Here is a 288358-nt window from a genome sequence, read left to right as displayed (position 1 = left end):
GTATATCGACTACAGGCAGTTGAACAAGGTGACAATAAAGAATAAATACCCTCTTCCCAGAATCGACGATTTGTTTGATTAATTGCAGGGCGCTAAATGGTTCTCCAAGATAGATCTGAGACCGGGTTATCATCAGGTAAGAATTAGTGAAGCAGATATTCCCAAGACTGCCTTCAGAACAAGATATGGTCACTACGAGTTTCGAGTAATGTCGTTCGGGTTGACGAATGCCCCGGCGGTGTTCATGAATTTAATGAATAATGTGTTCAGGCCATTTTTGGATCTTTTTGTGATAGTGTTTATCAACGATATCCTGGTATATTCTCGCACAGAATCAGAACATGCAGATTATCTAAGAATTGTTCTTGGCGTTCTTCGAGATCAGGAATTGTATGCAAAGTTTTTGAAGTGCGAGTTTTGGCTAAAATCCGTGGCATTTCTAGGTCATGTTATTTCAGATGATGGTATCCGAGTCGACACTTAGAAAATAGATGCTGTGAAGACTTGGCCATGACCTACAACGCCTATAGAAGTTCGTAGTTTTCTGGGTTTGGCAGGTTATTATCGAAGATTCGTAGAGGGTTTCTCATCTATTTCAGCCCCATTGACAAAGTTAACCCAGAAGTCGGCTAAATTCCAGTGGAGTGATGCCTGTGAGCGTAGCTTTCAAGAGTTGAAAAACAGGTTGACCTCAGCGCCAGTGCTAACACTTCCAGAAGGATCAGATGGCTATGTAGTATATTGTGACGCCTCCGGTGTGGGATTAGGCTGTGTATTAATGCAGAATGGGAAAGTTATTGCATATGCTTCGAGACAGTTGCAAAAACATGAACAGAATTATCCCACTCATGATCTTGAGCTAGCTGCGGTCATTCATGCATTGAAAATGTGGAGACACTATTTATATGGTGTGCACGTGGACATCTATAGGGATCACAAACGCCTTCAATATATTTTCAAACAGAAGGAGTTGAACCTGCGGCAAAGGAGATGGTTAGAATTACTGAAGGATTATGATGTGAACATTCTATATCATCCAGGGAAGGCAAATGTAGTAGCAGATGCACTTAGCCGCCGATCGATGGGTAGTTTATGTGGAGTTCCTTCGAAAAAGCGAGAAATGGTTCGTGAAGTCCATCGGTTAGCAAGTCTCGGCGTACGGCCCATTGTTTCAGGAGATGCAAGTATTAGCATCCATGACCCCACAGTTTCATCATTGAATCTAGAAGTGAAGGAACGGCAATATCAAGATCCTCAGTTAAGCCACTATCAAGATCTATCTCAGGAAAAGGAAAAGTATCCATTCGAAGTTTCCATAGAAGGGGTTCTTAGATATCGAGGCCGGCTATGTGTACCGAATGTGGCAAACTTGCGCCAACGAATTTTAGAGGAAGCACATTATTCCCGATATTCTATTCATCCAGGTGCAACCAAGATGTACCATGATCTCAAATTGGTATATTGGTGGGATGGCATGAAGCGAGACATAGCAGAATTTGTAGCACAGTGTCCGAATTGCCAGCAAGTGAAGGCCGAGCATCAAAACCAGGAGGGTTATTGCGAGCAATGGAAATTCCTACGTGGAAATGGGAAGACATTAACATTGATTTTGTGGTAGGATTACCCCGTACGCGAGGGAAGTATGATTCTATATGGGTGATCGTGGATAGACTCACGAAAGCAGCTCATTTTCTCCCCGTTAGAACCACATATTCAGCGGAAGATTATGCTAAATTGTATCTCAAGGAGATTGTACGACTTCACGGTATTCCTTTGGCCATTATCACAGACAGAGGGGCACAGTTCACAGCCAAGTTATGGAAGTCCTTTCAAGAAGGTCTAGGTACTCAAGTGAAGCTTAGCACGGCGTTCTATCCGTAGACCGACGGACAAGCCGAGCATACTATTCAGACCTTGGAAGATATGCTACGAGTGTGTGTACTGGACTTTGGTGGTAGTTGGGATGAGCATTTGCCTCTTATTGAATTTGCCTATAATAACAGCTATCATTCCAGTATTCAAATGGCTCCATACGAGGCCTTATATGGAAGAAAATACAGATCTCCAATTGGATGGTTTGAAACCGGAGAAGTACAATTGATAGGCCCCGACTTGATCCAGCAAGCAGTTGAGAAGGTTAAAGTGATTCGAGACCGACTGTTAACAGCTCAAAGTCACCAAAAGTCTTATGCAGATAATCGCCGACGAGACTTGGAATTTCGAGTGGGCGATTGGGTGTTCCTGAAGGTATCACCGATGAAGGGAGTGATGAGATTTGGCAAGAAGGGAAAGCTAATTCCCAGATATATCAGACCCTACCAAATCATTCGTAAGGTGAGTCGAGTAGCCTATAAATTGGACTTGCCTTCAGAGCTCGAATCCGTGCATCCAGTATTCCATGTTTCGATGCTCCGCAAGTGTATTGGAGACCCAACAAGAATAGTTCCGGTTGATGATGTGCAAGTAACAGAGAAGCTGACATACGAGGAAATGCCCATTGCCATTTTGGAAAGACAAGTACGAAGGCTCCGGAATAAAGAGGTTGCTTCAGTCAAAGTTCTATGGCGGAACAATAATCGGGAAGAAATGACTTGGGAAGCAGAGGAGAAAATGAAATCTATGTACCCCCATTTGTTCCAATCCCCAGAAGAGACTCAAGATGAGACGTCGATGGTGTAAGGTATGTATGTTTTAGTTTTATGTTTTTGGTCGTGTGTGGCCATAAATGTGTTGATATTGTGATATAGCCCTGTGAGGCGAAGATATTGTGGGTTGTTGTAATGGAAAGGTAGTATCCAAATTACAAAGGAAACTCTGACAAATCTTTTCCAGAATCCCCGAGTGTCGAACATTCGTGGACGAATGTTCCAAAAGGGGGGATGAATGTTACACCTCGGAAATTTCTCCGTACTTGTATGATGAGTGGAATGATGAAAAGTTGAGTGAATGATGTTTTATTAAGTCGGGAATGGCTAATTAAGAATTTTTGGAAAATAAGAAAGTCGCGAAAAATTTTCTGTCCAGTGGTCGTATATGGCACTATACGGCCCGTAAAGTGATTTACGGACCATATAGTGCAATCGTCCTTCAGCTGGCCAAAAATCTCAAGTTCTGCCCAGTGATGATATGGTTAAATACGACCCAGTTTACGACCTGTAAACTGGTTTACGGTCCGTAAACCAGGTCGTAAACTACCATGTCCATCAGCCAAAACTTTCTGTCTTTGAAATGGTTAAATACGACCACAGTGGACGGACCGTAAATCAAAATACGGTCCGTATATGGTGGTTTACGACCACTGTTCATCCCGACAAATTTTCATTAAAGACTAGATTTTGCATTATTAAAAGGGAACTTAAGCCCATTTCACATCATTTTTCATCCAACACTTCAAGAAAACTCTAGAGTGTTCTTCAATACTTCAACTCTAAGAATAAGAAGAAAATCCAAGGAAACCTAAGATTATCAACACCAAATTCATGAAAATAAGTGTAAGAACACATCAAAGGATCTTCTAAGTCAAGAAATTCCCAAGAAGGTGGAACTAGGGTTTTGGCTAATTGAAGTATTTCAACTTAAGGACTGCTCAACCATCATCCAAGGTAAGTTCATGATTGTTCCATGTTGTTTGAAGTATTGGAAAGCTTAGACACTTGAAATGTAAAAGAACATAGAAATGGGTCATTATTGAGTGAATAGTGACATAAGTGAATGATAGTGGAATTGAACTATGAATATTGAAGTGTTGTGAGTACTAACACGTTATAAATGATGTTTATATCATGAAACAAGCATTTAAACGCAAGGACGAGCTAGAAGTAGAAATAAGGGAAAATTGGAGGAAAATGGTGGATTTTGCCAAATGTACGTAAATGACGATTGTCGATTATGATATTGCGAGTAATATTATGAATGTTGGGAGTTAATGTAAAACATGAGAAAAGTGGTATGAGCGAAGGAAGCGTTGTCCGACTTCTCCTAGAATTAGCGACGCGTCCTTATAGTCAGTTACTAATGTTGATACGAATTCTCTTATGAAGGTAACGACGTGATATCGACGGAGAACAAGTGAGCAATATCTTAGCTAAACGACCAAGGTATGTGAGGCTAGTCCTTCTTTCTAATGGCATGAATCTTTTAACTTGAATCCCTATTCCTTTCATGAGTTCTTATATTCTAAGAAGTTAAAAGCTTATACTTATGAATGTCTATATGAGATAAGTTATACGATATGATGACACTAGAACGATGATGATGTTATTCCTTGCCTACACTCACCTTATGTACTAGTCCTTTCAAGGTGAGGCAGAATGTCCATGATGGTTCCATAATGTAATCGGGGGGATCACGACCTTACGTCACCCCGATAGAGTAAAGTTGATCATGAGTGTTATATACGCATTATGATAAGATAAGTATTTTATGATAAGCATATTACTATGAGTATTTACGTTAAGCATGTCATGATTGCATTCACACTGGGCCTAGTTGGCCGGGCAGACACCGCTTCGGTGGGCGGCGATACGGATACACCACGTCCAACGGGCGTGGGCAGACACCACTAGTGGGCGGCATGAGATGGTACCCCAGACGCGGGAGGCCTGGACGCGGGCTAATATTATTGATTATCACACCGTTCCGGCTTGGACGGGCAGTTTGCATATGATGCATACATGTCATGATGATGAGTATGAGTAAGATAGCATGCATTACTTCATTTATGTTATCAGCCAGATCTGGATGTCTCATGTTGATGTTATCCTCATATTATTGATGTTTCCTTTCATTATGTACGCCTCTCATACTCGGTACAATAATCGTACTGACATCCTTTCTTCGGACGCTGTGTTCATGCCCACAGGTAGACAGGGAGGAGCGCTTGGCCCGGGTCCTCAGTAGCTGTCAGCCGGTAGATAGCACTCCATTGTTCGGAGGTGCTTATGACTATTCTTTTGATGTACATTCATACATTCATATTTTGGGCATGACGGAGTCTTGTTCCGTCCATGTATTCATTATGTTAGTAGAGGCTCGTGGATACGCAGTGTGGGTTAGATTGTCTCACAAGATGTTTTCATATGTATGTATGTTATTTTGATGGCCAAGGGTCAAATGCATATAAAGTATTTATATTTTGATTAAATATGATTTTCCTACAATTGGTATGTAAATTGATAAAAGAGTATTAAATGAGCGAGACAAGCAGTAGAGTAAGCGGTGCTCGGTACTTGCTCCGGGTACCTGTCGCGGCCCCTAGCTGGGTCGTGACAATGGTACTCTGCCTCACCTTGAAGGAAATATATATATATATATATATATATATATATGGTGAGTGTATACAATAAATGACATCATTAGCGTTATAAGAACATCATATCATGAACTCTAGAATCTTTATACTTAACTCATCATCATCATTATTGAACTCATAATATATCTCTCATCTCATATGGCTATTCATGAACATAGGCTATTAGTTTTCCGAGATATAGAGGATTGATGGAGAAGAAGGAAAAATCATACCATCAGATTCATGCCATAGAAAGAAAGGACTAGCCTCACATATCTTTTACGTTTAACTAATCTATCGCTTGCTTGTTCTCCTTCAATGCCCACGTTTCTACCTTTAAGAGAAGTCGCATGAACATTAGTTAATCGATTACTTAAACGTGCTTACTAAGGCTAAAGAAAATTGGGCATCATTTCCTTTGTTTATACTACGTTCTCCATATCATATATCAACTCCCAAACATGGATAACAACATTCACAATATCACAAGCAACAATCATCATCCATCCATATTATCCGCGATTCATAATCTCACTCCAATTTCTCCATAATCATGGTCATAATTCATTATTGCAGTTTCTCACATATAATACTTGTCCCACGTTCCAAATTTCATTCATAACATATTTACCATCACAACACATCTATAATCATGACTCAATACAAACCTTTACCCAACAATGTCACTATTCCCACATTTATGACCCATTTTCTATATCTTTCTACAATCCATGTGTTTTTAACTTTCAACACCTTAAGCAATATGGAATGATCATAAAACTCACCTTATATGATGGGAGAATAAACCTTGAGTGGAACCTCTCTTCTTGCACCAAAACCCTAGCCCACTTCCCTTGAGCTTTCTTGGTGTAGATGAACTTTGATAGGTTTCATACACTTGATTTTGTGGGTTTGATGTAGTTGATCATGGTTTCCTCTTGGATTCTTGTAGTTGAAGAGTGGAGAGAATTCTAGAGTGTTCTTGAGAGAAGGGGAGTGAAATGGGAAATGAAATGAAATGAACTTGGGTCCCTTATTAATATACAAAAATCTGACCCGTCAAGGATATACGGACCAACATACGGTCCGTATCTTTTATACGGGCAGTACGTATGGCCGTATATTTGGTCCAGTGAACTTTTCTCCTCTTGGATAAATATACGGCCTAACATACGGCCAGCATAATTTATACGACCAGTATGTTAGGCCGTATAATGCCCAACTATTCCGATTTCGTTCTCGTCGACTCGTTTGATCTCCAATCCTTATGGACGCTTCTTAACACTTGTTTAACACTTCAATACCAATATAAGGGAAGTTTTTACTCTTCTCCAAAACATCATTAAATCATCATTGACTCGTTACTCATAATTCTTTTCGATACACAACGTATGCCTTGCCTTCCTTGACAACTTTCTTCCCTCACCTCCAATGTCTTTAAAATTTCAATTAGGATCGTCAAACGCTATTTCTTACTTATCAAAACATCGCATAAGTCGTACTCTTCGTCAGTCTATTCACTGTGCATGAACGAATTTTTTTTCGAGGTGTAACAATTGTTGACGTGGTTATTATTGTTTTGGGAGTTGTTTTGAAGTTTGGTGGAAGTAGATGATATAGGGGAAATTCTGCCTGATTTTCGTTAGCTCACCAAGTAATTTATTTTGACCTTATGAGAGTTTCAATGACTTAACCTTAGTATGAATCATCTTGAATGTAGATTTGCAAGCTAAGAAGGATAGACGTTAAGTGGTTAAGTATACGGCGTGGTATGTTAAGGCTGTCCCTTCCTTTCTTATGGCATGATCACATTGATACAAATTTATATGAATTACATCCATAATAATTTCACTCTTAGAAATATTGGGAGCTTATGTTCTTGTTCTTCCTATAATGTTATTGATCCTATCTCATGATTATTGATTTTGTCCCATGGTTATTGATATTGTTTTATAATTGTTGATCTCATCTTATGGTTGTTGATCCTTCAAGGTGAGATATGTCGACGATGATAGATCCATAATGATAATCGGAGGTACACCGACCTTACATCACTCCGATAGAGTTGTAACACTTATTTTAGATTCCATGCATGCTTTATATATATGTAGCTATTTTCTGACACCGAGCCGCACTATAGTTGGCTGGGTACGACATCTATTATGCACACCACTGCAGTTGGGTATGGTAACATCGAGCCTATGATGGATGGGTACGATGGCCCCAATCCTTATCATAGGCTGACAATGGTTAGAGGCACATATCAGTAAAAGAGTTCACAAACAAGCATAATAAACAAACTAGGTCTACAACATATATTATCTACCGCTCGTCATATCATCAATATATCCTTAGATCAATTAACTCTTATCTAATAGGCACTAGGCAATTCCACACAAGTTTCACAAGTCAAATATCATCACGCTATTCAATCTTAGTATAGGAGTCAACTCGCCATTATGACAACCATTGTTCACCTAATTTTTATTAACCCAACATATACAACTAGAACAAAGAACAGACAACAAGAATAATTCTAGATCACGGCCTATGGTTCAGCAACTAAGCCCGATCTTGTCAAGTCTCAATATATCCAATTTGAAACCCTACAACACAAGTAATTATCAGATCATCACAATATAAGCCATAATGCAATGCAATGAAATAATGTATGAATGCAATGCAATGCAACGCTGTGTACACATGTACTCTGGACGGAAGTATCAATGTTTCGGTAGCATAACCCATGGGGGACCCGCGATGCCCATGTACCTCACTCAATCCACGATTCCGGGACAACCATCTAATATTGGACTCTCACATCATTCCACTCAATCCACGATTTTGGGACAACCATCAGATATCGGACTCTCACATCACTCTTATGCAAACTGAGCCTAGCTCATCACAGTGTTTCCTCAAATATCATCAATGTATCAACAGTATATCATGAAGGATGAGAGTTCGAGCAATGTATGTGTCAACATCAATAATCAAATCAATATCACAAGTACCAAAAATGGGTACGCCAACGATATCATAGAAGACTACACAAGCCATATAGAACACTATCCTCGGATCAAACAATAACAAGTAAGGTATTACAATATCATGATCAAGATATAACAATAGTCCCTAATACCTCCTATTACCACGTGGCATCAAGCTAACAACAATAGAACAATCAAGTCATAACACAATATTACCTCTCTTCTTTTACTGCCTATCAACATTAATATATGAGAATTTCACCTTCTAGTTACAAGACATCACTAATACCCAGTCTAGAATCAATTCACGATCGCTAGTACATTTTATCCGTTTCAATACCAATTAAGATCCACTCTTTTTAGTATAGAACCCACTAGGCGAATCTTACATATTTCTCACCAAGGAACACAGAAAAGTAAGTGCTAACAATTTTTTCCAAGTCACATAAAATCCACCGATATTCAAGGGAAACCAATACAAGAATCCTAGGGAATCTACAGGCCACAAGCCCGAACACATATATTGCATAATAGTACCATCGTTGAATCCATCCCAAATCTCCAACTCCTATACATACATTCTCCATTCTTTCTAATATATGAATATGTAAATCTAACCGGAGTCTACCAAAAAGGGAAGCCGTAACCTACCTCGAGGCCGAGCGGGCGCCACAAACATCCGTAGACCTTCAATTCATTCATCACATCGTAATCTACACGAAGGAACTTGGAACCATCACGAGACCCAAAGATAGGAGTCACCATTAGAGCACCTATAAGAGGTTCAGATTGATAAGAAAAGTTTAGAAATTTAGACTTCTTCTAGATTTTCTAGGCCTTTATCAGTAAATGAACTCTCTTCCCATCATCATAAAGCTAAGCGATTTATTAACCTCCATTCATGAATAAAGTCAACCACTTAAGCTACTAGCTAAGTGAAGTCACCATTTTTAACTCCACTCCTTAGAAAGCCATTTTCAAGATTCATGGAAGGAACCCATTTACGATTTAGGAAGAAGGTGATAATCTACGTTAGTAACCACTCTAGGGTGAAGACCTGAGAGATTGAACCAATTTGATCCATGGTAAGAACATGTCAATCAGTTGACCTTCTAGGTCTAGAATTTGGTGACACCCATTTTCATTGTTTCTAGGAGAAGAATTTAGGAACAATTAGTTATGAGAGAAGAGATTAGGAGAGGTTAGGAAGATTACCTTACCAAGAAGATCTGAATTTAAACTCCCAAAAATTCTTGAGGGGCGACTAAGTTTTAGGTTTTGAGAAAATAGGGTCAAATCCCGAAATGAACACTTAAATAGGGGAATTTATTGCCCATCACCGCTATAGCGGTCAAGCAACCGCTTCAGCGGCAACGCTTCAGAGTCCACCATACTGCTTCACCAACCTAATGCCACTACTTCACCTAGGCTTCAGCAGGGTTGGGGTCATTGGGGCGTGACCACTGAGGCAGTCATCCCAGCGCTAGGGCGGTCTGACTAGGCCCCCAACCCAAATATTTTTGCTTTAATTCCTTCTCGTACAATGAGTCCAATAGACTAGATGTACGTCAGAAGTACTTAGCGAGCTGAAAAGGTCCAGGATTTCAAAGTTGCGAATATTTCAAAATTTTACGGTACCAACTAAACGGGTCGTTACACTTAGGCTGCTTTCTCAATGTTTGTACAGGAGCACTCCACTTGTTCTCGAGTTGCATTTCTGCTTGGTATGATTCTTTTATGTACATTTGGGCTTGGCGGGGTCCTGTCCCATCCTTGTTATGTTATGCACTCCAGTAGAATCTCGTAGATAGATATGCACAGTTAGATGTTCTATGACCTTCTCGGTTTATATTTTTGTTGTATAATTATTTTTGATAGTCTTGCCAGCTTGTATATTTGGGTTCAGCTTGGTGACGTATATATATGTATACCTTTTGGGCTCGTGTCCCTTACAACTTATGATATCTATTAGTTAGTATCATGGCTCACATCTAGGTATGACTATGTAATGGATGTATGTCTTGTAGTGCTTGGTAGGTTACTCCGGGTGCTCGTCATGGCCTTCCGGTTGGGTCGTGACAAAAGTGGTATCAGAGTAGTTCGTCCTAGGGCTATCTATGAGCCGTTTCTAGTAGAATCTTGTTTATGGTGTGTAGTGCACCACCGTCATGCCCCAAAACCCACCCTAGATGTGGCCGGCATCCGATGTCATGAACAATATCGGAAGAACCTCATAGATCAATAACCATCAAGTCCAATTTTAATAATCTTTCATCTATAGTTTAAGAGATGTTATAAATAGGTAACTAAAGATCATGGTCATAATTTATGAAATAAAAATCAGCGGAAGTCTTATTCAACATTTAAATTAAAGCGTGGCAACATGCCTCCATAAAACATAAGAGACATCCAAGAAGCTACCCACAATTTTATAGTTATCTATGGATCTTCTAAGAAAATAAACTAATTCAGGACACAACCAGAAACTGCTAAGAAGTGATAATTGACTCAATGAAAACCCACGAACAAATGTATGGGCTTACCAACAATCTGGAAAGCAGCAAGTACTCCTAATCCGCGAGATCTGTCTATACCTCCTCTTCTTCGTTACCTAACATAGCATAAAAAACAACAATGGTATGCCTGAGTACTGGGTACTCTGTGACTGTCTCTGGCACAATAAGTAATATAACAAAATAATCCAATAATGATTAGTGAAAATAGTGCCAAAAGAATAATTTGAATTCAAAGACAAGATCAATACTACAACTCAAAATCATCAATAGAAAACCATCAAGACAAGTATATATCTTTTCCGATTCAGTATACCATTTATTACCATTTGAGTCTTTTCAATTCGAGACCAAAATAAGCCACTCACAGGAGAACAAGTTCATTATCATCAATAAGCCACTCACAAGAAACAAAGATGATAAAAAAGCCACTCACAAGCAATAAAGATACGAAATAAGCTGTCACGACCCGACTAGGGGGCCGCGACGGACACCCGGTACTAGCCCACCAGGGCACCCCTTGGCTTACACTTACACTTAAATCTAGGTGAGCCACATAATAAAACGTATATCCCTATTCATAAATCATGCTAGTCCTATTGGACAACAATGCCTTTATATCATCATTGACGTCTATGCCCATAACAAACTACATGAGCCGATAAGGCTACAAAATATAGGCCGACAAGGCCAAACATATCTAACCATATACACATGTCTACGAGCCTCTAAGGAGAGTATGTCATAACATATAGGCAGGACAGGACCCCGCTATGCCCATAATTAAGTACACAAAAGAATAAGTACCCAAAAGCTATAGCTTCGAATGAAGTGGAGTTCTGCTATGTAGTCTCTGAGAATGTAGCTATGGATCAAGTCTGTCTCCCTGTGCACCTGCGGGCATGACGCATTGTCCACAAACAAAAGGACGACAGTACGAAGAATGTACTGAGTATGTAAAGCATGATCAACATCAATATAGAAGCATAATAAGCAATATAAGAAATAGCATAGGAGGGGAGATAGTAATATCAGCGTCATAAGCACTTACTTGCCTTTCATAGGAACTTTCCAATTCTAATGCGTATTTGTGTACATACATCCATATCCGTATCCGTACTCATATCCGTACTCATTTACATTGCGTTCATCATCGTATTCATATACATATTCGTATTCATACTCATATCTATATCGTATACATAATCATATCATATACATAGCATTTGCATAGCATACCCGACCATGAAGGATCGGTGTTTCCTACATACTTGGCCAACCAAGGCTCAAGGTTACACATACCTGGCCCTACCAAGGCTTCAGGGTTACATCTACCTAGCCCTACCAAGGCATCAGGGTTATCCGTACCATCTACAGAGGTGTGCGCGCGTTACATAATCATATACATATTCTACTCGGCCTCATAAGCTCGGGGTTCCATAATAGTCATACATAGATACATATACATACTAGCTCATAAGCATCTTTACTATTATCATCACTATCATCATCGTCATGGTTATCGCTATCGTTATCGTCATCGCTATTACCATTATAGTCGTCATCAATATCATTATCACTATTATCGTCATTCATTACATCTATCTTTATAGGCTTACCCGTCATAGGTGGAACTTAGTACAATCGTAGCATATCAAGAATCGTGAGCTCACTAGCTCGGAAGATCGAATCATTTGAAGGACATCGTGGACTTATACAAGATTTAGATGTTTAGCCAAAGAACCATGCCTTATGAAAGAAGGGTTAGCCTTACATACCTTTCCGTTCAACTATTCTACACTTGTACATTCTCCTTCAATGCTCACGTTTCTACCTTCATTAAAGTCATACTATCATTAGAATGGATAGCTAGCATACACGACTAAAACTAGAGAAAATCGGACAGCATCTCCTTTATTTATACGACATTCCTCCATAGTGTATATCAACTCCCAAACGTCAATAATACATTGACAATATCATAACAATAGTCCTTATCCATCCACATTATCCACATTTCTCAATTCACTTTCAATCACCTATATCCATGGTCATAACACACGACTACGTTCATTCACATACATTGCCTATCCCGTGTTTTCAACATCATTTATAACATATTTATATCACAACACATCAAGAATCATGACTCAATTCAAGTTATTACTCAAAATGGCACTATTCCACCTTCATGACCCATTTTCTATACCCTCCTACAATCCAAGTATTTCAACTGTCAAATACCTTAAACAACATAGAAATGCCATACATCTTACCTTAGATGTTGTAGGAACAAGCCTTGGTTGGTAATACTTCACTTGAGCAAAAACCCTAGTTCATCTCCAATGAGATTTCTTGACTTGAATGATCTTTAATGGGTTTTCTTACACTTGATTCACTTGGTTTGTGTTGTTGATCACTAATAATCCTTGAATTCTTGTGGAATAAATGTAGAGAGATGTTTTAGAGAGAAGGGGTGTGATATGAAAATGAAATGAAATAAAACTTGGTCCATTATTTAATGAACCATTTCAGTCCCCGACCTAATATACGGACCAACATACGGTCCGTACATTTTATACGGGCCGTATGTTTGGTCCAGAAAGTCATGCCATTCTGGGCTGATTATACGGTCCCAACATACGGACCGTATAATTTATACGGCCAGTATGTTTGGCCGTATAATCCCCAGTGATTCCGAAGCTCGTTTCGGCGACTCATTTGATCTCCAATCCTTATGGAACCTTCTTAGCACTTGTTCTGTCACGACCCAACCCCGTAGGCCGTGACTAGTGCCCGAACTGGGCACCCGAACACACTCATCAAATCCGAATCACATACAGATAGCGTATACGGGCACAAATATCACACGCTGCCTCAAATTATATCAAACTGTCTCAGACACATTGCAAACACAACCATATATGTACATATATATCAGAAGCCGACAAGGCTATCAAATGGCGCAACGGCCCAAAACATATACAAACGCACGCCGACAAGGCTGCCATGGCAAGTGGGATCATACAAACACACCCATACAGAAGTAGGCACAAAACCCACATATACATCTACAGACCTCTAAACAGACAGACCGAATCATATGGCGGGACAGGGCCCCGCCGTACCCCTGAACAAATACATACATATGCAACGAACGAAGATATATACAAAAATGTAGGCTCCGGTGTCACGACCCAACCCCGTAGGCCGTGACTAGTACCCGATCTGGGCACCCAAACACATCTATCCAATGCTACCTCAACTGTTATCTAACGCATTCAAGTATAAAGCAGAAGCCGTCAAGGCTATATTTCAAATTTAAATAATTTACAGAAATATTTTGGCAGAGTTTCCTTTGTTTTACAGACTACCCAAAATAACCCTGCGCACAGAAAATACCAACAAAGGCCACACCGGCCAACAAAGCAACATATAAACGTATGCGGACCGGCCGCCGCGGCGAATGGGATCGCCCCAAACACGACATATACACACATCCGTACAGAAAGACCCTAACCCACAAACATATCTACAGGCCTCTAACAGACATATAGAGTCATATGACGGGACAAGGCCCCGCCGTACCCGGAGTTGCCATACATACAGAACATACAGAAGACAGAAGATATATACCAGAAGTACACGCTCCGGACCAAAGGAGCTCTTCAAAATAGCAGAATCTGAGCCCTAGATTGGCAGCGTATCTTCAGGTGCGTCTGTACCTGCGGGCATGTAACGCAGCCCCCGAAGAACCGAGGGTCAGTACGAAAAATGTACCGAGTATGTAAAGCAGAAACATAACAAACATAATCATAGTCTGAATCAGAAGCACAGAAGTATAGCAAACGGAATCGTAATCCAATGAACAGACAGAGATATACCGGACAGAGTCGTAGTTCAGACAGACAGACGGAAGGATACCGGACAGAATCATAGTCCAGACGGACGGATAGAATCATAATCCATACGAACAGACAGAATCAGAATAGGGCACAAGAACGTGGTCGCCACTCCTGCCTTTGGCGCCACAACATATCATGTTTCAGAAAATTTCATATCTTCGAACATCTCCGTCACATAACACATCATATCATAACCACGGTAACCCCGGGGACAGATCACACGCCGGAAAACCGGACACATCATACTTCGTAACATATACACGGTAACCGGGAACGACATATACCACAGTGCCCCGGAACCGGACACATCATACTTCAGAATTCATACATGGGACCCGGCCCCCGACAAGGGACTCGGCGGCCCATCCGCACGATATAAACCGGCCCGGGGTCCGATGAAAGAAAGCATTGAGACATTCACGAACAGATTAATGAGGAACCACATACATACAGATCGTTATACCGACTCAATCAAACTGAAGTAGGCCAAATGGGGAGTCAAATCAGAGTATTTGGATAGCATTCATAATATGCGCCTATATCTTGCTTGGGAAGGCACGACAGATTTTTACCAGAATCGGATTTCCAGATATCAAAGCCATTTTGTAAGATTTATGTAAAAAGTAGTCATATCGTGATCAGAATGATAGTCCAGATGTTACTTTTGAAAAACGGACAGGAATAAGGCAATTTAGGTCATACAAGAGGTATCGGGGCTCCGTGGGCCCACCTCGGACCAACCAGAGGCGACATACGTAAATTACTGATGATAGACCTTATGAGGTCATCCATAACCATTTGGAAGTATTCCGACTCCGTTTAGGAAAGTTTCGTACAAAAGTTCACTTTAAAGGCATTTTATAAGGAAATGGTTTCAATCGTACTGAAGGAATTGGAGCGGATTTCCATCTCGAATTCCGAGGAACGGAGTCGTATTCAAGGCTCGCGGCCGAGCCTATTACATTCAGAACATGCCTAAGAATAAAGGGGTAGGCTTTACATACCTTGGTTGCGTCCTACGCTTGCTCAAACTCGATTCCCGTTTCGCCCAAAATCTACAAATGGTCATGTTTACCAATTAGCAATTTCAAGCCTTTAGAACTTGAACTTTAACTCATACTTTTCTACAAAAATTTGGGCACCATCTCCCCTATATATATATGACACCCCCGAGATTTAACTAGGCTCCAAACATCAACAACCAACCCAACAACAATACCAACAACAAATGACAATCACCACAAAATACAACATAATATAAATAGTCTTCTTTTCTACATAAGGCAACAACTTCTACCCAAATTTCATACCTCCAAACTAATCTTATTAATTTCACATTCCTTACAAATCACGACCATTACAACACGATTTGGAGGCATTTCATATCATTTTCATATCATTTTACACAATACACACAAGATATACAAAATATACAAGTTTTCCTCCAAAATCATAATTCACTCAAAACGTCCAACTTTCAACATAAATGTTCACAACACATTTTTATCTTATCATTTCACTTACAACCATCACTATTTGCACCCTACAACTTCAATTCTTATAATTACATAACCTACTACAAGGTTACATATTTTCCTACATCAACCTTACAATATATATTTTCCATAACAACAAGAACCATTAACCTTCCATTTACTCCACAAGGTCATAACAACACAATTAACATACTAAACAAATTCCATCAATTATCCTACACATGAGGTACCACACGGCCAAACATGCACATCCACAACACACAAATTTTTCATACTTTTCATTCATCTCTACATACTATAACATATGTATATTTTTTCCATAGTATAAAAAATGATGAAATTCTTACCTTTTCCCAATTCTTTCACTTGCCACAAAATGTAGTTTCTTGCCAAAATAATTATATCATCTTGAAGAGGACCTTGAACTTAGTAGGAATTCAAGTAGAGACAAGTTTTTGAATCAAAGTTGAAGGCTCCAAGATTTTTTTTTCTCTTCTTTTCTCTTGGCCGTGAGGCCTTCTTTTCTTTTCCTCTCAATTCTTCTTTTAACTTCTTGAAGCTTCTTGCAAAATGAAGACTTATCCTTTCCTTTCTATATTTATCACATGATATTACACTTGGGCTTGGGCCTCTTTAATTGTTCCCATGGCCGGCCACCTCTCCTAATTGGGCCTTTGATTTTTCATTTTTTTAGCCCAATTGTTGGCTAGATTTTGTAATTCATGAAGCAAATTTCCAAAATTCTAATTTTGCCCTTGGCCTCCTTTCGTAATTCCACGTCAATGCATTCATAGCCGACACATTCATACCCAGTAAAGTCCAAGTATGGCCTTATTCATTACAAGTCAAGTTACCTCAATTTTTTTGATTATGCAAAAATGTCGGATGTAACATCCGGAATAAGAAGAGCACTCCAAATAGCAGAAGAGGGTATCCTAAACGGCTGGATCACCAAACTGTGCGTCTGCACCTGTGGGCATGAAACGCAGCCCCCCGAAGAAAGGGGGTCAGTACGAAATATGTACTGAGTATGCAAAGCAGAAGATACAGAAAACAAATCTGAGGCATAAACGAAATAGAAGTACAGAACATAAGTGCAAACCCAAAATATCAAAATGTTTACTCTCAAAATATAAGTCATGCATAGGGCACAGAGAATATGGTCGCCCGCCCGTCGATGGCGCCATAACACAGCATAACACCAGAAGGTTCAAATCTCCGTATCCCCGTCACACATCATAACACAGCATAACGCCATACACAGCATAACGCCAAATATAAGTGGAACCCGGCCCTCTAGCGAGTGGCTCGGTGAACCATCAACACAGCATAACACCGGAATATATCAAAGTGCGCACGACAACAGAACCGGCCCGGGATCCGGCGAAAGATATAACAGAACGCACGAGCAGGGTCGTGAGTAACCATATGCATAAAATCATTATCATGGACTCAAATATAAGTAAAATGACCATACTTGAAAATCGAAATAATAGTCATACCAAATTCTTTCAAAATTCTTCCGAATTACATAAAGGAAAGTCGCGGGACCCACGGACGGGTATCGACCCGAGCCGGGCCCAACTATGGAGAACATACTCATCATACGCCATACAAACTCCTACGAAGATATCGAAGCAATCCGAGCCTTTATGTGAAAGATACGGCGTCCAGAATTACGGAATTCTTTAAAACAAAACTTTTTGTGAAACATTTGGAAATCAGTTCTTTCGAAGACATAAGGATTCATATTTCATCACATCAAACATACGAGTGCCAAGAAATATATAAGAGTCATAACGTACTCGGATTGCGAATTTAGAATTTCCTCGAGGCTCGTGATATAACCTATGTATGACTAAGGCATGCCAAAAGAAGGAAGGCTTGAGCTTTACATACCTCGTACGCACTCCAAGCTAGCCCAACTCAAGCTAATCCCAACCTACGCCTCAGGCTCCCCAAGGTCTACAGATACGCCAACGAATATCAAACATTAGACATAGGCACTTAGGGGATTTACTCCAAACTAATACTCAAGTCTACAGAAATTTGGGCAGCATTTCCCATATAAAAAGGCCAACCCTGAGAATTTAACTCAGCCAAATCAACAATCACAACAACAATAACCAACCTAACAACCCCAATGACCAATCCGAAAGGCAATATAACAATGATAACTCTCTTTTTCATCATTCAACAACATTCAAGGACATTTCAAACAAGTTACACAATATTTCCAACAATCCAACAATTTCTCCAATTTACCCGAAAACAGCCCCCAAACCCGAGAACTCCACTACAACACACTCCTCATTTTCAAATCATGATTTGTATCAACAATCCACACTATAACGATATCATTCTCATAAAAATAAAAGTTGCATTAATTGGACATAATTCTCCAAATCAGTCCGCAACACTTACCATATCAACTTGCGACATTAAACTCTTATTTCCAACATAAAAGTCATCACAACAACCACTAAAACATTAAGCGACATTAATGCATTCTTTGGCATATAGTATGACCCACATTCGGCTATCACCACACATGCATATATTAGTGATTCTTAGCCATCCTACACACTACAACAATCAAACATGCTACATAAGATCAATTCATCACCTCCACAACACAGAATATACACACACCTCACACGGCTAACACACCAAGCACACGACCCACTTCCAACATACCCTATCTCATGATTTTCATCCATTTTAGCATACTACAACATGCATACAACATTTATGACACATAAAACAAGATCAAATCTTACCTTTGTTCTTCAACTCCACACTTTGCCTAGGGTTTGCGATCTACTAAACGGATGGCTTGCTCGCTCCAACAACACTTCCACGCTACTTAGGGACCTCCAATTAGTGGATTTACACCAAGGAAATATTTTTGGAATGGCTCAAATTGGATTTGGTTTTTCTTGTTCTTGGCCGAATGGTGTTGGAGTTGTTCTTCAACTTCTTGATTTTTTTCTAAGTGTTGAAATGATAAGAGATGACTTAGAAGTCATCTTTTAATCCTCCACATAAATTCTCCATGTGTCCATGACCCACACATGAGTTGGACCAATTAAAATTGGCCACAAAGTGTGGGACTACTTGCATGATATTCAACTTCCAAATATATGATTTTTGGTCCCAACTTTTCCTAAGTGTTCCATGCCAACAATTTCATGAACAACTTATATCTCAAAATAAAATCGAAGGTCAAAAGTCTCGACTTCAAGTCCCGGAATGGTCTTGGCCCTAACTTATCATAGTTAATCCGGATTGTCCCAATGTAAAAAAATACGGGACGTAACATGTTCAACACTTCAATACCAATCTAAGGGGCGTTATCACTCTTCTCCAAGACATCATTAAGTCCTCATTAACTCGTTACTCGTAATTCTTTTCCGATACCTATCATATGCCTTGCCTTCTCTTGGTCAACTTTCTTCCCCTATCTCTAACATCTTTGAAATCCTATCTAGAGTCATCGAATGTCGTTTCTTATTTATGGAAATACCGTATGCTCATACTCTTCACTAGTCTATCCACTTTTGCATCAACGGAAATTTTTTTGAGGTGTAACATTCTTCCCCCCTTAAGAACATTCGTCCTCGAATGTTAAAGTTCTCGGGGATTCTATAAAATTTTTGCCAAAGTATCCCCTGTAATATGGCACTACCATCCTGTCACAACAACCCATAATAACAATGCCTCACAGGGCCTCAACATTATAGCAACAGAATTTGGCCACACACGACCAAAAAGCATAAAAGGAAAACATACGTACCTTATGATCTTGACGTCTCATCTTGAATCTCTTCCAAGGGCTGAAATAAATGCGGGTATCTGGATCGCATGCTTTCTTCTGCTTCCCATGTCATTTCTTCTCGTTTACTGCTTCTCCATAAAACCTTAACTGAGGCCATTTGTTTGTTTCTAAGCCTCCGTACATGCCTATCTAGTATGGCAATGGGTACCTCTTCATAAGTCAACTATTCTGTCACTTGTACATCACTTATTGGCACGATCCTAGTAGGATCTCCAACACATTTTCGAAGCATCGAGACATGGAAAACTGGATGGACTGACTCCAAATTCGGAGGTAGATCTAACTCATAGGCCACTTTGCCTACTTTGCGCAAAATCTCATAAGGCCCAATGTATCGGGGACTAAGCTTTCCCTTTTTGCCAAATCTCATAACGCCCTTCATTGGCGACACTTTCAAGAATACCCAATCTTTAACTTGGAACTCTAAGTCCCTTCGATGATTATCCGCATAAGACTTTTGATGACTTTGGGCTGCTAACAACCGATCTTGTATGATCTTAACTTTTTTTATGGCTTGCTGGACCAAGTCTGGCCCTATCAATTTAGCCTCTCCTGTTTCAAACCACCCAATTGGGGATCTACACTTTCGCCCATATAAAGCTTCATACGGTGCCATTTGGATGCTAGAAGGATAACTATTATTGTAAGCAAACTCAATGAGTGGTAAGTGATCATCCCAGTTACCTCCAAAATCTAACATGCATGCCCATAGCATATCCTCAAGAGTCTAAATGGTATGTTCAGCTTGCCCATCGGTTTGCGGATGAAATGCCGTGCTAAGGCTCACTTGGGTCCCTAAACCTTCTTGGAAAGACTTCCAAAAATTAGCTGTAAATTGAGTCCCTCTATCGGAGATAATAGATGCTGGGACACCGTGGAGTGTCACTATCTCTTTAACATAAAGCCTTGCGTAGTCTTTGGCCACATACGTTGTTCTGACTGGTAAGAAATGAGCTGACTTTTTGAGTCTATCCAAAATCACCTATATGGAATCATACTTACGTTGAGAACAGGGTAAGCCTGTAATGAATCCCATGTTAATCACTTCACACTTCCAAGTCGGGATTTCTATAGCTTGCAACAATCCGCCCGACTTTTGGTGCTCGATTTTTACTTGTTGACAGTTGGGACATTGAGTCACTAATTCCGCTATGTCTTTCTTCATCCCATTCCACCAATATACAGACTTAAGATCATGATACATTTTCGTCGCTCCGGGGTGGATAGAATAACGGGAACAATGAGCTTCTCTCAATATTTGGTGGCGTAAACCTGCTACATCAGGAACGCATAATCTGCCTTGGCATCGAAGAACTCCGTCTTCTGAAATATCAAATGATGACTCCCCTTTCTGAGGGAGGGTATCTCTATAATGCATTAGCATGGAATCTTCATATTGTCGCTCTTTCACTTCCGCTACTAGCGACGAGACTGCTGAATTCTGAATAGTAGTTCCCCTGCTACCTGATTCCACTACTCGAACTCCTAGGCTAGCTAACTGCTGGAGCTCAAGAGCCATTTCTCTTTTCTCTGGCTGAACATCACACACACTTTCCATAGATCTACGGCTAAGAGCATCAGCCACAACATTCGTGTCACGACCCGACTCGGGGCCGCGAAGAGCACCTAGTGTTAACCCACCCGAGCACCCTCTTAGCTTACTCTTATACTTACATCTTGGTGAGCCACATAATTATACATGCATTTCCATTCATTCGTCAACTAGTCCCATCTGGACAACAACCCATTTATATAATCGTAGGCATTTATGCCACATCAATGTACATGGGCCCACGCAGCCGACAAAATGATATACAAAACATAGGCCAACATGGCCAAACACATCTACCCACACACACACATATCTACGAGCCTCTAAGAGTATAACATATCACATTAGCGGGACAGGACCCCGCTATGCCCATAATTATATACACAAAAGAATGAGTACCCAAAAGATATACCTCCGAATGAAATGGAGCTCTCTATGTAATCTCCAAATAGGCAGCTATGGATCAAGTCTGTCTCTCTGTGCACCTGCGGGCATGATGCAGCGACCACAAACAAAAGGACGTCAGTACGAAGAATGTACTCTGTATGCAAAGCGTGATTAACATCAATATAGAAGCATCATAGACAATATATGAAGTGGCATAGGAGGGAAGACAATAATATCATCATCATGGCACTTACCTGCCTTTCATAGGAACTTTCCATTTCTCATGCGTATTTCATAATAGTGCTCGTACCCTACTTGGGCTCATATTCGCATACATGTCCTATTTGTATTCGTGTACATAGTCTTTTCACATTCATATTCATATTATATACATAGCCATACACTTATATACATACATAGCGTGCCCGACCATAAGGTTCGGTGTTTCATACGTACTTAGCCAACCAAGGCTCAATGTTATTTCTACCTGGCCCTACCAAGGCTTCAGGGTTATCCGTACCATCTGCAGAGGTGTGCGCGCATTACGTAATCGTATACATACTTTATACATAATCATATACATATATCCTACCCGGCGTTATAAGCTCGGGGTATCATTATAGCCCTTCATAAGCACATATAAGTGTAATAGCCCGTAGGCACCTTTGGCATCATTATTATTATTATCGTCATCACTGTCTTCGTCATTATTGCTACATCCATATCTTAGGCTTACTCGTCATATGAGGGGCGTAGTACAATCGTAGTACATGTTAAGGATTGTGAGCTTATGAGCTCGGAGTGTCAATCACTTGAATACAACATACTCATATAGAGGAATTAGAAATTTGGCCAAGAACCATGCCTTATGAAAGAAGGGTTAGCCTTACATACCTTTTCGTCGGACTGTTCTACACTTGCACGTTTCCTTCCAATGCTAGAGTCTATACCTTCATTAATATCATAACAATGGCCATTAGTTATTCACATTACCTAGATTTCTCAATTTGCTTCTAATTCTCCCATATTTATGGTCATGACCTCCAACTTCGTCCATTCGTCTAAAGTGTCTAGTTCATGATTTTAGTACCATTTATAATACATTCATATCGTAACACAACAACATTCATAATTCAATTCAAACTATTCATCAAAATGTCACTATTCACCATTCATGACCTAGTTGACCACATTTTCTACAATCCATGTATTTTAATTCCCCAATACCTTAAACATCTTGTAAAAATCATGAATCTTACCTTAGAAGTTGTAGGAACAAGCTTTGGTTGATAATACTCCTCTTTGAGCAAAACCCTAGTTTTTCTCCATTTGGATGTCTTGACTTGGATGATCCTTGATGATTCCCTTATCCTTGATTCACTTGTCTTAATGTTATTGATGGCTTATAATCCTTGAAAACTCATATAATAAATGTAGAGAGAAGTTTTAGAGAGAAGTGGTGTAATGTTGTAATGAAATAAGACAAGTCTTGATCCTCACATTTAATGAATTGAAAAATCTGTGTTGGGTGAACAGTGGTCGTCCATGGAGGTTTACGGCCCGTATTCCACTATACGGCTCGTCCTCAATGGGCGTATTTAACCATTTCTAGAACCAGAAGCTGGGCTGCCTTCATGGTGGTTTATGACCATGGTTTACGGGTCGTAAATCACTTTACGGTCCGTCCACCTGGTCGTGTTTTACCATTTCTTGACTGGGCAGAAAGTTGAAACCTTGCATGGCAGTTTACGACTGCCAGTTTACGGACCGTATTGCAATTTACGGTCCGTATTTTGCAATTTACGACCATTGGGCAGTTGCAATTCTGCAACTTCCCATATTTCTTAGACTTCTCATTTTAATCACCCCCGTCCATGCACATGCATTGCTCACCTTGTATCTCATCTTAACTTAGCCAACTTCCTCGTCTCACATCGGATACTTTCGAAATCTCGCCTAAGGTCATCAAACGTCGTTTCTTGCTCATAGACATCGTGCACTCACATTCATCACTAGTTCATCCACTTGCGTACCAACGGAAAATTTTCCGAGGTGTAACAATTCGCTTTTCCGGGGTGATACAAGATATCAACATCATAATCCTTTAGCAGTTCCAACCATCGTCGTTACCGCAAATTCAACTTTTCCTGCTTGAAGATATACTGAAGACTCTTATGATCTGTATAAATATCCACATGGACACCATATAGATAATCTCCATATTTTTAATGCATGAACCACTGCGACCAATTCTAGATCATGGGTTGGGTAATTCTTCTCATATTTCTGCAATTGCCTTGAAACATACACAATCACCTTACCATGTTGCATCAATACACACCCTAGCCCAATACCTGAAGCATCGCAATATACAACATAACCTTCCAATCCCTCTGAAAGTGTCAGGACGGGGGCAGAAATCAATCTATCTTTTAACTCTTGGAAACTACGTTCACAAGCATCAGTCCATTGAAACCTTGCTGATTTCTGGGTCAACTTTGTGAGTGGTGTAGAAATAGAAGAAAAACCCTCAACGAATCTCCTGTAATAACCTGTTAAGCCCAGAAAGCTACGAACCTCAGTAGGAGGTTTGGGTCTTGGCCAAGTCTTCACGGCCTCAATCTTTTGGCTATCTACTCGAATACCCTCGGCTGTAACTATGTTTCCCAGAAATGTCACTAAGTTCAACCAAAACTCACACTTTGAATATTTTGCAAACAATTCTCGAGTTCGAAGAATCCAAGGACAGTACGCAAATGATCCTCATGTTCTGCCTCGGACCTAGAATATACCAAGATGTCGTTGATAAATACAATCACAAACAGATCTTGGAAGGGCCTGAACACATTGTTCATCAAATCCATGAATACCGCTAGTGCATTAGTTAGCCCAAATGACATTACCCGGAACTCAAAATGACCATATCTTGTTCTGAAGGCTGTCTTAGGAATATCTTTCTCCCTAACTCTCACTTGGTGATACCCAGACCTTAAATCTATCTTTGAAAACCATTTGGCGCCTTGTAACTGATCAAACAAGTCATCTATCCTTGGAAGAGGATATCTATTCTTAATTGTCACCTTATTCAATTGCCGATAATCAATGCACATTATCAAGGAGCCATCTTTCTTTCGGACAAACAATACGGGTGCTCCCTACGGGGATGAACTAGGCCTAATAAAGCCTTTCTCAAGCAAGTCTTTCAATTGCTCCTTCAACTCTTTCAATTCTGCGGGAGCCATTCTATAAGGAGGGATAGATATAGGCTTAGTGCCTGGCAGCACATCAATGGCAAAATCAATCTCCCGCTCGGAAGGAAGGCCTGGAAGCTCTTCCGGGAACACATATGGAAATTCATTCACCACGGGAACCGACTAAAGAGTTGGCGACTCAACTTCTACATCTTGAACCCGAACTAGATGATAAATACATCCTTTCTTGATTATTTTCCCATTTTGCCCTTAGTCCTCCGCAATATTTCCCATGAACCCCTTCGCGGATTTTCCTTCTTACCCTTGGCCTTTCTCAACATTTCCATTCTAGTAATGTCCATAATTGATATTAATAACCAACTTGTACATTAAAATAATTTTGGAAGGTAGTCATTCCCTTAACTTTGTCACGACTACCTTGGAATATCCGAACGCATAAAATACGGGATATAACATCCTCTCCCCCGTTAGAACATTCGTCCTCAAATGTCCAACTGATCTTATCGGGTGTCATAATACTTCAGAAGGATTTCCTTTGTAGTCATTCTTCCCTTCATGCTCACTCCTTGCCCTTTACCTCATTCCTTTTATAATCGAACTTCTCGGTTTTTACATGAATCTTCTTCCCGTGTCTTGGGCTTTCTCCTTTGTTGGGCCAACGTATTACCCTTGTCTTTCTCAGATCATCTCTTTTCTTGTTACTGTTTCGTGACCATATCTTAACAAAAGCCACACCTTTAGATTCTTACTACAACTTTTCTTTAATCTTTTTTCGTATCCCTCAATACAGGTACACTTGTCTTTGACTTCATGTGTTGGTGCTTGTTTCGTTTATCGTCATTCCTTATAAGCCTAATATGGCCTCCCCCCCTTTAAGGGGTTCCTTATATGCTCATAGTCCTTTATGAAGTCTTTGCTTACCTTTATCCCTCACCTTATTTTCCAGCTTTGTGCCTAACATATCAAAACTTCTTATCTTAAGCTTTTCTTTTACTTTCTGCCTAGGTCCTCATTTGTCCTCATTTCCATACCTTTCTATCCTTTATTCATCCTTTCACTTGCTTAGCTCTCTTGCTCGTAATTCTTTCTTAACTACATGTTCGTGAGGTAACCGTGCGTCCATATTTCTTCAGCGCCCCGTTACTTTCTTAAACCTCTAAGCATATTACTATAGCTACATACTTGTCCTTTTTCAGATCTTTCACCTTGACACCGTCACCATCCTGAGTATTCCTTCTCTTACTTCACATTCCTCTACCCTGGTCACCATTCTCTTAGACCTACTTGTTGAAATCAGCTCTCAACCTCTCCACATTCCTCCTTGTTTCCTTTTTCCTCACTCTATCTCGTCTCACATGCCTTATTGAATCTTCATCCTAGTGGTCTCGTACTTTTACCATTAATTTCTCGCGGGGGTTTCACCCACTAAGGTTTTCTTAACTTTCACCCTTTTCCAACATTTAAGCTTCCTATCTTCCATTTACTCACACTTTATTTCTTTTCCGAGTATCGTTATGCTGAAATTTTCGACCTCAACCTATAGTAAAATAATAACGGCTCACACGCCGCACTTGTACCATTTACTCTTGCTATCTCTCGAGCTTCGATTCCTTTACTCTATTAACACTTTTTATACTGCAGCTTCGGTTGCTGAAGCTCACATGCCCACTGATACAATCATATATAGGACACACTACGCCTTTATACATATACATATATTTTTACTATCAACTAGCCCACAACTTACTTCCAGGCGCTGTTCAAGCCTATCCTAATTCCAGGGCTATAATGCCTTTTCTGTCTCTTTACCGGGCTAGTCTGCCCTGTTCTACGTGTCTTCTTATAGTCTCCGGCCATCTTATGTGTCGTAGTTTCATCTAGGCTATTCTAGCTTTCCATTTGTCTTTTATGTCAGAATATGTAAAATTCCTTATAAACTTCCCAGGGGGTCACTCATCATGGAATTGCTCCCACCTGAGCATGCTTAACCCAAAAACTTTGCTGGAATCCGTTGTCTTAATGCTGATATTTTCGCGTCAGCTCCCTCACATGACCTCTATTACCTGTTCTGGGGCAAGTCGAAGTCTTACAGGCTCCGAAACATTTTCGTAACACGTCCTTTCTTTTATAATTACCGTTTTACCCTTTTGGCTCCCGATGTTCATCTTCCGCCCGTGTGTATGGCTACCCCCTGTCCTGGACCTCCAGACTCCCAATAGTAACGTTCACACCTCCATTGCCATACCAAATCCATGACCTTTCTGGAACAACGCATCTCACCTGTTGCCGGTTTGCAATATTTCCTTTCCACGCGCCTTCCTGTCAGGTGTATCCATTCTTACGGAATCTCCTTTACCATTCCTACTCTTCACGGGCTGTACATAACAATTATCGATGATACTTTACAGAACATACGGCTGTATGACAAATTCCAGCCATTCAGAACTTCATGTCCCAAGTAACAGAACAAATACCCCAACTTACCTCTGTGTCTTACCATAGCGCCATTCGCCTTTTTCCATCGCTATTGGGCGTCTGCGAAAATTAACGATTAGTACCAGGAATCTCATTCCTATGGCTTGGCTATATCGCACGATCTGAGACAGAAAGAAGGTCAACATTTCCTAGATGCCCCGCAGCCTCCTGTTTATAAATGTGGCCGGCTTCACACCCATAAACAGGACTCTACTGGACACGACTTTGCAGACAACCCTTAGACCGACCTGCTCTGATACCACTTTGTCACACCCCGACTTTACTAGGGTGTGATGGGCACCCAACCCCATATCTGGAGCCGAGCGAACCCGCTGACTCTTATTACATAGATAAACTCTTGTATCAATTAAGAAATAAATACATGGTAAGCCCTCCAATATTTTTTTTCATAAGTAATGTCTATCATCATATGGGACCCGCGACATGAAACGTAATAACATTGTGACGGTTGAAGCCGTCTACCAAGCTGACACTCTATACTCATGACTCTGTCTGCAAAGTCTCTAACATTGAACAAACACCATAGCTCATATACTCTTACTCGGCAGCACTCCAGAACAAGTGGAGCCCGCCAACTCCGCTGGAACATCTTCTATGATAACTGTGGCTCAGCTGGTGTACCTACGCGGCATGAACGCAGCCCCCGAAGAAGAGGGGTCAGTACGAGTAATGTACTGAGTATGTAAGGCATGAATAGTGACATAATAAAGGAATATACAGTATGAATAATAACGGAATAGACATATGGAGCTTATCTTGGGACATAAGTAACCTGTACATATGAATGCCTTTCAGGCAGATGCCATGCACGCTTCGTCTTTTTTTCAGAAAACAGTACTTCTTATTTACATGTACAGAAAACAGAACGTTTCAGAAAACGGTATCCTTTATTCACATTTACAGACGCCGAGTACATCGGCTCTCCCACCCCCTCCCCAACAGTGTCCCAACATATCATATATAAATATATATAACATATACAGACGCCGTATCCGGCTCTCCCATATCCCGCGTCCGGGACGAAATCCAGCTGAATCAGGTGGTGATGTAACAGTGGCCCTTCCCCTTTTCCTCATATACATATACATATACATATTCACATTCATATACATATGTCATACAATTGGCATGCATGAGAGCCCAAAGAAAGTCATATGTCCATCGGAGTGACGTAAGGTCGGTGACCTCCGATTACATTATGGAATAATCATGGTCACTTTGTCTCACCTTGAAGGAACGAGTATTTTAAGGTGAGACTACCAACGGAAAATAGCCTTAAGAGAGAGCATAGAATGAAATCATGGACATTATAACCGCCAACTAATATGCTTTGAAGTCTTTTAGAAACTAGTGTCATAGCTAAGGAATAGAATTGAGGTTCAAGAACTAGTATAACACTTTCATATTCACATAGGATTCTTAGCTCAAGACTCTTAGTCGTGGAATCATTCTTGTCGTACTTATCATAGGCATATTCTCTTTTCTGACATCATCGTTATCATTATCATCATGGAAGTATTCTCGTTAGGATAGGTACAATACTTGTCATTTGGTAATGGAATAAGGATCGAAGGTTTCTTTTGGATTCAGCTTCAAAGTAAGTCAAGCGGAACAATAAGGTAAATCCGGGAACCAGTGGGCCCACCTCGGATCAAATGAGGCGGCGTACCAAATTTACATATGTTACATGTCATGGCGTTACTTGTGAGGGTTTTAGGGTAGCCGGGTCCTATTTATGCGAGTTCTAGAGGTTTAGGAATTTCTTCCAACATTTTGCACACTTTTTAATTCAATTCTATTGATTGAAAAAGGGGAAACTTTAGATGCAGATTCTGGAGGGTAGAAGGGTCCCCGAGGTTCTTAGCCAACATATTACATCTAAGACATGCCATAGAAAGAAGGGAGAAGCCTTACATACCTTTTATGCTTCTTATGCGACTCCAAATTCACGTTCGAAATCCGCCAAAATCTACAAATTGGTCATGTTTACCAAAACTTGATTAGAGCCTTTAGAAGTTGATTCTTTAAAGTAACACTTTGTCTGCCGAAATTTCGGCAGCATTTCCCCTGTAAATGCACCATCCCCGAGAATACGGCTCTGCCCCAAATCAATAACAACAACAATCCGGGAATTTAACCCGGCCAAATCAACAACAATACTAACAGTTATTCTAGCAATATTCCAACATTCAATTTAATTCGATTTAATTCAATCCAATTCAATTTAATTCACACAATGTTCCAACAACGTAATCAACATACTATTTCATCTGAAACCTTCAACGTCAATCCCAACCATACATTTACTTATCATTCGTATACATTAACTTCGACGACACCCTTCATTCAATATCACATAATTCATAACGGCGACGGCTAGAATATCAAATTACATCAATTTACCTTAACCTACCAAACAACACCATTTTCGACCACAATGACTTCTTACACATTTTTCATACAATTTCATCCATCTCTACACATTACAACAACAACCACATGCTACATGAAATTCATTCATCCTTTTCCATATAACACAACTCACACACACGGCCAACATACTACATACACCCATATTGCCATAAATTTCATTCATTTCACACTCCGCAACATATACAACAATCAAATAACACTAAATAAAATTTGTTCATCATGCTCACACCAAAGAGACATACACACGGCCTCAACTTTCAACACACAACCTTTCATGGTTTTCATCCATTTTCGTATACCACAACATGCATAAATCATTCATAATACATGAGAAGAGGATTGAACCTTAGTCTTTTTTTTTCATTTGGCTCTCCAAAACCTCGGCTAGGAGTATGAATCATGCAAACAAACGCCTTACTTGCTTCAACAACTAGCTCATGTCGATAAGGACCCTTCAATTAGTAGAGAAGCTAGGAAAAATAATTTTTCCATGATCATTCTCCATGGACCAAGTTCAGCCATGCCTTGGCCGAACCCCCTTTTTTTCTTTTTTTTCTTTTTCTCTTCTGTCTCTTAATTTCTCTAGAACTTAAAATGATGACTTGTGCCTCTTATTATTCATCACACACACACACATATATAGGCACATGCACATGGCTGGTCATGTGCAATTTTTGTCCTTTCCTCTTTTTTTTTTCTTTTTCCAATTTTCTCCAATTTTCTCAAATTTTCTAGAAATTTCCAAGGTCATAAAAGATGACTTTATAATCTTCTCTTGCAAGCTTTGTCCATACTTATTTATAATTAGTCCATAAAAATGTGGGCACATGCCACACACATGCCACACACCACACGACCAAGGGCCTCTTTTGAACCTGCAAGGCTTTTTGTGAAATTCCCATTTTGCCCTTAGTCCTCCGCAATATTTCCCATGAACCCCTTCGCGGATTTTCCTTCTTACCCTTGGCCTTTCTCAACATTTCCATTCTAGTAATGTCCATAATTGATATTAATAACCAACTTATACATTAAAATAATTTTGGAAGGTGGTCATTCCCTTAACTTCGTCACGACTACCTTGGAATATCCGAACGCATAAAATACGAGATATAACACTACCTCTACCATGAACTGAGGGGAAATCACGCATAATATGGCCTGGTCGACCACAAGAATAACAAACATCTGAACCCAATCGGCATCGACCCCAATGCAACTTCCTACACTAGGAACATCGTGGTACGGGTGGCCTTGCCTGACCCGAATCATCTCTGAACTGAGACCTTGAAAAACTCTGACTTGTCCCGGAATGAGTAGATCTGTCAAATCTCTGGCCTGAAAACCGTGTAGGCGCACTAGTCATAGAATAGCCCGAGTGCGTAGAAATCTGTTGTCTGTGCCCACCTCTGAACTCGCTCATCGGACCCGAAGATCTGGCCCTCTTTCCTTGTCCCCTATCATGCTCACGTTCATTCCTTTGATGTTGCAGACTTTCTTTTAAGTTCTAAGCATGAGCCTGTATGCGTGCAACCATATTGTCCTGAAGGGATGTAGTCAAACACTTGTCCATCAAATGTGGCCCTAGGCCTTTCACAAATCAGTGCACTCGGTCACCCATATCCGCTACCATGGCCGAAGCATACCTAGCCAAAGAATTGAAGCGGAGACTATACTCTAATGCACTCATGCTACCTTGCCTCAAATTCAAGAACTTATCGGCTCTAGCTCGCCGAACTTCTGGAGGCATATAATGTCGGAGGAAAGCATCAACAAACTCTTGCCATACCAGGGGAGGTGTATTGGCTCCCCGTGAAGCCATCCAAACCGTGTACCAATGGATTGAGACATCTCTCAATCTATATGACTCTAACTCCACCGATTCGGTGTCTGAAACATGTATTAATCGAAGCATCCTCAACATACCATCAATAAAGTCCTGAGGGTCCTCATCCGGCTTTGATCCAAAGAATTCCGGAGGGTTTAAGGTAATGAAGTCACAGGCCCTTGCACTAACAACCCTATCACCCTGCCCTATACTTTGCCGCTGAGTCTGGGCAGCAACCAACTGAGTAAGCAAATGTATGACCTCCTTTACATCTTGGCCTGAAGCATCCAGTGGAGGAGCCGGAGGTGCTGGAGCAGGGGCTGAGGCTCCCTCACGCTCCTCTAATATAGGTACTTAACGGGAGGACTGAGATTGAGCCGCACTCTGGGACTCACTTTCCTCTACTACCAGTGGCGGTGCTCTTTCAGCCCGCTTTTCGGTCACCGTCTTGCCCTTTTGGGTTGCTGTAGCCTTTCTCTTTACAGGCCTTTCTGAAATACACAACACACGATTAAGGAACAAGAATTTCTTACATCATAGCTCTATCGGACGATTCTTACGAAGAAAAAAGGTCATTTATTCCTAAAATGTCCGCAGCTTCTTGTTTATAAGTGTGGCGCGCAACGCACTTATAATCAAGACTCTACTAGACACGGCTCATAGACACACCCAAGGACCGAACTGCTCTGATACCACTTTTGTCACGACCCGACTAGGGAGCCGCGACGGACACCCGGTGCTAGCCCACCAGGGCACCCTTTGGCTTACACTTACACTTACATCTAGGTGAGCCACATAATAAAACGTATATCCCTATTCATCAATCATGCTAGTCCCATTGGACAACAATGCCTTTATATCATCATTGACGTCTATGCCCATAACAAAGTACATGAGCCGACAAGGCTACAAAATGATATACAAAATATAGGCCGACAAGGCCAAACATATCTAACCATATACACATGTCTACGAGCCTCTAAAGAGAGTATGTCATAACATATAGGCGGGACAGGATCCCGCTATGCCCATAATTATGTACACAAAAGAATAAGTACCCAAAAGCTACAGCTTCGAATGAAATGGAGCTCTGCTATGTAGTCTCTGAGAATGTAGCTATGGATCAAGTCAGTCTCCCTGTGCACCTGCGGGCATGACGCATCGTCCACAAACAAAAGGATGTCAGTACGAAGAATGTACTAAGTATGTAAAGCAGGATCAATATCAATATAGAAGCATAATAAGCAATATAAGAAATAGCATAGGAGGGGAGATAGTAATATCATCGTCATAAGCACTTACTTGCCTTTCATAGGAACTTTCCAATTCTAATGCGTATTTTTGTACATACATCCATATCCGTACTCATATCCGTACTCATTTACATTGCGTTCATCGCCGTATTCATATACATATTCGTATTCATACTCATATCTATATCGTATACATAATCATATCATATACATAGCATTTGCATAGCATACCCGACCATGAAGGATCGGTGTTTCATACATACTTGGCCAACCAAGGCTCAAGGTTACACATACCTGGCCCTACCAAGGCTTCAGGGTTACATCTACCTAGCCCTACCAAGGCATCAGGGTTATCCGTACCATCTGCAGAGGTGTGCGCACGTTACATAATCATATACATATTCTACTCGGCCTCATAAGCTCGGGGTTCCATAATAGTCATACATAGATACATATACATACTAGCTCATAAGCATCTTTACTATTATCATCACTATCATCATCGTCATCGTTATCGTTATCGTCATCGCTATTACCATTATAGTCATCATCAATATCATTATCACTATTATCGTCATTCATTACATCTATCTTTATAGGCTTACCTGTCATAGGTAGAACTTAGTACAATCGTAGCATATCAAGAATCATGAGCTCACTAGCTCGGAAGATCGAATCATTTTAAGGACATCGTAGACTTATAGAAGATTTAGATGTTTAGCCAAAGAACCATGCCTTATGAAAGAAGGGTTAGCCTTACATACCTTTCCGTTCAACTATTCTACACTTGCACGTTCTCCTTCAATGCTCACGTTTCTACCTTCATTAAAGTCATACTATCATTAGAATCGATAGCTAGCATACACGACTAAAACTAGAGAAAATCGGATAGCATCTCCTTTATTTATACGACATTCCTCCATAGTGTATATCAACTCCCAAACGTCAATAATACATTCACAATATCATAACAATAGTCCTTATCCATCCACATTATCCACATTTCTCAATTCACTTTGAATCACCCATATCCATGGTCATAACACACGACTACATTCATTCACATACATTGCCTATCCCGTGTTTTCAACATCATTTATAACATATTTATATCACAACACATCAAGAATTATGACTCAATTCAAGTTATTACTCAAAATGGCACTATTCCACCTTCATGACCCATTTTATATACCCTCCTACAATCCAAGTATTTCAACTCTCAAATACCTTAAACAACATAGAAATGCCATACATCTTACCTTAGATGTTGTAGGAACAAGCCTTGGTTGGTAATACGTCACTTGAGCAAAAACCCTAGTTCATCTCTAATGAGATTTCTTGACTTGAATGATCCTTAATGGGTTTTCTTACACTTGATTCACTTGGTTTGTGTTGTTGATCACTAATAATCCTTGAATTCTTGTGTAATAAGTGTATAGAGATGTTTTAGAGAGAAGGGGTGTGATATGAAAATGAAATGAAATAAAACTTGGTCCCTTATTTAATGAACCATTTCAGTCCCCGACCTAATATACAGACCAACATATGGTCCATACATTTTATACGGGCCGTATGTTTGGTCCAAAAAAACATTCCATTCTGGGCTGATTATACGGTCCCAACATACGGACCGTATAATTTATATGGCCAGTATGTTTGGCCGTATAATCCCCAGTGATTCCGAAGCTCGTTTCGTCGACTCGTTTGATCTCCAATCCTTATGGAACCTTCTTAGCACTTGTTCAACACTTCAATACCAATCTAAGGGATGTTATCACTCATCTCCAAGACATCATTAAGTCCTCATTAACTCGTTACTCGTAATTCCTTTCCGATACCTATCGTATGCCTTGCCTTCTCTTGGTCAACTTTCTTCCCCTATCTCTAACATCTTTGAAATCTTATCTAGAGTCATCGAATGTTGTTTCGTACTTATGGAAATACCGTATGCTGATATTTGGCACAAATATCATGTTTTGTGTCGTATTACAACTTCTTCTTATGACTTTTATCGCTTAATTCATGAGGTAACCGTCGTATTTGAACTTGTGTCGTTGCATTTCATGTCTATAGGTACAATGACAACAAACGATGGAAAATGTGCTTAAAATGATTGAAAGTCGTAGCAGATGTTGATCGGCTGAGGTGACAAGTCGATTACCGCAAAGGATGAACTAACGGAAGAGTAATCATCTACAGAACCTCTCTTTCCTTCCGCATCGCGGAAGGATCGCGCGAAGCTTCAGAACTTCAGGCCATCAACCCGCATCGCGTGAAGAAAGCGGAATAACCAAACTCAGTCATCAGACTCCGCGATCGACTCGCATCGCGGGGAAAAAGCGAATAGTTGCAGAACCTTGCGCGATCCTTCCGCGATGCGGAAGGAAAGCAGGACTCTGCAGATTTTTTGTTTTTTTTCCCGATTAGACTAGGATTTGGATTCTTTATGTATTATTTTTACCCTAGCCTATATATACACGTTTTGATAGCTAAGAACGGTATTCTTGGATTATTCAAGGATTTTGTAAGCCACCATTCTCCTCTTTATCTCTTTAGTTTATTTTTCATCTTTTTCAACCCTAGTTTATTCATGGCTTCTCTTGGCTATGATCGAACCATGAGTAGCTAATCTCCTAATTCTAGGGTTGTGGCGAAAAACTTGAAAGTTGATGTGATGACAATTATTATCTATTGATTTTCCATATTGTGGGTTGCTTATTTATTCTTGGTTTTAATTGTTTGATTATCTGGCCAATAGTTAGACACTATCTGTGGTGCGGGGATTGAACTTGAGAAAGGGAATTCACGTACGTAATAAGAATAAATAGAGTTTGTTCGTTTTAATCGTTTTGCTACTGAGGATAGAGATATACCCGTTAGCCCTACTTAGTTGAATACGGTGGAATAAAGGCGTTCTTGTTACACCTGATGACCATAGAGGTATAGGCATTAAGGTAACATCTACAGGCTTGTGAGTAGTTCGAGAGAATATCATAAAGCATAATCAACCCGTCAACTAGTAACCCCGGAAATAAAATAGGTGGAATTGTCTGAAGATCAACTGGATTGTCGAAAGCCATAACCCTAGATCTTTCTCTCATCTAAAAATTCTTACAATCTTTGTCAAGATAATCCCAGTCCTAAAAACACCCATCACAAATTGTTTACTTTTCAGTTTTAGTTTAGTACAACAAACATCTTGATTTTCACTTTCTTGAATAGTTTCATTCGAATTTGAATTAGTTTAACAGTAGAATCTAAGTCTCTGTGGGATCGATATCTGGACTTAACAGTCTATATTACTTGTACGACCACGTATACTTGCGTGTGCGTTTGGGAGCAACAAGTTTTTGGCGCCGTTGCCGGGGACTTAGCAATATTACTGTTTTTCTAATTTGGACTTTAGAATTTCTATTCAAGTTTTTTTATTTTTTATTTATTTTTATTATTGTTTTATTTTATTTTTAATTTAATATTTTGGTTAGTTTACTTGATATGGCATCTTGGAGTACAAATTGGTCGAATATTGGTTGTTCCTATTTTGGTGATCCTTGTTTGATTTGTGGGGGACCCCACTTGTGGCAACACTGTCAAAATATTTCCGGGAATGGGTTGTGTGCACCTTCCCAGTCTTTTGAGTGGAATATTTGTAAAATATGTGGTGGTCTAGACGGTCATTGGAATGGTTGTCCTAACTCTCACTTCCCATCCCCGAGCCCCTATTATGATTCTCCTGTTATTTGTGACGTTGACAGGAGTAACGAAGTGGAGGATGCGGAAAGTATTGCTCGGGTTAGCAATATGATGAAGCAAATAGGGGAGCAAATGATGGAGCATGATGCATTAATGAGAGAGCAAAACGCAGAAATGTGGAAAGCCATAGAGAGGATTCGTGCCAACCTCACAGAGATGCAGGCCGAGGCCGAAACTTGTAATGAACTACAAGTTATAGGCTTAGCCAATACTCAAGACGAACCTCAAACAGAAGAAGAGAGCGAGTTCCCACAAGTAGATAGCTTTGGAGAAGCAGAGATAGTGAGCCAATCTTGGCTAACAGAACAAGCTCAACAAATGAAATTTCATGGGTTTCTTCGTGATGGTCTTACAAACATGGCTACACAACTGATAGAAGGTAGAACTGAGCTCGGACAAGAGATAGACCAATTTGGCTCAAATATCCATGGATTGCAGGCACAAATGAATAAAAAGGTTGAGGCATCTGATGCCCAACTACAAATTACCTTGGATAGTGGTCCGCATGTGGAGCAGATAGAGAAATTCCAACCATTCGATTAGATCTTTGTTGATGATGTCATTGTTCAGGAGGCATACAAAAGTGAGGATGTTAGAAATAATGCAGGTTTAGAGTTAGGGCATGTTGGTCCTCGCTCTAAATATTTTTCTACATTATGCGTGGTTGGCGACATGGAAATCGAGCCTTCCACATTGATGAAGAAGTGTATAGATGAGGAACAAGAGCCTTACATCCTGAAAATTTTCACACTGAAAAGACAAAGCGACAGTCCTCCATTAAGGGCCAAGAAGTTCAAGAAACGATATCTATTGATTAGTTCCTTTATTTTCACACCACCGCCTCAGAAGCGTGATAGAAAATTGGATGCAAAATTAGGGGTGAAATTCATAAGTTCGAGGTGGAGGAAAAAGTTGATTCATGTCGTGCCATGATGATTAGGGGAAGTCTGAGTACCCAAAGTTGAAAGCTGAGGAGCATGCCAGAGTTTTAAGTGTGGGGTCATTCGCCCCTTGATGATGAGAGCCAGATGAGGACGACTAGGCCCTAGTGGGCCCCAGGGAGTATTTCTTACCTCGCTTGTGCTTTATTTGTTTTCAAAAATATATGCATTGAGGGCATTGCATACGTTTAAGTGTGGGGTGGGAAAATACGTCCCTGGTTTGTAACAACATGTTTTGAGGTTGCGGATGATGATTAGTATGCCTTAAGGTTTTTTTTAGTAGTTTTGCATCTTAGTATCGAAAAAAAAAATTCAAAAAGATTTTATTTGCTTTATTTTTCGTTGATAACTTCTTAAGTCCCTCATTAGTAGGCATTCATCATCCACCCCCTTTGGTTTTCTTATGGCCTCGGTTCTTTCCCGAGGGGGGGCCTTTGAACCGGGCGTAGGTAGAGTTTTCTTTTATAGTCATAGAAAGGGCTTTTCCTGATGACGGGTGGATGACAACCTGCTTGAGGGAAAATTAGTCCGTAGGCTAGGAACATTCAAATGCTAGGTGCACGGGATAGGTAAAGTTTTGGCATATGAACGACCTAGAAATGTTTTGTGAGAGCATGCCGTGAAACTGTATTACTTTTCCTGGAAGCACTTGAAAATGTTTTTTTTTGTGGTGACTCGTATGACCCACTTGGCATTGTTGAGTTCCATTATGTTTGATTGTTTTGAGGGACAACCGGATCCCTCTTGCGCTGATTTTGTGCCATGTGTGAGTAAGGTTTCGTATTTGAATCCATGTTTGGTATTGACATCTAGAACTTGCCCTGTGCGTTCACAAAGCGAAATGAAGTTGGTTGAGCCTAGAAAGTGATAGAGCCATTTCTTTGGTTAGTCACTAAAAAGCCTAAAACGCTGTCCTACCAACTTGCAAATAGCACCCTAGTTAACCCTTTTGAGCCTTTAGCCTTTTCTTTGATAGCAGTTAATTAACCTTTACCACTTCGTTCTATAAAACTTGATTTTTGATCCAAATACTCTATGAGCACTTTAATCATTTACATGTATAACGGGAGTTGGGAGGTGAAATAAAAAGGGGAAATGGTTGTTAATTGTAATCTAGAAAGACAATGGGAGCACCGAATGAAAAGAACCAATTCACTTGTTAGCTGGGAATTGAAAGAAAGAAAAACAAAATCTGAAAAAAAAGTTTTTTCCTCTAACTTGTGTGACTTTTAAAGAGTGGTGCTAGAACAAATAAAATGGGTGAATTGGGAGAAATTGAAAGGTTGGTTGGTGTGAATAAGGACTAATGAAGAAATTGTGTAAGAATGATAAAAGTATATGTATTGAAGTGCTTAGGGAGGATAGTCACTATTATCCAAATAATTCCTACCCGTCCCTTAGCCTACATTACAACCCTCGAAGTCCTACTTGATTCTAGGTTCGTCTTACTTGTATTAGTGGAGTGGTTACACTACGGGCAAGCATATGGTATGTTGTACTTTACATGTGATATTCTTTGTGAGAGTGAGTGCATTTATTGATTTCAGGTCCATTGAGTTAAACATATGATTCTTGATGAGATATGGACTATTTTGTTGTGGTGAGGGCACATAATTAGCAATAGAGAGGTGAAGTGTTGATTTCTTGATCATAAGGTTACCTATATGTGTCAAAGTGGTGTTGTTGAGTCAACTGTTTTGAAATTCGAAATGTTTTCATTGAAAAAAAGTACTTGGTGCTGAAAATGAGTTTTGTTTTTGAACCTCTGGCATGGCTTTCGCAATCGGGGTTGTGGGTTTGTTTTGAAAATCTCGTTTCAAGAGTTAGCCATACTAGCTGAATCCCGTTGCAGACCAGTTTGAATGAGTGATCTAGAAGTGTAGTCTGATGTTGGTTTGTGTTTGCCCGAGGGCGAGCAAAGTCTAAGTGGGGGTGGTGATATTTGGCACAAATATCATGTTTTGTGTCGTATTACAACTTCTTCTTATGACTTTTATCGCTTAATTCATGAGGTAACCGTCGTATTTGAACTTATGTCGTTGCATTTCATGTCTATAGGTACGATGACAACAAACGATGGAAAATGTGCTTAAAATGATTGAAAGTCGTAGCAGATGTTGATCGGCTGAGGTGACAAGTCGATTACCGCAAAGGATGAACTAACGGAAGAGTAATCATCTACAGAACCTCGCTTTCCTTCCGCATCGCGGAAGGATCGCGCGAAGCTTCAGAACTTCAGGCCATCAACCCCCATCGCGTGAAGAAAGCGGAACAACCAAACTCAGTCATCAGACTCCGCGATCGACTCGCATCGCGGGGAAAAAGCGAATAGCTGCAGAACCTTGCGCGATCCTTCCGCGATGCGGAAGGAAAGCGGGACTCTGCAGATTTTTTGTTTTTTTTCCCGATTAGACTAGGATTTGGATTCTTTATGTATTATTTTTACCCTAGCCTATATATACACGTTTTGATAGCTAAGAACGGTATTCTTGGATTATTCAAGGATTTTGTAAGCCACCATTCTCCTCTTTATCTCTTTAGTTTATTTTTCATTTTTTTCAACCCTAGTTTATTCATGGCTTCTCTTGGCTATGATCGAACCATGAGTAGCTAATCTCCTAATTCTAGGGTTGTGGCGAAAAACTTGAAAGTTTATGTGATGAAAATTATTATCTATTGATTTTCCATATTGTGGGTTGCTTATTTATTCTTGGTTTTAATTGTTTGATTATCTGGCCAATAGTTAGACACTATCTGTGGTGCGGGGATTGAACTTGAGAAAGGGAATTCACGTACGTAATAAGAATAAATAGAGTTTGTTCGATTTAATCGTTTTGCTACTGAGGATAGAGATATACCCGTTAGCCCTACTTAGTTGAATACGGTGGAATAAAGGCGTTCTTGTTACACCTGATGACCATAGAGGTATAGGCATTAAGGTAACATCTACAGGCTTGTGAGTAGTTCGAGAGAATATCATAAAGCATAATCAACCCGTCAACTAGTAACCCCGGAAATAAAATAGGTGGAATTGTCTGAAGATCAACTGGATTGTCGAAAGCCATAACCCTAGATCTTTCTCTCATCTGAAAGTTCTTACAATCTTTGTCAAGATAATCCCAGTCCTAAAAACACCCATCACAAATTGTTTACTTTTCAGTTTTAGTTTAGTACAACAAACATCTTGATTTTCACTTTCTTGAATAGTTTCATTCGAATTTGAATTAGTTTAACAGTAGAATCTAAGTCTCTGTGGGATCGATATCTGGACTTAACAGTCTATATTACTTGTACGACCACGTATACTTGCGTGTGCGTTTGGGAGCAACATATGCTCATACTCTTCACTAGTCTATCCACTTGTGCATCAACGGAAAATTTTCCGAGGTGTAACATAAGCCACTTAAAGGCTTCCATGATACCAAACAAGTCATTTACAGGAAAATCAATCAATCGATACTCCAGGCTAGGAAACCACGGAGGCTAGTCTTCCTCTGGACTAGCACAACAATAAATGCACCGGGCTATACACCTCGGAGGTCAATCATCCTCTGGACTGACACAGCAATACTCGTATCGATACATTAGGATCCATAATGGCTAATCGTCCTCTGGACTAGCACAGCTTGCCCATACAGGCCCAAACACAAACAAGATACAAATCATAGCATATTAGCCAAATCATCAATTATGGCATAGAAGCCGAATCATAGGTCATATCATGATAGACAAATTATTCCTCATAGATTATGTTCATCTTCCCATTATAGGGGTACATCAATTCATTTTAGTCTTAGAAAACTGACTCACTTCTTTAAACAAGTTTCACGTTCAACACAATCCATTTATAGAGCATTCACCTAAGATAATCAAGCTTTCCAAATGTCAAGTTTAAACATCCCTTAAGGATAATTTGAGTTCAAATACCAAAGTTTTATATCTCAATTTTTAGTCATCCCTTAGAGAGGAAAACAATCATGAATACGTATATATAATATATACAAACAGGGTTTAATATAGGTTTGTCCCTCATGCACACAAACTACAACCAAAGTCACACAAATCGTTTCAAAAGAGTATGTTCAAAAAAAGACATACTTCACAGGAAGGTTTTCAAAAGAGACATACCTCGAATCCCGCTAAAATGGTTCCACCAGAATTTCCACGATTCAATAATCACTGTACAATAGGTTATTACTAACAAAGTTTAGAACTTTAACCAAATCTAGGAATTTCTACCCTTGTTCGAAGAACTAGGGCTTTTCTACCCTTATAACTTGTTCTTGAATCCTTATGTGAATCATTAGTTAATTCTAATCTTGAAGCATACCCTAAACTTTTACAATACTCATTAATAATCCTATAAAAATCATAAATCTTACCTTTTAGACAAAACACTCTCTTCTTCTCCTTTCTTGAGTTTTCAAGAATCTAAGGTTTGAGAAGATGAACTGGTGTCAATTTAATGTTAGAATGATGAAGTACTGATGATAATTGATCAAGAAATTACCTTAGATGTTTTGGGGAAGTTTTAGGGTTGTTTCCTCTCAAAAGGTTTGCCAAAACGAAGTGGGAATGAATATAACAAAGTGGGAAACTTATAAAATTCGGAACCACAAAAATAATGGGCCGTGACACCCTTGCATCGCAGACCCATTGCAGAGCAGACCACCTGTGGAAATCCTTCCACATAATGGTATCGTACAAGGAAATATTTTGGTCAGAAGCACGTTTTGATCATGGCACCCTTGCGATGCAACTACCGACCTTTGCTCAGTAAAATAGTCATAACTTTTTGTACGGTAGCTCTGTTGAACAGGGAGACCTAGCATTGGAAAGTTATTTCAAGGACCTAATACCTTTAGGTTTTGAGCTTTCTCAGATTTTCAAAGCAACTATCCAAAAAATGGGAAATAGTAAGAAGTCCTCCAGACTTAGACGAATTTAGAAGCCCTTAAGAACTTCGCTTTTTGGTTTGACTTCAAAACGACTGTTTATCACCTGAATTCACCCCAAATGGATTTATGTCGCTAAAATATCATCTTAATACTAGTTTTACACATTCACACCTAACCCAAATTTATAGAGTGTTACAACCACACTTATAAGTAAGAGGCTGTAGGACATGTAAGAAGATTGCCTTTCTTTCCCATCTTAGATCGTGCAATAGAGCCATGTTATGAGGATTCCCTTTTCTTGACCTTATGTTATGATTTCAGTAATGCCCATGATGAGGAAAGCTTTAGTGGCCTATAAGGTCAATTCAGCGGCTAATAGGAGAAATGATCGGGTACCACCCGTAGATATTGTGGAGGACGAGTCCCGGAATGAGGTTCCATCTCAGACCTCTCATACTCTACCTGCTCCAGAGAAGCATAAAGGAGCTCTAGACCTAACTCCAGCTCGAGCACTCCCAGTTCCTACCAGATGCCTCAGGCCAGGAGATGCGAGAGGCTATTCAGCTGTTGACTCAGTTAGTAGATGCTCAGGCCCATCGTCAGGGTACGGGTTATGGTGACAGGACTATTAGTGCCAGGGTTCGAAATTTTATTAACTTAGACCCTCCATAATTCTTTGGGTCGAAACCAAATGAGGACCCGCAGAATTTTATAGACGGGATGTTGAGGACGTTGCGGATGATGCATGCTTCAGACTTCGAGTCTATAGAATTAGCTTCCTATAGACTCCGGGATATTGCTGTTCATTAGTATGAGACCTGGGTGTCATCTACAGGAGTTAATGAACCCCCACCCATATGGAAGGAGTTCATAAATGCCTTTTTTCAATATTATTTGCCGCCAGAGATTCGACGGGCCCGAGCTGATAGATTGTTGAACCTTAGACAGGGGAGCATGAGTGTTCGTGATTACAGTCTTTGCTTTAATTCATTGTTTAGATATGCTCCAGCTGTTGTTGCTGAGATGGAGGATCGTGTTTACTGGTTTGTGAGTGGATTGGGGCCATACTTAATTGATGACTACATGACGGCTTCTCTTCAGACAGGTATGAATATTTCTTGTATTCAGGCATACGCTCAGAACCTAGAGAAGCGTAAGCAGCAGTGGAGGGCCGGGCATGAGCATGATATGTCACGACCCGTCTAGGGGCCGTGACGAGCACCCGATACTTGTACCGAGCACCCCTTGTCTATCGTTTTACCTTTACCTCTTAGCAAGCCATGTAAACAGAGCCATTTTTTTTTTAACATTAACATTAGCGGCGTCATTCTGAACATAGACTAATAAACTTCGTTATCACTTATACATCAACATTAGCATGCCCAAACACCATATACCTAACTATACTTAACTGACTGTGCATATCTGTCTACGAGCCTCTAGACATAGTACGTTTATACATAGAAAGGGCTGAGTACTACCGTGCCCAAATATATATACACAAAATAGTACCAAGGAAGTGAGGCTCCGGAATAACTGGAGCACTGTCAACACTGCTGGTAGAGCTTCTAAGGATCAAATCCGCCTGTCTGCTGACCTGCGCGGCATGAAACGCAGCGTCCACAAGAAGGGACGTCAGTACGAATAGTGTACCGAGTATGTAAGGCATGAATAGTAACATACGGAAAGTATAAAACGGAAATAACGACATAAGTGAATAATAGCACATGTCCTGAGGTAGAAACATAACTTGTATATATATATACCCTTGGCAGGTACTATGCGTACTTAGCTTTCCTTTAAGAATCTTTCCTTGTTCATATACATATACATATAAAATAGGACATCTCATATTGCCGAGGCGTCGGCAGCCGATCCATTTAACCATAAATATACACATCCCGCGTCCGGGACGATATCATATCATGTAATGCCAACTAATCAGGTGGATATGCGTTCATAACGCTCTGCCCTTACCTCCATTTTTCCCGTATACAGATGCATATATCATGTACATATATCAGCGTCTATAGCGCTCTAGCTCTTTTATCATATACATATACGTGTGTCGTGTAGGTACATCAGCGTCTATAGCGCTCTAGCTCTTTCGTCATGTGCATGTTTTAATAATATATACACATATCTTACATACATTTACATGTCTTATATGCATTTACGTATCCTATATACATATGTCTCATAGGCACGCAGGAAAGCCCAAAGAAGAATCATGTAGTCATCGGAGTGACGTAAGGTCGGTGACCTCCAATTATATTATAGAATACTCGTGATCGCTTTGTCTCACCTTGAAGGAACGAGTATTTTAAGGTGAGACTACCAACGGGGAATAATATTAAAGTAAACGTAGAATGCAATCGGGGCATCATAGATGACAGTTCATAGACTTTGAAATCTTTTAGAAAATAAAGTCATAGCTAGGAAATATAAATAAGATTCAAAAATTAGTTTATCATTTTCATGTTTACATAAGATACTTAGCTTAGTCATCTTAGTCATAGAGTCGTTCCGGTAGTACGTATCATAGGCATATTCTCTTATCTAACATCATTGTTATCATTATCGTCATGGAAGTTCCCTCGTTAGAGGAGTCATAGTATTTATCATTTGGTAACGAAATCGGGATCAAAGGTTCCCTTTGGATTCACTTCAAGTAAGTCAAGCAAGACTGTAAGGAAAAATCCGAGAGTAGCGGGCCCACCTCGGGCCGGATGGGGTGACGTATATGATTTACATATATTACGTGTCATGTCATTACTTGTGAGGGTCCTAGGGTAATCGGGTCCCACTTATGCAAGTTCTAGGGGTTTAAGAGGTCTTTCCATCATTTGCACACTTTCTAGTTCAATTCTATTGAACAAAAAGTGGAAAACTTTGGATGCGGATTCCGGGGAAGAGAGTTGTCCCCGAGGCGCGTACCCAACTTATTCCGTCTAAGACATGCCATAGAAAGAAGGGTGAAACCTTACATACCTCTTTCCGCTTCTTTTGCTATTCCGAATTCGCGTTGCAATCTCGTCAAAATCTGCAAATTGGTCATGTTTACCAAAACTCTTATTAGGGTACTTAGAGTTGAATTCTTAAGGAAACATCTGGCTACCAAAATTTTGGCAGCACTTCCTCTATAAATACTCCATCCCACCAAGTTCAACTTGGCTAATTTCAATCAACAACAATCCCGGGAATTCAATCCCGGCCAAAATATCAACCACAATTCCAACAACAACAATACTAACAACTTCCATATTCAATCAACTTACTACTTCTTCCAAAAACTTTCTACCTTTAATGAAAACAATCACAACCTCATGATCTATATTCCAACAACATCATACTAACGACATTACCTTCCATGCATGCAAGAACATTACATTCAATTCACATAAATTCTAAAACAAACCTCCACCTACTTGAACTTCACAAGATTATTATGCATTCATTAGCAATCTAGCATCCACAATTCAACTACAACCAAAACATTAAATAGAATTGACTCCTTTTCTTCCATATTACTCTACAACTACACGGCCAACATCAAGCATACACACTACAACCTCTCCAAATTTATTCAACTTCCATTTTCCACATATCATTCACAACAATAACAACCCAACACTAGATAAATTAATTAAAACACAATTTCTACACACATATACATGTTCCATACCTCACGGCCACACCCGTATTTTTATCTCTTTCATGAATTTCATCCATTTTAACATACTACAACACATATAAAACATTCATAACACATAAAGAAAGATCAAAACTCACCTTTCTCCTTCAACTTCTCACTTGACTACAACTTGGCAACTTGTATGATTTTGAATCTTTCTTGCTCCAACAACAACTCCACCTTGTTAAGCACCCTTTACTTGGTAAGGATTGATTTTTGAAGAATTTTTATCAATTTTTCTCATGGACTTTCTCTATGGCCGAAATGGCCTTAAGCTTTTCTCTCTTCTTTCTCTTGTTCTTCTTTTCTTGAAACCTCTAGAACTTATTGTGATAAGGATGACTTAGTCATCCTTTTATTGACCAAATTTTATTTAATATTGGCTTGGGCCATAACCATGGCTGGTTGGGCCTCACAAATTTGGGCCTTATTATTTTTTTTGATTTTTTTGGGCCAACTCGGTTTGGTCCCGAGTTGGGCCTAGCCCACTGACCTTTCGACCTTAAAACGTTCATATCGCCTTCTACCGACGTCACCTGGGGATCCACGACCTATGGTTGGAAAACTAATTCAATTATCTACAACTTCTATTTCTTGGTACTTTTCCAAATTCCAAACTTATAATACCGTTTTTGCCCCTTGAAGTCAGATCACCCGAAAACGTTTTCTTAAAAATATTCGCTTGGTGGACTTCCACTTTGATTTGGCCCAAGGGTCCTTCTTGAGTCGTGTTTAACTTCTCATATGTGATTCATATGAATTTTTTTAGATGTCCCAAAAACAACTCTCGATGTGTGGGTCCCACCTCAGCAAATAATCTGACGTTCAAAAATACGGGATATAACTTTCTCTCCCTCTTTAGAACATTCGTCCTCGAATGTTAAACTGGCCTCATAGTGTATCATAATACTTCGGGGAGGTCTCCTTCGTAGACATCTCACATGTCGCTTAGGTCGCTTTTATGTCGTAAGTCCATTGAGTAAGCTCCGAACGTTGGCCCTACGTTAATAAGTCCCCTTTCTGTCACGCTTTCTCCTCTTCCGTTAGTCTTGTCCGTCTCAGCCTACATGACTTTTATAGGGTTTGTAACCACTCCACACACTCTAATTTACATTGGACTACCTAGCTTCACATTCGTCTCTTGTTCCCACATTTGTGAAAATTTTACCATATTTCCCAGGGGGTCACCCATCATGAAATTACTCTCACCCTAGCACGCTTAACCTTGAAACTTTAGTGCATTTCAGCGTCTTAGCGTTAGTATTTTCGCCCCCACTCCCTCGCACTACTTATATCACATATTATGGAACGAGTTGGAGTCTTAGCAGTTTTCGAAACGCCGCGTAACACATCTCTTCTTTTATTTACAGTTCTAACCTCCGCAATCTCTAGTATTCGTCTTTTTACCTGTGCGTATGGCTACCTTTCGTCCTAATTTCTGAATTCTTAATATGATCAGCAATATAAAGGCAACGTAGGATAGGATAGAATCCGAATCAATTAACATACATATCATAGAAGGTGCCAAAAAAGTAACTGTGGCCGCGTCTGCGGAAGGCTCAGGGTCCTGTCGTCCTGTCAATGCATATAGGCGGTGCGGAGGACCAGCTGAACTAGGTGTCCCTTCTCTACCTCGGCCGCGGCCCGCTGGAGCTTGGGAAGTCTGTCCAAGAGGGCGTACGGTCGACGATGAACCAACCGCGGGCCCGGCGGGCTGGGCTTGGTCTCCCTCATACCTCAGTGGGCAATCACGCATCAAATGGCCAACCCGCCTACAAGTATAACATGCACCTGTACCTGCGCGACACTCTCCAGAGTGTGGTCTACCACATCGTGCACACCGTGGCGAGGGTGGCATCATCCTGCTAGAATCAGCTCTATACTGGGATCCTGACGCCTTAGTACCCTGATCTGGTCTCGAGTGAGTAGAACGGTCAAGCCCCCTATCCGCAAATCGAGGAGGTGCACTGGCCGTCGATTGGTCTGAATACCTAAATTGCTCCGGTGCCTGTCCCCCTCTATACTCGCTTCTAGCCCTGGAAAATCTGCCCTTTTTTCTGGAACCCCTATTTGGATACCGCTCCCCTCTCTGTGACTGGTACTGCTCTTCCAAATTTTGGGCGTGGGCCTGAATGCGGGTAATAGTCATCCCATCTTGGAGTGAAGCCGTCAGGCACTCCTTAACTAAATGTGGCCCTAGCCCACTCACGAATCGGTGCACATGATCTCCCCTATCTGCTATCAGGGCTGGGGCATACCTGGCTAGTGAGTTGAAACGAAGGCCGTACTCCCGAACACTCATATTTCCTTGTTTAAGGTTCAAGAACATCTCGGCTCGTGCTCGTCGAACCTCTGGCGGTAAGAAATGTCGCAGAAATGCCTCGGTAAACTCCTGCCAAACCGGGGGAGGTGCATTCGCTCCCCTCGAGGATATCCAACTACTATACCACAAAACTGCCACATCCCGCAGCCTGTATGAAGCCAACTCTACGGACTCCGTATGCGAAGCATGTATGATCCTTAGAGTCCTCAGCATCTCATCTATAAAACTCTGCGGGTCCTCCTCTGGTCTGGATCCATAAAACTCTGGAGGCTTCAGGGTGATAAAGTCGCGGGCCCTTGCACTTACCGCCCTGTCTCCTAGGTCTACATCTTGCCGCTGAGCCTGTGCGGCAATTAACTGGGTCAGTAATTGAATGGCCTCGGCCATTTGTTGGCCCGGAGCTGCTGGCGGTGGAACTGGAGGTGCGGGGGCTGGAGCTGAAACTCTTTCCTACTCTGCTGGTGCAGGGGGAGCAGGAAAGGTCTGAGGGGGAGCTTCATTATGAGATTCTCCTTCTTCTAGCTCCCGTTCAACTCTGCTGCCAGCCACCCTCTTGCCCTTCTGGGCCGTCGTAGCCTTCCTTTTCGGCGGCATTACTGAAACCATAACACAGGATTAGGAAAGGAATATGGAAACCTGGTAGCATAGCTCTATCGCACGATCTTGAGTACAAAGAAGGTCATATTTCCTAAATGCCCTGTAGCCTCCTGTTTATAAGTGTGGCGCGCAACACACCCATAAACAAGACTCTACTGGACACGGCTCGTAGACAAACGCCTAGGACCGAACTGCTCTGATACCACTTCTGTCACGACCCGTCTAGGGGCCGTGACGAGTACCCGATACTTGTACCGAGCACCCCTTGTCTATCGTTTTACCTTTACCTCTTAGCAAGCCATGTAAACAGAGCCATTTTTTTTTAACATTAACATTAGCGGCGTCATTCTGAACATAGACTAATAAACTTCGTTATCACTTATACATCAACATTAGCATGCCAAAACACCATATACCTAACTATACTTAACTGACTGTGCATATCTGCCTACGAGCCTCTAGACATAGTACGTTTATACATAGAAAGGGCTGAGTACTGCCGTGCCCGAATATATATACACAAAATAGTACCAAGGAAGTGAGGCTCCGGAATAACTGGAGCACTGTCAACACTGCTGGTAGAGCTTCTAAGGATCAAATCCGCATGTCTGCTGACCTGCGCGGCATGAAACGCAGCGTCCACAAGAAGGGACGTCAGTACGAATAGTGTATCGAGTATGTAAGGCATGAATAGTAGCATACGGAAAGTATAAAACGGAAATAACGACATAAGGGAATAATAGCACATGTCCTGAGGTAGAAACATAACCTGTATATATACATACCCTTGGCAGGTACTATGCGTACTTAGCTTTCCTTTAAGAATCTTTCCTTGTTCATATACATATACATATAAAATAGGACATCTCATATTGCCGAGGGGTCGGCAGCCGATCCATTTAACCATAAATATACACATCCCGCGTCCGGGACGATATCATATCATGTAATGCCAACTGACCAGGTGGATATGCGTTCATAACGCTCTGCCCTTACCTCCATTTTCCCCGTATACACATGCATATATCATGTACATATATCAGCGTCTATAGCGCTCTAGCTCTTTTATCATATACATATACGTGTGTCGTGTAGGTACATCAGCGTCTATAGCGCTCTAGCTCTTTCGTCATGTGCATGTTTTAAAAATATATACACATATCTTACATACATTTACATGTCTTATATGCATTTACGTATCCTATATACATATGTCTCATAGGCACGCAGGAAAGCCCAAAGAAGAATCATGTAGTCATCGGAGTGACGTAAGGTCGGTGACCTCCAATTATATTATAGAATACTCGTGATCGCTTTGTCTCACCTTGAAGGAACGAGTATTTTAAGGTGAGACTACCAACGGGGAATAATATTAAAGTAAACGTAGAATGAAATCGGGGCATCATAGATGACAGTTCATAGACTTTGAAATCTTTTAGAAAATAAAGTCATAGCTAGGAAATATAAATAAGATTCAAAAATTAGTTTATCATTTTCATGTTTACATAAGATACTTAGCTTAGTCATCTTAGTCATAGAGTCGTTCCGGTAGTACGTATCATAGGCATATTCTCTTATCTAACATCATTGTTATCATTATCGTCATGGAATTGCCCTCGTTAGAGGAGTCATAGTATTTATCATTTGGTAACGAAATCGGGATCAAAGGTTCCCTTTGGATTCACTTCAAGTAAGTCAAGCAAGACTGTAAGGAAAAATCCGAGAGTAGCGGGCCCACCTCCGGCCGGATGGGGTGACGTATATGATTTACATATATTACGTGTCATGTCATTACTTGTGAGGGTCCTAGGGTAATCGGGTCCCACTTATGCAAGTTCTAGGGGTTTAAGAGGTCTTTCCATCATTTGCACACTTTCTAGTTCAATTCTATTGAACAAAAAGTGGAAAACTTTGGATGCGGATTCCGGGGAAGAGAGTTGTCCCCGAGGCGCGTACCCAACTTATTCCGTCTAAGACATGCCATAGAAAGAAGGGTGAAACCTTACATACCTCTTTCCGCTTCTTTTGCTATTCCGAATTCGCGTTGCAATCTCGTCAAAATCTGCAAATTGGTCATGTTTACCAAAACTCTTATTAGGGTACTTAGAGTTGAATTCTTAAGGAAACATTTGGCTACCAAAATTTTGGCAGCACTTCCTCTATAAATACTCCATCCCACCAAGTTCAACTTGGCTAATTTCAATCAACAACAATCCCGGGAATTCAAACCCGGCCAAAATATCAACCACAATTCCAACAACAACAATACTAACAACTTCCATATTCAATCAACTTACTACTTCTTCCAAAAACTTTCTAACTTTAATGAAAACAATCACAACCTCATGATCTATATTCCAACAACATCATACTAACGACATTACCTTCCATGCATGCAAGAACATTACATTCAATTCACATAACTTCTAAAACAAACCTCCACCTACTTCAACTTCACAAGATTATTATGCATTCATTAGCAATCTAGTATCCACAATTCAACTACAACCAAAACATTAAATAGAATTGACTCCTTTTCTTCCATATTACTCTACAACTACATGGCCAACATCAAGCATACACACTACAACCTCTCCAAATTTATTCAACTTCCATTTTCCACATATCATTCACAACAATAACAACCCAACACTAGATAAATTAATTAAAACACAATTTCTACACACATATACATGTTCCATACCTCACGGCCACACCCATATTTTTATCTCTTTCATGAATTTCATCCATTTTAACATAGTACAACACATATAAACCATTCATAACACATAAAGAAAGATCAAAACTCACCTTTCTCCTTCAACTTCTCACTTGACTACAACTTGGCAACTTGTATGATTTTGAATCTTTCTTGCTCCAACAATAACTCCACCTTGTTAAGCACCCTTTACTTGGTAGGGATTAATTTTTGAAGAATTTTTATCAATTTTTCTCATGGACTTTCTCTATGGCCGAAATGGCCTTAAGCTTTTCTCTCTTCTTTCTCTTGTTCTTCTTTTCTTGAAACCTCTAGAACTTATTGTGATAAGGATGACTTAGTCATCCTTTTATTGACCAAATTTTATTTAATATTGGCTTGGGCCATAACCATGGCCGGTTGGGCCTCACAAATTTGGGCCTTATTATTGTTTTTGATTTTTTTGGGCCAACTCGGTTTGGTCCCGAGTTGGGCCTAGCCCACTGACCTTTCGACCTTAAAACATTCATATCGCATTGTACCGACGTCACTTGGGGACCCACGACCTATGGTTGGAAAGCTAATTCAATTATATACAACTTCTAGTTCTTGGTACTTTTCCAAATTCCAAACTTATAATACCGTTTTTGCCCCTTAAAGTCAGATCACCCGAAAACGTTTTCTTAAAAATATTCGCTTGGAGGACTTCCACTTTGATTTGGCCCAAGGGTCCTTCTTGAGTCGTGTTTAACTTCTCATATGTGATTCATATTAATTTTTTTAGATGTCCCAAAAAAAAATCTCGATGTGTGGGTCCCACCTCAGCAAATAATCTGACGTTCAAAAATACGGGATATAACATGATAGGGGTCATAGTGAGAGAGCCAGATATTCAGGTGTTGTTAGTGAGTTTAGAGAGGGTTAGAGGCAACAGTATTTTAGGAATTCAGGCCACTCAGTGGCTAGTGCACCTCCATAGTTTGCAGGCCAGAAATTTGATCGATCTATTTATTCAGGCCCAGGTCAGGGTTCCTGTCACGACCCAACCCCGTAGGCCGTGACTAGTGCCCTATCTGGGCACTCGAACACATTCTAGTATATAGCAGAAGCCGACAAGGCTTTATTTCAAATTTAGTTAATTTCCAGAAAAATTTCGGAAGAGCTTCCTTTGTTTTACGGACTATCCCATATACCCTGCACGCAGAAAATACCAACAAAGGCCACACAGGGCCAACAGAGTAACATTTAAATATATGCGGACCGGCCGCCGCGGCGAATGGAATCGCCCGAACACAACATAAGCACACAACTGTGCAGAATGATCCCAACCCACAAACATGTCCACACACCTCTAAACAGACCGACAGAATCATATGACGGGACAGGGCCCCGCCGTACCCATGAACGAGAATATACATATATAGAAGTGACAGACTATACCAAAAGATGGCTCTGAATAAAAGAGCGCTCCAAAAATAACAGAATGAGATCCTAAGCGGACGGATCAGCAAACCTATCGTCGGTACCTGCGCGGCATGAAAACGCAGCCCCCGAGGAAAGGGGGTCAGTACGAAATATGTACTGAATATGTAAAGCCTGAGTTACAGAAACAAAATCATAACTGGTGCAGAATATACAGAAAGTAAACGAAAAATCCAAAGTATCAGATACATATTTCCAAAACATGCAGAGTGTGTACAAAACATATGTCATATCAAATCCGGCCCCTACCAAGGGACTCGGCAGACAGGACGTGGCCACCCTCCCGACGCTAGTGCCACAACACAGAAGAATCAGAATAGGGGCATAACCCCGTAACATAATATGTCATATCAGATGGCCATAGTAAATCATATCAGAACAAACGTACATGGCACAGCATACTCCACAAACCCATGTACGCGTATACCTGCCCCCTCACATCGAGGCACGGCGAACAATGCAGGGGATTACGCTTGACAACATATCCTGGCCCGGGCTCAGTGTGGGAATCATTGGGGCATCCACGAATGGGGAGAAAATGGGCTGATTTTGACAGCCTATCAACAATAACCCAGATGGAATCATAATTCCGTGGAGTGCGAGGCAACCCTGTAATGAAGTCCATATTAATGATCTCCCACTTCCACGTCGGAATTTCCATTTCCTGCAACAGTCCACCCGGTTTCTGGTGTTCAATCTTGACCTGCTGACAATTGGGACACTGGGCGACGAACTCTGCGATGTCCCGTTTCATGCCATCCCACCAGTATAAGCATCGGAGATCATGGTACATCTTCGTAGACCCAGGATGGACCGAGTAGCGAGCATAATGTGCCTCCCTCATAACCTGCTGCCGAAGACCTGCAATATCAGGTACACACAACCTGCCCCTGAATAATAAAGTCCCGTCCGGAGTGAACTCAAACGGAGTCTTCTCCTTATCATAGGTTGTGTCTCTGTATCGTGCCAAAACAGGATCTTCATATTGATGCCGTTTGATATCTTCCTTAATAGCTGATTCAGAAACCCCTCGGACAGAAATCCGTGTACCTCCAGAATCGGCCAGACGAACCCCAAGATTAGCCAACTGATAAATGTCACGTACTATCTCTCTCCTGTCTGGCTGTAAATCTACCAAGCTGCCCATAGATTTCCGGCTAAGCACATCTGCAACAACATTAGCCTTGCCCGGATGATACAGAATATCCACATCATAGTCTTTCAGGAGCTCCAGCCACCTCCGCTGCCGCAAATTAAGCTCTTTCTGCTTGAAAATATACTGGAGACTCTTATGATCTGTATAGATATCAACATGAACGCCATATAAATAATGTCTCCATATCTTCAGGGCATGGATCACCGCTGCAAGCTCCAGATCGTGAGTAGGATAATTCTTTTCATGCTTTTTCAATTGCCGAGAAGCATAAGCTATAACTCTTCCGTGCTGCATCAATACACAGCCCAATCCCACGCCAGAAGCGTCACAATAAATAACATATCCATCGGGTCCCTCTGGGAGGGTCAGAACTGGGGCTGTAGTCAGCTTCTCTTTCAGCAACTGGAAGCTTCGTTCACAAGCATCAGTCCACTGGAACTTGGCTCCCTTCTGAGTTAGCCTTGTCAAAGGCGCTGAAATCGAAGCAAACTTTTCCACAAATCTTCTGTAATAGCCAGCTAACCCCAGGAAACTACGTACCTCTGTGGTCGTCGTGGGTCTGGGCCAATTTTTCACGGCATCAATCTTCTGTGTATCCACCCGGACACCATCAGCTGCAATAATATGCCCCAGGAATGCCACTGAAGCCAGCCAGAATTCACATTTAGAACATTTTGCATATAATTTCTGATGCCAAAGTACCCCTAATACCGCTCTCAGATGATCTGCGTGCTTTGGCTCGGACCGAGAATAAACCAGGATATCATCGATAAATACAATTACGAACATGTCTAAGAATGGCCTGAATACCCGGTTCATTAAATCCATGAATACCGCAGGAGCATTAGTCAGCCCAAAAGACATAACTCTGAATTCATAATGCCCATATCTGGTCCGGAATGCTGTCTTAGGAATATCGGCCTCCCGTACCCGTACCTGATGATAGCCAGACCGAAGATCTATCTTCGAAAAATACTTGGCGCCCTGCAACTGATCAAACAAATCGTCAATTCTGGGGAGGGGGTATTTATTCTTTATGGTTACCTTATTCAGCTGTCGATAATCAATACACATACGCAACGACCTGTCTTTCTTACGCACAAATAATACCGGGGCTCCCCAAGGCGAAGTACTGGGTCTAATGAAGCCTTTTTCTAACAGATCCTTCAACTGCTCTTTCAGTTCTTTCAATTCTGCCGGTGCCATTCTGTACGGGGGAATAGATATCGGCTGAGTATCTGGAAGCAAATCAATAGTAAAATCTATCTCCCGCTCTGGAGGAGGGCCTGGAAGCTCTTCTGGGAACACATCTGGAAATTCATTAACCACGGGAACTGACTGAAGAGTCGGCGTTTCTGCTGTCAAGTCTTGTACCCGAACTAGATGATAAAAATAACCCTTTTTGATCATTTTCTTCGCCTTAAGGTATGAAATAAACTTACCTTTCGGCGATGCTGTATTACCGGCCTATTCTATAACTGGCTCCCCGGGAAACTGGAAACGAACTGCCTTATTTTGGCAGTCAACATTAGCATAACAGGAGGCTAGCCAGTCCATTCCCATAATAACATCGAACTCGACCATATCTAACTCCACCAGATCTGCCTTAGTGTCACGGCCACATACAATTACAGAATAATTTTTATATACCTGTTTTGCTACAATAAAGTCCCCAATCGGTGTGGCTACCTCAAACGGCTCTATAGGTTCAGGCGTTATACCAATTTTACTAGCAACCAGAGGCGAAATATATGACAAAGTCGAACCTGGATCAATCAATGCATACACAGACCGAGAGAAAACCAATAATGTACCTGTAACGACATTAGGCGATGCCTCCTGATCCTAGCGGCTGGACAGAGCATAAATGCAGTTCGAAGGACCGCTAGTACTAGAAGCTCCACCACGGCCTCTGCTGCGACCCGCTGGTGCTGAAGTACCCGGCCCCGTAGGGCGCATAGCCACTGATGAAGATGAAGACCCGGCGGCTGATCCGGTAGGCTGCGCTGCACCACCCGAACTACCCTTATACGGGCAATCTCTCACAGAATGGCCCTGACGGCCACAAGAAAAACATGCACCGTTGGCTCTGTAGCACTCCCCAGGATGGTATCTGCCATAGTAAGAACACTGAGGCCTAGGTGGCCTCGTCTGACCAGAACCCCTATCTGTCCGCGAACCTGAAGCCCTGGAGCTCTGACCTGCTCCTGAATAACCTGGGCTACCAAATCTGCGACCTGTAGGCTGTGGAGGTGCGCTCTGTGCCGGCTGGGATAGATGTCTGCTAGGCTGCTGCGGCTGCTGAGGCTGCTGAGCCTGTCTGCCCCAAAAATCTCCAGAATACCCAGACGATCTGGCCCTCTTGGGCTGTCTCCGATCCTGGCTCCTATCAGGCTGACGCTCCCTATGCCGGTCCTCCATGCCCTGGGCGTGGGCCTGAATCCGGGCGATATCCATGCCGGGCTGAGCAGCCAATACCAAACAGCTGTCGACAAAATAACGGTCCAGCCCCATAATATACCTGTGCATCCTGTCAGCCATAGTAGCTACCACAGCAGGTGCCTATCGGGCTAATGAGTCGAACTCCATACTGTACTCTCGAACACTGCGACCCCTCTGTCTCAGCAATAAGAATCTGTCAGCCTTGGCCCGCCGTAGCTCCGGAGGCCGAAAGTGGCTAAGAAAAGCCTGAGAAAAATCATCCCAAACTGCTGGGGGAGCGCCGTAGCCTCTGGATAACTCCCATGACTCGTACCAATTTGCCGCTATATCATACAACCGGTAAGAAGCCAATGTGACTGACTCTGTCGCGGAAGCATTAATAAACTGTAAGGTGCGCCGCATCTTCCTGATGAACTCCTCGGGATCCTCCTCGGGCTTTGTCCCGAAGAACTCTGGAGGGCCACAAGTCAAGAACTCACGGGCTCTCGAACTGTCACGCCTGTAAGCCCGGTCACCTCCCAGTCCGTGCCCCTGAACCTGTCCTGCCACAAGTCTAGTCAATAGCTGGACTGCCTCTCTCATAGTCTGATTCTCAGTCCCTGGCCGTGGAGCTGGGGGCTCAGGTACTGGAATCTCAAGAGCTGGCGGTGGAGCCGCCCCTCGACCTGCAGCTGCTGCTGCTCCAATATCCTCTACGTGTGGCGGTGTGGAAGAGCCCTCTACCGGGGGCAAAATATCAGGAGCAATATGAGCATGGGCCCTGGTAACCCTCTGGGCCCGACTAGTCTCTCCCACAGCTGCTGCCTTGGCCTTTTGGGCCGCTGTCGCCTTTTTTGGAGGCATAACTGCAAATGTAACAATTCGTTAGGGAGGAATCATCCTGATAACACAGCTCTATCGCACGATCTAAGACAGAAAGAAGGGTAGTATCCTAAATGCCCTGTAGCCTCCTGTTTATAGGTGTGGCGCACAACACACTGATAAACAAGACTCTACTAGACACGGTCTGTAGACATTCCGAGGACGAACCGCTTTGATACCACTTTTGTCACGACCCAACCCCGTAGGCCGTGACTAGTGCCCTATCTGGGCACTCGAACACATTCTAGTATATAGCAGAAGCCGACAAGGCTTTACAACAAATTTAGTTAATTTCCAGAAAAATTTCGGCAGAGTTTCCTTTGTTTTACGGACTATCCCATATACCCTGCACGCAGAAAATACCAACAAAGGCCACACAGGGCCAACAGAGTAACATTTAAATATATGCGGACCGGCCGCCGCGGCGAATGGAATCGCCCGAACACAACATAAGCACACAACTGTGCAGAATGATCCCAACCCACAAACATGTCCACAGACCTCTAAACAGACCGACAGAATCATATGACGGGACAGGGCCCCGCCGTACCCATGAACGAGAATATACATATATAGAAGTGACAGACTATACCAAAAGATGGCTCTGAATAAAAGAGCGCTCCAAAAATAACAGAATGAGATCCTAAGCGGACGGATCAGCAAACCTATCGTCGGTACCTGCGCGGCATGAAAACGCAGCCCCCGAGGAAAGGGGGTCAGTACGAAATATGTACTGAATATGTAAAGCCTGAGTTACAGAAACAAAATCATAACTGGTGCAGAATATACAGAAAGTAAACGGAAAATCCAAAGTATCAGATACATATTTCCAAAACATGCAGAGTGTGTACAAAACATATGTCATATCAAATCCGGCCCCTGCCAAGGGACTCGGCAGACAGGACGTGGCCACCCTCCCGACGCTGGTGCCACAACACAGAAGAATCAGAATAGGGGCATAACCCCGTAACATAATATGTCATATCAGATGGCCATAGTAAATCATATCAGAACAAACGTACATGGCACAACATACTCCACAAACCCATGTACGCGTATACCTGCCCCCTCACATCGAGGCACGGCGAACAATGCAGGGGATTACGCTTGACAACATATCCTGGCCCGGGCTCAGTGTCGGAATCATTGGGGCATCCACGAATGGAGTAGTGAGAGACTAATGCAATTAAAATATCATAAATGTTTTCAAGGACTCAATGAGGCATATCAAGGGCAATCAAATCCAATGAAGTCGGACGGGATCATAATAAAAGCATTTCGGACATCATAATAAATTACAAAAGTATAACCTTCCTGAAGTCGTTCCGAGTGTCAAAATAATTTATCAGACTTAATAGAATATTTAAAACCATATTCGTTAGGTAATTAAAAGGGCAGTCGAAACGTTTCTTTCAAAAATCGTTCGAAAAGGAGACTTTAGTACATTAAGGGCAAAACCGGGAATAGCGGGCCCACCTCGGAACAACCAAGGCGGTAGGCTCAAATTACGCCCTTTAAGCTTATGGGGTCACCTATAAAGGTTCTACGGACATTCTATAGCTTTTCAAGGAGTTTAGAGAAAGTTTGCATAATTTCAGGAAAAGCATATCAAAATGGTTCAATTCTACTGAAGGAAAAACTGAGATTTTCTCTTGCGGATTTCGATGGCCAAGAAGGTCTTTTGAGGCCTGAATCCGATCCTAAAACACTTAGACATGCCAAAAGAAGGATCGGGGTAGCTTTACATACCTTTCAAGCTCCTTACGCCTTTCCAAACTCACTTCCCGTTTCGTCAAAAATCTGCAAATGGTCAAGTTTACCAATTGTAAGTTATAGATGCTACAAATTCTATTCAACTCTTATTTGCCTACCGAAATTTCGGCAGCACTTCCCCTATACATATAGCACCCCGAGAATTCAACTCGGCTATAAATCATCAACAACAACCCAAACGGCAACATCAATATCAACAATGAATCATTAAAAACACAAATATCCTTCAACTAGTCATTTTTCTCACAAGTTGACATAACCTTCATTCTAACCCAAACTTCCACTAATATCAATAATTTCACATTCAACAAAAACCAAGATCATCACCATATAGTCCTAGAAACATTTCGTATCGTTTGCCTTAAGATATACACTCGATATACATGATATACAATCTTCCGCCAAAATCATAACTTATGCAAAACATTAAATCTTTGGCATACAATTTCATAACAAGTTTCCAACTTCCAACTTCATCAATGATCATCATAATTCACAACCAAATAACTTCATTTCCTCAATGTCGGAAAATCATACTAAAACGACATAAGTTTCTACATTCCAATTCAATACAAACTTATATCATTCTAACTTCATTTACATATCAAGCATCACAATAACACTTTAACACACTAAACAACTTAATTCATTTCTATCCCAATTCCAACATACTATACGGCCATATGCTTATTTTGGCAACTTCAACTAAATCATTCAACTTCCAATCCCAATATGAATTCCACCATACTTACAACTAGAATATAACATAGTTCAACACATTATAGGTATACAACACATAGACTCTCACGGCTACACACCATATTCCAATCCCAATTTGAAATCTTCCAATTTTTCCATACAATCAACTCATTCCCACATACTACAACACAAACAAAACATCATAACACAATAAAAAGAGATAAATTCTTACCTTATTTTCTAGTCTTCTTCACTTGAATGAATGGTCACCTTGAAGAATTGAGTGCTTCTCTCTCCAAATCAACTACACCAAGTTGTAAAGGGACTTTGAATTAGTGAAAATCCGACAAGAGAATAATTTTTTTGGTAAGATTTTTGGTGGTTGAATTTCACTAGGATCAGCCGAAACCCTCCTCCTCTTTGCTCTTGCTTGTTTTGTTTTTCTCTTGTTCAATGCTTCTTGAATTTTCTTGCAACTTAACCGTTTTTATAATTAGTTGGTCACATGCTAAGTCACATGACCAACATCATGGGTTTGGGCCAAGCCATGGCATGGCCGGCCACCCCCCCCCCCCCACTTATGGGCCTTATTTTACTTCTTATTTTACAAGCCCAATTGACTACAAATTTTATTTTTGCAATTCCCGAAACTAATTTCCGAAATTCCACGTTTTGCCCTTAGCCTTAGTCAACACTTCCACATTAATATTCTTTCATACACAACTCCTATGTCAAATAAAATTTAGCTATGACCTTATTTCTTACAAGCCAAGAATATGTCCAAATTTTTTCAACGTGTTAAAACACGGGATATAACAGTTCCAGAGCCTCAAGTTATCGGTATAGAGAAGCGACAACCCAGATAAAGCCACCTTTACCACGATGTACGCAGTGTGGTAAGTTACATGCTAGACAATGCCACTTGGGTTCAGATGTTTGTTATGCTTGCGGTCAGCTAAGCCATATTATGCGTGAGTGTCGATCGAGAGGTGGCAGTGGTATAGTTTAGCCTACTAGATTAGCGGCTAATTTGTCATTATCTGTACGCCTTTCGGGGCAAGGCTCTCAGACATCAGCAAGCTACAGTAGATGCAGAGGGGGAGCGTCTAGCTTGAGCGATTCTCAGAACTGCATTTATGCATTGGCTGGTCAATAAGATCTCTGGTCTTTACCTAGTGTGGTTACAAGTATACTACAAGTATCTTCCAATGATGTATATACATTGATAGATCTAGGTTCTACGTTGTCGTATGTTACTCCTTTTATTGCTGGTCAGTTTGGGGTGAAACCTGAGTCGATTAAACCTTTTAAGGTGTTTACACCTGTTAGTGATCTAGTGATAGCTAGACGGGTATATAGAGATTGTGTGGTTATAGTTTGTGATCGTCATAGTATGGAGGATTTGATTGAGTTAGATATGGTCGTTTTCGATGTGATTATGGGTATGGATTGGTTGGCCTCTTGTTATGCTAATTGTTATACCCCGTATTTTTATACGTCGAGTTATTCGTAAGAGAATCGACTCAAGTTAAAGACGGGATCATTTTCGGATACGAAAGGGGGACTTTTAATTTTCAATTCTAATTAGTACACAATTGTTTATAAATTTTATTTAGTGTAGAAATATTATTAGAGATTAGGGGCTAATTAATTGTGATTAGATTATTAGATAATAATTAGTGATTAATAAAAAAATTAATTAGCTTAATTATGTTTTGTGGGCCCCACCCGATTTTTAAAAAAATATATAATAAATAAATATAATAATAAAACAAAGCTAAAATAGTGAGTCACCATGGGGGGAGGCACATGTAGGGAAATTGGAACCCATATATATATATATAGCTAAGTAAAGAGTAAGATGAACATTTCATTTTATATTTTTGCAAAGTGAGTTTTAGAGAAAGAAAAACATGGCCATGGCTGCTTTCAGCCAGCATGGCTGTTGAAGGAGAAAAATTGTTTTTTTGTGACTTGATTAAAATTCTAAGGTGAAAGAAAGAAGCAATTTAGAGAGGGAAAGAGGCTCTCGGCCATGGATAGCCGAGCATGAAGAATTGAGGGAGAAATTAAGGGTTCAAGTGTGGTAGTTATACAAGGTGATTGCAATAAGAATTGAGTCATTAGAGCAGCAAAAACATTGTTGAATCAAGCCCTCATGTTTCAAGAAAATTGTGTCATTATAGTTTAAGGTAAGGTTGCATCTTTTTACACATTTTGGAGGAAATTTAAACTTGTAAAACTTGATAGATGTGTGTTGAATACAAAGAATTATAGATGATGATGTTATGTTGTTGTTTTGGCCGTGCGTAGGGGCTGTTCTAGCTTAAATGGTGGACTAATTTTGATCTTGCTATCGTTATGATTGTTACGGATCATGTGATGATAGTGAAGGAGTTTGATAATTAAAGTAAAAGTTGTGGTGTTGTGAACATGTTGTCATCTTTGTTAAATGGGAAAAGATTGAAGATATGACTATGTCTATATGTTGTTGTTGGTATTTCTGTGTTAACAGGAGGGTAATTGGAAAGTCGGGTTAGGCGAATATATAGGGGGAATGCTGCCCAATTTTCGTTAAGTCTTTAACTAATGGAAAACCCTAAACGAGAATGTATAAGCTAAGGAATAAGTTCTATAGGAAATGGGCTACAGATTTATGAACTAGGAAGTATAGAACTAACGATAACGTTACTTTTATATTAAATAGGCTAAAGGGACGACGAAGCGAACGGGTTTGCGATTAGTCATTATCAGGTATGTAAAGCTGTCCCTTCTTTCTTTTGGCATGTCTTAGACTTAAGTGATGATTGATATGAACTTTGGGGTAATTCCATTCATAAGCTTGAGTGATATTTATAATTTTGATTCACCTTTTGATATTACAATTCTCAAGTGATTGAGCCTTCCTCTTCAGTTTCTGTACGTTGGATAACTGTCGATACATAACCTCCTATTCTCACAACTAATGTCTAGACTTCTAAAAAATATTTTATATGATCTTGATACATGGTTATGACTTCTAAGTCTCTTGATATATTCTATACTGACATTCGAGGGATACTTGATAGGAATGTCGCTATTAATACTCAAGTGTTAAACTTTTCTTCTTATTCTGTTTGAGTCTTGATAATGATTTTAATTGCATATGGTTTCTCACTACTCTGCTCGTGCATGCCTCAATATATATCTTTCACCGAGTCCTGGGCCGGGTATGTTATCGTGCACAGTTTCACTGCATTGTTCACCGAGTCCCTCACTAGAGGGCCGGGTACAGTATATATATATATATATATATATATATATGATGAGGGCATATGATGACTTTATTCACCGATTCCCTCACTAGAGGGCCGGGTACGGTATATATGTATATGATATATGATATTGACATGCATGATTTATGTTTTAAAGGCAAGTGTTTTGGTGTTCTAAACTTTGTACTTGTTCCCGTACTCCTTATTTCAGTTATGATCCTTTTACTGTATTTCATGCTTTACATGCTCATTACATATTCCGTACTGACCCCCTTTCTTCGGGGGGTTGCGTTTCATGCCCGCAGGTGCAGATACTCGCTTTGGTGGTCCGCCAGCTTAGGATTCCCTTTCTGCTGTCTTGGAGAGCTCCGTCGTTCCGGAGTCTAGATTTGGGTACAGACTTACGGATATGTATATATATATATATATATGTTTTTGTCCAGGGGTACGACGGGGCCCTGTCCCGTCATATTGCACTGTTAAAACTCTTAGAGGTCTGTAGACATGTATGTGGGTTGTATTCAGGTGTGATCAGTTGTGTATATGATCATTACGCGTGTTCTATTGCTGTAGCAGCCTTGCCGGCTTGCATATATTGTCATGTTGTTGTAGCAGCCTTGTCAGCTTGCTTGTGTTATTGTTCCGTAGTGGCAGCCTTGTCGGCTTGCATAATGTTTTGATGTGCAGAGGCAGCCTTGTCGGCTTATGTACTGCGTTATCTATTGATAGTTGTGACTCCTCAGGAGACAGGTTGCTGGATATATATATATATATATATATATATATATATATATATTTATGCGACAACTCCGAGATTATGTTTTGGTCTTTATAAGTTCCATGTTATGTTTAGTTGCGGATTGATCATATAGTTAACAGGTGTGTATACGAGTGTCTAGCTTGGGCACTAGTCACGGCCTACGGGGTTGGGTCGTGACACTAATGTTGATTATAGAACGAAGGTTCGATTTCAGTTTTTGGGAGAGCCAGTTCTAGAGTGAAGAGGTAATATAACATCGCCGAGAGGTAGGTTTATTTCCTATCTCAAGGAAAGAAAGATGATTGCTAAAGGTTGCATATATCTTATAGTCCGGGTTCGAGATATTGAAGCAAAGCCATTGACTCTTCAATATATTCCGGTGGTTAATGAATTTCCAGACGTATTTTTGGATGAGCTTTCAGGCCTTCCACCCGAGCGGGAGATTGACTTTTCCATTGACGTATTACCAGATACTTAGCCAATATCTATTCCTCCTTATAGAATGGCACCTTCTGAGTTGAGGGAATTGAACGAGCAGTTGAAGAACTTGCTTGGAAAGGCTTTATAAGGCCTAGTACATCAGCGTGGGGAGCACCGATATTATTTGTGATGAAGAAATACGGCTCCTTGCGAATGTGTATTGATTATAGGGAATTGAATAAGATGACAATAAAGAACAAGTATCCACTTCCAATTGATGATTTATTCGATCAGTTACAGGGTGCTAAATTGTTCTCGAAGATAGATTTGAGATCAGGGTATCACCAGGTGAGGGTTAGAGAGAGAGATATTTTGAAGACAGCTTTCAGAACCGGATATGATCACTTCGAGTTCCATGTAATGTCATTTGGATTGACTAATGCACCATCGATATTTATGGATTTGATGAACAGCGTATTTAGGCCCTTCCTAGATCCGTTCTTGATTGTGTTTATCGATGATATTCTGGTATACTCTCGATCAACCACAGAGCATGCAGATCATTTACGTGTTGTCCTTAAAGTTCTTCAGGCCCGAAAGTTGTATACAAAATTCTCTAAATGTGAGTTTTGGTTGAACTCTATGACTTTTCTGGGGCATATTATTTCAGATGAGGGTATCAGGGTGGATAAACAGAAGATTGAAGCTGTGAAGAATTGGCCGAGGTTCACAACACCCACGGAGGTTCATAGTTTTTTGGGTTTGGCAGGATATTACTGGAGATTCATAGAGGGTTTTTCTTCTATTTCTGCACCACTGACGAAGCTGACTCAGAAATCAGCTAAGTTTTAGTGGACCGATACTTGTGACAGCAGTTTTTAGGAGTTGAAGAACAGACTGACTTCGGCACCAGTTTTGACACTTTCAGAGGGATCAGAGTGATATGTTATTTATTGCTACGCTTCAGGAATTGGGCTAGGTTGTGTATTGATGCAACACGGTAAGGTTGTAGCTTATGCTTCAAGGCAGTTACGGGAACATAAGACGAATTACCTGATTCATGATCTAAAGTTAGCCGCTGTGATTCATGCATTGAAGATGTGGAGGCACTACTTGTATAGCGTTCATGTTGATATCTATACAGATCATAAGAGCCTCCAGTATATTTTCAAGCAGAAGGAGTTGAATTTTCATCAAAGGCGATGGTTGGAGCTATTGAAGGATTATGTTGTCAATATCTTGTATCATCCTGGGAAGGAGAATGTAGTAGCCAATGCCTTTAGCCCTAGGTATATGGGTAGCTTATCCTATGTTTAACCAAAGAAAAGGGAGTTAGTTCATGAGCTTCAGCAGTTAGCTAGCCTAGGAGTTCAATTATTGGACTTGGGCGATACAAGAGTTGCTATTATAGATTCAGCAGTCTCATCTTTAGTAGCTGAGGTTAAGGAGCCACAGTAAGAGGATCCTATGTTAGTTCTTTATAGAGATACAACTCCTCAAAAGAGGAAGCCACCATTTGGGATTTCTGCAGATGGAGTTCTTAGATATCTGTCACGACCCAAATCGATGAGTCGTGACGAGTGCCTGACCTCAGATGAACAAGCACCCATCTACTTGTAGCTGGGCTAATTGAATAATAGAGTGGCCTATATACAACCCTTCTCTGGACTACGCTAACTTGAAGGAACAACATCATAACCTCGTATCCAGAACTCATGACCATTTGTATATATATATATATATATATATATATATATATATATATAATACAAGTACTAAAATTAATAACGCGAGCAAACTAGGTTGCTATACATGCTGTACAACAAAACAGGATCCGTCATGGCTACATAACATCCCAACCATATACATTTGTCTACAGACCTCTAACGGAGTACAAGCTATAAAGAAAACGTAACAGGGCGCCCGTTATACCCATATATATAAACCGGAATAGCGTACCAAAAATCAAATTGCAGCCCCGAACTAATTGGAGCGTATTGACTACTGAGGGGTGGAAGTCCTACCGAGCTGGACCGCTTCTCTACTTATCTGAACCTGCAGGCATGAGCGCAGCCCCCCTAGCAATAGGGGAGTCAGTACAAATATTGTACTGAGTATGTAAGGCATAAAACAAACATGTACATAAAATCATAGAAGACATCTGAGACACGTCAATGAATGTGCAAAGATAAATAAATCAGTATGGGTATATCAAGAAAACACATATATCTATAGAAATGCCACAACATAGGCCACATCGTCACCCCTAAAAACATCACAACATAGGCCACGGCATCACCCCCTGTCAACTGGGCCTTATATATATATACATCACAGCATAGGCCACAGCGTCACCCCCTGTGAACTGTGCCTTATATAAAAATATCATATCATAGGCCACCGCGTCACCCCCTATCAACTGTGCCTTATGTATATAAACATCACATCATAGGCCACAGCGTCACCCTCTGTCAACTGTGCCTTATATATATAAACATCAAGAATAAGAATGAGTGCAATGCAATAGCAAAATGAAATAATAAAACTTGGTAATGTCGCAAAATAGCCTTACACATATATTATACTCATAGCGTGCATGAGAGTTCAAACATAAACTACCACTTTAGCGGAGTGACGTAAGGTCGGTAATCTCCGATTAATATTATGGAACAACCATCACCGCTATATCTCACCTTGAAGGAACAAGAATATGAGGTGAGATCAATAAACAATGAGTGGCATCAAGAAAATCATGAAGTAACTCAATAATCTTATAATATTATCAAATCATGAACTTTAAATTAGGATAGAATCATCATCGTCGTTATCCTCATAAAAGCATACTCATCTTTGGCATCATGAGAAACTTTCAGAATCATGAATCTCTAGCTTTTGAGAGTACGGACATTTTGGAAAACAAGTATGGGTTCACACGAAACGAATCATGCCTTTGGAAAGGAAGGGACTAGCCTTAACATACTTTTTTCAGTCGCCTTAACATTAAATACTTAGCGTCTTTCCTCCCAAGCTCGTAAATCTACATTCAAGAGAATTCACACTATTGTTAGGCTTATCGTCACATGCTTGTCTCAAGTCTTTAATTAAAATCCTTTTAGAATCTACTGAAATTTGGGCAGCATCTCCCCTGTTTATATGCCTAGCCCGAAATCACAATCCAGCAACCAACAACAACAACAACAATACCAACATCAACAACAATATTATCAATTCCAATATATTCCATAAACATCCCACACGATGTTCTATCCAATTTCTCAACCTATAAATTCATTATATGATCATTTAATAACTTTTCTTCCGTAATTAAGCTTAAATCAATATTTAATACGGGAAGATCCATACCTCACTTCCACTAGAACTGCACTCTCCTTAATATTCACCTAGAATCCAAGCCAAGTTTCGCTGCAATACGATATTATAATCACAACTATACGCTATTCGGACCTAAATCTGGAGATTTCACTTAATTTGCGCTAAAATTCTATAGACGGAAGTTGGGGGATTGTTCTAGAGAGTGTGGGATATTTTGAGAGGTGTTTGGATGAAAAATGAGGGGTAAAACCCCTTTTAAAAGGTTCTAGAGTCAGTTCGGGTACTGTAGCAGCACGACTACTGTAGCAATTCGGTTACTGTAGCGCGCGTTTCTGCTCTGTCAGCCTAACTTATAACATCCATAATTCTCTACTCCGATGTCTTATCAACGAGGGTTTGTTGCGTTGGAAACTAGACTCGACGAACTTCATTTTAGGATTTTGAAACACCTTAAAACTCCTAATATACTAAGAGATATACCCCTCCAAAGATGACCCAAAATTCTGTCCAAAATTCTACCAATTTCCAAATTTTTGACAAACTTATTTTCTTCGATTTGCTTGGTCTTGGGACCTTTAGATACTTGTTTAACACTTGTTAAGAGTATTCATTAACCTTACAAGGGTTCCATGGCCTCTCTGAGCTTACGTTAGTTTACTTACAACGCAAACGACGCCAAATTTTTTCGAGGTGTAATAATATCGAGGCAGACTTGTGTTCCTGATGTTGCAGGATTACGTCTTCAAATTTTTGGAGTGGCTCATTACGCCCATTAGTCTATTCCTTCAGGGACGACGAAGATGTATCACGATATTAAGGAAGTTTATTAGTGGGACGGAATGAAGAAAGACATAGAAAAATTTGTAGCCTAGTGTCCTAACTGTCAGCAGGTGAAGATTGAGCATCAGAAGCCCGACGGGTTAATGCAAGCTCTCGAGTTTCTGATGTGGATATGGGAAGCAATTAATATGGATTTCATTAAAAGTTTGTCTCGTTCTTAGCGTAAGTTTGATTCCATATGGGTGATTATTGATAGACTTACAAAATTAGCCCATTTTCTACCTGTCAGGACTACTTACTCAGCTGAGGATTATGCGAAGATTTATATCAAAGAGATAGTATGACTTTATGGTGTTACAGTATCCATTATATCTGACAGGGGAGCGCAGTTTACAGCTAACTTCTGGAGGTCATTCCAGAGGTTTTGGGAACTCAGTGAGTCTTAGCACAACATTTCATCCCTAGACAGACAGAAAGATTGAGCGCATTATTCAGACCCTCGAGGATATGCTATGGGCATGTGTGATAGACTTTGGAGGTAGTTTGGATGATCATTTGCCACTTATCGAATTTGCATATTATAATAGCTATCATTCCAGTATCCAGATGGCCCCGTATGAATCTGTATGTGGGCGAAAGTGTAGGTCACATATTGGATGGTTCGAAGCAGGGGAATCTAAGTTAGTAGGGCCATATTTGGTTCAACAATCAGTGGAGAAAGTCAGGCTTATCCAGTATCGATTATTGGTAGCTCAAAGTCGTCAGAAGTCTTATGCAGACAATCACTGACGAGATTTAGAATTCTAGGTTGATGATTGGGTATTCTTAAAGGTATCGCCTATGAAAGGTGTTATGAGATTTAGTAAGAAGGGTAAGCTTAGCCCTCGGTACATAGGGCATTTACAAGATTGTACGTAGAGTGGGCTAAGTGGCCTATGAGTTAGATCTACCTTCGGACTTAGAATCGGTCCATCAGGTTTTCCATGTATCGATGCTTCATAAGTTTATTGGAGATCCTTCAACAATTGTATCCATTGATAATGTTCAGGTTTCCAAGCAATTATCATATGAAGAGGTTCCCATTGCTACACTAGATAGACAAGTTCAAAGATTGAGGACTAAAGTTGTAGCTTCAGTGAAGGTCATTTAGAGGAACAGGAATATTGAGAAGATGACTTGGGAAGTTGATGAAGATATGAGATCCAAGTATCCGCACTTTTTTCCAGTCGTAGAGTAGGCCCAGACAGAGACACCAGTGCCTTCAGGTGCGTAGTGTTTTGTTTCTTATGATTACTGGTCGTGTAGAGCCATTATTGTTGTTGTTACTTGTTGTGGCCTTGTGTGGCGTTGTATATTTTGGGTTGCTATGTCACAGGATTGGTAGTGGTACAGTTATAGGGGAGACTCTGTCAAAATTATTATAAGGCCCCTAGGAGCTTAACTGTCACGACCTAAATCGATGAGTCATGATGAGTGTCTGACCTCTAGCGACGAAGTACCCCTATGCTCATATCTGAATATTACTGGACATCTAGGGCCCATACATGACATAAACTGATTTCATAAATAGGCGACATCATGAACACTGAACAATCTGTATACCCATAACATGCTGAAAGAATAGTGCAAGCCAGCTAGGCTGCTACATATACTGTACACAAAAGAATAGAAGCCGACAAGGCTATATCATCTGACTAATACATGAAACTGTCTACAGACATCTACTGGAATGAAAGCTGTAGAAAGGATGGGACAGGGCCCCGTCATACCCATATGCATATACATCTCAAAAGGGTGGCATACCAAAACTGACTGCAGCTCCGGATCAAAATGGAGCGCACTGACCACTGCTAAATCTAGAGGTCCTACTGAGCTGGACCACCTGTCTATCTACCTGTACCTGCGGGCATGAACGCAGCCCCCTGAGCAACGGGGAGTCAGTACGGATAATGTACTGAGTATGTAAGGCATAAGAATAACACACACACACACACACACACACACACACACACACATATATATATATATATATATATATATATATATATATATATATATATATATATATATATATATATACAAGAATCATGAATAAGATCTGAACTCGTAAGCTGAAATGACTATCTGCATATACTTGTATGAACTAGTATCTATCTGTATTTGCATAAATCTGTGTAACTGACAATGCCACTGTGGGTGCATAATATGCATGCGCATGCCTATCAATAAAGATCATAAATCTATATATATATATGCGTGTATAACGCCTGACATAAGTGCATATATAACGCTTAACGCCTGTCTCTTTTCTCATATCATATCGGCCTTTCTGCGGCCATCATTATATACGTTGCTGCGGTACTTGGAGCCTGATTCTCATATCATCATCATAGTGGTAATGCGTGTATAACGCCTATATCTCTTCTCATACTTCACATATATCTAATATTCACGTATGTAACACCTTCTGGTCACGTGTCAATGTGCATAAATATATAAGGAATGTGATGTTCCTAAGGAACGACCGGTTTGACGAGCGGATCGATGACCCGTCGACGTGTCGACGGTCCGTCAACTTGCTCCGTCGACCTGCGCCTGCAGATGCAAGGCTGCGAAACCCTGGTGTCTGCAGCTTTTCTCAGGTTCAGCTCAGATCGCGTCGATTCAATTCGTTCAACTTCTAACTCTATAAATTGCCAGGAATACCTGGTGGTACCCTTGTACATGGGGCAAAACACTTTCTACCTCCAAACTTGGGCTCGGGTCTCTATTCCAAAGGCATACCCGACTAGGAAATCATAGGTTATACTACTACGAAAACGAGAGGTGTAACATTCTTCCCCCTTAGGAACATTCGTTATCGAATGTTCAAATAGTCATGGGTTATAAAAATTTCAATAATGTTTCCCCTGTACATGTACCCATCAGTCCTGCACACATCAACCCAAAATAATGCCACACAGGGCCACATACTATAATATAAAATACTAAGGCCTCACATGACCAATCACGATGACTGAAATGAAATAATACCTGGGGGCGATGATGCCTCAGACTAAACCTCCTGTACTGCTGAGAACAAATGCGGGTACTTAATATTCATTGCCTCTTCCGCTTCCCAGTCACCTCCTCAAAATTCTTATTCCTCCATAAAACTTTAACTGAAGCTACATTCTTGGTCCGTAGCTGACGAACCTGCCTATCCAATATAGCCACTGGAACCTCTTCATATGATAACTGCTAGGTCACCTGGATATCATCCACTGGTACAACTTTTGAAGGATCTCCGATACATTTACAAAGCATAGATACTTGAAATACCGGACGTACCGACTCTAACCCAGAAGGCAATTCTAGGTCATATGCCACCGTGCCCACAGTACGAATGATCTTATATGACCAAATATATTGCGGGCTCAACCTACCCTTCTTGACAAACCTCATCACTCCTTTCATAGGTGAAACTTTCAGGAAAACCCAATCGCCTATCTCAAACTCTAGCTTGCATCGCTGATTATCTGCATAGGATTTCTGTTGACTCAGAGTTCACCTTATCAACTGCTTGCTGAATTAATTCTGGGCCTACTAACTCATTCTCCCCGACATCATACCATCCTATGGGCGATCTATATCTCCGCCCATATAAGGCCTCATAAGGAGCCATCTGAATACTGGAATGGTAACTGTTGTTGTATGCAAACTCGATAATAGGAAAAATGATCCACCCAACTGCCTTGAAAGTCAAATACACAAGCTCTAAGCATATCCTCAAGTGTCTGTATAGTACGCTCTGCCTGTCCATCTGTCTGGGGTTGAAATGCAGTACTAAGACTCACCTGAGTCCCCAATCCCTGCTGAAAAGACTTCCAGAATTTCTGTGAACTGTGCCCCCCTATCTGAAATAATATTTATATGAACACCATGAAGTCGTACAATTTCCTTGAGATAAAGCTTCGTATAATCCTCGACTGCATAAGTAGTTCTGACAGGCAGAAAATGGGCTTACTTTGTAAGCCTATCAACTACAACCCACATGGAATCATGCTTCCGTGGAGTACGGGACAACCCTGTAATGAAATCCATGTTAACTACCTCCCACTTCCATGACGGAATCTCTATAGCCTGTAATAGACCTCCAGGCTTCTGGTTCTTTATCTTGACCTGTTGACAATTGTTATATCCCGTATTTTATACGTTCGGATATTTCAAGGTAGTCGTGGCAAAGCTAAGAGGATAACCATCTTCCAAAATTATTGTAATGTATAAGTTGGTTATGAATATTATTTATGAACATTGGTAGTATGGAAATGATGAGAAAGGTTAAGGGTAAAAAGGAAAATTCACAAAATGGCCCATGGTAATATTGTGGAAGGCTAGGGGCAAAACGGGAATTTCACAAAGTATTCAAGAATGTTCTTGGAGGACCAAAGTGTTCAAGAAAATTCATGAAGGGGCCAATTTGGCCGTGGGGGTGTGTGTGTGTGTATGTGGGTCCCATTATTTTATGGCCATGTGATCATATATATGGACCAAGGCTTAAAAGGCAAGATATTAGTCATCTATTAATACAAGAAAAATTTCAAGAAAAAGGAAGAAAATTCTAGAAAAATGGTGAAGAGGGCATGTGCCCCTCACATGCTTATATATATATATATATATATATATATATATATATATATATATATATATATATATATATATATATGAGGGAAGATGACTAATTGATCACTAATTAAAGAAGCTTGGAAAAAAAAAAGAGGGAGAAAGAAAGGGAGCTAGGTTCGGGCATGGCTCTAAAAATGGGAGCCATGGAAGATGATCAAAATAAATTATCTCTTCTAGCTTTTCAACCAATTGGAACGTCCTCGTTAACATGGGAGAGTTGTTGGAGCAACTAAATCACTCATTTGAGCAATATATGCCCCTAGCCGAATGAAGAGATAAGTGGAAAAGGTATGTGTTTAACCTTCTCTTATATGTTTATGGATAATTTGTGAGTATCGTGGAAAGTTGAAGTGAATGAAATTCATGGAAAATGTGATGTTGAAGTGGTGGCCGTGTGTGTGTAGCATTGGCCGTGTACATGTGGTGTTGTGTAGAAGAAATAGATTAATTTTACTTAGTCTTTTGGTTGTTGTTGTAATGTGTAGAAATGAATGAAAACGCATGAAAACATGTATGATGTTATTGTGGCCGAATGGGGGTTGGTTTGGCAAGTTATGGTGAATTGATTCTATGTGATATTTCAGTTGTTGTTGTTGTGGAATCCATAAGAAAATGAAGGTTTAATGACTTGGAAATGAAGTTGGAGGATTCGGGTAGCATTGGATCATTATGAATATTGTAGTATTGTTAGAATAATTTTTGGTATTGTTGTTCACAATGTGGCCGAGTTCCATTCTCGGGTTTGTTGTTGAATTGGCCGAGTTAGATTCTCGAGGATGGTGTATTTACAGGGGAGGTGCTGCCGAAATTTCGGCATATCATAAGTGAATTTATTTGAGAGATTAAGACAAGTATGTATGCTAATGAATCTAATGATTGCGTCAATCTTCTTGAATGTAGAATAGCGGTAGCGAGCTTGGACAATTAAGCGTAGCCAATAGGACGCGGAACAGGTATGTTAAGGCTCATCCCTTTCTTTCAAGGCATGATCCCGATGTTATGAGTTCATAATTGTTTCCATATCTTACTTGTTTTTCAAAAGTTAGATGTTTATGGTTCCGAGGCATAATTCTCTTTTCCTATGACCCGTCAATGTTTTTTTTAAAATGTTCGAATTTCTCCAAAACAAAGGTTTGTGGTATTGTAAGCTTTTATGACAAAAACAATGGATATGCTTTACGACGATATTGATGATATTAAGGATGAGAATATTTTTGTCACGACCCAACTAGGGGCCGCGACGGGTACCCGATACTTGTACCGAGCACCCCTTATCTCGTATCGTACTTTTACTACTAGGTGGGCCGTATAGACTATACCGTATCCTTTTTTTTTTCTGTTACTTAACGCTAACATTAATAGCATAATTGTAAACATGGACTAATAAACTTTGCTAGCACCTTATACAACGACGAGGACAACAAACGTACAAAACATCTGACTGTACATATCTGTCTACGAGCCTCTAAACAAAGTACATCCATATATACAAGAAGGGCCGGGTTCTACCGTGCCCGAATATATACACAAAAGTAGTACCAAGAAACTGAGGCTCCGGAACAACTGGAGCGCTGCCACAGTACTGTTGATGGAGCTCCTAGGAGTCAAATCTGTCTACCTGCTGACCTGCGCGGCATGAAACGCAGCGTCCACAAGAAGGGACGTCAGTACGAGTAATGTACCGAGTATGTAAGGCATGAATAATAACATACGGCAAATATAAAACAGGGATAATGACATAAAAGAGATATAGCGCATGTCATGAGGTAGAAACATAACCTGTACATATAAGTGCACGTTGGCGGATACCATGCATGTTTAGCGCTGCGGAACGTGCAGCCCGATCCATATGTGCATATACTATAACATATTGCTGCGGCACGTGCAGCCCGATCCATATACATATAATACTTTGCTTTCTTGGAAAACATTTCTTTTCATATATATATAACATAGATCATATCATATTGCCGAGGCGTCGGCTCCGGTCCATTTAACCATATATCCCGCGTCCGGGACGATATCATGTACCATACTCCAACTGATCAGGTGGCTATGCGTCTATAGCGCCTTACCTTTCCCCATCTTCCCCATATACATTTACATATACTTATAACATGTATACAGCATGCATGAGAGTCCAAGAAAACCATGTTCACGTCGGAGTGACGTAAGGTCGGTAGCCCCCGATTACATTATGGAATAATCATGATCATCATGTCTCACCTTGAAGGAACTACTATTATAAGGCGAGACTACTAATGGAGAGTAATATCATGAGAAAACATAAAACAGGATCATACGGTGTCGTTTCGTATACTTTGGAATCTTTAAAAATAGTCATCATTCATGAATAGAATTGAGAATTCAAGAAATAGCTCAACGTTCTCATATCGTCACTGAAATCATGAACTTGGAACCTTTAATCATGGAATCATCATTGTCATATTCTTCATATAAACATTTTCTTCCTTGACATCATCCATGTCATTGTAGAACATATTCATCGTAATCGTCATAGAAATATTCTCATTAGAATAATTACGACACTTGTGAAGGCTTTAGTGTAATCCGATTTCATTTAACAAGTTGTAGATGTTAGATGCAATTGTTTCAATAAGATAGGAAAAACTTAATTCAATTCTATTGAATGAAAAAGGGCCAATTTCAATCTCGGATTTCTAGGAATAGGATCGTCCCCGAGGCTCGTATTCAAACCTAGTATGTCTAAGACATGCCAAAGAAGGAAGGGTGAATCCTTACATACCTTTTTCCGCTCCTTATGCTATTCCAAATTCAAGTTCCAAATCCTCCAAAATCTACAAATTGGTCACATTTACCAAACCTTAATTAGAGCATTTAGAAGTGGAATCTTAAAGTAACACTTGTCTACCGAAATTTCGGCAGCACTTCCCCTGTAAATACACCATCCCCAAAATCTAATTTGGCCAATTTCAATCAACAACAATCTGGGAATTCAACCCGGCCAAACTATCAACATAATGTCAAAAACCATTCTAACAATTTCCATATTCAATCCAAGATACATTCTAACAACTCAATCAATATACTACTTCCTTCAAGACCTTTCAACCCCAATAAAAACAATAACAACTTAATAATTTACGCACTAACAACATCATATTCCATACACGCAAGAACATCATATTCAATTTACATAATCTCCCAAAACAAGCCTCCAACTACTAAACTTCACTAAGCTCATTAAGCTTTTATTTGCAACAAAAAAATCCACAACACAACAACCAAAATACTAAATAAACTTGCTCACCATTCCTTCATGATTCACCAAATATACATGGCTATACATATAATATACAACTCACGGCCAACATCATGCACACATGGCTACAACTTCACTAAAATCATCCAACTTCCATTATTAACATAACACCCACAACAATAACAACCCAATACTAGATAAAATAATTAAAACATGATTTCTACACACACACATACATGCACGGCCACACCCCTATATTCATATTCCTCATGAATTTCATCCATTTTTTGTACACTACAACATGCACCAATATCCATAACATATAAAGAAAGAATTAAACCTTACCTTCTTCCTCGCTTCTTCACTTGGATAGAACTCACAACTTGCAAGAATATGGGTTTTTCTTGCTCCAAAGACCACTTCACTTTGCTAGGAACCCTTTAATTAGTAGAAAATGATTTTTAAAGAATTTATTTTTTCCAAGTTTCTTGTGGAACTTGCTCTTGGCCGAAATGGCCTTGGAAAATTTCTCCTTTTTCTCTTGTTCTTTGTTTTCTTGAAAAGTCTAGAAAGTCCCATGGAAAAGATGACTAAGTCATCTTTTATTTGGTCTCTTAAACTTCTAGTTGGGCCTAAGCCCACTCCAATTGGATCACTCAAATGGCCCATTTTAATTCCCAAGTCCATATATGCATTTGGGTCTTACAACTCATGAAGGATTTTTATTTTTTCAAATTCCAAATTTACCCTTAGTCTCTCTCCATATTTCCATGAGTCATATCGTGAATTTCCCTTTTTGCCCCTACCCTTCCTTAACGTTTCCACTTAAAAATTCTTCATAAGCAACTTGTATGCCAAACAAAATGAAAATAAGGCCTTACTTGTTATCTTCCCGCAGTTATCTTGAATCATCCGATTGCACAAAAATGCGGGATATAACAATTTTTAAGAAGACCATGACAAGAATGATTTTCCAAAAATGGCTTCTGAAATGATCGTAGAAAGTTTTGTACTTTAAACGCTCATAACTTTCTTATAAGAAGTCGGATTGACCTGAAACTTGTTTCTGAGCCTTCAGGTGTCGGTTTACGTATGCTGTTATTCATTGTCCTTCTCATCTTATAATAATTGTTCCTTCAAGATGAGACAAACGACCATGGTTATTCCATAATGTAATCGGAGGTTACCGACCTTACGTCACTCCGATAGAGTTGTAGCTTCACTTGGGCTCTCATGCATGCTATATAATTATATATGTATTTTTTTATAACACCGTGCCTACATGGCCGGGCAGTATCACACCGTGTCATCCAATGGGCGGCCGGGCAGACACACCATTATAGTGGGCAGTTTATACCCCGGACGCGGGAGGCCCGGACGCGAGCTTACACACCGATCCTATATGGACGGGCAGTTTACACACCATTCCTACTTGGACGGGTAGCATTACATCGTACCTATATGGTCGGGCAGTTTACTTACAGATATTTATATGTTTTTTTAAAAGAAAGCTAGCATGCGTGGCATCCTCCCTAAGGGGCACGCAGATGTAAAGATTACTCTTTTATCTCATGAATGCTCAGTCAGCGTCACACCGTACCTATATAGTCGGGCAGTTTACTTGTAAATACCTACATGTTGTTTCAAAAAGGTAAAGTTAGCTGGTACGAAATCCGCCTTAAGAGGCAAACAGAGGTACATATTATTTCCTTACTCTATGTTGTACTTTACCTCTTTTACTATGATCTTATGGTATTATTCATGCCTTACATACTCAGTACATTGCTCGTACTAACCCCTTTTCTTCGGGGGCTGCGTTTCATGTCGCGCAGGTACACCCAGATGAGTTGAAGCTATTATAGAAGATGTTTCAGCGAAGTTGGCGAGCTCCATTTGGCCCTGGAGTGTAGCCGAGTCAGCGTACTATGCTATGATGTCTTGTTCGAAGTAAGAGACTTTGCAGACAAAGTTGTGGGTAGTGGTTGTCAGTTCAGTAAGCGGCTCTATCAGCCGATGCATCATTCATGTTATGATCTAAGTTTCATATGATTACAGATTTTGTGTGATTTGAAAGTAACGAAAAAAAAACATATTTCTGAAAATTTTACTATGCATTTCACCTTTATTTGATTTAAAAAGTCCAAAGGATTGTGTATGTATTAAGAGTCAGTGGGTTCGCTCGGCTCCGAATACGGGGTCGGGTGCCCATCACACCCTAGTAAGGTCGGGTTGTGACAAAGTGGTATCAGAGCAGGTCGTTCTAGGAGTTGTCTACAAAGTCGTGTCCGGTAGAGTCCTGTTTATGAGTGTGAAGCCGGCCACATTTATAAACAGGAGGATGCGGGGCATCTAGGGATTGTTGACCTTCTTTCTGTCTTAGATCGTGCGATAGAGCCATGTCATAGGAAATAAGATTCCTTATGCTAATCGTTGATTTCCGCAGACGCCTAGTATCGACTGAAGAAGGCAAGTGATGATATGACAAGTCACAGAGGTAAGTCCGAATATTTGTTCTGTTACCTGAAACGGGAAACACTGGATGGCTGAATATGTCATATAACCGTATGTTCTGTGAGGCATTGTTGATATATGTTGCGTACAGATTTTGAATAGTAAAGGTTGCAAAGGGAATTCTGCCAAAATAGTTCAGAAGTCAGGCCATTTAGTGAGATACGCCCAAGAAAAGGAAACGGGGAAAGGAAATGACGTAAACAGACAATAAGTGAGATGCGTTGTTCCATAAAGGTTTTGGAGTTGGCATGGCGATGAAGGTGCGATCACTACCATCGAGAGTCTGGAAGCCCAGGACAGGAAGTAGTCATACACACAGGTGGAAAGTGAACATTGGGAATCGAAAAGGGGAAAATAGTAATTGTAAAGGAAAGGACGTGTTACGAAAATGTTTCAGAATCTGTAAGACTTCGACTTGCTCCAGAACATGTAATAAAGGTCATCCGTGGAAGTGGATGCTATTATATCAGCATTAAGGTACCAGATTCTGTCGAAGTTTCTAGGTTAAGTGTGCTCAGGTGGGAGCAATTTTATGATGGGTGACCCCCTGGGAAGTACGCAAGAAATTCGATATATCCAAACATAAGAGACAAGTGAGAAGCTAGAATAGCCTAAGAGAAATTAGAGTGTATGGGATGGTTGGAGACCATAAGAAGACGCGTAGGACGAGGCAGACTAGCCCAGTGAAGAGACAGAAAGTGCATCACAGCCCTGTAATTAGGATAGGCTTGAACAGCGTTTGGAAGTATTTTGTGGATTAGTTGATAGTAATTATATATAAATATGAACGTGTAGGACATCCCACATATGATTGTATCTGTGGACATGGGAGTCCCAACAACCGGAGCTACGATAAGGAAGGCATTGATCACGCAAGGGCACCAAAGTTCGAGGGACGGCAAGAATAAATGGTACAAGTGTTATAAGGTAAACTGCTATTATTTTTACTATAGGTTAAGGTTGGAAATTCTAGTATAACGATATTTGGAAAAAAAAAAGAGTGAGTAGATGGAAAACAAAGAGAACAAAGTGTCGGAAGGAGGTGAAAGGTAAGAAACCTCAGTAAGTGGAGCTCCCGAGAGAAAATTATCAGCAAAGCATGAGACTATTTGGGTAAGAAGTCAAAGTAGGCATGTGAAAAGGGATAGAGTGTGGAAAAAGGAAACAGGAGAGGAGTGTATGAGGTTCGAGAACCAATTTCAATAAGTAGAGCTAAAGGAATAGTGACTATGACAAGGGAATGTAAGGTAAGAGAAGGAATGTTTAGGCTCTGTGACAGTATTAAGAGACTTAGGTCCTTGGAAGGAATATAAAGGAATAGATATGTGGCTATATTAATATAGTTAAAGGTTCGACGAGCAAGGATAGGGAGAGTAAAAATTCTAAGGATTCTGTGCTGAGAACAAAAGTAGCAGAACGCTTGAGAGATATGGACGCACAGCTATAACACAAACGCGCAGTTAAGGAAGAATTACGAGCAAGTGAGCTAAGCAAGTGAAAGGACGAATAGTGGATGGAAAGGTATGGAAATGTGGACAAAGGGATGACATAGGCAGAAAGTAAAAGGAAAACTTAGGATAAGAAGTTTTCGATATGTTAGGCACAGAGTTGGAAAGGAGGTGAGGAATAAGGTATAGACTAAGACTTCATAAAAGGACTGTTGGCATATAAGGAACCCCTTAAAGGGGGGGGGGGGGGAGAAAATATTATAGGCTTCAAGTCCAAAGGAAGGAAATTTATTAGCCTGGAGCCAGAGTTCAAAGCATATCGGCCGATCAAGAGGACACATGAAAGAAGTAGAAACGAGTGGGAGCAGTGGATTAGAAAACCTATGACACGGAATGAGGACTCATGTAAAGACCGAGGAGTTCGACCATAAAGAAAGTAGGGTGAAGGACAAGGAACGAGCACGAAGAGAAGAACGACTATAGAAGGGACCCTCCCGAAGTATTATGACACCCCATAAGATCAGTTGAACATTCGAGGACGAATGTTCTAAAGGGGGGGAGGATGTTATATCCCGTATTTTATACGTTCGGATATTTCAAGGTAGTCGTGGCAAAGCTAAGGGGATAACCATCTTCCAAAATTATTGTAATGTATAAGTTGGTTATGAATATTATTTATGAACATTGGTAGTATGGAAATGATGAGAAAGGTTAAGGGTAAAAAGGAAAATTCACAAAATGGCCCATGGTAATATTGTGGAAGGCTAGGGGCAAAACGGGAATTTCACAAAGTATTCAAGAATGTTCTTGGAGGACCAAAGTGTTCAAGAAAATTCATGAAGGGGCCAAGTTGGCCGTGGGTGTGTGTGTGTGTGTATGTGGGTCCCATTATTTTATGGCCATGTGATCATATATATGGACCAAGGCTTAAAAGGCAAGATATTAGTCATCTATTAATACAAGAAAAATTTCAACAAAAAGGAAGAAAATTCTAGAAAAATGGTGAAGAGGGCATGTGCCCCTCACATGCTTATATATATATATATATATATATATATATATATATATATGAGGGAAGATGACTAATTGATCACTAATTAAAGAAGCTTGGAAAAAAAAAAGAGGGAGAAAGAAAGGGAGCTAGGTTCGGGCATGGCTCCAAAAATGGGAGCCATGGAAGATGATCAAAATAAATTATCTCTTCTAGCTTTTCAACCAATTGGAACGTCCTCGTTAACATGGGAGAGTTGTTGGAGCAACTAAATCACTCATTTGAGCAATATATGCCCCTAGCCGAATGAAGAGATAAGTGGAAAAGGTATGTGTTTAACCTTCTCTTATATGTTTATGGATAATTTGTGAGTATCGTGGAAAGTTGAAGTGAATGAAATTCATGGAAAATGTGATGTTGAAGTGGTGGCCGTGTGTGTGTAGCATTGGCCGTGTACATGTGGTGTTGTGTAGAAGAAATAGATTAATTTTACTTAGTCTTTTGGTTGTTGTTGTAATGTGTAGAAATGAATGAAAACGCATGAAAACATGTATGATGTTATTGTGGCCGAATGGGGGTTGGTTTGGCAAGTTATGGTGAATTGATTCTATGTGATATTTTAGTTGTTGTTGTTGTGGAATCCATAAGAAAATGAAGGTTTAATGACTTGGAAATGAAGTTGGAGGATTCGGGTAGCATTGGATCATTATGAATATTGTAGTATTGTTAGAATAATTTTTGGTATTGTTGTTGACAATGTGGCCGAGTTCCATTCTCGGGTTTGTTGTTGAATTGGCCGAGTTAGATTCTCGAGGATGGTGTATTTACAGGGGAGGTGCTGCCGAAATTTCGGCATATCATAAGTGAATTTATTTGAGAGATTAAGACAAGTATGTATGCTAATGAATCTAATGATTGCGTCAATCTTCTTGAATGTAGAATAGCGGTAGCGAGCTTGGACAATTAAGCGTAGCCAATAGGACGTGGAACAGGTATGTTAAGGCTCGTCCCTTTCTTTCAAGGCATGATCCCGATGTTATGAGTTCATAATTGTTTCCATATCTTACTTGTTTTTCAAAAGTTAGATGTTTATGGTTCCAAGGCATAATTCTCTTTTCCGATAACCCGTCAATGTTTTTTTAAAAATGTTCGAATTTCTCCAAAACAAAGGTTTGTGGTATTGTAAGCTTTTATGACAAAAACAATGGATATGTTTTACGACGATATTGATGATATTAAGGATGAGAATATTTTTAAGAAGACCATGACAAGAATGATTTTCCAAAAATGGCTTCTGAAATGATCGTAGAAAGTTCTGTACTTTAAACGCTCATAACTTTCTTATAAGAAGTCGGACTAACCTGAAACTTGTTTCTGAGCCTTCAGGTGTCGGTTTACGTATGCTGTTATTCATTGTCTGTCTCATCTTATAATAATTGTTCCTTCAAGGTGAGACAAACGACCATGGTTATTCCATAATGTAATCGGAGGTTACCGACCTTACGTCACTCCGGTAGAGTTGTAGCTTTCACTTGGGCTCTCATGCATGCTATATAATTATGTATGTATTTTTTTATAACACCGTGCCTACATGGCCGGGCAGTATAACACCGTGTCGTCCAATGGGCGGCCGGGCAGACACACCACTATAGTGGGCAGTTTATACCCCGGACGCGGGAGGCCCGAACGCGGGCTTACACACCGATCCTATATGGACGGGCGGTTTACACACCGTTCCTACTTGGACGGGCAACATTACACCGTACCTATATGGTCGGCAGTTTACTTACAGATATTTATATGTTTTTTTAAAAGAAAGCTAGCATGCATGGCATCCTCCCTAAGGGGCACGCAGATGTACAGATTACTCTTTTATCTCATGAATGCTCAGGCAGCGTCACACCGTACCTATATGGTCGGGCAGTTTACTTGTAAATACCTACATGTTGTTTCAAAAAGGTAAAGTTAGCTGGTAAGAAATCCGCCTTAAGAGGCAAACAGAGGTACAAATTATTTCCTTACTCTATGTTGTACTTTACCTCGTTTACTATGATCTTATGGAATTATTCATGCCTTACATACTCAGTACATTGCTCGTACTAACCCCTTTTCTTCGGGGGCTGCGTTTCATGCCGCGCAGGTACACCCAGATGAGTTGAAGCTATTATAGAAGATGTTACAGCGAAGTTGGCGAGCTCCATTTGGCCCTGGAGTGTAGCCGAGTCAGCGTACTATGCTATGATGTCTTGTTCGAAGTTAGAGACTTTGCAGACAGAGTTGTGGGTAGTGGTTGTCAGTTCAGTAAGCGGCTCTATCAGCCGATGCGTCATTCATGTTATGATCTAAGTTTCATATGATTACAGATTTTGTGTGATTTGAAAGTAACGAAAAAAAAACATATTTCTGAAAATTTTACTATGCATTTCACCTTTATTTGATTTAAAAAGTCCAAAGGATTGTGTATGTATTAAGAGTCAGCGGGTTCGCTCGGCTCCGAATACGGGGTCGGGTGCCTATCACACCCTAGTAAGGTCGGGGTGTGACAAAAATTTGGACACTGGGCAACAATTTCAGCTATATCTCTTTTCATACCATCCCACCAATAAACTTTCCCGAGATCACGGTACATCTTTGTTGAGCCTGGATTAATAGAATAGCGGGAGTAATGTGCCTCTCCCATAACCTGCTGACGGAGTCCTGCAACATTACGAACACATAACCTACCTCGATACCTAAGTACTCCATCACCTGTAATCACAAAAGGTGTCTTTTCCTTCTGAGGTGTTGCATCTCAGTAATGAACTAAAACTGGATCCTCATACTGACGCTCCTTTATCTCTACTACCAAAGATGACACCGTTGTGTCTTGAATAGTAACTCCTGAGTCACCTGAATCTATCAATCGAACTCCGAGGCTAGCTAATTGATGAGCTCCACGGACCATTTCTGTTTTCTCTGGCGGCACATATGACAAACTACCCATGGATTTATGACTAAGGGCATCGGCTACTACATTAGCTTTCCCAGGATGGTACAGAATATCTATATCATAATCCTTTAGCAACTCTAGCCATCGCCTTTGACGTAAGTTCAAGTCCTTCTGCTTAAAGATATACTGGAGATTCTTATAATCAATATAGATGTAAACATGGACACCGTATAAGTAGTGCCTCCATATCTTCAAGGAATAAATCACTGCCGGAATCACTGCCGCTAGCTCAAGATCATGGGTTGGATAATTCCTCGTGATTTTTCAACTGTCTAGAAGCATAAGCGACAACTTTACCGCGCTGCATCAAAACACATCCCAATCCAACACCTGAAGCCTCACAATATACCATATAGCCATCTGTCCCTTCTGGAAGAGTCAAAACTGGTGCTGAAGTCAACTTATCTTTCAACATCTGAAAACTCTACTCACAAGCATCTGTCTATTAGAACTTAGCTGATTTCTGAGTCAACTTAGTCAATGAGGCTGAAAGAGAGGAAAATCCTTCTACGAATCTTCTATAATATCCTACCAGGCCTAAGAAGCTACATATCTCTGTTGGTGTCGTGGGCCTTGGCAAATTCTTCACAACCTCAATCTTTTGGGCTTCCACTCTAACGCCTTCTTCCGAAATAATGTGACCCAGAAAAGCCACGGAGTTCAACCAGAACTCACACTTGGAAAACTTGGCATATAGCTCTCTTTGTTGAAGAACTCCAAGCGCAGCTCGTAGATATTCTGCATGATCAGCCTCTGACGGTGAATAAACCAGAATATCATCTATAAACACAATCACGAACAAATCTAGGAAGGGTTTGAATACACGATTCATCAAGTCCATGAATATGGCTGGGGCATTAGTTAGCTCGAACGACATAACACGAAACTCATAGTGGCCATATCTAGTTCGGAACGCCGTCTTCGGAATGTCTTCTTCCTTCACCCTAACCTGGTGGTATCCTGACCTCAAGTCTATCTTCGACAAGTATTTTGCGCCTTGCAACTGATCAAATAAATCATCGATCCTCGGGAGCGGATACTTATTCTTTACAGTCACTTTATTCAATTGCCTATAATCAATACACATTCGCAAAGAGCCATCCTTCTTTCTTACAAATAACACTGGTGCTCCCCACGGTGAGGTACTAGGCCTAATAAAGCCCATCTCGAGCAAATCTTTCAACTGTTCCTTCAATTCTTTCAACTCTGCAGGTGCTATCCTATATGGAGGAATAGATATTGGCTGAGTGTCTGGCAATGGATCGATAGTAAAATCAATCTCTCTCTCTGGGGAATGCCTGGAAGCTTATTTGGAAACACTTCTGGAAACTCATTAACCACAGGTACAGACCGAAGAGTCGGCGACTCTGCTTGCACATCTTGAACTCTATCTTCTCTGCCTTAAGGTAGGAAATAAACCTACCCCTAGGTGAAGCAGAATTGCCCTTCCACTCTAGGACTGGTTCCCCTGGGAATTGAAATCAAACCATCTTTGCTCTACAATCAACATTAGCATAACAAGAAGCCAACCAATCCATGTCCATAATAACATCAAAATCAATCATACCTAACTCAATCAAATCTGCTACGGTGTGGGGGTCACAAACTATAACAACATAGTCCCGGTATACTCACCTAGCTATAACCGGATCACCAGCTGGCGTAGACACCTCAAAAGGTTTAATCAACTCGGGCTCTATCCTAAACTTATCGGCAACAAAGGGCGTAACATATGATAAGGTGGAACTTGGATCAATCAGTGCATAACCATCATGGGAGGAAACTGATAATATACCTGTAACAACATCAGGAGACATCTCGCGGTCCTGTCTACCAGCCAATGCATACACGCGGTGCTGAGGACCACTCGAGCTGGATTCTCTACTCCTTCCTCTACCTCGCCCTGTTGGCATCTGAAAAACTTGCCCTGAAGGGAGCACTACAGAAGAAGAACCAGCCACAGACCCGGTAGGTTGAACCATACCTGTACCACCCCCATCAGGCACTCTCTCATCCTGTGGCCTGACTGACCACAAGCATAGCAACCATCCAACCCAATCGACACTGCCCAGCGTGTAGCCTACCACACTGAACACACCGCGGCAAGGGTGGCCTCGCCTGACCTGACTCTTGTTTGTACGGAGAGCCTGATGCTCTAAAACTCTGGCTTGCTCTGGAATAAGAAGACCAATCAAACCTCAGACCTGAAAATCACAGAGATGCACTCCCTGTTGAATGGAAAGGGTATCGGGGATACAACTGTCTCTGTCCTCCTCTATACTCACCCTCAGTTATTGTCTGTCCTCCTTTGACTCTTGCGATCTTCCAGATTCTGTGCATATTCCTGTATACGGGAGATATCTATGCCTGGATGTAATGCGGCAGTTCTACAAGCATCTATCAAATGTGGCCCTAGACCAGCCACAAAGCGATGAACTCTGTCCTCCATCTTAGCCACAATGGCTGGAGCATATCTGGCCATAGAATCAAAATATACATAGTACTCCTGGACACTCATACTGCCCTGCTCAATACGTAGAAATCTATTTGCTCAGGCTCGCCTGACCTTAGGAGGTAGATAATGGCGAATAAAAGCATCCGAGAACTCTCGCCACACAACTGAAGGGGCATTTTCTCCCCTAGATAACTCGTAAGTCTGATACCACTGTACTGCAATATCGCGGAGCCTATACGAAGTCAACTCCACAGACTAAAACCTCATCTGCGTGCATAACCCTTAAGGTCCTCTGCATACCATCAATAAAATCTTGAGGGTCCATATTTTTCTTTATCACGGAAAACTCTAGAGGACCTTACCCAAGGAAGGTCTTAACCCTCGAACTACTAGTCCTATCTGCCTGGTTAACACCGACTCCCTGTCGCTGAGCCTGGGCGGCTACTAATCTAGTCAACAACTGTACAACATCCCGCACATCCTGGCCCGGTGCCTCCGGTTGAGGAACTGGGGCAGGTGCTGGAGGCGGGGTATGCGATGTCTCAGACGACCCTTCACTTTGAATCTCATCCTGAGCCCTCGTTGCCTGCCGAGTGCGGCTAGTGGCCTCACCTGTCGCTCTCTTGCCCTTCTGGACAGCTGTATCTTTCTTGCGGGGCATCGCTGAAATTAGAATAATTCATCAGAAGCGAACGCTTAACACATGGCTCTATCACACAAGCTAAGAGAGAAAGAATGACATCACCCTAAATGTCCTGTAGCCTCTTGTTTATAAGTGTGGTGCACAACACGCCCATAAACAATACTCTACTAGACACAGTCTATAGACAACCCTAGGAAGGAACTGTTCTGATACCACTTCTATCACGACCCAAACTGATGAGACGTGACGAGTGTCTGACCTCTAGCGACCAAATACCCCTATACTTATATCTGAATATTACAGGACATCTAAGGCCCAGACATGACTTAAACGGATCTCATAAATAGGCGACATCATGAACACTGAACAATCTGTATATACATAACATGCTGAAAGAAAAGTGCAAGCCAGCTAGGCTGCTATATATACTGTACACAAAAGAATAGATGCCGACAAGGCTATATCATATGACTAATACATGCAACTGTCTACAGACATCTACTGGAATGAAAGCTGTAGAAAGGACGGGATAGGGCCCCATCATACCTATATGCATATACATCTCAAAAGGGTGGCATACCAAAATTGACTGCAGCTCCGGATCAAATGGAGCGTACTGAACAGTGCTAGATCTTGAGGTCCTACTGAGTTGGACCAACTGTCTGTCTACCTGTACCTGCGAGCATGAATGCAGCCCCTCGGGCAACGGGGAGTCAGTACGGATAATGTACTGAGTATGTAAGGCATAAGAACAACATATATATATATATATATATATATATATATAGACACACACAAGAATCATGAATAAGATCTGAACTCGTAAGCTGAAATGACTGTCTGCATGTACTTGTATCAACTAGTATTTGTCTGTATTTGCATAAATATGTGTAACTGACAATGCCACTGTGGGCGCATAATATGCATGCTCATGCCTATCAATGAAGGTCATACATCTATATATATGTGCGTGTACAACGCCTGATATATGTGTGTATATAACGCCAGATATATATATGCGTATATAACGCCTGTCTCTTTTCTCATATCATATCGGCCTCTCTGCGGCCATCATCAGATACATTGCTCCGGTACTTGTAGCCTGATTCTCATATCATCATCATAGTGGTAATGCGTGTATAACACATATATCTCTTCTCATACTTCACATATATCCAATATTCGCGTATATAACACCTTCTGGTCACGCGTCGATGTGCATAAATATATAAGGAATGTAGTGCATGATTAAACTGTATGCATAGAACTGGCTACATAAAACTGGACCCATGAACAGAAGGATCACTCATAAATGGGGTACATGAACATCAAAGACTGAAGTACTTCTAATGCTTCTAAGAGTAGAGTAATATGGAAGCTCGCTTAATATATATATATATATATATATATATATATATATATATATATATATATATATATATATATATATATATATATATATCGGTTGTTGGCTCATATCATAGGATCATGCCAAAGGAAAGAAATAATAGCCTTAACATACCTTGACATATATCAAATCTCCCAAGCTCTACTTCTTGAACTTGTAAATCTACAATTGAGATAACATAGGCCTTAATTAGACTATTTGCCTTTCTTACTAACCATCTTTAAATACATATAGAGCTTAAACGAATTATGGACAACACGTCCCTTGTAAGCTCAACAACCCTCCAACTGCCCATTCAATCCAACATCAACCACAACAACAATAACAACACTTATATATAAATATATAATCAAATTTATCCTCAATCATCTCTTAAAATAGCCTTAAGTCACTACCCTGCCCTTCATCAACTTACCACTTCCACAAATACATTCTCTTTACTTAAAATCACTAATACTCTTGATAATAAACTCAAACACAATGGTAGAAATCATTTACATACCTTGAGGGGTATAAGATTCCAAAGACCCACTTCAACTCCAACCCCTTAAGATTCACAACTTGAATAAACCCAGGGAACAACCTTTTTCTTGAAAAGCACGGGTTTACGGGGTTCGGGTCTTGTCAAATCTTCACTAATATGATAGAAAATATTTGAAGAGAAATATTAGGGTTTTTCTCTGACTTGGAATGGAGAACAATGAGAAATAAGTCGTGAACAACATATTTATACTTGGGAATTTAAAAGGTATAGTGGACCGATTTGACGAGCAGGTTGACGACCCGTCGATGTGTCGATGGTCCGTCGACCTAGTCCTGCAGATGCAAGGCTGCAGAACCCTATTGACGCCGCACAATGACGGTCCGTCGAACATGTCGACGACCCGTTGACGATGACTGGTGTCTGCAGATTTTCTTAGGTTCAGTTCAGATCGCGTCGATTCGATTCGTTCAACTTCTAACTCTATAAATTGTCAGGTTTACCTACTGGTACCCTTATACACAGGGAAAAACACTTTCTACCTCCAAACTCGGCCTCGAGTCTCTATTGCAAAGGCATACCCGACTAGGAAACCATAGGTTCTACTACTACGAAAATGAGAGGTGTAACATTAACATTGAAGGACAAATGTTCATAAGGGGGAAGAATGTTACACCTTATTTTTCACGTACATCAAAATTTTGATTTAAGTCGGTTGTCGTAGGTTCGTATTGGAGATCATTTGGGAAGTTGTGTATGAGGACTATGCGTATATCTCGGAGTTATATAAGTCCTTAAACATGATTCGGAAAAGTGTATGAAGGTTGGATGTCAAACAAATCAAAACGAATACGTTTCGTTGGAAAATTGGATTGAGACTATTTCACTGTCACTTCCACGGACTGTGAATAATTTCATGGGCCGTGAAAGTGGTTCTTGGCCACCGTGGAATGGTGGCAGTGGGGTGGAGTTGCTGGAAGCATTTCACGATCATTTCCACGGATTGTGAAATATTTCATGGCCGTGAAAGTGTACCATGAAATTGAGGCGGTGGATATTTTGTTCCTTGTTATTAATTAAATGGGCACGACATGGGGCTCATTATTTCACCAATTCAGATCCCTAGTGCCTCTCCAAGATTTCTCAACCATCCCAAACCATATCAAGAGAAGATCAAGCCCTAAAATCCTTAACTAGTTCAGGGAAGGAGATTGTAGTGAATAAGCTTTGGAGTAAGTTGTGTGAGGTGAAGTTCTTCAACTATAAGGTATGTTTTTCACTATATTTCTTATTTTGTGTTTATGTGAGGGTTTAGCAAGTCTTAAAGGTGAAAATAGTTGTGGAGAAAAGGGTCATAAGGTGTTGTGTTGCAGTTGTTGTCATGGATTGATTATGAAAGGAAGTTTTCGGACTGAATTGAGTATGTAATCTCTTGGATATGGTATTGTTGATGTGGTTATTATTTTTTGGGAGTTGTTTTGGAGTTTGGTGGAAGTAGATGATATCGGGGAAACGCCGCCCGATTTTCGTTAGCTCACCAATTAATTTAGTTTGACCTTATGAGAGTTTCAATGACTTAACCTTGGTATGAATCATCTTGAATGTATATTTACAAGCTAAGGAGGATAGACGTTAAGTGGTAAATTAGACGACGTGGTATGTTAAGGCTTTCCCTTCCTTTCTTATGGCATGATCACATTGATACAAATTTATACGAATGACATCCATAATAATTCCACTCTTAGAAATATTGGGAGCTTATGTTCTTGTTCTTCCTATAATGTTATTGATCCTGTCTCATGATTATTTATTTTTTCCTATGGTTATTGATCTTGTTTTATAATTGTTGATATCATCTTATGGTTATTGATCCTTCAAGGTGAGATATGTCGACAATGATAGATCCATAATGATAATCGAAGGTACACCGACCTTACGTCACTCCGATAGAGTTGTAACACTTCCTTGAGCTCTCATGCATGATTTACACATATGTAGCTATTTTCTGATACCGAGCCGCGCTATAGTCGGCCGGGTACGACACCTATTGTGCACATCACTGTAGTTGGGTAAGGTAACGCTGAGCCCATGATGGCCAGGTATGATGACACTAAGCCTTATTATGGCCAGGTACTGCATGATATATATCTATATATATATATATATATATATATATATATATATATATATATATGTTATGAAAATGTTTTTTTTTTAAAAGGAAAGCATGCATGCCATCCGCCTTCAGAGGCATTCAGATGTACAGGTTGTTTCTCTTTATCTCATGTTACCTTCATATCTTTATTATGTTGTTTTTTATGCCTTACATACTCGGTACATTATTCGCACTGACGTCCTTTTGTTTGTGGACGCTGCGTTCATGCCCGCAGGTAGACAGGGAGACGGTTTAGACCCTTAGGCTGCCTTCTCAGCTTTTGTACAGGAGCACTCCACTTGTTTTGGAGTTGCAGTTCAGCTTGGTATAATTATTTTGTGTACATTTGGGCATAGCAGGGTCCTATCCCGTCCTTATTATGTTATGCACTCCAGAAGAGGCTCGTAGACATGTATGCACAGTTAGATGTTCTATGTCCTTCTCGGTCCATATTTTTGTTGTATCATTATTTTTTATAGCCTTGTCGGCTTGTATATTTGGGTTCAGCTTGGTGACGTGTATATATATACCTTTTGGGCTTGTGTACCTTACAACTTATGATATCTATTAGTTAGTATCATGGCCTACATCCAGGTGTGAATATGTAATGCATATATCTCTTGTGGTGCTCGGTAGGTTAGCTCCGAGCGCTCGTCATGGCCCTCCGGTTGGGTCGTGACAACAATCCAAAGTGCTGCTCAATGTTCTCAAGATTCAACACATCAATAAAAGTTCATCCTTTATTCGAGAAAGGCACTACATTGGCCTTTGAATCAAGGCGAACAACACAGATATTAGAATCAAGGGATACATCCAGAGTTGATACCACACAAAATATCAATAAGATGTTTTCTCTCATATTTGTTATTTGACTACAATTAGTTATTTCTAGTAACAAAACTTATCTGAGCAAATTCTTTTGACACCGAGTGGGACAAACTCTGCCCTTCATCTCTTTATCACCCAAATCAGATCTGTAAATTTTGAGATCTACTGCCATGATGGCCTCAGAGAAAAGCTTTGGTGTTCCATCCACAAGTCTTATTATTGTTGCCTACCCAATGACTCGTAGCATTTTCAAAGCTGGTGGTTTGGAGGGATCAAAAATTTTCATCTCTTTGGAAATGCTAGACAAGAAAAAACCGACAATGACGACTACAGGAACTAGGGGCAGCACCTCATTTTTTTTGTCTGGAGAATTTTCTCAAGCATGCTCTAATTTCTACAAGTCTGAGGACTTGGTGGATTCTTCAACTTCTAACGTGGTGAATGTCATGATAACCAATGTGACCAATGTAGAGGAATAACTCGCTGCAATGATGTAAACTATTGAGGCGTTGAAGAAATTCGTGAAGGATAAAGATATTCAAATAGCCCAACTGATGAACAAGTTAGAACTCTGCAGCCCTGGCGAGTCAAATCACACCCCAACACCACTAGAGGAAGAGGTTGAATCTGTCACAAAGTTTCCCAATAATCAAAGTGAAAATCAAGTTGCTTCCGTTGCGACGTTGTCTGTCCAACAACTACAAGACATGATAACAAAAACCATTAGGGCTCAATAGTGGATCATCACAAAGCTCATTGTACTATTCTAAAACTTATACCAAGCAAATTGATTGTCTACCTATGTCGTTTGGATATCACCAGCTAAAGTTGCAACATTAGATGACAAAGGTAATCACAGACAATGTGTTGCACATGTTGTGGAGACTTGTAGCAATGCTGGTACACATAGAGATATGCTTGTTAAACAATTTTTTCACTTGCCGACGGGAAATGTCTTTGATTGGTACACCGATCTCAACTGAGAATCAATTTATAGTTGGAAGCAACCTGAAAAAGAGTTCCTCAATAGCTTTAACAGAATAGGTCGATCGGTAAGAATGATAGAGTTCACATCCACCAAGCAACAAAAGGATGAACCAGTGATTTACTACATCAACCGCTAGCGAGCATTGGGTCTGGACTGCAAAGATCGCGTTTCAGAAATGTCTACTATTGAGATGTGGATCTAAGGAATGCACTGGGACCTTGTATACATTCTCCAAGGACTTAAGCCATGAACATTTGAAGAATTGGAAACTCGAGCACACGACATGGATTTCAGCATTGCGGACCCTGGAAAGACTTCATATGTTTTCGAGTATAGGAAGGAAGAGAAAGAGCTCAAGCGACCATCAAAGCACCAAACTGAAGAAACCATGATGGTAGGAGCACCATCAATAAAAGTAACTACTAAACACAAAATGAAGGAAAAAGGTACAAGTCAGCATCCTCTAGAAGAAAAGCGGCATCCAACCTTGAAGGAGTTAGAAGCAAAAGTTGACCCTTTTCCTGACTCTGATGTCCCTTTAATTCTTGGCGAGTTGCTAACCATGAAGGTCATTGAACCTCCTACATCGAAGCGACCTCATGAAGTGAAGAAATTCAATGATCTCAAGTACTGCAAATTCCATTGCATTGTGAGTTATCCAACAGAAAAATGTTTCATCTTGAAAAAGAAGATCATGACGTTGGTTAGGGATGAAAAAATGAAGACACTGCCGAGGAAAATCATGCTAGTTATTATCTTCACAACAAGAAGAGCCCGATGCTAGAAACTCAAAGATGTAGGCATTTAGTTCGTCTCCGAAGATTGGACAAGGAAAAGTCATGCTACAATTTAGGAACTCTAAACCAGTTGAAGTTCCAGGTTTGAAGAAATTTTTAAACACGTCCAAGGTGGATGGGCACTCCAATAAAATGGATGGTGAAACTTGGACATTGGTTGTTGACCAAAAGCATAAGCTTAACAAAGTATTGAAGCGTCAAATCCAAAAGGCAAAATCAAGCACAAATCATCTGCGGACATTGAGAAGCGCAAAATCCAACGTCAAGAGTTTGTGCAATAATGCTTCATCGCAAAGGGTTCAAAATCCAGTTACCGTCACAACACAACTAGTGGGCCATGACGGGTACCCGGACACCACTCATCATGCTATCTACCATACTCAGCGTAGAGATACATCATTCTCACCACAAAACTTATCATGAAACTAACTTCGAATATCTCTCCAAACATAATGTACATAAGCCCAGGGGGCTACAAAATGATAGACAAAATATACACTGAAGGGGTCACATAGCATCGACAACCCACACATAAGTATCTACGAGCCTCTAACTGGAACACTGGAATCATAAGGACGGGACAGGACCCCGCCATGCCCCAATATATACGCAAAAGAATATACCAAGAAGTGGCGACTCCAGAGTAGTAGAGTGCTCCTGTATCTTTGCTGAGAAAGCTCCTAGGAATCCGGTCCGTCCCTCTGTTTACCTGTGGGCATGAACACAGTGTCCATAAAAGAAAAGGACGTCAGTACGAACAATGTACTGAGTATGTAAGGCATGTACAACAACATAATAAAGAAATAAAGAAGCATTAAATGAAGAGAAAACCTGTAACTGATTGCCTCTTAAGGCGGAGTCATGCATGCTAACTTTTATAGTAAAAATAATAGCATATCATACATATATAAGCTGCCCGGTCATATAGGTACAGTGTGATCATCATTAGCCAGCGTCCAGGCCTCCTATATCCGGGGCATAAGCTGCCCACTGTAGTGGTGTGTCTTCCCGGCCGCCTATAGGGAGGCGCGGTGTTATACTGCCCGGCCATGTAGGCATTGTGTGATCATACATGAAAATAACACAAGCATGTATGAGAGCCCAAGTGAAAGCTAGAACTCTATCGGAGTGACGTAAGGTCGGTAACCTCCGATTACATTATGGAGTAGTCATCGTCGCTACGTCTCACCTTGAAGGAACTAATATCATGAGGTGAGACAGCAATAAGAAATAACATCAATGAAATCATAAAGATAGGATTATCAAGCTCATAATAGCATCATCTCATAGGCTTCAGAGTCTCTGAAATAGCATCATTATCATCATCATCATTATCACAGAACATCTCTTATCTCTAGCTCATAGGAAACTCTTACGAATCATGAACTTTCGGCTTTTGGGATGTGAGAAGGTCATGGGATACATGGAAGATAGAATATAGAATCATGCCTTTATGAAAGAAAGGGGGCTAGCCTTACATACCTTTACGTCTCCTTAACGACTAAGTGCTCTCCTTGCAAGCTCACAACTCTACATTCAAGAGATTTCGTATTACATTAGATCATTAGAAACGTGCTTAAGGCTAAGCTAAGGCGATTAAGGGCTAATGAAAATTGGCTGGCATTTCCTTTGTTTCGACAAGTTTCCTCCATATAATAACAACTCCCAAACATCAATAGTAACACCCATAATATCATAATCAATAGACTTTCTCGAGTTAAACATTATTCACTTCTCAAATTCACTTTCAAATCATCCACAACCATGAATACAGTACAACAACATACTCATTCTTCACATAATACTCCCTCAACAACATTAGCATCATTCATAACAAAATTATACTCATCTCATACTAAGAATCACGACTCAAATTAGCTTACTACTCCAAAATATCATTATTTCCATATTTGAGCTCATATTCTACTTCCTTCTCTAATCCAATTCTTTCAACCACTCAATACTTGTAACAACATGTAATAGATGTAAAACTCTCCTTTGATTATGTAAGAATGATCTTTGGATGAAGATACTCCACTTGAGAAAACCTACAACTTCAATTCCAAAGGAAACCTTGACTTATATTAACCGTAGTGAGCATCCATACACTTGGTTCTACCAATTCCTGGTGTTTTGTCACGACCTAACCCCGTGGGCCGCGACCAGTGCCCGAGCTGGGCACCTATACGTACCCGATACCCCAAATTAGCATATTAACAGAATAATAATATAATAATAATATTAGTGGTCGCTACAGAATTTAGCAGAAAAACAGACTTGGCACACATAGGCCGATAAGGCCATCACAGAACAGAATATCCCAAACATATGTACAGAACCCACACAGATGTATCCACAGACCTCTACAGAACATATCATAATCATAAGACGGGACAGGGCCCCGTCATACCCTGAACAAAGTACATATCCAGATAGGAGTGACAGACTGTACCAAAAGATGGGCTCTGTAGAAGAGAGCGCCCCAAATAGCAGAAATAGGATCCTAAACGTGTGGATCAGCGAACCTGTCGTCAGTACCTGCGCGGCATGAAAACGCAGCCCCCGAAGAAAGGGGGTCAGTACGAAATATGTACTGAATATGTAAAGCGGAATCACAGAAGTCAAATCATAATGGTTACAGAAAATGAGTACAGAATCCAGAGTGTCAAATGCATATTTCCAAAACAGACAGAATGCGTACAGAAACATATGTCATATCATATCATATCCGGTCCCTGACACGGGACTCGGCAGACAGAATGTGGCCACCCTCCCGACGCTGGTGCCACTATACAGAGGAATCAGAAAAAGGGGCGTGGCCCCGTATCATATAATGTCATATCAAAATGGCCATACAGATCAGATCAGAATAGGCGGACATGGCACATCATACTACACAGACCCATGTACGCGTATACCTGCCCCCTCACATCGGGACGCGGCGAACAATGCAGAGAATTACGCTTGACAACATATCCTGGCCCGGGCTCAGTGTGGGAAACATTGGGACATCCACGAATAGAGTAGTGAGAGACTAATGCAATTTAAAAATATAATAAATGTTTGCAAAGACTCGATGAAGCGTATCAAAGACAAACAAATCCAATGGGGTCGGACGGAATCATAATAAATGTATTTCGGATATCATAATAAATTACAGAAGTATAACTTTCCCGAAGTCATTCCGAGTGTCAAAATAATTTATAATATTTAACAGAATATTTAAAATAATATTTGTTAAGCGATTAGTAGGGTAATTAAAACATTTCTTTCAAAAATCGCTTAAAAAGGAAGCTTTAACACATTAGGGGCAAAACCGTAAATAGCGGGCCCGCCTTGGGACAAACAAGGCGGCGGGCTCAAATTGTGCCCTCTAAGCATATAGTATCACCTAAAAAGGTTATACAAATATTCTATGATTTTCTGAATAATTTAGAGCAAAATTGCATAATTTCAGAAAAAAAAGCGTATCAAAATGGTTCAATTCTACTGAAGGAAAAACTGAAATTTTGTCTTGCGGATTCCGAGGGCCAAGAGGTCCTTCGAGGCCCGGATCCGACCCTAACACACTAGGGGCATGCCAAGGGAAGAATTGGGGTTGCTTTACATACCTTTCGCGCTCCTTAAGCCTTTCCAAACTCACTTCCCGTTTCGTCGAAAAACTGCAATTGGTCAAGTTTACCAATTGTGAATTATTAATGCCATTATTTCAACTTTAAGCATATTTGGCTACCGAAATTTTGGCAGCACTTCCCCTATACATATGACACCCCGAGAATTCAACTCGGCTATAAATCATCAACAATAACCCAAACGACAACAACAATATCAACAATGAACATTAAAAACACAAATATCCTTCAACTAGTCATTTTTCTCACAAGTTGACATAATCTTCAATTCAACCCAACTTTCAACTAAGATCAATAATTTCATATTCAACAACCATCATGATCATCACCATATAGTTCTAGAAACATTTCATATCGTTTTCCTTAAGATATACACTCGATATACATGATATACAATCTTCCGCCAAAATCATAACTTATGCAAAACATCAAATCTTTGGCATACAACTTCATAACAAGTTTCCAACTTCCAAATTCATCAACCATAATCATAATTCACATCTTAACAACTTCATTTCCATAATATCACAAAATTATTCTAAAGTGACATAATCATCTACATTCCAACTTCAACCAAAATTCATTCAACTTTCATTCCCAATATAATTTCCATCATAACCACAACTAGAATGCAACATAAAATTCAACTCATATATGTATACAACATATATACACCCATGGCTACATATATATATACATACCCACTTTGCAAACTTCCTTATTTCCATAATTTCTACTCATTTCCACATACCACAACATAAACAAACCTTCATAACATAAGAAAAAGGAATTGATTCTTACCTTTTTCTACAAACTTCTTCACTTGAACAAGCTGTCAACTTGAAGAAATAAGTGCTCCTTCTTCCAAAAAAATTACACCAAGTTGTAGAGGACACTTAATTTAGTAGGAATTCAACAAGAAAATAATTTTAGAGGCAAGATTTTGAGGGGTGATTTTTCTATGGCCAAACCCGAAATGCCCTCTTTTTGTTCTTGTTTTTCTCTTGTTTTTCCTCCTATTCTTTCTCTTGAAAGTTCTATGGAATTTGGATGATTAAGTGGTCTTTTATTCATTGACCACATGACTTAATTCCATGGGCTTGGATCCTTTTTATGGACCATGGCCGAATGGCTCCTCACTTGGGCCTGAATTGTTTTTTCATTTTTTTGGGCCAACTCGGTTGGTCCCGAGTTGGGCCTAGCCCACTGACCTTTCGACCTTAAAACGTTCATATCTCCTTGTACCGACGTCACCTGGGAACCCACGACCTATGGATGGAAAGCTAATTCAATTATCTACAACTTCTATTTCAAGGTATTTTCGAAATTCCAAACTTACAATACAGTTTTTGCCCCCCAAAGTCAGGTCACCCGAAAACGTTTTCTTAAAAATATTCGTTTGGAGGGTTTCCACTTTGATTTGGTCCAAAGGTACTTCATGAGTTGTGTTTAACTTTACATATGTGATTCATATGACTTTTCAGATGTTCCAAAAAAAATCTCGGTATGTGGGCCCCACCCCAGCAGATGCTCCGAGGTTCAAAAATACGGGATATAACATGTTTAATCTTTGATTTCTCTTGGATATGTGTCAATATGGTGTATGGAATATTCTAGAGGTTTTGAGAGTGACGGAGAATATGAGAAATGAGAAAAATGAACTTGGGTCCTCTTTATACAAAAATTTAAAAGCTGCCCGTAAAGGTTTATACGGACACTTATACGGTCCGTATAAGTGATCGTATAATACGACAAGTAGATAACCCCTCTCTGGACAGGTTATACGGACCGTATAAGTGGTCGCATAACTCACATTTTTCCAAAATTATTCTCGTTGCTTCGTTTGACCTTCAAACCTTATGGAACCTTCTTAACACTTGTATAATACTTCATTAACTATCTAGGGAGCCTTATAACTTATCCTCAAGACATTACTAAATAATCCTTAACTCGATAGCTTGCGAGACCTTTCCAAAACAAGACTTATACTCCACTTCCTTCAACGAACTTTCTTTTCTTGCCTCACATGTCTTTGGAATCTTAATTAGAATCATTTAGTATCCCTTATTACTTGTAGGGACATCGTGTCCACCTTAACTTGCATTAGTCTATTCACCGCACAACAACTCAAAATTCTGAGGTGTAACACTCCCCCCCTTAAGAACATTCATCCTCGAATGTTAAATTCTCAGGAATTCTACGAAAATTTCGTCAGAGTTTCCCATGTAATATGGCGGTACCATCCTGTCACAGCAACCCAAAATAACATCGCTACACAGGGCTACAATAACAACAACAAGAAAACATGTCCACGCACGATCAAAAGAATTAAAAGAAAGCATTACATACCTTCTGACAATGGCGTCTCGTCTTGAATCTCTTCTGGGGGCTGAAACAAATGCGGATATCTAGACTACATATCTTCTTCCTCTTCCCAAGTCATTTCCTCTCTATTATTTCTTCTCCACAAGGCCTTAACTGAGGCTACCTAATTGTTTCTGAGTTTTCGCACTTGCCTATCTAGTATAGAAATGGGTACTTCATCAAAATTCAACTTCTCTGTAACTTGAACATCATCTACAGGCACGATTCTTGAAGGATCTCCAACACATTTATGGAGCATCGACACATGGAAAACTGAATGAACTGACTCAATTTCTGAAGGAAAGTCCAGCTCATAAGCCAGTTGTCCTACCTCGCGCACAATCTTGTAAGGTCCAATATAATGGGGACTAAGCTTACCCTTCTTGCCGAATCTCATTACACCTTTCATCAGCGACAGTTTCAGGAATACCCAATCATTAACTTGTAATTCCAAGTTTCGTCAACGATTGTCTGCATAAGATTTCTAGTGACTCTGGGCTATCAATAATCGGTCTCTGATAAGCTTGATCTTTTCCACCACTTTCTGAATCAATTCTGGACCTATTAATTGTGTTTCTTCGATTTCAAATCATCTAATTGGCGATCTACACTTCCATCCATATAGAGCCTCATATGGGTCCATCTAGATACTGGAATGATAACTATTATTATATGCAAATTCAACAAGTGGAAAATGTTCATCCCAGTTACCTCCGAAGTCTAATACACATGCCCACAACATATATCCCAAGGTTTGGATAGTGCATTCAGCTTGTCCATCAGTCTGTGGATGAAATGCTGTGCTGAGTCTCACTTGAGTTCCCAAACCTTCTTGAAAAGACTTCCAGAATTTAGCTATAAATTGTGCCCCTCTATCCGTGATAATGGATACTGGGACACCATGAAGTTGCACTATCTCTTGAAGATACAACTTTGCATAATCTTTTGCTGAGTATGTAGTTCTGACTGGTAGGAAATGAGTTGACTTTGTGAGTCTGTCAACAACCACCCATATGGAGTCATACTTAGGTCGAGAACGAGGCAAACCTACAATAAATCTATGTTGATCACCTCCCATTTTTAGGTTGGAATTTCCATAGCTTGCAACAATCCTCCTAGCTTTTGATGTTCGATTTTCACTTGTTGGCAATTTGGGCACTGAGCTAGAAATTCTGCTATATCTTTCTTCATCCCATCCCACTAATACATTGACTTGAGGTCATGGTACATATTTGTCGCTCCTGGGTGAATAGAATAACAAGAGTAATGAGCTTCTTCAAGAATCTGGTGGCGTAATTCTGCAACATCTGGAACACATAGCCTTCTCCGATACCGGAGAATCCCATCTGCAGAAATCTCAAATGGTGACTTTTCCTTCTGGAGGAGTGTATCTCTGTAATGACTCAACTTAGGGTCTTCATATTGGCGCTCTTTCACTTCCATATCTAATGATGAAATCGCTAGATTGTGAATATCAACTCCTGCATTGCTCGAGTCCATTAAACGGACTCCTAGGTTAGCTAACTGGTGGAGCTCACGAACTAATTCTTTCTTCTCCGACTGAACATCACATAGGCTGCCCATAGATTTACGGCTGAGAGCATCAGCCACCACATTTGCCTTTTCGGGATGTTATAAGATACTCATATCATAGTCCTTTAGTAACTCTAGCCATTGCCTCTACCGCAGATTCAACTCCTTCTGCTTGAAGATATACTGGAGACTCTTATGAGCTGAATAAATATCAACATGAACACCATACAAATAATGTCTCCATATCTTTAGTGCATGAATAACTGCAGCTAATTCTAGATCATGGGTCGGGTAATTCTTCTCATGTTTTCACAACTGCCTGGATGTATAGGCAACAACCTTATCGTGCTGCATCAACACACAACCCAACCCAACACTAGAGGCATCACAATAAACAACATAGCCTTCTGATCCTTCTGGAAGTGTTAGAACTGGGGCTGAAGTCAATCTATCTTTCAATTCCTGGAAACTGCGCTCGCAAGCATCGGTCCATTGAAATTTTGCTAATTTGTGAGTTAGCCTCGTCAATGGTGCTGAAATAGAAGAGAATCCTTCCACAAATCATCTATAATAACTTGCTAATCCCAAAAAGCTACGGACCTCTATAGGTGTTGTAGGCCTAGGCCAAGTCTTCATGGCATCGATTTTCTGAATATCCACTGAGGTGCCGTCAGCTGAGATAATATGGCCCAGAAAAGTTACAGAATTCAACCAGAACACACATTTTGAAAATTTGGCATACAATTCGCGATTCCGAAGAATTCCAAGGACAATACGTAGATGATCTGCATGCTCTGCTTCTGACCGAGAGTACACCAAGATGTCATTGACGAACACAATTACAAATAGATTCAGGAAAGGCCTGACCACATTATTCATCAAATTTATAAATACCACCGGGGCGTTAGTCAATCCAAATGACATTACCCGAAATTCATAATGACCATATCTAGTCCTGAAAGCCGTCTTTAGAATGTCTTCTTCTCTAACTCTCACTTGGTGATATCTGAATCTCAGATCTATCTTTGAAAACCACTTAGTACCCTGCAATTGATCAAACAAATCGTCGATCCTCAGAAGTGGATATTTATTCTTAATTGTCACCTTGTTCAGTTGCTTATAGTCAATGTACATTCATTGGGAACCATCTTTCTTTCTCACGAATAAGACAGGTGCTACCCATGGCGATGAACTGGGTCTAATAAATCCCTTCTCGAGCAAATCCTTCAGTTATGCCTTTAGCTCTTTAAATTCTGCAGGAGCCATTCGGTAAGGAGGAACATATATGGCTTCGGTATCCGGTAACACGTCAATAGTAAAATCAATCTCCCGTTCTGATGGAAGACCTGGAAGTTCATCTGGAAATACATCCGGAAACTCATTTACTACCGGGATAAATGGAAGGGTCGGCGGCTTTGCTTTAGTATCATGAACCCGGACTAGATGATAAATGTAGCCTTTAGCGATTATCTTCCTTGCTTTAAGGTAGGAAATAAACCTACCTCTTAGAGATGCTGTGTTATCCTTCTATTCAAGCACTGGTTCTCCTAGGAATTGGAATCGAACCATTTTTGTTCTACAATTCACATTAGCATAACAAGAAGCCAACCAATCCATGCCCATAATAACATCAAGATCCAACATTTCCAGCTTAATCAAATTAGCTAAAGTCTGATGATTAAATACCACAATCGCACATTTTTTTTATACTTGTCTAGCTATTACTGGATCACTAACCGGAGTAGATACCTCAAAAGGTTTGATTGGCTTAGGTCTCACCCCAATACGGCCAGCAATATAAGGAGTGATATACGACAAAGTAGAACCTATATTAATCAATGCATAGACATTATAGGAGAATATGGATAGTATACCTGTGACAACATCAGGGGAAGACTCAAGATCCTGTCGTCCGGCTAGGGCGTAAATACGAGGCTGAGAGCAACCTGAACTGGATACTACCCCTTGCCTCTACCACGACCTACTGAAGCCTGGGGAGTCTACCCTACGGGGCGCCCGAACGAAGAAGAACCGGTTACTGATCCCGTAGGCTGGGCCCCAACTCTACCACCCATCATATGCCCAATCTGACCATATGCATCATAAGCATCGGAGCCTCAGCGACACGGACCCAAATAAAATCTACCGCACTGGCTGTATCGTGGTAACAGTGGTCTCCTCTGAATGGGATCACCTCTAACCTGAGAACCCGAAACTCTCGAGCTCTGATCCAGTCCTGAATAAATGGGGCGACCAAATATCCTGCCCACAAACCTAGGGGGTGCGCTAGCTGTAGAATGGCTCGAATATCTGTAATGTGGTTGCCTCTGGCCCCTTCTACACTCAGTACTAGCACCGGCAGATCTAGCTCTCTTACTATGCCCTCTGTCCATATCACGCTCACACCTTTGCTATTGTTGTTGCTCTTCCGAATTTTGAGCATGTGCCTGAATACGAGAAATATCCATCCCTTCTTGGAGTGAAGCTGTCAAGAAATCTTTGATCAAATGTGGCCCTAAGCCACTCACAAATCGATGCACCCGTTCTCCCATATCGTCTACCACGGTCGGAGCATACCTAGCTAATTAATTGAAATGGAGACTATACTTCCGAGCACTCATATTTCCTTACTTTAAATTCAGAAACCTATCAGCTCGGGCCCGACGGACCTCAGGTGGTAAATAATGGCTGATGAAAGCATCTACGAATTCCTGCCAAACCGAGGGAGGTGCATTTTCCTTTCTCGAAGATATCCAATTATTATACCATAGAATGGAAACATCCCACAATCTATAAGACACTAAATCCACCGACTCAGTATCAGAAGCATGTATTATTCTCAGCGTCCTAAATATCTCATCTATAAAACCCTGCGGGTCTGGCTTTGACCCAAAAAATTCTAGAGGATTTAAACTCATAAAATCACGAGCCCTTGCACTAGCTGCTCTATCACCTGGACTCGCATTCTGCCGTTGAGCTTGAGCAGCAACTAGCTAGGTCAATAACTAAATAGGCTCGGTCATCTACTGGCCCGAAGCACCCGATGGAGGAACTGGAGGCATTGAAGCTGGAGCTGAGGCCCCTTCACGCTCCTCTAAAACAGGCGGAGTGTGAGAGGTATGAGATGGAGCCTCATTATGGGACTCACCCTCTTCTATATTTACCGGTGGCTCCTGTTCAATTCACCTTCCCGTCGTAGTATTGCCCTTTTGGGCAGCTGTTGCTTTCCTCTTTACCGGCATCGCTGTAATCATAACGCACAATTTGGGAAAAAGAAAACCTTATAACATAGCTCTATTGCATGATGTATGAAGAAGAAAGACGGTCATTATTCCTAAATGCCCCGGAGCCTCTTCCTTATAAGTGTCACGACCCAACCCCGTAGGCCGTGACTAGTGCCCGATCTGGGCACCCGAACGCATCTACCAAATGCTATCTCAAATTGTATCAAACGCATTCTAGTATAAAGCAGAAGCCGACAAGGCTTTATTTCCAATTTAGATAATTTCCAGAAAAAAAATTCGGCAGAGTTTCCTTTGTTTTACGGACTATCCCACATACCCTGCACGCAGAAAATACCAACAAAGGCCACACAGGGCCAACAGAGTAATATCTAAATATATGCGGACCGGCCGCCGCGGCGAATGGGATTGCCCAAACACAACATATACACACCGTTGTACAGAAAGATCCCAACCCACAAACATGTCCACAGACCTCTAAACAGACCGACAGAATCATATGACGGGACAGGGCCCCGCCGTACCCATGAACGAGAATATACATATATAGAAGTGACAGACTATACCAAAAGATGGCTCTGAATGAAAGAGCGCTCCAAAAATAGCAGAATGCGATCCTAAGCGGACGGATCAGCAAACCTGTCGTCGGTACCTGCGCGGCATGAAAACGCAGCCCCCGAGGAAAGGGGGTCAGTACGAAATATGTACTGAATATGTAAAGCCTGAGTTGCGGAAACAAAATCATAACTGGTATAGAACGTACAGAAAGTAAACAGAAAATACAAGGTATCAGATATATATATTTTCAAAACATGCGGAGTGTGTACAGAAACATATGTCATATCAAATCCGGCCCCTGCCAAAGGACTCGGCAGACAGAACGTGGCCACCCTCCCGACACTGGTGCCACAACACAGAAGAATCAGAATAGGGGCATAACCCCGTAACATAATATGTCATATCAGATGGCCATAGTAAATCATATCAGAACAAACGTACATGGCACAGCATACTCCACAAACCCATGTACGCGTATACCTGCCCCCTCACATCGAGGCACGGCGAACAATGCAGGGGATTACGCTTGACAACATATCCTGGCCCGGGCTCGGTGTGGGAAACATTGGGGCATCCACGAATAGAGTAGTGAGAAACTAAATGCAGTTAAAATATCATAAATATTTTCAGAGACTCGATGAGGCATATTAATGACAAACAAATCCAATGAAGTCGGACCGGATCATAATAAAAGCATTTCGGACATCATAATAAATTACAGAAGCATAACCTTCCTGAAGTCGTTCCGAGTGTCAAAATAATTTATCAGACTTAATAGAATATTTAAAACCATATTCGTTAGGTAATTAAAAGGGTAGTCGAAACGTTTCTTTCAAAAATCGTTCGAAAAGGAGACTTTAGTACATTAAGGGCAAAACCGGGAATAGCGGGCCCACCTCGGAACAAGCAAGGCGGTGGGCTCAAATTACGCCCTTTAAGCTTATGGGGTCACCTATAAAGGTTCTACGGACATTCTATAGCTTTTCAAGGAGTTTAGAGAAAGTTTGCATAATTTCAGGAAAAGCATATCAAAATGGTTCAATTCTACTGAAGGAAAAACTGAGATTTTCTCTTGCGGATTCCGATGGCCAAGAAGGTCTTTTGAGGCCCGAATCCGATCCTAAAACACTTAGACATGCCAAAAGAAGGATCGGGGTAGCTTTACATACCTTTTGAGCTTTTTAAGCCTATCCAAGCTCACTCTCCGTTTCGTCGAAAATCTGCAAATGGTCACATTTACCAATTGTAAGTTATAGATGCTACAAATTCAATTCAACTCTTATTTGTCTACCGAAATTTCGGCAGCACTTCCCCTATACATACAACACCCACAACAACCACAATCAATACAAAACACAATATGACATAACTAGTTCTACTTGCCGACATAATGCCATAACCTTCACTTTAACCTTAACTTTCAAACTAAGCTCAACGACTTCACATTCATTATCAATCTAGATTACCACAACATAGTTTAAAAGCATTTCATAGCGTTTCCACAAAATATTCATACGATATACATAATATACAAACTTTCCGCTAAAGTCATAACTCGTCCGAAACTTCTAATCTTTAACAAACATATTCATAATATGTTTCTAGCTTCCAACTTCATCAATGATCATCACTATTAGCAACCAAGCAACTTCATTTCTTTAATGTCGGAAAATCATACTAAAACGACATAAGTGTTTGCATTCCAATTCGATTCAAACTTATATCATTCTAACTTCATTTACATTACAAGAATCTCAATAACACAACTAACATACTAAACAAACTTAATCCATTCCATTCCATACAAACCTATACCACACGGCCAAGTATCAACTCACCCACTTCAACTCAATTCATTTCACTTTCACTTCCGATATACATTTCACCACAATCACAACTAGGATATAACATAAATTCAACACATTATTGATATATAAGGCACATATGCACACGGCTAAACACCATATTCCAAACCCACATCACAAACTTCCATTTCTTCATACAATCAACACATTTCTACATACTACAACACAAACAAAGCTTCATAACACAATAAAAAGGTAGAAATTCTTACCTTTTCCTCAAGTCTTCTTCACTTGGAAATATGATCACTTTGGTGATTCTAATGCTCCCCACTCCAATCCAACTATACCAAGTTACAAAGGAACCTTGACTTAGTAGGAATTTAACAAGAAATGAATTTTTAGAACAAGATTTTTGATACCCAATTTTCCTCCACAAACCCGAGACCTCTTCTTTCTCTCCTCTTCTATTTTTTTTTGTTCTTGTTGATCCTTATCATTAGTCTTCAATTATATAAGTATTGAAGTGCTTGGTCACATGACCAAGCACATGACCACTAATTGGGTTTGGGCCAAGGCCATCATGGCCGGCCACCCTTAACTCTTTGGGCCTCATTTTCAATTCAATTTTTGAGCCCAATAACTTATGGATCGTATTTTGTAATTCCCGAAACTAATTTCCAAAATTCCAAAATTACCCTTAGCCTTGTTCGACACTTCCACATTAATATCCTTTCATACACAACTCCTATGTCAAATAAAATTAATTATAACCTTATTTCTTACAAATCAACATTATTTCCAATTTTTCCAAAGGTGCGAAAACACGGGATATAACATCCTCCCCCCCTTTAGAATATTCGTCCTCGAATGTTAAATTAATCTTATAGGGTTTGTAAATACTTTGGGGGAAGTTTCTGTTTATAGACGGCACATATGACGCACATTCATTATTGAAACAGAATTAAGTAAGGCTTCTGGATTACCTGTGGCCGTAGGGAACAGATGGGGATATTTCTTCTTCATTTCCTCTTCGGCCTCCCAGGTCATTTCCTCCCTATTATTGTTCCGCCACAGCACCTTAACAGAGGCTACATCTTTGTTCCGGAGCTTTCTTACCTGGCGGTCCAAGATGGTTACGGGTTGCTCCTCGTAAGATAATTGCTCCGTCACCTGAATATCATCTGCCGGAAATATTCTGGAGGGATCACCAATGCATTTGCGGAGCATAGAGACATGGAATACCGGATGTACCACTTCCAAATCAGATGGAAAATCCAACTCATAGGCGACATTCCCAATTTTCCGCACAATCAAATAAGGCCCAATATAACGCGGACTAAGTTTCCCCTTTCTGCCGAACCGCATCACGCCTTTCATAGGCGATACCTTCAGAAATACCCAATCACTAACCTGGAATTCCAAAGGACGACGCCGTTTATCAGCGTATGATTTCTGTCGACTCTGGGCTACCAATAGTCGCTCCCGGATAAGTTTCACCTTATCAACTGCCTGTTGGATCATATCTGGGCCGGTTAATTCTGTCTCGCCAATATCAAACCAGCCAATAGGTGACCTGCATTTTCTACCATATAAAGCCTCGTACGGAGCCATCTGGATGCTGGAATGGTAGCTGTTATTATAAGAAAATTCAATCAATGGCAAGTGATCCTCCCAGCTACCTCTGAAATCAATAACGCAGGCCCGCAACATATCTTCAAGCGTCTAGATAGTGCGCTCGGCCTGTCCGTCACTCTGAGGATGGAAAGCTGTGCTCAGGCTCAGCTGAGTCCCTAATCCTTCCTGAAAAGATCTCCAGAAGTTCGTTGTGAACTGAGCACCTCTGTCAGTGATAATAGATATAGGAACTCCATGAAGCTTCACTATTTATTTAATATAAAGCCTGGCATAATCCTCGGCGGAATAAGTAGTTCTAACGGGGAGAAAATGGGCTGATTTTGTCAGCCTATCAACAATAACCCAGATGGAATCATACTTCCGTGGAGTGCGGGGCAACCCTGTAATGAAGTCCATATTAATGATCTCCCACTTCCACGTCGGAATTTCCATTTCCTGCAACAGTCCACCCAGTTTCTGATGTTCAATTTTGACCTGTTGACAATTGGGACACTGGGCGACGAATTCTGTGATATCCCGTTTCATGCCATCCCACCAGTATAGGCATCGGAGATCATGGTACATCTTCGTAGACCCAGGATGGACCGAATAGCGAGCATAATGTGCCTCGCTAATAACCTGCTGCCGAAGACCTGCAATATCAGGTACACACAACCTGCCCATGAATAATAAAGTCCCGTCCGGAGTGAAATCGAACGGAGTCTTCTCCTTATCATAGGCTGTGTCTTTGTACTGTGCCAAAACAGGATCTTCATATTGATGTCGTTTGATATCTTCCTTAATAGATGATTCAGAAACCCCTCGGACAGAAATCCGTGTACCTCCAGAATCGGCCAGACGAACCCCAAGATTAGCCAACTGATGAATGTCACGTACTATCTCTCTCCTGTCTGGCTGTAAATCGACCAAGCTGCCCATAGATTTCCGGCTAAGCGCATCTGCAACAACATTAGCCTTGCCCGGATGATACAGAATATCCACATCATAGTCTTTCAGGAGCTCCAGCCACCTCCGCTGCCGCAAATTAAGCTCTTTCTGTCTGAAAATATACTGGAGACTCTTATGATCTATATAGATATCAACATGAACGCCATATAAATAATGTCTCCATATCTTCAGGGCATGGATCACTGCTGCAAGCTCCAGATCGTGAGTAGGGTAATTCTTTTCATGCTTTTTCAATTGCCGAGAAGCATAAGCTATAACTCTGCCGTGCTGCATCAATACACAGCCCAATCCCACGCCAGAAGCGTCACAATAAATAACATATCCATCGGGTCCCTCTGGAAGAGTCAGAACTGGGGCTGTGGTCAGCTTCTCTTTCAGCAACTGGAAGCTTCGTTCACAAGCATCAGTTCACTGGAACTTGGCTCCCTTCTGAGTTAGCCTTGTCAAAGGCACTGAAATCGAAGCAAACTTTTCCACAAATCTTCTGTAATAGCCTGCTAACCCCAGGAAACTACGTACCTCTGTGGGCGTCGTGGGTCAGGGCCAATTTTTCACGGCATCAATCTTCTGTGTATCCACCCGGACACCATCAGCTGCAATAATATGCCCCAGGAATACCACTGAAGCCAGCCAGAATTCACATTTAGAAAATTTTGCATATAATTTCTGATGCCGAAGTACCCCTAATACCGCTCTCAGATGATCCGCGTGCTCTGCCTCGGACCGAGAATAGACCAGAATGTCATTGATAAATACAATTACGAACATATCCAAGAATGGCCTGAATACCCGGTTCATTAGATCCATGAATACCGCAGGAGCATTAGTCAGCCCAAAAGACATAACTCTGAATTCATAATGCCCATATCTGGTGCGGAATGCTGTCTTAGGAATATCGGCCTCCCGTACCCGTACCTGATGATAGCCAGACCGAAGATCTATCTTCGAAAAATACTTGGCGCCCTGCAACTGATCAAACAAATCGTCAATTCTGGGGAGGGGGTATTTATTCTTTATGGTTACCTTATTCAGCTGTCGATAATCAATACACATACGCAACGACCCGTCTTTCTTACGCACAAATAATACCGGGGCTCCCCAAGGCGAAGTGTTGGGTCTAATGAAGCCTTTTTCTAACAGATCCTTCAACTGCTCTTTCAGTTCTTTCAATTCTGCCGGTGCCATTCTGTACGGGGGAATAGATATCGGCTGAGTATCTGGAAGCAAATCAATAGTAAAATCTATCTCCCGCTCTGGAGGAAGGCCTGGAAGCTCTTCTGGGAACACATCTGGAAATTCATTAACCACGGGAACTGACTGAAGAGTCGGCGTTTCTGCTGTCAAGTCTTGTACCCGAACCAGATGATAAAAATAACCCTTTCTGATCATTTTCTTTGCCTTAAGGTATGAAATAAACTTACCTTTCGGCGATGCTGTATTACCGGCCCATTCTATAACTGGCTCCCCAGGAAACTGGAAACGAACTACCTTATTTTGGCAGTCAACATTAGCATAACAGGAGGCTAGCCAGTCCATTCCCATAATGACATCGAACTAGACCATATCTAACTCCACCAGATCTGCCTTAGTGTCACGGCCACATACAATTACAGAACAGTTCTTATATACCTGTTTTGCTACAATAAAGTCCCCAATCGGTGTGGCTACCTCAAACGGCTCTATAGGTTTAGATGTTATACCAATTTTACAAGCAACCAGAGGCGAAATATATGACAAAGTTGAACCTGGATCAATCAATGCATACACAGACCGAGAGAAAACCAATAATGTACCTGTAACGACATTAGGCGATGCCTCCTGATCCTGGCGGCTGGACAGAGCATAGATGCGGTTCGAAGGACCACTAGTACTAGAAGCCCCACCACGGCCTCTGCCGCGACCCGCTGGCGCTGAAGTAGCCGGCCCCGTAGGGCGCATAGCCACTGATGAAGATGAAGACCCGGCGGCTGATCCGGTAGGCTGTGCTGCACCACCCGAACTACCCTTATACGGGCAATCTCTCACAGAATGGCCCTGACGGCCACAAGAAAAACATGCACCGGTGGCTCTGTAGCACTCCCCAGGATGGTATCTGCCACAGTAAGAACACTGAGGCCTAGGTGGCCTCGTCTGACCAGAACCCCTGTCTGTCCGCGAACCTGAAGCCCTGGAGCTCTGACCTGCTCCTGAATAACCTGGGCTATCAAATCTGCGACCTGTAGGCTGTGGAGGTGCGCTCTGTGCCGACTGGGATAGATGTCTGCTAGGCTGCTGCGGCTGCTAAGGCTGCCTGCCCCGAGAATCTCCAGAATACCCAGATGATCTGGCCCTCTTGGGCTGTCTCCGATCCTGGCTCCTATCAGGCTGACGCTCCCTATGCCGGTCCTCCATGCCCTGGGCGTGGGCCTGAATCCGGGCAATATCCATGCCGGGCTGAGCAGCCAATACCAAACAGTTGTCGACAAAATAACGGTCCAGCCCCATAATATACCTGTGCATCCTGTCAGCCATAGTGGCTACCACAGCAGGTGCGTATCGGGCCAATGAGTCGAACTCCATACTGTACTCTCGAACACTGCGACCCCTCTGTCTCAGCAATAAGAATCTGTCAGCCTTGGCCCGCCGTAACTCCGGAGGCAGAGAATGGCTAAGAAAAGCCTGAGAAAAATCATCCCAAACTGCTGGGGGAGCGCCGTCGCCTCTGGATAACTGCCATGACTCGTACCAATTTGCCGTTATATCATACAACCGGTAAGAAGCCAATGTGACTGACTCTGTCGCGGAAGCATTAATAAACTGTAAGGTGCGCCGCATCTTCCTGATGAACTCCTCGGGATCCTCCTCAGGCTTTGTCCCGAAGAACTCTGGAGGGCCACAAGTCAAGAACTCACGGGCTCTCGAACTGTCATGCCTGTAAGCCCGGTCACCTCCCAGTCCGTGCCCCTGAACCTGTCCTGCCACAAGTCTAGTCAATAGCTGGACTGCCTCTCTCATAGTCTGATCCTCAGTCCCTGGCCGTGGAGCTGGAGGCTCAGGTACTGGAATCTCGGGATCTGGCGGTGGAGCCGCCCCTCGACCTGCAGCTGCTGCTGCTCCAATATCCTCTACGTGTGGCGGTGTGGAAGAGCCCTCTGCCGGGGGCAAAATATCAGGAGCAATATGAGCATGGGCCCTGGTAACCCTCTGGGCCCGACTAGTCTCTCCCACAGCTGCTGCCTTGGCCTTTTGGGCCGCTGTCGCCTTTTTTGGAGGCATAACTGCAAATGTAACAATTCGTTAGGGAGGAATCATCCTGATAACACAGCTCTATCGCACGATCTAAGACAGAAGGAAGGGTAGTATCCTAAATGCCCTGTAGCCTCCCGTTTATAGGTGTGGTGCACAACACACCGATAAACAAGACTCTACTAGACACGGTCTGTAGACATTCCGAGGACGAACCGCTCTGATACCACTTTTGTCACGACCCAACCCCGTAGGCCGTGACTAGTGCCCAATCTGGGCACCCGAACGCATCTACCAAATGCTATCTCAAATTGTATCAAACGCATTCTAGTACAAAGCAGAAGCCGACAAGGCTTTATTTCCAATTTAGATAATTTCCAGAAAAAAAATTCGGCAGAGTTTCCTTTATTTTACGGACTATCCCACATACCCTGCACGCAGAAAATACCAACAAAGGCCACACAGGGCCAACAGAGTAATATCTAAATATATGCGGACCGGCCGCCGCGGCGAATGGGATCGCCCAAACACAACATATACACACCGTTGTACAGAAAGATCCCAACCCACAAACATGTCCACAGACCTCTAAACAGACCGACAGAATCATATGACGGGATAGGGCCCCGCCGTACCCATGAACGAGAATATACATATATAGAAGTGACAGACTATACCAAAAGATGGCTCTGAATAAAAGAGCGCTCCAAAAATAGCAGAATGCGATCCTAAGCGGACGGATCAGCAAACCTGTCGTCGGTACCTGCGCGGCATGAAAACGCAGCCCCCGAGGAAAGGGGGTCAGTACGAAATATGTACTGAATATGTAAAGCCTGAGTTGCGGAAACAAAATCATAACTGGTATAGAACGTACAGAAAGTAAACAGAAAATACAAGGTATCAGATATATATTTTCAAAACATGCGGAGTGTGTACAGAAACATATGTCATATCAAATCCGGCCCCTGCCAAGGGACTCGGCAGACAGAACGTGGCCACCCTCCCGACGCTGGTGCCACAACACAGAAGAATCAGAATAGGGGCATAATCCCGTAACATAATATGTCATATCAGATGGCCATAGTAAATCATATCAGAACAAACGTACATGGCACAGCATACTCCACAAACCCATGTACGCGTATACCTGCCCCCTCACATCGAGGCACGGCGAACAATGCAGGGGATTACGCTTGACAACATATCCTGGCCCGGGCTCAGTGTGGGAAACATTGGGGCATCCACGAATAGAGTAGTGAGAAACTAAATGCAGTTAAAATATCATAAATATTTTCAGAGACTCGATGAGGCATATTAATGACAAACAAATCCAATGAAGTCGGACCGGATCATAATAAAAGCATTTCGGATATCATAATAAATTACAGAAGCATAACCTTCCTGAAGTCGTTCCGAGTGTCAAAATAATTTATCAGACTTAATAGAATATTTAAAACCATATTCGTTAGGTAATTAAAAGGGTAGTCGAAACGTTTCTTTCAAAAATCGTTCGAAAAGGAGACTTTAGTACATTAAGGGCAAAACCGAGAATAGCGGGCCCACCTCGGAACAAGCAAGGCGGTGGGCTCAAATTACGCCCTTTAAGCTTATGGGGTCACCTATAAAGGTTCTACGGACATTCTATAGCTTTTCAAGGAGTTTAGAGAAAGTTTGCATAATTTCAGGAAAAGCATATCAAAATGGTTCAATTCTACTGAAGGAAAAACTGAGATTTTCTCTTGCGGATTCCGATGGCCAAGAAGGTCTTTTGAGGCCCGAATCCGATCCTAAAACACTTAGACATGCCAAAAGAAGGATCGGGGTAGCTTTACATACCTTTTGAGCTTTTTAAGCCTATCCAAGCTCACTCTCCGTTTCGTCGAAAATCTGCAAAATGGTCACATTTACCAATTGTAAGTTATAGATGCTACAAATTCAATTCAACTCTTATTTGTCAACCGAAATTTCGGCAGCACTTCCCCTATACATATAGCACCCCGAGAATTCAACTCGGCCAAATCAATCAACAACAACCCAACAACAACACCCACAACAACCACAATCAATACAAAACACAATATGACATAACTAGTTCTACTTGCCGACATAATGCCATAACCTTCACTTTAACCTTAACTTTCAAACTAAGCTCAACGACTTCACATTCATTATCAATCTAGATTACCACAACATAGTTTAAAAGCATTTCATAGCGTTTCCACAAAATATTCATACGATATACATAATATACAAACTTTCCGCTAAAGTCATAACTCGTCCGAAACTTCTAATCTTTAACAAACATATTCATAATATGTTTCTAGCTTCCAACTTCATCAATGATCATCACTATTAGCAACCAAACAACTTCATTTCTTTAATGTCGGAAAATCATACTAAAACGACATAAGTGTTTGCATTCCAATTCGATTCAAACTTATATCATTCTAACTTCATTTACATTACAAGAATCTCAATAACACAACTAACATACTAAACAAACTTAATCCATTCCATTCCATACAAACCTATACCACACGGCCAAGTATCAACTCACCCACTTCAACTCAATTCATTTCACTTTCACTTCCGATATACATTTCACCACAATCACAACTAGGATATAACATAAATTCAACACATTATTGATATATAAGGCACATATGCACACGGCTAAACACCATATTCCAAACCCACATCACAAACTTCCATTTCTTCATACAATCAACACATTTCTACATACTACAACACAAACAAAGCTTCATAACACAATAAAAAGGTAGAAATTCTTACCTTTTCCTCAAGTCTTCTTCACTTGGAAATATGATCACTTTGGTGATTCTAATGCTCCCCACTCCAATCCAACTATACCAAGTTACAAAGGAACCTTGACTTAGTAGGAATTTAACAAGAAATGAATTTTTAGAACAAGATTTTTGATACCCAATTTTCCTCCACAAACCCGAGACCTCTTCTTTCTCTCCTCTTCTATTTTTTTTTTGTTCTTGTTGATCCTTATCATTAGTCTTCAATTATATAAGTATTGAAGTGCTTGGTCACATGACCAAGCACATGACCACTAATTGGGTTTGGGCCAAGGCCATCATGGTCGGCCAACCTTAACTCTTTGAGCCTCATTTTCAATTCAATTTTTGAGCCCAATAACTTATGGATCGTATTTTGTAATTCCCGAAACTAATTTCCAAAATTCCAAAATTACCCTTAGCCTTGTTCGACACTTCCACATTAATATCCTTTCATACACAACTCCTATGCCAAATAAAATTAATTATAACCTTATTTCTTACAAATCAACATTATTTCCAATTTTTCCAAAGGTGCGAAAACACGGTATATAACAATAAGTGTGGTGCGCTTCATACCCATAAACAAGACTCTACTGGACACGGCTCATAGACACACCCTAGGACGGAACTGCTCTGATATCACTTTTGTCACGACCCAACTAGTGGGCCATGATGGGTACCCGAAGCTAGCTACCGAGCACTACTCATCATGATATCTATCATACTCAACCTGGACATACATCATTCTCACCACAAAACTTATCATGAAACTAACTTCAAATAGATCTCCAAACATAAATGTACATAAGCCCATAGGGCTACAAAATGATATATAAAATATACATTGAAGGGGTCACATAGCATCTACAACCCACACATAAGTATCTATGCGCCTCTAAATGGAACACTGTAATCATAAGGATGGGACAGGACCCTGCCATGCCCCAATATGTATGCAAAAGAATATACCAAGAAGTGACGACTCTGGAGTAATGGAGGGCACCTGTATCTCCACTGAGATAGCTCCTAGGAATCTAGTTCGTACCCCTGTCTACCTGTGGACATGAACACAGCATCCATAAAAGAAAAGGACGTCAGTACGAATAATGTACTGAGTATGTAAGGCATGTACAACAACATAATTGTTACACCCCTCATTTTCGTAGTAGTAGAACCTATGGTTTCCCAGTCGGGTATGCCTTTGGAATAGAGACCCGAGCCCGACTTTAGAGGTAGAAAGTGTCCTACCCCATGTACAAACGTACCAGCAGGTATTCCTGATAGTTTATAGAGTTAGAAGTTGAGCGAATCGAATCGACGCGATCTGAGCTAAACCTGAAAAAATCTACAGACATCAGTCATCGTCGACGGGTCATCGACATGGTCGATGAGCCGTCGATGTGCGGCGTCGATAGGGTTCCACAGCCTTGCATCTGCAGGCGCAGGTCGACGGAGCAAGTCGATGGACCGTCGACACGTCGACGGGTCGTCGACCCGTTGGTCGAACCGCACTGCTGTAGCCTTTTTAATTCCAAGTATAAATATGTGGTTCACGACCCCATTTCTTATTTTCCTCCATTCCAAGTCAGAGAAAAACCCTAATATTTTTCTCCCAACATTTTATAACATTATTAGTGGAGATTTAGTATGATTCGAGCCCGTGAACCCGTGCTTGCCAAGAAGAAGGTTGTTCCTAGGGTTTCTTCAAGTTGTGAAGCTTAGGGGGTTGGAGTTGAAGTGATTCTTGGAATCTAAGACCCCCTTCAAGTTATGAAAATTATTTCTGCCCTTGTATTTTCGTTTATTATCAAGAGTTTTAGTGATTTTAAGTAAAGAGAAGGAATTTGTGGAAGTGGTAAGTTAATAAAGGGCAAGGTAGTGACCTGAGGCTATTTTAAGGGATGATTGGGGATAAATTTGAGTATATAGTTATATATAAGTATTGTTATTGTGGTTGATGTTGGATTGAATGGGAAGTTGATGGGTTATTGAGCTTACAAGGGAAATGTTGTCTATAATTCGTTAAGCTTTACACATATTTGAGGATGGTTAGTAAGCGAGGTAAATAGTCTAATTGAGGCCTATGCTATCTTAATTGTAGACTTACGAGTTCAAGAGGTAGAAGTTGGACAATTGGATATACTTCAAGGTATGTTAAGGTTATCCTTCCCTTATTTTGGCATGATCTTACGATATGAACCGACAAATGAGTAAGCGAATTTCCATATTACTCTACTCTTAGAAGCATTAAAAGTTCTTCAGTCTTTGATGTTCATGTACCCCGTTTATGACGGTTCCTTCTGTTTATGGGTCCAGTTCTATGTTTAAAGTTATTCATGCATTACATTCATTTATATATATATTGACCCGTGACCAGAAGGCGTTATATGCGCTAGTATTATATGTATAGGGGGTATGGGAAAATTGTTAGGCATTATATACACATTACTAGTTGATCAGCTGGCGCACGATGATGATGATATGAGGAGCGGGCTACACGTACCACAATAATGTATATGATGATGGCGGCAGAGAGGCCCGTATGATATGATGGGATGCCATAGAGGCTTGACAGGCGTTATATATGCATATACATATGTACGACCTACATTTATAGGCATGAGCATGCATATCATGTGCCTACAGAGGCATTGTCAGTTATACAGATTTATGCAGATACATACAGATACTAGTTCATACAAGTACATCCAGACAGTTATTTAGCTTATGAGTTCAGATTTTATTCATGATTCTTATATATACATGATTGTTCTTACGCCTTTCATACTCAGTACATTATCTGTACTGACTCCCCGTTACTCGGAGGGGGGGGGGCTGCATTCATTCTCGCAGGTACAGGTAGACAGACAGGTGGTCCAGCTCGGTAGGACCTCTAGATCTAGCAGTGGTCAGTGCACTCCATTTGACCCGGAGCTGCAGTCAGTTTTGGTATGCTACCCTTTTGAGATGTATATGCATATGGGTATGACGGGGCCCTGTCCCGTACTTTCTACAACTTCCATTCCAGTAGAGGTCTGTGGACAATTGTATGCATTAGTCAGATGATGTAGCCTTGTCGGCTCCCATTCTTTTGTGTACAAAATGTGTAGCGGCCTAATGGGCTTGTACCGTTCTTCAGTATGTATGTATATATGTATACCGAGTTTTGATGTTTCCCTTTTATGAGATAGGTTTATGCCATTTATGGGCCCTTGATGTTCAGTAAGATTCAGATATAAGTATGGGGATGTTTGGTCGCTAGAGGTCAGATACTCGTCGTGACTCATCTGTTTGGGTCGTGTCAGAAGTCGTATCAGAGCAGTTCTATCCTTGGATGATGTCATTCCTTTTCTCTTAGATTGTGCGATAGAGCTATGTGTTAAGCATTCGCTTCTAATGAATTGTTCTGATTTCAGCGATTCCTTGCAAGAAAGCTACAGCAGCCCAGAAGGGCAAGAGAGCGACAGGTGAGGCCACTAGCCGCACTCGGCAGGCTACGAGGGCTCAGGATGAGATTCAGAGTGAGGGGCCGTCTGAGACATCGCATCCCCCGCCTTCAGCACCTGCCCCAGTTCCTCAGCCGGATGCACGGGGCCAAGATGTGCGAGATGCTATAAAGTTATTGTTACACCTTGAAAAATCCCCTATTTTCGCACAGTGAATAAACTAACGAAGAATACGAGTATACGATATTTTCATAAGGAAGGAATGACGTTTGATGACCCTAGTTAAGATTTTAAAGGCATCTGAGATATGAGAAGCAAGTTTGCCGAGAGCAGGCAAGGCGTACGATGTGTATCAAAAAGGAATTACGAGTAACGAGTTAATGATAACTAAATGGTGCTTTGGAGAAGAGTTATAACGTCCCTTAGATTGTTAATGAGGTGATAAACAAGTGCTAAGAAGGCTCCCTATGGATTGGAGATCAAATGAAGTGACAAGAAAAATATCAGTGAAAGGATGGGTTATACGGTCGATTATACGGACCGTATAATGGACCGTAGAAGTGTCACAGAATGAAGTTGCCAAAGGGTGAATTTCACGGTCACTTATACGGACCGTATAAAATTCTACGGCCCGTATAATGTGCCGTCAAATTGACACAAAGGGGGATGGTCACTGGAGTAGTTTTACGGTCAATTATACAGACCGTATTATTGTCCGTATAATGACGTCGGGACAGATTTCAAGTTTTAAATAAGAGACCCAATCACATTTATTTCATTTCATTTTTCTTCTCCACAACTTAAGAATTCTCTAGAACTTTCCAAACCCTCCATAAACAAGAATCCAAGTGAAATTGAAGATCAACTTCATCAAACCAACAAAAATCAAGAGTGTGAAGCACATTAAAGTCATCTAAGCCAAGAAATTTCAAGAAAAGTGAACTAGGGTTTTGGTGTAAGAAGGGTAATACCACTCAAGGCTTGTTCCCACAATATATAAGGTAAGTTTTATGATGTTTTCATGATGTTTGAGATATTGTGAAGTTGAAACACTTGGATTGTTGAAAAATATAGAAAATGGGTCACAAATGTTGGAATAGTGCTATTGTTGAGTAGTAGTTAGGGATGGATCATGAATATGGATATGTTGTGATTGTAAATAGATTATGAATGAGATTTAGAACATGGAATGAGTATGATATGTGAAAGAACGTAATAGTGAGTTATGACCATGATTACGGGGGAATTGAAGAGGAATTGTGAAATGCGGATATTGTAGATGAATAATGATTGTTGTCTACTATATTGTGAATGTTGTTATGAACGTTTGGGAGTTGATATAGAATATGGGGAACGTAGTATAAACAAAGGAAATGCCACGACCCAACCCCGTGGGCCGCGACTGGTATCCTAACTGGATACCCGTACGTACTTACCTAACAGAGTTGGCATACCAAACAGATAATCCATATTAGACATACACTGATTCAAACTGATATAAATACAACGCACGGAAATATACGAACGCATAAACACACTTAGACTTACACATAAACCGTTGAGGCTATCATAGCAGACAGAATCGTAAACTCGTACATACCTACCTGTACAGTAACAAACCATAACCCACATACATGTCTACAGGCCTCTAACGGACATAACAGAATCATATGGCGGGACAGGGCCCCGCCGTACCCCAAGTTACCATATATACGGAGTGAGTAAATAACAGAAGATATATATAACAAAAGTACACGCTCCGGGCCAAAAGAGCACTCCAAACAGCAGAATAGAAGTCCTAAACTGGTGGCGTATAGCGCGGTGCGTCTGTACCTGCGGGCATGTAGCGCAGCCCCCGAAGAACAGGGGGTCAGTACGGAAAATGTACCGAGTATGTAAAGCGAAAATGTAACAAATATAATCATAGTCCGAACCAGAAGTACAGAAATATAGCGGACATAATCGAACCCGGGGCTGAAACAGAAATACAGAGTACACGGACAGAACCACAATATGTATCATAAGTACGGGGTGTAGCAGACAGAGTCGTAATCTGAATCAGAGGTACAGAAGTGTGGCAGACTGATTCATAATCCGAATCAGACGTACAGAAGTACAGCAGACAGAATCAGTATCCGAATCAGACTTTCAGAAGTGCAACAGACAGAATCATAATCCAGATCAGATGTACAGATGTATATCAGACAGAATCATGCATGCAGAATCATAAGCATATACAGATACAAATAGCACACATATTAGATCCCGGCCCTCTTAGTACGGGACGCGGTGGACAGACAAATCAGATCATATGCCATCCTGGCCGCCATCCCCATACCATCACATCATCAGATCACATACAGATGTAAACAGATCCCGGCCCGCACACCGAGGGACGCGGTGAACAATGCAGTGGAATGTGCACGAATAACAGAACCTGGCCCGGGCGCAGTGAAGGAAGCATTGACCCATCCACGAACAGATTAATGGGAAACCATACGCATACAGATCATTATACAGACTCAATGAAATGAAAGTAGGCCAAACGGTGGGTCAAATCAGAGTAATCGGACAATGTTCATAAAATGCGCATATATGTCATTTGGGATGGCAGGACAGATTACATCGGAATAAAATGTCCAGAACCGCTCCAGACGTCAAATATATCATAAGACTCATAACTATAATCCTAACACTTGTCATATAGCAGACAGACTAATAACCAAAAGTTACCTGAGAGCTTCGGACAGAAATGAGTTAATTAGAGCCGTACAGAAAGTATCAGCACTTTTATGGGCCCACCTTGGGCCGAACCGAGATGGCATACGTAAATTATGGATCATAAGTCTTATGGAGTCATTCGTGAGAGTTCTAGGGCATTTCAACTTAATTTGTGAAAGTTACATACATATAGGTTATTTTGCCGACGAAATATTAAGAGACCAATTCAATCTTATTGAATGAAATGGAGCCAATTTCAATCTCGGATTTCTAGGAACAAGGTCAAATCTAAGGCTCGCGTCCGAGCCTATTATGTTTAGAACATGCCAAAGAATGAAGGGAAAGACTTTACATACCTTAGCTACGCCTTACGCTCGCTCAAATTCAATTCCCGTTTCGCTCAAAATCTACAAATGGTCATATTTACCAATTGTGAGTTATAGCTTCTAAGAGTTCAACTCGAAGTCATATTTATCTACCGAAATTTCGGAGCATTTCCCCTATACATATAGCATCCCCGAGACTTAGCTCGGCCCAATATATCAACAACAACAACCCAACAATCCAACAACATCAATAATTATCATAAAACGCACTATATCATAAATAGTCCTCTTTTTACATAAAACGACACTTTCCATTCCAACTTCACCATATCAAGCTAATATAATTATTCTCATATTCATTCACTAGCTCAAGGTTATTCAAACATATTTCAATAGCATTCCGAACAATATTCACGAACTCAAGTATTTCCACCAATTCCATATTCCATCCGAAACTTCAACGAATGCAACAACACTACCAACTTACATTGTTTTCTTCCAAATCCATCAACAACTACCAAAGTTCACATTTAATTTCTTATTTTCACAATTATACGAAAATCATATAAAAATCACATAAATTCCCCATAACAACATACAACCCATTTCAACCAAATTCATTCAACTTTCACTTCCAAGATAAATTCCACCATAATCACAACTAGATTACAACATAAAATTCAACTCATATTATCTATACCATATTGCACATACACGGCCACACATATACACACACTTACACACGACTCACACACACCACACCACAATTCCATGATTTTCATTCAATTCTACTCACTCTAGCATCTATAAATCTTCCATAACATAAAAGAAACAAGAAATCCTTACCTTTTTCCAACAACTTCTCCTTGCCACCAAAGTCATCTTTTTGCCAAAATAATTATATCATCTTGAAGAGAATCTTGCACTTAGTAGTAATTCCAAAAGAGATGGATTTTTGAACCAAAGAATTGAGCTCCAAGAATTTTTTCTTTTCTTTTTTTCTTTTTCCTTCACTTGGCCGTGAGCCTCTCTTATTTTTCTCTAGGTTCTTTTGTGTTCTTGAAGTTTCTTACAAATGATGACTTAGCCTCTCTTTACTCATATTTATTACATCATTTTCACAACTTGGGCTTGGGCCTCTTGATTTAGTTCCATGGCCGGCCACCCCTTTGCTTTGGGCCTCACTTCTCTATTTTTTTTTGGCCCAATTAATTAAGGATCATATTGAGTAATTCATAAAACCAATTTCCGTAATTCCAATTTTGTCCCTAACCTTCCTCGGTATTTCCGCACCAATGTTTCCATAACCGACACATTCATACTAAGTAAAGTCCAAATATGGCCTTATTCGCTACAAGTCAAAGTTATCTCGAATTTTCCGAATATATGAAAATACAGGATATAACATCCTCCCCCCCTTTAAAACATTCGTCCTCGAATGTTAAATTAGCCTTGCAGGTCTTACAAACGTCTCAGGGGAGGTCCTCTTACCAACTACGTACTTATATTTGATCAGCTCACTTATGAGGGCATTCATTTCCCGACTCCTGCTTTTTCTATTCTAACATATCTTTCGCTTCTATATTAAACAAGGCAATTGTCCTTTCTTTTTCGGTCTAGCCATCAACATCCTTCACCTCTTGTCACACTTCTCGGTTCCTTACAACGTTATCATAATCCCACATCATATCAAACAGATTCATAACTAGAGCCAGACGCACAGAAGCATATCGGACAGATCCATAATCAGAGTCAGATGTATAGAAGTATGTCAGGCAGATCCGTGATTGGAGTCAGACGTACAGAGATGTATCAGACAGATTCGTAATCAGAGTCGAACGTACAGAGGCATATCAGACAGAAACGTAACCAGATTCAGAAGTACAGAGGCATAATAGACAGAGCCTCATGAAAGTCAGAGGCGCAGGCGCATAACAGACAAAATTATGATTAGGATCAGACCACTTCCACGTATTCTAATTTTCTTTGGGTTACCCCATATTTCCCATCTGTCCCTTATATCTACATTTATGAAAATTTGGGTATACTTCTCAGGGGGTCACCCATCCCAGAATTGCTCTGGCCTTAGCACGCTTAACCTCAAAACTGTCATGCGTTTTGATGCGTTAAGGCTAGTATAATTGCGTCGACTGCCCCGCACGACCTTTGTCACGCCATATAGGGCAGATCGGGGTCTTAGTAAATTTTCGAAAAGTTTTCGTAGCGGGTCCCACCCCGGTCTAAACCATACAATTATCATATTGCCCTTCTGAATCCTCAATGTCCATTCCCATATGTATATTTATAGCTATCTCAAATGGTCCTATTGGGTTGAAAATTACCTTACTTTTACTAATACCCAGAAGAAGAAGATCATGTAATATAATAGAGTATAGATCTATCCATATACATATATCTCAAGAAAAGATTAATAATATACCTGGGTCTGCACTTGGTGACGCTCCTGGGTCCTGCCGGCCGGTCAAAGCATATACGCGGTTCAAAGGACCGCTGGAACTGGAAGCTCCGCCGCGACCTCTGCCACAACTCACTGGTGCCGGCATATCTCGCCCCGTGGGGCGCATGGCTACTGAAGGAGAAGATGAGTCAGCAACTGACCCAGTAGGCTGGGCTGAACCTGAACCACCCTTGAACAGGCACTCCCTCACAATATGATCTTGACTGCCACAAAAATAGCAGGCGCCCGAAGCGCGATAACACTCTCCCGGATGGGGCCTCCCACAATAAGTACACCCGGGCATAGGTGGCCTAGACTGTTCAGAACCCCTACTCATCTGCGGGCCTGACGCTCCAGAACTCTTGTCGGCCCCAGACGGACCTGCATCATCAAAACGTCTGCCGGCGGACTGTGTACCCCGGCCTGACGGAGGAAGGGATCTACCGGACTGCTGCTGAGGTCATCCGCCTCGGGAATCTCCAGAATACCCCGCGAATCTGGCCCTCTTGGGCCGTCTCCTATCATGATCACTATTCGGCTGGCGTCCTCTGTGCCGGTCCTCCATGCTCTGGGCGTGGGCCTGTATACGGGCAATGTCCATCCATGTCTGGGCCGCCATCACCGTACAGCTGTCAACCAAATAATCATCCAGCCCTATCACATACCGGTGCATCCGGTCAGTCATATCAGCGACATAAGCGGGCGCATATCTAGCCAGCGAATCAAACTCCAGACTGTACTCCCTGACACTCCTGCCCCTCTGTCTCAACAGCAGGAATCTGTCTACTCTGGCCCGCCTTGCCTCCGGAGGTAGAAAATGGGCCAGGAAGGCCTCTGTAAACTCTCCCCATACGGCTGGAGGGGCACCCTCGCCTCTGGACAGCATCCAAGACTCGTACCAATTAGTCGCTACATCGTGCAACCGCTATGACGCCAACTCAACCGACTCTGTCTCGGAGGCACTAATCAATCGCAGGGTACGCTGCATTTGTCGGATGAACTCCTGAGGGTCTTCTGCGGGGTTTGACCAGGAAAACTCTGGTGGGCGACAAAGCAGAAAATCACGGGCCCTCTGACTATCGCGCCTGTCTACACGATCATCCCCTGCTCCCTGTCTGTAAACCTGCCCTGCTACCAATTGAGTCAATAACTGGACAGCCTCTCGCAGGGTCCCATCATCCGCCCCTGGCTGGGGGGCTTGAGGTACAGGTGCTGGAGCCGTTGGAGCTACTGATGGACCTGCTCCAGCCTCCTCTGGGGGTGGTGTAGCTGACCCCTCTGACTGAAGTACGACACCGGGCATAGTCTGAGCACGAGCCCGTGTCACTCTCTGTGCCTGGCTGGTCTCTCCTACCACCGCCTTGCCCTTCTGGGCAGCCGCTGCCTTCTTCGGAGGCATCACTGAAAAACGTAACAGTTGGTCAGAAAGAAATCATCCTAATAGCACAGCTCTATCGCACGATCTAAGATTCAAAGAAGGGTAACACCCTAAATGTCCTGTAGCCTCCTGTCTATAGATGTGGTGCACAACACACCGATAAACAAGACTCTACTAGACACGGCCTGTAGACATTCCGAGGACAAACCGCTCTGATACCACTTTTGTCACGACCCAACCCCGTGGGCCGCGACTGGTATCCTAACTGGATACCCGTACGTACTTACCTAACAGAGTTGGCGTACCAAACAGATAATCCATATTAGACATACACTGATTCAAACTGATATAAATACAACGCACGGAAATATACGAACGCATAAACACACTTAGACTTACACATAAGCTGTTGAGGCTATCATAGCAGACAGAATCGCAAACTCGTACATACCTACCTGTACAGTAACAACCCATAACCCACATACATGTCTACAGGCCTCTACCGGACATAACAGAATCAGATGGCGGGACAGGGCCCCGCCGTACCCCAAGTTACCATATATACAGAGTGAGTAAATAACAGAAGATATATATACCAAAAGTACACGCTCCGGGCCAAAGGAGCACTCCAAACAGCAGAATAGAAGTCCTAAACTGGTGGCGTATCGCGCGGTGCGTCTGTACCTGCGGGCATGTAGCGCAGCCCCCGAAGAACAGGGGGTCAGTACGGAAAATGTACCGAGTATGTAAAGCGGAAATGTAACAAATATAATCATAGTCCGAACCAGAAGTACAGAAATATAGCGGACAGAATCGAACCCGGGGCTGAAACAGAAATACAGAGTACACGGACAGAACCACAATATGTATCATAAGTACGGGGTGTAGTAAACAGAGTCGTAATCTGAATCAGAGGTACAGAAGTGTGGCAGACTGATTCATAATCCGAATCAGACGTACAGAAGTACAGCAGACAGAATCAGTATCCGAATCAGACTTTCAGGAGTGCAACAGACAGAATGACAATCCAGATCAGATGTACAAATATATATCAGACAGAATCATGCATGCAGAATCATAAGCATATACAGATACAAATAGCACACATATCAGATTCCGGCCCTCTAGTGAGGGACGCGGTAACAGATCCCGACCCTCTTAGTACGGGACGCGGTGGATAGACAGATCAGATCATATGCCATCCTGGCCGCCATCCCCATACCATCACATCATCAGATCACATACAGATGTAAACAGATCTCGGCCCGCACACCGAGGGACGCGGTGAACAATGCAGTGGAATGTGCACGAATAACAGAACCTGGCCCGGGCGCAGTGAAGGAAGCATTGAGACATCCACGAACAGATTAATGGGAAACCATACGCATACAGATCATTATACAGACTCAATGAAATGGAAGTAGGCCAAACGGTGGGTCAAATCAGAGTAATCTGACAATGTTCATAAAATACGCATATATGTCATTTGGGATGGCAAGACAGATTACATCGGAATAAAATGTCCAGAACCGCTCCAGACGTCAAATATATCATAAGACTCATAACTATAATCCTAACACTTGTCATATAGCAGACAGACAAATAACCAAAAGTTACCTGAGAGCTTCGGACAGAAATGAGTTAATTAGAGTCGTACAAAAAGTATCAGCACTTTTATGGGCCCACCTTGGGCCGACCCGAGATGGCATACGTAAATTATGGATCATAAGTCTTATGGAGTCATTCGTGAGAGTTCTAGGGCATTTCAACTTAATTTGTGAAAGTTACATACATATAGGTTATTTTGCCGACGAAATATTAAGAGACCAATTCAATCTTATTGAATGAAATGGAGCCAATTTCAATCTCGGATTTCTAGGAACAGGGTCATATCTAAGGCTCGCGTCCGAGCCTATTATGTTTAGAACATGCCAAAGAATGAAGGGAAAGACTTTACATACCTTAGCTGCGCCTTACGCTCGCTCAAATTTGATTCCCGTTTCGCCCAAAATCTACAAATGGTCATATTTACCAATTGTGAGTTATAACTTCTAAGAGTTCAACTCGAAGTCATATTTATCAACCGAAACTTCGGCAGCATTTCCCCTATACATATAGCATCCCCGAGACTTAGCTCGGCCCAATATATCAACAACAACAACCCAACAATCCAACAACATCAATAATTATCATAAAACGCACTATATCATAAATAATCCTCTTTTTACATAAAACGACACTTTCCATTCCAACTTCACCATATGAAGCTAATATCATTATTCTCATATTCATTCACTAGCTCAAGGTTATTCAAACATATTTCAATAACATTCCGAACAATATTCACGAACTCAAGTATTCCTACCAATTCCATATTCCATCCGAAACATCAACGAATGCAACAACACTACCAACTTACATTGTTTTCTTCCAAATCCATCAACAACTACCAAAGTTAACATTTAATTTTTTATTTTCACAATTATACGAAAATCATATAAAAATCACATAAATTCCCCATAACAACATACAACCCATTTCAACCAAATTCATTCAACTTTCACTTCCAACATAAATTCCACCATAATCACAACTAGATTACAACATAAAATTCAACTCATATTATCTATACCATATTGCACATACACGGCCACACATATACACACACTTACTGTCACGGGCCGACTCCTCCTAAGCGGCAGCGGCACAAAAATAGCCCGTGCGGCGCTCGTAGTCCCACCTGACTACAAGCCAGCCTTTCCTTATCCCAGGTTTTCTTGGCACGACCCCATGCCTATGGTGAAGCTTGCCTCATAGGCTTAGCTTTCCTTGTGCCGCCCGTTTGATGTCAAGGCTTCAGCCTTGTCTTGCTATCATACCCTTGTGGCACATTTCATATGCTGGGACTCGTCTATGCGCACCCCTTGGGTTGGCTACGGACATGCACGTCCCTCGCCTGGCACTGAGCGTCGCTCCTGCGCGCACAGTCCTATCCTCAAGCTTGACACTTGCCTTGTGTCGTGCCCGAGTAGGGCAACTTCCAATCCTTGGCCTTTGTCAGGTGCGGTCCTCTTTCATGTGCCTATGGCTGTCCCATGGCATTGGCGAATATAGCCCTCGCAACTTACTTCCATCCCTCGTGGTGCACCGTCACCCCACGACTGCACGTCTAGGCCAACGGACCCTTGCTTGCAAGGCTGAACCCAAGCCAAGCTCACAAGTCAATACACGAGGCTCTTGAGTGGTGCCTCGAATATTCAATCGGCACGGAGGTCTTTAACATCCATAAAGATAGCCCGCGGGGCATAATCAGTTCCTATGTCAAGCCTCCGGCACAAGTTGTGCGCCCAACGCGGCCCGCAGGCACGACGTCGTCCATAGAGTCCCCTAACTCGTATGGATACCTAGGACACTCCTATGAGGTGCCTAGGCAGGCCCTTGAGGTCCTCCCTCAAGGTTGCTCACTTGGTGCGACTGGCCGACAGCACGCACGGGGAAGGCTGGCTGAGCTGTGACACCTCTGCCCCCCTTATATATGCTTTAAAAAGAAAAACCCAAGTTCTAGCACTGGACATCATTTTGCCAGAGAATCACAATGGGCCTATCTCACTCTTCCGAACTCCAAATGAGGCGCCGTCTGTTCCTAACTCTTTCTCTTGACTTCCTTCACTCTTGCATGAAGTTTCATCTCATCCCCATACTCGTGGAATGAGATATAGCCTTCGGGAGCTTAATCACTGACACTGCTCCTTGGCTAAGTCAAGCCCTTAGGTGAACGATCTTCAAATGACGCCAAACTTGGTAAGCACATTCCATAACATCATAGGAAGGGTTCCCTCACCCTAAATCCCAAGATTCCATCCATAGCTCGGAAACGCACGGGACTGACACTCAGGCTCGCGCGTGGCCTCGTCCGCCGACGGCCCATGGGCTCATCCCAGATCCTTGCTAAACTTCCTTGGCACTCTTATTATATTCCATAAAGCATCTCTAGATGCTTATTGACTCTCGCCCATCGGAGCCCCTTTTCAATGCACGTCGCCCGCGCACGGCTGACACTGCCTGCGCGGCCGACCCTGCCTGCGCGCACGGCTGACACTCCCTGCGCGGCCGACCCTGCCTGCGCGCACGGCCGACACTGCCTGCGCGCGGCTGACACTCATCTGCGCCCGTGTCCTACACGACTGACACTCGCTTGGCCCTCCTGGGCGCGCAGGGGTTATGGGCGCCAAGGCACAACGAAGGCAGCCCGTAACATTCTCCCCCACTCAAGCTCGTCATCGTCCTCGATGACATAGACACGTCCACGCCAACCCGGAGTTTGCCCCCTCGGGGTCTCACATCTCCTTCCCTAGTCCTTTGGGTCTAAACCCATCTCATCTCCTCTTAAAAATGGAGTCGTGCCCCATGCACTTCTCCTCCCTAGTTTCTCCCAAGCGTGCCTCTGCACCTCGCTTGGAAAGTGCCTCCGCACTTGCACCCTCTGGTGGCTAACTTTGTGGTGACCACCTGTCATCCACACCATGTTCCTCACGGCCTTCATCAGATCAGGAACCTTTGTCTCCCATCTTGGTAATTCCTACATAGCACCCATTGGTGCGACTTCCACAGTCCAACTGCAACCTTTGCAGCCCCCCCCCCCCCCCCTTTTTTTTTTACCGTTTACTTCAGAAGACAATCGTCCTTCAATTTTCACATGGCCCAACGCCTCTTCACTAGCGAACACTCCCCCACTAAAAGTGGAAGACACTTTTCGTTGTTTGTCAAGGTAGGCATCCCTCGATGTGGCAACCTTTGCCAACCATTACCTCATGGTCCTTTGTCCATTTTCCTCCACAAGATCCCGCTATACCAACTGTATAAACAAATCGAGGCTCGACCCCATAAATCGAAGCTAACTTGCCCACACACTGGCACTAGCGGCATTTCAAACCGAATCTTGTCCCCTTTGACGTCTCACACGGCCCCTGCATGACCCACACTCCACAGTGGTGTCTTTGGCACTTACATATTTTGCACCCTCTTGGCACTCGTCAAGTTCTTGGGACGTACTCGTGGTGGGTACTTCATTTCCTCAAAGTGGTAGCTTCGTCCATTCTGAACAACATCTTGGTTCTTAGATTGTCACTCCCTCGACAGATTCCCTATGATCCCGGTGTGCCTCAACACTTGGTTCCATCTCTGTGGTTCCCCGGTCGTTTGGTGTACCCCAGTACTCTCTGCTCTGGAAAGACTACATTCTCAAACTTGGAAACCCATCCAATTCGAAGCTTAGCTAACCCCACTTTACCTTGGCCTCCTCATATTCGTGATTCAGCCCATTGCCTCCTCGGCTAACTCTTGTATCTCCCCATTCTGGTGGTTCGACACATTTCCACACATCTGCCTCCCCACGCTAAGTGGTTTGGCTCGCCTTCAGCATCGCCGCCCTGCCCTGGCAGTTTGGCCCCATTCCATCTTTGCCTCCCTACAAAGTGGTCCATCATCCTTCAAGGATCTCCCCGCTTCACGCGGTTCGACTCCGTCCTCTTCCTACTCCACACAATTTCACATTCTAACCAACAATGCCTCTCCGTCAAGCGGGTCAGCTTGGTTTTTGTCTATGCGTCCCTACCTCTGTAGTGGCGCCCTTCTGAATTTGCCTCCCCATTAAAATGGTTTGGCCTTCTATTTCACAAACATGGTGGCTGCCTCCACCTCATTGTGACATTCAATCATCCCGTAAGGAATCCTACTCTCAGGCCATTCCTTACGTTGTCGCGGCTCACTGGCACGCCTTGCTCTAACTCTGTAGAGCTCCAACTTTGTGGTGCTAGCTCGTCTCCCGTCGAACGTAGCACCCAATCCTGCAAGCGAAGCTTGCTCCATGTTGTAGGCACCAAGCCCACTTGTCCGACATGGTTTTTGAGGGTCTCACCTTCCATTCATTGCAACCCTTAAGATGGCTAGGCATCCGTCATCTTCCCCATAACGTCCAACCCTCGAAGGGCACTTTCCAATGCCCTCAGGCAATACTCAAGTCTATCCATCCTGGAAAGACACTTAACTGATGCGTCCGTCGCATCTACTGTAGGATCTCCTCGATCAATCCCCAAGTTTATAGTCCATGGCTCGTAGCTCTCCACAACATGGTTGCTCAACCTGGCAAACATGGCCTTTTTCCTGACCACCCGACTCATCGGCATGTCCCTCTCCTCAACGGGAGCCCAGACTGTTTGAAAGAAAAATTATATTTCCTATTTTCCCCTCTTCAAAATGGCCAACAACTCTGACTTGTTGCATCACACGACCAGACATTTTGAACAGACAAGTTTTTGATGCAAGTGAACCCTCTGGAACGCTCGCTACCTTCGCTTGACATTCTAGCCAAGTCCATGCCTTGCTCAGCAAAGCTGCTAGCGCACTGCTAACAGAGTTTCTAACTAACTGATGGATCATCACAATAAAGAACATTTGAGCTTCAGCTATCTGTTTGTCCCGTCTTGCAATAAAATCCCAACAGTATCGCACGCCGGTGCACTAAGATGACCATCCTCTGATGGCGCAAAAGACAACCAAACATGCCTCAATGGAATCCCTCTGAAAACAGCATCCACTGCACGGAAGACATCCCCTGAAGATACTTCAATCAAACTAGGATGCCCCAAAATCAACTCCCAAAACACAGACGATGGCGGAAATAACGGTTGTGAAATGGCCTGATCCTGAAAGTCGTAGTTCATGGCTGACAAAGGAAATTTTAGCCATAATACGCGCAACCAATCCCTTGTAACCAGTAGTATCGGGTTCACCCATTCGACTGGCACGAAGAATATCATTCCTGCTTTGATGCGATCTCTGCAGTGACACTCAACCAATGCTCTTAAAAGAAATTTAGCTCATGGGAGCTGTAAATATCACCGTGGCTTCACTCGTCTTTCTGACCCTGGCCAGATCAACCTTCGCCAATGGCTTCATTTCAAACCGCACCGCAATCCACTATTGCTAATATCAATCAGTGATATCAACTCAGCATCGCAATGCTCACCCTTCGCTCTGATACCAACTGTCACGGGCCGACTCCTCCTAAGCGGCAGCGGCACAAAAATAGCCCGTGCGGCGCTCGTAGTCCCACTTGACTACAAGCCAGCCTTTCCTTATCCCAGGTTTTCTTGGCACGACCCCATGCCTATGGTGAAGCTTGCCTCAGAGGCTTAGCTTTCCTTGTGCCGCCCGTTTGATGTCAAGGCTTCAGCCTTGTCTTGCTATCATACCCTTGTGCCACATTTCATATGCTGGGACTCGTTTATGCGCACCCCTTGGGTTGGCTACGGACATGCACGTCCCTCGCCTGGTACTGAGCGTCGCTCCTGCGCGCACAGTCCTATCCTCAAGCTTGACACTTGCCTTGTGTCGTGCCCGAGTAGGGCAACTTCCAATCCTTGGCCTTTGTCAGGTGCGGTCCTCTTTCATGTGCCTATGGTTGTCCCATGGCATTGGCGAATATAGCCCTCGCAACTGAGTTCCATCCCTCGTGGTGCAGCGTCACCCCACGACTGCACGTCTAGGCCAACGGACCCTTGCTTGCAAGGCTGAACCCAAGCCAAGCTCACAAGTCAATACACGAGGCTCTTGAGTGGTGCCTCGAGTATTCAATCGGCACGGAGGTCTTTAACATCCATAAAGATATCCCGCGGGGCATAATCAGTTCCTATGTCAAGCCTCCGGCACAAGTTGTGCGCCCAACGCGGCCCGCAGGCACGACGTCGTCCATAGAGTCCCCTAACTCATATGGATACCTAGGACACTCCTATTGTTATGTCCCGTATTTTCGTATAACGGGAAATCAAGAAATAAATAAGACTTGTGTGCGTTGAGGAAATATTTTGATTCGAGTTGCTATGCTCATGTGATTATGAAATCATTGATGTCAAGACCTCGGGGAAGGCCGAGGGTGAATTTGGAATTTTGGAAATTAGTTCGGGAATTTCAAAACGGGACGTTTAGTGAATTGGGCCAAGAAAGTGAAACAAGAAATGAGGCCCAACAATTTGAAGGGGGGCCGGCCACTAGGTTGGCCCAAACCCATTTATTTAATGTCATGTGCTATGCACATGACTTCCTATATTGGATATATATCATCTAGTAGCTAGTAATTATCTAGAACAAAGAAAAATTTTAAGAACACCAAAGAAAACCCCATTCGGCCGTAGCTAAGGGAGAAGAGAAAGAAAATTTCCAAGCTTGGTTATTGATCAAAAATTTCGTGTTCTTCACATATTGTGAAGTGCTCAAGACGCTCTCCGACGTGATACAAGTAGTTTGGGAAAAGGTCGACGTTTGCGGCGAATCGGAATCTTAAGAACAAGGTAAGGTTTTTATGTTTTAATGATATGAAATGGATGTATATGTGGTAGTGATTGAATTGGCATAAAGATTTTGGAATGGTGTTGTGTTTGTGCATGGCGTGTGTGTGCAAAGAGAGTGTGTTTGGCCGTGAGTTTTATAAGGTTTAAGGCATAGGAATTTGATCTTATTTAGCTTGAATGATGTGTTGTTGTGGTCATTATGTTGTAAAGGATTGATTAAGGAATTGAGTTGGTGTTAGAAAATAATTTCGAACGTTATCGGAAAGTGTATACATTCGGTATATTTGTGTATATCATAGTATATTTATGATAATAAAGACCTTAAATAAGACTTATGGTTGATGATGACGAATTTGGAATGAAACGACGCAAGTTAGAACGTTCGTCGTAACTTTTGGTGTTTTGAATAAAAATTGGAAAGTAGTGAACCTTGGGGATGTTTGTATATGGTTTGGAACTTGTTTGTTATGTAATGGAATAATCTTGAATGAATGAATACAATAATGTGGATATGAGTTGAAATTGCGAAGTTTGGAAATAGGATTACCAACTTATGAAATAAGGTGCAATTGTGAAGTTAATGTGTTTGATTGTGATTCGTATTGTGTAATGATGTTTGGGCTGTTGATGTTGTTATATTTTGAGCCGAGCTAAGTCTCGGGGGTGTTAGATTTATAGGGGAAATGCTGCCGAAATTTCGGTAGCCAAATATAGCCCAAAGACTAAAATGTTAAGTCTCATAAATAGTAACTGGTAAAAGTGACCATTTGCAGTTTCTGGACGAAACGGGAATTGCGATTTGAGGAGCGTAAGGCGCCAACCAGGTATGTAAAGCCTACCTCTCATTCTTTTGGTATGTCCTAGACCCATTAGGTAAATTTCGGAATCTCGGGAATAACCCTGCTCTTGGAAATCGAAGTTCAAGTTCGAGCACTATTCACTCAGCGCGATTGAACCCCTTTTTGTCACTTTTGGTTAAAAGAATGTTCGTACCTCCATAACTTGTGCTGTTGTGTCCGAAACCCTTCGAAACTTTCGTAGATGGCTCTATGGAGCCGAAAGTCTGTGATTTGTGTCCGCCGCCTCAATTTGACCCGAGGTGGGCCCGCGAGCCCCGAGGCTCCCCTTATTCGGTTTGTCTGGTCCGTTTGTGTCCGTTATGATCTGCGACTGTCTGTTTATGACCCAAGGATGTGTTTGAAACTTCCTATGCCATTAATGCACGTTCTGTACTTTGGGATGATGTGAGAATTCCGGAAAAATGACTTATGAACAGTTTTCTTACGAATTTGACAGTTTGGAACTTCGTAACCTTTATATGCCTACTTTTATCAATTCGATCCCTACTCCGAGCCTTCTGGCGTCAGTATCTACCTATATGTAAACGATATGTTGAGTCCGACAAATTATTTTTAATATGCATATGGTTTCGGCACTACTCTGTTCGTGCTGTCTGCTATGACTTCGTTCGTCGGTACCCGGGCCGACTTTGTGATCGTGCGCGCTATAATATATTCGGGAGTTATGATGTGTTACGGTTTCCGAGGCCTCGCCATAGGGCCGGTTACCGTTTATGGAGTTATGATGTGATATGGCATTTGATATGTTCTGATGATATGATGTGTGTGTGATATGATGTGTCTGGAGACTGTACGGAGATTTGAAAACTTCTGGAGTTATGATGTGTTGTGGCACCAGCATCGGGGGGTGACCACGTTCCTAAACCCTATACATGATTTGATTTGCATTTGTACGTTCGCCTCCCGCACAGGTTTGCTTTGTTTGCGATGTTGGTGTGTTTGTTCTTTCTGACTCCAGCTATGTTTGTGATTTCTGTACCTTCTGCTTTACATACTCAGTACTTCTCCCGTACTGACCCCCGTTTCTTCGGGGGCTGTGTTTCATGCCCGCAGGTACAGAAGCTCGTTTGGGTGGTCCTCCAGTTTAGGCTACTCATTCTGCTGTGTTGGAAAGCTCCCCTTGATCCGGAGCCTACTTTTGGTACATTTCTTTTGTTGTGTCTGTATTCTGTATATTTGGATGAGTGGGTACGGCGGGGCCCTGTCCCGTCCTATGTTCTTATGTTCTGTTTTGTCTAGAGGCCTGTAGTCAGATTTGTGGGTAGTGGGTCCGGTGTGTTTGCATGTGAGTCTGTTTTGCATTCTTAAGCGGCCCGTACGCTGCTATGGCCAAGTCGGCCTCTGAGTTTGTATGTATGTGTATGTACTTGGGGGCGATGTGCATTCCGCCACCCTTCTGATGTGTGTGTGTGAAATTTGGCGATGTATATTCCGCCTCCTTTCTGATTTGTGATTTGTCTGATCTGTACGGGCGACTGCTTAGGAGAAGTGTTCGGTAGAGATCTGATTACGATGTTGAGTTCGAATAACGTACGTTGAGTTTGGTCGAGTCTGATTACGATGATCTGGGTGTGAGTTCGTTTGGGGTGTCCCGGAAGGGCACCAGTCGCGGCCCACGGGGCTGGGTCGTGACAAAAGTGGTATCAGAGCGGTTTGTCCTCGGAATGTCTACAGGTCGTGTGTAGTAGAGTCTTGTTTATCGATGTGTTGTGCACCACATCTATAAACAGGAAGCTACAGGACATCTAGGATGTTGTGTTACCCTTTCTTGGGATCTTAGATCGTGCGATAAAGCTATACTGTTAGGATGGTTCCTCCCAACGAATTGCTGTGTTCACAGCAATGCTCCGAAAAGAGTGTTAGCGTCAGTATTTTGGGAAATTATTTCTGACCCTCTCCGTGCAGGTGATTGTAGGTTGGTGAAGGATGAAGAGGACGGCTTCCGACGATGAGGATGGGGGTGCCAAGAAGGCCCCCAGGCTGTCACCGGGGCCGAGTAGGCAGGGCCCCAGTTACTCGATCGAGACGGATCCTTCGGAGGATTCCCCGTAGGATAGCTACGATACGGATCCGTCGGAGGACCCCTCTACGACTCCTCCAGAGTCCCCGATTCCTGGGGCGGAGGATCCCGTGGAGGATGGCTACGACACAGATATCTCAGAGGATCTGGCGATGACCCCTCCGGAGCTTCTTACCTCCGCGGAGGAGGATAGTGATGAGGCAGGCCCATCGGAGCATTCTTCTGGGATGACTCAGGAGGAGATTTTCAAATATGCGCCAGCTCTTATCGTTAGGGAGAACCCTGATAGCCCAGCCACCTCGGAGAGTGCTATGGATTTCTCCGGTTCTTGGCCTGGGTCGTCAGTGAGCCGGGATTTGTCTGATCGTCCGTATCCCTCCGATTCAGATGCGGGTGATAATGGAGACCGGATAGGCAGGGAGCAGACAGACGTGGATGATAGTGGACATACCTCTCACGACAGCTCCCCAGGTCAGACCCGATATTGATTATTTATAAGTGTATGAGTTTTTAGAATTTTCTATAGGTGTATGACATTCGCAAAATGTTGTCCTATGAAGACGACGAAAATTTAAAGGAATTAGAGACCGGGTGACCCAAGGCAAGGGCGACTAAATATCCCCACCGTCCGAGTGATTTTGGAAATCCTGGATGAAGGTAAACAGGAAAACGCCTCCGATGCCGTTTGAGTTGGGCACGTGTGGTAAGTGTCGACGATGTTATAATTCCTATTTGAAGTCATCAGCCCTGTGTGGCTGCGTTACGACGTGATATGATGTGTATGTGTGTACATATGTGTTGGCCCTGTGAGGCGTGGTTGGTATTTCTGGTGTACAGGTTTCGGATAGTAAGAAATACAGAGGAAACTCTGCCCAAATTTTTCCAGAAATATAGAAGTAAATATGTAGACTAAGTACAAAAGGCCCCGCGATACTTATCGGGCTTTAGTTTTCTTCTGTCGGTGGCCAGAGAAAACCTTACGGTGGCATTTCTATCGGATCACATCGACTATTTGGAGGCTTAAATTCGTGGGTTAGTTGTGATCATATGTATATGTGTATGAAAGTGAATGTTGGAAATTCAGAAAGGCGACAAGGTAATGGTACGGCTTAGCCGAGAGTGGGACCCGCTACGAAAAATTTCCGAAAGATTTGCTAAGACCCCGTTTGGCCTAAAATTGCGTGACAAGGGTCGTGCAGGGCAATTGATGGAATTATATCAGCCCTAACGCATCAAAATGCGTGAAAGTTTCGGGGTTAAGCGTGCTCAAGCCAGAGCAATTCTGGGATGGGTGACCCCCTGGGAAGTAATGCAAAGTTTTTCATAAGTGTAAGTATGATTAATGTAGATGGGAATTTGAGGTAACCAAAGGGTAATAGGATGTGTGTGGAGTAATTAGTGCCCTTTCGAGAGTCGCGCGGAACGAGGCGGACTAAATGGGCAACAAGGAAAGGGTACAACACTTCTTGGGAAATTGAACGAATTTGAATAACAGCCTGGGATTTTCTCCAGTAAGGTCCGAATAAGTGGGTGTGTGTGTACGTGTATGTGTATGTGTGTGTATGATTTTCATTCAGTGCCATGTGGGTTAAGAGCCGAGCCCTGGAAACTGATGTTGTGATAAATAAAAGATAAGCAGTGTGAGTAATTGGAATCCTTGAAGGAGTTGGTACGTAAGACGCAAGGTAAATTGTGTGACGACTTGGTGAGTGAGTTTGCAAATAAAGGGAATTATCATGAATTATTGAAGCCTTAATAGGAATGATTTGATCCTAAATTGACATCCTATCTGTGGCGCTTTTGCATTTCCGAGTCTGATAAGGCTCTGCCTAGTACGCCTCTATATTTCTGAGTTCGACTATGTTCCCGTCCGATGAACCTTTTGTGCGTTTGATTCTGAATCCGTTCCTGTCTGGCGCACCTCTGTGGGTCTGAATCTGGATATAAATCCGTCTGATATGCTTCGGTGCGTTTGATTTTGACCGCGTGTGTGTTTGATACACTTCGGTTTGACTGGTCACAACTTTGTATGAAACAATCCTGTATATTTGATTCTGATTTCGGATCCGTTCGATATGAGTCCATACGTTTGACTTCAAGTGTGAATCTGTCTGGTGTATCTTCGTGTGTTGATTCTGCTTACAAATTCGTCTGATACGCCTTTGTACGTCTAACTCTGAGCCCAGATTTGTTTGACACATTTCAGTCTGTCTGATATACTTCCGTACCTCTGACTTCGACTACGAATCCGTCCGCCATAGTTGAGTATGTCTGCCTCCGATTATGAATCTGTTCGATTTTGGTTCTGAATCCGTTTGGCAAGAAGTGTCTGATATGAAGAAAAGTGAGATTACGACGATGTGGTAAGGAAACTAAGGAGTGTGAAAAGAAGATGATATTGACGATGACGTCTGGAAAGCGTCCGTCCCTTACAAGAATATAGTGCAGAGTTCGGTGATTACGTAAAGTATGAGAAAATGCATTATGGAGGTATTTGAGTCAGTGATGTGAAAAAAAAAATCTACCCCAAGTATTTGTAAAGAAGACATGTCGGAGAAATCAATAAAGGACCACTATCAAGAGAACCCTCCCGGAGTAGTACGACACCCATGAGTTCGATTCAACATTCGAGGACGAATGTTCTTAAGGGGGGGAGAATGTTATGTCCCGTATTTTCGTATAACGGGAAATCAAGAAATAAATAAGACTTGTGTGCGTTGAGGAAATATTTTGATTCGAGTTGCTATGCTCATGTGATTATGAAATCATTGATGTCAAGACCTCGGGGAAGGCCGAGGGTGAATTTGGAATTTTGGAAATTAGTTCGGGAATTTCAAAACGGGACGTTTAGTGAATTGGGCCAAGAAAGTGAAACAAGAAATGAGGCCCAAAAATTTGAAGGGGGGCCGGCCACTAGGTTGGCCCAAACCCATTTATTTAATGTCATGTGCTATGCACATGACTTCCTATATTGGATATATATCATCTAGTAGCTAGTAATTATCTAGAACAAAGAAAAATTTTAAGAACACCAAAGAAAACCCCATTCGGCCGTAGCTAAGGGAGAAGAGAAAGAAAATTTCCAAGCTTGGTTATTGATCAAAAATTTCGTGTTCTTCACATATTGTGAAGTGCTCAAGACGCTCTCCGACGTGATACAAGTAGTTTGGGAAAAGGTCGACGTTTGCGGCGAATCGGAATCTTAAGAACAAGGTAAGGTTTTTATGTTTTAATGATATGAAATGGATGTATATGTGGTAGTGATTGAATTGGCATAAAGATTTTGGAATGGTGTTGTGTTTGTGCATGGCGTGTGTGTGCAAAGAGAGTGTGTTTGGCCGTGAGTTTTATAAGGTTTAAGGCATAGGAATTTGATCTTATTTAGCTTGAATGATGTGTTGTTGTGGTCATTATGTTGTAAAGGATTGATTAAGGAATTGAGTTGGTGTTAGAAAATAATTTCGAACGTTATCGGAAAGTGTATACATTCGGTATATTTGTGTATATCATAGTATATTTATGATACTAAAGACCTTAAATAAGACTTATGGTTGATGATGACGAATTTGGAATGAAACGACGCAAGTTAGAACGTTCGTCGTAACTTTTGGTGTTTTGAATAAAAATTGGAAAGTAGTGAACCTTGGGGATGTTTGTATATGGTTTGGAACTTGTTTGTTATGTAATGGAATAATCTTGAATGAATGAATACAATAATGTGGATATGAGTTGAAATTGCGAAGTTTGGAAATAGGATTACCAACTTATGAAATAAGGTGCAATTGTGAAGTTAATGTGTTTGATTGTGATTCGTATTGTGTAATGATGTTTGGGCTGTTGATGTTGTTATATTTTGAGCCGAGCTAAGTCTCGGGGGTGTTAGATTTATAGGGGAAATGCTGCCGAAATTTCGGTAGCCAAATATAGCCCAAAGACTAAAATGTTAAGTCTCATAAATAGTAACTGGTAAAAGTGACCATTTGCAGTTTCTGGACGAAACGGGAATTGCGATTTGAGGAGCGTAAGGCGCCAACCAGGTATGTAAAGCCTACCTCTCATTCTTTTGGCATGTCCTAGACCCATTAGGTAAATTTCGGAACCTCGGGAATAACCCTGCTCTTGGAAATCGAAGTTCAAGTTCGAGCACTATTCACTCAGCGCGATTGAACCCCTTTTTGTCACTTTTGGTTAAAAGAATGTTCGTACCTCCATAACTTGTGCTGTTGTGTCCGAAACCCTTCGAAACTTTCGTAGATGGCTCTATGGAGCCGAAAGTCTGTGATTTGTGTCCGCCGCCTCAATTTGACCCGAGGTGGGCCCGCGAGCCCCGAGGCTCCCCTTATTCGGTTTGTCTGGTCCGTTTGTGTCCGTTATGATCTGCGACTGTCTGTTTATGACCCAAGGATGTGTTTGAAACTTCCTATGCCATTAATGCACGTTCTGTACTTTGGGATGATGTGAGAATTCCGGAAAAATGACTTATGAACAGTTTTCTTACGAATTTGACAGTTTGGAACTTCGTAACCTTTATATGCCTACTTTTATCAATTCGATCCCTACTCCGAGCCTTCTGGCGTCAGTATCTACCTATATGTAAACGATATGTTGAGTCCGACAAATTATTTTTAATATGCATATGGTTTCGGCACTACTCTGTTCGTGCTGTCTGCTATGACTTCGTTCGTCGGTACCCGGGCCGACTTTGTGATCGTGCGCGCTATAATATATTCGGGAGTTATGATGTGTTACGGTTTCCGAGGCCTCGCCATAGGGCCGGTTACCGTTTATGGAGTTATGATGTGATATGGCATTTGATATGTTCTGATGATATGATGTGTGTGTGATATGATGTGTCTGGAGACTGTACGGAGATTTGAAAACTTCTGGAGTTATGATGTGTTGTGGCACCAGCGTCGGGGGGTGACCACATTCCTAAACCCTATATATGATTTGATTTGCATTTGTACGTTCGCCTCCCGCACAGGTTTGCTTTGTTTGCGATGTTGGTGTGTTTGTTCTTTCTGACTCCAGCTATGTTTGTGATTTCTGTACCTTCTGCTTTACATACTCAGTACTTCTCCCGTACTGACCCCCGTTTCTTCGGGGGCTGTGTTTCATGCCCGCAGGTACAGAAGCTCGTTTGGGTGGTCCTCCAGTTTAGGCTACTCATTCTGCTGTGTTGGAAAGCTCCCCTTGATCCGGAGCCTACTTTTGGTACATTTCTTTTGTTGTGTCTGTATTCTGTATATTTGGATGAGTGGGTACGGCGGGGCCCTGTCCCGTCCTATGTTCTTATGTTCTGTTTTGTCTAGAGGCCTGTAGTCAGATTTGTGGGTCGTGGGTCCGGTGTGTTTGCATGTGAGTCTGTTTTGCATTCTTAAGCGGCCCGTACGCTGCTATGGCCAAGTCGGCCTCTGAGTTTGTATGTATGTGTATGTACTTGGGGGCGATGTGCATTCCGCCACCCTTCTGATGTGTGTGTGTGAAATTTGGCGATGTATATTCCGCCTCCTTTCTGATTTGTGATTTGTCTGATCTGTACGGGCGACTGCTTAGGAGAAGTGTTCGGTAGAGATCTGATTACGATGTTGAGTTCGAATAACGTACGTTGAGTTTGGTCGAGTCTGATTACGATGATCTGGGTGTGAGTTCGTTTGGGGTGTCCCGGAAGGGCACCAGTCGCGGCCCACGGGGCTGGGTCGTGACACCTATGAGGTGCCTAGGCAAGCCCTTGAGGTCCTCCCTCAAGGTTGCTCACTTGGTGCGACTGGCCGACAGCACGCACGGGGGAGGCTGGCTGAGCTGTGACACCTCTGCCCCCCTTATATATGCTTTAAAAAGAAAAACCCAAGTTCTAGCACTGGACATCATTTTGCCAGAGAATCACAATGGGCCTATCTCACTCTTCCGAACTCCAAATGAGGCGCCGTCTGTTCCTAACTCTTTATCTTGACTTCCTTCACTCCTCCATGAAGTTTCATCTCATCCCCATACTCGTGGAACGAGATATAGCCTTCGGGAGCTTAATCACTGACACTGCTCCTTGGCTAAGTCAAGCCCTTAGGTGAACGATCTTCAAATGACGCCAAACTTGGTAAGCACATTCCATAACATCCTAGGAAGGGTTCCCTCACCCTAAATCCCAAGATTCCATCCATATCTCGGAAACGCACGGCACTGACACTCAGGCTCGCGCGTGGCCTCGTCCGCCGACGGCCCATGGGCTCATCCCAGATCCTTGCTAAACTTCCTTGGAACTCTTATAATATTCCATAGAGCATCTCTAGATGCTTATTGACTCTCGCCCATCGGAGCCCCTTTTCAATGCACGTCGCCCGCGCACGGCTGACACTGCCTGCGCGGCCGACCCTGTCTACGCGCACGGCTGACACTCCCTGCGCGGCCGACCCTGCCTGCGCGCACGGCCGACACTGCCTGCGCGCGGCTGACACTCATCTGCGCCCGTCTCCTACACGACTGACACTCGCTTGGCCCTTCTGGGCGTGCAGATGTTATGGGCGCCAAGGCACAACGAAGGCAGCCCATAACATTACACACGGCTCACACACACCACACCACAATTCCATGATTTCCATTCAATTCTACTCACTCTAGCATCTATAAATCTTCCATAACATAAAAGAAACAAGAAATCCTTACCTTTTTCCAACAACTTCTCCTTGCCACCAAAGTCACCTTTTTGCCAAAATAATTATATCATCATGAAGAGAATCTTGCACTTAGTAGTAATTCCAAAAGAGATGGATTTTTGAACCAAAGAATTGAGCTCCAAGAATTTTTTCTTTTTTTTTTCTTTTTCCTTCAGTTGGCCGTGAGCCTCTCTTATTTTTCTTTAGGTTCTTTTGTGTTCTTGAAGTTTCTTACAAATGATGACTTAGCCTCTCTTTACTCATATTTATCACATGATTTTCACAACTTGGGCTTGGGCCTCTTGATTTAGTTCCATGGCCGGCCACCCCTTTGCTTTGGGCCTCACTTCTCTATTTTTTTTTGGCCCAATTAATTAAGGATCATATTGAGTAATTCATAAAACCAATTTTCGTAATTCCAATTTTGTCCCTAACCTTCCTCGGTATTTTCGCACCAATGTTTCCTTAACCGACACATTCATACTAAGTAAAGTCCAAATATGGCCTTATTCGCTACAAGTCAAAGTTATCTCGAATTTTCCGAATATATGAAAATACAGGATATAACAGGAAATGCTGCCCAATTTTCTCTAGCTTAGTAAGCACGTTCTTATAATTGCTTAGCTAATGTTAATGCAAATTCTTTTGAAGGTAAAGACGTGATCATTAAAGGAGAATGAGCAAGCAATAGAGTATTTAAACGACAAAGGTATGTGAGGCTAGTCCTTTCTTTCTATGGCATTAATCTGATGGTATGATTCTTCTTTCTTCACTATGAATCTCCTACATTCCGGAAAGCTAATAGTTCATGTTCATGAATAGCAATATGAGATAAGAGCCATGTCGCGAGCCCAATAATGATGATGATAAGCTTGAGTCTAAAGATTCTACAGTTAATGATATTGTTGTTTTACACACTCACCTTATATACTATTTCCTTTAAGGTGAGGCAGAATACCACTGAACTAATGATCTCATTATCGTATACACTCACCTTATACTTACGTTCCTTTCAAGGTGAGGCAGAACACTGTTAAGTTAGCGATGTCGATTATTGTATATACTCACCTTATGTACTATTTTCTTCGAGGTGAGGCAGAGTACTTATAGATGTCCATAATGGAATCGGGAGATCACGACCTTACGTCACCCCGATAAAGTATAGTTGTCCTTGAGTCTTTACGCACGTATTATGATGAGCATACTACGATGAGCATATTATGATGATGATATTACACCGTACCTATATGGACGGGCAGACATACACACCACTATAATGGGCAGCTTATACCCCGGACGCGCGAGGCCTGGACGCAGGCTAATGTTATTGATTATCACACCGATCTGATATGGACGGGCATCTTATACATTTATGCATATATGATATGATGATGAGTATGAGTAAGTCAGCATGTGTTATTTCTTTTATGAGTCACAGTCAGTTACAGATTGCTCTTCGTTTGATGCCTCCTCATTTCATTGATGTTTCATTATTGTTTATGTCTCTCATACTCTGTACAACGTTCGTACTGACGTCCATTTTCTTTGGACGCTGTGTTCGTGCCCACAGGTAGACAGGGAGGTGATCCTGATCCAGACTCATAGGAGCTAGCAGCTGATTTGAGAGCACTCCATTGTTCGGAGGTGCTTATGATTATTCTTTTGTGTACATGTATATTTTGGGCATGACGGGGTCTTGTCCCGTCCTTAAGTCTAGCACTGTAGTAGAGTCTCGTAGATACGCAGTGTGGGTTATATGGTCTCACAAGGTCACTACTTGTTATGTCCCGTATTTTCGTATAACGGGAAATCAAGAAATAAATAAGACTTGTGTGTGTTGAGGAAATAATTTGATTCAAGTTGCTATGCTCATGTTGATTATGAAATCATTGATGTCAAGACCTCGGGGAAGGCCGAGGGTAAATTTAGAATTTTAGAAAATTGGTTTCGGAAATTACAAAGCGGGATTTTAAAGAATTGGGCCAAGAAGATTGGCCCAAAAAAAAAATTTAGGCCCAAAACCTTGAAGAGGCCGGCCAAGGGATCAAGTCCAAGCCCATTTTTAAGGTCATGTGCATAGCACATGACCTATAAGTGGATATATATGATATAGGCTTGGCCTTATCAAGATCATATCAAGAAAACTCAAGAACACCATGTATAGGGGCATTCGGCCGTGAGAAAGAGGGAGAAAAAAAATAATTCCCAAGCCTTGTGCTTGCTCCAAAAATCTTGACTTTTACATAGTTGTAAAGTGCTCAAGACGCTCTCCGACGTGATACAAGTAGTTTGGAGGAAGAGCGACGTTTGCGACAAGTCGGAAATTCAAGAAAAAGGTAAGATTTTTATGTTTTAATGTTATGAAATGGATATATATGTGTTAGTGATTGGATTAGTGTGAAGATTGTGGGATGGGGTTGTGTTTGAGCATGGTGTGTGTGTGTAGAAAGGGTGTGTTTGGCCGTGGCTTGTATGTAGTGCAAGACCATGTGAATTTAATTCCGTTTAGTCGTTTGAGGTGTCGTTGTAACCTTTATAACGTAAATGAATGTTTGGAGAATTGATTTGGTGTTAGAAAATAATTTCGGACGTTATCGGAAAGCGTATACATTTGGTATATTTGTGTATATCATAGTATATTTATGACACTAAAGACTTTAAATAAGATTTATGGTTGATGATAACGAATTTGGAATGAAACGACGCAAGTTAGAACGTTCGTCGTAACTTTTGGTGTTTTGAATGAAAATTGGAAAGTAGTGAACTTTGGGAATGTTTGTATGTGATTTGGAACTTGTATGTAGTGTGTTTGAATAATTGAGAATGAGTGAATGAATGGACTAATGTGGAAATAGAGTTGGAATTTTGAAGTTGAATCAAGAATTTGCCAACTTATGTATTAAAGTGAAATTTTGAAGTTAATGTAGTATGATTGTGGTTTGTATGGTTTAATGATGTTTGGGCTGTTGTTGTCGTTGTATTTTGAGCCGAGCTAAGTATCGGGGGTGTTAGATTTATAGGGGAAGTGCTGCCGAAATTTCGGTAGCCAAATATAGCCCAAAGACTAAAATGTTACTTCTCATGAATAGTAACTGGTAAAAGTGACCATTTGCAGTTTCTGGACGAAACGGGAATTGCGATTTGAGGAGCGTAAGGCGCCAACCAGGTATGTAAAGCCTACCTCTCATTCTTTTGGCATGTCCTGGACCCACTAGGTAAATTTCGGAATCTCGGGAATAACTCTGCTCTTGGAAATCGAGGTTCAAGTTCGAGCACTATTCATTCAGCGCGATTGAAACCTTTTGGTCCCATTTGGGTAAAAGAACGCTCGTACCTCCATAACTTGTGCTGTTGAGTCCGAAACTCTTCGAAACTTTTGTAAATGACTCTATGGAACCAAAAATCTGCGATTTGTGTCCGCCGCCTCAATTTGACCCGAGGTGGGCCCGCGAGCCCCGAGGCTCCCCTTATTCGGTTTGTTTGATTCGCTTGTGTCTGTTATGATTCGCAACCTTCTGTTTATGACCCAAGGATGTGTTTGAAACTTCCTATGCCATTAATGTACGTTCTGTACTTTGAACGATGTGAGATTTTCGGAAAATGACGTATGAACAGTTTTTCTTGAGAATTTGGCCGTTTGGCACTTCGTAACTTATATACGCAAACTTTGATCAATCTGATTCCTATTCCGAGCCTTCTGGCGTCAGTATATACTTGTACGTAAATTATATGTTGAGTCCGACAAATTATTTTGATATGCATATGGTTTCTGCACTACTCTGTTCGTGCTGTCTGCTATGACTTCGTTCGTCGGTACCCGGGCCGACTTTGTGATCGTGCGCGCTATAATATATTCGGGAGTTATGATGTGTTACGGTTTCCGAGGCCTCGCCATAGGGCCGGTTACCGTTTATGGAGTTATGATGTGATATGGCATTTGATATGTTTTGATGATATGATGCGTGTGTGATATGATGTGTCTGGAGACTGTACGGAGATTTGAAAACTTCTGGAGTTATGATGTGTTGTGGCACCAGCGTCGGGGGGTGACCACGTTCCTAAACCCTATACATGATTTGATTTGCATTTTGTACGTTCGCCTCCCGCACAGGTTTGCTTTGTCTACGATGTCGGTGTGTTTGTTCTTTCTGACTCCAGCTGTGTTTGTGATTTCTGTACCCTCTGCTTTACATACTCAGTACTTCTCCCGTACTGACCCCCGTTTCTTCGGGGGCTGTGTTTCATGCCCGCAGGTACAGAAGCTCGTCTGGGTGGTCCTCCGATTTAGGCTACTCAGTCTGCTGTGTTGGAGAGCTCCCCTTGATCCGGAGCCTACTTTTGGTACATATCTTTTGTTGTGTCTGTATTCTGTATACTTGGATGAGTGGGTACGGCGGGGCCCTGTCCCGTCCTATGTTCATATGTCTTATGTTCTGTTTTGTCTAGAGGCCTGTAGTCAGATTTGTGGGTCGTGGGTCCGGTGTGTTCGTATGTGAGTCTGTTTTGTGTTCTTAAGCGGCCCGTACACTGCTATGGCCAAGTCGGCCTCTGATTTTGTATGTATGTGTATGCTTTTGGGGGCGATGTACATTCCGCCACCCTTCGGATGTGTGTGTGTGAAAATTTGGCGAAGTACATTCCGCCTCTTTTCTGATTTGCGATTTGTTTGATCTGTACGGGCGACTGCTTAGGATCAGTATTCGGTAGATGTCTGATTACGATGTTGAGTCTGAATATCGTATGTTGTGTTTGGACGAGTCTGATTTCGATGATATGGGTGTGAGTTTGTCTGGGGTGTCCCTGTAGGGCACCAGTCGCGGCCCACGGGGTTGGGTCGTGACAAAAGTGGTATCAGAGCGGTTTGTCCTCGGAATGTCTACAGGCCGTGTCTAGTAGAGTCTTGTTTATCGATGTGTTGTGCACCACATCTATAAACAGGAAGCTACAGGACATCTAGGATGTTGTGTTGCCCTTTCTTTGGAATCTTAGATCGTGCGATAGAGCTGTGTTATTAGGATCATTCTGATCTGACCCGTTGTTGTGTTTGCAGCGATGCCTCCGAAGAAGGCAATGGCGGCCCAGAAGGGCAAGGCGAAGGTGGGAGAGACCAGTCAGGCACAACGGGCTACTCGGGCTCGTGTTTATGATTTGCCTGAGGTTACCCCTCATTCTGAGGGGTCTGCTACACCCCCATTAGTACAGCCGGGAGCGGGACCTTCAGCAGCTCCAGAGGTCCGTGTACCCGCTCCTGAGACGCCAGCTTCTCAGCCAGGGGCGGAGGATAGGACCCTGAGGGAGGCTGTACAGTTGTTGACTACGATTGTAGCCGGCCAGGCTCGCAGGCGCGGGCGGAGAGACGATGATGATGAGGACAGGCGGGAAAGCCTGAGAGTTCGGGAGTTCTTGTTATGCGGCCCTCCAGAGTTTTTCGGGTCTAAGCCCGATGAGGACCCCCATGACTTCATTCGGGGGATGCGGCGTGCATTAGACTTGGTCAGGGCTTCAGAGACCGAGTCGGTGGAGCTAGCTTCGCATAGGCTTCGGGATGTTGCCGCGCATTGGTATGAGACTTGGGAGCTATCCCGGGGTGAGGGTGCTCCTCCAGCTATGTGGGATCAGTTTGTGACTGCTTTCACCCGCCACTTCCTGCCCCCAGAGTTACGACGGGAGCGAGCTGATCGGTTTTTGCATCTGCAGCAGAGGGGTCGGAGCGTCCGTGAATATAATTTGGAGTTTGATTCCCTGGCCCGGTACGCCCCTGCCGTGGTGGCAGATATGACAGATCGGATGCATAGATATGTTATGGGGCTGGATCGTTACTTGATTGACGGGTGTATGGCGGTGTCATTGCAGACAGATATGGACATTGCCCGTCTACAGGCCTACGCCCAGGGGATGGAGAACCGGCACCGAGCAGATCGGCCCAGCCGAGAGTATGATGGGAGACGGCCCAAGAGGGCCAGATCAGCGGGATATTCTGGAGATTCTCGGAGCGGGCAGCCTCAGTATCAGTCCAGCGGGTACTTTCCTCCGTCAGGCCGGGACACACAGTCTGTTGGTAAGAGGTTTGATGGAGCAGGACCGTCCAGGGCAGACCAGAGTTCCAGAGCCCCAGGTCCTCAGTCGAGCAGGGGTCCCAGTCAGTCTAGGCCACCCATACCCCAGTGTTCGTATTGCGGAAGATCGCACCCAGGTGAGTGCTTCAGAGCCACAGGGGCCTGTTTTGCTTGCGGCCGCCAGGGCCATATCATGCGGGATTGTCCGTGGGCAGGCGGTTCCGGTAGCGCAGCACCGCCGATGAGATCTGTTGCGGGTTCGTCATCTACCCCTTCGGCCACGCGCTCGACAGGGCGAGGTATGCCAGCACCAGCGGGCCGCGGTAGAGGCCGTGGTGGGGGTTCAGATTCTAGCGGTCCCTCGAACCGCATCTACGCTTTGACTGGTCATCGGGACCCAGAGGCACCCCCAGATACAGACCCAGGTATATTACTAACCCTTTTGTTTAATGAATATGTGCAATGGTAGGTTTGTACCTCAGTATTATGCGATATTCTTTTGTGTGTGTCAGTAAAGGTAGGGTAAGAATCTGAATTAATGAAAATATCTGAGGCAGTTATCTGTACGTGTGTGAGGAAAATATATGGGAGTTGGAAGGCTAGAACGATAGACCACACAGCCAGAAAAGCAAACGACTTCTTTGGGACAAAGGGGGACCCGCTACGAAAAATTTCCGAAAAATTTGCTAAGACCCCGTTTGGCCTAAAATTGCGTGACAAAGGTAGTGCGGGGCAATTGACGAAATTATAGCAACCCTAACGCGTCAAAATACGTAAAAGATTCGGGGTTAAGCGTGCTCAAGCCAGAGCAATTCAGGGATGGGTGACCCCCTGGGAAGTAATGCAAAATTTTGCACAAGTGTAAGTATGATTAATGTAAATGAGAATTTGGGGTAACCAAGGATAAATAGAATGTGTGTGGAATAATTAGTGCCCTCGCGAGAGCCGCGCGGAACGAGGCGGACTAAATGGGCAAAAAGGAAAAGGGTATGACACCGCTTGGGAAATTGAACGAATTTGAATAACAGCCAGAGATGTTCGCCAGTAAGGTATGAGTGAGCGTGTGTATGTGTATGTGTGTGCGTATGATTTTTATCTTGTGCCTATGCGGGGTAAGAGCCGAGCCCCGGCAATTGATGTTGAGATAAATGAAAGGTGAGCAGTGTGAATGGATAGAATCTTTGAAAGAGTTGATACGTAAGACGCAAGGTAAATTATGTGACGACCGATGAGTGAGTTTGCAAATAAAGAGGAAATTCTCATGAATTATTGGAGCCTTAATGTGAATGATTTGATCCTAAATTGACAATCTATCTGTGGTGCTTCTGCATTTCCGATTCCGATGAGGCTCTACCTAGTACACCTCTGTACCTCTGCGTTCGACTAGGTTCCCGTCCGATGAACCTTTTGTGCGTTTGATTCTGAATCCGTTTCTGTCTGGCACACCTCTGTATGTCTGACTCTGGATATAAATCTGTCTGATATGCTTCGGTGCGTTTGATTTTGACCGCGCATGTGTTTGATATGTTTCGGTTTGTCTGATCACGACTCGGTATGAAACAATTCCGTATCTTTGATTCTGATTTTGGGTTTGTTCGATGTGAGTCCGTACGTCTGACTTCGACTGTGAATCTGTTTGGTATATCTCTGCGTGTCTGATTCTGCCTACGAATTCGTTTGATACGCCTTTGTACGTCTGACTCCGATCTCAGATGTGTCTGATATGCTTCCGTACCTTCGATGTTGACTACGAATCCGTCCGCCATAGTTGAGTATGTCTGCCTCCGATTATGAATCCGTCCGGTTTTAGTTCTGAATCTGTTTGGTATGAAGTGTCTGATATGAAGTAAAGTGAGATTACGACTATGTGGTAAGGAAACTCAGGAGTGTGAAAAGAAGATGATATTGACGATGATGTCTGGAAAGTGTCCGTCCCTTACAAGAATATAGTGAAGAGTTCGGTGATTACGTAGAGTATGAGAAAATGTATTATGAAGGTATTTGAGTCAGTGATGTGAAAAATCTACCCTAGTATTGGTAAAGAAGACATGTCGGAGAAATCAATAAAGGACAACTATCAAGAGAACCCTCCCGGAGTAGTACGACACCCATGAGTTCGATTCAACATTCGAGGACGAATGTTCTTAAGGGGGGGAGAATGTTATGTCCCGTATTTTCGTATAACGGGAAATCAAGAAATAAATAAGACTTGTGTGTGTTGAGAAAATAATTTGATTCAAGTTGCTATGCTCATGTTGATTATGAAATCATTGATGTCAAGACCTCGGGGAAGGCCGAGGGTAAATTTGGAATTTTAGAAAATTGGTTTCGGAAATTACAAAGCGGGATTTTAAAGAATTGGGCCAAGAAGATTGGCCCAAAAAAAAAATTTAGGCCCAAAACCTTGAAGAGGCCGGCCAAGGGATCAAGTCCAAGCCCATTTTTAAGGTCATGTGCATAGCACATGACCTATAAGTGGATATATATGATATAGGCTTGGCCTTATCAAGATCATATCAAGAAAACTCAAGAACACCATGTATAGGGGCATTCGGCCGTGAGAAAGAGGGAGAAAAAAAATAATTCCCAAGCCTTGTGCTTGCTCCAAAAATCTTGACTTTTACATAGTTGTAAAGTGCTCAAGACGCTCTCCGACGTGATACAAGTAGTTTGGAGGAAGAGCGACGTTTGCGACAAGTCGGAAATTCAAGAAAAAGGTAAGATTTTTATGTTTTAATGTTATGAAATGGATATATATGTGTTAGTGATTGGATTAGTGTGAAGATTGTGGGATGGGGTTGTGTTTGAGCATGGTGTGTGTGTGTAGAAAGGGTGTGTTTGGCCGTGGCTTGTATGTAGTGCAAGACCATGTGAATTTAATTCCGTTTAGTCGTTTGAGGTGTCGTTGTAACCTTTATAACGTAAATGAATGTTTGGAGAATTGATTTGGTGTTAGAAAATAATTTCGGACGTTATCGGAAAGCGTATACATTTGGTATATTTGTGTATATCATAGTATATTTATGACACTAAAGACTTTAAATAAGATTTATGGTTGATGATAACGAATTTGGAATGAAACGACGCAAGTTAGAACGTTCGTCGTAACTTTTGGTGTTTTGAATGAAAATTGGAAAGTAGTGAACTTTGGGAATGTTTGTATGTGATTTGGAACTTGTATGTAGTGTGTTTGAATAATTGAGAATGAGTGAATGAATGGACTAATGTGGAAATAGAGTTGGAATTTTGAAGTTGAATCAAGAATTTGCCAACTTATGTATTAAAGTGAAATTTTGAAGTTAATGTAGTATGATTGTGGTTTGTATGGTTTAATGATGTTTGGGCTGTTGTTGTCGTTGTATTTTGAGCCGAGCTAAGTCTCGGGGGTGTTAGATTTATAGGGGAAGTGCTGCCGAAATTTCGGTAGCCAAATATAGCCCAAAGACTAAAATGTTACTTCTCATGAATAGTAACTGGTAAAAGTGACCATTTGCAGTTTCTGGACGAAACGGGAATTGCGATTTGAGGAGCGTAAGGCGCCAACCAGGTATGTAAAGCCTACCTCTCATTCTTTTGGCATGTCCTAGACCCACTAGGTAAATTTCGGAATCTCGGGAATAACTCTGCTCTTGGAAATCGAGGTTCAAGTTCGAGCACTATTCATTCAGCGCGATTGAAACCTTTTGGTCCCATTTGGGTAAAAGAACGCTCGTACCTCCATAACTTGTGTTGTTGAGTCCGAAACTCTTCGAAACTTTTGTAAATGACTCTATGGAACCAAAAATCTGCGATTTGTGTCCGCCGCCTCAATTTGACCCGAGGTGGGCCCGCGAGCCCCGAGGCTCCCCTTATTCGGTTTGTTTGATTCGCTTGTGTCTGTTATGATTCGCAATCTTCTGTTTATGACTTCTGTTTATGACCCAAGGATGTGTTTGAAACTTCCTATGCCATTAATGTACGTTCTGTACTTTGAACGATGTGAGATTTTCGGAAAATGACGTATGAACAGTTTTTCTTGAGAATTTGGCCGTTTGGCACTTCGTAACTTATATACGCAAACTTTGATCAATCTGATTCCTATTCCGAGCCTTCTGGCGTCAGTATATACTTGTACGTAAATTATATGTTGAGTCCGACAAATTATTTTGATATGCATATGGTTTCTGCACTACTCTGTTCGTGCTGTCTGCTATGACTTCGTTCGTCGGTACCCGGACCGACTTTGTGATCGTGCGCGCTATAATATATTCGGGAGTTATGATGTGTTACGGTTTCCGAGGCCTCGCCATAGGGCCGGTTACCGTTTATGGAGTTATGATGTGATATGGCATTTGATATGTTTTGATGATATGATGCGTGTGTGATATGATGTGTCTGGAGACTGTACGGAGATTTGAAAACTTCTGGAGTTATGATGTGTTGTGGCACCAGCGTCGGGGGGTGACCACGTTCCTAAACCCTATACATGATTTGATTTGCATTTTGTACGTTCGCCTCCCGCACAGGTTTGCTTTGTCTACGATGTCGGTGTGTTTGTTCTTTTTGACTCCAGCTGTGTTTGTGATTTCTGTACCCTCTGCTTTACATACTCAGTACTTCTCCCGTACTGACCCCCGTTTCTTCGGGGGCTGTCTTTCATGCCCGCAGGTACAGAAGCTCGTCTGGGTGGTCCTCCGATTTAGGCTACTCAGTCTGCTGTGTTGGAGAGCTCCCCTTGATCCGGAGCCTACTTTTGGTACATATCTTTTGTTGTGTCTGTATTCTGTATACTTGGATGAGTGGGTACGGCGGGGCCCTGTCCCGTCCTATGTTCATATGTCTTATGTTCTGTTTTGTCTAGAGGCCTGTAGTCAGATTTGTGGGTCGTGGGTCCGGTGTGTTCGTATGTGAGTCTGTTTTGTGTTCTTAAGCGGCCCGTACACTGCTATGGCCAAGTCGGCCTCTGATTTTGTATGTATGTGTATGCTTTTGGGGGCGATGTACATTCCGCCACCCTTCGGATGTGTGTGTGTGAAAATTTGGCGAAGTACATTCCGCCTCTTTTCTGATTTGCGATTTGTTTGATCTGTACGGGCGACTGCTTAGGATCAGTATTCGGTAGATGTCTGATTACGATGTTGAGTCTGAATATCGTATGTTGTGTTTGGACGAGTCTGATTTCGATGATATGGGTGTGAGTTTGTCTGGGGTGTCCCTGTAGGGCACCAGTCGCGGCCCACGGGGTTGGGTCGTGACACTACTGTACATATGTATATGTGTGTATATTATCATTTTGATATCCGAGAGGTGTATGTAAATAAAAGTATTCATGTTTTCAAATGAAAGATGATTTCCTTATAATTTGAGTATGAATCTGATAAAGGAACGTTTAATGAGCATGATAAGTAGTAGAATGAGCGGTGCTAAGTGGTTATCCCCCGGGTACCCGTCGCGGCCCCTAGTCGGGTCGTGACAAAAGTGGTATCAGAGCAGTTCAGTCCTAGGAAGTGTCTACGAGCTGTGTCTTGTAGAGTCTTGTTTGTGGTGTGTTGCGTGCCACACTAATAAACAGGAGGCTACAGGGTATTTAGGAAAAATGACCATCTTTCTTCTTATGAGATCGTGCGATAGAGCCGTGTATAAGATTTTATCCTCCCTAATAGTGTGTTGTGATTTCAGAAATGCCGCCAAAGGGAAAAGCTAAAGCCGCCCAGAAGGGCAAGACTACGATGAAAAGGCGGGCAGAAAGAGAGCCGCCAATGAATGTAGATGAGAGTGAATCACATAATGAGGCTCCATCTAATGCTTCTTCTACTCCACCTATTACCGAAGAACAAGAAGGGGCTTCCGCTCCAGCTCCTATGCCGCCAGTCCCTCCACTGGCTATTTCGGGTCAACAAATGACCGAAGCTATTAACTTATTGACACAGTTGGTTGCCGCCCAGGCACAGCGGCAGAATGCGGGCCCAAGTGATCGGTCAGCTAGTACCAGAGCCCCTGACTTTATGAGTTTGAATCCTCTGGAATTTTTCGGGTCAAAGCCGGATAAAGAACCGCAAGGCATTATTTATGAGATGCTGAGAACATTGAGGATTATTTAGGCCTCCGAGACTGAATCTGTGGAGTGGGCATCTTATAGACTCCGAGATGTGGCGGTATTGTGGTATAATAATTGGATAGCATTGAGAAGAGAGAATGCGCCTTCTCCCATTTGGCAAGAATCTCGTAGATGCTTTCATTCGCCATTTTTACCACCCGAGGTCCGCCGAGCTAGAGCGGATAGATTTCTAAATTTGAAGCAAGCAAATATGAGTGCCCGGGAGTATAGCCTGCAATTTAATTCATTGGTTAGATATGCCTCGACTACGAAGGCCGATATGGGAGATAGGGTGCATCGATTTGTGAGTGGCTTGGGGCCACATCTGTTCAAGGATTGTTTGACGGCTTTGTTGCAAGATGGGATGGATATTTCCCGAATACAATCCCATGCTCAGAACTTAGAAGGACAACGACATTGTAGATTAGAGAAATGCCAGACGTAAACCATATTAGCATATCCGGACAAAACGACCCATGACCCACATTCATGTCTACAGGCCTCTAAGAAAGACAATCGAATCATATGACGGGACAGGGCCCCGCCGTACCCCTGAATAGTCACACATACATAAACATATACAACAGATGGAACTGTACCAAAAGTATGGCTCCGGATCAAAGGAGCACTTCAAACAGCAGAATGGGTACCCTAGGCTGGCGGATCACCACAATAAGCGTCTGTACCTGCGGGCATGAAACGCAGCCCCCGAAGAAAGGGGATCAGTACGGAATATGTACTGAGTATGTAAGGCATGAAATACAGAAAACAGAATCATAACCGGAATAACAGTACAGAACTAGGTACACCATCCAGAATACCAAGATGTCTACCTTCCAGACACAAATCATGTATACCGATGTCGTATGTCAGAAAAAGTACAGAAAATAAGTGAATCTTCCAGAGTTCCAAAAGAGCTCACTTTCCAGACACGGATCATGCATTATAGAATCATATATCATATATGCATATAACGTGCCCCGGCCCTCCCGTGAGGGACGCGGTAAATCATATATCATGTAAGCATATAACGTGCCCTGGCCCTCAGTGAGGGACGCGGTGAATCATATATCATGTATGCATATAACGTGCCCCGGCCCTCGGTGAGGGACGCGGTGAATCATATATCATGTATGTCAATATCATGTATCATATATGCATGTAACGTGCCCCGGCCCTCTTTTGCGGAACGCGGTGAATAGAGTCATCATATGCCATCCTGGCCACCACCCCGTCATCATATCATCATGTCAACATATCATATATAACGTGCCCCGGTCCGCAAGTGAGAGGGACGCGGTGAACAATGCAAAGGGCTTGCACGAACTGAGGCTTGCACGAATAGAATAATGCGAAACCATATGCACATAAATCAAGACTCGATAGACAAGTATACTTACCGACTCCTGAAGGCTCAGAAACAAGTTTCGGGTCAATCCGACTTAGTATGAGAAAGTTACGGATGTTTGAAGTACAGAACCTTCTACGAGCATTTCAGAAGCCATTTTTGGAAAACCGAAGCAATAATCATATCAAGTATCCTTCGGATATCATATAGATCAAATCAAATATAACTTTTAGAGTCATATGTACATATCAAGTATATCAGAGACTCGATGGAATAGTCAGACGTGCTAGCATTTGAAAAATCAAGACTTTAGTCATATCGATTATCTTTCGAATACCGTTATGGATCAAATCAATATACCGACGCCATATACCATATATACATATAACAGATTCACGCATCTATACTCATAGAACATCATACAGTGTATTGCTGTGGAACGTGCAGCCCGATCCGTAAACATAATATATTACTGCCGAGGAACGTTCGGCGCGATCCAAGATTGTATGCAGAAGTTAGAAACATTAATACTTACAGAAATCATTTTTAAAAATATGAACTCTTATACTTGGTTCATTATCCAATTATGCAATAATCTCAACCATGCTAAGTATACTCATATCGGTAGGCCAATAAGAATCATAGACAAACTCGGAAACTTATCAATAGAGCTTCGGAATCATGGATACGTATCGAAACCATATGAAGTGACTTATAGAGATCAAAAATATTAGCCATCCTAGTGGCTCTAAGATTAGGAATATCTTTGGAATCATACATATACATCATTTACTTGTTTCATAAAGATCATGCCTGAAGAATGAAAGAGAAAACCTTACATACCTTGCCCGCTTTCTACGCTAATTCAAATTTGAGTCTTTGGCTCGCAAGATCTACAACAATATTCGTACATACCAAACATTAGCCATAACACTTAAGGTCCAATTCTAATCCAACACTTTATTTACAGATATTTCGGCAGCATTTCCCCTGTAAATGCAACATCCCCGAGAATTCAACTCGGCCGAACATACACAACAGATCCGAGAATTTAACTCGGCCAACTTAGCAACAACAATGCCAACAGTTATTCCAACAATATCGACAATCAATTCAAAACACATTCCAACGTTAACAACTTCTTTGTACAAACTCTGACGACTTTCCATTTACATTCAATTCATAAGGGTTTACATGTTCAAATACCAATCTGCAACCATTTAAACAATGTTCAAGAATACTTCAAACAATCCGTACAATATTCACAATATTCCAACCTATATGCTATGCCACCCGAAATCTCCCAAATGGAATAAGAAGAATAACAACACATTTTCTTTCTTCAATTTCATGAACTTCACCAACAATTCACACACTAACAACATTATCTTCCGTAAATACAAGAACACTATATTCAATTCACATTATCTTCTAAAACAAGTCTCCAACCATTACAACTTCACTAGGATCATTAAACTTTCATTATCAACATGGAATCCATAACAACAACAACCAAAATACTAAGCAAAATTGGTCCCTTAATCTTACACAACACACACGGCCACACACATACATATACACGGCCACACTTAACATTCGTATTTTTATGAATTTCATTCATTTCCACATACCACAACATACAAATCCATTCATAACATATAAAAGAAGATTAATTCTTACCTTTCTCCCTTAGCTTCCTTCTTGGCTAGAATTTGTAAATTTCAAGAATAAATGTTTTTCTTGCTCCAATAATTACTTCACTTTGCTAGGGACCTTCCAATTAGTAGAAAATAATTTTTGAGAAATTTTCTTTTTCCAAGGTTCTTGCTCCACATCTATGGCCGAATGGCCCTTTATTTTTTTCCTCTTCTCTAACTTTCTTGAACCTTCTTAAGTGAAGATGGAAATTGTGATGGATTATTCATCTTTTAAACATCCATGTGGGCTAAAGCCCACCCATAGGTGGCCGGCCACTTTGGCCCATTCATTAAGCCCATTTTTTTTTTCTTTTTTGTATCTGATCTTGTAATTCATGAAAAATAATTTTCCAAATTCCGAATTTGCCCTTAGCCTTCCTCCTTATTTCCATAAGTTACCTTGCGTATTTCCCTTTTTACCCCTAGCCTCTCTTAGTATTTCCACATCTATAACTCCCATAAACAACTTGTGTGCTAAACAAAATTAAAAATATAGCTTGGCTCTTACCTTCCCGCAATTATCTTGAATTATCCGAACGTACAAAATGCGGGATATAACAATCGGGACATAAAGCCATCATCATCATTACTTACTTACTTGTCTTTCATAGGGACCTTCCATTTCTAAAGCATGCTCGTGTACATGCATACATATACATTTGTGTTCGTATTCATATTCGTATCCATACTATACCCGACCACGAAGGTTCGGCGTTTCGCATACCAGGCCACGACAAGGCTCTGTGATTATGCATACCTGGCCTTACCAAGGCTCAGCGGTATCCGTACCCAACTGCAGTGGTGCGCGCGCTTTAGGTATCATACCCAGCCATATAAGCTCGGTGTTTCATAATAGTCATATATGCTTGGACACGTATACTTAGGAGCCCATAAGCATTATCAACATCATTACCATTATCGTTTTTGTTACGTCTATCCTTGGAGGATCAACTATCATATAAAGGATGCAATGGAATCGTGAAAGTATCGAGGATCATGAGCTTTAGTAGCTTTGGAGATAGAATCATTTGGAGGACATTATAGAACTCATAACAAGATATACATATATATATATATATATATATATATATATATATAGCCAAGGAATCATGCCTTATTGAAAGAAGGGTTAGCCTTACATACCTCTCTGTCTTCTCAACTATCTAGCGTTCACCGTTGAAGCTTGAATAATCTACATTTAGAAGGATTCATGTCGTGGTTAAGCCTTAATGATACTTTTAAATTCAGACTACAATAATTCCTAATCTAATGAGAATTGGGCAGCATTTCCCCTATTTCGTCAACTTCCACCTGTCACGACCCAACTAGGGGCCGTGACGAGTACCCGATACTTGTACTAAGCACCCCTTGTCTATCATTTTGCCTTTACCTCTTAGCAAGCCGTATGAACGGTGCCATATATATATTTTTTTGAACATTAACATTAGCAGCGTCATTATGAACATAGACTAGTAAACTTCGTTATCACTTTATACAACAACATTAACATGATAAAACACCATATATCTAACTGTACCTGACTGACTGTACATATCTGTCTACGAGCCTCTAGACATAGTACGCTCATACATAGAAAGGGCCGAGTACTGTCGTGCCCAAGAATACATACACAAAATAGTACCACTGAAGTGAGGCTCCGGAACAACTGGAGCGTTGTAGAGTACCGCTGGTAGAGCTCCTAAGGATCAAGTCCACCTGTCTGCCGACCTGCGCGGCATGGAACGCAGCGTCCACAAGAAGGGACGTCAGTACGAATAGTGTACCGAGTATGTAAGACATGGAAGATAACACAAGCAATAACATAGTGTATAATTAATAATGTCATGGAGTCATAGGACATAGAAAATAGAACTTATACCATGTCATGTATTATCATATCGTATCATATCTTATCTTGTCTTGTCGTAGCATATCGCGTTATAATATATCGTGTCATAGTATGTCAGGCTATAGTATATCATATCATAGTTCATCATATCATATCATATCATAGCATGTTATAGCGTGTCGTGTCATAGCATAGCGTGTCATAGCATGTCTCACCATAGCATAACATGTCATAGCGTATCATAGCATAGCATAGCTTGTCATATCATGTCCTGTTGTGGTAGATCATAGCATATCATGTCATAGTATAGCTTACCATAGCATATCTTATCATAACATGTCTGGTCATGACGTGGTAGGTCATATCATAGCGCCGAGCAATGTCGGCTCACCCACATAGCGCTGATATACACCGGCTCACCCATATATCCCGCGTCCGGGATGATAAGCCAGGTGATCAGGTAGCTTCCCATTCCCCCATGTATCCCTTCCCCCCAGCCCAGGTTCATATACATAGCTTGCATATATGTACTTTGTATGCATATACACATCTTATGTACGTACACATATTTTTGTATTCATATACATAGCTTGTATACATATACATGTCTTATATACATTTACTTATGTTATATACATATAGATATTTTATATACTTATATATATATCTTATATACATATACATGTTTTATATATATATATATATATATACATATCTTATATAAATATACATGTTTTATATAAATATACATCATATAAGCACACAAGGGAGCCCAAGGGAAAATCATGTAGCCATCGGAGTGACGTAACGTCGGTGACCTCCGAGTACATTATGGAATACTCATGATCGCTCTTGTCTCACCTCGAAGGGACGAATATTTTAAGGTGAGATGGTCAACGGAGAATAGTATTAAAGTAAACGTAGAATGAAATCGTGGGCGTCATAGATGACAGTTCATAGGCTTGGAAGTCTTTAGAAAGTGAAGTCATAGCTAGGGAATATAAATAGGATTCAAAAATTAGTTTATCATTTTCATGTTTACATAAGATACTTAGCTTAGTCATCTTAGTCATAGAGTCGTTCTGGTAGTACGTATCATAGGCATATCCTCTTATCTAACATCATTGTTATCATTGTCGTCATGGAAGTATCCTCGTTAGAGGAGTCATAGTACTTATCATTTGGTAACGAAATCGGGATTAAAGTTTCCCTTTAGATTCACTTCAAGTAAGTCAAGCAAGACTATAAGGAAAATCCGAGAGTAACGGGCCCACCTCGGGCCGGATGAGGTAGCGTATACGATTTACATATATTACGTGTCATAGCGTTACTTGTGAGGATCTTAGGCTAATCGGGTCCCATTTATACAAGTGCTAAGGGTTTAGGAGGTTTTTCCCACAATTGGCACACTTTCTAATTCAATTCTATTGAACAAAAAAGAGAAAACTTTAGGTGCGGATTCTGGGGAACAGAGTTGTCCCCGAGGCTCGTACCCGACTTATTACACCTAAGACATGCCATAGAAAGAAGGGTGAAGCCTTACATACCTCTTTCCGCTCCTTTTGCTATTCCAAATTCACGTCACAATTTCGTCAAAATCTGCAAATTGGTCGTTTTTACCAAAACTCTCATTAGTATACCTAGAGTTGAAATCTTAAGGAAACACTTGGCTACCGAAATTTCGGCAGCATTTCCTCTGTAAATATACCATCCTCAACATTCAACATAGCCAAATTCTCAACCAACACAATCCGGTAATTCAAACCCGGCCAAACTATTAACATAATCAACAATCGCACTAGCAATTCACATATTTCATCCAAGATGCATGATTTCAATTTATTACCTTCTTCAAAACCTTCCGACTCCAATGAACACGATAACAACCTTATAGTATATATTCCAACGACATCATACCAATATCATTACATACTATCCATGCAAGAACATTATTCTTCAATATACATAATCTTCCGATTACCAATACTTTACCACACTTATCAAGTCTTTACTTGCTATATGCAATCTACAACACAACAACTAAAACACTAAATATAACTTGCTCATTATTCTTCAACAATTCGACACATATACACGACTACATATGCCATAAAACAACCCACACACTATTTTCCAAATTTCTCAACCAACCCACTTGTGATACAACTATTTAATAATCTTTACTTTCATAAGGAAGTTGAAATTAATGCCAACACATCAATAACAACATCTTCAACATTCTACAAGATGATTATATACATATTTTATCCAAAATTTTCTTCAAACCTCAATCCATAATTCAACAACATCAATACAACAAACTATCACCTTATTCTTGCAATTATTTCTTAATCCATGTTGATAAAGAAAGAAATTTAACGATTCATACCTTGTATTTACCAAAGTAACAAAATCTTCAATTTTTCACTTGCTCCCAAGCTCCTCCAACTCCAAAATGAAATTATATTTGTGACTATGCGTTGCCCGGACTTCGATTAGTACTTGTAGCTTGAAATTTTGCTCAAAATCTTTGATTTTGTATGAGATTTGAGAGCCCTTTGATGGATGAACTTTCTGGAATTTTTCAGGGGTTTTTGATGAAGAAAAAATGGGTTTTTGCCCCTTTTATATTAAATTGGGTCGGCGTACTGTAGCTACACAGTGCTGTAGCAGTGCTGTTTCTACGCGACAGTTCAGTTTGTAACGTCTATAATTCTCTCCTCCGAGGTCCTATCAACGAGCGGTTTGTTACATTATAAACTAGACTCGACGAACTGCATTTTAGGCTTTTGAAACGCCTTAAAACTCCAACTATACATGGAGATATACCCCTCCAAAGTTGAATAAAAATCCTTCCAGCATTTCTCAAATTTTTCATCGAACTTATTTTCTTCAATTTGCTCGATCTCGAAATATTCCGAAACTCTCCATACATGATATTTATCACTTGTTATACTAATAATGATCATGTTCTCGTGTTTCAAAATACTCTTTCCCGATTACGACTTACGAGATCGTAATTCACCCTCTTTCTTCATTGTTACGTACTTTCCATGGCTTGTGCTTTTCAAAACATTATGGGACGTCTTCGACACTCCCTTACGACGGTGAGGTAAATGTCATACTCCTGCTCTGAAAATGCGGGGTGTAACATCCTCCCCCCCTTTAAAAACATTCGGCCTCGAATGTTGAGGCAGAGTTCGCTCCGAGGTAGATATCAATGTTTTTACCCGTATTTGTCGGTATTTACTTTACTGACTTGCATCCTTACTTGATCATTTAAAACTGAACTTATTCGAATTACGCAGTTTATCCTTCCTCTTTTGTAGCCAAAATTTATGCCTGCACTCAAGGTCATCTCTTTTCTTATTATCTGTCTGTCTACTAACTCTCCATGCTTTATCTTTTTCATTGTCTCTTCAGTCTTCATTGTTTAAATTCCCTTATGCACCTTTCATCCCGTGCCTACCACATACTTTTATCCAATTTTTGATCTCATCTTCTTTTTATTCAGGAATTCTTGTTCTCTTCGATCTCCATGTATCTTTCGTACGTTTCATAGATGTCCCAACCCTTTGTCTCCTTGGAGTTGAATTATTCTTATTCTTCCTCCCTTAAAATAACCTCGAGACTGGTCATATTTTAGCATCCTTTGCTTTCTATAGCAGTTGAATTAATCTTTGCGGTACTTTATCCTTCAACTGATTTAACACCGAAACATCTCGCTTAATTTCTCTTTCCTTCAATTGGACTTCTGGCCCTTGGTTAACTAATGGAAATTCGTGTACTTATATCAAAAACATCTCAAACCTCTTCTTTAATGATTCATTTCCTTCAATCTAGTCTTAAAGTTCTGATCCTTAGTTCGGCTAATAAATTAGGGGTGAATTCAGAAGTTTGTCGAAGAATAACCACGATTCTTAGTCATGCAGTGAATTCAGATCTTTTCATTCTTTCTTTTGTCTGTAACCAATTTGTCACGGATAAGATGTCATGTACATATATACATTTCCATCACTATTTTACTTACCAACACTTCCAGAAGCCAATCAAACTTTCTTTAGTCCTGAAGCCCTGTCATGCTTTCTCCCCTTCTGCTAGCCTAGTCCGTCTCCACTTACCCGACTTCGATAGGGTTTTTAACCACTTCATACGCTCTAATTTACCTTAGGATACCTAATTTCACATTCGTCTCTTGTTCCCCTGTTTATGACATTTTCAGCATATTTCCCAGGGGGTCACCCATCGTGATATTGCTCTCATCCTAGCACGCTTAACCTTGAAACTTTAGTGCATTTTAATACGTGAATGCCGGTATAATCATATCGACTGCCCCGCACGACATTTGTCACATCATTTAAGGTAAGTCGGGGTTCTAGCAACTCCCAAAACGTCCTCACGGCGGGTCCCGCTCCTATCTTCACTTTCCTAACCATACAACTACCATACTGCCTCTGCTTAAATCTTCGCTATTTACTCCTATCCATACATATAACTATCTTTTACCGGGGTTTCTAAATTCACACTGGTGGCGGGGACATCTCAGTCGTCATTACTTGTATCCGCTAAATCTTTGACCCCTTTTTGAATTTCTACCTGCCGTTATTAATTAGTATTCCTGCAGAGGTTACGTATACATAGAAAGTTTTAAAGAAAATCTCATATACCTGTAGCCGATCAATCTCGAGCCTGGCCCGGGGAGCTACCAGGTGAAGTATGTTCTTCATTCTCGTCTGTCTGCTCATCGCTCACCCGACCCTCGTCATTTCTTGCGTCCAAATCCGACGAGAATAGCGGTGATTCCTGGTTCTCTGATGGCCGGAACAAGGGACAGGAGAAATCCGTAGCACTCTCCGAGGTGGCCGGGCTGGCACGGTCCTCCATCACGGGGGTAACTGGCGTACGCCCGGAAGCCTCCTCATCTGTCATCCCAGAAGAGTGCTCTGACGGGTCTGTGCCATAACTATCCTCCTCCCTGGAGGTAAGAAGCTCTGGGGGGTCATCGTCGAATCCTATGAGGGATCTGTATCATAGCCACTGTCTGTGGAGTCCCCTGCCCTAGGGGTCAGAATCTCGGGAGGAATTGTCGCTGGGTCCTCCGACGGATCCGTATCATAGCTGTCCTCCGCGGGATCCTCCGCTCTGGGAGTCAGAAAATCTGGAGGAGTTGTGGCTGGGTCCTCTGACGGGTCTGACTCAATCGAATAGCCGAGGCTCCCCCTACTCGGCTCTGGAGATACTCTAGGGGTCTTACTGGTGCCCCCATCATCTGAAGCTGATCTCTTCATCGACAGTACTGAAACCATAGCATAGGATTAGGAAAGGGATATGGAAACCTGATAGCATAGCTCTATCGCACGATCTTAGGACACAAAGAAGGTAATATTTCCTAAATGCCCTGTAGCCTCCTGCCTATAAGTGTGGCGCGCTACAAACCCATAAACAGGACTCTACTGGACACGGCTCGTAGACAAACTCCTAGGACTGAACTGCTCTGATACCACTTCTGTCACGACCCAACTAGGGGCCGTGACGAGTACCCGATACTTGTACCAAGCACCCCTTGTCTATCGTTTTGCCTTTACCTCTTAGCAAGCCGTATGAACGGTGCCATATATATTTTTTTTTGAACATTAACATTAGCAGCGTCATTATGAACATAGACTAGTAAACTTCGTTATCAATTTATACAACAACATTAACATGATAAAACACCATATATCTAACTGTACCTGACTGACTGTACATATCTGTCTACGAGCCTCTAGACATAGTACGCTCATACATAGAAAGGGCCGAGTACTGTCGTGCCCAAGAATACATACACAAAATAGTACCACTGAAGTGAGGCTCCGGAACAATTGGAGCGCTGTAGAGTACCGCTGGTAGAGCTCCTAAGGATCAAGTCCACCTGTCTGCCGACCTGCACGGCATGGAACGCAGCGTCCACAAGAAGGGACGTCAGTACGAATAGTGTACCGAGTATGTAAGACATGGAAGATAACACAAGCAATAACATAGTGTATAATTAATAATGTCATGGAGTCATAGGACTTAGAAAATAGAACTTATACCATGTCATGTATTATCATATCGTATCATATCTTATCTTGTCTTGTCGTAGCATATCGCGTTATAATATATCGTGTCATAGTATGTCAGGCTATAGTATATCATATCATAGTTCATTATATCATAGCATAGCATGTTATAGTGTGTCGTGTCATAGCATATCGTGTCATAGCATGTCTCACCCTAGCATAACATGTCATAGCGTATCATAGCATAGCATAGCTTGTCATATCATGTCCTGTCGTGGTAGATCATAGCATATCATGTCATAGTATAGCTTACCATAGCATATCTTATCATAGCATGTCTGGTCATGATATGGTAGGTCATACCATAGCGCCGAGCAATGTCGGCTCACCCACATAGCGCCGATATACACCGGCTCACCCATATATCCCGCGTCCGGGATGATAAGCCAGCTGATCATGTAGCAATGAAACATGTTTCCCTTCCCATTCCCCAATGTATCCCTTCCCCCCAGCCCAGGTTCATATACATAGCTTGCATATATGTACTTTGTATGCATATACACATCTTATGTACGTACACATATTTCTGTATTCATATACATAGCTTGTATACATATACATGTCTTATATACATTTACTTATCTTATATACATATACATATTTTATATACTTATATATATATATATATCTTATATACATATACATGTTTTATATATATATATATATATATACATATCTTATATAAATATACATGTTTTATATAAATATACATCATATAAGCACACAAGGGAGCCCAAGGGAAAATCATGTAGCCATCGGAGTGACGTAAGGTCGGTGACCTCCGAGTACATTATGGAATACTCATGATCGCTCTTGTCTCACCTCGAAGGGACGAATATTTTAAGGTGAGATGGTCAACGGAGAATAGTATTAAAGTAAACGTAGAATGAAATCGTGGGCGTCATAGATGACAGTTCATAGGCTTGGAAGTCTTTAGAAAGTGAAGTCATAGCTAGGGAATATAAATAGGATTCAAAAATTAGTTTATCATTTTCATGTTTACATAAGATACTTAGCTTAGTCATCTTAGTCATAGAGTCGTTCTGGTAGTACGTATCATAAGCATATCCTCTTATCTAACATCATTGTTATCATTGTCGTTATGGAAGTATCCTCGTTAGAGGAGTCATAGTACTTATCATTTGGTAACGAAATCGGGATTAAAGTTTCCCTTTAGATTCACTTCAAGTAAGTCAAGCAAGACTATAAGGAAAATCCGAGAGTAACGGGCCCACCTCGGGCCGTATGAGGTAGCGTATACGATTTACATATATTACGTGTCATAGCGTTACTTGTGAGGATCTTAGGGTAATCGGGTCCCATTTATACAAGTGCTAAGGGTTTAGGAGGGTTTTCCCACAATTGGCACACTTTCTAATTCAATTCTATTGAACAAAAAGGAGAAAACTTTAGGTGCGGATTCCGGGGAACAGAGTTGTCCCCGAGGCTCGTACCCGACTTATTACACCTAAGACATGCCATAGAAAGAAGGGTGAAGCCTTACATACCTCTTTCCGCTCCTTTTGCTATTCCAAATTCACGTCACAATTTCGTCAAAATCTGCAAATTGGTCGTTTTTACCAAAACTCTCATTAGTATACTTAGAGTTGAAATCTTAAGGAAACACTTGGCTACCGAAATTTTGGCAGCATTTCCTCTGTAAATATACCATCCTCAACATTCAACATAGCCAAATTCTCAACCAACACAATCCGGGAATTCAAACCCGGCCAAACTATTAACATAATCAACAATCGCACTAGCAATTCACATATTTCATCCAAGATGCATGATTTCAATTTATTACCTTCTTCAAAACCTTCCGACTCCAATGAACACGATAACAACCTTATAGTATATATTCCAACGACATCATACCAATATCCTTACATACTATCCATGCAAGAACATTATTCTTCAATATACATAATCTTCCGATTACCAATACTTTACCACACTTATCAAGTCTTTACTTGCTATATGCAATCTACAACACAACAACTAAAACACTAAATATAACTTGCTCATTATTCTTCAACAATTCAACACATATACACGACTACATATGCCATAAAACAACCCACACACTATTTTCCAAATTTCTCAACCAACCCACTTGTGATACAACTATTTAATAATCTTTACTTTCATAAGGAAGTTGAAATTAATGCCAACACATCAATAACAACATCTTCAACATTCTACAAGATGATTATATACATATTTTATCCAAAATTTTCTTCAAACCTCAATCCATAATTCAACAACATCAATACAACAAACTATCACCTTATTCTTGCAATTATTTCTTAATCCATGTTGATAAAGAAAGAAATTTAACGATTCATACCTTGTATTTACCAAAGTAACAAAATCTTCAATTTTTCACTTGCTCCCAAGCTCCTCCAACTCCAAAATGAAATTATATTTGTGACTATGCGTTGCCCGGACTTCGATTAGTACTTGTAGCTTGAAATTTTGCTCAAAATCTTTGATTTTGTATGAGATTTGAGAGCCCTTTGATGGATGAACTTTCTGGAATTTTTCAGGGGTTTTTGATGAAGAAAAAATGGGTTTTTGCCCCTTTTATATTAAATTGGGTCGGCGTACTGTAGCTACACAGTGCTGTAGCAGTGCTGTTTCTGCGCGACAGTTCAGTTTGTAACGTCTATAATTCTCTCCTCCGAGGTCCTATCAACGAGCGGTTTGTTACATTATAAACTAGACTCGACGAACTGCATTTTAGGATTTTGAAACGCCTTAAAACGCGAACTATACATGGAGATATACCCCTCCAAAGTTGAATAAAAATCCTTCCAGCATTTCTCAAATTTTTCATCGAACTTATTTTCTTCAATTTGCTCGATCTCGAAATATTCCGAAACTCTCCATACATGATATTTATCACTTGTTATACTAATAATGATCATGTTCTCGTGTTTCAAAATACTCTTTCCCGATTACGACTTACGAGATCGTAATTCACCCTCTTTCTTCGTTGTTACGTACTTTCCATGGCTTGTGCTTTTCAAAATATTATGGGACGTCTCCGACACTCCCTTACTACGGTGAGGTAAATGTCATACTCCTGCTCTGAAAACGCGGGGTGTAACATCCACCATATAACAAAACAACTCCCAACAACCATAATAACATCCATAATACACTCATAATATCCATTTCAAGTAATCACATTACACTAAGTCTTCAATATTCACCCCCATGTTAAACTCATACTAGCAACTTCATACCCATTTTAGCACATTTTCATATAATGCTTATTCATCACCATTATTACCTTCCATAACATGGTTATATCCATATCATACTAAGAATCATGACTCCATATAGATTACTACTCATAAATATCATAAACGTTACATTTAGACTTCAATTTCTACCTCCTTCTTCCACCCAAGTTTTGCTACAACCAAACATTCTCAACAACATGAAATAAGCATGAAAACTAACCTTTTCATCCCGTGGAAACAAGCTTTGGAGCAGCTATCAACTTTGTGCAAAACCCTAGCTACAATGCCCAAGTTTTCTTGTACTCTACAAACCCTAAGAAACCTTCTAACGTATGAACACTTTGATTCTTGCCTCTTGATCTTTTTTTTATCTTGGGTTGTGGTGGAATAAGTTTAGAGAAGGGTTTTGAGCTCTCAATACTTGTAGAAGATGAAAAATGAAATAAAAGAACCAAGGGCAACTATTTATACAACAACTTAAAATCTGCCAACAGATGCTATACGGACACTTTTACGGTCCGTATAACATTGTACGGTCTGTATAAGTGGCCGCGATTCACCACCATGAAAACCATCTTCCTGCTGGGGGTTATACGGACCCCTTATACGGACCGTATAAGTGGTCGTATAACTCCACTTCCTAGAAATGGTTTCCGTCGTTTCGTTCGATCTGCAATCCTTATGGAACGTTCTTGCCACTTGTTTAACACTTCATTACAAACCTAAGGAGAGTTACAAATCTTCTTTAAGACATCATTAAGTCAACATTAGCTCGGTACTTTATGGAGCTTTTCCAAAACACCACATATACTTTGCCCTTCTTAAGGAACTTTCTCCTCTTACTTCTAACATCTTTGAAATCTTAACTAGGATCGTTTAATAACCTTTCTTACTTATAGAAACATCATATTCGTCTCACCCTGCATTAGTCTATCTATCACATGACGACATGAAATTTTTCCGAGGTGTAACATTCTTCCCCCCTTAAGAACATTCGTCCTCGAATGTTTGGTTCTCGGGGATTTTATAAAAATTTCACCAGAATTTCTCCTATAATATGGCTCTACCATCCTGCACAGCAACCCAAAACACATTGCCTAACAGGGCTACAACAACAACGACAAATACCATGGCCACACGCAACCAAGAAAACATCAAGAAAAGCATTACTTACCCGAGGATAATGGCGTCTCTGCCTGAGTCTCCTCTGAGGGTGAAATGTGGGATACCGGAATTTCATGTCTTCTTCGACTTCCCAAGTTATTTCCTCTCTATTATTATTCTTCCATAAAACTTTAACTTAAGCTACCTCTTTGGTTCTGAGCTTTCGTACTTGCCTATATAAAATGGCAACAGGGACTTCTTCATTAGACAATTGCTTTGTAACTTGAACATCATCTATTGGTACTATTCTAAAAGGATCTCCAATGCACTTACGAAGCATTGATACATGGAAAAATGGTTGAACTGACTCCAACTCAGGAGGTAGATCTAATTCATAAGCCACTTTGCCTACTTTGCGCACAATCTCATAAGGCCCAATGTACCGGGGACTAAGCTTCCCCTTTTTGCCAAATCTCATTACGCCCTTCATCGGCGACACCTTTAAGAATACCCAATATTTCACTTGGAACTCTAAGTCCCTTCGATGATTATCCGCATAGGATTTTTGACGACTTTGAGCTGTTAATAATCGATCCTGTATGAGCTTAAATTTTTCTATAGCTTGCTGGACCAAGTCTGACCCTATCAATTTAGTCTCTCCTACCTCGAACCACCCAATTGGGGATCTGCACTTTCACCCATATAAAGCCACATATGGTGCCATTTGGATGCTAGAATGATAACTATTATTATAAGAAAATTCAATAAGTGGTAAATGATCATCCCAATTACCTCCAAAATCCAATATACATGCCCGTAGCATATCCTCAAGAGTCTGGATGGTACGTTCATCTTGTCCATCTGTCTGCGGGTGAAAAGCCGTGCTAAGACTCACCTGAGTCCCCAAACCTTCTTGAAATGATTTCCAAAAATTAGCTGTAAACTGAGTCCCTCTATCGGAGATAATAGATACTGGAACACCGTGAAGCAGCACTATCTCCTTAACATAAAGCTTTGCATAATCTTCTGCTACATATGTAGTTCTGACCGGTAAGAAATGAGATGACTTCGTAAGTCTATCCACAATCACCCATATATAATCATACTTACGTCGGGAACGGGGTAAGCCTGTAATGAAGTCCATGTTAATTACTTCCCATTTCCAAGTTGGAATTTCTATAGCTTGCAACAATTCGCCGACTTTTGGTGCGCAATTTTCACTTGCTGACAGTTGGGACATTGAGCTACAAATTCCGCTATATCTTTCTTTATCCCATTCCACGAGTATATATATTTAAGATCATGATACATTTTCGTTGCTCCCGGGTGGACAGAATAACGGGAATAATGGGCTTCTTTCAATATTTGGTGGCGTAATCCTGCAACATCAGGAATACATATCCTGCCTCGGCATTAGAGAACTCCATCTCCAGAAATCTCAAATGATGACTTCTCCTTCTGAGGGAGTGTATTTCTGTAATGCATTAGCACGGGATCCTCATATTGGCGTTCCTTCACTTCTACCACTAGTGATGAGACCGCTGGATTCTGAATGGTAGCTCCCATATTGCTTGAGTCCACTACTCGCACTCCAAGTCTAGCTAGCTGCTGGAGCTCACGAGCCATCTCTCTTTTCTCTGGCTGCACATCGCAAAAACTTCCCATGGATCTACGGCTAAGAGCATCAGCCACAATGTTTGCTTTCCCGGGATGATACAGGATGTCAACATCATAGTGTTTTAATAATTCCAACCACCGCCGTTGCCGCAAATTCAATTCTTTCTGCTTGAAGATATACTGAAGGCTCTTATGATCTGTATAAATATCCACATGGACACCATACAAATAATGTCTCCACAACTTTAGTGCATGAATCACTATAGCCAATTCAAGGTCAGGGGTTGGATAATTCTTCTCATGTTTCCGTAACTTTCTTGAAGCATACGCAATCACCTTACCATGTTGCATCAACACACAGCCTGGCCCAATGACTAAAGCATCACAATACACAACATAACCTTCCAATCCTTTTGGAAGTGTCAGAACTGGGGCAGAAGTTAATCTACCCTTTACCTCTTGGAAACTACACTCACAAGCATCTGTCCATTGAAATTTGGCTGATTTCTGGGTTAACTTCGTGAGTGGTGCAGAAATTGAAGAAAAGCCTTGTACGAATCTGTTACATCTCAAAAATTTCCGATCTCGTACAATGAATAGACTAACGAAGAATACAAGTATACGATGTTTTAATTAGAAGGGAATGACGTTTGACGACCCTAAGTAAGATTTCAAAGGAAATGGGAATAAGAGATAGGTTATGCTCCACAATGAATAATTATAGGTTCTGAAGACTTGAAAGTTGCAGATTTGCACTTCGGCCCAGTCGATCGTAAAATAAAATACGGACCGCAAAGTAGTTTACGGGCCGTAAACTGCCACGCCGTATTTTAACCTACAAAACTTCAACTTCCTGCCAAAGACTTAAATGGTTAAATACGACAAGAAATACGGACCGTAAACTGAAATACGACCCGTAAACTGAGTTGTAAACCACCATATCCTCAGCCTGACTTTCTGGTTCTGTTATGCTTAAATACGCCCACAGAATACGGGCCGTAAACCGAAATACGGACCGTAAACTGGGTTTACGACCACTGTGCACTTCAACTACTGTTCATTTCGGATCAGATTTTAAGTCATTAAAAAGGGGACCCAAGCTCATTAATTTATTTCATTTCCACGATACTTCTCTCTAGAAACCTCTAGAATATTCTCCACTCTTCATCTACAAGAAAATAAAGGAAATCAAAGATAAATATCAAGAATCCAAGTGAATCAAGTGTATGAAACTCATCAAAGTTCATCCAAGTTAAGAAATTTCAAGAGAAGCAAACTAGGGTTTTGGTGCAAGAAGTGTAATACCACTCAAGGCTTGTTTCTATAACATCTAAGGTAAGGTTTGTGGCATTTAAATGTTATTTAGGGTATGGAAGAGTTGAAACACTTGGATTATAGAAGGATGTAAGAAATGGGTCATGAAAGTGTGAATTTATCCTATGTGAGAAAATGCAACAATGAACCATGGCCATGATTATGGAGAAATTGAAGACAAATTGAGAAATACGAATATTGTAAATGAATGATGAGTTTTGTCTATCACATTGAGAATGTTGTTATGAACGTTTGAGAATTGATATAGAATATGGGAAGAGTTGCATAAACGAAAGGAAATGTTGTCAAATTTTCTCTAGCGTTAGTAAGCTGTTTTTATAATCGCTAGCTAATGTCGATACAAATTCTCTTGAAGGTAGAACGTACGCACTAAAGGAGAACAAGCAAGCGATAGATTAGTAAACGACAAAGGTGTGTGAGACTAGTCCTTCCTTTCTAATGGCATGAATCCTATAACATGACTCTTTTTCCACTTCATGAGTTCCTATATTCCAGAAAGCTAAAAGCCTACGTCTATGAATAGCTATATAAGATAAGAGACATGTTATAAGCCCTCTAATGATGGTGATGAGTTAAAGTATAAGGATTCTAAAATGTATGATATGATGATACTATAATGATAATGATGTTATTTATTTCTCACACTCACCTTATACGTTAGTTCCTTCAAGGTGAGGCAGAATGTCAAAGAATGTTCCATAATGAAATCGGGGGATCACGACCTTACGTCACCCCAACAAAGTGTAGTTGTTCTTGAGCCCTATGCATGTACTATGATAAACATATTATGATAAGTATATTATGATAAGCATACTATGATGATCATGTATGATGATGATATAACACCGCGCCTATATGGTCGGGCAATCACCGCTAAGGCGGGCAGCGTATACACCATGGCCAGATGGCATGGGCAGACACTACTAGTGGGCAGCATGAGATGATACCCCGGACGCGGGAGGCCTGGACGTAGGCTAATGTTATGATTATCAAACCGATACGATATGGACGGGCAGTTTATACACTATCACACCGTACCTATATGGGCGGGCAGCTTATACATTTATGCATATATGATATGACGATGAGTATGAGTAAGACAGTATGCATTACTTCTTTTATATTTGACAGTCAGAAACAGATGTTTCATATTGATATCTCCTTTCTATCATTGTCTTATTTCATTGGTTAAGCCTCTCATACTCAGTACAATGTTCGTACTGACGTCCGTTTTCTTTGGATGATGTCTTCATGCCCACAGGTAGATAGGGAGGAGAGCTTGACCCAGATCCGTAGTAGCCGCTAGCTGATTGAAAGCACTCCTTTGTTCCGGAGGTGCTTGATTATTCTTTTGTGTACATTTGTATATGTATTTTGGGCATGATGGGGTCTTGTCCCGTCTCTATGTTTAGTACTCCAGTAGAGGCTCGTAGATACGCAGTGTGGGTTAGATGGTCTCACGAAATTGTTACTATGTATATATATATATATATATTATTTTGATGGCCGAGAGGCTTATGCATATAAAAGTATTTTATGTTCTCAAATGAAAAGATGATTTTCTTATGTCTTGAGTATAAATTGATAAAAGAGCATTAAATGAGTAAGATGAGTAGTAGAATGAGTGGTGCTCGGTGGCTAGCCCCGTGTACCCGTCGCGGCCCCTAGCTGGGTCGTGACAAAAGTGGTATCAGAGCAGTTCAGTCCTAGGAAGTATCTACGAGCCGTGTCTAGTAGAGTCTTGTTTATGGTGTGTTGCGCGCCACATCAATAAACAAGAGGCTACAGGGCATTTAGGAAAATGACCATCTTTCTTCCTATGAGATGTGCGATAGAGCCATGTATAAGATTTTATCCTCTCTAATAGTGTGTTGTGATTCCAGAAATGCCGCCAAACGGAAAAGGTACAGCCGCCCAGAAGGACAAGACTACGACAAAGAGGCGGGCAGAAAGAGAGCCTCCGATGAATATAGAAGTGGGAGAGTCACAAAATGAGGCTCCATCTAATACTTCCTCCACCCCGCCTAATGTGGGAGAACAAGGAGGAGCTCCAGCTCCAATTCCTCCAACGGGTGCTTCGGGTCAACAAGTGACCGAGGCCATTCTGTTATTGACACAGTTGGTTGCCGCTCAGGAACAGTGGCAAAATGCGGGCATGAGTGATTGATCGGCCAGTACCAGAGCCCATGATTTTTTGAGCCTAAATCCTCCGGAGTTTTTCGGGTCAAAGCCGGATGAAGACCCACAAGGTTTTATTGATGAGATGTTGAGGACATTGAAGATTGTCCATGCCTCCGTAACTGAATCTGTGGAGTTGGCATCTTATAGACTCCGGGACGTGGCAGTCTTATGGTATAATAACTGGGTATTATCGAGAGGAGAAAATGCGCCTCCTTCGGTTTGGCAAGAATTCGTGGATGCTTTTATTTGTCACTATTTGCCACCCGAGGTCTGCCGAGCTAGAGCGGATAGATTCCTAAATTTGAGGCAAGGGAATATGAGTGCCCGGGAATATAGTCTCCAATTTAATTAATTGGCTAGGTATGCCCCGACTATGGTGGCCGACATGGGAGACCGGGTACATAGATTCGTGAGTGGCTTAGGGCCACATTTATTAAAAGATTGCTTGACAGCTTCGCTACAAGATGGGATGGATATTTACCGGATACAGGCTCATGCTCAGAATTTAGAGGGACGACAACAACCACAAAGGATTGATCGCGACATTGATAGGAGGCAAAGCAAGAGGGCCAGATCTGTGGGAGCAGGCAGTGATTATAGAGGGGGATCAAGGCAGATATATTCTAGGCACTCAAGCCAGTCGGTGACGAGTGTACCCCCTCGATTCGCAGGTAGGAGATTTGACCGCTCCTTCCGTTCGGGACAGGGCCAGAGTTCGAGGGTTTCAGATTCCCAGTTCAGGGAAGATTATAGTCAGAGGAGACCCCCAGTACCGCGATGCAGCCAGTGCGGTAGATTACATTCCGGACAGTGTCGCCAGGGTTCGGATGCTTGTTATACTTCTGGCCAGGTTGGGCACATGATGAGAGATTGCCCGTCGATGAGTGGTAGAGTTGGTATTCAGCCCATAGGTTCAGCAACTGGTTCTTCCTCAGTGTGCCCAGTAGGGCAGACTCCCCAGATGACAGTATGCCGAGGTAGAGGCAGAGGGGCAGCATCTACTTCAAGTGCCACTCAGCCCCGTGTATATGCTTTAGCCGGACGGCAGGATCTTGAGTCCTCCCCGGATGTGGTGACAGGTACATTGTCTATATTTTCCCGTGATGTGTATGCATTGATAGATCCGGGTTCTACACTCTCTTATATTACTCCATATGTTGCTGGTTGTATTGGGGTGAAACCTGAGCCAATCAAACCTTTTGAGGTATCTACTCCGGTTGGTGATCCCGTGATAGCTACACAAGTGTATAAAAATTGTGTAATTGTGATATGTGATCGCCAGACCAAAGCTGATTTGATTGAATTGGAAATGTTAGAATTTGATGTGATTATGGGTATGGACTGGTTGGCCTCATGCTATGCTAATGTTGATTGCCGGATGAAAGTAGTTCGATTTCAATTTTTGGGAGAACCCATGCTTGAATGGAAGGGTAATACAGCATTCCCAAAGGGTAGATTTATTTCCTACCTTAAGGCAAGAAAAATGATAGCTAAAGGCTATATTTATCATCTAGTTCGAGTTCATGATACCAAGGCAAAGTCGCCAACTTTCAAATCCGTTCCGGTAGTGAATGAATTCCCAGATGTATTTCCTGATGAGCTTCCAGGTCTTCCCCAGAAAGAGAAATTGATTTTGCTATTGATGTGTTGCCGCACACCAAGCCTATTTCTATTCCTCCGTATCGAATGGCTCCGGCATAATTGAAAGAGCTAAAGGCACAGTTGAAAGATTTGCTTGAAAAAGGGTTTATTAGACCAATTCATCACCTTAGGGAGCACCAGTCTTGTTCGTGAGAAAGAAAGACGGATCCATACGAATGTGCATCGATTACAGGCAGTTGAACAAAGTGACGATAAAGAATAGATATCCTCTTCTGAGGATTGATGATTATTTGATCAATTACAAGGCGCCAAGTGGTTTTCTAAAATCGAATTGAGGTCGGGTTATCATCAAGTGAGAGTTAGAGAAGCGGATATTCCCAAAACAGCCTTTAGAACGAGATATGGCCACTATGAGTTCCGGGTGATGTCGTTTGGATTAACTAATGCTCCGGCCGTGTTTATGAATTTGATGAATAATGTATTCATGCCACTCTTGGATTTATTCGTGATAGTATTCATCAATGATATCTTGGTATACTCTCGCACAGAATCAGAACATGCAGATCATTTGCGAATTGTTCTTGGCATCCTTCGAGCCCAGAATGGTATGCAAAATTTTCAAAGTGCGAGTTTTGGCTGAATTCTGTAACATTTCTGGGCCATGTTATTTCAGATGATGGCATTCGATTCGACACTCAGAAAATTAAAGCTGTGAAGACTTGACCAAGGCCTACAACGCCTACGGAAGTTCGTAGTTTTCTGGGATTGGAAAGCTATTATAGGATATTCGTAGAGGGCTTTTCATCTATTTTGGCCCCATTGACGAAGCTGGCCCAAAAGTCAGCGAGATTTCAGTGGAACGACGCTTGCGAGCGTAGTTTCCAGGAGTTGAAGGACAGATTGACCTCAGCTCCAGTCTTAACACCTCCAGAAGGGTCAGATGGCTATGTGGTGTATTGTGACGCTTCCAGTGTTGGATTGGGATGTTTATTAATGCAGCACGGTAAAGTTATTGCATATACTTCTAGGCAGCTGCAGAAACATGAAAAGAACTATCCAACTCATGACCTCGAATTGGCTGCGGTAATTCATGCACTGAAAATGTGGAGACATTACTTGTATGGTGTGCATGTTGATATCTATACAGATCACAAAAGTCTTCAGTACATTTTCTAGCAAAAGGAGCTGAACCTGCGGCAGAGGCGGTGGTTAGAATTGTTGAAAGATTATGATGTGAATATTTTGTACCACCCCGGAAAAGCGAATGTAGTAGCCGATGAGCTTAGCCGCCGATCAATGGGCAGTTTATGCGAAGTTCCTCTGGAAAGGAAAAAGATGGTTCATGAGCTCCGTCAACTAGCTAATCTTGGAGTGCGTGTAATTGATTCGGGCAGTGCAGGGATTGGCATTAACGATCCTACAGTTTCATCTTTCAATATAGAAGTGAAAGAACGACAATATGAAGATTCTCAATTATGTCATTATAGAGACACATCTCATGGAAAAGAAAAGCCTTCATTTGAAGTTTCTAGGGATGGAATTCTTATATACCAAGGTAGCCTATGTGTGCCGAATGTGGCAGAATTACGCCGACGAATTCTAGAAGAAGCACATTGTTCCCGGTATTCTATTCACCCAGGTGCAACCAATATGTATCATGACCTTAAACAAATATATTGGTGGGACGGCATGAAGAGAGATATAGCAGAATTTGTAGCCCAATGTCCGAATTGCCAACAAGTAAAGATTGAACATCAAAAGCCAGGAGGCTTATTACAAGCAATGGAAATCCCTACTTGGAAATGGGAAGTGATCAACATAGACTTTATTGAGGGGTTACCTCGTTCCCGTGGAAAGTATGATTCTATAAGGGTGGTCGTGGAAAGATTGACGAAAGCAGCCCATTTTCTTCCAGTTAGAACCACGTACTCAGCAGAAGACTATGCGAGGTTGTATCTCAAAGAAATTGTGCGACTTCATGGTATACCGTTATCTATTATAACAGATAGAGGAGAACAGTTTGCAGCCAAGTTCTGGAAGTCCTTTCAAGAAGGTCTAGGCACTCAAGTGAAGCTTAGCACGGCATTTCATCCACAGACTGATGGGCAAGCCGAGCGAACTATTCATGTCACACCCCGACCTTACTAGGGTGTGATGGGCACCCGACCCCATATTAGGAGCCGAGCGAACCCGCTGACTCTTATTACATACTTAACCTCTTTAAACTCTTACATCAATAAGAAGTGGAAAACATAGTAAAGCTTTCAGAATTTTTCTTTTCTTTGTACTCAATTCAAACAAAATCTGTGGCCATGTGGGATCGGTAACATAAAATACAAAGACACATCGGCTGGTGAAGCCGCTTTCAAGACTGATACTACACCCACGACTCTGTCTGCAAAGTCTCTAACTTCGAACAAGACATCATAGCATAGTACTCTGACCCGGAAACACCCCAGAGAAAATGGAGATTGCCAACTCCGCCGGAACATCTTCTATAATAACTTCTACTCATCTGGGTGTACCTGCGCGGCATGAAACGCAGCCCCCGAGGAAAGGGGGTCAGTATGAGCAGTGTACTGAGTATGTAAGGCATGAATAGTAACATAGTAAGAGATGTACTTATGAACAACAATAGAATAGAGATATAGAGCATATCATGAGATAAAAGAGTAACCTGTACATTTGAGTGCCTCTTAGGGCGGATGCCATGCATGCTTATCTTTCCTTTGAAAATATTTCTTTTTCATATACATAGAAAATAGAACATGTCATAGCACCGAACAACGTCGGCTCCCCCACATATGTCCCGCGTCCGAGCATATTAACCGATGTGGGATTTGCCTGAACCAATGTGGGATTTGCCTAAACCAATGTGGGATTTGCTTAAGGCAAGCCTTATACTCACCCCCACTCTGGGACTCAACGTTCTTGCTGAGGTTTGCCCCACCATTGGGTTTGCCCCACCACCGGCTCTGATACCAACTGATCAGGTGGTTACGCGTATATAACGCTCTGGCCCTTTCCCATATTCCCCATATACATATACATATACATATACATATACATATACATATATCATATAAGAAGCATGCAGGAGAGCCCAAAGAAAGTCATGTATCTATCGGAGTGACGTAAGGTCGGTAACCTCCGATTATATTATGGAATAACTGTGGTCTCTTTGTCTCACCTTGAAGGAACAATTATTATAAGATGAGACTGGCAACGAATAACAGCGTACATAAACCGACACCTGAAGACTCAGAAACAAGTTTCGGGTCGATCTGATTTAGTATAAGAAAGTTATGAGCGTTTGAAGTACAGAACCTTCCACGAACGTTTCAGAAGATATTTTTGGAAAATCAAAGCAATAATCACATCAAGTACCTTTTGAACATGAAATCATTCTTATCATAGTCATCATAGAAATATTCTCATGCTCGACATCATCAATGTCATTGTAAAACATATCCATCGTTTTTGTCATAAAAGCTTTCAATACCATAAACCTTTGTTTTGAAAAGATACGGACATTTTGGAAAACATTGACGGGTTATCGGGAACACAATCATTGCCTTGGGACCATAGACTTCTATCTTTTGAAGACAAGGAAGATATGGAAACATTTATAAATTTCGTAACGTAGGAATCATGCCTTTGAAAGAAAGGGACGAGCCTTAACATACCTGTTCCACGTCCTATTAGCTACGCTTAATTGTCCAAGCTCGCTATCGCTAGTCTACATTCAAGTAGATTGACGCAATCATTAGATTCATCACCATATACTTGTCTTAATCCTTCAAATAAATTCACTTATGATCTGCCGAAATTTCGGCAGCATCTCCCCTGTAAATATACCATCCCTGAGAATCTAACTCGGCCCAAATCATCAATCAACAATCCGAGAATTTAACTCGGCCAAACTATCAACAACAATACCAACAATATATACTTTAGCAATATCACTCATACAAATGTAAGAAACCATACTAATGTCACTTTAACTCATTCAATAATCCCACAACAACTACAAATTCATTTCAAGTCATCAAACCTTTATTCTCTTCATGAAATCCACAACAACAACAATCAAACTACTAACTAAAATTCAATTCATCACATCCTACCATCATCACTCTCATTCGGCCATGGCACACACATACCCATTTCATGAATTTCATTTATTTCCCAATACTATAACATGCATAAATCATTCCTACAAATATAAGAAACCATACTAAGGTCACACTTGTCACGACCCAAACCCCGTGGGCCGCGACTGGTACCCTAACTGGATACCCATACGTACCTATCTGATCGAATTCGAATCATACAGATTTTTTTTTTCGTTTCAAAACAGAAGTACGGAAAGAGGCCGATACAAATACGGCACGCGCGCAACCATACGTATATATACATATATACCTGAACATACAGACATTTACAAGTAAGCCGATAAGGCTAACATACAGACGAAACCCGTAACCCACACATCTATCTACAGGCCTCTACAGACATACAAAATCATATGGCGGGCCAGGGCCCCGCCGTACCCAGAATATACACACATACGGAGTACACAGAAGACAGAAAATATATAGCAAAAAGATATGCTCCGAGTCAAGGGAGCTCTTCAGATAGCAGAGTCGGAAACCTACGCTGGCGGCGTATTACCTGGCGCGTCTGTACCTGCGGGCATGTAGCGCAGCCCCCGAAGAACGGGGGTCAGTACGGGAAATGTACCGAGTATGTAAAGCAGAAACGTAAGAGATATAAACATAGTCCGAACTAGAGTCGCAGAAATATAACGGGCAAAATCATAAATCAAACTGACGGACAGAGTTATGATCCAGACAGACATACAGAATCGTGTTACACACAAATGAACAGAATTATAGTTCGGACAGACAGACGGAATCATGATACGGACAGACGAGCAGAATCTGAATCCATACGGACATACAGAAGCAGAAGCCATACGGACATACAGAAATAGTCGTAACACAGACGGACAGACAGTAGTATGACGGATAGAATTATGCATGCGGAGTAGCACAAAATCATACAAAATCATACAGAGGCGTGTGCCTTATAAATACAGATGGCACACGTATATATTCATACAGATCCCGGCCCTGTCTAGGGGGTGCGGTAACAGAACCCGGCCCTCTTAGTACGGGACGCGGTGGACAGACAGAATCATATCAGATCATATGCCATCCTGGCCGCCATCCCCATACACAGATCATACAGACATACAGATCCCGGCCCGTACGCCGAGGGACGCGGTGAACAATGCAGAGAAATATGCACGATAACAGAACCTGGCCCGGGTCGCAGTGAAGGAATGCATTGAGACAGACACGAATCGATAAATGAGAAACCACCTACCTACAGACTCAACATACAGACTCGATCAAACTGAAGGGGTGCCAAACGGCGAGCCAAAATCAGAATATCCAGATAATATGCACAGTACGCGCCTATATCCTAGTTGGGAAGGCACGACAGATTATTATCAGAATGGGATTCTCAGATATTCATAAATCATGTTGTATAAATTGCACCAAAATAGCCATAATATACACAAAATAATAGTTCAGAAGTGTTTAAAGAAAATCGGACCCAAAATGGAAGTATTTCAAATCGTACCGGGAGTATCGGGCCTTGTGGGCCCACCTCGGACCAACCCGAGGCTACATATGTAAATTATTGATAATTGACCTTATGAGGTCACCCATACTCGTTCGGAAGTGTTCCGACTCCGTTTGGGGAAATTTTGTACAAAATCTCACTTTAAGGGCAATTTGTAAGAAAATAGGTTCAATTGAATTGAAGGAATTTGAGCGGTTTTCCGTCTCGAATTCCGGGGAACAGAGTCGGACTTAAGGCTCGCGGCCGAGCCTACCACACCTAGAACATGCCTAGGAACGTAGAGAAGTGCTTCACATACCTTGATGGCGCCTTATGCTCGCTTGGCGTCACTCCAAATTTCGTCCAAAATCTGGAAATGGTCAAGTTTACCATTTGGTTAGTTTCATTCTTTCAATACTCTAACTTTACACATAATTGCCTACCGAAATTTCGGCAGCATTTCCTCTGTATATATGACATCCCCGAGACTTAGCTCGGCTCAATTTAGCAACACAACAACCCAGAGGAAACATCCAAACAACAACAAACATCAATAAACACTAAATCATACGCTATGACATTATTAGCCACCTTTCGACACGACGAATCATCTTTCGCTTCAAACCTTCATTTCCAACCAAAACTTATTATTTTCATATCCATTATCTGTCAAAACCATTACGACACACATCGGAGGCATCCATACCATGTTCACATAATGTTCACAAGATACGCAACGTTCAACTTTCTATCAAATCACTACTTTTCCAATCTTTTCCTAACTTTCAACATACGAGTTCATAAACACATTTTCATATTCCAAGTTCATTATCATCAATCACAATTTCAAGACCTTAGGCTAAAGCGACATACTTTCCGACAACAACTTAACCAACAATTCTTCGTTTTAGCTTAACCATTATCCTTCAATCTACTTCACAAAGCCATAACACGATTAGCATACAAACAAAAATCAAATTCACGTCCCATACTCAACATAGTACCACACGGCCAACTCCAATATTTTTCCAATTCTCACTAATTCATCCCACTTTCCTTTCTAATACAATTTCCACCATACTACAACTAAGTTACACAAGAATTCAAACCATTAAAATCATGCAATACACATATATGCATTCGGCCACACACCCAAAAATTCCAACACACCAAATTTCCATATTTTTCATTCATTCACACATACCACAACATACATACATCATTTTTAACACAACAAAAGCATGAAATCCTTACCTTTCTTCAAGTTCTTCACTTGGAGGATGAAATTGTTTTCTTGCCACAATCTTTATATCAACTTGTAGAGAATCTTGTGCTTAGCAATAATCTCTCAAGAGATGAACTCTTTAAACCAAGGGATTGGCTCCAAAAAATTTTCTTTCTTTTCTTTCTTTTTTTCTCTCCAAACCCGAACCCTCTCTTTTTTTTTTTTCTTTCTTGATTTGTTCTTGCTTCTTGAATATTCCTCACACTTATCCAATATATAATTTCCCATGGAATTTAATTATTCCATGGGCTTGGACCTATGGTGGCCGGTTGGGCCCCCTTAAGTTGGGCCTTTGTTTTGTTGTTATTATTATTTTTTTTTTGGCCCAAAAGTGGTGGCTAATTTTGGTAATTCATGGAACAAGTTTCCAAAATTCCAATTATTGCCCTTGGCCACCTTTCGTAATTCCACATCATTGTATTCATAACCTACACATGCATACCAAGTAAGGTCCAATAGTGGCCTTATTCATCACAAGTCATTTTATCTTGAATTTTCCGAATGAACAAAAATGTCGGATGTAACAACACTAACTTCTTCCATAATCCACAAACAATCACAACTTCATTTCAAGCCATTAAATCCTCATTTTACATCATGGAATCCACAACACAACAATCAAACTACTAAATAAAATTAATTCATCACTTCTACACAACACAATACATACACGGCCACAACACAACTTCCATATTTTCATGAATTTCATCCATTTTTTCACTCTACAACATATACAAACCATCCACAACATATAATAGAGGATCAAACCTTACCTTTTCCACTTAGTTCTTGAACTTGGCTAGAGTTGTGCCTTGCAAGAATAAATGGTTTTCTTGTTCCAAAAACCACTCCATGTTAATTAGGGCCTTCAACTTGCTTGGAATACTAGAAGAAAAATATTTTTCTTGATCAACTTCCATGGCTTCAAATTTGGCCATGGTGGCCGAATGCTTCTCCATTTTCTTTCTTCTTGAAGTTTCATGAACTTGTGAGGGGATATTGTGTCTTATTATTTTCTCCACCACTCATCTATATTTATAATTAAGTCCCTCAAATAAGAATATGGACACATGGCCTCTTCTCCATTTTTCTTGAAGTTTCTTTAAATTAAAATAAAGATGACTAATGTCTGGCCTTATAAGCTTTGGTCTATAATTATTAACCAAGACTTGGGTGGGACCCACTCCCCCACCACACGGCCACAAGTGGTCCTTCAAGAATTTTCAAGACTTCTTGTGAAATTCCCATTTTGCCCCTAGCCTTCCACAATATTACCATGAGCCATTTTGTGAATTTTCCTCTTTACCCTTGACCTTTCTCAATATTTCCATACTACTAATGTTCATAAATAATATTCATAACCAACTTGTACATTAAAATAATTTTGGAAGATGGTCATTCCCTTAACTTACCACGACTACCTTGAAATATTCGAACGTACAAAATACGGGATATAACAATTCAGACCTTGGAAGACATGCTACGAGCATGTGTGCTGGATTTCGGTGGTAGTTGGGCCGATCATTTGGCGCTAATCGAATTCGCATACAACAATAGCTATCATTCCAGTATCCAAATGGCTCCGTATGAAGCCCTATATGGAAGAAAGTGTAGGTCCCCAGTTGGATGGTTTGAAATAGGAGAAGTACAGCTAGTAGGCCCTGAGTTGATTCAGCAAGCGGTGGAAAAAGTTAAGGTGATCCGAGATCGATTGCTGACAACCAAAAGTCGCTAAAAGTCTTATGCGGACAATCGCCGACGAGACTTGGAGTTCCAGGTTGATGATTGGGTATTATTGACAGTGTCGCCAATGAAAGGGGTGATGAGATTTGGAAAGAGAGGGAAGTTAAGTCCTAGATATATTGGACACTATAAAATTATCCGCAAGGTGGGTCATATCGCCTATGAATTGGACTTACCTTCAGAGCTTAAATCAGTCCATCCAGTCTTCCATGTTTCGATGCTGCGCAAGTGTGTTGGAGATCCCACAAAGATTGTCCCGATAGATGATTTGCAAGTAACAGAAAAATTAACCTATGAAGAAGTTCCTATTGCTATTCTAGACAGGCAAGTGCGAAGACTTCGAAATAAAGAGGTAGCTTCAGTTAAAGTCTTGTGGCGAAACAATAACCGGGAAGAAATGACTTGGGAGGCGGAAGATAAGATAAAATCCACGTACCCATATTTATTTCAAACCCCCAGAGAAATTCAAGATGAAACGCCAATGATATAAGGTATATATGCTTACTTTTCCTGCTTTTGGTCGTGTGTGGCCATAGATATGTTGATATTGTGATGTGGCCCTGTAACACAATGATATTATGGGTTGTTGTGACAGGATGGTAGTGCCATATTACAGGGAAAACTCTGGCGAAAAGTTTCTAGAATCCCCGATGACTTAACATTCGAGGACGAATATTCCAAAAGGGGGGAAGGATGTTACACCTCGGAAATTTCCAATCTCGTACAATGAAAAGACTAACGAAGAATACGAGTATACGATGTTTTAATTAGAAGGCAATGACGTTTGATGACCCTAAGTAAGATTTCAAAGGCAATGGGAATAAGAGATAGGTTATGCTCCACAATGACTAATTATATGTTCTGAAGACGTGAAAGTTGCAAATTTGCACTTCGGCCCAGTCGATCGTAAAATGAAATACGGACCGCAAAGTAGTTTACGGGCCGTAAACTGCCACGTCGTATTTCAACCTACAAAACTTCAACTTCCTGCCACAGACATAAATGGTTAAATACGACTAGAAATACGGACCATAAACTGAAATACGACCCGTAAACTGAGTTGTAAACCACCATATATATATATATATATTATTTTGATGGCCAAGAGGCTTATGCATATAAAAGTATTTTATGTTCTCAAATGAAAAGATGATTTTCTTATGTCTTTAGTATAAATTGATAAAAGAGCATTAAATGAGTAAGATAAGTAGTAGAATGAGTGGTGCTCGGTATCTAGCCCCGGGTACCCGTCGCAGCCCCTAGCTGGGATGTGACAGAATCTTCTGTAATAACTTGCTAAGCCCAGAAAACTACGAACCTCTGTAGGAGTTGTGGGCCTTAGCCAAGTCTTCACGGCCTCAATCTTCTGGTATCTACCCGAACACCATTGACCGAAATGATATGCCCCAGAAAGGTCACTGAGTTGAACCAAACCTCACACTTACAAAATTTGGCAAATAATTCTCGAGTTTGAAGAACTCTAAGAACGGTACACAAATGATCCGCGTGTTCTGCCTCGGACTTAGAATACACCAAGATATCGTCGATGAATACAATCACAAATAAATCTAGGAAGGGCCTGAACACATTGTTCATCAAATCCATAAATACTGCCGGTGCATTAGTGTTATAGCCCGTGTTTTGAACGTTCGGATAATTCAAGATAATTGCCAAAGGTTAAGGGCAAGACTATTTTTCAAGTTATTTTAATATACAAATTGTTCATTAGTATGAAAATATTGACAAAGGCAAAGGGTAAAAAGGAAAATTCGCAAAATGGTTTATGGTAATATTGTGGAAGGTTAAGGGAAAAATGGGAATTTCACAAGAAGTCTAGAGAGTTCAAGAGAAAGCCACCTTGGCCGTGTGGTGTGGGTGGGTCCCACCCATGGCCGTGGGTCTATATTTTTACTTGAGGGGCCTAACTATATATATAGATAAGTGGGGGCAAACAAGACATATTATTCATTCATTTTCCAACACTAGAACTTTGAAGAAAAAACAAAGAAGAAGAAGAAAGAAGAGGAAAGGGAGTTCGGCCATGTCCCCCAAAAATTCATCCCTTGAAAGATTGATCAAAAAAATTATTTCTTCTAGCATTCCTACTAAATTGAAGGTCCTCTTTAACATGGGATAATTGTTGGAGCAAGAAAACCATTCATTCTTGCAAGTTCATAACTCTAGTCAAGTAAGAAGACAAGTGGAAAAAGGTAAGGTTTCATCTTCTTTTATATGTTATGGATGGTTGTGTATGTTGTAGTATGTAGAAAGGAATGAAATTCATGAAAATATGGAAGTTATGTTGTGGCCGTGTATAAGTAGTGTATAGCCGAGCATGTGTTGTGTTGTGTAAGCATGGTGAACCAATTTTTACTTAGCATTTTTGTTATTGTTGTAATGGATTCTATGATGGAAATGAAAGTTTGATAATTCTAGTTGAAGTTGTAATGGTTGGAGAGTTGTCTTAGAAGCTAATGTGACTTGAATGTAGTCTTCTTGTACTTATGGAAGATAATGTTGTTAGTGTGTGAATTGTTGGTGTAGTTCATGAACTTGAAAGAAGGAAATGTGTTGTTATGGTTCTTGTTGCATTTGGAAGGTTTCGGGTGAAATGGCATATTGGCTAGATTGTTTTGAATATTGTGTGACTTGTTTGAAGTATTCTTGAATTGTGTTTGTAAGGTATTGGGCAAGTATTTGAATGTGTAAGCATTGATGTTGGCTTGACTATATGTGATGGAATTGATTATAAATGAAATGCCGTCGAATCGTGTAGAAAGAATTGCTAATGTTAGAATGCATTTGAAATAATTGTTGAAGTTGGAGATGTGATTGTTGATATTGTTGTTGATAATTTGGCCGAGTTGAATTCTCGGATTGTTGTTGATAAATTGGCCGAGTTAGATTCTCGGGGATGTTGTATTTACAGGGAAAATGCTGCCGAAATTTCGGTAGAATATAAGTGAACTTATGTGAGAAACTAAGGCAAGTATATGATGATGAATCTAATGATTATGTCAATTCTCTTGAATGTAGAATAGCAAGTTTGGACGAATAAGCGTAATTAATTGGACTTGGAGCAGGTATGTAAGGCTTACCCTTTCTTTCTTTTGGCATGATCTTTATGAAACGAACAAATGTCGTATATGTATGATTGCAAAGAAATTCCTATTCTTAGAGCCACTAGGATGGCTAATATCCTTGATTTCCATAAGCTGTTTCATATGGTTTTGATGTGTATCTATGTTGTCCGAAGATCTACTTGATATGTTTCCGAATTGGCACTCGAGAGATAAGTGACATGTCTAATGTCTTGATTTTCAAGTGATAGCACGTCTGATTATTCCGTTAAGTCTTGATACATTTTGATATGTACATATGATTCCAAAAGCTGTATTTGATTTAATCCATACGATATCCGAAAGGTACTTGATATGATTGTTGCTTCGATTTTCCAAAAATGGCTTCTGAAACGCTTGTAGAACGTTCTGTACTTCAAACGCTCATAACTTTCTTATACTAAGTCGGATTGACCCGAAACTTGTTTCTGAGCCTTCAGGTGTCGGTAGGTATACTTGTCTATCGAGTCTTGATTTATATGCATGTAGTTTCTCACTACTCTGCTCGTGCACGCCTCAATATGTCTTTCACCGAGTCCCGGGCCGGGTATGTTATCGTGCGCATTCCATTGCATTGTTCACCGAGTCCCTTAATGGGCCGGGTACGGTATATGTATATGATGATGATGATGATGTGTTATGGTGGCCAGGAGGGCATATGATGATTTGATTCACCGAGTCCTTCACTAGAGGGCCGGGTACGGTATGTATATGATATATGATGTTCACATGCATGATTCTATTCACCGAGTCCCTTAATGGGCCGGGTACGGTATGACTTCATTCATTGAGTCCCTCACTAGAGGGCCGGGTACGGTATATATATGTATATGTATATGTATGCATGATGATACGAAAGTATGATGATATGATTTTATCCACCGAGTCCCATAACGGGCCGGGTACGCTATGTGATAATGATATGCATGATTACGCTCTAAAGGCGAGAGTTTTGGTATTCTGGACATTGTATATGTTTCTGCACCTCTTGTATCAGTTATGATTCTTTTATTGTGATTCTTGCCTTACATGCTCAGTACATTTTCCGTACTGACCCCCTTTCTTCGGGGGCTGCGTTTCATGCCGCGCAGGTACACCCAGATGAGCTGAAGCTATTATAGAAGATGTTCCAGCGGAGTTGGAAAGCTCCACTTGTTCCTGGAGTGCTGCCGAGTCAGAGTATGTGTGCTATGATGTCTGATTAATGTTAGAGACTTTGCAGACAGAGTCGTGGGTAGGGGTTGTCAGTTCTGTAAGCGGCTCCATCAGCCGATGTGTCATTTGTGTTATGATATAAGTTCTATATGATTACAGATTTTGTTTGATTTGAAAGCAACGAAAAAGAATATTTCTGAAAGTTGTGCTATGCGTTTCATCTTGATTTGATTTAAAAGTACAAAAGATTATGTATGTAATGAGAGTCATCGGGTTCGCTCGGCTCCGAGTATGGGGTCGGGTGCCCATCACACCCTAGAGGGATTAGGGTGTGACAATTATTTAGCCCAAATGACATTACTCGGAACTCAAAATGGCCATATCTTGTTCTGAAGGCTGTCTTAGGGATATCTTTCTCCCTAACTCTCACTGGATTATACCCGGATCTCAAATCTATCTTTGAAAACCATCTGGCACCTTGTAATTGATCAAATTAGTCATCAATCCTTGGAAGAGGATATTTGTTCTTGATCGTCACTTTATTCAGTTGCCGATAGTCAATGCACATTCGCAAGGAGCCATCTTTCTTTCGCACAAACAACACGAGTGCTCCCCATGGGGAAGAACTAGGCCTAATAAAACCTTTTTCAAGCAAGTCCTTCAATTGATCCTTCAACTCTTTCAACTCTGCGGGAGCCATTCTATAAGGAGGAATAGATATGAACCTAGTATCCGATAGCACATCTATAGCGAAATCAACCTCCCGCTCTGGAGGGTGGCCCGAAAGCTCTTCCGGGAATACATCCGGAAACTCAAACACTACGGGGACAGACTGAAGAGTTGGCGAATCAACTTCTACATCATGAACCCGAACTAGATGGTAAATACAACCTTTTGTGATCATTCTCCTTGCCTTGAGATAGGAAATAAACCTACCTTTCGGGGACGCAATATTACCTTTCCATTCTAAAACTGGTTCTCCCGGAAACTAGAAGCGAACCATTTTCATTCTACAATCAACATTGACATAGCAAGAAGCCAACTAATCCATGCCCATAATAACATCGAAGTCTACCATTTTTAACTCATGTAAATAAACCATAGTACGATGGTCACAAATCACAACTACACAATTTCTATATACTCGGCTAGCTATCACCGCTTCACCAACGAGTGTAGATACCTTAAAAGGTTTGATCGATTCCGGTTTGACCCCAAACCGACCCGCAATATATGGAGTAGCATATGATAATGTGGAGCCCGGATCTATCAAAGCATAGACATCATGAGAGAATACTGATAACATACCTGTGCCGACATCAGCAGAAGACTTAAGATCCTGGCGTCCAGCCAGAGCATAAATATGGTGCTGAGGACCGCTAGAACTGGGGCCTCTCCCCCTACCTCTACCATGGCTAAGTGGCATATGTGAACCTGGCCCCATAGGGCGTATGGATGATGAAGACCCAGCTACCGATCCTCAAGGCTGAACTCTACCCCTGCCACCGACCGAAGGGCAATCACGCATAATATGGCCTGGCCGACCACATGCATAAAAAACCTTTGAACTCCTAGTCGACACTGGCCCTAATGTAACTTTCCACAATGGGAACATCGCGGCACGGGTGTCCTCGCTTGACCACAATCACCCCTAAACTGGGAACCTGAAGCCCTGAAACTCTGACTCGGCCAGAATAAGTAGATCTGTCAAATCTCTGACCTGTAAACCGTGGAGGCGCACTAGTCATAGTATGGCCGGAATGCCTAGAAAACTGTTGTATCGGCCCGCCTCTAAACTCACTCGTCGGACTCGAAGATCTAGCCCTCTTGTTATACCCTATATCATGCTCATGCTCACTCTCACTTCTTTGTTGTTGTTGGCTTTCTTCCAAATTTTGGGCATGGGCTTGAATGCGTGAGATATCCATGTTGTCCTAAAGGGACGCAGTCAAGCGCCTATCCATCAAATGTGGCCCTACACCTCTAAAAAATCGGTGCACTCGGTCACCCATATCCGCTACGATGGCCGAAGCATACCTAACCAAAGAATTGAAGCGGAGACTATACTCTAAAGCACTCGTACTCCCTTGCCTAAGATTTAGGAATTTATTGGCTCTAGCCCGCCGAACCTCTGGAGGTAAGTAATGTCGGAGGGAGGCATCCACAAATTCTTGGCATACCGGGGGAGGTGCATTGGCTCCCCGTGAAGCCATCCAAACTGTACACATATGAACCGCGACATCCCTCAATCTATAGGATGCTAACTCCACCGATTCAACGTCTGAAGCATGCATTAACCAAAGTGTCCTCAACATTCCATCAAACAAATTCTGAGGGTCCTCTTCCCGCTTTGACCCAAAACATTCTGGAGGGTTCAAGCTAATAAAGTCACGGGCCCTTGCACTAAAAGCCCTATCACCTTGCCCCGTACCTTGCCCTGAGTCTGGGCGGTAACCAACTGAGTAAGTAAATGAACGACCCCTTTTACATCTTTGCCCGAAGCATTCGATGGAGGAGCTGGAGGTGCTGCAGCTGGGGCTGAGGCTCCCTCATGCTCCTCAGAAATATGCACTGAATGGAAGGACTGAGATCGAGCCGCATTTTGGGACTCACCCTCCTCAATCTCCCTTCTTTCTCATCTTAAATCGTGCCATAGAGCTAAATCATAGAATATGGTGTCCCTGATTCTAACCCCAAATGTTTTGATCATAGATAAGCAGTTGATTATGCCACTACGAGATAATTGTTGAGAATTGAAGTTGTTCATTCGAAAGGCTTCTAGGTAGATATTATTAAGTGGCAGACGGGAAAGAGTGCCTTAAGAGCAAAGGAAATCAAGGAGAACAGAAGTATGAGAAACTGCGGTTATGAATTGATTAAAGGAAGTTATGTGACCATCGACGATAAGAGGAAGGTTAATAAATTAGTAAGGTTGGAATAAGGTTGACAGTGATGGCATAAGACAGTGGACTTGGAATACAGACACGATTACAAAGGAAACAGGACGAAAATACGAGGAATAGACATGCATACGAGCAAGCTATGATATCGTAAAGGGAAATGAGAAGTGAATGACAGGATGCACTTTATAGGTATTTCATGACAAAGACAAGGATTGACTGGATAAGGTATTGGAGGAATTATGACACCCGACAATGGGGCAATCGAAAAGTAATAGGGAGCTAGGAAGCAAGATGAGCTAAGTAAATGCATGGAGAAATCATGAGAGTAGACAGAGATAAGATCGCAAGAAAAGGATTGAAGGATATAAATTGAGGATACGAGCATTTATGGAATTAGGAGATCTGCTTGATTGATAAACCAAAATAACAGATAAGTGCATTAGACTTATTAAGTGAGAGTCGGGCAAAGGTCAAAAAATAAAGGGAGAACCCCAAAGGAAATGATCAAAGGATATTGCGTTTGGTCGAAACAAGTTGGTGACAATGAACCCTCGTGGAACAAGTAAAATAATAGCTATAATGGCTTCCCTTAAAAAAGGGTAGGAATGTAGGTTACAGATAAGGAAAGAACGAAGCGATTTGAATTCGCTACAGGACAAAGACCCTTAGTTAAGGGTTCACTCCTAATTTATTAGTCGAACTAAGGAATCAAAAACTTTAAGGGTAAGTTGAAGGAAAGAAATCATTAAGGAAGAGATTTGAGATGTTTGATATAAGTACACGAGCTACCGTCAGCAAGCGCAAGTGTAAGAAATCCAACTAAGAGCAAGAGGAGTTAAGCAAAAATTCCTGTGCTAAACTGATTGATAAATAAGGTATTGCAAGGATTAATTTGACTACTATGTAAATCAAAGGATGCTTTGCTATGACTAGTTTGAGGATATCAAAATAAAAGGAATGAGAATGAATTAAACTCTAAGAAGATGAAGTTAGAGGATATTGGTGAGAACAAGAAATTTTGAATGAAAGTATGTATCATATAAAAGTGCAAACGGCAAAAGAAGAAAGATAACTTGCGTAATTTGAACAAGTTTCTGCTTTAATTGAGCAAGTGAACAAAGTAATTACCATGAATGCAGGTAAGAACATGGAAATTTACCTCAGAGCGAACTCTACTTTAACGTTCGAGGATGAATGTTTTTGAAGGGGGGGGGGGGGGGGAAGAATGTTACACCCCGTAGTTTTGTACGTGAAAATTTATAAGTGTTGGACGTTCTAAGTATGGATACTGGAGCTCCCTTCAAGGATATATGATATTATACGAAGTAATCCTATGGTCATGATGGTTTACGTTCATATAATAAGCTATGGGAAACTCCGGGACCAAGCAAATCGAATAAAATAAATTTGTCGAAAATTTGGAAAAAGTTGGCAGAATTCTGGACAGAATTTTGGGTCAATTTTGGAGGGGTATATCTCCTAGTATATTGAGAGTTTTAAGGTGTTTCAAAGGCCTAAAATTAATTTCGTCGAGTCTAGTTTCCAACGCACCAAACCGCTCGTCGATACGATGTCGGAGTAGAGAATTATGGACGCTACACGTTCAGCTGACCTGCTACAGTACTGCTACAGTGATCCCGACCCGAATTTGAACAAATATAAAAGGGGCTTTCCCCCTCTTTTTTCAGCCTATAGTTCTTCCAAACTATCCCAAAATGCTCTAGAAAGTTCCCCAATTCGCAAACGCAAATTTCATGCCTAAAACATCTATAATTTAAAAATCCCATTTCAGGCAACGTATAGTTGCGAGTATAGAATCGTATAGCGACGCGTGTGGTTCAAGTTTAAAGTGAAAAAAGTGAAGATATGGTGATATTATCAGGATTAAGGTATGAATCTCCTATTATTAATGTTAATTTTGGTTTATTTACAGAGATAAAACTATCAAATAGCTGTATAATAGTTTTGTTGGTAGAAATATGGGATAAACCCCATATGGAATGTTTATGGAGTATTTTGGTATTGAGAATATTATGATTAATGTTGGTATTGATGTTGTTGTTGTTGGTTGCTGAATTACAATTTTGGGCTAGACATATAAATAGGGGAGATGCTGCCAAAATTTCGGCAGATTTTAGAAAGATTTATTTGAAGGACTAAGACAAGAGTATAAAGTTGAGTCTAACAATAGTATAAATTTTCTTGAATATAGATTTACGAGTCTGGGAGGACAAGCGTTGAGTAGTTAAAGTTAAGGCGACCAAAAAGGTATGTTAAGGCTCGTCCCTTTCTTTCAAAGGCATGATTCCTAGGGTATGACTTCATAAATGTTTCCGTAACCTCCTTGATTTCAAAAGCTAGAAGTTATGATTCTTAAAGCTTCTTATGATGTTAAAGATGAGAATGTTTCTATGAGGATTACGATGATGATGATTTTGTGTTTAAAAGTCTCAAGTTATGATTTCAACGATGATATGAAAACGTTGAGCTATTTCATGATTTTCTTGATTCTATTCATTGTTGTTGATCTCACCTCATGTTACCCATTCCTTCGAGGTGAGATATAGCGAAGATAACGATTCTATTTTTAGTGCTACCAAAGTTCATGATTCTTGAGACTCCCGTGACATTATCGATTTCAATATGCGATGGTTAATTCTTCAAGGAATGATATAGTGACGATGGTAATGCTAATGATGACGTTGATTTCATTTATGTTTTTTTATGTGTATGTATGTATGTATGTATGCATTGCATCCCACTGATCAGCTGGGGATAACACCGCGCCAACATTGCCGGGCAAGATAATACCGCGCCTACATGGCCGGGCAAGATAACACTGCGCCTATATGGCCGGGTAAGATAACACCGTGCCAACATGGCCGGGCAAGATAATACCGTGCCAAAATGGCCGGGCAAGATAACACCGCGCCAACATGGCCGGGCAAGATAACACCGTGCCTTAATGGCCGGGCAATATGCTGTATATATTGCCGTGCCTTTAAGGCCGGGCAAGATGCTAAATATATTACCGCGCCTTAACGGCCGGGCAAGATATTATATATAGATATGTATGGAAAAGTTTTTTTAAAAAAGCTAAGCATGCACGACATTCGCCTTAAAAGGGCATTCCGAGGCATAGGTTGATCTCTTTTATATTACTTTATCCTCATACGTTCATTATATAATTTTTCATGTTCGGTATCTCTTACTATGTTACTATTTATGCCTTACATACTCAGTACATTGCTCGTACTGACGTCCCTTCTTGTGGACGCTGCGTTCATGCCCGCAAGTGTAGATAGACGAGATGAGGATATTTTATCGTAGGCTGCCTTCAGGTACCAGTTTTGATTGGTGAGCTCCACTTCTTCCTGGAGAATTGCCGAGTCTGAGTTGCATATTTGTTTTTTGTGACAACAGGGTATGTCGGGGGTCCTGTCCCAGCTTATATACTTCATTCATGTTCATAGAGTCTTTGCAGACAGTTCCTGTGTACAGCTTAGTCATAGTGTGACAATAGTAATGTTGGCATCATGGGTCTATTGTACTTTTACTTATGCATGATATTATGTTCATATTTAGCCTCTTGATCTTATTGTTTCCATTTGAGACATGAAAGATGTAAGTTATAAGTTGGTTCGCTCGGTTCCTGTAAGGTGCCGGGTGCCAATCACGCCTTACCAAGGGTGGGGTGTGACAGAGAACTGCTCTGATATCACTTTTGTCACGACCCGACCCGAGGGCCATGACGGGCACCCGGTGCTAACCCACTCAGATACATCGCATCGTACATTCATATTCACACCTAGGTGGACCACATAGCTTACTCATTAATGCTATGCATCAATAATGGTAAACTCATTGGGAAACAACACATTCATACCATTGTTAACAACTATGCCCACATCAATATACATAAGCCGACGAGGCCATCCAAATGATATACAAAATATAAGCCGACAAGGCTTCAAGACAACTAACCATATACAACTGTGTACGAGCCTCTAGTAAAAGTAGGTAGTGGGACAGGAACCCGCCGTGCCTATGTATGTAAACAAAATAATAATACCAAAAGTTATAGCTCCGGATGAAATGGAGCTCCTCTAAGCAGTCCCTAAATAAGAAAGCTATGGATCAAGCCTGTCTCCCTAGCAACCTGCGGGCATGACGCAGCGACCAAGACAAAAGGACGTCAGTACGAATATTGTACTGAGTATGTAAAGCATAATCAACATCACAATAGGATCATAAGAGACAACATAATAAACAACATAAGATGGGAGAATCGGGAGATAGTAAAGCCGTCATTATCATTACTTACTTACTTGTCTTTCATAGGGACCTTCCATTTCTAAAGTGTGCTCGTGTACATGCATACATATACATTTGTGTTCACATTCATATTCGTATCGATACCATACTCGACCACGAAGGTTCGGTGTTTCGTATACTCGGCCATGACAAGGCTCGGTGATTATGCATACCTAGCCCTACCAAGGCTTAGTGGTATCCGTACACAACTGCAGCGGTGTGCGCGCATTAGGTATCATACCCGGCCATATAACTCGGTGTTACATAATAGTCATACATGCTAAGCCAGGTATACTTAAGAGTCCATAAGCATCATCAACATCATTAACATTATCGTTTTTGTTACGTCTATCCTTGGAGGTTCAACTATCATATAAAGGATGCAATGGAATCGTGAAAGTATCGAGGATCATGAGCTTTAGTAGCTTTGGAGATAGAATAATTTGGAGGACATTATAGAACTCATAAACGGATATATCTATATCTATATATATATATATAGCCAAGGAACCATGCCTTATTGAAAAAAGGGTTAGCCTTACATACCTCTTTGTCTTCTCAACTATCTAGCGTTCACCATTGATGTTACACCTCGGAAAATTTTCGTGTCGTCTGTCATGGGTGGCTTTACCGCCATGCCCAATGACCCCTTGGTCGCACCCCATGGCCCCAGTGTCATGGATGACCCCGTGGTCTCGGTCGCACCAGGCGACAAGAATGCCTATGGCAATGTCGCCCCATCGGTTGCTCGTGACCGAGCCCACCGGCCGGTTGTGCCCAAAGCGCCCATCAGCAAGCAGCGCCCTCAACGCTTGCCTACAGTCAGCGCCCATGTGCCCATACCAGGAAGCCCGCGCGCATTGCCCGACCGTCTGCGCCCCAGCGCGCCCGACAGCCAGCGCCTGCGCGCGCACGACAGTGCCAGCGCCCCAGCGCCTGCGCACGACAGCCATCGCCCACGTGCGCTCGACCGTGCCCGCACCCCGGTGCGCACGGCAGTGCCATGATCCGAAGATACTGTAATGGACATGCTCTAGTTTATGTCACTTTTGATGTAAATATTGAGTAGTTTACTTTCTGTTCTTGTAGTATGATTCTCTAGCTTTTTTATGTCTACTCCTGTAACTTGGGTTATGTTTTTTAAAGCATTATTAGGGGGGATACAGTTGGTGAAATCAAAAAGCATTCAAATCTTCTGCGAAGGTGTTCTCTCCCCCTCGAACACCCCAGCTCTCTTGTAATCAATTCTCTGTTAATGCAAGCAAGCATTTTCATTTTCAATTCTCTCATTGCAATTGTTGACGACACGGTTTTCCTACACGGCACTAACAGTCTAGTCTAGCGTGTAGAGGGGACCTCAGGTTGGAGGTTAGTGATCACACGGAAGTCGGATTACTTAGCCTTACGTCGCCCTTCTAAACATCTCAAGAAGGCGTCGCGTAACAGTTGGTATCAGAGCCAAGTTTTGGGTTGGCTAGCAAACGAAGGATTTTTTTTTTACGGGTTTTGTCACCAGCCATGGTGAGGACTCAAGGGGAATGCATTGCGGACCTCGAAGCAGCTATCGAGGGACTGAGACAGCTAAATGATACTGTGCCAGGTGTGAGGGCCGGTATGGTTGAAAGGATGGATGACCTGGATCGTAAGACAACGATGGCTAGCAACGACATCGTGCATATGAGTCTGTGATTTTGAGGGAACACGACAGATTGTGGAGCAGTTGCGACAAGGAAGAACGGAGGATGCAGCTAACATCGCTGCAATGCAATAAACTATTGATCAGTTGGCGGGCCAGCTTAATATCTTTCAAGCGGCCCTAAATGGAGTACTCCGAGGAGGAGGAAATCAGGGTGGGGGCGCTGGAAATCATGCGCCCGTGCCCCAAAAAATCAAGATACCGGAGCCAAAGGCCTACCACGGTGCTCGAAATGCAAAGGAAGTTGAAAATTTCATTTTTGACGTTGAACAATACTTTGAGGTCGTGGGGGAGTTGGAGGAACCAAAGAAGGTAGCAACTGCTACCATGTATTTGCAAGGCGATGCTAAGCTTTGGTAGCGGGTAAAGTTTGAAGCCATCAGGGCTGGGGAAGAGAATCTAATGACATGGGAGGAACTAAAGGCGGCTATCCGCTTGCAATTCTTTCCAGAAAATGTCGAGTACAATGCGCAGGAAGCTCAGGGAGCTGCACCAGACCAAGTCAGTTAGGGATTATGTACGTGAGTACTCCACACTGATGCTGAGTATTCGAGACATGAGTGAGAAAGACAATCTTTTCACATTCATGGAGGGACTGAAGCCTTGTGCCCGCGCAGAACTGCAAAGGCAACGGGTGGACACAGTGACAAGGGCCATGCAAGTTGCTGAGTGGCTTGTCGACTATCAGGTGGAGCCTCGAAAGGACAAACCACAACAACCTCCTAGAGGAGGGAATATAAGAAGAGGCCAACACAACAACTATAACAACAACAACAACAGGGGTGGTCCCAGTAGAAGTGGGGGAGACCGAGGGTCCAACCAATCTAGGACCTCCTCGTGTGGTAGTGTGAGTGTTGCGTCTGCAAATAAAAATCGTGGGAAAACGCCCTATGTTCCAAAGGGCGAATGTTTCAAGTGCGGTGGGCCGCACATGAGGGCTAATTGTCCTCAGGTTAGGCAGAGTCAGGCAGAGGAGGAGATAGAAGATATAGAGGAAATTGAGGAACCCATGGGTGCTTCACTCAATTTCTCAATGTTATATGTCAGGAAGAGGGCGAGTCTAGTGCCAGCCTTCGCAAGAAGAAAGATCCTACTCCTGCTGCCACAAAGAAGGCCCCAAAGGAGAAACTCCAACGCTATGTTAGCAAAAGCAAAACTTTGATGTTCGTTGATATGTGAGTGAATGGTAAGCCCGTTAGGGCCACGGTGGACACAGGTGCTACCCACAACTATCTAGCTTCCACTGAGGTGGAGTATTTTTGGCTCGTTGTGGAGAAAGGCTGGGGTCGTGTCAAGGCAATCAACTCTCCAGCTATGCCAGTTGGGGGAGCGTCAAAGGGAGTGTCGTTCAAGTTGAGTTCTCTAGAAGGCAAGATGAATATGTCCATTGTCATCATGGACGATTTCCAGCTGATACTGGGATTGGAATTTATGAGGGAAAATTATGTCATCCCATTTCCATTTGCGGATGCACTGTTGGTGTTGGGAATAAATGGGGCCAAGACTTGCCTCATCCCTGCACTACCAGGAAAGATGAAGGACGGGAACATCTCAGCATTTCAACTGAACAAGGGTGTCCAGAGACAAGAACACACGTTCTTTGCTACCTTGTGTATTGAGGATATTGAGCGTTCTTCTGGCCCTATGCCTATGGCCGTGAAGAAGCTCTTGAAGAAGTTCGAAGACGTGATGCCACAGGAGCTGCCAAAGCGCTTGCCACCAAGGAGGAATGTGGATCATGAGATCAAGCTGGTGCCGGGTGCGAAGCCACCTGCTCGTGCACCTTACAGAATGTCACAACCCGAGCTCACCGAGCTTCGGAGGCAATTAACGAAAATGTTGGACGCAGGGATTATAGTGCCATCAAAATCTCCATATGGTTCACCAGTGTTGTTCCAAAAGAAGCATGATGATACCTTAAGGCTCTGTGTGGATTATCGAGCGCTTAATAAGATCACCGTGAAGAACAAGTATCCTATACCGCTGATGGCGGATTTGTTTGACCGGTTGGGTGGTGCAACGGTGTTTACAAAGATTGATCTTAAGACAGGGTATTGGCAAGTGAGGATTGCCGAGGGTGATGAATAGAAAACGACCTGCATGACACGATATGGGTCGTTTGACTTCTTGGTCATGCCATTTGGCTTGACAAATGCTCCTGCTACGTTTTGCACTTTGATGAACCAGGTATTCCGGGAATATATCAACGAATTTGTGGTGGTCTACCTGGACGACATTGTAATTTATAGCAAGACACTGGCAGAACATCTTGGGCATCTGCGGAAGGTGCTGACTCGGCTAAGAGAGCATGAATTGTATGTGAAGCTGTCTAAGTGCTCCTTTGCCCAAAAGCAGATTGACTTTCTTGGTCACGTCATTGAAGAGGGGCGGATCAAAATGGACTAGTAGAAAATTCAGGCGATTGCGGACTGGCCGCCGCCCAAGGATCTTCATGGCTTGAGGTCGTTCCTTGGGTTGTGCAATTTCTATCGCTGGTTTGTAAAGGGTTACTCGCTCATTGTTGTGCCGCTGACAGAACTTTTGAAGAAAGTCACGCCGTGGGATTGGTCTCCCAGACGCCAGGAGGCCTTTGATTTGCTGAAGAGGGCTATGTCTAGTAGCCCAGTCCTGGCCCTTCCTGATATGGCCAGGCCTTTTGAAGTACAGACTGATGCCTCAGACTTCGCCTTGGGTGGGGTGCTGTTGCAAGATGGGCACCAGGTTGCTTACGAGAGCCGGAAACTAAAGGATTCAGAGCGTCGCTATGCGGCCCATGAGAAAGAGCTATTGGCTGTCGTCCATTGTCTACGCCTTTGGAGGCACTACTTGTTGGGGACCCCGTTCGTTGTGAAGACGGACAACACGACTGTCAGTCATTTCATAACCCAGCCAAAGCTGAACGGGCAACAGGCCAGATGGTAGGAACTTCTCGCAGAGTTCAATTTTAACTTGGAGTACAAAAGCCGGAAGACCAACCAGGTTGCTGATGCGCTGAGTCGAAAGGCTGACTTAGCGTCGGTGTGTTTACTCGCCGCCCTTAGGGGAAGCGAAGTTTCCACCCCGATAAAAGATCTGATAAGGGAGTGGCTCCCTAAAACCCTGCTGCTCAACATTTGACTTGCCTCACAGAGCAGGGAAAAACTCGCCAGTTTTATATGGAAGATGGGTTTCTCAGAGTCAAAGGAAACCGTCTTTATGTGCCTAAGGGAGGTGACTTGCGGAGGACCCTTCTGAAGGAATGCCACGATACTCTTTGGGCATGCCATCCGGGAGAGGAAAGGACCATGGCGTTGTTGTGTCGTGCATATTATTGGCCCCAGATGGCAGATGATGTCGCACAGTATGTGAGGACTTGCTTAGTATGTCAGAAAGACAAGTCTGATCGCTTGACCCAGGCGGGTCTGCTGCAGCCTCTAGCTGTCCCAATGAGGCCTTGGGAAAGTGTCTCGCTAGATTTTATCACTAGCTTGCCCAAGGTCAGAGATCTGACCACCATTCTGGTTGTGGTGGATCGGTTTTCAAAATATGCTACTTTCATTGCGGCCCCTAAATATGTTTCAGCGAAAGAGACGGCTCGACTCTTCTTTGCTCACATTGTTAAATATTGGGGTCTGCCCAGGGATATTGTTAGTGATTGCGATTCTCGCTTCACTAGCAACTTTTGGACCCTGCCCTTCAAGTGCATGGGTTCCAAGTTGAGCCATAGTTCGAGTTTTCATCCCCAATCTGACGGCCAGACGGAACGGTTCAATGGCATGCTAGAGGAATATCTTCGGCACTTTGTGACTGGTTCTCAGAGGAATTGGGTGAAGCTCTTGGATGCTGCTCAGTTGTGTTTCAACGCCCAAAAGAGCTCAAGTACCAACAAGAGCGCTTTTGAAATTGTTACCGGGCAGCAACCACTCCTCCCACATACTGTTGATGCCCCAAATGTGTCAAAATCTCCTAGAGCTGCCAGCTTCTCTAAGGAATGGAAGCAGAACCTAGAGATAGTGCGGAGCTACCTTGAGAAGGCCTAAAGCGGATGAAGAAACATGTTGATCAGAATCGCCGTTTCGTGCAGTATCAAGTTGGTGACAAAGTGATGGTGAAAATCCCAAAGCGGTACCTATTTGCGGGGACTAACGACCCTCGCCTGTTGCAAAAATATATTGGACCTTTGTCCATTGTGAAACGCATTGGGGAAGTGGCGTACCGTGTTGATGTCCCAGCTTGGTGGAAGATCCATCCAGTTTTCCATGTTAGCCTATTGAAACCTTTTCAGGAAGACAAGGATGATCCCTCAAGGAGTCAGCTCACAATACCCGGTATTCGAGAAAACAAAACATCTGGGAAAAGAGCAGTAGAAGCCATACTTGATGACCGGGTGATTCATGCATCACGCAAAGACCACCAGGAGTTCCTGGTGAAATGGATAGGATGCGATGCTGAGGAGAACACATGGGAAAGGGCGAAAGACTTGAAGGCCTTCCAAGACTTGATTGCTGATTACCTTGCAAGGAAGGCTCCGAGGACGTCGCCAAATCAGGTGGGGGAGAATGTCATGGGTGGCTTTACCGCCATGCCCAATGACCCCTTGGTCGCACCCCATGGCCCTAGTGTCATGGACGACCCCGTGGTCTCGGTTGCACCAAGCAACAAGAATGCCTATGCCAATGTCGCCCCATCGGTTGCTCATGACCGAGCCCACCAGCCGGTTATGCCCAAAGCGCCCATCAGCAAGCAGTGCCCTCAACGCTTGCCTGCAGTCAGTGCCCATGCGCCCATGCCAGGCATCCCTCGCGCAGTGCCCGACCGTCTGCGCCCCAGCGCGCCCGACAGCCAGCGCCCGCGTACGCACGACAGTGTCAGCGCCCCAGCGCCTGTGCACGACAGCCAGCACCCACGTGCGCCCGACCGTGCCCGCACCCCGGTGCGCACGGCAGTGCCATGATCTGAAGATGCTGTAATGGACCTGCTCTAGTTTAGGTCACTTTTGATGTAAATATAGAGTAGTTTACTTTCCGTTCTTGTAGTATGATTCTCTATCTTTTTTATGTCTACTCCTATAACTTGGGTTATTTTTTTTAAAGCATTATTAGGGGGGATACAGTTGGTGAAATCAAAAAGCATTCAAATCTTCTGCAAAGGTGTTATCTCCCCCTCGAACACCCCAGCTCTCTTGTAATCAATTCTCTGTTAATACAAGCAAGCATTTTCGTTTTTTCAATTCTCTCATTGCAATTGTTGACGACACGATTTTCCTACACGGCACTGACAGTCTAGTCTAGCATGTAGAGGGGACCTCAGGTTGGCGGATAGTGATCACACGGAAGTCGGATTACTTAGCCTTACGTCGCCCTTCTAAACATCTCAAGAAGGTGTCGCGTAACACGTCACATGATAGATAGACTAATGCAGGGTGAGACGAATAAGACGTTTCTATAATTAAGGAAGGTTATTTAATGAAGGTTATTTAACGATCCTAGTTAATATTTTAAGGATGTTGGAAGTAAGAAGAGAAAGTTCCTTAAGAAGGGCAAAGTATATGTGGTGCTTTGGCCAAGTTCTGTAAAGTACCGAGCTAATGTTGACTTAATGATGTCTTAGGGAAGAGTTGTAACTCTCCTTGGATTGGTAATGAAGTTTTAAACAAGTGTAAAGAAGGTTCCATAAGGATTGGAGATCGAACGAAACGACGGAAACCATTTCAGGGAAGTGGAGTTATACGACCACTTATACGGTCCGTATAACTTTATACAGTCCGTATAAGGGGTCCGTATAACCCCCAGAAGGAAGATGATTTCCCTGATGGTGAACCACGGCTACTTATACGGACCGTACAATGTTATACGGACCGTATAAGTGTCCGTATAACACCTGACGGGATGAGTTATTCTCAAGTGTATAAATGTGATATAACTTCATTATTTTCATTTCAACACTTCTCCACTTCTCTCCAAGTCTCTAGAACATTCCATACATTTCATATACAAGAATTCAAAGGAGATCCAAGGCTCATATCATTAACCTAAGGGAATCAAGTATAAGGAAGCTCTTAGGGGTTCCTAGAGTCAAGAAGACTTTATGGGTTAAAGCTAGGGTTTTTATTCAAGTGAAGTATTTCGATCCAAGGGTTATTCCTGCTCAATCAAAGGTAAGTTTTATCATCATTTCTTGTTATTTGGACTATGGAGAGATTGACAGACTTGGGTAGAGGAAGAAATTAGAAAATGAAGTCTAAAAGTAGGTTCTATGATGTTTATGAGTACATCTATATGAAGTGATGATTCTTAGTATGATATAAATATAACCATGTTATGGAAGGTGATAATGGTGATGAAGAAGCATTATATGAAAATGTGCTAAAATAGGTATGAAGTCGCTAGTATGAGTTGAACATAGTGGTGAATATTGGACGCTTAGTGTAATGTGGTTACTTGAATTGGATATTATGAGAGTATTATGGATTTTATTGTAGTTGTTGGGAGTTGTTTTGTGATATGGTGGAAGTTGACGAAATAGGGGAAATGCTGCCCAATTTTCTTTAGACTATGAATTATAGTTTGAATTTAATAGTATCATTAAGGTTTAACCAAGGTATGAATCCTTATAAATGTCGGTAATTCAAGCTTCAACGGTGAACGTTAGATAGTTGAGAAGACAAAGAGGTATGTAAGGATAATCCTTCTTTCAATAAGGCATGGTTCCTTGGCTATGTATATCCTTTTATGAGCTCTATAATGTCCTCCCAATTATTCTATCTCCAACGCTACTAAAGCTCATTATCCTTGATACTTTCATGATTCCATTGCGTCCTTTATATGATAGTTGATCCTCCAAGGATAGATGTGACAAAAATGATAATGGTAATGATGTTGTTGATATTTATGTACTCTTAAGTATACGTGTCTAAGTATGTATGACTATTATGTAACACCGAGCTTATATGGCTATGATACCTAATGCGCGCACACCACTGCAGTTGGGTACGGATACCACTGAGCCTTGGTAGGGCTAGGTATGTGTGATCACCGAGCCTTGTCATGGTCGGGTATGCGAAACACTGAGCCTTCATGGTCAGGTATGGTATGGATACGATTAGGAATATGAACACGAATCTATATGTATGTATGTACACGAGCACGCTTTAGAAATGGAAGGTCCCTATGAAAGACAAGTAACTAAGAATGATGATGATGGCTTTACTATCCTCCGATTCTCCCATCTTATGTTGTCTCTTATGCTCCTATTAGGATGTTTATTATGCTTTACATACTAAGTACGATATTCATACTGACGTCCTTTTATTTGTGGACACTGCGTCATGCCCGCAGGTGGCCAGGGAGACAGGCTTGATCCATAGCCTTCTTATTTAGGGACTACTTAGAGGAGCTCCATTTCATCAGGAGCTACAACTTTTGGTATTATTCTTTTATGTACATACATGGACACGGCGGGGTCCTTTCCCGCCTATATGATGTTACCTACTCTTCTTAGAGCCTCGTAGACAGTTGTATATGGTTAGATGTCTTGAAGACTTGTCGGCTTATATTTTGTATATCATTTTGATGGCCTCATCGGCTTATGTATATTGATGTGGGAATAGTTGTCAATGATGGTATAAATGTGTTGTTGCCCAATGAGTTTAGCGTTATTGATGTATAGCATTCATGAATAAGCTATGTTTGTCCACCTAGATTTGAATATGAATGTACGATAAGAGGTACCCGGGTGGGTTAGCACCGGGTGCCCGTCATGGCCCTCGGGTCGGGTCATGACAAAAGTGATATCAGAGAAGTTCTGTCCTAGGGTGTGTCTACGAGTCGTGTCCAGTAGAGTCGTGTTTATGGGTGCGTTGCGCACCACGCTTATAAACAACAGGCTGCAGGCATTTTAGGTATGAATGACCTTCTTTCTTCATAAGATCGTGAGATAGAGCCATGATATAAGGATTTCTCTTTCCTTAAACGTGTGTTATGTATTTCAGAAATGCCTATAAGGAGAAAGGCTACGGCAGCCCAAAAGGGCAAGACAGTGGCAGAAAAGCGGGCTGAAAGAGCACTGCCAATGGATATTAAGGAGGGTGAGTTCTAGAATGTAGCTCGATCTCAGTCCTCCCATTCAGTGCCTATTTCTGAGGAGCATGAGGGAGCCTCAACCCTAGCTCCAGCACCTCCAGCTCCTCCACAGGATGCTTCAGGCCAAGATGTAAAAGAGGCCATTCATTTGCTTATTCAGTTGGTTGCTGCCCAAACCCAGCGGCAAGGTACGTGACAGGGTGATAGGGCTGTTAGTGCAAAGGCCCGTGATTTTATTATCTTGAACCCTCCGGAATTTTTCGGGTCAAAGCCGGAAGAGGACCGTCAAAATTATATTGATGGGATGTTGAGGACACTTCGGTTAATGCATGTTTCAGACGTTGAATCGGTGGAGTTAGCATCCTATAGATTGAGGGATTTCACGGTTCATTGGTATACAGTTTGGATGGCTTCACAGGGAGCCAATGCACCTCCCTCGCTAGGGCAAGAATTTGTGGATGCCTTCCTCCGAAATTACTTTCCTCCATAGGTTCGGCGAGCTAGAGCCGATAAATTCCTAAATCTTAGGCAAGGGAAGATGAGTGCCTTAGAGTATAGTCTCTGCTTCAATTCTTTGGCTAGGTAAGCTTCGGCCATGGTAGCGGATATGGGTGACCGAGTGCACCGATTTGTGAGAGGCCTAGAGCTACATTTGATGGATAGGTGCGTGACTGCGTCCCTTCAGGACAATATGGATATCTCACGCATTCAAGCCCATGCCTAAAATTTGGAAGAAAGCTAACAACAACAAAGAAGTGAGCTTGAGTATGATAGAGGGTATAATAAGAGGGCTAGATCTTCGGGTCCGACGAGTGAGTTTAGAGGCGGGCCGAGACAGCAATATTTTAGGCATTTAGGCCATGCTATGACTAGTGCGCCTCCACGGTTTACAGGCCAGAGATTTGATAGATCTACTTATTCCGGACTGAGTAAGAGTTTCAGAGCTTCAGGTTCTCAGTTCAGGGGTGAATCAGGTTAGGCGAGGCCACTCATTTCGCGATGTTCCTAGTATGGGAAGTTACATTAGGGCCAGTGTTGACTAGGTTTAATGGGTTGCTATGCATGCCGTCGGCTAGGCCATATTATGCGCGATTGCCCCTCGATTGGTGGTAGGGGTAGGACCCAGCCATCAGGATCGGTAGCTAGATCTTCATCATCTATACGCCCTATGGGGCCAGGTTCACATGCGATAGTTAGCCATGGTAGAGGTAGGGGAGAGCCCCCAGTTCTAGCGGTCCTCAGCACCATATTTACGCTTTGGCTGGAAGCCAGGATCTTGAGTCTTCTCCTGATGTTGTCATAGGTATATTATCAGTATTCTCTCATGATGTATATGCTTTGATAGATCCGAGCTCCACATTGTCGTATGTTACTCCATATATTGCGGGTAGGTTTGGGGTTAAACCGAAGACAATCAAACCTTTTGAGGTGTCTACACCCATTGGTGAGCCGGTAATAGCTAGTCGAGTATATAGAAATTTTTAGTTGTGATTTGTAACCGTCGTACTATGGTTGACTTACATGAGCCAAAGATGGTGGATTTTAATCTTATCATGGTCATGGATTGGTTGGGTTCTTGCTATGCCAATGTTGATTGTAAAATGAAAATGGTTCGCTTCCAATTTTCGGGAGAACCAGTTTTAGAATGGAAAGGGAATAATGCGTCACCAAAAGATAGGTTTATTTCCTATCTTAAGGCAAGGAAAATGATCACAAAAGGTTTTATTTACCATCTAGTTCGGGTTTAAGATGTAGAGGCTGAGCCGCAAGCTTTTCAGTCTGTCCCCGTAGTGAATGAGTTTCCAGATGTGTTCTCGGAAGAGCTTCCAGGCCTCCCCCCAAAGCGGGAGATTGATTTTGCTATGGATGTGCTACCAAATACAAAGCCCATACCTATCCCTCCTTACAGAATGGCTCCCACAGAGTTGAAAGAGTTGAAGGAGCAATTGAAGGACTTGCTCGAGAAAGGCTTTATTAGGCCTAGTTCATCCCCGTGGGGAGCACCCGTGTTGTTTGTACGAAAGAAAGATGGCTCCTTGAGAATGTGTATTGACTACCGGCAACTGAATAAAGTGATAATCAAGAATAAATATCCTCTTCCAAGGATTGACAACTTATTTGATCAATTACAAGTTACCAGATGGTTTTCAAAGATAGATCTGAGATTCGGGTATCATGAAGTGAGAGTTATGGAGAGGATATCCCTAAGACAGCTTTCAGAACAAGATATGGCTACTTTGAGTTCCGAGTGATGTCATTTGGGCTAACTAATGCGCGGACAATATTTATGGATTTGATGAACAACGTGTTCAGGACCTTCCTAGATTTATTTGTGATTGTATTTATCGACGATATCTTGGTGTATTATAGGTCCAAGGCAGAACACGCGGATCATTTGCGTACCGTTCTTAGAGTTTTTCAAACGCGAGAATTATTTGCCAAATTTTCTAAGTGTGAGTTTTGGTTGAAATCAGTGACCTTTCTGGGGCATATCATTTTAGTCGATGGTGTTCGGGTAGATACCAAGAAGATTGGGGCCATGAAGACTTGGCTAAGGCCCACGACTCCTACGGAGGTTCGTAGTTTTCTGGGCTTAGCAGGTTATTATAGGAGGTTTGTAGAAGGCTTTTCTTCTATTTCTGCACCACTCACGAAGTTAACCCAGAAATCAGCCAAATTTCAATGGACAGATGCTTGTGAGCGTGGTTTCTAAGAGCTAAAGGATAGATTAACTTCTTCCCTAGTCTTGACACTTCCAGAAGGATCAGAAGTTTATTTTGTGTATTGTGTCGCTTCAGGCGTTGGACTAGGCTGTGTGTTGATGCAACATCATAAGGTGATTGCGTATGCTTCAAGATAGTTACGGAAATATGAGAAGAATTATCCAACCCATGAACTTGAATTGGCTGCAATGATTCATGCATTAAAGATGTGGCGACATTATTTGTATGGTGTCCATATGGATATTTATACAGATCATAAGAGCCTTCAATATATCTTCAAGCAGAAAGAGTTGAATTTGCGGCAACGGTGGTGGTTAGAATTATTGAAAGACTATGATATTGACATCCTGTATCATCCCAAAAAAGCAAATGTTGTGGCTGATGCTCTTAGTCGTAGATCCACGGGAAGTTTATGCGATGTGCAGCTAGAGAAGAGGGAAATGGCTCGTGAGCTCCAGCAGTTAGCTAGCCTAGGAGATCGAGTAGTGGACTCAGGTAGTATGGGAGCTACCATTCAGAATTCAGCTGTTTCGTCGTTAGTAGTGGGAGTGAAAGAGCGACAATACGAAGATCCCATGCTAATTCATTACAGAAATACACTCCCTCAGAAGGAGAAGTCATCATTTGGATTTCTGGAGATGGAGTTCTCCGATTCCGAGGCAGGTTATGTGTTCCTGATATTGCAGGATTACGCCACAAAATATTGAGAGAAGCTTATTGTTCCCGTTATTCTGTCCTCCCAGGAGCAACGAAAATGTATCATGATCTTAAATCTGTATATTGGTGGAATGGGATGAAGAAAGATATAGCGGAATTGGTAGCTCAATGTCCCAATTGTCAGGAAGTGAAAATTGAGCACCAGAAGCCGGGCGGATTGTTGCAAGCTATAGAAATTCCAACTTTGAAATGGGAAGTAATTAACAAGGACTTCATTACAGGCTTACCCCGTTTCCGATATCAGTATGATTCTATATGGGTGATTGTAGATAGACTTACGAAGTCAGCTCATCTCTTACCGGTCAGAACTACATATGTAGCAGAAGATTATGTAAAGCTTTATGTTAAAGAGATAATGCGGCTTCACGGTGTTCCGGTATCTATTATCTCCGATAGAGGGAATCAATTTACAGTAAATTTTTGGAAATATTTCTAAGAAGGTTTGGGGACTCATGTGAGCCTTAGCATGACATTTCACCCACAGACGGATGGACAAGCCGAACGTACCATTCAGATCCTTGAGGATATGCTACAGGCATGTGTATTGGATTTTGGAGGTAGTTGGGAGGATCATTTACTGCTTATTGAGTTTGCTTATAAAAATAATTATCATTCTAGCATCCAAATGGCGCCGTATGAGGCTTTATATGGGCAAAAGTGTAGATCCCCAATTGGGTGGTTCGAGGTAGGAGAGACTAAATTGATAGGGCCAGACATGGTCCAGCAAACTATAGAGAAAGTTAAGCTCATACTAGATCGATTATTAACAGCTTAGAGTCGTCAAAAGTCCTATGAGGACAATCGTCGAAGGGACTTAGAGTTCCAAGTGAAAGATTGGGTATTCTTAAAGGTGTCGCCTGTTATACCCCGCATTTTCAGAGCATGAGCGTGACACGTGCTTCCTCAAAACATTGACAATCATGTTGTTGCTACATAATTTAAACTCACGTTGATAGTATTATATCCCGTATTTTTGTACGTCGGATTATTCGTAAGCCGAGGTGGGGTCCACACGTCGAGATTTTTTGGGACATGCGACATGTTATATGAATCACATATGTGAATTTAAACACAACTAAAGAAGGACTCTTGAGCCAAATCAAAGTGGAAGCCCTCCAAACAAATAATTTTAAGTTACGTTTTTGGGTGATCTGACTTCGGGAGGCCATAACCCCATCGGTATTTTAGAATTTTGGAAAACTCCCAGAATTAAAGTTGTAGATAATTGAATTATCTTTCCAACCATATGTCGTGGGTCCATAGGTGACGTTGGGATAATGAGATACAGATGTTTTAAGCTAGAAGGGTCAGTGGGCTAGGCCCAATCCGGGCCCAACCGGGTTAGGCCATGACCCATGCCTATTTAAGTGGAATTTCAGCCCTTTCTCCTCATTTTTCAGACCAAGAGCACTATAAAATTCTGTAAAGAGAGAGAGAAGAGCCTTGGAGAGAAGAAAAACCAATTTTGACCAAAATCTGAGCCCCGAATTCCGAAGTCCATGAAGAGAAAAGTGTTGTACGCTGCGTTGTCTTCAATTTGAGCTAAAAATCAACCAAGGAGAAGAGTGATAACGTGGTGGCTGCATGCTTAAGGTATGAATAAGGTTCCTTTTCATTGTTAATGAGTTTATTTGGAGTTTTAACGGATTAGAGCGGAGGGAATAGCCTGATAAATTCGTTGTTGGTGCTGTGAATTATGGAATGAGATTTGAAGAAAACTTTAGATGAAAATAAATGTATTTAACTTGTAAAATGTGGAGGATGTGGTTATTGACGTTGTTAGTGTTAATTTCAGCTTCTTTATGGAAATAAAATTATTAAATAGTTATATCGCAAATTTGGTTGGTTGAGAAATTTAGAAAACAGTGCGCGGGCTGTTTTATGGCATACGTCGGTATTGGAAATGATGTTAATACTATTGGTATTGTTGTTGATGTTGTTGGTTGTTGAATTGGAATCTCGGGCTAGGCATATAAACAGGGGAAATGCTGCCCGAATTTTGGCAGAATTTAAAAGAGTTTTAATTAAGGTTTCGAGACGAACGTACAACGATGATCCTAATGATATTATGAATGATTCCATATGTAGAGTATGAGGCTACGAATAATTTTTACGCGAGTTGCAAGACGGGAAGTAAGTTGAAAGTCGAGAATCATCTTCCAAGTATGTGAGGCTTACCCTTTCTTTCTTTTGGCATGATCCTTGTGAAACGAACAGATAATGTATATGTATGATTTCAAAGAAACTCCTATTCTTAGAGCCACTAGGATGGCTAATGCTCTTGACTTCCGAAAACTGTTTTGCTATGTCTTGATACATGTGTGTGGCTCCAAAAGTTCTATTTTGATTTGATCCATAACGATATTCGAAAGGCTTGATATGACTATTGCTTTGATTTTCTAAAGATAGCTTCTGAAACGTTCAAAGATGTTTCTGTAAGGGATATCGTCCATAACTATCTCATACTAACTCGGATTGACTTGAAACGTGTTTATGATCCTCAAGTGTCGATTTATGTACCTATCCATCGAGTCTTAAAATTTGTTTTATATGCATATAATTTCTCACTACTCTGCTCGTGCACACCTCAATATGTCTTTCACTGAGTCCCGGGCCAGGATTTGTTATCGTGCGTACTCCACTGCATTGTTCACCGAGTCCCTCATTAGAGGACCGGGTACGGTATATGTATATGATGATATGATTATGACACCGAGTCCCATGACGGGCCAGGTACGGTATATGTATATGATGACATGATTATGGCACCGAGTCCCATGATGGGCCGGGTACGGTATATGTGCACATGACTTCATACAGCGAGTCCCTCACTAGAGGGCCGGGTACGGTATAAATATATACATATATGCATGCATGATGATATGATAGTATGATGACATGATTTTATCCACCGAGTCCCATAACGGGCCGGGTATGGTATGTCATAATGATATGCCTGATTTATGTTTTAAAGGCAAGAGCTTTGGTATTCTGGACATTGTACTTGTTTCTGTACTCCTTATATCAGTTATGATCCTTTTACTGTGATTCCTGCCTTACATGCTCAGTACATATTCCGTACTGACCCCCTTTTGTCACGACCCGACTCGGGGCCGCGACGAGCACCCGGTGCTAGCCCACCCGGGCACCCTCTTAGCTTACTCTTATGCTTACATCTAGGTGAGCCACATAATTATACATGGATTTCCATTCCTTCGTCAACTAGTCCCATTTGGACAACAGCACATTTATATCATCATAGGCATCTATGCCACATCAATGTACATGGGCCAACGTGGCCGACAAAATGATATACAAACATAGGCCGACAAGGCCAAACACATCTACCCACACACACACATGTATACGAGCCTCTAAGAGTATAACATATCACATTAGCGGGACAGGATACCGCTATGCCCATAATTATATACACAAAAGAATGAGTACCCAAAAGATATGGCTCCGAAGGAAATGGAGCTCTCTATGTAATCTCCGAATAGGCAGCTATGGATCAAGTCTGTCTCCCTGTGGACCTGCGGGCATGACGCAGCGTCCACAAACAAAAAGACGTCAGTACGAAGAATGTACTGAGTATGTAAAGCATGAGCAACATCAATAAATAAGCATCATGAACACCATATGAAATAGCATAGGAGGGGGAGACAATAATATCATCGTCATAGCACTTACCTGTCTTACGTAGGACTTTCCATTTTTCATACGTATTTGTACACCTACGTCATCATCCATATTCCATAATAGTACTCGTACCATACTTGTGTTCGTATTCATATACATGTCCTTATTCATATTCTTATACATAGTCTTATCACATTCATATTTATATTATATACATAGTCATTTCATATACATAGCATTTACATAGCATACCCGACCTCATAGGATCGGTGTTTCATACATACTTGGCCAACCAAGGCTCAAGGTTACTCATACCTGGCCCTACCAAGGCTTCAAGGTTATCCGTACCATCTGCAGAGGCGTGCGCGCGTTTCGTAATCGTATACATACTTTATACATATTCATATACATATATCCTACCCGGTGTTATAAGCTCGGGGTGTCATTATAGCCCTTCATAGGCACATGTAAGTATAATAGCCCGTAGGCACCTTTAGCATCATTATTATTATCATCGTCATCACTATCATCATCATTTTCGCTACATCTATATCTTATGCTTACTCGTCATATGGGGTGCGTAGTACAATCGTAGCACATATCGAGGATCGTGAGCTTATGAGCTCGGAGTGTCAATCATTTGAATACAACATACTCATATAGAGGATTTAAGAGTTTGGCCAAGGAACCATGCCTTATGAAAGAAGGGTTAGCCTTACATACCTTTTCGTCGGACTATTCTACACTTGCACGCTTCCATCCAATGCTAGCGTTTATATCTTCATTAATATCATAACAATGGCCATTAGTCATTCACATTATCCACATTATCTAGATTCCTTAATTTGCCTCTAATTCACCCATATTCATGGTCATAACATCCAACTTCGTCCATTCGTCTAAAGTGTCTAGTTCATGATCTTATACCATTTATAATGCATTCATATCACAACACAACAACATTCATGATTCAATTCAAACTATTCCTCAAAATGTCACTATTCGTCATTCATGACCTACTTGACCATATTTTCTACAATCCATGTATTTCAACTCTTCAATACCTTAAACATCATGTAAAAATCATGAATCTTACCTTAGAAGTTGTAGGAACAAGCTTTGGTTAATAATACTCCACTTTGAGCAAAACCCTAGTTTTTCTCCATTTGGGTTTCTTGACCTAGATGATCTTTGATGATGTTCTTACTCTTGATTCACCTTGTTTTATGTTGTTGATCCTCAAATATCCTTGAAAACTTGTATAATAAATGTAGAGAGAGGTTTTAGAGAGAAGTGGTGTAATGTTGTAATGAAATAAAACAAGTGTTGGTCCCTTTATTTAATGACTTGCAAAATCTGTGCTGAGGTGAACAGTAGTCGTCCATCATGGTTTACGGCCCGTATTTCAGTTTACGGACCGTCCCTCGCGATCATCTTTAACCATTTCCAAAACCAGAAGCTTTGGTTTCTTGCATGGTGATTTACGACCATGGTTTACGAGTCGTAAATCACTTTACGGTCCGTCCTCCAGGTCGTATTTTACTATTTCTCGGCTGGCAGAAAGTTGAAGCCGTGCATGGCAGTTTACGACCTGCTAGTTTACGGTCCGTCCTAGCACTTTACGACCACTGGGCAGTTGCAATTCTGCAACTTTCCATATTTCTTAGACTTCTCATTTTAATCACCCACATCCATGCACATGCATTGCTCACCTTATATCTCATCTTAATTTAGCCAACTTTCTCGTCTCACATCGGATACCATCGAAATCTCGCCTAAGGTCATCAAACGTCGTTTCTTGCTCATGGACATCATGCACTAGTTCGTTCACTTACGTACCAACGGAAATTTTTTCCGAGGTGTAACATTCTTCCCCCCTTAAGAACATTCGTCCCCGAATGTTAAAGTGCTCGGGAATTCTACAAAAAGTTTGCCAGAGTTTCCCTTATAATATGGCTCTACCATCTTGCCACAACAACCCATAATATCGATGCCACACAGGGCCACAACATAACAACATAAAATTTTGGCCACACATGACCCAAAAGCATAAAAGGAAAATATACATACCTTATGATCTTGACGTCTCATCTTGGGCTTCTTCCAAGGGCTGAAATAAATGTGGGTATTTGGATCGCATACTTTCTTCTGCTTCCCATGTCATCTCCTCTCGTTTACTGCTTCTCCATAGAACCTTAACCGAGGCCACCTCTTTGTTTCTAAGCCTCCGTACTTGCCTGTCTAATATGGCAATGGGTACCTCTTCATAAGTCAATTTCTCTGTCACTTGCACATCATTTACTGGGATGATGCTAGTGGGATCTCCAACACATTTTCGAAGCATCGAGACATGAAATACTGGATGGACTGACTCCAATTCTGGAGGTAGATCTAACTCATAGGCCACTTTGCCTATTTTGCGCACAATCTCATATGGTCCAATATACCGGGAACTAAGCTTCCCCTTTTTGCCAAATCTCATAACGCCTTTCATTGGCGACACTTTCAAGAATATCCAATCCTTCACTTTGAACTCCAAGTCTCTTCGACGATTATCCGCATAGGACTTCTGACGACTTTGGGCTGCTAACAACCGATCTTGTATAAGCTTGACTTTCTCTATAGCTTGCTGGAAGTTTGGCCCTATCAATTTAGTTTCTCCAGTTTCAAACCACCCAATTGGGGATCTACATTTTCGCCTATATAAAGCTTCATATGGTGCCATTTGAATGCTGGAATGATAACTATTATTGTAAGAAAATTCAATGAGTGGCAAATGATCATCCCAATTTCCTCCAAAATCTATCATACATGCTCATAACATATCCTCAAGAGTCTGAATAGTACGTTCAGCTTGACCATCGGTCTGGGGATGAAATGTCGTGCTAAGGCTAACTCGGGTCCCTAAACCCTCTTGGAAAGACCTCCAAAACTTAGCTGTAAACTGAGTCCCTCTGTCAGAGATAATAGATACCGGGACGCCATGGAGTTTTACTATCTCTTTAAGATAAAGCTTCGCATAATATTCTGCCTCATAGGTCGTCCTGACCGGTAAGAAATGAGCTGACTTGGTGAGTCTATCCACAATCACCCATATGGAATCATACTTACGTCGAGAACAGGGTAAGCCTGAAATGAAGTCCATGTTAATCACTTCCCACTTCCAAGTTGGGATTCTATAGCTTGCAACAATCCACCCGGCTTTTGGTGTTCAATCTTCACTTGTTGGAAATTAGGACACTGAGCTACGAATTCCGCTATATCTTTCTTCAGCCTATTCCACCAATATATAGACTTAAGATCATGATACATCTTCGTCACTCCGGGGTGAACAGAATAACTGGAACTATGAGCTTCTCTCAAAATCTGGTGGCGTAAACTTGCCACATCGGGAACACATAATCTTCCTCTACATCGGAGAACTCCGTCTCCTGAAATGTCAAATGATGACTCCTTTTTCTGAGGGAGTGTATTTCTGTACTACATTAGCATGGGATCCTCATATTGTCGTTCTTTCACTTCTGCTACTAGCGACGAGATTGCTGTATTCTGGATAGTAGCTCCGCTGCTACCTGAGTCCACTACTCGGACTCCTAGGGTAGCTAACTGTTGAAGCTCACGGGCCATCTCTTTCTTTTCTAGTCGTACATCACTTAGACTTCCCATCGACCTACGGCTAAGACCATCAGCCACCATATTTGCCTTTCCGAGGTGGTACAGGATCTCAACATCATAGTCTTTTAGCAACTCTAGCCATCATCGTTGCCGCAAATTCAACTCTTTCTGCTTGAAGATGTATTGAAGACTCTTATGATCTGTGTAAATATCCACGTGGACACCATATAAGTAATGTCTCCATATCTTTAATGCATGGACCACCGCGGCCAATTCTAAGTCATGGGTAGGATAATTCTGCTCATGTTTCCGCAATTGCCTTGAAGCATACGCAATCACTTTGCCATGTTGCATCAGCACACAGCCTAGCCCAACACCTGAAGCATCGCAATACACAACGTATCCTTCCAATCCCTCTGGAAGTGTCAGAACTAGGGCAGAAGTCAACCGAACCTTTAACTCTTGGAAACTACATTCACAAGCATCTATCCGTTGAAACTTGGCTGATTTCTGTGTCAACTTTGTGAGTGGTGCAGAAACAGAGGAAAAACCTCCAATGAATCTCCTGTAATAACCTGCTAAGCCCAGAAATCTACGAACCTCTGTAGGAGTTGTGGGTCTTGGCCAAGTCTTCACGGCCTCAATCTTTTGACTATCCACTCGAATACCATCGGTTGCCACAATATGCCCTAAAAATGCCACTGAGTTCAACCAGAACTCACATTTGGAAAACTTTGCAAACAATTCTCAAGTTCGAAGAACTCCAAGGACAATACGCAAATGATCCGCATGTTCTACTTAAGATTTAGAATACACCAAAATATCATCAATGAATACGATTACAAATAAGTCCAGAAAGGACCTGAACACATTATTCATCAAATCCATAAATACCGCTGGCGCATTAGTTAGCCCAAATGACATCACCCGGAATTCAAAATGACCATATCTCGTTCTGAAGGCTGTCTTAGGGATATCTTTCTCCCTAACTCTCACTTGATGATACCCGGACCTCAAATCAATCTTTGAAAACCATTTGGCGCCTTGCAATTGATCAAACGAGTCATCAATCCTTGGGAGAGGATATTTATTCTTAATCGTTACTTTATTCAATTTCCTATAATCAATGCACATTCTCAGGGAGCCATCTTTCTTTCGGACGAACAATACGGGCGCTCCCTAAGGGGATGAACTAGGCCTAATGAAGCATTTATCAAGCAAGTCCTTCAATTGCTCCTTCAACTCTTTCAATTCTGCGGGTGCCATTCTATATGGAGGAATAGATATAGGTGTGGTGCCTGGCAACACATCAATGGTAAAATCAATCTCCCGTTCGAGAGGAAGGCCTGGAAGCTCTTCCGGGAACACATCCGGAAATTCGTTCACTACGGGAACTGACTGAAGAGTCGGCGATTCAGCTTCTACATCTTGAACTCGCACTAGATGATAAATACATCCTTTCGTGATCATCTTCCTTGCCTTTAGATAGGAAATAAATCTACCTTTTCGTGATGCCGCATTCCCTTTCCATTCTAAGACTGGTTCTCTCGAAAACTGGAAAAGAACCATCTTCATTCGGCAATCAACATTGGCATAACAAGAAGCCAACCAATCCATGCCCATAATAACATCAAAATCTACCATTTCTAGCTCATGAAAATCAATCATGGTACGACAGTCACAAATCGTGACTATACAATCCCTATATACTCGGCTAGCTATTACCGATTCACCCACGGGTGTGGACACCTCAAAAGGTTTGATCGACTTCGGCTCAACTATAAATTGACCCGTAATATAAGGAGTAACATATGATAACATGGAGCCCGGATCAATCAAAGCATATACATCATGAGAGAATACCGATAATATACCTGTGACCACGTCAGGAGAAGACTCTAGATCTTGGCGTCCAGCCAAGGCATAAATATGGTGCTGAGGGCCGCTAGTACTGGGAGCTCTGCCTCTACCTCTAACATGGCCGACTGGAGCATGTGAACCTGGCCCCGTAGGGCGTACAGATGCCGAAGATCCGGCTACCGACCCTGATGGTTGGGTCCTACCTCTACCATGTACTGAGGGGCAATCACGTATAATATGGCCTGGTCGACCACATGAATAGCAAACATCTGAACCCAATTGGCATTGACCCCAATGTGACTTCCTACACTGGGCACATCGTGGTATAGGTGGCCTTGACTGGCCTGAATCACCTCTAAACTGGGACCCCGAATAACTCTAACTCGGCCCGGGATGAGTAGATCTATCAAGGCTCTGGCCTGAAACCCGTGGAGGTGCACTGGTCATAGAATAGCATGAATGTCTAGGGAACTGTTGCCTGTGTCCGCCTCTAGACTCACTTATTGGGCCCGAAGATCTGGCCCTCTTGCTATGTCCCCTATCCTGTTCACGTTCACTTCTCCGTTGCTGTAGGATTTCTCTAAGTTCTGAGCATGTGCCTGAATGCGTGCAATATCCATACCGTCCTGAAGGGACGCAGTCAAGCATTTGTCCATCAGATGGGGCCCTAGGCCCTTTAAAAATCGGTGTACCCTGTCGCCCATATCTGCTACCATGGCCGAAGCATACCTGGCCAAGGAGTTAAAACGGAGGCTATACTCTAGGGCACTCATACTGCCTTGCCTCAAATTTAAGAATTTATCGGCCCTAGCTCGCCGAACTTCTGGGGGCATATAATGACGAAGAAAAACATCAACAAACTCTTGCCATACCGGGGGAGGTGCATTTGCTCCCCGTGAAGCCATCCATACCGTATACCACTGAATCAAGACATCTCTCAATCTATATGACGCTAAATCCACTGACTCGGTGTCCGAAGCATGTATCAACCGGAGTGTCCTTAGCATACCATCAATAAAGTCCTGGGGATCCTCCTCCGGTTTTGACCCAAAGAATTCCGGAGGGTTCAAAGTAATGAAATCACGGGCTCTTGCACTAACAGCCCTATCACCATACCCTGAATTGTGCCTCTGAGCCTAGGCCGCAACCAATTGAGTCAATAAAGTAATGGCCTCTTTTACATCTTGGCCAGAAGCATTTAGTGGAGGAGCTGGAGGTGCTGGAGCTGGGGCTGAGGCTTCCTCATGCTCCTCAGAGACGGGCACTGTCTGGGAGGACTGAGGTTGAGCCGCACCCTGGGACTCATTTTCCTCTACTACCGGTGGCGGTGCTTTCTTAGGCCGCTTCTCTGCCACCGTCTTGCCCTTTTGGGCCGCCGTACTCTTTCCCTTTTTAGGCATCTCTGAAATACACAACACACGATTTAGGAGCAAGAATTTCCTACATCATAGCTCTATCGCACGATTCTTATGAAGAAAGAAGGTCATTTATTCCTAAAATGTCCGCAGCTTCTTGTTTATAAGTGTTGCGCGCAACACACCCATAACCAAGACTCTACTAGACACGGCTCATAGACACACCCTAGGACTGAACTGCTCTGATACCATTTTTGTCACGACCCGACTCGGGGCCGCGACGAGCACTCGGTGCTAGCCCACCCGGGCACCCTCTTAGCTTACTCTTATGCTTACATCTAGGTGAGCCACATAATTATACATGCATTTCCATTCATTCGTAAACTAGTCCTATTTGGAAAACAACACATTTATATCATCATAGGCATCTATGCCACATCAATATACATGGGCCAACGTGGCCGACAAAATGATATACAAACATAGGCCGACAAGGCCAAACACATCTACCCACACACACACATGTCTACGAGCCTCTAAGAGTATAACATATCATATTAGCGGGACAGGACCCCGCTATGCCCATAATTATATACATAAAAGAATGAGTACCCAAAAGATATGGCTCCGAAGGAAATTGAGCTCTCTATGTAATCTCCGAATAGGCAGCTATGGATCAAGTCTGTCTCCCTGTGCATCTGCGGGCATGACGCAGCGTCCACAAACAAAAGGACGTCAGTACCAAAAATGTACTGAGTATGTAAAGCATGAGCAACATCAATAAATAAGCATCATGAACAACATATGAAATAGCATAGGAGGGGGAGACAATAATATCATCGTCATAGCACTTACCTGCCTTTCGTAGGACTTTCCATTTTTCATACGTATTTGTACACCTACGTCATCATCCGTATTCCATAATAGTACTCGTACCATACTTGTGCTCATATTCATATACATGTCCTTATTCATATTCTTATACATAGTCTTATCACATTCATATTCATATTATATACATAGTCATTTCATATACATAGCATTTACATAGCATACCCGACCTCATAGGATCGGTGTTTCATACATACTTGGCCAACCAAGGCTCAAGGTTACTCATACCTGGCCCTACCAAGGCTTCGGGGTTATCCGTACAATCTGCAGAGGTGTGCGCGCGTTTCGTAATCGTATACAAACTTCATACATATTCATATACATATATCCTACCCGGCGTTTTAAGCTCGGGGTGTCATTATATCCCTTCATAGGCACATGTAAGTATAATATCCCGTAGGCACCTTTAGCGTTATTATTATTATCATCGTCATCACTATCATCATCATTTTTGCTACATCTATATCTTATGCTTACTCGTCATATGGGGTGCGTAGTACAATCATAGCACATATCGAGGATCGTGAGCTTATGAGCTCGGAGTGTCAATCATTTGAATACAACATACTCATATAGAGGATTTAAGAGTTTGGCCAAGGAACCATGCCTTATGAAAGAAGGGTTAGCCTTACATACCTTTTCGTCGGACTATTCTACACTTGCACGCTTCCTTCCAATGCTAGCGTCTATACCTTCATTAACATCATAACAATGACCATTAGTCATTCACATTATCCACATTATCTAGATTGTTTAATTTGCCTCTAATTCACCCATATTCATGGTCATAACATCCAACTTCGTCCATTCGTCTAAAGTGTCTAGTTCATGATCTTAGTATCATTTATAATGCAATCATATCACAACACAACAACATTCATGATTCAATTCAAACTATTCCTCAAAATGCCACTATTAATCATTCATGACCTACTTGACTATATTTTCTACAATCCATGTATTTCAACTCTTCAATACCTTAAACATCATGTAAAAATCATGAATCTTACCTTAGAAGTTGTAGGAACAAGCTTTGGTTAATAATACTCCACTTTGAGCAAAACCCTAGTTTTTCTCCATTTGGATTTCTTGACCTAGATGATTTTTGATGATGTTCTTACTCTTGATTAACCTTGTTTTATGTTGTTGATCCTCAAATATCCTTGAAAACTTGTATAATAAATGTAGAGAGAGGTTTTAGAGAGAAGTCGTGTAATGTTGTAACAAAATTAAACAAGTGTTGGTCCCTTTATTTAATGACTTGCAAAATCTATACTGAGGTGAACAGTGGTCGTCCATCATGGTTTACGGCCCGTATTGCAGTTTACGGACCGTCCCTCACGATCTTCTTTAACCATTTCCAGAACCAGAAGCTTTGGCTGCTTGCATGGTGATTTACGACCATGGTTTATGGGGGCCGTAAATTACTTTACGGTTCGTCCTCCAGGTCGTATTTTACCATTTCTCGGCTGGCAGAAAGTTGAAGCCTTGCATGGCAGTTTATAACCTGCTAGTTTACGGACCGTATACCAGTTTATGGTCCGTCCTAGCACTTTACGACCACTGGGTAGTTGCAATTCTGCAACTTCCCATATTTCTTAGACTTCTCATTTTAATCACCCACGTCCATGCACATGCATTGCTCACCTTATATCTCATCTTAATTTATCCAACTTTCTCCTCTTACATCGGATACCTTTGAAATCTCGCCTAAGGTCATCACACGTCGTTTCTTGCTCATGGACATCATGCACTCATACTTATCACTAGTTCGTTCACTTACGTACGAACGGAAAATTTTTTCGAGGTGTAACACCTTTCTGCGGGGGCTGCGTTTCATGCCACGCAGGTACACCCAGATGAGTAGAAGACTTTGCTAGAATGTGTTCCAGCGGGATTGGCGAGCTCCACTTCCTTCCGGAGTGTTGCCGAGTCAGAGTTTATAAGTTATGATTTCTGATTGATGTTAGAGACTTTGCAGACAGAGTCGTGGGTATAGAATGTCAGTCTTTTAAGCGGCTCCACCAGCCGATGTGTCATTATGTATTATGTTACAGATTCTTTATGATTACAGATTTACTTGCCTTGAGAACGATGAAAAAAATGATTCTGCAAGCCCTTATTATGTATTTTATTCTTATTTGATTTAAAGAGTCCAAAGCGGTTATGTGTATAGTAAGATTCAGCGGGTTCGCTCGACCGTAGGTAAGGGTCGGGTGCCCATCACACCCTAGTAATATTAGGGTGTGATAAAGTGGTATCAGAGTCGGTCGTTCTAGGGGTTGTCTGCAAAGTCGTGTCCAGTAGAGTCCTGTTTATGGGTGTGAAGCCGGCCACACTTATAAACAGGAGGCTGCAGGGCATCTAGGGATTGTTGACCTTCTTTTTGTCTTAGATCGTGCGATAGAGCCAAGTCATAGGAAAATGAAATGCCTTATATAAGCCTTACATACGACGGAAGAAGGTGGGTGGTGATATGGAAAGTCACAAGGGTAAGTAGTGATGTTTTGTTCTTTTACCTGAAATTGGAAGCTCCGGATGGCTGGAATGTATCATTTAGCCGTATGTTCTGTGAGGTATTGTCGATGTTTGCTGCGTACAGATTTTGAATAGTAAGAATGGTAAAAAGGAGATTCTGCCAGAAATCTTCCAAAATCAGGTTCTTTAGTCAGAAACGCCTAACAGGAGGTAGCGTGGGAAGGAAATATTGTGAATGGACGATAAGTGGGATGAGTTGTTTCAGAAAGGTTATGGACTTGGTATGGCATGAAGAATAATAGCGAGAAAGATGATTAGCAGTCTGAAGGATTAAAAATGGACAACATTCGAGGTTTAGTAAAAGTAAGGTCTGTTGGAGGATTCAGAGAAAGTCGACAATCCGTTTTGCTGTAGATTATTATGTACGGATGGTGAGTGAAAATCTGAACATACTGATACCTGAGTACTTTTAAGTAATGGCGACGAAGGTATGTTCCCCACCATCGGGAATCTGGGATAAAAGGTAACCATACTCACAGGTGAAAAGTGAATATTGAGGATTGAAAAGGGTAAAATAGTAATTGTAAAGGGAAGGACGTGTTACGAGAATGTCTTGGAATCTGTAAGACTTCTACTTGATCCAGATCATGTAATGAAGGTCATGCAATGAGGTGGGTGCGATTATACCAACACTAATGCATCGGATTTCATCGGAGTTTCAAGGTTAAGCGTGCTGGGGTGAGAGAAATCTTAGGATGGGTGACCCCGTGGGAAGTGCACTAAAAGTTCTGCAAAAGCAGACATAAAAGAAAAAATTAGAATCTAGAGTAGCCTAAGGGAAATCAGAGTATACGGAATGGCTGGAACCTTAAGAGGTCGCATAGGATGAGGTAGACTAGACCGATGAAGAGAAAGAAGGTGCACCACGACTCTAGAACTAGGATGAGGTTGAATAGCATTTGGAAATATTTTGTAAGCGAGGTGGTAGTAAATATATATATATATATATATATATATATATATGTATGCATATGGTATCCTATTTATGACTGTATCGATGAGCATGTGTATCCCAGCAACCGGTGTTACAGTATGGAAGGCATCAATAAAGTAAGGGTACCGAAGTTCAAGTGATAACAAAAATAAACGGTACAAGTGTTACAAGGTAAGCTGATGTTATTTTCACTACAGGTTAAGATTGGAAAGTTCTAATACAACGATATTTGGAAAAGAAAGAGAGTGAGTAAGTACAAGGCAAGGAGATCAAAATGTCGGGAAACGTGAAAAGCAAGAAACATGATTGAGCAAAGCCTCCAAAAGAAACGACGGGCAAAGCACGAGACTATTTGGGTAAAAATTCGAAGGTAGGCATATGAAGGGGATAGAGTATGGTAATATGGAACAAAAGAGGAATATGAAGTAAGAGAAGGAATGATTAAGCCTTGCGTCGATGTTAGGAGATTTCGACCCTTGAAAGGTATATAAAGGGATAAATGTGCGGCCATATTAATGTGATTGCCTCAGACATGGAGGAGCTTTCCTGAAAGAATGACTTAAGAATAGGACGGATTTGCGCGTCTAAAGGAATATTTCACGAACTTCAGAGCCGATGTTACAAATAACAAGAGAAGAAAGGTACTCGATGAGGAATAGACCCAAGGAAGGTTAAGGATGAAAGTAGAATAAGGATGAAAGTAGAAAAGGTATACTAATGGGTTGGACGAAGGAAGAGGAGAGCATTTAGTAGTGGAGTAACTGGAAATCTCTAACCATGGGAGTTAGAAGGATACTTTAACTAAATAATGGTAGGAAATCGATTACTCATCAAGGAAAGAACGAGGATGGTGAGTTGACACAATTGATTAGAGAATTAGTGATATGAGGCAAGAACTTCCGTAAAGACCGAGAGGTTCGATTATAAAGGAAATAGAATGAAATGTAAGAAACGTGCATGGAGGAGAAGACAAACTTAGCCGTGGCATCAAAAAGATAAACAAAGGATTGATTAGGATGGATAACTACAAAGGAAACGCGACGAGTCTATTAGTAAAATGAAGTAACAGCGTGACGGGGACAGGGGCGTAGAATACCAAGGTTTGTAATGAATGTGAATAACTTGGTAAGACAACTTATGTGGTAAGTGTAATAGGGTCAATTAGAAAGAGTTACCGGTTAAGTAAGCTTACTCCACGAGCTTTATTCTGTTTTATAAGCAGTGTTACGAATGCGATCAATAAATGGTACTCTATAGAGTTGATTATGATCGGGATATAATGAGAACGTAGCAAGAACTACAATACCAAGAAAGTAAAGTACAACGAAGAAACGACTAAAGAGGTTTGCAATGGCAGGACTGATAGCAAGCATGGTGAAAGGGGAAGTCTGATTGAAGGGAAGAGAAATTAATCGGGACATTTCAGTGTTAAACTAGTTAAGCAGGGGACGCTAAATATGACCAGTCTTGAATTTATCTTTAAGGAAGTAAGAATAGGAATAAGTCAACTCCAAGGAGATAAAGGCTTGGGATATCTGTGCAACATAAGAAAGATACGTGGAGATTGAAGAGAACGAGAATATCTGAATAAAAAGAAAATGAGATCGAATTAGATAAAAGTATGTGGTGAGCACGGCATGAAAGGGGCATACAAGAAGGTAAACAACGAAGACTGAAGAGACGATGAAAGCGATAAAGTATAAAGAGTTAGTGGACAAACGAATAATAAGAAAAAGGGATGACCTTGAGTTCAGGCGTAAACTTTGGCCACAAAGGAAGAAGAATAGATTGCATAATTCAGATAAGTTCAGTTTTAACGAGCAAGTAAGACTACAAGTAAGTAAAGTAGATACGGACAAATACGGGTAAGAACATCGATATCTACCTCGGAGCGAACTCTACCCCCAACATTAGAGGATAAATGTTTTTAAAGGGGGGGGAGGATGTTATACCCCGCATTTTCAGAGCATGAGTGTGACAAGTGCTTCCTCAAAAAATTGACAATCATGTTGTTGCTACATAATTTAAACTCACGTTGATAGTATTATATTCCGTATTTTTGTACATCGGATTATTCGTAAGCCGAGGTGGGGTCCACACGTCGAGATTTTTTGGGACATGCGACAACTTATATGAATCACATATGTGAATTTAAACACAACTCAAGAAGGACTCTTGAGCCAAATCAAAGTGGAAGCCCTCCAAACAAATAATTTTAAGTTATGTTTTTGGGTGATCTGACTTCGGGAGGCCATAACACTATCGGTATTTGGGAATTTTGGAAAACTACCAGAATGAAAGTTGTAGATAATTGAATTATCTTTCCAACCATATGTCGTGGGTCCATAGGTGACGTCGGGATAATGAGATACGGACGTTTTAAGGCAGAAGGGTCAGTGGGCTTGGCCCAATCCGGGCCCAACCGGGTTGGGCCCATGACCCATGCCTATTTAAGTGGAATTTCAGCCCTTTCTCCTCATTTTTCAGACCAAGATCACCAGAAAATTCTGGAAAGAGAGAGAGAAGAGCCTTGGAGAGAAGAAAAACCAATTTTGACCAAAATCTGAGCCCCGAATTCCGAATCCCATGAAGAGAAAAGTGTTGTACGCTGCGTTGTCTTCAATTTGAGCTAGAAATCAACCAAAGAGAAGAGTGATAACGTGGTGGCTGCATGCTTAAGGTATGAATAAGGTTCCTTTTCATTGTTAACGAGTTTATTTAGAGTTTTAACGGATTAGAGCGGAGGGAATAGCCTGATAAATTCGTTGTTGGTGCTGTGAATTATGGAACGAGATTTGAAGAAAAATTTAGATGAAAATAAATGTATTTAACTTGTAAAATGTGGAGGATGTGGTTATTGACGTTGTTAGTGTTAATTTCAGCTTCTTTATGGAAATAAAATTATTAAATATGTTATATCGCAAATTTGGTTGGTTGAGAAATTTAGAAAACAGTGCGCGGGCTGTTTTATGGCATACGTCGGTATTGGAAATGATGTTAATACTATTGGTATTGTTGTTGATGTTGTTGGTTGTTGAATTGGAATCTCAAGCTAGGCATATAAACAGGGGAAATGCTGCCCGAATTTCGGCAGAATTTAAAAGGGTTTTAATTAAAGTTTCGAGACGAACGTACGACAATGATCCTAATGATATTATGAATGATTCCATATGTAGAGTATGAGGCTACGAATAATTCTTACGCAAGTTGCAAGACGGGAAGTAAGTTGAAAGTCGAGAATCATCTTCCAGGTATGTGAGGCTTACCATTTCTTTCTTTTGGCATGATCCTTGTGAAACGAACTGACAATGTATATGTATGATTTCAAAGAAACTCCTATTCTTAGAGCCACTAGGATGGCTAATGTTCTTGACTTCCGAAAACTGTTTTGCTATGTCTTGATACATGTGTGTGGCTCCAAAAGTTCTATTTTGATTTGATCCATAACGATATTCGAAAGGCTTGATATGACTATTGCTTTGATTTTCTAAAGATAGCTTCTGAAACGTTAAAAGAGGTTTCTGTAAGGGATATCGTCTATAACTTTCTCATACTAACTCGGATTGACTTGAAACGTGTTTATGATCCTCAAGTGTCGATTAATGTACCTATCCATCGAGTCTTAAAATTTGTTTTATATGCATATAGTTTCTCACTACTCTGCTCGTGCACGCCTCAATATGTCTTTCACTGAGTCCCGGGCCAGGATATGTTATCGTGCGTACTCCACTGCATTATTCATCGAGTCCCTCATTAGAGGACCGGGTACGGTATATGTATATGATGATATGATTATGACATCGAGTCCCATGACAGGCCGGGTACGGTATATGTATATGATGACATGATTATGGCACCGAGTCCCGTGATGGGCCAGGTACGGTATATGTGCACATGACTTCATACAGCGAGTCCCTCACTAGAGGGTCGGGTACGGTATATATATATACATATATGCATGCATGATGATATGATAGTATGATGACATGATTTTATCCACCGAGTCCCATAACGGGCCGGGTACGGTATGTCATAATGATATGCATGATTTATGTTTTAAAGGCAAGAGCTTTGGTATTCTGGACATTGTACATGTTTCTGTACTCCTTATATCAGTTATGATTCTTTTACTGTGATTCCTGCCTTACATGCTCAGTACATATTCCGTACTGACACTCTTTCTTCGGGGGCTGCGTTTCATGCCACGCAGGTACACCCAGATGAGTAGAAGACTTTGCTAGAAGGTGTTCCAGCGGGATTGGCGAGCTCCACTTCCTTCCGGAGTGTTGCTGAGTCAGAGTTTATATGTTATGATTTCTGATTGATGTTAGAGACTTTGCAGACAGAGTCGTGGGTATAGAATGTCAGTCTTGTAAGCGGCTCCACCAATCGATGTGTCATTATGTATTATGTTACAGATTCTTTATGATTACAGATTTACTTGTCTTGAGAACGACGAAAAAAATGATTCTGCAAGCCCTTATTATGTATTTTATTCTTATTTGATTTAAAGAGTCCAAAGCGGTTATGTGTGTAGTAAGAGTCAGCGGGTTCGCTCGACCCTAGGTAAGGGTCGGGTGCCCATCACACCCTAGTAAGATTAGGGTGTGACATCGCCGATGAAGGGCGTAATGAGATTTGGCAAAAAGGGGAAGCTCAGTCCCTGGCACATTGGGCCTTGTGAGATTGTGCGCAAAGTAGGCAAAGTGGCTTACGAATTAGATCTACCTCCTGAGTTGGAGTCAGTTCACCCAGTTTTCCATGTATCAATGCTTCGTAAGTGCATTGGAGATCCTTGTAGAATAGTACCAATAGATGATGTTCAAGTTACAAAGCAATTGTCTTATGAAGAAGTCCCCATTGCCATTTTAGATAGCAAGTACGAAAGCTCAGAACCAAAGAGGTAGCTTCAGTTAAAGTTTTATGGAAGAATAATAATAGAGAGGAAATGACTTGGGAAGCCGAAGAAAACATAAAACTCCGGTACCCACATTTAGTTTCACCCTCAGAGGAGACTCAGGCAGAGACGCCATTATCCTCAGGTGTGTAATGCTTTTCTTGATGTTTTCTTGGTCTTGTGTGGCCATGGTAATTGTCGTTGTTACCGTAGCCCTGTGAGGTGATGTATTTTGGGTTGCTGTGCAGGATGGTAGTGCCCTATTATAGGGGAAACTCTGGCGAAATTTTTATAGAATCCCCGAGAACCTAACATTCGAGGACGAATGTTCTTATAGGGGGAAGAATGCTACACCTCAAAAAAAATTTGTGTCGTCACATGATAGATAGACTAATGCTGGGTGAGACGAATATGACATTTCTATATGTAAGGAAGGTTATTTAACGATCCTAGTTAAGATTTCAAAGATGTTGGAAGTAAGAGGAGAAAGTTCCTTAAGAAGGGCAAAGTATATGAGGTGCTTTGGGCAAGTTCCGTAAAGTACCGAGCTAATTTTGACTTAATGATGTCTTAGAGAAGAGTTGTAACTCTCCTTAGATTGGTAATGAAGTGTTAAACAAGTGTCAAGAAGGTTCCATAAGGATTGGAGATTGAACGAAACGACGGAAACCATTTCAGGGAAGTGGAGTTATACGACCACTTATACGGTCCGTATAACTTTATACGGTCCATATAAGGGGTCCGTATAACCCCCAACAGGAAGATGATTTCCCTGATGGTGAACCACGGCCACTTATGTGGGTCGTACAATGTTATACGGACCGTATAAGTGTCCGTATAACACCCGACGGGCTGAGTTATTCTCAAGTGTATAAATGTGATACAACTTCATTATTTTCATTTCAACACTTCTCCACTTCTCTCCAAGTCTCTAGAACATTCCATACATTTCATATACAAGAATTCAAAGTAGATCCAAGGCTCATATCATTAACCTAAGGGAATCAAGTATAAGGAAGCTCTTAGGGGTTGCTAGAGTCAAGAAGACTTTATGGGTTGAAGCTAGGGTTTTTCTTCAAGTGAAGTATTTCCATCCAAGGGTTATTCCTACTCAATCAAAGGTAAGTTTTATGATCATTTCTTGTTATTTAGACTATGGAGAGATTGATAGACTTGGGTAGAGGAAGAAAGTAGAAAATGAAGTCTAAATGTAGCTTCTATGATGTTTATGAGTAGTAATCTATATGTAGTCATGATTCTTAGTATGATATGAATATAACCATGTTATGGAAGGTGATAATGGTGATGAAGAAGCATTATATGAAAATGTGCTAAAATGGGTATGAAGTCGCTAGTATGAGTTGAACATGGTGGTGAATATTGGAGTCTTAGTGTAATGCGGTTACTTAAATTGGATATTATGAGCGTATTATGGATGTTATTGTGGTTGTTGGGAGTTTTTTCGTGATATGGTGGAAGTTGACGAAATAGGGGAAATGCTGCCCAATTTTCTTTAGACTATGAATTATAGTTTGAATTTAATAGTATCATTAAGGTTTAGCCATGGTATGAATACTTCTAAATGTAGATAATTCAAGCTTCAACGGTGAACGTTAGATAGTTGAGAAGACAAAGAGGTATGTAAGGCTAACCCTTCTTTCAATAAGGCACGGTTCCTTGGCTATGTATATCCTTTTATGAGGTCTATAATGTCCTTTAAATAATTCTATCTCCAATGCTACTAAAGCTCATGATCCTCGATACTTTCATGATTCCATTGCATCCTTTATATGATAGTTGATCCTCCAAAGATAGATGTGACAAAAACGATAATGGTAATGATGTTGGTGATATTTATGGACTCTTAAGTATACGTGTCTAAGTATGTATGAATATTATGTAACACCGAGCTTATATGGCCGGGTATGATAACTAATGCGCGCACACCACTGAAGTTGAGTACGGATACAACTGAGCCTTGGTAGGACCAGGTATGTATGATCACCGAGCCTTGTCATGGCCGGGTATGCGAAACACCGAGCCTTCATGGTCGGGTATGGTATGGATGCGAATATGAATACCAACATGAATGTATATGTATGTATGTACACGAGCTCGCTTTAGAAATGGAAGGTCCCTATGAAAGACAAGTAAGTAAGTAATGATGATAAGGGCTTTACTATCCTCCGATTCTCCCATCTTATGTTGTTTCTTATATTGTCCCTTATGCTCCTATTATGATATTGATTATGCTTTACATACTCAGTACAATATTCATACTGACGTCCTTTTGTTTGTGGATGCTACGTCATGCCCGCAGGTGGCCAGGGAGACAGGCTTGATCCATAGCCTTCTTATTTAGGGACTACTTAGAGGAGCTCCATTTCATCAGGAGCTACAACTTTTGGTATTATTCTTTTATGTACATACATGGACACGGCGGGGTCCTTTCCCGCCTATATGATGTTACCTACTCTTCTTAGAGCCTCGTAGACAGTTGTATATGGTTAGATGTCTTGAAGACTTGTCGGCTTATATTTTGTATATCATTTTGATGGCCTCATCGGCTTATGTATATTGATGTGGGAATAGTTGTCAATGATGGTATAAATGTGTTGTTGCCCAATGAGTTTAGCGTTATTGATGTATAGCATTCATGAATAAGCTATGTTTGTCCACCTAGATTTGAATATGAATGTACGATAAGAGGTACCCGGGTGGGTTAGCACTGGGTGCCCGTCATGGCCCTCGGGTCGGGTTGTGACTGTTGAAGCTTGAATAATCTACATTTAGAAGGATTCATGACGTGGTTAAGCCTTAATGATACTTTTAAATTCAAACTAGAATAATTCCTGGTCTAATGAGAATTGGGCAGCATTTCCCCTATTTCGTCAACTTCCACCATATCACAAAACAACTCCCAACAACCAAAATAACATCCATAATACACTCATAATATCCAATTCAAGTTATCACGTTATACTAAGCCTTCAATATTCACCCCCATGTTCAACTCATACTAGCAACTTCATACCCATTTTAGCACATTTTCATATAATGCTTCTTCATCACCATTATTACCTTCCATAACATGGTTATATCCATATCATACTAAGAATCATGACTCCATATAGATTACTACTCATAAATATCATAAAAGTTACATTTCGACTTCATTTTCTACCTCCTTCTTTCACCAAAGTTTTGCTACAACCAAACATTCTCAACAACATGAAATAAGCATGAAAAATAACCTTTTCATCCCATGGAAACAAGCTTTGGAGCAGCTATCAACTTTGTGCAAAACCCTAGCTACAATGCCCAAGTTTTCTTGTAGTCTACAAACCCTAAGAAACCTTCTAACGCATGAACACTTTGATTCTTGCCTCTTAATCTTTGTTTTATCTTGGGTTGGGGTGGAATAAGTTTAGAGAAGGGTTTTGAGCTCTTAATACTTGTAGAAGATGAAAAATGAAATAAAAGAACCAAGGGCAACTATTTATACAACAACTTAAAATCCGCCCGACGGATGCTATACGGAAACTTATACGGTCCGTATAAGTGGCCATGGTTCACCACCATGAAAAACATCCTCCTGCTGGGGGTTATACGGATCCCTTATACGGACCGTATAAGGTCGTATAACTCCACTTCCCTGGAATGGTTTCCGTCGTTTCGTTCGATCTCCAATCCTTATTGAACCTTCTTGGCACTTGTTTAACACTTCATTACCAACCTAAGGAGAGTTACAAATATTCTTTAAGACATCATTAAGTCAACATTAGCTTGGTACTTTATGGAGCTTTTCCAAAACACCACATATATTTTGCCCTTCTTAAGGAACTTTCTCCTCTTACTTCCAACATCTTTGAAATCTTAACTAGGATCGTTTAATAACCTTTCTTACTTATAGAAACATCATATTCGTCTCACCCTGCATTAGTCTATCTATCACATGACGACATGAAATTTTTTCGAGGTGTAACAATAAGAATGTTGAGGAGGTGACTTGGGAAGCGGAGGAAGCGATGAAGATTAAGTACCCACATTTGTTTCCAGCAGTACAGGAGGTCCAGTCTAAGGAATCATCGCCCCCAGGTATTATTTCATTTCATTTATCGTGATTGGTCGTGTGAGGCCTAAGTATTGTATGTTATAGTATGTGGCCCTGTGTGGCATTATTTTGGGTTGCTGTATGCAGGACGGATTGGTATAAGTACAGGGAAAACTCTGCCAAAATTTTTATAACCCAGGATTGTTCGAACATTCGAGGACGAATGTTACACCTCGTAGTTGCTGTACGTTGAGATTCATTCGGTGTTAGCTATTCAATTGCAGACATCGGAGTTATTGTCGAGAAGATGCAAGATCATAGGTGATCCTTTTATAATTATAAGAGTCCGAGTTCGCGTAACAGGTTATAGAAGGACGAGAAAATAAGTGAACTAAGGAGATTAAGCTTCCGAGGCTTTAAAGGAAAGTTGGGCAAGGTTTGGTACGGAAATCTTGGTCTAAATGGGAGAAAGATTACCCTTTAGTACATTAAGAGTTTTGAGGTGGAACAAAAGTCTAAAGTGAATTTTGGGAAGTCTAATTTCCAACGCAACAAGCCTCTCTTCAATAGGACATCGGGGTAAGGAATTATGGACGTTACAAGTCAGGCTGACAGACCAGGAAATGGTTTGTGCGAACGCGCCAGGGAGTGGCGCGAACGCGCAGAAGGCCAAGGCCAACACAGCGTGAACGCGCCACCACGAGGCGCGAACGCGCTGAACAATTTTGAAGCCCAGATTTGGGATGAAGGTCATATTACAAGAGGTGTAATAATAACATACATATGACATTTGGAGACCATATGGTGTAAATCAGGTAGTGTGTTGCTTAAGGAAAGCCCTCGTTACAGTAAGCTAAATGGGGTCCACATGTCGGGGTTTTATAAAGGACATATGAAGAGATATATGAGTAGTACATGGAAATTTAAGCAAGTCTTAAGAATGATCCTTAAGCCAAATATGGGCATAGGCCCTCCAAAAGGACGATTTAAGGAAATATTTTCGGATGATCTGACTTGGAGGGGCAAAAACGACATTATAGGTTTAGAATTTGGAAAAGCACCAATATTCAAAGGTGTATGTAATTGAAATAGCTTTCCAACTATAGGTCGTCGGCCCTCATCGACATCTGGATCAAGAGTTATGATCTTTTTACTGAACAAAGGTACAGTCAGAAAAAATAAGCTAGCGCGAACGCGCTGAAGGAAAAATAAGTCGGTCCAGGCAGAACCTGGACCGTTATATAAAAGGGGGAGGCCCCCTATTTTTCACCCAAATACACCCAAAAACATCCCAAACTCTCTAGAAAATTCCCCAACCTTCCCACACCCACTTTTTAGCCCAAACCAGGTATAGTTTCCAAATTCCGGTCTGGATAACGTATAGTTATTGTTGCAAAATCATATAGCAGTGTGTTGTGGCCTAAACTTAGGGTGGAAAAGTGAAGAGACAATAATATTAACTGGAGAAAGGTATGGATCTCTTCCTATTTATGTTGATACTGGCTTATTCACATAGATGGAACGGTTAAATGGTTATATAGTGAGTTGTTTAGTTATGGAAGTTGGAAAACAGCGTGTGGGCTGTTTTATGGAATACTTTGATATGGGAAATGATATTATTGATATTGGTATTGTTGTTGTTATTGTTGGTTGATGAACTAAGAATTCGGGCTAGGCACATAAACAGGGGAGATGCTGCCCGATTTTCGATAGAATATAAATTAGTTTAGTTTGAACACTAGGACAAGTGCATGATAATGAGTCTAACGTTAGTGCGAATCCTCTCTAATGCAGATTTATGAGCTCGGACGAATAGGCGTAGCTAATAGGAGGTTGAACAAGTATGTTAAGGCTCGTCCCTTTCTTTCAAAGGCATGATTCCTATGTTATGGCTTCACAAATGTTTCCATATCTTCCTTGTTTTCAAAAGATAGATGTTTATGACTCCAAGGCATAATTCCTTTCCTAATAATTCATAAATGTTTTCCAAAACGTTCGAATTTTCTAAATCAGAGGTTTATGGCTCCGTGAGCTCTTGTGATAACAACGATGAACCTGTTTTCACAATCATAATGATGAGTTCAAAGATGAGAATATTTTCCTACTTTGATTATGATGATGATGATTCCGGGTTTAAAGTTTCCAAGTTTACGATTTCAATGACGATATAAGAATGTTGAGCTATTTCTTGATTTCTCAATTTTATTCATGGATGATGACTATTTTTAAAGATTCCAAAGTATATGAATTGACGCCTTATGAGATTTATGATCTTATTCTATGTTCTCTTAATGCTATTCTTCATTTATAGTCTCACCTTATAATAATTGTTCCTTCAAGGTGAGACAAAGCCATGATGATTATTCCATAATATAATCGGAGGCTACCGACCTTACGTCACTCCGATGGAGACATAACTTTCCTTGGGCTCTCTTGCATGCCGCTTACATGATATATGTATATGTATATGGGGAATATGGGTAAAAGGGATTGGCGCTACACACGCATGGCCACCTGATCAGTTGGTGTAACGTATCATCCCGGACGCGGAATGCCCCAACACGGGACACATGTGGTTAAATGGATCGGGCCAACGTTCCTCGGTATATTTTCTGTATATATGAACAAAAAATATTTTTTAAAGAAAGCTACGTATCCATGGCATCCACCCTAAGAGGCTGTTATATCCCGTATTTTGCGTATTCGGATAATTCGACATAATTGCGGGAAGTTAAGGGCAAGGCTATATTTTTGACCTTGTTTAGCACACAAGTTGTTCACGAAAGTTTTGATGTGGAAATATTAAGAAAGGCTAGGGGTAAAAAGGGAAATTCACAAGATTTCTCCTAGAAAATATGGAGGAAGGCTAAGGGCAAATTTAGAATTTGGAAAATAAATTTTCATGAATTACAAAAAAAAAAAAAAAAAAAAAGAGATGGGCTTGCACTAAATGGGCCAAGTGGCCGGCCAAGGTGGTGGGCTTTAGCCGACATGGATTAATTTTACATGTGCATAAAAGATGACTTAAAGGTCACATTTCTCATCTTTATCCATAGAGGGTTCAAGAAACTTGGAGAGGAAAGAAAGGAGAAGGCCATTTCGGCCATGGCTTACCAAACAAGCTTTGGAAAAATCTTGATCAAAAAAATATTTTCTTCTAGCTTTTCTACTAATTGGAAGGTCCTCTTTAACATGGAGAAATTGTTGGAGTAAGAAAAATATTCGTTGTGCGAGTTGTGGACTCTAGCCGAGAAAGAAGATGAGTGGGAAAAAGGTATGAGTTCAATCTCCTTTTACATGTATTATGGATGATTATGTGTGTTGTAGTACGTAAAAGTGGATGAAAATCATGAAATATGGATGTTATGTTGGTGGCCGAATAGAGGTGTGTTGGTAAGAACTGATGAATTGATTTTGTTTAGTATTTTGATTGTTGTTGTTGTGGATTCCATGATGAAAATAAAGGTTTGACGACTTGAAATGAAGTTGTAGTTGTTTGTGGGTTGTTGTAGAAGTTAATGCAATTTTAATATGGTTTCTTGTAATTATGAGAAGGAAGTTGTTAATGTGTAGATTGTCGGTGTAGTTCATGAATTTGGACAAAAAGAAAATATGTTGTCATTGTTCTTGTTGACTTTGGAAGGTTTCGGGTGAAGTGGTATGTTGGTTGAATTGTTTGAAGTGTTCTTGAATCATGTTAGAATGATTTCGGATTAATACTTGAATGTGAAATCATTGATGTTAGCTTGACTATGTGTGGTTGAATTGAATATAAAAGGAATGCCGTCGAATTGTGTAAAAGGATTGCTAGTGTTAGAATGCATTTGAATTAATTGTTGAAGTTGGAGATATGATTGTTGGTATTGTTGTTGATAATTTGGCTGAGTTGAATTCTCAGATTTGTTGTTGATAAATTGGCCGAGTTAGATTCTCGGGGATGGTGTATTTACAGGGGCCATCATTATTATTATGTCGGGACCGGCATGCCCGAAGGGGCCAGGGTAGTATTATGTCGGAACCGGCATGCCCGAAGGGGCCATCATTATTATTATATCGGGACCGGCATACCCGAAGGGGCCAGGGTAGTATTATGTCCGAACCGGCATGCCCGAAGGGGCCATCATTATTATTATGTCGGGACCGGCATGCCCGAAGGGGCCAGGGTAGTATTATGTCGGAACCGGCATGCCCAAAGGGGCCATCATTATTATTATATCGGGACCGGCATGCCCGAAGGGGCCAGGTAGTATTATGTCGTAACCGGCATGCTCGAATGGGCCATCATTATTGTTAATGTTGCAAGCGGCATGCCCGAAGGGGCCAGGACTAGTACTATTATGCCGGAAGCAGCATGCCCGAAGGGGCCATCATTTTTGTTAAGCCGGAAGCGGCCGTCCGATGGGACTACGGTGATACTATATTTAGACTGTGTATTCTAGAATTTGGAATGTGCTGTACTTATACTGTGTATGCTGGAATTCGAGTAAGGCACTACGTGGCACGGTTCAAAATGTTGTTCCAGGTAGCTCCCGGGTTGTCTCTAAACTGGTTACTGTTACGCCTTTCCTTGTTTATGATTCAGTGATGCTTTACAAATTCAGTACATATTCCGTATTGACCCCCTTTCTTCGGGGGATGCGTTTCATGCCGCGCAGGTACAATCAGATGAGTAGAAGGTGCTGCTAAAGGTGTTCCAGCGGGATTGGTGAGCTCCATCTCGGTTCGGAGTGTTGCCGGGTCCGAGTACTTATGTCATGGTATTTTGTACATGTTAGAGACTTTGCAGACAGTGTCCTGTGGATAGGGTGTCGAGAAGTGCGAACCATTTATAGATGTTAAAAGAGCATGTATTTTCAGATGATTTCAGTTGGTAAAAAAAAAGTACGTAATTGATGGAAAGTTTTCATAATCTGTATAAAGATAATGATCTCTCTATGGAAAAGTTTCATGTTTTTAAAAGTTTTTGAAATGACAGGTTTTGGTAAAGCGAATGTTTAAGGGTTCGCCCGACTCTGAAGAGAGTCGGGTGCCCATCATGCCCTATCAAGATGAGGGTGTGACAGAGGCACTCATATGTACAGGTTACTTTTTTTATCTTACGATATGCTCTATATTTCCATTTTGTTATTATCCATACTTGCATCCCTTATTATATTATCATTCATGCCTTACATACTCGGTACATTACTCATATTGACGTCCCTTCTCGCGAACGCTGTGTTCATGCCTGTATGTAGACGGGGAGACGGTACAGATACCTAGGAGCCTTGTCAGCAGCTTTGCATAAGCACTCCACTACTCCGGAGTTGCCGCATATTGGTACATCCTTTTGTGTACATGTGGGGCATGGCGGGGTCCTGTCCCGTCCTAATGTTCAGTATTCTAGATAGAGGCTCATAGATACATATGTGTGGGTAATAGATGTCTCATGATCACCTCAGTGTATATTTTTGTATATCACTTTTGACACCTCGAGAGCTTATGCACATATGCATGTTTTGTGAAGATATTTAGCGACCATTTCACTGCAAGTATGTTGGGAATTATAATTGCACAAGTTGAGCTATAGTTAGTATGATAAGGGGTGCTCGGTAGCTAATACTGGGTACCTGTCATGGCCCTCTTGTTGGGTCGTGACAAAAGTGGTATCAGAGCAGTTTTGTCCTAGGGTGTGTCTACGAGCCGTGTCTAGTAGAGTTTTGTTTATGGGTGTGAAGCGCGCCACACTTATACACAAGAGGCTGTGGGGCATTTAGGAACCATGACCGTCTTTCTTCATCATAGATCGTGGGATAGAGCTATAATAAGAGGATTTCCCTCTTCCTAATCGAGTGTTACGTTTTCAGCGATTCTTGAGAAGAGGAAAGCAACAACCGCCCAGAAAGGCAAGATGGCAGTAGAAAGGCGGGCTGAACGGGAGTCACCGGTAAATATTGAAGAGGGTGAATCCTATAATGAGGCTTCCTCTCGTACTGCTCACACTCCACCTATATTAGGGGAGCAAGAAGGGGTCTCCACACCAGCTCTAGCACCCCCAGTTCCCCCACCTGATACTTCAAGCCGGGAGACGAGATAGGTCATCCTTTTGCTGACTCAATTAGTAACCGCTCAAGCTCAGCGGCAGGGTGTGGGTCCTGGAGATAGGGGTCACAGGAGGAGGACCAGATCTTCAAGGTTTGACCGTGGATTTAGAGGTACCTCAAGGCAGCAGTTCTGTAGGTACCCAGCTCATTCAACAACAAGTGTACCTCTACAGTTTCCTGGACTCAGGTTTGATAGACCCACTTACCTCAGATCAGGTCAGGGCTCTAGAGTTTTGAATTCCCAGTATAGAGGTGAATTCAGTCAGATGAGACCACCCGCATCACAATGTCCCCAGTGCTATAGACTACATGCGGGGCCGTGCCGCTTGGGTTCGGATGTTTGTTATGCCTGTGCTTGGCCAGGTCATTTTATGCGCGAGTGCCCATTTCGACATGGCAGAGGTAGGGTTCAGCCCACGGGAATAGCAGTTGGCTCTTCATCATTTGTACGCCCTTCGAGGCAAAGGCTGCAGATATTAGTAGGCTATGATAAAGATCGAGAAGGAACGCCCGGTTTGAGTGGGCCCCAGCATCATACCTATGTGCTTGCTGGACGACAGGATCTTGAGTCATCCCCTGATATTGTCCTAGGTATATTATCGGTATTCTCTTATAATGTATATGCATCGATTGATTCAGGTTCTACGTCGTCATATATCGCGCCTTATATTGCTGAACGTATTAGCTTGGAACCGGAGCCAAATCAAACGATTTGAGATGTCTATGCCTGTTGGTTACCTAGTGATAGCCAGAATCATGAATTATGTGTAAGTATACCTCTACGAAGGGAGTTTATTGACATAATATGTAGAAAAAAATAATAATAATGGAATTCTAGAAAGGATGTGCAGGTTTGGCATTGTTATGTTTATAAAGAAAATTCGGCCAAAATTCCTCCGGGAGTCTAAGGGAAATTGTGAGAACTATAGGTAGGATTGTGGCGAGAAGAAAGAAAGGGCCCAGCAACGAGTGATCAAGGATAGAGCTAGTAGTAAATACGGGATAAATGTAGCAAGTATGTATTAAGCTAAAGGAATGATGAATAGGTTAGGATGAAATGTGTCACGACCCGGCTAGGGGGCCGCGACGAGCACCCGGTGCTACCCCACCCGAGCACCCCCTTATCGTACATAACATAACATCTAGGTGAACCATAAGTCAGTTCGTGCTTTTCTTATCGTTAATCAAATTGATCCCATTAGACGACTATCATCATTTAACATATCATAGGCGTCTGTGCCACATCATAAGTACAAGGCCGACGTGGCTAACAAAAGATATACAAAACATGGGCCGACATGGCCGAACATCTCTACCCACATACACATGACTACGAGCCTCTAAGAGTATGACATATCGTATGAGCGGGACAGGACCCCGCTATGCCCATAATTATAAACACAAAATAATAAGTACCCAAAAGCTACGACTCCGAAAGAAATGGAGCTCTGCTATGCAATTTCTGAATAAGCAGCTATGGATCAAGTCTGTCTCCCTGTGCACCTGCGGGCATGACGCAGCGTCCACAAACAAAAGGACGTCAGTACGAAGAATGTACTGAGTATGTAAAGCATGATCAACATCAATATAGAAGCATAATAGATATCATATGAAAATAGCATAGGAGGGGAGACAGTAATATCATCATCCTCATGTCGCTTACTTGCATACATCGTCGTTCGTATCCCATAATAATAGCCATACCACTTTGTGTTCATATTCGTATACATGCCCTTACTAAGTCTTATCACACTCATATTCATATTATATACATGGTCATATCATATACATAGTATTTACATAGCATACCCAACCTGGTAGGATCGGTGTGTCATACATACTTGGCCAACCAAGGCTCAAGATCATACATACCTGGCCCTACCAAGGCGTCAGGGTTATCCGCACCATCTGCAGAGGTGTGCGCGCGTTTCGTAATCGTGTACATACTTTATACATAGTCATATACATATAGTCTTACCCGACATCCTAAGCTCGGGGTCTTATCATAGCCCTTCATAGGCATACATATACATATATCATAGCTCGTAAGCATCTCTAATCTCATTTTACTCTCATCATCATTACTATCCTCATCATTATCGTTACATCTACATTATAGACTTACTTGTCATACGAGGAACATAGTTTAATCGTAGTACATATCAAGGGTCGTGAGCTTATGTGCTCGGAATGTCAACCATGTGAAGACAACATACTCATATAGAGGAATTAGGAATTTGGCCAAGAACCATGCCTTATGAAAGAAGGGTTAGCCTTACATACCTTTCCATCGAACTATTCTACACTTGCACGTTCCCTTCCAATGCTAGCGTTTATACCTTCATTAATATCATAACAATGGCCATTAGTCATTCACATCATCCACATTATCTAGATTCCTCAATTTGCCTCTAATTCACCCACATTCATGGTCATAACATCCAACTTCGTCCATTCGTCTAAAGTGTCTAGTTCATGATCTTAATACCATTTATAACACATTCATATCACAACACAACAACATTCATAACTCAATTCAAACTATTTCTCAAAATGTCACTATTCATCATTCATGACCTAGTTGACCACATTTTCTACAATCCATGTATTTTAATTCTCCAATACCTTAAACATCTTGTAAAAATTATGAATCTTACCTTAGAAGTTGTAGAACAAGCTTTGGTTGATAATACTCCTCTTTGAGCAAAACCCTAGTTTTTCTCCATTTGCATTTCTTGACTTGAATGGTCCTTGAGGATTCCCTTATCCTTGATTCACTTGTCTTAATGTTATTGATGGCTTATAATCCTTGAAAACTCATATAATAAATGTAGAGAGAAGTTTTAGAGAGAAGTGGTGTAATGTTGTAATGAAATAAAATAAGTCTTGATCCTCATATTTAATGAATTGGAAAATCTGTGCTGGGTGAACAGTGGTCGTCCATGGAGGTTTACGGTCCGTATTTCAGTTTACGGACCGTCCCTCGTGGTCGTCTTTAAGCTTAAGCAGGACCAGAAACTTTGGCCTGCATGCATGGTGATTTACGACCATGGTTTACGGGCCGTAAATCACTTTACGGTCCGTCCACCAGGTCGTGTTTAGCCATTTCCTCGGCTGGCAGAAAGTTCAAGTTGGGCATGCCTGTTTACGACTTCAAGTTTACGGTCCGTATTGCACTTTACGGTCCGTATTTTGCACTATACGACCACTGGGCAGTTTTTCCAACTTTCAATTTTTCTCATTTCTCGACTTTTCATTCTAATCATCCACATCCCTTTACATACATTTCCCATGAAACATTATACACTCGCACTCCTCGCACACATCATTAGTTTATTTACTTGCGTACCAACGGGAAATTTTCCGAGGTGTAACATTCTACCACCTTAGGAACATTCGTCCTCGAATGTTAAAGGCTTGGGGAATTCTATAAAAATTTCGCCAGAGTTTCCTCTGTAATGTGGCACTACCACCCTGCTACAACAACCCACAATAACAATGCCTCACAGGGCAATAATACAACAGCACTAGAAATTTGGCCACACACGACCTGAATGTATAAAAGGGAAAACATGCATACCTTATGATTTTGACGTCTCATCTTGGACTTCTTCCAAGGACTGAAATAAATGTGGGTATTTGGATCGCATATTCTCTTCCGCTTCCCATGTCATTTCCTCTCGATTGTTTTTTCTCCACAGAACTTTAATTGAGGCCACTTCTTTGTTTCTAAGCCTCCGTACTTGCCTATCTAATATGGCAATGGGTATTTCATCATAAGTTAACTTTTCTGTCACTTGAATATCATTCACTGGGACGATCCTCGTAGGATCTCCAACACACTTCCGAAGAATCGAGACATGAAATACTGGATGGACTGACTCCAAATCTGGAGGTAGATCTAGCTCATAGGCCACTTTGCCTATTTGCGCACAATTTCGTATGGCCCAATATACCGGGGACTGAGCTTCCCCTTTTTTCCAAATCTCATCACGCCCTTCATCGGCGACACTTTCAAGAATACCCAATCTTTCACTTCGAACTCTAAGTCTCTTCGACGATTATCCGCATAGGACTTCTGACGACTTTGAGCCGCTAGCAACCGATCTTGTATGAGCATAACTTTCTCTATTGCTTGCTGGACCAAGTCTGGCCCTATCAACTTAGCTTCTCCGGTTTCAAACCACCCAATTGGGGATCTACACTTTCGCCCATATAGAGCTTCATACGGTGCCATTTGAATTGTCACGACCCAACCCCGTGGGCCGTGACTGGTATCCTAACTGGATACCCGTACGTAATTACCTACCAAAGTTGGCGTGCCCAAAAAAACTAATTCACATTAGCTGTACACGGATCCATAATAAAATAAAATACAGCGCACGAGACCATATGCATACATAAGCATACTTAGACTTACACTTAAGCCGTTAAGGCTATCATAGCAGACAGAATAGCAAACTCGTACATACCTACCTGAACAGTGACAACCCATAACCCACATACATATCTACAGGCCTCTAATCGGACATACAGAATCAGATGACGGGACAGGGCCCCGCCGTACCCCAAGTTACCATACATACAGAATATATAGATGTCAGAAGATATATACCAAAAGTACACGCTCCGGATCAAAGGAGCTCTCCCAAAATAGCAGAATTAGTGTCCTAGACTGGCAGCGTATAACCGGGTGCGTCTGTACCTACGGGCATGTAACGCAGCCCCCGAAGAACCGGGGGTCAGTACGAAAAATATACCGAGTATGTAAAGCGAAAATATAACAAATATAATCATAGTATGAACCAGAAGCACAGAAATAGAGCGGACAGAATCATAATCCAAACGGACGGGCAGAAATGTACCAGACAGAATCATAATCCAGCCGGACAGACAAAATCATAATCCAGACGGACGGACGGAATCATAATACAAACGAACGGACGAAATCATAATCCAGACGGACAGACAGAATCATAATCCAAACGGACGGACGGAACCATAATCCAGACGGACAGACAGAATCATAATCCAGACGGACGGATGGATGGAACCATAATCCAGACGGACGGACGGAATCATAATCCACACGGACAGACAGAATCATGCACGCAGAGTCATACAAAGTCATATGCTTATACAGATGTAGATAGCATATACATACATACATACAGATCCCGGCCCTCTCATGAGGGACGCGGTAATAGAACCCGACCCTCTTAGTACGGGACGCGGTGGACAGACAGATCAGATCATATGCCATCCTGGCTGCCAACCCCATACACACATCATAATATCATATACAGATGTAAACAGATCCCGGCCCGCACACCGAGGGACGCGGTGAACAATGCAGTGGAATATGCACGATAACGGAACCTGGCCCGGGCGCAGTGAAGGAAGCGTTGAGGCATCCACGAACAGAATAATGAGAAACCACATACATACAGATCATCATACAGACTCAATGGAACTGAAATCGGCCAAACGGCAGGTCAAATCAAAGTATTCGGACAGTATTCAAAATACGCGCCTATATATCACTTGGGATGGCACGACAGATTATTACCAGGATCAGATTTCCAGATGTCAAAAATATTTTGTCAGATTTATGAAAATAGCCATAACGTTTGCCATATAACGGATAGAATATTAGTCCAGATGTTGTCTGAGAAAATCGGACAGAAACAAGGTAGTTAAAGTTATACAGAAAGTATCGGGCTTTGTGGGCCCACCTCGGACCAACTCGAGGCGGCGTACGTAAATTACAGATAATAGACCTTATGAGGTCGTCCATAATTATTTAGAAGCATACCGACTCCGTTTAGGAAAGTTGCATACATAAAGATTACTTTAAGGGCAAGTTATAAGAAAACTGATTCAATCTTACTGAAGGAAAAGGAGCGGATTTCAATCTCGAATTCCGAAGAACAGAGTCGTATCTAAGGCTCGCAGCCTATCCTATTACGTCTAGAACATGCCTGAGAATGAAAGGGTAGGCTTTACATACCTTATTCGCTCCTTACGCCTTTCAAAATTAAAATCCGGTTTCGTCCGAAATCTGCATTTGGTCATGTTTACCAAATATTAATCATAGGGCCTAAAGGTTCAATTTTTGCCAATACTTGTCTACGGAAATTTGCGCAGCATCTCCCCTATACATACAACATCCCCGAGATTCAACTCGGCTCAAATAGCAACAACCAACCCAATCAACAATGCCAACAATATCAACAATCCATTAGAAATGCATTCTAACATAAATTGTCTTCTTTTTCAAATAATGCAACAACTTCCAAACCAACTTTACACTTTCAAGTCAATATCAACCTTCTCATATTCATTTACTAATCAAGATCATTACAATATAATTTGGAAATATTTCATATCATTTCCACAAAATATTCACAAGGTATACAAAATATACAAACTTTCCACCAAAGTCATAATTCATCCAAAACTTCTAATATTCAACCTACCTATCCATAACATATTTCCATCTTCCAATTTCATCAACCATAATCATAATTCACATCTTAACAACTTCATTTCCATAATATCACAAAATCATTCTAAAGTGACATAATCTTCTTCATTCCAACTTCAACCAAAATTCATTCAACTTTCATTCCCAATATAATTTTCACCATAACCACAACTAAAATACAACATAAAATTAACTCATTTTGGCTATACAATATTCACATGCACACGGCTACTTACACACATATAAACACCATACCACATAAATAAACCCTTCATACCACATAAAAAGGGATTAATTCTTACCTTTTTCTCCTTACTTCTTCACTTGACCAAGGTGTGCATTTGATGAACCAAGGGTTCTATCTTCCAAAATAATTACACCAAGTTGTAGAGGACCCTTGAATTAGTGGGTATACAACAAGAAAATAATTTTTAGAACAATATTTCATGGGGGGGAAATTCCCCCATCTTGGCCGAAATGGCCATGAAGTTTTCTCCTTGTTCTTTCTTTTCTTTCTCTCAAGTTTTCTTGAAACTTCTATGCTTTATGACTCATCCAAGGCTCTTATATTAATTAGCACATGGAAATTTAATTAAACTATGGGTTGGGCCTCACTTGGCCGGCCACCCCTTAAACATTGGGCCTAATATTTTCTTTTTCATTTTGTTTTGGGCCAACTCGGTTGGTCACGAGTTGGGCCTAGCCCACTGACCTTTCAACCTTAAAACGTCCATATCTCCTTGTACCGATGTCACCTATAGGCCTACGACCTACCGTTGGAAAGCTATTTCAATTATCTACAACTTTTATGTCTGGGCGTTTTCCAAAATTCCAAACTTATAATGCCGATTTTGCCCCCTCCAAGTCAGGTCATCCGAAAACGTTTTCTTAAAAATATCCGTTTGGAGGGCTTCCACTTTGATTTGGCCCCAGGGCCCTTCACGAGTTGTGTTTAACTTTACATATGCGATTCATATAACTTGTCACATGTTCCAAAAAAAATCTTGACGTGTGGGCCCCAGCTTGACTTACAAATAATCCGACGTTCGAAAATACAGGATATAACATCCTCCCCCCCTTTAAAACATTCGTCCTCGAATGTTCGACTGTCCTTATGAAGTTTCATCATATTTCGGGGAGGTTCCTTTCTCTCCTTCAAAATTATTTTCAATGTTACAATTACCATCAACATCTTTCACCCCTTGTCACACTTCTCGGTTACTTACAACGTTATCATAATCCCATGTCATATCGAACAGATTCATAACTAGGGTCAGACGCACAGAAGCATACCGGACAGATCCATAATCAGAGTCAGATGTACTGAACTATGGCGGACAGATTCGTAGTCAAAGTCAGACGTATGGAAGTATGTCAAACGTTCCATGATCAAAATCAGATGTACAGAGATGTATTAGACAAATTCGTAATCAGAGTCGAACGTACAGAGGCATATCAGACAGAAACGTAATCAGATCCAAAAGTACAGAGGCATCACAGACAGAGCCTCATCAAAGTCAAAGGTGCAGAAGTACAGTCAGAGGCGCAGAAGTATAGCAGACAGAATCTTGATTAGAATTAGACCACTTCCACTAAGGCTTCAGTGATTTACGAAAATTTCCCTTGTCGACGTTTCATTACTCACCCTGATCGTTGTACCACGAGTTATTTCATCAAAGTATCCAATCAAATATAACAAATAAGTTTGTATCCTTATGGAACTCTACTGACCCTGTACAATAGCCCTTAGGCCCTTTCTTACTTTCTTATGCATACCACTTCCTTATCGTTGTTGCTCTGTTACAGAGGTACACTTACAATATTTTCCTTCACCATATTTCTTAGATTTTTATTTGGATCCCCTTCTTATGCCTTTGATACATAACATTCCCTTATTGTGTCTCATCGCAAAAGTGCAATCACAATATATCTATTCGCAATGTTTCCAGATCCTCATTCGGACTCTTTTCCAATTTCTTCTTACTCGATCTGCGTGACTCCTATAAGGGTACTGGCTACTCCACACATTCTCTTTTTCTTTAGGTTACCCCAAATTTCCATTCATAGCTTATACATACATTTGTGAAAATTTGTATCCTTCCCAGGGGGTCACCCATCCCAGAATTGCTCTGGCTCTAGCACGCTTAACCTCAAAACTTTCATGTGTTTTGATGCGTTAATGCTAATATAATTGCGTCGACTGCCCCACACAACCTTTGTCACGTAATTTAGGGCCGATCGGGGTCTTAGTAAATTTCCGGAAAGTTTTCATAACGGGTCCCACTCCGGTCTAAACCATACAATTACCATGTTGCCCTTCTGAATCTTCAATTTTCACTTTCATCTGGGTTTTCTAGATTCACACTGGTGGCGGGGACATCTCAGTCGCCCTTGTTTTTAACCACTGGGTCTTTAATCCCTTTTTAATTTATTTTTTTCCGTTGTCGTCATTGAATAATATTCTACAGAAATCATACACACATAGGAAGCTCTAAGAAACTCATATACTTATAAATGATCAATCTCGGGTCTGACCTGGGGAGCTGCCGTGGGAAATGTGTCCATCATCATCATCGTCTGTCTGCCCCCCACTCGTCTGGCTCCCGCTATTACCTGCATCCGAATCGGAGGAGTATAGGTAGCCCGGCAATTCCTGGTTCACTGATGGCCAGGACAAGGGACTGGAGTAGGGCGTAACACTCTCCGGGGAGGCCTGTCTGACATAGTGCTCCACCACGGGAGCTGCTGGCATGTCCCCGGAAACCTCCTCCTCCGGCATCCCAGAGGAATGCTCTAGTCGATCTGTATCGTGGATATCCTCTTCTCTGGGGGTAAGGAACTCTGGAGGTATCGTCGCCGGATCCTCCGAAGGGTCTGTCTCAATCGAGTAGCTGGGGCTCTGCTTACTCGGTCCTGGTGATATCCTGGGGGCCTTCTTAGCACCCCCATCCACATCGTCAGAAGCTGCCCTTTTCATTCTTTATCAATCCACAATCACCTGCAGGAAGAGGGTCAGAAACAATTTCCCAAATGTTGACACTGTTGCTCGTTGGAGCCTCGCCGTAGATACAGCAATTCGTAGGAAAAGAAACATCCTAACCATACGGCTCTATCGCACGATCTAAGATTCAAAGAAAGGGTAACATCCTAAATGTCCTGTAGCCTCCTGTTTATAGATGTGGTGCACAACACACCGATAAACAAGACTCTACTAGACACGGCATGTAGACATTCCGAGGACAAACCGCTCTGATACCACTTCTGTCACGACCCAACCCCGTGGGCCGTGACTGGTATCCTAACTGGATACCCGTACGTAATTACCTACCAAAGTTGGCGTGCCCAAAAAAACTAATTCACATTAGCTGTACACGGATCCATAATAAAATAAAATACAGCACACGAGAACATATGCATACATAAGCATACTTAGACTTACACTTAAGCCGTTAAGGCTATCATAGCAGACAGAATAACAAACTCGTACATACCTACCTGAACAGTGACAACCCATAACCCACATACATATCTACAGGCCTCTAATCGGACATACAGAATCAGATGACGGGACAGGGCCCCGCCGTACCCCAAGTTACTATACATACAGAATATATTGATGCCAGAAGATATATACCAAAAGTACACGCTCCGGATCAAAGGAGCTCTCCCAAAACAGCAGAATCAGTGTCCTAGACTGGCGGCGTATCACCGGGTGCGTCTGTACCTGCGGGCATGTAACGCAGCCCCCGAAGAACCGGGGGTCAGTACGAAAAATGTACCGAGTATATAAAGCGCAAATATAACAAATATAATCATAGTCTGAACCAGAAGCACAGAAATAGAGCGGACAGAATCATAATCCAAACGGACGGGCAGAAATGTACCGGACAGAATCATAATCCAGCCGGACAGACAGAATCATAATCCAGACGGACGGACGGAATCATAATCCAGACGGACGGACAGAATCAAAATCCAAACGGACGGACGGAATCATAATCCAGACGGACAGACAGAATCATAATCCAGACGGACGGACAGAACCATAATCCAGACGGACAGACAGAATCATAATCCAGACGGACGGATGGAACCATAATCCAGACGGACGGACGGAATCATAATCCACACGGACGGACAGAATCATGCATGCAGAGTCATACAGAGTCATACAGAGTCATATGCTTATACAGATGCAGATAGCATATACATACATACATACAGATCCCGGCCCTCTCATGAGGGACGCGGTAACAGAACCCGGCCCTCTTAATACGGGACGCGGTGGACAGACAGATCAGATCATATGCCATCCTAGCCGCCAACCCCATACACACATCATAATATCATATACAGATGTAAACAGATCCCGGCCCGCACACCGAGGGACGCGGTGAACAATGCAGTGGAATATGCACGATAACAGAACCTGGCCCGGGCGCAGTGAAGGAAGCGTTGAGGCATCCACGAACAGATTAATGAGAAACCACATACATACAGATCATCATACAGACTCAATGGAACTGAAATAGACCAAACGGCAGGTCAAAACAAAGTATTCAGACAGTATTCAAAATACGCGCCTAGATATCACTTGGGATGGCACGACAGATTATTACCAGGATCGGATTTCCAGATGTCAAAAATATTTTGTCAGATTTATGAAAATAGCCATAACGCTTGCCATATAACGGATAGAATATTAGTCCAGATGTTGTCTGAGAAAATCGGACAGAAACAAGGTAGTTAAAGTTATACAGAAAGTATCGGGCTTTGTGGGCCCACCTCGGACCAACTCGAGGCGGCGTACGTAAATTACAGATAATAGACCTTATGAGGTCGTCCATAATCATTTAGAAGCATACCGACTCCATTTAGGAAAGTTGCATACATAAAGATTACTTTAAGGGCAAGTTATAAGAAAACTGATTCAATCTTACTGAAGGAAATGGAGCGGATTTCAATCTCGAATTCCGAAGAACAAAGTCGTATCTAAGGCTCGCAGCCGAGCCTATTACGTCTAGAACATGCCTGAGAATGAAGGGGTAGGCTTCCGGTTTCGTCCGAAATCTGCATTTGGTCATGTTTACCAAATATTAATCATAGGGCCTAAAGGTTCAATTTTTGCCAATACTTGTCTACGGAAATTTGGGCAGCATCTCCCCTATACATACAACATCCCCGAGATTCAACTCGGCTCAAATAGCAACAACCAACCCAATCAACACTGCCAACAATATCAACAATCCATTAGAAATGCATTCTAACATAAATTGTCTTCTTTTTCAAATAATGCAACAACTTCCAAACCAACTTTACACTTTCAAGTCAATATCAACCTTCTCATATTCATTTACTAATCAAGATCATTACAATACAATTTGGAAATATTTCATATCATTTCCACAAAATATTCACAAGGTATACAAAATATACAAACTTTCCACCAAAGTCATAATTCATCCAAAACTTCTAATATTCAACCTACCTATCCATAACATATTTCCATCTTCCAATTTCATCAACCATAATCATAATTCACATCTTAACAACTTCATTTCCATAATATCACAAAATCATTCTAAAGTGACATAATCTTCTACATTCCAACTTCAACCAAAATTCATTCAACTTTCATTCCCAATATAATTTTCACCATAACCACAACTAAAATACAACATAAAATTAACTCATTTTGGCTATACAATATTCACATGCACACGGCTACTTACACACATATAAACACCATACAAACTTCCATACTTTCATGAATTCTAACCATTTCTACATACTACAACATAAATAAACCCTTCATACCACATAAAAAGGGATTAATTCTTACCTTTTTCTCCTTACTTCTTCACTTGACCAAGGTGTGCATTTGATGAACCAAGGGTTCTATCTTCCAAAATAATTACACCAAGTTGTAGAGGACCCTTGAATTAGTGGGTATACAACAAGAAAATAATTTTTAGTACAATATTTCATGGGGGGAAAATTCCCCCATCTTGGCCGAAATGGCCATGGAGTTTTCTCCTTGTTCTTTCTTTTCTTTCTCTCAAGTTTTCTTGAAACTTCTATGCTTTATGACTCATCCAAGGCTTTTATATTAATTAACACATGGAAATTTAATTAAACTATGGGTTGGGCCTCACTTGGCCGGCCACCCCTTAAACATTGGGCCTAATATTTTTTTTTCATTTTTTTTGTTTGGGCCAACTCGGTTGGTCACGAGTTGGGCCTAGCCCACTGACCTTTCAACCTTAAAACGTCCATATCTCCTTGTACCGATGTCACCTACAGGCCTACGACCTACCGTTGGAAAGCTATTTCAATTATCTACAACTTTTATTTCTGGGCGTTTTCCAAAATTCCAAACTTATAATGCCGATGTTTTCCTTCCAAGTCAGGTCATCCGAAAACGTTTTATTAAAAATATCCGTTTGGAGGGCTTCCACTTTGATTTGGCCCCAGGGCCCTTCACGAGTTGTGTTTAACTTTACATATGCGATTCATATAACTTGTCACATGTCCCAAAAAAAATCTTGACGTGTGGGCCCCACCTCGACTTACAAATAATCCGACGTTCGAAAATACAGGATATAACATGAATGCTAGAAAGATAATTGTTATTGTAAGCAAACTCAATGAGTGGCAAATGGTCATCCCAATTTCCTCCAAAAACTAACATACATGCCCGTAACATATCTTCAAGAGTCTGAATAGTACGTTCAGCTTGCCCATCGGTCTGCGGGTGAAATGCCGTGCTTAGGCGCACTGGGGTCCCTAGACCCTCTTGGAAGGACTCCCAAAAATTAGCTGTAAACTGAGTCCCTCTATCGGAGATAATAGATACCGGAACGCCATGGAGTCTCACTATCTCTTTAAGATAAAGCTTTGCATAATCTTCTGCCACATAGGTCGTCCTGACCGGTAAGAAATGAGCTGACTTTGTGAGTCTATCCACAATCACCCATATGGAATCATACTTACGTCGAGAACGGGGTAACCCTGTAATGAAATCTATATTAATCACTTCCCACTTCCAAGTTGGGATTTCTATAGCTTGCAATAAGCCACCCGGTTTTTGGTGGTCGATCTTCACTTGTTGGCAATTTGGACACTGAGCTACGAATTCCGCTATATCTTTCTTCATCCCATTCCACCAACATATAGACTTAAGATCATGATACATTTTCGTCGCTCCGGGGTGAACGGAGTAACGGGAACAATGAGCTTCCCTCAATATTTGGTGACGTAGACCTACTACATCGGGAACACATAACCTGCCTCGACATCGGAGAACTCCGTCTTCCGAAATATCAAATGATGACTCCTCCTTCTGAGGGAGTGTATCTCTGTACTGCATTAGCATGGGATCCTCATATTGTCGCTCCTTTACTTCCGCTACTAGCGATGAAACTGCTGAATTCTGAATAGTAGCTCCGCTGCTACCTGAGTCCACTACTCAGACTCCTAGGCTCGCTAACTGTTGAAGCTCACGGGCCATCTCTTTCTTTTCTGGTCGTACATCACTTAGACTTCCCATGGATCTGCGGCTAAGAGCGTCAGCCACAACGTTAGCCTTTCCGGGGTGATACAAGATATCAACATCGTAATCCTTTAGCAACTCCAACCATCATCGTTGTCGTAAATTCAACTCTTTCTGCTTGAAGATATACTGAAGGCTCTTATGATCTGTATAAACATCCACATGGACACCATATAAATAATGTCGCCATATCTTTAATGCATGGACCACTGCGGCTAATTATAAATCGTGGGTTGGATAGTTCTGTTCATGTTTTCGTAATTGTCTGGAAGCATACGCAATCACCTTACCATTTTGCATCAATACGCAACCTATCCCGACGCCTGAAGCATCACAATAAATAACATATCCTTCCAATCCCTCTGGAAGTGTCAAGACTGGGGCTGAAGTCAATCGGTCTTTCAACTCTTGGAAACTACGCTCGCAAGCATCTGTCCATTGAAACTTAGCTGACTTCTGAGTCAACTTGGTGAGTGGCGTAGAAATAGAAGAAAAACCCTCAACAAATCTTCTGTAATAGCCTGCTAAGCCCAAAAAGCTACGAACCTCCGTAGGAGTCGTGGGCCTTGGCCAATTCTTCACTGCCTCAATCTTTTGGCTATCCACTCGAATACCGTCAGCTGCAACAATGTGGCCCAGAAATGATACCGAGTTCAACCAAAACTCACACTTGGAGAATTTTGCAAACAACTCTCGAGCTCGAAGAATTCCAAGGACAATTCGCAAATGATCCGCATGCTCATCCTCGGATCTAGAATACACTAAGATGTCATCGATGAATATAATTACAAATAGATCCAGAAAAGGCCTAAATACATTGTTCATTAAGTCCATAAACACTGCCGGGGCATTAGTTAGCCCAAATGACATTACTCGGAACTCAAAATGGCCATACCTTTTTCTGAAAGCCGTCTTAAGGATATCTTTCTCCCTAACCCTCACTTGGTGATACCCGGACCTCAAATCGATCTTTGAAAACCATTTGACACCTTGCAATTGATCAAATAAATCATCAATCCTCAGGAGGGGATACTTGTTCTTAATCGTCACTTTATTCAATTGCCGATAATCAATGCACATTCTCAAGGAGCCATCCTTCATCCGGACGAACAATACGGGTGCTCCCCACGGGGATGAACTAGGCCTAATGAAGCCTTTATCAAGTAAGTCTTTCAATTGCTCCTTCAACTCTTTCAGTTCTACGGGCGCCATTCTATAGGGAGGAATAGATATGGGTTTAGTGTCTGGCAACACATCAATCGCAAAATAAATCTCCCACTCGGGAGGAAGGCCTGGAAGCTCTTCCGGGAACACATTCGGAAATTCATTCACTACTGGAACTGACTGAAGAGTCGGCGACTCAGCTTCTACATCTTGAACTCGCACTATGTGATAGATACACCCTTTCGTGATCATCTTCCTTGCCTTTAGATAGGAAATAAACCTACCTTTTGGTGATGCCGCATTCCCTTTCCATTCTAAGACTGGTTCTCCCGGAAACTGGAAACGAACCATCTTCATTCTACAATCAACATTGGCATAACAAAAATCCAACCAATCCATGCCCATAATAACGTCAAAATCTACCATTTCTATCTCATGCAAATCAATCATGGTACGACGATCACAAATCACAATCACACAATTCCTATATACTCGACTAGCTATTACCGAGTCACCCACGGGTGTAAACACCTCAAAAGGTTTGATGGACTCCGGCTCAATTATAAATCGACCCGCAATATATGGAGTAATATATGATAGTGTGGAGCCTGGATTAATCAAAGCATCTACATCATGAGAGAATACCGATAATATACCTGTGACCACGTCAGAAGAAGACTCAAGATCTTGGCGTCCAGCCAAAGCATAAATACGGTGCTGAGGACTGCTAGTACTGGGAGCTCTGCCTCTACCTCTACCATGGCCGACTGGCGCATGTGAACCTGGCCCCGTAGGGCGTACAGATGCCGAAGATCCGGCTACCGACCCTGATGGCTAGGGTCTACCTCTACCATGTACTGAGGGGCAATCACGCATAATATGGCCTGGCCGACCACATGAATAGCAATCATTTGAAACAAATCGGCATCGACCCCAATGCATCTTCCCACACTGGGAACACGGTGGTACAGGTGGCCTTGACTGGCCCAAATCACCTCTGAACTGAGGCCCTGTATAACTCGGACTCGGCCCTGAACGAGCAGATCTATCAAGGCCCTGGCTTGAAAACCGTGGAGGTGGACTGGTTATAGAATAGCCTGAATGGCTGGGAAGCTGCTGTCTGTGTCCACCCCTGGACTCGCTCCTCGAACCCGAAGGTCTAGCTCTCTTGATATGTCCCCTATCTTGCTCACGTTCATTTCTCCGCTGCTGTAGGTGTTCCTCTAATTCCTGAGCATGTGCCTGAATGCGTGCAATATCCATGCCATCCTGAAGGGACGCAGTTAAGCATTTATCCATCAAGTGTGGCCCTAGGCCTTTCACAAACCGGTGCACCCGATCGCCCATATCCGCTACCATGGCCGAAGCATACCTAGCCAAGGAATTGAAGCGGAGACTATAATCGGTAGCACTCATGCTACCTTGCCTCAGATTCAAGAATTTATCGGCCCTAGCTCACCGAACTTCTGGGGGCATATAATGACGGAGAAAAGCATCAACAAACTCTTGCCATACCGGTGGAGGTGCATTGGCTCCCCGCGAAGCCATCCAAACCGTATACCACTGGATTGAGACATCCCTCAATCTATATGACGCTAGCTCCACTGATTCGGTGTCTGAAGCATGTATCAACCGGAGCGTCCTTAGAATACCATCAATATAGTCCTGGGGATCCTCCTCCAGTTTCAACCCAAAGAATTCCGGGGGTTTCAAAGCAATGAAGTCACGGGCCCTTGCACTAACAGCCATGTCACCTTGCCCTGCGCTTGGCCTCTGAGTCTGGGCCGCAACCAACTGAGTCAACAAATTAATGGCCTCTCTCACGTCTTGGCCCGAAGCATTCGGTGGAGGAGCTGGAGCTGGAGCTGGGGCTGAGGCTCCCACGTGCTCCTCGGTAATAGGCACTGTCTGGGAGGACTGAGATTGAGCCGCACTCTGGGACTCATCTTCCTCTACTACCGGTGGCGGTGCTCTTTCAGCTCGCTTTTCTGCCACCGTCTTGCCCTTTTGGGCTGCTGTAGCCTTTTTCTTTTTAGGCATCTCTGAAATACACAACACACGATTTAGGAACAAGAATTTCTTACATCATAGCTCTATCGCACGATTCTTATGAAGAAAGAAGGTCATTTATTCCTAAAATGTCCGCAGCTTCCTGTTTATAAGTGTGGCGCGCAAAACACCCATAACCAAGACTCTACTAGACACGGCTCGTAGACACATCCTAGGACTGAACTGCTTTGATACCACTTTTGTCACGACCCGGCTAGGGGGCCGCCATGAGCACCCGGTGCTACCCCACCCGAGCACCCCCTTATCGTACATAACATAACATCTAGGTGAACCATAAGCCAGTTCGTGCTTTTCTTATCGTTAATCATATTGATCCCATTAGACGACCATCATCATTTAACATATCATAGGCGTCTGTGCCACATCATAAGTACAAGGCCGACGTGGCTAACAAAAGATATACAAAACATGGGCCGACATGGCCGAACATCTCTACCCACAGACACATGACTACGAGCCTCTAAGAGTATGACATATCGTATGCGCGGGACAGGACCCCGCTATGCCCATAATTATATACACAAAATAATAAGTACCCAGAAGCTACGGCTCCGAAAGAAATGGAGCTCTGCTATGCAATCTCTGAATAAGCAGCTATGGATCAAGTCTGTCTCCCTGTGCACCTGCGGGCATGACGCAGCGTCCACAAACAAAAGGACGTCAGTACGAAGAATGTACTGTGTATGTAAAGCATGATCAACATCAATATAGAAGCATAATAGATATCATATGAAAATAGCATAGGAGGGGAGACAGTAATATCATCATCATCATGTCTCTTACTTGCATACATCGTCGTTCGTATCCCATAATAATAGCCATACCACTTTGTGTTCATATTCGTATACATGCCCTTACTAAGTCTTATCACACTTATATTCATATTATATACATGGTCATATCATATACATAGTATTTACATTGCATACCCAACCTCGTAGGATCGGTGTGTCATACATACTTGGCCAACCAAGGCTCAAGATCATACATACCTGGCCCTGCCAAGGCGTCAGGGTTATCCGTACCATCTGCAGAGGTGTGCGCGCATTTCGTAATCGTATACATACTTTATACATAGTCATATACATATAGTCTTACCCGGCATCCTAAGCTCGGGGTCTTATCATATCCCTTCATAGGCATACATATACATATATCATAGCTCGTAAGCATCTCTAATCTCATTTTACTCTCATCATCATTACTATCCTCATCATTATCGTTACATCTACATTATAGACTTACTCGTCATACGAGGAACATAGTATAATCATAGTACATATCAAGGGTCGTGAGCTTATGAGCTCGGAATGTCAACCATGTGAAGACAACATACTCATATAGAGGAATTAGGAATTTGGCCAAGAACCATGCCTTATGAAAGAAGGGTTAGCCTCACATACCTTTCCGTCGAACTATTCTACACTTGCACGTTCCCTTCCAATGCTAGCGTTTATACCTTCATTAATATCATAACAATGGCCATTAGTCATTCACATCATCCACATTATCTAGATTTCTCAATTTGCCTCTAATTCACCCACATTCATGGTCATAACATTCAACTTCGTCCATTCGTCTAAAGTGTCTAGTTCATGATCCTAATACCATTTATAACACATTCATATCACAACACAACAACATTCATAACTCAATTCAAACTATTTCTCAAAATGTCACTATTCATCATTCATGACCTAGTTGACCACATTTTCTACAATCCATGTATTTTAATTCTCCAATACCTTAAACATCTTGTAAAAATCATGAATCTTACCTTAGAAGTTGTAGGAACAAGCTTTGGTTGATAATACTCCTCTTTGAGCAAAACCCTAGTTTTTCTCCATTTGCATTTCTTGACTTGAATGGTCCTTGATGATTCCCTTATCCTTGATTCACTTGTCTTAATGTTATTGATGGCTTATAATCCTTGAAAACTCATATAATAAATGTAGAGAGAAGTTTTAGAGAGAAGTGGTGTAATGTTGTAATGAAATAAAATAAGTCTTGATCCTCATATTTAATGAATTGGAAAATCTTTGCTGGGTGAACAGTTGTCACGACCCAACCCCGTAGGCCGCGACTCGTGCCCGAGCAGGGCACCTTACGTACCCGAAAATCCCAAACCAACATGCAAACTAAATACACATATATAAAAGCCAAACGGAATCGCAAACTATCGTACATAAGCAGATGTAGCGCACGAAAGCCGATAAGGCCGTCACAAAATACATATTCCCAGAACATATATACACAACCCACATATGTGCCCACAGACCTCTACGAACAATAATAACAGAAACATAAGACGGGACAGGGCCCCGTCATACCCCTGAATAAACATATACATATGTGATAGAAAAGTCTATACCAAAATGTGGCTCCGGACAAAGGAGCACTCCAAAATAGCAGAGCAGATATCCTAAGCGGGCGGATCTCTGAAGCGGGTATCTGTACCTGCGCGGCATGAAACGCAGCCCCCCGAAGAAAGGGGGTCAGTACGGAATATGTACTGAGTATGTAAAGCATGGAGTACAGTAAACAAAATCATAACCGGAATAGAAAGTACAGAAAATGAGTGCAAAGTCCAAAATATCAAAATGCACACTTACAAAACATAAATAATGCATGCAGAAACATATGTCATATCCGGCCCCAATATGGGACTTGGTGAGCAGAACGTGGCGCCACCCCGCAACTGGCGCCATAACACATCATACTTCAGAGTAGGGAATAGCTCCGTAACATATCATAACATATCAGATGGCAATATCATATCATATCATATCTTCAACATCAGAACATAGATGTACATGGCACATCATACTCCGGGCCCATGTACATGTCATACCTGGCCCCTCACATCGAGGCACGGCGAACAATGCAGTAGAATACGCTTGATAACAAATCCTGGCCCGGGCTTAGTGGGGGAAACATTGAGGCATCCACGAATGGAGTAGTGAGAAACTAAATGCAATAAAAATATCATATATTCCCAGAGACTCAATGAGGCATATCGAATGACAAATCAAAATGATGAAATCGGACAGAAACATAGTAAGCATATTTCGGATGTCATAATGGGTTGCGGAGACATAATCTTTCTGAGATCGTTTCCAAGTTCCAAAACAGTTTATAGGACTTAATAGGATATTTAAAACCATTTTTATTTAATAGCTAGAGGAGTAGTTAAAACATTTCATTTTATATTACTTGAAAATAAGACAATAGTACCATAAAGGACAAAGCGGGAATAGTGGGGCCCGCCTCGGGTCAACCGAGGTGGTGGACACAAATTATGTATAATAAAATTTATGGAGTCGCTTATGAGGGTTTTAAGGTAATCGGACTTTATTTACACAAGTTCTAGGTACTTAGACAACTTTCCTAACCATTTACAACAGAATTAGTTCAATTCCACTAAATGGAAAAAGGGCAAATTTAGACGCGGATTCCGAAGAGTAGAGTAGTACCCAAGGTCCATATTCAAACCTAATACATCTAGGACATGCCAAGAGAAGAAAAGGTGGAGCTTTACATACCTTTCTTGCCTTTTACGCTCGCCAAACCGCAAACCTCGTTTCGTCTGAAACCTACAAATGGTCACATTTACCCAATGTTACTATAAGGCTTTTGGCATCCAATCCTGAATTAGTACTTGTCTACCGAAACTTCGGCAGCACCTCCCCGATAACTACGACACCCCGAGAATTCAACAACAACCCAACAACAACAACAACAATCACTACAAGTCACAATATGTCACAACTAGACTTCTTTCCAACATAATACAATAGCTTTCATTCCGACTCCACATTTTCCAATAAATACCAACATGATCATATTCATTACTAATCAAGATCATTACAATATAAGTAGGAAGCATTTCATATCATATCTACAAAATATTCATAAGATATACCAAATATACAAACTTCCCTCCAAAGCCATATTTCATCCGAAGCTTCTAATCTTTAGCATATTTATTCATAACATGTTTCCGTCTTCCAAGTTCGTCAACAATCATCATAATTTGTACCTTAGCAACTTAATTTCCATAATGACATAAAATCATACTAAGACGACATAAGCTCTTACATTCCATTTCAATGCAAACTTACCTCAGTTTACCTTCATTTACATAGCAAGCATCACAACAACACAACTAACATGTTAAACAAAATTGATTCATTCCCATTCCTTTAAGAGATACCACACGGCCAAACCCCATATCTCCAACTTCAACCAAATTCTCTCAACTTTCATTTCCAATATAAATTCTATCATAACCACAACTAGAATACAACATAAAATTCAACACATCTTACTTATACAACCATGCTCACTCACGGCTACATACATATATACATACCCACTTTGCACACTTCCATGTTTCCATCAAATCTACTCATTTCTACCTTCTATAACCTCAACAAGACCTTTACAACACATAAAAAGGGGTTGAATCATACCTTTTTCTCCCAACTTCTTCACTTGACTCAAGGTTATCAATTGATGAACCAAGCTCTCTCTCCTCCAAAATAGCTACACCACGTTGTAGAGGACCCTTAATTTAGTAGGAAAACCACAAGATAATAATTTTTGGCTCAAGATTTGGAGGGGGGAAAAATTTGGGACATGGCCGATTGGCCTAGGGTTTCTTGCTCTTCTTTGAGTTTGTTCTCTTCTCCACAATTATCTTGAATGTTCTAATGATTATGTGGCTCTTTTATTTAATTATTCATCACATGGATGAATTACATGGGTTGGGCCCTTAATTCTTGGGCCATGGCCGGCCACTCCCTTAGTATTGGGCTTCATTTTTCTTTCCATTTTCTTGAGCCCAAATGGTTAAAATTCTTATTTTGCAATTCCCGAAACTAATTTCCAAAATTCCAATTTTTGACCTTGGCCTTCCTCCGTATTTCCACACCAATATTTTTCATGAAGAACACACATATAAAAATTCAAATCAACACATGACCTTGTTTCTTACAAATCATGATTATTTCGAATTTTCCGAATATGCGAAAGTACGGGGCGTAACAACAGTGGTCGTCCATGGAGGTTTACGGTCCGTATTTCAGTTTACGGACCGTCCCTCGTGGTCGTCTTTAAGCTTAAGCAGGACCAGAAACTTTGGCCTGCTTGCATGGTGATTTACGACCATGGTTTACGGGCCGTAAATCACTTTACGGTCCGTCCACCAGGTCATGTTTAGCCATTTCCTCGGCTGGCAGAAAGTTGAAGTTGGGCATGCCAGTTTACGACTTCAAGTTTACGGACCGTATTGCACTTTACGGTCCGTATTTTGCACTATACGACCACTAGGTAGTTTTGCCAACTTTTAATTTTTCTCATTTCTCGACTTTTCATTCTAATCATCCACATCCCTTTACATACATTTCCCATGAAACATTATACACTCGCACTCCTCGCACACATCATTAGGTTCATTTACTTGCGTACCAACGGGAAATTTTCCGAGGTGTAACAAAATGAGGAACATAAGAAGGGAAAATAATGTGTTTGGGGGTAGAAAGAAGACTCACATACCAAGGGGAATTAAATAGATAAGCATCCCAGAAAAAGTGGCAAGCTATAAGAATTCGGTGAGCCCTTTTATGTTTGGAAGATCAAATTATGGAATGAACTTGATATATATGTATAGACTGATGCACGTAACACCAAATCAGATTATTAGGCTAGGATTTACCCCTATGAGCTAGCCTTCTTGACCTCGGTGATACCTCGAGGAAAGGGATCAAAAGAGATGGGTTTACAGAAGCTCTTTGCCTGACAACTGGTTAATCTTGTAACCGCAATTCTACTTTGTCGTATAGTTTAAAATGTGTGTGTGTGTATATATATATATATATATATATACATATATATATATTCGAATATATCTCCAGAAATTTACTCGAGTAATTATATAACGGGAGTTGTTAATGCTTGGTATAAGTGATGTGTGTAGTAGAAAGCAGCGAAAGAAGAGAGAAGGAAGTATTGGAAACAAAGAAGGAAGGGTAGAAGCGAGCCAAATAGGATGAAGGTCTACTAGAGTAGTAACTCGACAAACTGAGGGAAGAAGATAATTAAACCCTACGGATATTCTAATGCTAAGGGAGGATGTAACAAGGAGTTACGAAGAAGTTAAAGTTTTGAATCGCGCTATACGAGCGGTGTGGCCCATTAAGTTATGACGAGAATTATGGGACCATTTTTTAAGTAAGGTATCTTACGGGTAAGGAGCGAGTTTACACGACATCCATATAAAGACTTTTAAAAGGACTATGGGTTACCCCATTATTAGTACGTTGGAATAGCAGAGTACAATACTCCTATGGCAGTGTGAGCGGATCGTGAAAGAGTGTAGAGGGATTGACGTTGAACCTTAAGTTGCAGTTTATCAAAAGATGGTGTTCTGAGGGAAAAAAAAGAATAGAAAAAAGAAGCCAACAGTATTCTGAAATATGTTTAGAGTTATTGTCCTGTGAACGAAGTCATTTGATAAAAGGATATGGTGTGCGATAAAAGGAAAAACAAGTGTCAGTCCGATTAGATGGGAGTTGTAACTTCTTATTGAAATAAAGAAATGGAAGAGATCAAATTATAATTTCCAGAAGACTTGTCTGAAGACTGAGTGTTTATGTAACAAAGCCAATGACAGAGAAAGGTTATCTTGGAGAAAAATATATACTTACATAGTAAAGAAACCATGAAGATCCATTTTATGGGAGTTTAGGCCTATCCAGGATTTGTACGCCTACGAGAATATATGACTCATCACAAATATGTGCAACCAACCAGATAAATTCCGACGGCGAATAGTCACAACTAAGACTAGTTATGGATTCGCTGAAATTATGCATTGACAAAGATAAAAAAAGAGAAGAGGACTAATGGGACGCTAAATATAGGATGATGAACCGAAACCCTAAGGGGGAAGGTAGAGACAAGTAAGTATGGGATCAGAAGTAGGCCTGGTCAAGAGATGGGAATATGGTGAAAAGAACTAGAAAACACCGCAAAGGGGCATTACACTAATAGGCTGACTAAATGAAAGGACAGTTGACAACAAGCATGACCAGTCAGTTATGTGCATGACCAAGTAGAGATTAAAAAGGAACACACTAAGGGAGAAATTACGTTTAAACTCAAGGTAAGAGTGTAATGAGAAGTTCAGAAATAAAGAAGCAAAGAAGGATTGAGCATGACGATATTCGAAGTAGATTGGACTAAGGGGAAATTTGAGTGAAGCAGCCACTGCGAGCTAGTTATATGGATATGAAGTCTCAGCATCACAAAATAATTAGAAAACCATGGTACAAGGAAGCGTTAAAGGCAAAAGTATTCAGTCCAGAATCTAGTAATATCCTGTCAATCGAAGAAAGTAGAGTTACCGTATGAGAGAGGCTGAAGTGAAAATGAATTATTCAAAGGAACGCAACAAAGTGATTACATAAATATGTATGATGGTGATATGAAACATTTCCGGCATAGGTATATACCCAGAGAAACCTAAAGAATATAGACTACTCCAGTATTCCTCCCCGCTTTGAGGACTTTTTCTCCTTGAGATAAATAGGTGAGTAGAACACACCTTTCTGACATTCAACGATATGTCATGAGCATGTATGTTAGAACCCTGAAGAAAAAGTTGGGTAACCAGTTGATATGGATTGAAATTACGTATATTATCAGTCATCACTCCAATGTCTATATAGCTCGGATGAATATTTTACAAGAATGGGGGATTATCAGATTGTTTGAAATTCAAAAATCCAAAGTTAACTGTTGGGTATTCTGGTAGGGTCGCCAATGGAAGGTGCGATGAGTTCTGGTAAGGAAGGTAAACTCATTCCCCAATTCGTTAGGCCTTACAAGCTATGCGCAAGGTAGACCAAGTAGTTATTGAATTAGATCTGCCCTCAGGATTGAAGTCAATTCACCCGGTGTATCGTGCGTTGATGTTTTATGGATGCATTAGGGATCCTCCCAGAAGTATGCCTGTAAAAGACGTCCAGGTCATAGAACAACTGCCTTATTTAGAAGTACCCGTTGCCATTCTAGACAGACAAATTTGAAGAATGAGGACTAAAAACATAGCTTCAGTTTAAGTCCTGTGAAGAGACAATAATAACTGGGGAGGTTGAAAAAGGTGGGAAGTTCAGGACCCATATTTTGTTTCACCACCAGAAGAGGTTCCGACAGCGTCGTCAGCACCCTTAGGTAAGTACTAATGTTTTTTTAAAAAGGATTTTTCGATCATGCGTGGCCAAAAATAAATACTGGTGTTGTGGCCTTGTGAAGCACTGTGTATCTTGGGACATTGTGACAGGATGATAGTGATCCAGTTACAGGGGAAATTTCGGTGAAATGTTCGTGGAACTACTAAGAGCATAACATTCGAGAATGAATGTTTTTCAGGGGGAAGGAATGTTACACCTCGTAGTTGCTGTACGTTGAGATTCGTTCGGTGTTAGCTATTCAATTGCAGACATCAGAGTTATTGTCGTGAAGATGCAAGATCATAGGTGCTCCTTTTATAATTATAAGAGTCTGAGTTCGCGTAACAGGTTATAGAAGGACTGGAAAATAAGTGAACTAAGGAGATTAAGCTTCCGAGGCTTTAAAGGAAAGTTGGGCAAGGTTTGGTACGGAAATCTTGGTCTAAATGGGAGAAATATTACCCTTTAGTATATTAAGAGTTTTGAGGTAGAACAAAAGTCTAAAGTGAAGTTTGGGAAGTCTAGTTTCCAACGCAACAAGCCTCTCCTCAATAGGACATCGGGGTAAGGAGATATGGATGTTACAAGTTAGGCTGACAGACTAGGAAAATGGTCTGCGCGAACGCGCCAGGGAGTGGCGCGAACGCGCAGAAGGCCAAGGGCCAACACAGTGTGAATGCGCCACCACGAGGCGCGAACGCGCTGAACAATTTTGAAGCCCAGATTTGGGATGAAGGTCATATTATAACAGGTGTAATAATAATATACATATGACATTTCGAGACCATCTGGTGTAAATCAGGTAGTATGTTGCTTAAGGAAAGCCCTCGTTACTGTAAGCTAAGTGGGGTCCACATGTCGGGGTTTTATGAAGGACATATGAAGATATATATGAGTAGTACATGGAAAGTTGAGCAAGTCTTAAGAAGGATCCTTAAGCCAAATATGGGCATAGGCCCTCCAAAAGGATGATTTAAAGAAATATTTTCGGATGATCTGACTTTGAGGGGCCAAAACGACATTATATTTTGGAATTTGGAAAAACACCAAGACTGAAAGAGCTTTCGAACCATAGGTCGTGGGCCCTCACACGACATCTGGATCAAGGGTTATGAATTTTTTACTGAACAAAGGTACAGTCAGAAAAAATAAGCCAACGCGAACGCGCTGAACGAAAAATAAGTCGGTCCAGGCAGAACCTGGACCGTTCTATAAAAGGGGTAGGTCCCCTATTTCTTAGCCAAATACACCTAAAAACATCCCAAACTCTCTAGAAAATTCCCCAACCTTCCCACACCCACTTTTTAGACTAAACCAGGTATAGTTTCCAATTTCCGATCCGGATAGCGTAAAGTTATTGTTGCAAAATCATATAGCATTGGGTTGTGGCCTATACTTAGGGGGGAAAAGTGAAGATACAATAATATTAACGGTAAAAAGGTATGGATCTCTTCCTATTTACGTTGATACTGGCTTATTCACATAGATAGAACGGTTAAATGGTTGTAAAGTGAGTTGTTTAGTTATGGAAGTTGGAAAACAGCGTGTGGGCTGTTTTATGGAATACTTTGATATGGGAAATGATATTATTGATATTGGTATTGTTGTTGTTATTGTTTGTTGATGAACTAAGAATTCGGGCTAGGCACATAAACCAGGGAGATGCTGCCCGATTTTCGATAGAATATAAACTAGTTTAGTTTGAACACTAGGACAAGTGCATGATAATGAGTCTAACATTAGTGCGAATCCTCTCTAATGTAGATTTACGAGCTCGGACGAATAGGCGTAGCTAATAGGAGGTTGAACAGGTATGTTAAGGCTCGTCCCTTTCTTTCAAAGGCATGATTCCGATGTTATGGCTTCATAAATGTTTCCATATCTTACTTGTTTTCAAAAGTTAGATTTTTATGACTCCAAGGCATAATTACTTTCCTAATAATTCATAAATGTTTTCCAAAACGTTCGTATTTTCTAAATCTGAGGTTTATGGCTCCGTGAGCTCTTGTGATAACAACGATGAACCTGTTTTCACAATCATAATGATGAGTTCAAAGATGACAATATTTTCCTACTTTGATTATGATGATGATGATTCCGGGTTTAAAGGTTCCAAGTTTATGATTTCAATGACGATATAAGAATGTTGAGCTATTTCTTGAATTCTCAATTTTATTCATGGATGATGACTATTTTTAAAGATTCAAAGTATACGAATTGACGCCATATGAGATTTATGATCTTATTCTATGTTCTCTTAATGCTATTCTTCATTGATAGTCTCACCTTATAATAATTGTTCCTTCAAGGTGAGACAAAGCCATGATGATTATTCCATAATATAATCAGAGGCTACCGATCTTACGTCACTCCAATAGAGACATAACTTTCCTTGGGCTCTCCTGCATGCTGCTTACATGATATATGTATATGTATATGGGGAATATGGGTAAAAAGGGATTGGCGCTATACACGCATGGCCACCTGATCAGTTGGTGTAACTTATCATCCCAGACGCGGGATGCCCGAACGCGGGACACATGTGGTTAAATGGATCGGGCCGACGTTCCTCGGTATATTTTCTGTATATATGAACAAAAAATGTTTTTCAAAGAAAGCTAAGCATGCATGGCATCCGCCCTAAGAGGCACTCATATGTACAGGTTACTTTTTATTATCTTACGATATGATCTATATTTCCATTTTGTTATTATCCATACTTGCATCCCTTATTATATTATCGTTCATGCCTTAAATACTCGGTACATTACTTGTACTGTCGTCCTTTCTTGCGGATGTTGTGTTCATGCCTACAGGTAGACGGGGAGATGGTACAGATCCCTGGGAGCCTTGTCAGTAGCTTTGCAGAAGCACTCCACTACTCCGGAGTTGCCGTATATTGGTACATCCTTTTGTGTACATGTTTTGTGGCATGGCGGGGTCCTGTGCCGTCCTAATGTTCAGTATTCCAAATAGAGGCTCGTAGATACACATGTTTGGGTAATAGATGTCTCATGATCACCTCAGTGTATATTTTTGTATATCACTTTTGACACCTCGAGAGCTTATGCACATATGCATGTTTTGTGAAGATATTTAGCGACCATTTCACCGCTAGTATGTTGGGAATTATAATTACACAAGCTGAGCGATAAGTAGTATGATAAGGTGTGCTCGGTAGCTAATACTGGGTACCTATCATGGCTCTCTTGTTGGGTCGTGACAACGAATGTTCCTAAAGGGGGAAGAATGTTACACCCCTCATTTTTGTAGTAGTAGAACCTATGGTTTCCTAATCGGGTATGCCTTTGGAATAGAGACCCGAGCTCGAGTTTGGAGGTAGAAAGTGTCCTACCCCATGTACAAAGGTACCAGTAGGTATTCCTGGCAGTTTACATAGTTAGAAGTTGAGCGAATCGAATCGACACGATCTGAGCTGAATCTGAGAAAATCTACAGACACCAGTCATCGACGACGAGTCGTCGACATGGTCAACTGACCGTCGATGTGCGGTGTCGATAGGGTTCTGTAGCCTTGAATCTGCAGGCGCAGTTCGACGGAGCAAGTCGATGGACCGTCGACACCCGCTCGTTGAACCGCACCACTGTAGCCTTTTTAATTCTGAGTATAAGTATGTGGTTCACGACCCCATTTCAGCTTATGAGTTCAGGTTTTATTCATGATTCTTATATATACATGATTGTTCTTATGCCTTTCATACTCAGTACATTATCTATACTGACTCCCTATTGCTCGGGGGGCTGCGTTCATGCCCGCAGGTATAGGTAGACAGACAGGTGGTCCAGCTTAGTAGGACCTCTAGATCTATCAGTGGTCCGTGCATTCCATTTGATCTGGAGCTGCAGTTAGTTTTGGTATGCCACCCTTTTGAGATGTATATGCATATAGGTATGATAGGGCCCTGTCCCGTCATTTCTATAGCTTTCATTCCAGTAGAGGTCTGTGGACAGTTGTAAGCATTAGTCAGATAATGTAGCCTTGTCGGCTCCTATTCTTTTGTGTGCAGTATGTGTAGCGGCCTAGCGGGCTTGCGCTGTTCTTCAGTATGTATGTGTATATATATATACAGAGTTTTGATATTTCCATTTTATGAGATTAGTTTATGCCATTTATGGGCCCTTGATGTTCACTAAGATTCAACTATGAGTATAGGGGTGTTTGGTCGCTAGAGGTCAGATACTCGTCGCGACTCATCAGTTTTGGTCGTGACACTAAAATAGGAATAAAGGAGCGTAAAATGAAAAGCCAACCTGTAACTGATTCTCTCTTAAGGCGTAGTCATGCATGCTAAATTTTATAGTAAAAATAATAGCATATCATACATATATAAGCTGCCCGACCATATAGGTACGGTGTGATCATCATTAGCCCGCGTCCAGGCCTCCCGCATACGGGGCATAAGCTGCCCACTGCAGTGGTGTGTCTGCTCGGCCGCCTATAGGGCGGCGCGGTGTTGTACTACCCGGCCATGTAGGCACGGTGTGATCATACATGAAAATAACATAAGCATGCATGAGAGCCCAAGTGAAAGCTACAACTCTATCGGAGTGAGTAAGGTCGGTAACCTCCAATTACATTATGGAGTAGTCATCGTCGCTACGTTTCACCTTGAAGGAACTAATATCATGAGGTGAGACAACAATAAGAAATAACATCAATGAAATCATAAAGATAGGATTATCAAGCTCATAATAGCATCATCTCATAGGCTTCGGAGTCTCTGAAATAGCATCATTATCATCATCATCATTATCATAGAACATATCTTATCTCTAGCTCATAGGAAACTCTTACGAATCATGAACTTTCGGCTTTTGGGATGTGAGAAGGTCATGGGATACATGGAAGATAGAATATAAGAATCATGCCTTTATGAAAGAAAGGGGGCTAGCCTTACATACCTTTACGTCTTCTTAATGACTAAGCGCTCTTCTTCCAAGCTCACAACTCTACATTCAAGAGATTTCGTATCACATTAGATCATTAGAAACATGTTTAGGGCTAAGCTAAGGCGATTTAGAGCTAACCAAAATTGGGCGGCATTTCCTTTGTTTCAATAACTTTCCTCCATCTAATAAACAACTCCCAAACATCAATAGCAACATGCATAATATCATAATCAATAGACTTTCCCGAGCTAAACATTATTCATTTCTCAAATTCACTTTCAAATCATACACAAGCATGACTACAATATAACAACATACTCATTCTTCACATAATACTCCCTCAATGACATTAGCATCATTCATAACAAGATTATACTCATCTCATACTAAGAATCATAACTCAAATTAGCTTACTACTCCAAAATATCATTATTTCCATATTTGAGCTCATATTCTACTTCCTTCTATAATCCAAGCCTTTCAACTACTCAATACTTGTAACAACATGTAATAGATGTAAAAATCACATTTGATTATGTAGGAATGATCTTTGGATGAAGATACTCCACTTGAGAAAACCTCAAACTTCAATTTCAAAGGAAACCTTGACTTCTGTTAACCCTAGTGAGCATCCATACACTTGGTTCTACCAATTCTTGGTGTTTAATCTTTGATTTCTCTTGGATATGTGTTAATTTGGTGTATGGAATATTCTAGAGGTTTTGAGAGTGATGAAGAAGATGAGAAATGAGAAAAATGAACTTGGGTCCTCTTTATATAAAAATTTAAAATCTGCCCGTCAAGGTTTATACGGACACTTATACGGTCCGTATAAGTGACCGTATAACACCACCAGTAGATAACCCCTCTCTGGACAGGTTATACGGACCGTATAAGTGGTCGTATAACTCACATTTTTTCGATATTGTTCCCGTTGCTTCGTTTGACCACCAAAACTTATGGAACCCTCTGAACACTTGTATAGTACTTCATAACCATCTAGGGAGCCTTATAACTTCTCCTCAAGACATTACTAAATAATTCTTAACTCGATAGCTTGCGAGACCTTTCCAAAACAAGACTTTTACTCCACTTCCTTCAACGAACTTTCTTCTTTTGCCTCAAATGTCTTTGGAATATTAATTGGAATCATTTAGTATCCTTTCTTACTTGTAGGGACATCGTGTACACCTTAACTTGCATTAGTCTATTCACCACACAACAACCTAAAATTTCAAGGTGTAACAGTTACACTATTGGAGTTCCTTCCCAAACTACTCCTCGATACACGATCTTAAACTGCACATCACAATGCTCCTTAATGCACGAGCGTAAACTGCACATCACAATGCTTCTCGACGCACGAGCCTAAACGGCAAGTTGGAACACTCCTTGACGCGCGAGCGTAAACTGCAAGTTGCTACGCTCTTTGACGCATGAGCCTAAATTTAAAGTTGCTACACTCCTCTTTGCACGGGCTTAAGCTTCATGTTTTAACACTCCATGATGCACGATTATAAACTGCATACAATAAAATACTCAAAAAAAATACTGTTTCTGAACTACATAATGACTAGATCCTTTTTGCTGAGGTACATAGGCAATTTAGAATTTCTGTCTAAGTGCAGTCACCTGAGTAAAAAAGAACTCATCTCTTCAAGAAGGAGCCAAAGAACATTCTTGGAGAATATAACTTTGGCAGATGGAGCGATTTTCCATGGAGCTTCTTCCATCAACTTCTTCATAGTATATGGAAACTTGTTGTATCAATGGGTCTACTCACTCTTTCTAGGGACATATCTACTTAGTTCATGTACTTGCTTGTCATAGCTAGAAAAAAATGAGGTACTTCAAGTGTCTCTCTCGCCAAGCTGAGGAAGGAGATGCGCCATCAACTTTCTCACCAAAGTTAGAAAGGACTACTCTAAGTGTCAATCGCTCTAAGCCATGAGAATGAGATACACCATGTAATTGCTCTATCAACACCAAAAGGAAAGTGGAGGCTCCAAGTTGTGTCCACAAAAGAAAAATACTACACGGGTGGACACACCAAGGGATTGCTCACTGATCCGTGGACATCTTCTTGGTCTGATATCGAGACCATTTATGCTCCTTCATAAACCTGCAAAAAAAAAAAAGATCCACAACGACGACGCCATAAAGCTTCAATGTGGGATGATGAACATTGTGCCATTGTACTTTTCCACCAACTCTTGAAGGATGAAATACTCCATGTCGCGAGAAGGATGTTGGCTCTTTGCACTTCTTCACTAAGTCAAAAGAAGAGGTTTCCAACACCACATGTTAAATAACGAGTCATTCTTCCTACGCCTTCGCAAAATTGTAAGAAAAAGAGGTCACATGTTCTTTTTTCGTCGAGCCACAGGGATGAGATTCTCCATGTGCTTTCTCATCAAAGTAGGAAAAGGCGACTTCAAGTGTTCTCTACCAGTCCACAAAAATGGTGGATGCACCAAGTGTTGCCTCCGAATAGTGTCTTGCAAACAAGTGACTATAAAGATGCCCATTGATGTCCTGTCAAATTTATAAAGCCGCTAGGAAGGAGGAAGCACCAAGTTGTTCTTCACCGAAGTAGAAAAAATCACCAAAGAAGAATGAATTGATTCACTTCTCCAACTTTAGTGCAAGCATTGTATCCTTGGTTGAGAAACCTCCCATACAACTGGCCTCAGTTAGTGAAGTACTTGGAGGATTACATGTCAAGAGTGGGATACAAGATGGTGCAATTGAAATGCCCCTCATCTGGATGGTTTAAGTTCAATACAAATGGTGCTTCAAGGGTAAATCTTGGTTTGCGTTCAGTTGCTTTCCGCATTGGAGATTATTTAGGTAATCTAATATTTGCAGGCGCAAGAAGAATAGCCGATACTACCAATATTACAGCAGAAGTTGCGGCTATACAAAATAGAATTGAGTTCTATGTAATGAAACAACTGGTACTAGTTATGATAGAATCAAATTCATAATCCATGGTTAAAATTCTGCAAGGTGAATGGGATGTACCATGGGAAATTAGCTTGGAAATAAATAAGACCAATCATTAGAGGAATAAGGGACAAGTGCAGTTTGCTCACATCCTAAGGGAAGGCAATGCACTTGCAGATTATTTAGCTAACCTGGTTTTTGATTTTGCAGGTACAGTACAGTTTCAGTATTTTCAGGAGTTACCAGCAGGAGTAAAAACGATTCTTAACAGTGATAAGATAATGTTGCCTAGCTTCAGATATAAGATTTACAGGAATATAGAACCAGATTGAGGAGCTACAACTACAATAGAAGGACATCAACTATAACAAAGGTTGATGACAAAAAGCTTAGTCCAACAATTGATATCAAAATACTGCAATAGGAAGCTGCAGTAGTACAACTAAGGAAAACTATTTGGTTAACTAAGGCTATCCTAGCTATGTGTGCGGTATTAACAATAATGTTCCATCTACTAGCAGGATCTCATTAGTTAGCTAAAAAAGTTCATTTCAACAAAGATTCATTCATCAAAGTAAACAGGATCCGAGTATTGTCTAAGACAATAAGAGAATTCACTATATAGGAGTAGCAACAGTTGGCAAAAGTGAAAGGAAAGGCAACCATACTTTTGTTTGAATAATCTTCATTGGGAATTGATTCCATAGCACCTGGTGAGATCTTTGGGGTAACTGATAGTGGCATCAATCCAAAGCAGACGTGTTCATGTTGCATTGCTTGTACTGTTGTAACTTTTTTTACTCTACAATGCTTAGCTTTCCACTTTTCTGTTTAGTTTAGCATAGGATAGTTTTCGTTCATTATCTTTATTTCTTTTCTATAAATACTTTGATTTATTTTGGAATTAAACACCAACAACATTCTTCTAATTGGTTTTTCTTAAACAAAAAAATAAAAATAAAAACTTAAGTCACTTCTTGCCAAATCCAGACTGAATGGTTCATCAAGTTTCATCAAAATCGGATGGACAACACTCCATGTTGTTCCTCACTGATCAAAAATGATAAACTTTGAAAGCTCTTTCTTCATACGGGAATTATGCTTGCTCTGTTCAAGAAAGGGTTGTGATGGTGTGCACATCTTCTTGGTCTGAAATAGAGGCCATTTGCATCCTCGTACAGACATACAAAATAAAGGAAAATACAAAAAAAAAAAAAAAAAAAAGAAGAAGAAGAAGAAGAAAACCAACTCATGAGTGTTGTCCAAAGTCACGACATGCCAAATTGTATTGTCAACTTAAAGAATTAATTCCCGTTAATCCAGATGGTTTTTTGTAGTGATTTTTGGATCTGTTAGAGCCTTCGATGTTTTGTTTTTATAGAATCAAGCCGCTCATCATTTGGATACCCAAATCTCAAGATATGGAGTTTTCCGTGAGACTGCACAATGCTGGGAGAAGAAAACACAAATCAAGAGCTCAACTTGAAAAATTAATTCCCGTCAATCCTGAAGGAGTTTCAATTTTGATTTTTTAATATGTTGTAGCCGTCAATGTCTGTTCTCTATAGAAAAAAACCTGATCTACATTTGAATATCCAATCTCAAGATATGGAGTTTTCCGTAAAACTGCACATAGCTAAGAGAAGAAATGCAGATCTGGAGTTCAACTTGAAAAATTGATTCCCGTCAATCCAGAAGGAGTTTTGTCTTGATTTTGGATATGTCGTAGCCTTATATGTGTTATTTTTACAAAATCATGAAGCTCATCATTTTGAAACTCTAATATCATGATATGGAGTGTTCTGTGAGACTGGACGGTGCTGAGAGAAGAAAACATATATCTGGAGTTCAACATTAAAAATTAATTCCCATCAATCCGGTAGGATTTTCTCTTTGATTTTGGGAAATTTCATAGTGTCTAATTTCTATAGAATCAATCCGCTCATCATTTGAACATACACCGTGATACGAGTGATTTGGTGAGATTCCCAAAGCTGTAAAAGAGAAAGAAAAAAAAAAGATCAGTGTTGTGGGCAAAAAAAAAAAAAGGAGAAAAGAATGACAGAATTCTTTGGTGAATCTTTAGTACATGAGATTCTTATACAGAGATTTCTATGAAAAATTCTCCTTCGTTGTACAAGGAAAGTAATGGTAAAATTTTAAGAAGCAAGGAAAATCAATTCTTGCACATCTAAATGAGAGATGGTCAACACTCAAAAGGAAAACAGTAATGTTGTAAAATTTTAGAAAGGAAAACAAATCAATTCTTACATATTTAAATGGAAGATGGCTAGCACTCAAAAGGAAAACAATAATGTTGTAAGATTTTAAGAAGTAACTGAAATCAATTCTTACACATCTAAATGGAAGATGACCAACACTCAAAAGGAAAACTATAATGTTGTAAGGTTTTAAGAAGGAAACATATCGAGATCTACAAAATTATTGAAAGGAATTCCTTTGTCGAAATTTGGGTAAAACAACTTGAATTAAGTTGTTTCTTGCACCAGTGGAATCAAATCAAGTGCAAAAAAAAAAAAATGTCACTTGGTTATACTTCAAGTCTTGCCATCAAGTTTCAACAAGCCTCCCCCTAGACTAGTCTTGAAGTAGGGGGCATCGGTAGAACATCGAAATTTTAATTAAATTAATCCATATGAAATTTGGATTACATTTTGAGTTATTGACATGTTTACCAAGTCAAATTTTGGTCAATAAAGTCTGATTAATTATTTAAGTCAAAATTACATTACATTTGGGCTAGTCTAATAAATTGGGCCTCTACAAGGTGAGTCTGAACCATATTCCTCAAGCCCAAGGTATGCTAGAATTACTGGAAGACTAAAATACTCTCAAGCTCTGGCTCACACCTATATAAAGGGGTCACACATTCCCTATTGAAGACATCTTGAAAGTTTCATAGCATCTTGACTAGAGGCAAAGGAGAGCAACGACATCTTCAACAAGAAGGAGAGTTCGAGAGATGTCATCCCTCAAGAATAATCCAAAGTGCTTCTCTAAGTTCTTCCAAGATTCAACACATCAACAAAAGTTCATATCCTTTATTTGAGAAAGACGCTACATTGGCCCTCAAACTAAGGCGAACAACACGAAGATTAGAATCAACGGATACATCCATAGTTGATACCACACAAAATATCAATAAAATATTTTTCTCTCATATTATTTTTGTGATTGAACTTACTAATTTTCTGCTAACAAAACTTATCACGAACAATAGCTAAAAAAGAAACACAACCAAACAGAACTGAAAAAATAAGAAAGAGGAAGGAGAATTACCTTTTTTGGAGTTGCGAACTTGAGCGACGAGAGTCGAGATTGGATCTTAAAATTCACCAAAGATTTGAATACTCGAAACGAATTGAATGAAAAATGTTAAACTTATTCCGACGATTCGACGAAATTCAACTCACAAGAAACTTTTTGGTTTGAAGTCGAATAGTTGAAAATCTCAGAATTTGGGGTGCAAAACGGTGGTCTAGACTGAGAATTGGGGTTCTTTATATAGAAGGACAAAATCCAGGGTTCCAATGAATATGAATGATGCGGGACTGGTGTTTGGATCTGAAATTTGTTTAATTTTCTTTGAAATCTGGATTTGAAATTCAGAATTTTCTAATGGAATTTAAAACAAAGGAAAAGAAAAGAGAAAGCAAATGAGAAAGGGACCTCACCTCTATTCGAGTGGAAAAACAAACAAGCTTTCATTGATGAAGTACCCGAAATAGGCGAACAAATGCTGGAACAATAGAAAGCTTTGCGAGATTCTAACCAAATTTGGCCTTTGCAAGCTAGAGTTTACATTAGAGAGATTATTTAGAAGAGGAATTGAATTATGGCTCTGTTCTTTGGATATGTTAGTATAGTTGAAGAGGATAATATGTTTTTGGGGAATTAATGAAAATATAAAGGGTATGAGATGGGTTTAATATGGGGGCTGGACCAAGAAGGGTAGATAGAAGGCTGGTTTAGTAGTTGTAAAGTGGTTAGAATTGCAACTAAAAATGTATCACCTTTCCTGTTACAAATGTAACCAAAATATTGACGATATAGCCTATTTGAGCTCAAAATGAAATTAGTTACTTTCAATTAGAACCATTTTTTTAAATTAAACTAATTTTGAAATAAAAACTGAGATGAGTCATTAATCAATTAATTAAGCTTCTTGACTTAACAAAGTAAATATTTATTTACAAAAAAGATACAAATTAGAGTAATTAAGCCATAAATAACTTTTATTTGACAATTTGAGATAATTACTAGATTAAACACTTATTTTTAACATAATTAATATTTAAAATTATATGTAAAATATATTTAATACATATTACGATATTTTGACAAATAAAATGGCAAAATAATACCAAAGCAAGTTAAGAAATATTTTTGACTTTTAGGAATACATATTTCACTCTTTTTGTAATTCAAGAAGCTTAACTAGTTAATTTAAAGATGTGGAGGGTCAAAAGTGGGTGTCAACAATATGCATAAAATAGTTAGATTTGCAGACTTATAACTAGAGGCTCTAGCTAAAATTGTAAAGAAACCCAAAACTCGAGAGACTGTACCACTCAAAAAGGGTGATACCAACGAGGAAAACCTCATCAAAGAATAAATGATGATTAAAGCCTTAGTTTGGAACATTAGTGCTACACCTCTCGTTTTCATGGTAGGAAAACTTACGGCTACCTAGTCGAGTGTACCTTGGAATGGAGTCCGAACCCGAGATTTGTGATTTTTGGTATTGAGGTGTTAAACAAATGTCAAGAAGGATCCATAAGGATTGGAGATCAAACGAGTCAACGAGAAAGAGTTCGGATGAACTGGCATTATACGGCCCAACATACTGGCCGTATAAATTATACTGGTCGTATGTCTGGCCATATAATTAGCCCAGAATGTCATGCCTCACTGGACCAAACATATGGCCCGTATAAAATGTACGGAGGACCGTATGTTGGTCCGTATATCTCGGTCGGGACAGATTTAAGTGTTTAATATAAGGACCCCTCTCTCATTATTTCATTTCATTTTTTCCACTCTCGTTTCCTCAAGAAACCTCTAGAACACTCTCTATTATTCATCCACAAGAAACCAAGGGAAAACCATGATCAACTACACCAAATCCATAAAAATCAAGTGTAGAAACCTAATAAAAGTCCATCTACACCAAGAAAACTCAAGGGAAGTGAGTTAGGGTTTTGGTGCAAGAAGAGAAGTTCCACTCAAGGGTTGTTCATCCATCATCTAAGGTGAGTTTTATGATTATTCTTGGTTGTCTAAGGTGTTGAAAGTTAAAAACACTTGGATTGTAGAAAGATATAGGAAATAGGCCATAAATGAGTGAATAGTGACATTGTTGGGTGAAGGTTTGGATTGAATTGTGAATGTTGGTATGTTGTGGTTGTAAGTATATTGTGAATGAAATTTATTCCATGGAATAAGTATTATATATGAGAAAACGCAATAGCGATCTATAATCACAATTATGGAGAAATTGAAGAGAAATTGTGAAATGCGGATAATGTAGATAAATGATGATTGTTGTCTATTATATTGTGAATGTTGTTATGAATGTTTGGGAGTTGATATAGAATAAGGTAAAAGTTATATAAACAAAGGAAATGCTACCCAATTTTCTTTAGCTTTAGTAAGCACGTTTAAATAATCGATTAGCTAATGTTCATGCGACTTCTCTTGAAGGTAGAAACGTGGGCTTCGAAGGAGAACAAGCAAGCGATAGATTAGTTAAATTAAAGGATATGTGAGGCTATTCCTTTATTTATATGGCATGAATCCGATGGTATGATCTTTCCTTCTTCCCCATGAATCCTCTATATCTCGGAAAACTAATAGCCTATGCTCATGAATAGCCATATGAGATGAGAGATGCATTATGACTTCAATAATGATGATGATGAGTTAAGTATAAAGATTCTAGAGTTCATGATATGATGTTCCTATAACGTTAATGATGTCATATATTGTATACACTCACCTTATATATTATTTCCTTCAAGGTGAGGTAGAGTACCATAAAGTGAATGATGTCGTATATTGTATACACTCACCTTATATATTATTTTCCTTCAAGGTGAGGCAGAATAGCATTAAGTTAATGATGTCAGTTATTGTATACACTCACCTTATATACTATTTCCTTCAAGGTGAGGCAGAATACTTATAAATGTTCCATAATAGAATCGAGGGTTCACGACCTTAGGTCACCTCGATAGAGTATAGCTATCTTTGAGTTATTATACATGCATTATGACGAGTATATGTTGATGATATTACACCGTGCCTATATGGACGGGCAGACACACCACTGCAGTGGGTAGCTTATAGCCCGGACGCAGGAGGTCTGGACGCAGGTTAATTATTATCACACCGTACCTATATGGATGGGCAACATATACTTATACTTATGCACTTATGCATACATGACATGACGACGATTATTAAGTAAGCCAGCACGCATTATTTCTTTATGATGGACAGTCAGTTATAGTTGGTCCTTATTTGATGCTTTCTCTATCTCCTTGACATGTTATTATTACTTATGCCTCTCATACTCAGTATAATGTTCGTAGTGACGCCTGTTTTCTTTGGACGCTGTGTTCATGCCCACAGGTAGACAGGGAGGTGATCTTGATCCAGACTCGTAGGGGCTATTAGCTTCATTGAGAGCACTCCATTATTTCGGAGGTGCCTTTGACTATTCTTTTGGTGCACATATGTATATTTTGGGCACGACGGGGTCCTGTCCCGTCCCTATGTCTAGCACTCTAGTAGAGGCTCGTAGATACGCAGGTGTGGGTTATATGGTCTCACGAGGTTACTAATGTATATATATATATTATCATATTGATAGCAAAAAGGCTTATGTCTATAAAAGTATCTACTCAAATGAAAAATGGTTTTTCCTATGATTATGAGCATACGAATATTAAAGAAGTGTAATATGAGTATGATGAAGAGTAGAACAAGTGGTGCTCGGTGGTTAGCCACGGGTACCTGTCACGGCCCCTAGTTGGGTCGTGACAGCAACAGCCTGAATTAGAAAAATTACAGGCACCAGTCACCATCGACGGTCCGTCGATCATGTTGACGGGCCATCGATTAGGCCTTCAATATGACTTTGAGATTTATGAGCTGCAGAAGAAATTCTACGGGTCAGGTCAACGAGCCGTCGAAGTGTCGACGGTCCATCAACCCGACCATCGAACTAGACATCTGGACCCTTTTGATTCCAGGTATAAATATGTGACACCATGACTTATTTATCATTTTTCCTCAATATCAGATGAGAGAAACCCTTGAAAATATCTTCCCAACATATTTCTTTGAATTAGTGAAAATTATGGTAAAATCCGAGCCCGTAAACCCGAGCTAGTGAAGGAAAAATATTATTTCTAGGGTTTAATCAAGTCAAAAAGCTTGGGAAGTGGCGTTGAAGTTGGGCTTTGAGATTTTAGACTCTTCAAGGTATGTGAATGATGTTTATCTTTTTACTTAAGTTAAATATCGAGAGTTTTAGTGATTATAAGCAAAAGAAATATAGTTATGGAAGTGATAAATTGAATAGAGACCAAGATGAGATTAAGAGTTGTTTTGAATGAGGATTTGGGATGGATTAGATTATATTTTCTATGTAAGAGCGGATGATGTTGTTATTAATGTTGGATTGAGTTGGAAGTTAAGGGAAATATTTCCCACCATTTAATATGGTCTTATTACACTCATTAAGATTATCAAATGAGGTGAGAGGTCTAATTATGGTTTGTGTTATCCCAATTGTAGACTTGCGAGTTCAAGAGGTAGAAATCGAACGAATTGACACGCTTAAAGGTATGTAAGGCTAGTCCCTTCTTTTCCAAGGCATGATTCTTATGACATGACTTCCTTTATTATTCTATTACCTTCTTACATTCTGGAAACTATGAGTCCATGTTTATAAAGATCTTCTCACGAGGCAAAGATAAGAGATATGTTACGAACATGATGTGATAATTCCACGAAGTTAATGATCCCTATACGATTCTGTGATGTTATTCATTGTTGCTAGACCCACCTTATGATGCTAGTTACTTTAAGGTGAGGTGTGATAATCATGATTACGCCATAATAAAATCGGGGGTTCTCGACCTTACGTCACCCCGAAAGAGTTATAGTTTGTCTTTAAGCTTTCATGCATGCTTTATGATAAGTGTATGATAATGATATTACACCGTGCCTAGATGGTCGGACATGTCACCGCGAAGGCGGGCTACATACGTTGTCACCGTGCCTAGATGGCCAGACATGACACCGCTAGGGCAGGTTGCACATGATTGCACCGTGCCTAGATGGCCGGACATGACACCGCTAAGGCGGGCAGCATGTGATCACACCATGCCTGGATAGCTGGACATGACACCACTAGTGGACGGCGTGTGATGGCTACCCGGACGCGGGTTAACAATGATGGTATATATGATATGTATGACATGTGTTTTCTGTTAAAGGATAAACAGGTTATATCTTCATCTCATGTTTCATGATTTCTTTATTATGCTAGTATGATTCATGCCTTACATACTCAGTACTTTATTCGTACTGACATCTTTTCTTTTATAGATACTGTGTTCATGCCCACTGGTAGACAGGGAGGTGACCCAGATTCATAGGAGCTGATCAGCAGACTTACAGGAGCACTTCATTATTCCGGAGGTGCTATTTCTGATATATCACTTTGTGTATACATTTGGGCGTGACGGGGTCCTGTCCCATCCTTATGTCTAGTACTCTAGTAGAGGCTCGTAGATACGTACGTGTGGGAAGTAGATGCCCATTATGACTACCCTGTACTTTTGTAAATCATTTTTTGTAGCTGTGAGGGCTTATGTATATAGACATGTGTTGATATATATATATATATATATGTGTGTGTGTGTGTGTGTGTGTGTGTGTGTGTGTGTGTGTATGTGTGTGTGTGTGTGTCCAGGTTGAGTATGATGAATAGCCTAATGAAAGGTGCTCGATAATTAGCTCCAGGTACCCGTCATGGCCCCTTTGTCGGGTCATGACAAAAGTGGCATCAAGGCAGTTCCGTCCTAGGGTGTGTCTACGAGCCGTGTCCAGCAGAGTCTCGTTTATGGGTGTGAAGTGCGCCACACTTACAAATAAGAGGTTGCGGGGCATTTTGTTACACCTTGGAAATTTCTGATTTTGTTTCCTTGTGGATAGGCTAATGTGAGCTTAAAGTGATTATGAAGCCCTTATGAGATTAAGGAAGGTATTAAATAGCTTAAGGTGAAAACCATAAGATTTTGAAGTTGTATGAATATGTGAATTTTAATTTGTTAATGGAAGTGAGATATAAGTCGTGTTCGGAAAGGTTTTCGCTATAATTGAGCTAATATTTATTTTGGTAGTGTCTTGAGGTGCTGCTATAAGGCCTATCGTATGGTTAACGAAGTATTATGTAAGAGCCAAGAAGGTTCCACGAGGATTGGAAGTCAAACGAATCAACGCGAGAAAGTTTTGGGTAACTGGGAGTTATACCACATATACGGTCCGTATAACTTTATACGGTCCGTATAAGGGGGGATCGTATAACTCGGCATTTACAGAAAGGGTCTTTTTCTTGGAGGTGTTATACGGTCCACTTATACGGACCGTATAATATTTATGAACCGTATAAGTGGTCCGTATAAGTCCGTCGGGCAGATTTTCTTTGTTTTTATAAATAGAAGACCCTTGCTGTTTTATTTCATTTTTCATTTTCCACAAGTCTTGAGAGCTCCAAACCCTTCTCCAAACATTTTCCACTCAAACCCAAGAGAAATCAAGATCAAAATAGCAAGATTTAAGGTGTTCATGTGTTAGAAGGCTTACTAGGGTTAATAGACTTCAAGAACAACTTGAGTATTGAAGGTAGGGATTTCACCCAAGGTGATATCTTGCTCCAAAGCCCATTCTAATGAGATAAAAGGTTAGTTTTCATGCTTATTTCATGTTATCATGAATGCTTGGTTGTTGGAAAACTTGGGTAGAAGAAGAAAGTAGAAAATGAGATCTAAATGTAACTTTATGATGTTTTTGAGTAGTGAGCTAATGTGAGTTATGATTCTTAGTATAATATGGGTATAATCTTGTTGTGGAAGGAAACCATGATGATGAGGAAGTGTTGTATAAAAATGTGCAAAAGGGTTGATGTGTAGTTGTTAGTATAAGTTGAATATAAGGATGAATTTTGGAGGCTTAATGGAATGTGATTACTTAATTATGATTTTATGGATGTTATTATGGTTGTTTGAGAAGTAGTTTTGTAATATAGTGGAAGTTAACAAAATAGGGGAAATGCTGCCCAATTTTCATTAGATCATGAATTATTCTAGCTTGAATTTAAAAATATCATTAAGGCTTAACCATGGTATGAATCCTTCTAAATGTAGATTGGTAAAGCTTCAACGGTGAACGTTAAGTAGTTAAGAAGACAAAGAGGTATGTAAGGCTAACCCTTCTTTCTAAAGGCATGTTTTCCTCATTTTGCGTTTATACGAGGTATTCACGCAACTCCTACTCCTATAAATGTTGTAAGCTCATGACCCTCGAGATTCTCTTGATATTGTTGACAATGTTTCTTGTGATGATAATGATAACGATGATGACGACAAGGTGAATTCTAGGGATTCCATCTAAGATATTCGAAACGTTCTATTCCTTGAAATGTTAGAATGTTCATGACTTTCGATATTTTGAAATACCTCCGGTGAAAGTTCTTCAAAGTGATGATGATAATAGCAAGGATGATAATAGTAATAATGGCAAGGATGAAGATGATGTTGACATGACTTAAGCACACCTAGGTGTATATATATATATATATATATATATATATATATATATATATATCTTTATAGTCTGCTGGTAAAGGTATATACTTTTCTATTAATTTTACGACTTCTTCTCGAGCTAGGGTTGGTCTACTCATGAAAGAGTGATTTCTTTTAGTTCTTCTACTGTCTTTTTTAATTCTTTAATATCACTAGTTAAAACTTCTACCTGTTGCGTTCTTTCTTTGTAGGTAATTTTTCTAGATTAAATTTGTTAACTACATGCTGTAAAAGCAAGAGAGAGATAAAGAATTTAATTCTAGAAGAAGAAATACTAGACGACGATAATTTAATAGGAAAAACTTATATTTTAATAGACATAGAAACAAAATTATATAATTTTAAAACAGGGATAGAAAGGATAGGAGTGATAAAAAACTAAAAATATTTAGATAATATAATAAAGATACTAGATGAGATAGAAATTATAGGTGAAAAACCTTTAAAACATTGGAAAAATAATAAAATTGTATGTAAATTAGACATCATAAATCCAGAATATATAATTAAAGCAGCCTCAATAGAAGTATGTATGTCTATTACATAACACTGAGCTTATATGGCCGGGTACAATATTTAACGCGCGCACACCACTGTAGGGGTACAGATAACACTGAGCCTTGGTAGGGCCGGGTACATATAACACTGAGCCTTGGTAGGGCCGAGTACGTATAAAACCAAGCTTTATTATGGCCTAGTACGTAAGACACTGAACCTCTATGGTCGGGTATGATACTACTCTATGTACAAATGTATGAAAATGGAAGTTTCCCATTAGAAAGGGGATAAGTAAATATAACGAATGTCGCTAGGGGTATATCTAGCTCTTTCATTTCATGACTCGTCCATCTTATGTTATTTCTTATGCTTTCATTATGTTATTGATTATGCTTTACATACTCAGTACATTATTCGTACTGACATCCCTTTGCCTGGGGGCACTGTGTTTCATGCCACACTGCCCCATATTGCTTTGCAGGAAAGTTATCCAGGAGTTTGACTATAGGATGTTCCAGGCCATCAGCTGGGTTGGTAAACTCCATTCGGTTCGGACTGATGCCGCGTCGGAGTATTTCCTTATGAGCTGAGTCATATACATTATGGGTATGTTGGGGTCCCGTCCCAACTTAGGTATGATATCATATCTTACGTTAGAGACTTTCGCAGACAGAGTCATGTTTATAGTACGTCAGCCTTGTAAGCAGCTATGTAAGTCGGTGTATCAATATGCCTTACTTTACAGATTTTACTCGATTTGAGAAGGACAGGAAAATATTTTTGAAAAGCTTTCCTCATCCATTTTATCTCATGTTATAAGAAGTCCAGTGGGACTATGAGTGTAACGAGAACCAGCGGTTTCGCTCGGCTCTAAGTAAGGGTCGGGTGCTCATCATGCCCTATCAGGATTGGGGTGTGACAAAGTGGTATTAGAGCAGTTCGTCCTAGGGGTTGTCTGCAAAGTCATGTCTAGTAGAGTCTTGTTTATGGTGTGTTGCGCGCCACATTTATAAACAGGAGGCTACAGGGCATTTAGGATGGTTACTCTTTTTTCATATCTAAGATCGTGCAATAGAGCTAAGGTATAGGAAATGAGATTCCTTACACTAACCCATGATTTCAGTAGAAGAACAGTATCGACGGGAGAAAGTGAGTGATGATATTGGAAGTTACAGAGGTAAGTCAATTCATTGAGGCTACGTTATCAGAATATGTATTTTTATGATAATGGACTGGTGGTCCTAGAGGTAAGTCAGTGTAAGTACAATAGAGAAATTTATTAAATGTATCTCTTGATCATAAGTTCAGTTATAATTTTGTGAACTAAACAAATTGAATGAATCAGTACAAAGGTAAGCAACGGTACGAAAGATGTAAGTCGGGTAAGGTAAGAATATTGAGGTATGATTGAAATGCAGAGCTGAAGAATGAAACGGAAAGTAAATAGGAAGGCATAACCGGGCAGATCGCTAAAGGATCAGGTACATCTCGAGGTGTGGTGTATGAGGTAAGTTTCGACATCTTTGTACCTTCACTTAAAATTGG

The sequence above is a fragment of the Lycium barbarum genome, chromosome 1 (genome assembly GCF_019175385.1).
Source record: "Lycium barbarum isolate Lr01 chromosome 1, ASM1917538v2, whole genome shotgun sequence".
Taxonomy (NCBI): Eukaryota; Viridiplantae; Streptophyta; class Magnoliopsida; order Solanales; family Solanaceae; genus Lycium; species Lycium barbarum.
The sequence above is the reverse complement of the archived record's forward strand: the minus strand, read 5'-3'. Positions refer to the sequence as shown.